The sequence below is a fragment of the Phyllostomus hastatus genome, unplaced genomic scaffold (genome assembly GCF_019186645.2).
Source record: "Phyllostomus hastatus isolate PE091 unplaced genomic scaffold, TTU_PhHast_1.1 phas_contig_34, whole genome shotgun sequence".
Lineage (NCBI taxonomy): Eukaryota > Metazoa > Chordata > Mammalia > Chiroptera > Phyllostomidae > Phyllostomus > Phyllostomus hastatus.
Window position 1 is genome coordinate 67209357 of NW_025333857.1, and position 286141 is coordinate 67495497.

Below are 286141 nucleotides of genomic sequence, written 5' to 3' on the forward strand. Positions count from 1 at the left end.
TGAAAAATGTCAATAATATATTAGGTGTAAAATTTGGTAACAGAACGGTATGCCCAGGAGGACTCTGGTTTTGTTTTGAAAATCTCTTTGCAGAAACAGGCCTGGGTGAGGGGACAGCAGAGATGAGCTATGTGCGTCACGGTCCTTTACCCCTGAATCCATCAGCACCGACACGCCACGACTGGGGATGTTCTCACAGTGTAGTTACCGACCTCAGTCAGTTTTTCCTCAGCGCACACTCCTCTCTAACCGAGTGTTCAATGTCCTCCATCGAACCAACAATGTCCTTCACAGTATTTTCTCACTCCGCACAGGACCCGGTCTAGGGTCAGAGACAGCGTTTAACCTGGTTTCACCTGGGACGTTTCTGTGTCTTTGATGGCACTGACATTTTGAAAGAGGACAACCAACCATTCTTCCTGCTTCTTTTTTAAAGTAAAAACAGAATTTTTCATTTGTCTGATGTTTTCCCGTGATTAGTTTCTGGTTATTCGTTCTTGGCCCAAACCTGCAGAGCAGAGAGCACAGCCTGTCCTGTTGCAGAGAAACACGTGGGCAGGCCCCCGGCGCCCAGCTGTCCCTCGCAGGTGAGGCTCGTTTCGGTCACCTGACCCAGGTGGGTCCAATTTCTCCACCGTGAAACTACTGGGGTGGGTCTGTTTTGCCTGGCTGAAAACTAGTAAGCAGTCTGCGGGGAGACCCTTTGAGCCCCTGCAGGCATCCTGCTCCTTACCAAAACGTCCCCCTAGACTGGGCGTCCATCAGGGACTCCGGACCGATCCAGTCTTTACTGGGAGGGTCGCAAAGATCTGTCAGGTCCAGCACTCTTTCCACTTGGCCCAGGGGCTCTCAGACTTTTACTGACAGGCCTCAAAGGTCCTCCCTTCTCCCCACGTGCTTGTTTATGTATTTATTGTCGGTATGGCCCTGAAGTCCCGTTTTTAAGGGTTCGTAGTCATCACTCAATTATTTTGGTGCTGAAGCTCCAACATTTGGCCACAGGGACCTCCTGCACACTGGTGCCCGTGGCCTAGCAACCGGCCCCCACCGTTGTTTTCAAACAGTCCTTCCTTTCTGGCCTTACGAGGTGTCTCAGGCTCTCCTTGTACCTACCTTGCCCAGCTGTGGAGTTAGTCATTTCCCTGAAAAGCCCTGGGGAAAGGGGCTACAGACCTAGGTCTGAGAGCTGCTGGAATGTCCTCTCTTCGTGACCTTTCTGGCAGACAGTCAGGAAATAAATGTATCCACACATATACACACACGTACATACAATACAAATACAGATCAACACACGAGATGTGCACAGAATCATACACGTTTTATACATCGTGGGTTTGTGTCTCTGCCCCAGTTCCACAGAGTCTGGAGTTGAGCAAGCGTCCCGGTGACTCCAGCATCAGGCAAGGCAGGAGGAACAGGTGTGGGCTGATCGGGGAGGAGAAGACAGCCTGAAGGAGGGAGAGGGTGCAGCTGCCTCTGACCCCTGCCCTGAGGGTGGGGGGCAGGCGGGCACAGGCACGGACTGAGCGGCCCCCCTGAACGCAGGTTCTCAGGGAGTGTGCCCCCCGTGGGGCACCGAGCCTCAGCGTGTGGGTGCTGCGGCAGCCTCCCAGGGGGTCCCGAGTGAATGAATGCCAAAGTAATTTGCTGGATGCTTCAGCAACACACAGGAGCGCACTGCTAAGAAAAGCAAAGCAGATGAATGTGACTATGAAAAATGACAAAATGGACAGCAGCCATTTTTTGGTCTAGCAGCATTCAATTAGCAGAAACATAAAGGAGTCAACCAAAGTAGCCAAAAATACCTAAGATTTTTAAGGATACTGGGCTTCCCTCTGCTGTAGCAGGTGTCATGTCAGATTGTCACTGTGGATTTATTTGTGTTCTCTATTATTAGCCCGTAGGGTCCAAGTTCATTCAACTTTGTAGACTTAGCACCTAACGTGGTTCCTGGGGGCACGTGCCTAGATTTCGGGTTAGGTCCCTGTTGGGGCGGGTACGAGAGGCATCCGATTGATACTTCTCTCTCAAATCAATGTTTCCCTCCCTCTTTCTCCCTCCCTTTCCCTCTCTCAAAATAAATATGTAAATAAATAAATATTTAAAAACAAAAAAGGAAAGGCCATATTTCTTGACCACAGAGCAATACAAGTAGGACTTTTTTTTAAATTTTATTTTAATCATTGTTCAAATACAGTTTTCTCCCTTTAACTCCCAATCCACCACCCCTCCCAACCCTCCCCACTTCCCTCCCATTACCACCCTCCCCCTAGTTTTTGTCCCTGTGTCCTTTAAGTTTGTTCCCGTGAACCCTTCCCAATGTCCCCCGAAATTCCCTCTTCTCTCCCCTGTGGTCACTGTCAGCCTGTCCTCTATTTCAGTGTCTTTGGTTATATTTTGCTTGTTTCTTTGTTTTGTTGTTTAGGTTCCTGTTAAAGGTGAGATCATATGGTATTTGTCTTTCACTGCCTGGCTTGTTTCGCTTAGCATAGTGCTCTTCAGCTCCATCCAAGCTGTTGCGAAGGGTAGGAGCTCCTTCTTTCTTTCTGCTGCATAGAATTCCATTGTGTAAATGTACGAGAGTTTTTTGATCCATTTGTTTACTGATGGGCATCTAGGTTGCTTCCAGCACCTAGCTATTGTAAATTGGGCTGCTATGAACATTGGGATGCATAGGTTCTTTTGGATGGGTGTTTTACTATTCTTAGGATAGAGTCCCAGCAGTGGAATTGCAGGGTCAAAAGGCAGATCCATTTTTAGGTTTCTGAGGAAGTTCCATACTGCTTTCCATAGTGGTTGTACCAGTCTGCAGTCCCACCAACAGTGCACTAGGGACCCCTTTTCTCCACAACCTCTCCAACACTTGTTGTTTGTTGCTTTGTTTATGATGGCCATTCTGACCGGTGTGAAGTGGTATCTCATTGTGGTTTTAATTTGCATCTCTCTGATAGCTAGTGATATTGAACATCGTTTCATGTGTCTTTGGATTTTCTGTATGTCCTCCTTGGAGAAGTGTCTGTTCAAGTCCTTTGCCCATTTTTTAATTGGATTCCTTGTCTTCTTAGAGTGGAGTTGTGTAAGTTTTTTATATATTTTGGAGATTAAACCTTTGTCTGAGGTATCATTGGCAAATATGTTTTCCCATATAGTTGATTCTCTTTTAATTTTGATACTGTTTTCTTTAGCTGTGCAGAAGCTTTTAATTTTGATGAGGTCCCATTTGTTTATTCTTTCCTTTATGTCCCTTGCTCTAGGGGACAAGTCAGTAAAAAAGTTTCTTGGTGAAATATCTGAGATTTTTCTACCTACGTTCTCCTCTAGGACTTTAATGGTGTCACGTTTTATATTTAAGTCTTTTATCCACCTTGAATTTATTTTTGTATATGGTGTAAGTTGGTGCTCAAGTTTCATTTTTTTTGCACGTGGCTGTCCAGTTCTCCCACCATTTGTTGAAGAAGCTATTTTTACTCCATTTTATGTTGCTGCCTCCTTTGTCAAATATTAATTGACCATAGAGACTTGGGTTTATTTCTGGGCTACAAGTAGGACTTAGTAACAAAAGTTTATCTACTGCTTGGAAATTCACAGTGCATGTAGAAGCGTGTGTGTGTGGACGTGTGTGTGTGTATACTGGGGATATGTGAAGGATATGGTGTGTGTCGGCGTCCGCAGGTACAGCCCACACGCTGGGAGTGGGTATCCGTGGGTGTGCTTCTGCGTCTGGTTCTGTGCAGGTGTGGCTTGTCTGTCAGTGTGGGCCCAGCTGCGGCCGGCAGTCGGAGAGCCAGGCCCGTGCTGAGGGTTTCCAGGAGGTGACCGGGGAGACAGACACAGAACGGAGAGCAACAGGTGGAGGGCAGAGATAGGAAGGTCATTCAACTCCTGGAGACCCTCTCTCTGCAAACAGCACCCAAGTTCAGCCCCACCATGGTGCCTGCCCCCTACAATGTCCCCTCCACGCCGTCCTCTCTTTCTTTCCAGCCGTAGACAGGGAGTGAGTTCAAGATGCTTCCACTCCCGTTTCCCTGGCGGAGGTTTGAGGAATGGTCCTGGCCAGGGGAGGGGCACCGTGTTCGTTACAGGAAATGAGCGGCGTGATTGCATTCCGATACATCAGTGCAGACTTCCAGGCAGCGCAGGGGCTCGCGGGCTCTGCCGGCCGTGGAATTCAATATGACATGCTTCAGCCTGTCAGCTAATGGGCTGCTGCTGGATGGCACATGATCCAATCTTCCCGGGAACGTTAAACGATGCTGAAAAGTGGCCCAGATTTATTTATTGGGACGGTGTGTGTTCCCGCCTGTGGGTGTGTGGGGAAATGACAAGTTATGAAAACAGGTATCTGTGAGTGAGGAGGAGGGAGGGGACAGGGTTTCCACGCTGCCCCCGGGCCTGCCGCTGGCTCTGCCCCTCTCAGAGGCCACCACCAGCTCACGCAGCTGACACACCATGGTACGACACAGAGCATCAGTTTCCCCATCTGTTAAATTCATTCATTCCTTTACTATTCCCTCTCGCCTGGCATTCATTCATTCATTCACTCAGTCACTCATCCGTTCATTCACTCCCAGAACATTCCACCAACCACGGGCTGAGCTGAGGGCTGGGTTCTGTGAGTGCTGCCAAAGGGTGGCCCAGACCCTGCGCTCACGCAGGCAGGCGAGCTGGTGTTCAAGATGCAGTGAGAAGGGCCATCAATTTTCCTCCTATGAGCTTCTGAGTCAGTGCCTTTCATGTCCAGAGCTGCCACCAGGTTCCACCTGCCATTCCCTCCCACCCGGACACATGGCGCCCCCCAGCCGGCCTCTCCATGCCCGGGCGTGCCCCACCCACCACCCTCCAGTTCCACCTCCAAATCAGAAACTCGGTTCTCTTTCAAAACACATCCTTCAAACCCTCTGCAGCGGACGGAGGACATCTTCAACCGGCCTGCGTGGGGCTGGCCTCGGAGCCGGACACACAGAAGGCCCTGCAAAGCCCTCCTCTCTGCTCTGGGCTCCGCCCTCTGTACTTGTTCACTATGTCCCACTGACCCTCAGTTCCGGGTGGGCGGGGCCACGTCTACTCACAACGTAACCTCACTGGGGCCTGGCTGGTGCTCGAGAGGCTCTCGGTAGTTACTGGGGAAGGGGAGGAAGGAAGGCAGTGGTAATCGGAGCCCTGCCAGCTGAGCAGCCTTAGCCAGGGGACGTGGTCACCCCAGAGGGGTGGGAGAGGCACATGGAGGCTGTAGGGGCCCCGGGGGCCACCCAGGGACCATGGTCTTGCTCCTCAGAGCGAGAAGCCATGTGGGGAAGAGCTGCTGGGAGGACCTTATCCAACTTAGATTTTCACGGGGCCCCAGGATGCAGGGGAAGGGCTGATGGCAGGCAGAGGGCTGGAGGTGAGCTGAGTGGCAGGAAGCCCTGCAGGGGTGACGGCAGCAGAGCCCTTGAAGACCAGGCAGGGCCCCTGGGCCCCTGTCCCCAGGGCAGTCCCGATGGCAGAGGCATCTGTGCCCTCCTGGGGTGCTCCTCTGGGGGGGATTAGTGGAGGGAGGCAGACCTGCTCCCTAAAAGGGCCTTCCATACAACAGGCCTACTCAGTAGGAAGGCCTTCATGCAGACTCACGGGGCAGACTGTGGTTCCCCAGAAGAACTGGTCTGCTGCATTTTTAAGAATTTGCATTTTTCAGGGTTTAACAGACACTCATACAGAACAGCCTGTTGGGTAAATGCACCACTTTACATTAGGCTGAGGAGAGGGTGGGTCTTCACCCCTCACTCTTCATGTGAAGGTGGCCTTCACTCATTCACTCATCCATTCATTCATTCACTCATTTATTATTCACTTTTTCATTCACTCGTCCACTCACCCATTCACTCACTCACTGACTCACTCTTCATTCATTTCTTCATTCACTCATTTATTCATTCATTCCACACACTTTTCCTGAGCTCCTCCTCTGTGCTAGGCCCTGGCAGAGGGTGGCATCCACATATGAATGAGCACAGCCCTTCTGTAGAGTGAGAATCACCTTGAAGTGGGTTACAGGGACACGTGAGGACAACGGGGGACCGAGGGAGGGATGAGCCAGCCTGAGGGAGTAGGCTCAGCTTTGCAGAGGAGGTGACTGTCAACTGCAGGATGAGTAGGAAGCTCACCAGTGCGCAGGGAAGGAAGAGTGTTTGGAAATAAAAGGAAGAGCATGGGGGTAGCCCTGGGGGCCTGGAAGAGCAGGAAGCATTTGGTGAATGGTAAAAAATGGGGTTAGTTCGAGGTAAGGTTTCTGGGAGAAAGGCTGCTCTGTTGTTCACCTCGAGGGGGCGCTCCTGAGGTTCTCCGTGTGTCACTGCCCCAGTGCCGTGAATGCCCTTGAGGCTGCACATGGTGGCTCTATTGGCCCACCTGGGGGAACAATGGGCCTCAGAAGGAGAACCCCCCAAAACCAAGTTAGGAGCTTGAGCTGGATCCCGGTGGCATTTCGGAAAGGCCATCCTGGCAGCCTGCAGAGAATTCGTGGGAGGCAGAGGGAGAGCTGGCTGCCGAAAAATGGCTCACATAGAACACATTTTGCAAAAATATGACAAAAGGCTCATTGTTTTCATTTGCAAAGAGATGCTACAAGTCAACGTGAAAAAGACGAGTAGAAATATGGGCAAACAACGAGCAGGAAATACAAACGGCTTGTAAACCAATCGTCTCAACTTCACCATAATGAGAGAAACAGACATGAAAGTGGTCCTCAGACAGTGCCACGCGTTTCAACCATCAGAGTGCGAGGTTGCCATTCTGACGGTACGCTGTGTCGGGAGGATGGGGGAGCTGGCCCCCCACACCGTTGGTGGACTGGAAATTGGTCCGGCCCCTCTGGGAGGCAGTCTGACTCAGGGATTGCAGCTTAAAATGTGTGTGCTCTTTGATCTAGGAATTCGACCTCTAGGACACACTGTACATGTACACAAAGATGCATGTTCAAGGACAGTCTCTGAAAGACTGTACGTAGTAACAGAAAAGTGGAATCAGCCTGCGTGCTGGGACCAGTGACGTGAACTGCCGTGTCCTACGTAACTGTAGCGCCTCATACAGGGGCGTGCCATGGCGCCACCGAAACCCCGAGGTCCGCCTGCACGTACGCATCGTGCCACAATCTCCCAGGAGCAGTGGTGAATTGAAGACGCAGAGTGCGGGTTGTTGTATAAAAGGGGGGAAAGGGGTGGCACTTCGTGAGGGAGAATTCTTGCGCATTGTGGTTGTTTAGGAAAGGACACACAAAACCCAGAAACTGTCACTGTCTCTGGGGACAGACTGGAGGACTGAGGGATGGGTGTGGCTGGAGATCATCAAAGTATGTCTTCCTGTGCCATTTTAATTTTTTTGGCCGTATGCATTAACATCACGAGTGCATTTGTGTGTGTGTGTGTGTGTGTGTGTGTGTGTGTATGCATTGCATATTTAAAAAAATAAAACACCAAGACGCCCGAGTGGTTGAGCGCTTTTCCCCAGCAGTGGGGTCTCATTTTATCTGTTGTCCTTGAGGAATGCATTTCCATGGAAGTGAATTTTCCAGAGATATTACCAGACTCAAAACTCTTCAAAAGCTTTTTTTTTTTTTTAAAGGAAACCCGACTGTGTCAAACGAGGATTGCAGAATGTGCGGGAACCCTCCCTGGCTGGCGGTGAGGCGGAGGGCTCTGAATCCTGCACCGAGGGCCCCTCTCTGCCGTGACAGGCTCTCGTCCCCTCCCCTCCCCTCTCGTCAGGGGCCCCCTCCCATGGGGCACGTGAGCACAGAGAAAGAACTAAAACGAGCGTGTCATTTCTGGACCCTCCAGGGCAGCCCCTTTCCAGGCTACGGAGCCAGGAGCCCTGGCTCTGGGGCAGGATGCTGTGGATGCTGCGGCTCTGTCTGGGGTCCTGGGACATCCTGACCCGCGGTCAGATGGGCAGCTGCTTCCCTTGCTGTGCTGTCCCACCAGAGCCCCTAGGGGGCCTTGACTGTAGGAGGGGAGAAGTGCCACCCACTCCGCCACCATGGCCACCGTGCCTCTCCACCCACGGTCACCACCGGCCTCCCCTCCCCACACTGCCAGGCACACCCGAGGCAGACACGGAGGCTCTCAGTTGTCAGAGTAGGGCCTCTCTGTGTCCCCCTCCGCTGTCGCTTTGCTGCCAAGCTGAGTACTTCCCAGGGCCTCCAAGTCCTGTAAACCTGGCTGGGGGGGGCAGCCCCCAGAAAGCAGGGGCTGGTGAGGCCCTTCCTTGGGGACGGTCACACACAAGGGCTTTTTGGAGAAACGTTTGCTGACACGGGGCCACTCAGCACCTCCCCCAGAGCCTCTCACGCACGCACACTGCTGTGTGTTAATTGAGACACCACGGCCACCAGCTGCGGCAGAAGCCCCGAGGCCACCCGATTCGCTGCCCTGAGGCTGCTTTGGGCAGGGCCTACCCTCCTGGACAGGCTCAGTGAGGGACCCCCCTCCACCCCGGGGAGCTCGGTGGGGGACCGGGGCCCCCCCTCCCTAGGGACCACTGGAACTGGCTGCTCTGGGTCACCTGCTTCTAGGTCCAAAGGCCCTGGGGCTTGGACTGAGTGCTCCGCTCCAGCCTGGGAAGGGCAGACACTCTGCCTGGGATCCTCAGCCATTCCTGGAGCCAGGCCTGGCCCCCAGGAATGGCTCTCTTAGTGCAGCTTGCATGGGTCAGTTCTCGGGGGAGGTGGCCTGCAATGAGCTTTCCCTGGGCAGATGGAGTGTGCAATGAGTACCCGCTCAGCCCCCAGCTGCAGCAGTGGGTGCTGTACCCACAAACCTGGAAGGGGCCGCCCTCTGTCCCAGGGCAGGTGTCCTTGCCATGGAGTCTCTGACAGGTGCCCAAACTCTAGGGACACGTCTCTCCCTCCCTAAGGGTGACTGTCCCTTGAAGATGAAGGGTTGGTGGGGTGGGGGGTTTCCAAACACCTCCCTTTAGGTCCCCCAGAATCTCATTTCCTTGGGGCAATATTTACCTTCGCAGGCTAACGTTCACCATTACAGAAAAAAAAAATTAACAGGAGCCCTTTTCTCACCAATTGACCCGAAATGAATAAGCTTTGTCCACCCAGTGGATTTGCTGTCAAAAATTATCACGCAGGAAAACCCCGTCAGTACTCTGCAGCCGATGACATACAATGAGCCTGCATTAGCAACACTCAGCTTCATTTTATTATTGCATTTTACGAAGTTACCAAGACAACTGAGGCCAAGTAATGGAACCTTGACTTTATGCGCCATGAAAATTTAATAACGAATTTTTAAAGGCTCTTAGGAGGCAGGAGCAGCCTAGCAAGCAGCAGAGCCTCCCTCCGGGGGAGGAGGGCTCCCAGCGCAGGGGCGGCCCCAGACCTCCCAGGGCCTCCAGCCAGGGACGTCACGTTGGCCGAAGGACGTCACGGTGGGCGGGGCGTGTCCTGGCCTTGGTCCGGTTCCAGCACGTGGAGGCAGGTCCCTTCCTCCGCAGACACTTACTAACGTCCGGCCCAGGTGCCAAGTCCCAAGCCAGGCTCTTCACATTCCTTGTGGCGGGGTCTCCACTGCACACACCAGGACTCGGGCGAAGGGGCGGAGTCTCTGGTCACTCCGTGAGAGAGCGGACGGCCAGCCAAATCCAGACCCTCCTCCACCTTCCCGCCTCCCGCCACCACCCAGGGCCTCCTCTGGGAACGGATAACTTCCCAGCTGATTTCTTTAATCCTCCAGCTCCACGCCTCGCCTCTGCGGCCTGGGAGGGGCTCCGGTGGCCCGAGGGTAAGGCGCTGGACCAAATCCAGCGTGCGCCTCCAGGAGGGAGGAAATATTTCCCAGGAGCTCTCTGTGGGCCCGGTATGAAATAAGACTCGGGCAAATTGCCGGGAAAATGAGCAAAATGTTGGTAATGTTGCTGTTTCGCACCAAAGCTCAACGGTGCTCAGTCTGTGTGTGTGGGGGGGGGAGGGGTACTTTAGACACAAGCACTCTGCTGCGTGTTTTTTTCTAGTTATACACAAATCAAGACTTCTGATAGCTAGAGATGGAAGTAATTAAATATGTTGACTTCTGCAAAGCTCTGTGGTTCCTGGGAACAGAAGAAAATGTGAACTTACTTCGTGAGGGAGAAACCCAGATGCCATCCGGAGACTGGCAGAGTGTCGGTCAAGGGGGTGGGGGGGCGGGGGGGCGGGGCTTGGGCTGCTGCGCGCCATGCTAAGAGGAGGCCCCTCTCAGCCCCTGGCGGCTCCTCCAGGAGCCGCATCCCCGCTCTGAGTGTCAAGGAAGAGGGCTCACGTGCCCAGCAACTGAGGCCCAATGCTCACCTGTAGGGCCAGGGAGTTTAGAGCATTAATCAAGATGTTTTTAAAAATTAAGCGATTTGGGTGCAGTGATGCTCTGCCAATGACAGGGCAGCTTCCAGGTGTCAGAGGAGCGGCGGAGACCGCGTTTCAGCCCTTGCGTGTGAGGACGGCGGGAGGGGCAGAGGCAGCGGAGCGGACTGCTGCGGCTTTGCTTGTCTTGATGGGTCACAACGTTCAAGACAAACCTTTTCCTCCACCTCCTTACACCTCGTAGGAAGCCAGAAGCCAGTCTGAAGACGACAGGGCACTGGATCAGCGCTTGGTTTTACAACACGCTTCCACGGGTACTATACTTTCTGTTTCTCGTTCTTTGTTCCCAGGGAGCAAGAGAGAGAGGCCTTGTCACCCCCTTGTGTGGCTCAGGGACCTGGAGCCCGCAGCATGTATGTGGGCCACTGAGCCCTTCTGGGTGCTCGGCAAGAGACCACCAGATCAGAGCCCCCCAAGTTGAGCCTCCAGAACCCCAGGATCCCCCAGCTGCTCTGAGATGTGGGTTTCCGTCTGTGAAATGGGGCCAAACCCTCTCCCCACCAGGTTGTAGGAACACTGGGACGCTGTGGAGAGCAGCTGTGGTGCTGAGAAGGAGCAAGGGACCGGGGGCCAGGGGACCTCCCTGTGAGTCCTGGCTCAGCCCTGAGGCCTTGGGCCAGTCACCTGACCTCCTGGGCATCAGTCCCCACCTGAGGAGAGACGGCAGTGAGATCCTCAACCTTCCCTGGGCGTGGGGAGGATGGCCGTAAAAGTACTTTGTAAACCGTGAAGTGAGCACGTGCTAAATTTGTGTCAGAAAGGGAGGTGGTTCTAGAAAGGCACAGAGCACCATTCTGAGGGTCTAGAGTCTGCCCCACCCCGGTCTCACCCGCCCAGACTGTCTGTATTCGTGTTGGGATCATCTAATCTGACCTACCCCACCTCGCCCAAGGGCAGGTGGCTGTGGAGGTGGAGAGACAGCTGGGCGCGGATGGAGGAGCCACGGTGAGGACCATCCAGCCCAGTGGGGCCTTAGTCTCCAAGGCTGGACGACAGCCGGTGCCCCTGGGGGACGCAGCCCAGCCCTGAGCCTGGGACAAAGGGACACGGAGAGAGACTGCCCAGGGTCAGAGGAGCCACCGTCTGCTTGGGTTCACAGGACAGGCCCCGTGCCTGGGAGCCAAGGAGCCTGCTGTGGGCACGAAAGTGCTCAGCGAGTCGTCTTGGTGAGATTCGGAAAAGCACGATTCTTAGGGGCACCCACAGGCTCAGGGGAGAAGGAGCGTTGCATCGCCACTCCTCACCTGGGGCCTGCTGGACATTCGGGTTATTTCAAGCAGCACCGGCTGGGCCCCGCTGTGTGTGCGAAGGGGCGAGCGTGGACCCCGCCCCTGCCTGGCCCTGAAAGAACGCATAATTTGGTGGGAGCGAACGCCACAGGGCGGGCGTTGATCACGAGGGCACTTCCCAGGTTCTCACAGGTATAAGCAGGAGCAGTTCCTTCTGTTTGCGGGGGTTGCATAGGAGACACTTGAGCTTGACTTTGAAAGACAAGTAAGTTTCCATTGGACGGAGGCAGAGGAGACGGCAAACTGGAGGACGGGAGAGCGCCGAGCAGGTCCGCACCCTCAGCCTTCCCACTGGGGGAATCACAGAATGTTCTCCTCGGCACGGCGAAGGCGGATACGAGGAGCCGTGGGGGCACGGGGCTGCAGGCAGGGCGCATGAGGTGCGTGGGCCAGGCGCATTCAGGAAGACAGGGGTTAGATTTAGGAGGGGCCTTGACTGCCGGTGCCAGGGGTCTGGGCTCTATGTGGGCGGAGATGAGGGTAGACTGAAGTAGGGGGTTCCTGCCGTCGGCTGCTGTGCTCCGAGCTCCCTTCACCTGAGAGGGATGGAGGGTGTGTTGAGGGAGCCGAGAGGCAGGAGACTGCCGGGGTCCAGGTGAGGGAGGGTGAGGTCTGAGCTGGGGCGCGGGGACGGAGGCCCAGGGAGACGGGAGAGTGGGCGAGGGGGCTTGTCTGGGGGTGGAGGCGCCTGTCTCCGCACGGGGACCAGCACTGCTGACAGCGGCCCTGAGCTCAAGGTGCCCTGACCAGCACCGCGTGCTGGCCCGCTTCTGGCCGGGCCCCGGTGCCGCGACTCGAGTGTCCTGTGGTGCACGCTCCCCAGACAGAGGCAGGCCGAGCCACCTTCCTTGGAGCCCACGCTGGAGGGCTGGCTGTCCAGGGGCTCGGTCAGGGCTGTCTCCCGCCACCTGTCGTCAGTGTGCCTTGGACCCTGTCTCGCCCGTGGCTATCTCCCACAATGCCACTGTGGCCACCAGCGAGCAGGGGACACAGGTGGAGACAAGAGAAGGCTCTGGTGCGAGGGGAGCGTGGGCCCCCTTCTCCCCGCACGTCTGGCGCCTGGGTTCGTTCCTCGTGCTCTGCTCACCCGACCCTCACCCCTCACCCGGGTCTTGTTTCCTCCCCTCGGAAGCCCCCTCCCGTCGTCACCCAGCGTGCCCAGCCTGGGGCGGGCACACAGGAGCCCGCGGCAGTGGGGGCCGCACGGTGAGCACCCCACCTGTGAGGGCTCCAATCGGAGGCCCTGTGACCATGGGACTCTTGCTTTGGGGTCAAGGTCAAACAAAATCAGGCAAAATAACCTCTGTGGCTCCTGCCAGCTTTAAGACTCTAGGAGCCTTAGTGACTTCTTAGTTAATTATTTCTTAATTAATAGCGAACCAGCCACCGCAGCAACAGGCGAGCTAATGAAATAAATGAGGCTAATCTGTTAACTACACCCGCGTAGCACATGATTGGGATGGGCGCTCCCCCTTCGTCCTCTCAGGGTGGTGGCGGGCAGCGGACATGACGCTCGCTCCCGCGGCCCCGGCGGACCCCAGACTCGGCTCCCGCAAGTCCTTTCTTTCCTGGTTGCCCCCAACCCAACAGGTCTACCCCTGTTGTTGCTTCCCGTGAGCTCAGGATGGAAGGCGCCACCTGTCACCTTTGGGATGCCGTGTGTCCACTGATGGCTGGAAAACAGGATCACCACCCAGAGGCACCGGGAGGAAGGCGAGAGGGAATCGACCGGACCCTCGAGGCGCAGCTCCGCACAACAGGGGACCATGAGCAGCGCCCCGGGCGGGAGTTCTCAGCAGCCCGTGTTGCTCCACGGGCGGGACGTCCAGGGCCTCCCTCGGGCCCCGGAGGGCTTGCTCTCCTGGGAGGACGGAGCGGCCCTCAGGCTGGGGCGTGTCTGGGATGGGAGAGCTTGGCAGTGCAGGGCCGGAGGTCGCTCTCTGCCGGCGGGGCTGCCGGGGCGGCTTCCTGGGGCGTGCCGCTGTAGGGGGGCCGGCCCCCAGGCCTGCCACTCCGGCCGCACACCAGACGCTTCTCGTCCAGCAGGGACAGGTGGTATTCGCACAGGTCGATCAGCGAGGCCACCTGCTTGTGGAGGGGCAGCAACTTGAACTTTCGCTGAGCCAGGTAGAAGAAAGCTTCCACGAAGGCCTGCAGGCACATCCCTGTGGGCAGAGAGACCGGAGTTAGGGGCGTGCACGCAACAGCCGCCCGGCACGCTGCCCTGGGGGGGCCCGACCCCCACCACCAGGCACTTTCCTGCTGTGGTTTCCATTCTGGAAACGAAACGGGGCTCGCTCACTGGGCACCCGCCTACCCTGAGCCCCGCTGGGCGCACAGCACCATGGGCAGATGCGCTGTCTTGAGCAGCCCTGGGGAGGAGATTTAGTTAGCCCTATTTCACAGATGAGGAAACTGAGTCTCAGAGAAGCAGGGAGGCCCAGGCAAAGTCCTATTGGTGGAAAGGGGTGGAGCCGGGGTGTAAGCCGAGTCCCAAGCCTCAGCCCTCTGCGCCACCATAACATGTTCCCGTTAAACCAGCCCCTGACTGGGACAGTAGGGGGCAGTGTTCTCAAGGTGAGGCCAGTCTGCTGGCGACGTGCCGTGTCTGGATCGAGGTGTTGGCTTCTGGGTGTGTGTGTGTGTGTGTGTGTGTGTGTGTGTGTTTGTCAAATATCATCAAATTGGTCCTTAGGATTTGTGCGCGTGGCTGCATGTAAATTTTACTCAAAAGGTAAAATGCACCACTGACCCCTTCTCTCTACCCAAAACGATAATCTGGAACATGATGATAGCAGTCCCCTCTATGCCCCCGGAATGTTCTTTCCTCACTTTGCAACATAAGCCCCTCCTCATGTTGGGGTCTGTGCTCGGGATCACTCGCTCAGGGGAGCCCCCACTAACGCCCGGCTCAGACCGCCCCGGCGCAGCTGCTTGCTCTCATCTCTGCAGCGCAGCCTGCGGCTCGTTCTGTGCTCGCGTGAGTGGGGCTCCACCGCTCTGCCCTCCCTGCCGGGATGCGAGCTCCGGCTCAGCGCTACATCCCAGGGCGGGGCGCCCAGAAAGCATTCAGTAGGGACACGCTGACACACGACTGAGGGGATGAATGAATGAGTCGGTTCCAGCTGCTTTACAGACATGGTCACTGATCCTCACAGCGCCTTCTCGAGGTCAGTGTTGTTATGCCCCATGTTCCAGATGGGAAAACTAACTCAGAAACGCTGAGTAACTTCCCTGAGGTCACACAGCCAGAGAACAGTGGTCTGGAGATTCCAACGCTGACTCCCACCCAGTAGGAGTCACTGAGTCCCGCCGCATGAAAGGTTCTGAGTCTTCCCCAACGTGCAGATAAAAGGAACCCCGTGATGCACGTCACGAGACCCCGTGGGCTCCTGGGGAAGGGGACGTGAGGGCCGGACTGGACGCCGCCGGCATTTCCGATGAGGCCGGCGCTGAGTCTGCGGGCCGCATCTTCCCGGCGGCCTTGCTTCCCGGCTGTGAGGTGCCTGACAAGGAGGTGTGAGTCCCCAGCTTCTGTCGCCACAGGCAGAAGCCAGGCCTGGGGTTCGTAAACGCCAGGTTATAATACTTGGGCCCTGGAAGCTGGGCGCTCTTTCTGCCTTGGAAGCTTGAGCCACGCAGAGTTGTTTGTCTCTTTCCAAGTCCATCAGGGCTTTTCTGCTCGGCTTCTCTTGGCCCCAGATGCCCTGCCGGTGCCCCGCTCGGTTTGGCCCTGACGGGAGGGGCTAGTCTAACGAGAACGGTAAAGTCCTGGTGCAAAACCCCGTCCTGTAAACAGAGGCCTGCGGGACGGGGAGGCAGGGGGATGGGGCCTCTGTCTGAATCAAGAAACAGATGTTTCCTGCCTCGGGCCAGGCTCTCCCAGGGTGCGTGTGCATGCCTGCGTGTGTGCCTGCCTGCGCGTGTGTGTCACAGGGGGTGAGAGGGTCGGACACGTGCAGAGTGCAAGAGGCCGGGATCTAGAGCCAGAGAAACACAGTGTGGTCCCAGCCCCCCGACTTCCCAGCTTGTGATCTAAACAGCGCCACCCAAAGTGTGGTCCGCAGCCTGGTGCCAAGTCCAGAAACTGTGGGTCCCCTGGTCCCCGACAAGATAAGGAGCTCGGGCCAGAATGTAAATCATGCTCCTCATCAATCACATTGTTTAGTTCTGCTGGCAAACAGCACTGCCCAAAGCGTGGTCTGCAGCCTGGTGCCAAGTCCAGAAACTGTGTGTCCCTGGTGCCTGACAAGATAAGGAGCTCGGGCCAGAATGTAAATCATGCTCCTCATCAATCACATTGTTTAGTTCCGCTGGCAGTGTTTTATAGTGAGTCTGTCTTAACAAGGGAAGCGGCACCAGTTTGCATTCTGGCTCAAGCCTCTCGTCCGGGACTGTGAGGAGCAGCTCGTGGACTGACTGCAACTTTGAGTAGCTCTGGTCCACACAGGCGCGCCCAGCTTTAACGCGCATGCCAGTCACCAGGATCTTGACACAGTGCAGATTCCGAGGTGGTGCCCAGGACACTGCGTCCTCGACAAGCTTCCCGGCGATGCCCCAGCTGCTGGTCCTTGGGGGGCACTCTCGGCAGCAAGGACCGAGCAGCTTTTACTCAACAAATATTTGTTTCCTTCCCTTAATTGAAGGCAGACAGTGATTAGAGCGATAATGCACAGAAAAAATACACTGAGGACCTTTTCTGGAAAAAAATGCACGGCTAAATGATCTGGAAGAAGCCAGCCTAAAATGAGAAGTGGGATTTAATGTGTTCTCCTTGGCTTGCTTGTCTGCATTTTCTGATGGTTTACAGTAAACATGGATGCAGTGTAAAAATATGCAATGGTAACTTCTACAGGGTGGAAAGAGGCGATGCAAGGGCAGCTGCTTTTAATTATGAGCCCTTTGCTACTATGTAAAGTTATGTACATGTATTACTTTGAAAAAAATACCATGTAAGCTTTCTGCATATATGTTCTACTTTAATACATGTTAACTAATATGTATGTGGAAAATACGAGAAGAGGAAGTAAAGGGGAACAGGCATTACTGACTCGTGCATGAGGCAGCTGTGCTACTGGAGGTGCTCCGATCCCCACTGCTGCTCCCATTGTGCAGATGAGGAAGCTGAGGCCCAGAGAGACGAACTGACTTGCCCTCAGGTCTCACACTGGTAAGTGGCAGGGCTGGGATTCAAACCGAGGCCTCAAGCACCGCCGATTTTGCATTCCTGAAAAGCCCCCCTAAGCATCCCCACCAAGAACACTCTGGGGTTATCTATGAACACCATGGTGGAGGACAGACATGCTTCCGTGTAGAACCTGCAGGAACAGCAAAGCCAATGGCTGGGGAGTCCAGGCAGTGAGGGGAATCAGCGGAGGCTGATGGGGGAGGAGGCATTTGAGTTGGGCCGTGAAGGATGGGCAGGGATGAGCCGGGGGCGGTCGGCGGGGCCGAGAACAGGGCTGTGCAAGGCAGAGGTGGGTGTGTTCCAGTAACAACCCCAGGCGCCCGCAGCAGGATGGGCTGCAGAAGGGGCCAGGGGACTGACTAGACTCTGGAGGGGCCAGAAGGCCAGAGGAAGGGAGCAGGAGCCTCCGAAGGTACTGGGCAAAGCTGCAGCCCAGCTGTGCGCCCTCACCTACAACAGCCTGAGTACATTTCCAGTCTAAGGATTTTGTCTTTTTTTTCTGATAGTGCCAGAAACTCTGTGGGATTTTTTGCAGGGGGGAAAGAGGGATTGAGTTTGTTTTGTTTCAGTCCTCCAACGAAATCTTGCGAAGTCAGAGCTCTGCCCACACAGAGCTCCCTCCCCTGTCAGACTCTTGCATCTTTGTAACCAGCAAAGCCACCGCCCCTCCCGATGCTCTAGAATCTTCATTTTATAGAAGTGGGGGGCAGGAAAGGAGGCCCCAAGTCACACGGCCAGTAACTAGCAGAAGGGCGGCTCGACCCCAGGTCTCCTGAGCTCAGACTGCACCCCAACCAGCAGCGCCAAACACTGCTCAAGCCGGGGGCTGGTGACCCAGAGCCCCGAGTCCTCTGCTTGGTCCTGCTGAGTGTGTCTGAGCGAGACCGAAGGCCAAGGTGGGCCGGAGGGAGGGGCCCCTCCAGACTGCAGCCCACTCACTCACGGGTCTCGGGCCCCCACAAAGGAGGTTGCCACGTAGTTGTAATAACAACGTGCACAGGGCTTTGTACTCATTTTGCTAAAATTGTAAACATTTTTGTATGTTGCTATGCAACCTTCATAATATTTTAATGGCTGCGTAATATTCCTTCAAATCTTGCCCCCTGCATCATTTTTTTTAATCGTAAGGTTGGTTTAGTAATTAATCTCATGTTAAAAATATTTAAAACTTATACTATACCTAGCTCCCTCTGAAAGCTCAGCTGCCGAATGTCATTTCAGCTCCTTAACAGTCCTGGAGTAGTTACATTTAGACAGTCCTAACATTATTTCGGCCCTAGGAAGGCAACCCGGAGGCTGACGGGGCCCCCGGTGAAAGTGAGTTTGACGCCCCCGCCTTACAGAGTCCCCGAGTGGACCAAGCACACAGCGGGGCGCCCCCACACGTGAGCCAGTGAGAGAGAGAACACGTCCTGTCCCCCGAGGCCGCGGAGGCTGCTGCTCAGCCCTAAACCAACAAAACCCTAAAATCCGATCATAGCGAGGTCGTGGTGAAATCGCTATAGACTTTTAAAAGGCAATTTGGCAAAGGTTTCTCTTTTTCCCATGTTTTTCCCCCCCATTTTTTAACGTATTGGGCTGGTGAAAGTTTTAAGAGCCGCTCACGTGCTTCAGAGCAGTCCTTCCAAAAGCCCAGCAACGTGCTCTGGGCACTCGTGGCCGGCCACCTTCCTTACTGCAGGGGCGGGGCGCACGGCCTGACTGGGAGCGCACTTTTAGATCCTCCTTTCTGCTCTTCTGCGTTTTCCAAATAGGAGAATGCATGATCATTGTGGGCAGTAATTAGAAAAACGTATATATTATTTTAAAAATGCCCCCGGCCTGCCTCCCCAGTAGGCCCCTGTGCTCCTGGGGGCAGGGGGCCACCCCCTGCCTCCCCGCGGACCTGGAGCGGGCAAGGCCCGGTGCACAGGCACCACTAGAGGCCCACGTGACCCGCTCCAGTGGCTGTGACCCTTAAACAAGCTTGTGACGTGGGCGCGATCCCCACACTGCCCTCGACAGCGGGGGGTGAGGGAAAGGCACCCTGTGAACACTCTTCTCCTAGATGACGTGCGGACTCCCAGACCCAGAGGGGGCAGCCCAGAAGCTCTCAAAGTGCAGGCTCCACTGGAGGGCTCGGGAGAGCGCAGGCGCGCCCCAGAGACCCTGGTTCTGAAGGGCCGAGAACCCGCGCCTCCACTGAGTTCCCAGGTGGCGACAATGAGGCTGTCAGTCCAGGGACCCCACTGTGAGAACCCATTCCCTCCCCCTCCCACGGCCAAGTCCAGGCGGTACCTAGCCCCCTCTGAAAGCTCAGCTGCTGTTTTACTAGAATACAAAGTACCTGACTTTGGGCTAAAAACATCTTCCTCTAAGACACTCTGAGAGCACTCAATCTGTTACGTTTTTTAAAGATTTTATTTATTAATTTTAGAGGGTGGAGAAAGGAGGGAGAGAAAGATGGATCAGCTGCCTTTGTACATGCCCCAACCTGCAACCCAGGCATGTGCCTTGACCGGGAATCGAACTGGCGACCTTTAGCTTTGTGGGATGGTGTCCAACCCAGCACTGAGCCACAGCAGTCAGGGCTCAGTCTGTTATTTTTTAAGGATGAACAATGGAGTTGGAAAACCATGGCATTGTCCCACCTTTGCATTAAGTCTTCTCGGTTTCTGAGGAATGAACGGCATGTCCCCGGTTTCTCCCGTGGGTCCTTCGGAAGGAGTGCCTCTAACACCAGCTGAGGGGACTGGCCTCCCGTCGGGGTCCATGGCTTTCAAACATTTGATGCATAAAATGATCTGGGGACCGAGCCAGACATGCAGGTTCCTGCCCCCGTGCTTGGGAACTCTGTCCATTGGTGATGAGGCCCCAGCAGCTGCACCAATAATGTCAGTGCTGGGGCCTCTGCACCCGTGGGTGATCAGGAAGCTTTGCAGCAGACGCTCCCACTTGGCCATCCATCCACGGGCCCCGGAGGAGGCAGTGGAGTAAAGAGGTGGGAGCGTGGTACTTGAGAAGCCCAGTGCTGCCCTAGCTCTGCTGTGGGCCATCAAGACCCTTTGGGGTGCAGAGAGCAAACCTTCTTCTCTGCAGTCCATTGCCCACCCCCCATCTGCATTGGCTTGGGCCGCCATAATAAAACGCCGCAGCCTGAGTGGCTCAAACAGCGGGCATTTATTCTCCCACCCTGTAGGCTGGACGCCTGAGGTCAGGGTGCCGGCAGAGTTCGGTCCTGGTGTGAACCCTCTTCCTGGCTTGCAACTGGCCGCCTTCTCGCTGTGTCCTCCTGTGGCAGAGCGAGCCAGCTCCCTGGTGCCTCCTCTTACACGGACGCCAGTCCCACTGGTCAGGGCCCCACCTTATGACCTCATTTAACCTCAGCTACCTCCTCAGAGGCCGGGTCTCCAAATACAGTCACACTGGGGTGGGGCTTTGACATACGGATTTGGTGGGGAGACAATTCACTCCACAACTCTCCATTGTGCCTGGTTCTGCTGACATGCATCCTGCATCTGGGACACTTGTCTACCATTCACCTAGTCTCTGAGATTACCCGAGCCGTTCGGAAGAGAAAAAAGAAATCCTACGCCTCTTCCCTGCTCCCTACGAGTCCCCCGGAAAAACCCCTCCAGGCTCTGACCAGAGTTGGAAACACCTCTTGGGTAACACTGCTGGAGTGACCTGTTAGCAGGAAAATTCGTGAAAGGAAACAGTAACAGGTAGTATTTACGGAGCCATCGCTATTTAACTGGGTTCCACAGAAACCTCACGCAGCAGGTGTTACACCCATTTCATGGCCGAGACTCGCCAAAGTCTCGGAGCTGCTGGGTGGCAGATCCCAAGGACCGCTGTCCTAACTTCTTTGCTCCACTGCTGCTGCCGCGCCGGCGTGGCGGTTCCAGCCGTGGAGAGGGAAGAAACGACGCCCGCCTGGCAGCGCGTGAGGGATGGGCCTCATCCATCTCTGCCTTGTCAGCAACACGGCGCGGTCGGATCCGGCGGTCTCTGCACACGGGCCGTCCCCACCTGCCTCCTATGCCTGAAGATAGGCTGCTGAGTATTTTCTGCGACTTCATCTGGGCTGACGGGTGTCGCTGGAGAAAGCAGGCTTTGAAACATTCCAGTTGTAGCCAGACGCACGTCTCGCACCGAGACGGCCGCTTGGATGTCGGCAAGCGGCCCCCGACAGATGCTGGCCTCATTCTGTCAATCAGTCGGGCGAGGGTGGGCCCACGGGCTCCTCTGGCTCCAAGGCGGCTCCTCTCGGCTCCTGGCGTGAGGCGGGGCGGGGGAGGCCCTGCACACGGGACCTCAGGGAAGCCCTGGCAGCCGCCCTCCAATGATCCCGTCATCTGGTTCGGGGCTTGAGGACGGAAACAAAGACAACAGCTGCGTGTGCACAGCCCTTGCCAGTTTGTGAAAACTGTCCGTTTCCTCCTCTGGTTCTCAGAGCAACGTTCAGAAAGGGAGGTTGTTGCCAGTGTTCCCCAGTTACAGGTGAGGGACGCAGACCCCGGGAGGCTGTGCGGCCCGACTAGGGGACCCTCAGTGGATGGGGCGGCGTTTAAGCGTGTGCCCATCTGCCTCTCAGACCTGCGTCCTTCTCCCTGCAGCACGCCCTTTTTTTTTTTTTAGATTTTATTTATTTTTAGACAGGGGAAGGGAGGGGGGGGAGAGAGAGAGAGAGAGAGGGAGAAACATCAATGTGTGGGTGCCTCTCGAGTGGCCCCCATTTGGGGACCTGGCCCGCAACCCAGGCATGTGCCCCGACTGGGAATTGAACCTGTGACCCTTTGGTTCGCAGCCCACACTCAATCCACTGAGCTACACCAGCCAGGGCTCCAGCATGGCCTTTCTTAACATATGACATCTATGTATTATTGCACAGTTAACAGCACATCTGCATATATGACACAATTAAATCATTGCTGACAGCCAGGGCTATTACCCCAGGCTGAAGAGAGATATTTCTTTTCCTCTCCAAGATCCCCGAGCTTCTTAGCACTTCGATTTCAAGGTGCTGGTGTGCTGGGCTAGGACAGCCCTTTCCAGTTCCTTCTCTCTCCCCAACCCTTAAATCTCTTTCTTGTTACTCACACAGAACAGATGTTTCTGTCTCTCCGTACAACCCTAAATGTGTAAGGACACAAGCCTCTGTTTGGAGTCATCGGTAGGAAATAAAGTTGAATGATCTTGACTAGAATGAGCTCAGTGACTCCTCTCCGCGCGGCAGAATGCCCCCCACAAGAGCTATCTGTGGAGCCCGCATCGGCTCCGGGTGGTTAATCACCGCCGTCTCGGCCCGCTCTCCACCCCTCGGGTGCCGCGCCGCCTGCCTCCCCGTCCGCGGCCCCACGGTCCCCCCAGACAGTACGGCGGTCTCTCCAGGCCAGCGGCTGGCGTCTCGGAGGGCTCTGTTCCGGGACCTCGAGCCTGGGCATTTCCCACGGGACGGCGTTCGGGTCTGTGGGGTGGTGACGGGAAGTCGGACAGGCTGGGTCCCTGCGCTATCTGCCCCCGTGGCTTTCCCAAAGGCACCGCCTCAAAAAGCCCAGTACGTGCTTCCGAGTGGCAGCGGCGACACCTCCCGTCCCCCACTTTGCTTGCGTACTCTCCCCTCCCTGGAATCACAGTGCTGTCCTAACATCAGTTTCATGTCTTCTTTACGGCAGGTCGCTGGCTGCTGGTCCCCACCCCGGGCTGTCCTCGTGAGGCCGGGGGCCTTTGCCCCAGCCGCAGCTCTCACGGAGCGGGCCCTCGACAAGGGTTTGTGGGACGCGTGAGCCCACTGACTGGGGTCTCGGGAGGAAACCCTGTGCGGGGAGGTCAGAAGGCCTTTGGCCCTGGGCACTGGGTGGCTTTGAGCCAGCCACCTCCTGTCTCCTGGCCTCACCTTCTACAAAATGCACGTCAGCCAGCCACCTCCTGTCTCCTGGCCTCACCTTCTACAAAATGCACGTCAGCCTGGGCCATTCCGCAGGATTCTAGAAGTATTGAAAGTGATGCTTTTGAATGTTTTAAAAGCGGTAATAACTAAAGTCACACACCACATTTGTTGAAGATGCTCTGCCCACCGGAACTCATACAGTGCATTTTCCCTGACCACACGTATTTAATCTGACGGCGACCCAGGGAGGCCCGGCCCAAGGTCATACATCCCTTGCCCGAGGTCGCGCTGTTGGAGAGCCGTGGTGCTGGGGTGCCCACCACCGCTCCACAGGGCTGCTCCCCATGCGAGGCGAACACCTCCTTAAGGCCCACCTTTCAGGAGAGAAAGGGAGAGCTCGGGGACGGGAGTCGTGCGCATGCCGCCATTGTGTTTGAAGCATCACAGTGACACGTCGCTATCACCTTTGTCCTTGGCTAGACAGAAAAATTAACAAGGGCCAGGAGGGAACCATAAATCGACTTTGCAGGAAAATCATTACCCCCGGAAGCCGGCAGCACCCAACTAGCAAACACGGTCAAAGACGAGGCAGCGCTTCCATCACTCCACTGGTCCCAGTCGTGCCACTGACCACCAGGTGCCCCGGAGGTCCCACCCCAGGCCCATCCAGCGTCACCCCTCCTTCCGCCACGGCATGGACCCAGGATCCTGAGTCCCTGTCTGGGCAGACAGGTGAAGGACTGGTCACCACTTCCCACAACCCCTTTGTGCTATTCCAGACATTTCTCACGGGAGTGACGGCTCCAATGGGACCTTCTGCGGCTCAAGACCCACCCCTCAGCAAGTGGTCACATCTCCGGCTCGGAAAGGCCTTGGAAGGTTACACAACCCAGACCCTTGCAGGATAAGAATACCACGCATATCTGGCACTGCAGCAGTGCATTGTGGGCACTCTCAGGCAAACCTCCGGGTGGTAGGTGCATTTATGATCCCCCACCCCCACTGCATGCTGTTTAATGACATAGCGAAACTTCCCTTTAGTCTTGGGTTTTCTGTGTGGTAGTTGGGCCCTGAAGGCTTCTAGGGTGCGGGGAGGTAAAGACGTTCACCCAGAGTCCCCCAGACTGGAGGCAGTGGTGGGATCTGAACCCAGGCTCTGTGGGTCTGCCCTCCCAGCATCAGGCTTCCTCAGAGAGTCAGGGAAGAAACCGTAAGTCATGAGTTAGCAAGACTGTTTCTCATATGTTTGTCCAGCTCCCTGAAGCTCCCCTGTGAGACCCGGAGCCGCAGCTGCCCTCCCTGACATTGCAGACCACGGCCACCCAGCCCATGCAAGGCCATCTCTGGGGGGGTGGTGCTTGTCACCTCCCGAGGAGGCCCCTTCTCACTGTGTGCTCTCTGCTTTCAAGCTGACAAGGGCAAGGCCTCCCCACTGGCCCCGCTTTCTCATATCACAAATCTAACTCTTCTTCCCCACAATGGCCTCCCTCTCGGGGATTAGTAAGGCAGTGGCCAGGGTGATTCAATCCACACACACTCGCAGACCACCCGGCAGGTGGACGCAGGGATGTGTAGGCCCTTGTATGGAGGGGAGGGGGAGGAGGGGAGCAGGGAGAGGGCTGGGGAACCCGGAGAGGGGAGTGCTGGAACGCAGAGGAAGAAGCCCGGAATTGCTCACAGAGCACCTAAGGAAGCAAAGGCAGGCGGCCTGGCCTCAGTGCCTGATGCCCCCAGCTCACCGGTTTCTTCCCTTCTCCCGGATCGTGCCCACCAGCCCTGGGCCTCGTATTGTTTCAGAGGCTGCCTGGACACGGCATCTCCCTGTCATTCCGTTGCTGCTCCCCGATCAGCCAAATTTTCCCCCAAGATCCTGGCACACAAGTTGTCTCCACGGCCCTCCTCCTGCTCATCGGGGTGGACCTTCGCTGCCTCTCCGCAAACTGCTGGTGCCGAAAGACTGGGCCCTGTCCCTGCCCTTTCTCCCGGCTCGCTGGGTCTGCAGCATCTGCCAACGTGGAACCCCCCTCCTCGAGACGCTCTCTTCCCGCTCCTCCGACTCCCCACTCTCCTTTTCTTTGCAGCTACCTGCTAACTTCTGGCTCAGGCTCTGCTGTCCTCATTGGCTTCTTTCTGCCTGGGGTCCTGCAAGGCTCTCCACCTCCGCCTCCACCCAGCTTCTCCTCTCCCTCTTCCTGTCATCCGTGCCCTGGGCTTTAGATAGTGATGCCTCCAGTCCTTATCTCCAGGCCAGGCTGACCATTTTTCCCCCACGGAGGTATCTCATTAGCATTGCAAAGAGCCTGCTAGAAATGGATCTCCTGGTCTCCCATGCCCAGTCCTGCTCTTCCTCAACGCCTACCCATTTCAATAAACATCTCTGCCCATCTCTCTGCTCAAGCCCAGGAGCCACCTTTGAAACTCCTCCCCAACACCCCGAGGACTTCACACACGTGCTCTTCATCTCTGCCATCACAGCCCCCCACCGACCCCAGCCGGGCGGGCATCGCTCCCCGGGCTCCCACGCAGCCTCCTCGCCGCTGTCCCCACTTCCACCGCTGCCCCTCCCAACACAGAGTCCAAAAGGGCGTTTTGCAAACATGAATCAAGCCACAGGTTCTCCTGCTTTAAGCTGGCCGACAACATTCAGAACACAAGCCACATGCCTTAGCCTGCTCTGAGCACACTGCAAGTCCCAGCCCCGCCTGCTTCAGCAGCGCCCCGAATTCCAGTGCACCCCTTCTCCTGTGTGCTACCCCTCCCCCCCCACTCTCTTTCATTTCGCAGAAGCCGCTGCACACCTTCCCAGCGGAGGGGGGCTCTTGCCACTGGCCGGCCCCTCCGCGGAACGCCCCTCCCTGGGCCTTCCCCTGGTTTGCGCTTGGATCTCAGCTCCAGCGTCGCTTTTACAGACAGACCTCCAACCCACCTCCTACCGTGAGCCAGGTCTTCCCTGCTGCTCTCCTTAAAACTCAGTGATTTCATTTTTGTGTTTCTGTGTTTAACGTCTGTCTCTGCAACCAGACGGTCAGGGGCGTGAGGCCCGGGTGCCCTATTGGTCACTGCGCGTACCCACCGCTACCGGTGTCTGTCAGGCGGGAGGCGCTCACTGAACACCAGCCGACCAACCGGCTGAATGAAATCGACAGGCGTAGTGCGTGGCACACGGTGGGTGTTTGATAAATGTCGATTCTCTCCTCCCTTCCCTGCTTGGGTCATCGACTAATTTCGAGAGTATGCCTTCAGCTTCCACTTAGGGTAGGGAGAACCCAGGCTTTGTATCACAGATGCCTGAGTTCACACCCAGGATCCGCTAGGGAACCTTGGCTCGTTTTGGGAGCCTCAGCTCTCATGGACCCTGCCTGGCTCTGGCTAGGAGGGGGGAGGGGAGGGAGGGTCCAGTGAGAACACAGATGTAAAGGGGCCCCACCTGGTGTCTGGCACTTGGAAGATGCCCTGTAAACGTGACCTTTTTCCTCTGTTGTCTTTCAGGCATCAGAGGGGCTGAGCCTGGTGGATAAACAGTTAGCTGCTGGGAGACAGGGGCTCAGAACCTCTATCCACTGTAGCTGTTTTTTTGTTTCCTAGTTAACCTGGGGCAGAGGGGCAGCGAGACCACCCTGACTCACCCACCAGAGGCAGCCGTCCTGCTCCCCGGGTGGGGGGTGCCCTCCGGAGACCTGGCTGGGCCTCCTGGAGCTGACAGAAGACCAGAGTCCAGAGCCTGGGGGTGGGGTGCCCTCGCTCCCAGAGGACGGAGCCCTGTCCTCAAGCAGAGACCCCTCTGAGGAGCTCTGAGGGACCGGCCTGCCACTTGGAGAGGTGACAGGAGGCAGATCAGTGTCAGAAACTAGACAGAGAAGTGGGTTTCAGCTTGACTTACATTAAGAATGTCACTTTAGAGTACAAATGAGCGAGAAGAGAAATGCTCTTTTATGCCGGAGTTTATTTTTGTCACTTTGTCAGCGAGAAATTACAGCCCTGAGGGCATTGGAGCCGCACAGAATTACCCAAAACATTAACATGCAAATTGCCTTCTTTAGTGAAGGTAATTTTATTAGTGCAGGAAAATGTTCCTTTCACTGAACTCACATTCAGGAGCGGGGCTGTCTGGGGGCCAGTGGGGGCCACCGCAGATGCAGCATTAGGGAGAGTCCTGGGCTTGGTTAGATGCCATTACCTCCTCTTCTGGGGACCGCGCAGGGAACACGCTACCGTGTCACAGCTGGCTACCATGGGTGCGCTGAGTGTAGAGGGCAAATAACTTGTTCAAGAACATGCAGCATTAATGGCAGAAGAAGAGGCAGAGCTGAGGTCATGTGACCTGTGTCTCAGTTAACCAGGCGAGCAACAGGGAACCACGAGGGTCCCAGGAAATAGCCACTCTGAGAATAAGAAGCCCAATGAGATCCCATCCCTCCCTCTATTCGTTCACTCACTCACGCAATATGCACTCATTCAGTAAAGCTTTCATGGTGCAGGTGGGACCTGGCCCCCATACATCAACCCGGCACCAGCGTCAAGATGCTCAGCACCCACTGAGGACAAGTGTGGAGGGGATCAGACATGTGCAGACACTCGTGAACCTGCAAGGCCGGGTCTACTGCCGGGGTGCCGAGAACCCACGGAGCAAGGGGAGGGCACGGCTGACTGAGGGAAAGCAGGGAGAGGGGCCAGGGAGCTTCACAAAGGAGGTTGCCCACGAGGGCGCCGTCCAGGCAGTCAGGATGGGGAAAGGCACTGCGGGCAGGGGGACATGCCTGACCAGAGGCACCCATGGAAGCATGACGACCTGGCCCAGGGGAGCCCTATGGCTGCTACACAGGGTGCGTGGGAGGAGACTGGGGGGTGTGGGGTGGCCTGGGGTTGCAGAGGATGATGAAGAGGCCGGCCAGGCCAACCTCAAAGGCTGAAGAGCTCCGATTTTATTCTGCAGGTGACAAGCGGACCCTGCAGGGCCTGTTCAGAACAGAACCACGTTCCCTTGAGACTCCAGGAGGGAGTGGTGTCCCAGGCCCTGGAGTGCCACAGTGGCAGAAGGTTGTGTGAGGCTGCGCTTACATAAGGCCTGCTGCTTCCTTCGCAGACGCAGTCAGTGGGGAAGTGTGGGCAGAGACACCCACCTGCTACCACGAAGAAAGCACCTCGGTCACCTAAGGTCTCACGGAACGGTTCAGGTGCGCTCCCCTTCCCCACAGGCCGCTCTCCTGTGCGCTGAGCTGGGGGCGGGGCTGCAGCGCGTGACTGCCGCGGGCCCAGGGAGCTGCCCCCACAGCCCCGGGAGCTGTCTTTTAGGGAAGCAAAGGGGAAATACAGCTATTTCCAGTACACTGGAAGAGCTATTGTGCAGATCCTGAAGGGGCGTGCTCTCTCTCAGGGTTTCCCTTTCAGACTCGAGGCCAGATAATTCTCCGCTGTGGGCTCTGCCCCAGGCATGCCAGGCCTCTACTCACCGGATCCCCATGGCAACCTCCTTCCCCAGCTGTGACAACCAAAGATATCACCGGAGGGACGTGGCCAAATGTTTCTGGGGGTGGGGATGGGGCAAAACCAGCCCCAGCTGAGGACCACGGGTTTATCTAGACCTCAGGGAATACATGGAGGTCAAGGACTCCTGACCGCTGGAAGTCTCCCACGTCTTCGGGTGGGATGCAGGGTACCCCAAGCGCATGACCCTGCCTTCTCTCCTCTCCATGTGGCCAAGGGTGGGCAGAGTGTAGGTTTCATCACAGACTTGTTTATCGGCTCTCTCAAAAAGAGGTATGTGATGTGCTCCCCAGAAAGTCTAGGAGAAAGAGCAGGGTGGGCGGGTAGAAAGCCAACAGACAGCAGGGGGTTCTCTCCTTAAGTCGCCAGGGCCTCAGAGTCCCGCGTCTGCAAAGCACGGGCGTTGGAACAGGTGATCTCTGAGGCCGTCCTGGTTTTGAGCGCTGCGGTTCTAGGGCAGTAAGGGGAACACACCCTGGAGAGTGCTGCCCGCGAGTGCTGGAGTTGGCCCCACGTGAGAGACGGTGAACTACGGGCTGGGTAAGGCTGTCTCAGCTAAATCGACCAGTTTTTTCAAATCCTCAGCTGAGGGTATGCTTATTGATTTTAGAGAGAAAGGAAGGGAGAGAGAGAGGGAGAAACATCGATGTGAGAGAGAAATATCAGTTCGTTGCCTCCCATATGTACCCCAAGTGGAGATCAAACCTGCAACCTAAGTATGCACCCTGACCGGGAATGAAACCAGCAACCTTTCGGCATATACAGGACGAGGCTTCAACCAGCCAGGGCACCCGGTCAGGGTGTGGCCACTTTCTTGGCTAGAGACAGAGAGAGCTGATCAGTCGGCTCACGAGGGTCCCCCTGCCCTCTGAGGTTAAATGACTAGGCCCATATTTCACCAGGAATTCCATGGAAAGTCTCTGCAAAGGCCTGTGCAGTAAACATTTCTGGAAAGCCTGTGTGATCGGTGCAGTTTCTCACAGGCCATCGGAATGTAAAGACAAGGAATTTCAGGTCAGAAACGCTTCCGGAAGTCTCGGCCCAGGGACTCGGGCGGGCGCCCTTGGAACCTGCAATTTGACTGAAGGGTTGCAGCGTGCTCGCTCTGCCCAGCGCCTCGCACTGCACCCACGGGGCTCTGACGCGACCCCGGCGGACTGCAGCCGAGTGGGTTGCCGGACAGAGACTCTGCCGGAGGAGTTTTCAGGGAAACCGAGGACGACAGGGGAAGAAAGTAAACTCGGGAAACTAAAGACTCTGGTGCCTACTGCTGCGGCGAACATTACGTGGAGTCTAGCTTCGAACCTGGTTCACATCAAGCCTCGCACTAAAAACCTGATTACCTTAATTTCTAGTTAGTGCCAGATATATCCTGTGCATCTTTCAACAAAAAAAAAAGCCACAAGGCCTGCTGAAAGGCAAGAATAAACGTGGCCTGAACAGACAAAGGGAGCATCAGAACTGGGCTCAGATGCGACACCGGTGTTGGAGTACTATCGGATGGGGGGATTCAAAAGAAAGATAATTAAAATGATAAGGGATGTGACGGAGAAAGTAGGCACTATTCAAGAACAGATGGGTAATGTAAGGAAAGAGATGGGAACGCTAAGAAGGAATCCAAAGCAAATGCTAGACATGAAAACCTTGTAACCATGATGAAGGATGCCCTCAGCAGACCTGTCGGTAGCCTGGACGTGGCCACAGAGAGAGCCAGTCAGCCTGAAGCTGTGTCAACAGAAACACCACACACTGACCTGCAAAGAGAAAAAAGTGTGCAGACACAGGAGAATGCCCAGGAGCGGTGGGACGGTTATAAAAGGTGTTACAGACACGTAACGGGAAGACCAGAGAGAGAAGACAGGAGAAGTTTCCAAATTCATGACAGGCTCCAGAGGAGGAATACACGAAGGCAAAATAAAATCTTTTAATTTTTCTTTTTCTTAGTTGATTCAATAGGTTGCTGTTTAAAGGAACAGGAGCAACGACGTGCCGGGTGGTGGTATCTCAGGAGTAAGTGAATGGGTGACAGCAACGGTGCCAGGGACGAACGGGAATATTCCCGCCCAGGGTCCCTGCGCTGTCTGTGACATGGCGCCGTGTCATCTGAAAATGCACTTATTAGCTGGGAAAGTGCATGGTAAACTCTAGGGCAATGGCTGCATTTAAAACATATATATATATATATATATCTGACACATTAAAAGACAAGAAAAGTGGAATCATATAAAATGCTCAGTTAAAACCAGAGATGGCAGAAAAGAGGGAAGGATGAAAAAAAAAAAAACCACAACAAAAACCAGTGGACAAGTACAACAAATGGAAAGCAGTTGTAAATGCGGTGGATATTAACCCAACTATGTTATTAACTACCTTAAATGTGAATGGTTTGAATATATTGATGAAAAAGAATCTGTTTTTACCCCCATTGGTGTGGATAAAAAAAACGAAGCCCAACTCTCTGTTGTTTATAAGAAACCCACTTTAAACACAGACACGGAATTAAAAAGTAAAGAGGCGGAGAAATGTCACACTAACCTCAGCCAAAAAGGAAGTTAGAATTGATCTATTTATTTCAGGCAAAGCAGCCTCCAGAACAAGGAAAATCATCAGCGATAAAAGTGGGCATTACATGATAATAAAGGGTCAATTCTCTGAGAAGATGTAACAATCTTTATAACAGGTATACAGCTGAAAACGGAGAGTCAAAATGCACGAGGTAAGGCTGATAGAGCTGCCCAGGAAAACAGACAAATCCACTTTCGGAGTTGAAAATTTCGACTCCCTTCTGTGAGGAAGCGACAGACCCAGCATGCAGAGACAGTCGAACTGAACGGCACCATCAATCAACTGGATTCAACTGACATGCGTAAAATACGTCATCCAAAAGGAGCAGAACACACATTCTTTTTGGTTCACATGGAACCCTCACGAGACAGACCACCTTCTGGGCCACAAAACACACCTCAACAAGTGTAACCGAGCACGATTCCCAAAGAGCACGTTCTCAGACCACAGTGGAGTTACAGCAGAGCTTAATCCCTGAAGGAGAGCTGGGAAGTCCCTGGAGACTTGGAGATTGAACAGCACACATCTAAACAACATACGGGTCAAAGAGTAAGTTTCAGGGGAAATTTTAAAATACTTTTAACTAAATAAATCTGAAAGTAGAACTTCGTGAACTTTGTGGGATGCAGTGAAAGCAGTGCTCAGAGGGAAATTTTTAGCACTGAATGCCCATGTTAGACAAGATAGAGGATCTAACATCATCTGAGCTTCCACCTTGGGACACTAAAGGAGGAAGAGCAAATAAAGTCCAAAGTGGGCAAAAGAAAAGAAATAATAAAAATCAGAGCACAAATTGCCCTGGCTGGCGTAGCTCAGTGGATTGTGCGCAGGCTGCGAACCAAAGCATCGCAGGTTCCATTCCCAGTCAGGGCACATGCCTGGGTTGCAGGCCAGGTCCCCAGTGGGGGCCACATGAGAGGCAACCACACACTGATGTTTCTCTCTCTCTTTCTCCATCCCTTCATCTCTCTAAAAATAAATAAATCTTTAAAAAAATCAGAGCACAAATCAATGACATTAAATAAAAACTCAACAGAGAAAATTAAACCAAAAGGCGAGTGTATGAAAAGATCAATAAAATCAGTAAATCCCTAGCCAGACTAACCAAGAAATAGAGAGAGAAGATTGCTAGACCACTAATTTGTGACTTAAAATTACTAATACCAGAAATAAAAGGGAGACCATCACTACTGATCCTCTGGACATTAAAAGGATATTAAAGGAACAGTATGAATAGCTCCATGCCCACAAATTTGGTAATTTAGATGAAAGGGACCAATTTTTTTAAAGGTGCAATTTACTGAAACTCACACAAGGAGAAACACATCTAAACAGGCTTATGTATGTATTAACAAAACTGAATTAACAATTAATAACCTTCTAAAAAAGAAAGCACTAGGCCCCGATGGTTTCACTGATAAATTCTACCAAACATTTAAGAAAGAAACAACAGAAATTCTTTACGATCTCTTCCAGACACACAGCAGAGGAGCGCACATCCTACTTCATTTCACGAGGCCAGCATTACCCTACCACCAAAGCCGGATAACGGCATTTCTAGAAAGGAAAACTACAGACCAGTATCGCATAAACATGGATGTGAAAGCCCTCAACAGAACGTTAGCAAATCGGACCCCACGATGTGTAAGAAGGATTCTGTGCATGGCCAGTGGGATTTACTGCAGGCACCGGAAGGCTGCTTCAGCATTCAAAAACCAAACAGTGTAATCTTTTACAACAGGCTGAAGAGGAACAACCCTATCACCACACCCACAGATGCAGGAAAAACGTTTGACAAAATCCAACACCCACTCAACCCACCACCACCACCACCTCCCAGCAAACTGGGAACAGAGGGCACTCCTCTGCTCGATAAGGAACACTCACGACACACCACACACCTGTTAGACTGGCCAAAGCAAAACGCTGACAACACTAAGTGCTGGCAGCATGTGGAGCTACAGGAACTCTCTCACTGACTGCGGACAGAAATCTGAAATGGTAAGGCCACTGTGAAGACTAGCAATTTCTCAAAAATCTAAACACAGTTTTTTAAAAAATCCTCATACATGGTAGGGGACAGGGAAATAGAGGGGAGAGAGGGAGAGAGAAACAGCAATCAGTTGCTTCCCAGACACAGCCAACCAGGGATGGAACCCACAACGCTTTGGTGTATGGGTTGTCGCTCCAACCAACTGAGCCACCTGGCCAGGGCTAAACATGTTTTCACATACAATCCAGCAATTGTGCTTCTAGGCATTTTCCCACTTGCGTTGGACACTTGTGTTCACAAAAACCCTGCAAACTATTGTGTACAGCGGCTCTATTCATACTCACCAAAATTTACAAGCAAGCAAGGGGTCCTCCAGCAGGTGAGTGGACTGACAAACCGGCACATCCATCCAAAGGACTATTCAGAGACGCCAGACACCCGCCAGCCCTTAGGGAAGCCTCGGCCACTGAACTGGACCCTTGGGCCAGGGGACATTTGGGATCGGCATGGCCCTTCCATCGTCAGGAGCTTGTGACCGTTGTCACTTCCCAAGGCAGCACAGGACCGAGGTTTAGGACCCGGCTCCTGCTCTGCCCCCGACTCCCTCTGTACCCCTCCGAGACCTGGTTTCCTCCTCCCGACACGGAGTCCTGGGGGTAAGAGCGAGGTCACTGGGACATGAACAAGTGCACTGGAAAACCGTTTTGTAACCTGTAAACCACACACACACACACACACACACACACACACGCGCGCGCGCGCGCGTCAGGAATGACGATGGTGGTTAAAGCAAAGAAGAAAAGAGCTCCCGTGTACTTCCTTACTAAATCCTCTCGAGGCAAGGTGGGTGTCCCCTGCCCTGCTTTAGGAGAAGCCGCAGCTCCCAGAGCTGAAGAGTCCCCTCTCGGGCCCCCGGAGGCAAGTGCAGGGTCTCGAACCCGCCTGTCTGCCTCTGCCACTCATGCTTTCCCCTCCGTGCTCCGAGCCGCTGCCACTTCTCCCGCGAGGCCTGGGGAGGGCGAGCAACAAGTGGGAGAGAGGGGACAGCTGCGTAAAAACCATCCTGTTTTCCTCTTGTCAGCCAGACAGTGGGTGGGGCTCCTGGAGCTGGCGGAGAGGGTGACGGAGGACAGGCGCCAGCCTGACGCAGGGGCTGGTTGGGAACACAGGGCTCCCGGCGGCCCTCAGCAAGGGGACGTGCAATCATGGAAAGCGCAGCCTGCCCGTAACACCCCAAAGAGAAGCGTCTGTGCGAGGGAGAGGGAACTGGCGCTTCTGTTGGCTCACTTGCTTTTATTAAAAATAATTCTGACTCCGACTGTTCCGTAAGCGTGTACGGCACGCATCCCAGGGACCCATCTGACTCCGAGATGATTCCAGGGCGGGAGCATGTCGCTCGTGCCAGACGCGCCGCGCGAGGTGCCGCGTGCAACCTGCCTCGTTATCTGTGGCCCCCGCGTTTCAGAGGGAGGGGACCGGCCATGTATATGTATAAGCGAGGCTGCACTAAACATTCCAAGTAAAAATAAGTGCCTTGTTAAAACCAAATACATTTCAGTGGGGCTCATTCCAGCTGATGAAAATTTAGGAGGCAGGGTCAGATCTGGGGTCCACCGAGGAAAGTTGTGGGGAGACAGTAATACGACTCAGAGACCCACGGGATCAGCGGATTATCAGGGCCTCGGGTTTGCCGCACACCTACTGTGTGCCAAGCACAGTGCCAGGCTTCCTTAAGGCGGGAACAGCTCTGCCTAAGAGTCCAGCTTAGGGGGTAGATACCATGCTCCCATTCTGGCATCTAATGACCGTGTGTGCCATGTGGTCACGGAGGAAGGCTGGGTGCTGCTGGAGTGCATGGGAAGGCGGATCCGCCCAGCCTGAGGGCCGAGGAGGGCTTTGGAGGAGATGGCCTGGGCAGTGTGTGCAGGGGGAAGGAGTTTCCTGCACAGCCGAGTGCCCGAGGGGAGAACCTCCCCGGTGGCCGGCCACTTGGCTGGAGCGAGTGTGTGGGCGCTGGTGATGGGCAGGGCTTCTGCAAGGCCCCACTCGTTCAGGTGCTGTCCCTGAGTTGGAGTCGTGAGACCAGCGGCTGGCAGGCTGCTGATGGTCTGCTGCGAGTTGAGAGGTGATGCCGAGGGAGGGCTGCGGCCAGCCAGTGCCCACTAGCGTGAAAGCAGACACACAGAGGGACGGTGAGGGCTGGTCACCTGAGACCACCGTGGGGGAGGCGCAAGAGAGACTGGTCCTGGCTGTTTGGACCCACAGCCCGAGGCCTCCGTGCTGGTGCCTTTGGGGGCCTCTCAGGACCCGGGGGTTACTCTTCCCAGCCAGACAGTGTGGTGTGGGATGAAGGGGCGGCCAGGCACCCAGCTGTGCACAGCAACAGTCCAGGCCGAGGCGGGCAAGGGCCGTCTTGGGGGACAGGAGAGCAGGGCCTTGCACTGCTGGGTGTCTGTCACCCCCGCCCCGCCCTCTCCCACGCTGTGAGTGTCTTGAGGCAGGCACTCCTTTTCCGTCCCCAGCACCTCCGAGCGCCTGGCGTGAGTAGGTGTGAGGACGCGTGTCCTGAGACGGGCCGCGTCGTGAGAGTGACATGATGACAACAGCAGTGGCCCCGCTTCCTGGGCGTCCTGCGGTGGACCCAGCTCCGAGAGCCTCCCGGGCCTGTGCCGCTTCATCCGCGGCAGTGGCTTCGTGAGGTGGCATCATTCTCTCCACTTGACAGAGTGTGGGCACGAGGCACAGAGGAAGGTACGTAACTTGCAGAGGCCACACAGCTGGCGAGTCAGCGAGCCCAGACCTGGAGGCAGGTCTGGCTGCTCCCAGAGCTGCGGGCTTTGGCTACACCGCCAGTCAAACCCAGGCAGCCCCGGGAAGGAGGCTGCGTGGCTCAGGCGTTCTCCAAGTGGAAGAACTATTTCTCACTTCGGTCAGAGTCTATAGCACACATCAGACATTAACCCATGTCACCCCTAGACTTCCCTCTGTAAACAAGGGGTGTGTGCGTGTGTGCTCACGTGTGTGGCGTGCCCATGCTTGCACGGGTGGAGAAAGAAGGGGTTTGGGGAAAACCGTCCAGTCCATTTTCTCTTGCTTGGCCACCATGTTTCCCTTGCTTCCTGGGGTGGGGGACCGTTGGCTGACATCTCAAAACAGCAACACGTCCGACTGCAAAGTGAACAAAGCTGTTCAGGGTCAGAGGCCCTGAGACACCTGTCGTGTGCTGAATGGATCAGATGCCCAGGGGTTGGGCTCCAGGGTCCCCTTTGCTAGTGAGGTATTTGCCCCTCAAAGATGACACCGGCGATACCTCCTTTAAAGTGTACGGCCTGCTCTTGACTCCGCCCTGGTCTCTCATTGCAGAGAAGTGAAACTGCACTCCGGGAAGAGTTGAGAGCAGAGTCTCAATGAGGAGGAGGGGGAGGAGGAGGGGCCTGTGAGTGCAGTTTACATGAAATAACTTCACCTGCACTGACAAATTTGTTTCTTCATCTGGCGCTGGGCCACGAGAGGGCCACCACACCTCCGCTTTGCGGATAATACCCTCATTTGGATTCCTGCGTTCTCCCAGAAATTCTAACATTGGAAACTGAAATCTTTCATTTTTTTCAATGACAATTACATTGGCCTGATGGAGACTGAGATTGCATATTACTAAATTCCATCGAGTTCCTGAACAGTCGTTGGCATGCTAACGAGAGGAAGACGAGGCTATTTAGGGGCCCACGAGCACAGGATGCAGAGGAGAGCTCCTTGGGAGGGGAGAGGTGGGGAATGGGCTGGTATTGATAAGAGCCACGTGTTACATGTGGGGTATTGTCAAGTCCAAGTTTTTGTTTTGGGTGGTGAGTTAGTGAATGCTTATGCCATTATTAAAAGCAACTAATTCGGAGACACTTGGAAGACGGAGGTGTAGGTAGATATGCTTTGCCTCCTCACACAACCAAAAGGAGGACAACCACCACTTTAAAAACAAAGAACCAACCAGAAATGCCATAAAATCAAACTGTATAGCAGTCCAAGAACCAAGGAGCTAAAGAAGAAACAGTCATCCAGACTTGTGGAAGGGTGGAGATGGGAAGTCCAGGAGGAGAGGACGCAAGGCAAGGTGGCGGATGGCTGACCAGGGCAGATGAGGCAGCAGCTACTGGACTGGGCAGTTCCACATTCACGTGCAGATAAACCAGGAGGAACAACTGGGGAGCGAGACAGAGTGAGCAAACCAGGGTTCCAGCATGGGGAAATGAAGCCTCCAAACCTCTGGCTATAAAAATTTGAGGGTGTTGCAGTGGTGGGAGAAACTCCCAGTCCCACAGGCGAGTCTGTTGGAGGGACCTACAGGGTTCTAGAATGTGCACAATCCCACCCACCCAGGAATCAGCACCAGAAGGGCCCAATTCACTTGTGGGTAGTGGGGGAAGTGACTGAAAGCAGGGCAAGAGCCGAGCAAGTGGCACTGTTCCCTCTCTGACCCCTCCCCCACATATAGCACCACAATACAGCAATGTGGGTTGCCGTGCCCTGGCGAATACCTACTAGTAAGTCCACCCCTTACTAGTAACAGGCATGTTGAGACAAAGAAATATGGCTTAAATGAAAGAGAAGATCAAAACTCCAAAAACGGAACTAGGGGATGAGGAGATAGTCAACCTATCACGTGCAGAGTTCAAAACACTAGTAATCAGGATGCTCACAGAAATGGTTGAGTATGGTCACTTAATAGAGGAAAAAGTGAAGGCTATGAAAAGTGAAATATAAAAAAATGTATAGGAACCAACAGTGAAGAGAAGGAAACCAGGACTCAAATCAACAATTTGGAACAGAAGGAAGAAATAAACATTCAACTAGAAAAGAATGAAAAAGCAAGAATTCCAAAAAATGAGGAGAAGCTTAGCAACCTCTGGGACAACTTTAAATGTTCCAACATCTGAATCATAAGGGTACCAGAGGAGAAGAGGAAGAGCAAGAAACTGAAAACTTATCTGAAAAAATAATGAAGGAGAACTTGTCCAGTCTAGCCAAGGAAATAGACTTCTAGGAAGTCCAGGAAGCCCAGAGAGTCCCAAAGAAGTTGGACCCAAGAAAGCACAAACCAAGGTACATCATAGTTACATTACCCAAGATTAAAGATAAGGAGATAATCTTGAAAGCAGCAAGAGAAAAGGAGAGTTACCTACAAAGCAGTTCCCATCAGACTATCACCTCATTTCTCCAAAGAAACCTTGCAGGCAAGAAGGGGTTGGAAAGAAGTATTCGAAGTCATGAAAGGCAAGGACCTACATCCAAAATAACTTTACCCAGCAGTTATCTTTTAGAATAGAAGGGCAGATAAAATGCTTCCCAGATAAGGTCAAGTTAAAGCAGTTCATCATCACCAAACCCTTATTATATGAAATGGGATGTTAAAGGGATTTATCTAAGAAAAAGATGATAAAAAATATGATCAGCAAAATGACAGCAAACTCACAACTATCAACAACTAAACCTAAACAGAAAAAAAAATAACAAACTAAGTAAACAACTAGAATAGGAAGAGAATCACAGAAATGGAGCTCACATGGAGGGGGAGGGGGGAAAAGGTACAGGGAATAAGAAGCATAAATGATAGGTACAAAATAGACAGGGGGACGTTAAGAATAGTATAGGAAATGGAGAAGCCAAAGAACATGTGTATGACCCATGGACATGAACTAAGGTTGGGGGGAAGGAGGGAGGGAGGGGGTGCAAAATGGAGGGGGACACAGGGGAGAAAAAATGGGACAAATTTAATAGCATGATCAATAAAGTGTACTTAAAAAATAACTAATTCTCAAACAGCTAACTAAGTAAAAGTAGGCTATGCTAGGGCCAGGATGAATGTGTCTCATGAACCAAGGATTATGATTAATCCAATCTTATGCACCTCGCCCAATCTAAAAAAAAAAAAAAATGAAACAAGACTATACAAAAGGATGGTCTGAGATTTAGATTTTAGAACGTGCATGCTTATTCTCATTACTTTTCCCCTTCACTCTTTTTCCTCCTTTTTTTTAACCATCATTTTTCTTCTCCATTTCAAGAGTAGGCTCACAAAGGTCTCAAGCCTTAGGAATCTGCTTAACCCCCTTAGTGGGCACTGAAGTCTCGTTAGGACTGACCTGGGCTGGCTCCTGTGAAGGGGACGGAACACGAGCATGAGCACCTGGATACAGCTGCTGAGGGTGCTGGGTCGTGACCTCATCCAGACAGGCTGGCCTTTCATGCTGGACAGTGAGGAGAGGAAGGGGAGACCCTGCCAAGCAGACCACCGCTACCCTGAGCCAAGGTTCTCACACCCAGAACTACCTGCTTTGGGGATGGGGGCTTTTTAAATTTTGGCATTCTTCTGCTTGTCAGACCTCTACCGGGCACTGAACGAGATCCTCCTGCACGCTCTGGGCGATGGGCTGGGCCCTCAGGGCTCCAGGGCACACAGTGCCTGTTCTGGGTCGCACACCATGCTGTGTTTGGGGAGCACTGGCATTCCCCAAAGGCTGGGAGCCGGGTGGTCGTCTGACTCTGGGACCAATTAGAAGACAAAGCAACCAAGAGCCTAAGTGCTTTATACGTGTCTTGTCTCCTAACCTTCACAGAACTTTCCCTTGCTGTTTGCCCCACAGAGCTCTGACCATACCCGATGATATGTGTCAACTGTGCATCCTTTGCACTTGCAAGGCTAGAGACACCGGGTATAATGGGAAGGCGGTGGGCAGACTGCTCTCGGCTTTAATCCCAGGGCCCCCACTGGAATACTTGCCACATCAATGTACAGTCACCTCTTTAAGTCTCAGGTTCCTCATCTGTCAAAAGGGAATAAAAGCCCGTATATCACAGGGCAGTGTGAGATCAAAGGAGATAATTCTTAACAAACATTTTTTAGTTCTGACATATAGTAAATGTCACACAGTAAATTATCTTTTATTATTTTTTTCTTGAAAGTGGGATCTGTAAATATAAATTCACTGTATTTCCATAGGGCCCAATACCTGCAAACATGTTCAGTACCTCTGTGTGAATGAGTGAATGAATAAATGAGTGAATGAATGAGTGTGTGCCCTTTGAGAATGAGATCCCATGTTCTACTACCCTTCTGACTTCCTTCTTGTCAGCCCCACAGCAGCTCTGGGACATGGTACCTACCCCGTTGGCCAGGAGTTATCTGAGAAGCCCTGGGTTCGGCACCTCGGGGGGAAAGAAGGGCCCTCTTGTCTCCTTGCTGCCACTTGCCAAAAGGAGAGCCACCAGTCAGCCACAGATGTCTTCTCTGGCCACCCAGTAGCTTCCTGAATGGTCCTAAGAACGTGAAAGGCTTCAGAAGCTTCTTCTCTTTGAGAATCAGGGCATCCCAAGGGGAGGACAGGGCCCTGGCTGGCACCAGCCGTGAGACAGCAGTGTCCTGAGGTCACCAGCACAGCCCGCACTAGCTCCGCCCCAGGCCCTGTCAGCTCCTTTCAGGGGCGATGGAAACAGGGGCATAAGTGCAAGCGGGCAGGAAGGGGAGACAGGCACCTGGACTCCACACTGCCTCCCACTTCCATTCCTTCCTCCACAGATCTTGTGCCTCACAAGTCCCACCCCTCCTCAGTTGATCAAATAACAGAGCGCTGCTGGGTGGACCCTGGATTGGGGACATGTCCTGGGCCAGGAGGGCCAGAGGCAGGAGGCTTGAGTTCAAATGTGACTTCTTTTTTTTTATTTAAGATTTTATTTTTTTAATTTTTTTTTATTTTTACAGAGAGAATGGAGGGAGAAAGAGAGAGAGAGAGAAACATCAATGTGCGGTTGCTGGGGTCATGGCCTGCAACCCAGGCATGTACCCCGACTGGGAATCGAACCTGCGACACTTTGGTTCACAGCCTGCGCTCAATCCACTGAGCTATGCCAGCCAGGGCCTCAAATGTGACTTCTGCTACTCTGTGGCTATGGGACTAGTCCCTTTGGTTCTTGGAGCCTTAGGAGCCTCATCTATAAAATGGGATACAACCACCCACCTTGAAGGTTGGTGTGAGAATCAGCAGCAATTGTGCATCTAGGAGATGATCTCAAACTGTAGTTACCACCATTCTTACTCCACACACTCAGGCAGAGGCAGGGAAAGGCCTGGAAGATCCTAGCCCAGTATTTGTTGGTCAGAATGGGCTAAAAGTAAGTATTTTTCTCATCTCCTTGGCTTCGTCAGCAGACCCCAGAAAGCTGGCAGACCCCAGAAAACCTCACCAAGCCCATGTTGCTGATGGCCCCCATGGGTTCCGCTTACGGGGAGCAATTTAAGAGGCAAACAGAACAGGAAAAGCTACTGACAATTAACAATGGGCCAGATGGTAATGCTAGTTTGAAGCAATAAAACATGATAAATAGCTTCCTGCTGCTACTCCTGATCAATTTCAATATTTAATAATTCCACTGGCACCCCACCCCCTCATCGGGCCCCCTCCACAGGATCCTGCCGCGGCTCCCCACACTCAGCTCACAGAGCACACACACTTCTTCGCTTTCTGAAGGTGTCAGCAGAAAGCTCTCTGCTCCACTGTCACACGAGTGCTCTCGGCCCTCGCGATGATAATTAATCTGCCTGCCTCTCCCGAAGACACTCCGTCTCCAGCCTCTCCCTGCCTGTTGCCAGGGAAGGCTGGCAGGGAGCGCCCACGGTGGAGACACCTCGGAACACCCGCCCTGTGCATTCAACGAGTGTTGGTATTCCCCAAGGCTGGGAGCTGGGTGGTCATCTGACTCTGGGACCAATTCGTAGGACAAAGCGACCGAGAGCCTTACCCACCATCCGTGCCTCTGAGCCTCAGTTTCCCTCTCTGTACAATGGAGGTAACCGCGGCTGCCTCTGGGAGGATGTGAGCCAGCACTGCGCACATAAAGGGCCTGGCAGAGGGCTTGGCATGGAGGAGACACGCAACAGCGGGCAGCCGGGAGCATCATCATCACTGTGCAGCCCGTCAGCAAGGGAAGGCTGGGCACGGAGCCTGCGGGGAGGGCCTGCCTGTCCCTGCGGCCAGGAGACTGCAGCCCAGGGCAGGCCGCAGGTGTGTGCAGGCTCTGCTGCCAGCAGTCGGTCGGACGGGCCTACCCCTGGGTGCTCGCCAGGTAGTGCCAGCCGATACAATTAACTGCCTGGTACTGCCGCTGAGGGCTCCTTAGGTTTCCACGCCCATGGACCCGGGAGGCCTCAGGCGTCCTGCAGAGCAGGGGCTGTTGGCACCATTTACGGAACCGGACATGGAGATTAGGAGGCGAAAAGGCTTTTCAAGTTTACATCCTACAAAAGGCACCATCGGTTCTAACCTGGATCTCCCAGCTTCCGATTTCATGTCCTCTCCACCAAATCTCGGGAGAAAGTTGCTCCCCTGGGTGCCCCCTCCTCTCTGAGTCCCTTTGGGAGGAAACCCAGGTGCCAGGTGACCCGTGCTGCAGTTCACTCACCTGTGAAATGAGGCTGGCCATGCCTACGGCACGGGGACGTCTAATGAGGGCATGTGCATGAAAGTGCTGGGTAATTTTGTGAGGAGCCGTACACATGTCAGGTACGGTTATGGTGACTTTGTAGAAAAATGCCCTTTGTGAGGAAAAAGATCAGAAACTCGTCCACCTAAAGGTGGATCTTTCTAACTGAAGCCTTAACCCCATGGAGCCTGGAGGATCAGGAGCAAACTTCTGTGTGGCCTTCAAGGCCTCGGCAGCCCCTGCAACCCCACCTCAGCCCCTTCGTCCTCCCTTCTTGCTCCAGCCCACCTAAGCTGCTTGGGGTTCCCGGAGCCTTTCGCAGCTGTCCGTGCCGAGACCAGGCGGCATCCCTGCCGGAGCGGGGTCTTTCCAGCCCGGTGCACGGGCTATCGCATCCCCGGTCCTCCAGGACGACTCCTGTGGGGCCCCTCTGGGCCCCCGAGAGCCTCTCTGCGCTCCCCTCCTCCTAGCACAGACCCCACTCCGCCCGCGTTGTGTTCTCATCTGCCTCCCACTCGACAGCGAGTGTTTTCAAGGCGAGAACACGCGCTCTTCACTCCAGTCTGTCCAGGGCCTGGCCAGCACCATGGCCTGTGCTCAGTGTATGTGCTGGCCGAGGGATGAGCGAACGAATGGGTAACGGAGCACTCCCCATGTGGATGGAATCAAAAAGCCTTAGGCAAGAACGAGGGATTCTAATGGGGGAGTCAGAATGTGGGTGGGCACAACCTTGTGGCAGACAGGGTCCCTGACCTCAAATTCAGCTCAATCCCTCAAGCCGGGAGGATACGCTTCCTCCTCCCCCCACCCTGACCCTGAAAGATAAGGAACAGGAAATGTCCTGCCCACCCCTGTCTGAACTCCCACGGGGCACGGCGGAGATCAGTCACCGGGTACCTGAATCCCGCTGGTCCAGGGTCATGGAGTTCCATCTCCTTGTGATGTCGATGTACAGGATGTCCACGGCGGCCATGGACAGGCTGCTGCTGCTCAGCTTGCAATTCCTGCCAGAGACGGGAAGGCACACGTCACCATGGCACCAAACTGGTCCTCGTCCCTCTCGCCTCCATGCCTGTGCCTGGGCTGCGCTCCCTGCCTGACAGGCCCCGCCTTCCCAGAGCCGGAACTAATAAAGGGTGCATGGCAGGGGAGGCTGGAAATGTACTGTGACTTGAGGTTAGACCATGTGGGCTCCTGCAGCTAGGCTAATTGGGCTTTTAAAAAAAGATTTTATTTACTAATTTTTAGAGAGGGAAGGGAGGGAGAAAGAAAGAGAGAGAGAGAGAAACATCAATGTGTGGTTGCTGGGGGCCGTGGCCTACAACCCAGGCATGTGCCCTGACTGGGCATCGAACCTGCGATGCTTTGGTTCGCAGCCCGTGCTCAATCCACTGACCTATGCCAGCCAGGGCCCTAATCAGGGCTTTAATGGGCTGCAGAGAGCAAGGACTTTAGGAGGGCAAGTCTTGAGTCAAACCTGGCTCCTCCACTTGGAAGCCAGATGGCCCTGGTTAAACAATTTCCCCTTCCTGAGCCTCAGCTTCCCCACCTACAAAACAGGCGATCGTCCCTACAGTCACGTGTGCTGGCCTGTCCCTGCACAGCCAGTGCAGGCTCGGTCTGCGCGGAGGGGGAACTGCCTGCACCTTCACCTCCACTGGTCTCTGGAGAAGGAGACCAGCTGGACCTGCAGGGCTGTGTTCTCCTGCCAGCATCCGGGCAGCTGACGGTCACACGCTCAGATGACCCGCTGACAGCAGCGCATTGCTGGGACCCACTGACAGCGTCGCTGCTGTGCAGAGGGACTCCCCCTGGAAATGCGCACCAGGAGGGTCCTAGGGCCAAATCTGCAGACTGGGGCTTGAGGCCTCTGCACTTCGCCCATCTGTCTGTCACCTCAAGATTTTAATGGAGGCCTGAATCAGCCACAGCAAGCCCAAGACTCTCAGAGCAGAGTGGCACGGGCTCCCCACACCCCTTTGCGTGGGCTGAGGCAGCAGTGCTGGGGGTGGGGTGGGGTGGGGGCTCAGTGCTCATTCCTGACTTTAGGGCAGTCACCTGGAAAGGACAGGAGGAGGGAGGCACAGGCTTCTGAGTTTTGGGGGTGCCCCTGGTTTGGGGGCAGAGAGACCGCGATGGCCAGCTTTCAGTCCGATGTCAGCGGTGGCGTGCCCTGTCTGAGTCACAGCAGGGTGTTTAGAACGCTCCTCCTCCCCGCTTGTATTTTTTTCGGAGGGATGGGGTCTGGAAATGTGGGGAGGCGGTCTGGCATACTGAAAAGAGCAAGATTTGGGCATGCGACAGACCAGGACTGAGCTCCTGCAACTCCGGGCAGTCTACTTAAACCTCCGGGCCTTTATTTGCTGGTCCCTAAATGAAGATAATGCCCTCCCACATGGCAGTTATGAAAATGAGGTGAGGGGCCAGCATGGTGCCTGGCACCTGGCTGGTTCCTAGCAACTGCTGGTTCCCTTCTTGGTCTCTCTCCCCCTTTCTCTCCTTCTCCTCTCCCAGAACTGGCGCCATCTCAGCCCATCAGAGGCTGGCTGAGGCGACCTCCAGGTGAGTGGCCCTGTCCGTTCTGGAGAAATGCTGCTCGCCAGTCAATGTCTGTATGCCAGGGCTCGCGCTCTGCCCAGCGCACAGGATTGCGCCGTGAGGCCAGTCCCAGCACTGGCTGTATCTGCCCTGAAAATCCTGACAGCTAGACCCCTGGGCCAGCTGTCCATTTGACTGAACTACATTCAATGTTGCTTTCAACTTTCCAAACGTGTGCACATCCATCGGCCCAGCTAATGATAAAGTGGTTCTTTGATTTCCCATTTGTCATCCTCCCTTGTGTGACTAGCTCCCCGAGGAACCCGACAGGCCAGGGATTGATTGGCAAGCAGGATTTGGGCATTTCAGAGGCCCCTCTCCAAATCCATGCACGCCCCAAACAAGGGCGGTTGGAAGCCTGCCGGCATGGTGCCTGGACACAGCCGGTGCTCCTTATATGCCGGCACGTTCGCTGGCCCCCCCCCCCCCCCGCCTCCCTTTCTTCCCGCCCCACACACATTTCTGAAGCCATCCATTCACATCCTGCTTCCTCCTGGGCTGGCCCCATATTTCAATCACAAGTCACCATGGCAGACTTCAAAGCACATCAGCGCACAGTTATTGAGCCCCAGTAACAACATGTCAGTGGACACAGAGCTTTTCATGTCCCCTGTCACCGAGATGGCTATCTCTATTGGGCTCTGCCGGGGCGGGGCTTCCGTGGCTCCCAAGGCCTTCCAGCAACCTGCCCGGCTCATTCCCAAAGCTTTGTCAGGAACGGCCACGGTTTCCTCCAATTATCATATCAGTGTCCTCCGGGCTCCTGCTCCTGCGCAGGACGGGAGCTCCGCCGCCTGGCTCTGCAGGTTAATAGAGCACAAAGAGCGAGGCTGAGCTGACCACTGGTATATAGTTATTTTTTTCCTGACAGGTAGAAAATGGAAGTGTCAGACTGTTAGCAGGAGCCGTAATTTACCTGAAAGAATTCTCCATTTATCCCTTTTCCAAGGAAATGCATCCTCCCTCGCGACGCCCGCAAGTCCAGCCAATCGCAACATCTGCTGCCGGGACGGGAGGGATCTCGCGGGCTGCGGCAGGCAGGAGATGCTGCAGAAGGGCTTGGACTCTGTAGGCATTTGGGGGGGCACCATCTGCAAGCCAGGCCCTTTCCTGCCCATGCAGTGCCCTGGATCTTTATGACCACTCTGCGAGGGCGGTGTTCTGAGTTCCACTTCACTGATGGCTAAGCTGAGACTCAGGAGAAGGGACAGGACTTGCCCGAAATTTCACAGCTGGGATTCGCATTCGGTTCTGCCTTGGAGGAGAGTGGACTTGGGAGCTTTGGGGAGAAGTTGGGAGGGGGCCCAGCCCAGGGCCCCAGGAGGAACCTGGGATTCAAGACACAAAGTCTCAGCAGGGGTGCAGGAAAGCTGGAGTCTCTGGAGAACCCTGTGGGGAAGGGTTGGGACAGAAGGTGGGGGAAGAGGACCGGGTCGCTGGGATACAGGTTCTCCCACGTGTGTCCCTGTGGTCATCAAGCAATGTTGAGAGACTCGGAAAGGGAATGAACTGTCACCCACCCATCCACTCAATGCAGAATTTGTGTCCACTCCACGGAGGCGGTGTCCTGGGCCTTGGGTACCGCTCTCAGAAGTGGAAGTGATCTCAGAGCCTGGGGTAAAAAACGTGAAGCCTTGATAGCTCTTAACCATTGAAAACAGTTTCCCCTTGTGTCCTGAGATGCAGTTCTTCAAACAACTAAAGGATAGATTCTTCGGTAGAAGAGAAGCCCAAGCAATATGCTAACACGAGAAGCCAGAAACATTCCTAAGAAAAAACTAACAGGCTAGAAATGTACACAGAAGAAATGCGCTGTGGAGCCCGAGTCCAACACACATGAGCTGGGACCTTGAGTTTGCCGTGTGACCTTGAGCAGGTCACTGAAGCGCTCTGCATCTCAGTTCCCTCATTCCTACAGCAGGAGTCAGGCTGCTCACCGTGTGAAACTAGTTTAAGGATGAGCTTAGTGCCTGGTACCTGTGGGGAAGGGACAGGTAGCAGCTCCCAGCCTTCCTCCAGGACGCAGAACCAGTTTGAAGAAATGTTTTTGTTCCGTTTTGTTTTTGTAATCAAAGGAATTTGGTCACGCGTGATGGGGAGAGAATCACAAATCACTCAAGTTCACTAGGACCCTGAGTATAGAGAGATTCGAGACTATCATCCCCATTTCCTGTCAACGACTACTGGCGTCTCACGGGAAATCTAGGCGCCAACTTTTCCCACTCCATGAAATCCTATTTATAGAATTTCTTTGTGTCCATCCTTCTCTGCACAGACAAGGAGCCTATTTTTCCTGGAGAGGTGTCCATCAGGTGAAAGTTAACAAATGACCAATATTTGTTCAAAAACAAACAAACAGACAAACAAACCACCCCTTAAACATCCAAGGAAGGGGAAAAGAAAGCTCCAGGTTATGATGTGAACATTATTTTAAAGGCCATGACCTCCCAAGCACTGACAGTAGTGCCAGAAAGAGGTCATCACGGAAGAGGGGGATTCCCACAGTCACGGAGGAGTTAATGACAGAGGAGAGGCAAGGCCCCTTAGCTTCCATTCCAGAACATTCTAACACACGATGTTGCCTCTTAAGAGAATAAAACCCCCCACAGCTACCAATGATGTGACATATTAGCATCTCCTTGTGAGAAAAAAAGGCAGAAGGGAGTAAAAAGGAAAAAGAGAAAAACTGTTCTCCAGGTTAAAAGGAGACGAGGCTCAGAGGCCACAAAGCGGGTGGTGAGCAGGGTCTCCAAGGGGCAACGCCCCACCTGCAGCCCGAGTGCTCGGGGTGCGGAGTGGCTGCCTCCGCTTCCTAGGAATCAGCTTGCTGTGGCGAGCGGCCTGGTTTTCGGGCTTCGGGGCTGGAGAACGCAGCGCGTGCGCACTGACGTCAGATCCCGACGCAGGATGCCCTTGGAGACCGCGTTCTTAGCGCGTTCCACAGGACGCCCCTCCGCATTAGTAGTCCAGGGGCAGGCAGTTAACAAAACCGCGTTTCCCTCCGAGAAAGCTGTCACACTGAGGAATCAGATCGTTTCTGTTTCCCAGAGATGGAGAAGTCTCCACGCCCCAGCAATTACTGTGAAATAATAATAATAAAGAGATGGAGAAAAGAGGCACTTAATTCATGGTAATATGTGCTACTGTTACGCGCCTCCCGAGGACACGACACGAAAAGCTGGTTAGGCGGAGTTAGGTCTGGACGGAGCGACAGTTCATTACTTCTCGTTTCTTGGTGGACGAGGAAAATAGAATACGGCCGGGCTGGCATTAGCATAATTCACTCCCGAAACTGCCGATCTGTGCAGCGCCCCATGAGAGATGGCCACTGGAAACAAACTCAACCGGAATGTGTGCTGTGTTGTCCCCTCCAGTTCTCTTCGAGGAACTTGGGGAGAGAGAGTGGGTGGGTGGTAGAGATGAAAGCCAAGTTCGACCTCTGCCGTGCGCGGGGCGGCCCCGGGAGGAGGGCCCGAGCAGCCAGCGTCTGTCTCCTGAGCAGCGCGGCAGAGAAGGGCACTCGGTTCAACTCAGCATATGGCATAAATATTATTAATTCATAACGAAGCAAAATTTAAACCGAGCGCAAAGGAGAGAGAAGAGCTGTTAGCAGGAGAAAACGCCTGCTGTTAAATTTAGCTGGCGAGATTGAACAGACTCAGGTAAATCTAAAAGCAGAGTACCGTCTTTTACGATTAAGTTGCTCCTGGGATCTCTGGGAACATTTTAAAAAGGAAAAGCCTGCTAACGGCTGTGCGGCGTTTTCTCCATGTCTTCCTGCATTTTAATTACTCAGGACAGTTGCTGGTGGCGTCTGTGTCGGGGGAGGGGCTCGCTGTCTGAGTCCGTCTGCTCGGCTGCCTGAAGACATTGTGCTCCCTCCTCACGGCCACCGTCGCTCCCGCCGACACGGACCGGGAACGACGGCGGCGGCGGGACCTAATCGTCTCGAACATCACAAAATCAGTGTTTCGTGCAAAACGCACTTAATTACAGAGAACAAAGGGATGGAAGAGCTTAAGGTCGATCACGGTAGAGACAGATTTGTTGGCGATATTTCTGACATCGCCCAGTTCCCGTCTGAGCGCAGTTTAGGAATCCTCTCGCCAGCGCCGTTCCCGATTCAGGGTTCTTTCCAGGGCGGGGCGTGAACACCCGTGGCCCTCCCTCTCCACGCGCGCCTTGGCTCCTCACACGCTGGCGGTCTCCGTGGGCATTCGCGCTTTGATTGAACCCACAAAGGGTTTAAAAATTTCTTCCAGAATGGCCAACACTGATATACATGTATTGAGGTTTTACAGAAAACCTCAGTAGTTCCAGTTTCTCTTGAAAAATCAAAAGCGCTGGGGCTACTAGCACAGCGGGGTCTTTCCTTCCCCAGCACGTGCGCCGCCGCCCCCCCCCCCCACCGCGCAGACCCCCACCGTGGCGTCTGCAATGGCTTCCTGCCTGCTCCTAGAAGTTCCCGAGACCATGATTCTTAAGGTATACTAGTTTTCCTCATCTCCCTCCCTCACACTGAAGTAGATTTTATCAGAAGTAAAAAGGAAGCATTTCGGTTTCCACTGTCGAGTTAGTCTGGATGACAGATCTTCTCTAACCTCTGGACACGAGGCACACTCCTGAAAGCCATCCCCCCACCCTCCCGCCGCCCGACTGGTGGCCCCACCTTCAGTGCCAGGCGAGGAGGCTTACAACAGTCCAAACCCTGCCTCCTCTGTCCGGGGGCTGCCTTGATTCCACCCTGCAGACAAAGAGTCCCCTATTCTGTCTGCTACCCCATGACTCTGCCAAAGGACTGCATTTAATTTTTTGTTCCCCATGAGCTGCCTGTTAGGCTGAGAGTCCCCTGAGGGCAGGTGGGGTGCCATTATTCATCTCGGATTGCTCGGCGGCTACTGGGTGCTCAGGAGAAGTTGCTGGGTCAGACCAGACACAGTCTTTTCCCACACGAGGTTGAGACGGAGCAGGTGTCCCAGGGTCAGGCTCCCCTGCAGCACCCAGACCGTGGTCCCCATGAGGCCCAGCCATCCCTCACTCTTGTGTGCCCTGGATGGACTCTTCTGTGCAATGGTGCAGGCAGTGGGAAGGGCGCGGGAAGCTCCTGCCTTGGCTCTGGAAGGTCCCAGCCCCTGGACGTGTGATGCTGAGAGAAGACGGCTCCCCCTCACCATTCCCCTGGGACCCTGTGCACTGCCACGGTGCCTCGGGGGCCCTCATGACCTGGGGCCTCGGTCACAGAGCTGTTCCCCATGTCCCAAGCCACAGTAGTCCCAAAGGGACAGAGAATATCTACCTACTTTTCTCCTCCTCTTCATTATATTGGGGCAGTGGTATATGCAGTTAGAAAATCCTATTTCCCAGCATCCCATGCAGATAGTGGAGGCCAAGGAGATAGACAGAAATGGAGGTCATTGAACACAGCCTCTGGAAAGCTTTTTAAAGGGTCTAATTTGCTTAGCAGAGGACTTTTGCTCTTCCTCCCTTCTTCCTCCTTCCTGCCTGGAACTTGACCGTGACCACAACGCAACTCTGAAGCTGGAAGCTCATGCTTAGGAGGGATGAGCAGAAAGAAAGAAAGTGGGGTGCTGATCACTTTGTGGAGTCATTAACCAGCCCTAGCACCCCCATTGCCAAACTTCCTGTTGTATGACAAAAACTAATTGCACTATCGGAAACTAGTTATAGGTGGATATCTATTACTATACAAATGCAACTCCTAAATGAGTCAGAGGGCAGTGGTATTCTCAGGGAAATAACAACACGTGTCTGTTGTCTTTCTTGAACATCTCCACAGCCTGATGGGAATAATAACCATCAAACTCCCATTTAACAAACAGCTCTCCCAAACCAGGCACTGAGCCAGGTGGTCTGTGCTATGTTACAGCCCAACCTCATCACAACCCTGCAAGGCAAGGGGGTTATTCCCACTTCATAGATGAGGGAAGCCTGAGACTCAGAGAAGACAGGGGACTTGCCCAAAGCCACACAGTGATGCCCTTGGCTTTGCAGCCAGACCCCAAAGCCTGTGCTCCTCCCCTGAGCTTTGCTGTCGCCCCTGAAAAGCACACAAAGTCCTTCTCACAATCACCAGGCAAGTGCTACTTCAGGGTTACTGAAAAGGCAAAAACTCCTGCTGATACTCTTGTTTACCAACCTATCAGAAATATCCGAGGGCTGTAGCTGGAGTTTATAAAACACACTTAGAGAAAAGTGTGACAAAAAATGGTTTCTGATTCCAGACTTCTAATTATTTGCTTTAGTGAACAAACCACAAAGAGTGTGTCTTTTGGGCGCATGGTAGAAATATTAAAGCCAACAGTAAGAAAAACAACAATGACATAAAATGCGGGCAGATAGGTTCTTGGAGGCGTACATCACAGTACCCCGGGGCACAGGCAGCTTCCCCCCGTCGTACAGGACCACCGAGGTTCTGCGGCGTCCTGAACTTGCCCAGGGTCACACAGCCAGTGTTGGTAAGTGCTCCTGGACTGTGCCAGGTGCCCCAGAGGTAGAGACAAGGAGCAGATAATCTCAGGAGATCAAGTGGCAATGGCTTATTTTGTAGGTTTCAGCAAAAAACCTTATGTTTTATCTTTCAAATCATGCAAAATTTGTATTATACTCTATAATAGAAGCTTGTTATTTTTTATAGTAGAGCAAACATATTAAATTATTTATCCGATGAATTATTTAACTTTTCCCTCCTGAAGCTGACACCCTGGAATGATGTGCCTCGTTTCTCTGCGGCGGCTTCATAAACGCGCCGCGCTCAGCCACGTGCCGCTGGGCGGACGCTCGCCGGGCGTGTGAAGCACAGGTCTGTCTGAGCCCGTGGGCTAATTATTTATGGGTGGTTTAAGGACCTAGTTCAAGGTAGCACAGAACTGTTTTTAACCACAGCATAAGGTTGTGAATGCTGCCACACTCAAAACATTCATGAATTCATTCAACAAACAAGACGCTGGGCCAATCCCACCCCAGAGGGGACGCTGACAGACCCCTGCCGGGAGCGGTCAGACAGATCGGACCAGCCAGAGGTGGGGCCAGGCCCTACCCTGCCCAAAGCCCAAGCTGGAGGGACGGGGCTCACTGACCTTATGAAGGTACGGAAGCCTGTTGGTCCCAACTTCATTGTTCCCTTGATTCCCAGGAACCGGATAAACAAATTGGCCATCCTGTCCACCAGGCGCAGGTAGTTGAATTGCTTCGCGTACTTGGGGAACACCTGCTTGAGGCAGATGGAGGGCAGGTGGGCTTCGGGGTTGGGGTTGCCATCAGAGGCGATGGCCAGATCACTGTCAGAAGGATCTTCCTTTCCAGCTTCTGGCTTCTCCAGCTGCTGAGACCTGAAGCACACAAGGAATTAATGATTGGACCCACAACGGGCGCGAGCTTTGCAGCAGCAGACAGAGAGCAATTTCTCTTGCATATTTTCCTTTCCTTGAGATTTACAGCAACCTCGGGAGGTGGGTATTGTCACCATTTTTATTGTACAGAGAGGAAATCTGACCTCAGAGCAGGGACCTGCCCACGCTCACAGCAAAAGGCAGGACCGGAACCCAAGACAGAGCCAGGACAAGAAATATATGCTTCCCCCGTTCTGCGATCCTGGCTGCCCAACACGGACAGTTCCTTGACTGTACTCACGATTCAAGGGAATACTCGCTCATGGCGCAGCCTGGGTTTGATTTTAAACTCCTACTTATGGGTAGTAATTGAATAATTAAGAAATATAAAAATCTCCTTCAGGGCTGGCAAGAAGCCATCGGCACAGCTCAACGAACAATTTGCAAAGATGCTGCATCTCTGCAATTCTAGAAACGGGCGCAGTCACGTTTCTGGCTGAACTATTTTCTTATTTGGAACTCATACAAAAAAATGATTCTAGTGCTGTGATTCCTTAGTCCGGGTGTTTTATTCTGAAATTCTGGTATTCGAGAAAATTCACAGCGAGTAACGCTCACATATCCAGCTTTGTCCTGGAATGTTCTTCTCACCTCCACACCCACGTGTCCACCTACCTGCAGGCACCTCCCTCCACCTGGAGTGACCACTGCCCCTCACGCCAAATCCTCATTCCCTGTCTCCTTGAGTGTGACATCCGCCAGTTACCCAAGCAGGAGGCATTAGAATAAATGCTACCTCCTCCCCGTACACCACCACAGCCAGTTTTACCTCCTTAGTGTCCCCTGACACCAGCTCCTCTCTCTCCTACCTGGACTCTCACCTGAACTGTGGTAACAGAGCCTCCTGCCTCCAGCCTTTGCCAACCACAGCTCCATCCTGCACACGGCAGCCACGGTGCCCCCTTTTAAAGCAAACCTGGCCGGGTCGCCCACTTGCTACAGCTCTTTGGTGACCCCCGGGAGCCCACACAATGCAGCCACACTCTTCATTCTGGCATTCAGGGCTGTTCCCGATGTCTTCCCCACCCTTCCTCATTTCCTGTCGCTGCCCTAGACACACTATCCCCTATAAGGCCCTGAGCCCTCCCTGCTGCCCCACCCTGCTGCCCCTCGGCCTGGCCTGGGACCAGACACTCGGCGCTCACTGGACACCCAGCTCCCTTCTACACTCAGCGCGTCTCTCTCTGCTCTTGCCCCTCCTCTCGCTCCCCTGCCTCCTGTCCTGCCCAGAGCTGAGCTGTGGCCAGGTGCAACCCTTTCCCCCTTGTGTGTGCCCATTCCAAAGACAGAGTCCTGGGCACACTGAACATGGACAGCAAATACTGCCCAACTGATTAACCGATGCAGGAGAACTAGAGGCACATCTCATGGTACTGAGCGCAGTGCCAAGGCCATTTTCTACTCTTTTCTCTATTAAATGGCCTTGTCCCTGGTGCTCCCACTTTCAAGCACGCCATCGGCTCCAAGTTGCACCGTCCTGCTCTCTTGGTACCTGCTTTCCTCGGCCTTTAAGGCCTTCCCTGACCCTGGCTGCCGGCCACACTTCCGGTCCACTTGCAGAGGCAGCTCGGATGCCTGCTCACCGCGCTGATGACTCTCTCCCACGTCCCACTCCTGTTCCGTGGACGTGCTCCTCGGTTCCCTCGTCTAGGTGCGCTGAAGTTATTTACATGCCAATACCTCCATTTTGTGAGCTCCTTCAAGGCCAGGACCACATCTTATTCGACTCCACTTCTATAGGACCTGGCATGTATTAGGCAGGCCCTTGGGAAATGTTTCATCGAATCTGTCGAGTTGGGGAAGTTTGCTTTTAATAGCAAGGTAAGCCTCAGATAAAAACCCAAGGTTAGGACCATTTGTATCCCATAAGCTCCTTTAAATGGGAAGGATGTTTGAGTGCTTGACAGCTCTCCGAAGGGGTCTTCTCTTCACCCCAGTCCATGGAGCCAGCCTCTGAGGGAGAGACCCCCTGCGTGTGACTACAAAGTCCTGTCAGTTCTGTCCACAGTTCCTTCTAAGTGGGTCTTGACACTGGTCTCAAAGAAAGGACAGGGGGGCAGACCAGAGCGGAGAACCCCTTTCAAATTCAACGGTGCACATGGCTCTGGGGCAACAAATACGCCCTCTGCCCCCGCCAGCAGCTCAATTCCTCTGGAGGAGCCGGTGTTCCCAGGGTGGGGCACAGGCCCCCTGCAGCCCCCCCCCCCCACTTTACGCACATCTCTGTCAAGTGGGGACAGTAAATAAAAGTCAGCGGGCTCCTCCTCGGGTGAAAGGAAACGTTTTCCTGCTAAGGTTACAGGGGAAAAGCTGAGTGAAAGAAAGCAGCACCGTTACTGGAAATTAGCTCTTAAATTACTGGGTAAGCGGCCATCACCGACTCTGTAAGTTTTTGTTACAGCTGAGATTTAGAAATGTGCAGTGTGGACACACTCGGCGACCAGGAAAAGCGCTCAGAGGACTCCTCAGTCAACACACCCGTCTTGCCCGTGTTATCTCATCTGCTCCGCACACGACCCCGGGAAGGAGACCGTTGTCGCTATATCGCTGTTTCAGATGGAGAAACTGAGGCACAGCAGGCGGAGCACCCCGGTGCCTGGCTGACCCCAAGTTACAAACCCATTCTTCTAACCTGGGCTCGCTCCCCTTTGCCACCATCACTCAACAGCAAACCACGCTTCGCGCCGGGCGTTACAAAACCCTAAGCACTGCTATTTATTGTTTGCGCGAAATCGTTTTTATAGATTCTAACAGTGATTCACACCCTCGGCGGACAACTTGAGAAATGCACAAAGGAATCAAAGCCATTTGTAATCCCACACGTCAGGGATGAACAGTATTAACGTTCTGATTTATCTGTAAAGTTAGGATCACAGGACACGCAGTTAAATCCTTCTTCTTACGCGTTACAAGTATTTCCCGCAGCACTAAATATGTTTCCAGGAGCGTGATTTCTCACGGGCATGTAATACTCGGTATTGCGCCTGAACCATCACTTAATTAGCCACGCCCCTCCGTGCGAGAGGGAGCGTCTGCGAGGCCTGCTCGCCCCAAACAGAGGGACGCGCTCCCTCGGAAACGACACGGCGCCACCAGAAGCAGCGTCGGAGGTCATTCTGTCCAGCGATGCCTCCATTTTCTTTCATTATGGTCCAACACGCATCACACATATTCGCCACGTTTAACTGTTTTAAAGTGTACAATTCAGCGGCGGTATGACCTCCGCAACGTTGTGGGACCCTCCCCAGTTCCAGAACATGTTCACAACGATGTCATTTTAGAGGAGACACCTTAATCCTACATAGACAGGGACATCCGTGCCCATGGGTCATTCACCCGGCAGCGTCTCCGGGGTGGTGGCCTTAGCTTGGGTTGCCCTGGTGATGGGGACCCAACCACCCCCAGGGACCCACTCAGGTTTTCCCGGTGTAAGTCAGAGGCTGTCTCCCCGCAGTGTCCGCAGCCTGCACCCCACCCCGCCCCAGAGCCACAGAGAATGAAGAGTCTGCTTTCTCTTCTACGTGACGGCCCTTCACGTTTCTTCCCAGGGGTGCTGTACGTCCAATAGGATGACTCCAATTTCCCTTCCTTCCTGATCCCAGTTGATAACCTCAAGATGCAAAGGGCCTTCCAAGCCACACACACGTCTTTTTCATGGACTCAAAACCACAAATTCAGGGGGAAACGGGTTTACTCAGCTGGAAGAAGGCAGTCAAGATACAGCTGATGTACAAGAGGAAGTAGAACAACAAGAGATAGTACCTTTGCTGGAGATAATTTCACTTATCACATTGAGATCCAGGTTATCACAAATAACTACAAAATCCTGTTTTTACTTAATAGCATTTTAATGGAACTGTCAGGCTTTTAAAATAAAAGTGGCTGGTAAAGAAACTATAAATCAAGCTTACTAGTCCTTTGGGGTAATTTTAAAAATTGAATTTGGTGTATCCATGATTCAGTAAAACAGAGGAATCTCGAATGTTCTATTTATCACCGTTTTTCAAATAAAATGGAATTATTTTTTATTATACCTCTTGGGGAAAAAATACCTATCTTTATTTTGCCTGGCAAGCCTACTGTCAAAAGTCACCAGTATTTATTGGGAACCTACTACATGTAGTTCAAGCATCGTGTCAAGCAACTTACCTGTATCACCACAACTGTCCCTCGTAACAATTCTATGAGGTGGGTGGAAACCGGTCCCATTTTACAGAGTAGAAATCTGAGGCCCAGAGAACCTGATTACATGCCCAACAACACAAATCAATGGTGGAACCAGAATTTATGCTTCTGTATAAGCTGTATATATTCCCAGAAATGAGCACTCTAGGAAAGCAGACAAAGCAAGGTCAAGTTGAAGATTCAGAGAAGGTGCTCAGATTCTCTCAGAAAATAGTTTCCATTTTTAGTTAAGCATCCCTTCAATAATTTATTTATTCATTCATGGGCCACTTCCCAAGCACTTACCCATCCCAGGGCCCTGGGACACACGGGTGAGGCGCTCACCGTCCCCTACCCCGGAGTACTTGCCCAAGGAGGGAAGACAAGCCCCGTCCGTGAACAGTGACCGAGGGCGGTGGAAGCGGCCAGGCCAGCGTCTAGAGGTGGGGCCCAGAGCAGGCGGAAGGAGCAGGGTTGCCAGGCCTTGGCGGTAGACCTTCTGGGGAAGCGGGTGGGAGTACGAGCTGAAAGCCCACGTGCGTCTGGGTCCGACAGGCTCCGCAACGGCAGACAAACGGGCTTGGGTGTGGCGGCGCAGGAGGCGAGAAGAGTGTGATGAGTTTCAGGGAGAGAAGTGGCAGGATCGGAGGTGCGTGGGGATGAATGCATGTACGTACCCTGATCTGGGTCGGGGATGGATGAGGTCAGGAAGCGCGGTCCCCAGACCAGCGGCATCAACACGGCCTGTGAGCTTGTTACAGATGCACTTCCTTGGCCCCACCCCGGACCTGTGGACCGGGAGCCAGTGCGTGGGCCGGGCACTGTGTTCCAGGAGGCCCTGCAGTGATGCTGATGCAGGCCCAAGTCTCGCTGAAAGGTGACTGTGGGAACTCCTTGACCACGGGGGACAGAAAGCCCAGGCTCTGGTTCCCGGGGATCCTGTGGTTTGGCTGGAGAGCCTGGTGGGCAGTGGCGCTGTGCTGGCTGAGGAGGGTAAGCAGGTTTCCTCCCCCAGAGTTTGGCTGAGACCCGTCCCCGAAGTCACTTGGGGATTTCAAGCGCACATTGGCATTCCTGAAGAAACTGCTAGCTGTGCGCCGCAGAAGTCCCTTAAATTAGCCCAGCAGCTAATTTAAAGAGTTGGAGGATGAAGTCACTAAAAATAAGCATAACTACCATGCCGCCCGGCTCTGTCACTTGACAAACGTCTGCCAGCACAGAGGCCCCCTTTGCCTGACGGTGGTGCTGTGCTATTTGAAGAGAAGGCGACGAGACTACCAAACGGGTGAGGCACGTGTTTCCAGACTGGTGAGCAAAAGGACTGAGTGAGGGACCCTTGTCCGACGTGCAAGTCCCTGCAGGACGCAGATCCACAGGGCGTCTGTTCCCACCGGCTTCCCTTCCTGCCGCCAGCCTCCCAACGCCCGCCTGGCCGCTCCCGCCTTCTTCGGTCCCCTTCCTCCGCAGCAGCGTGCGACGCCAGCAGCACCACACACAGTGGTGATGCTGTGGGGAGGACTTACTATGTGCCAGAAACTGCAATTTAAAAAGACTGAATCTTGATCAAGTCCTACGAAGTCGGAGTCCTTATCACTCCCATTTTACGGATGAGGAAACCAAGGCACGAAGACACAGACTGACAGGCTGTGGACCCGGGACAGAAAGCCAGGCAGGCAGAGACCTCGGTTCCAACCACTGCGTGGCGCTGCTTCCACGCGCGGCAGCTGCTGGGCCCCGAGCACCTGAGGGTCAGGTGGGTCACTTGTCACATCTCCTCTGGCCCTGGCAATGACTCTATCGATTAGGTACTGTAAGTGGCCCCTACTTTTAGTGACGAGAAAACGTAGCGTCAGAAAGGTTAAACTGCTTTCCAAAGGTCACTCCGCTATTAAGTGGCCGAGAAGAGAGTGAGGATTTGAACCTGGGTCTGTCTGAGTTCAAAACCCAGGTACTTTCCGCTTGGTACCGCTGCAGTTCATTGTGGTCACGTGACTTCTCTGGACTCCTTTCCCCTCCCTTACAATGGAGAGACGTCTCTGACCAAGGGGTGGTGTGGGGCTTACGAGGGAGAGTGGCCGGCAGGGCACCTAGTCTAACCCTAGCACAAGACCGTTGCCTTGCTTAGAATAAAAAACACAGCCTTTCTAGAAAGCATCGGGGGAACCTGCTGGGGGAGCTTGAACCAGACTCAAGGTGACGACCTGGGAGGGAGCAGCACTGATCTGGGCGAGGTTGTTCCATGATGATCGCCGAGCCAATCACCCCCAGTTTACAGTCGCGGGCTCTGGCCAATCACTGACGCACAGCGCTCGTGGCGTGCGTGAATTACCGAGGGCCCCACGGCAGCAAGGGGTAGACCAGATCTCTTTCCTTGTTCGGGATGAATTCCCGGAGCTGCCCGCCTGGGTTCTGCGGGGGCATCTTCCCGCCAGAGTGAGCTGTGAATTGACAACAGGACAAACACGAGGACCTACTCGAAGGCCCGTTCCCACAGACCGGAGCTCACACCGCTGCAGAGCTGGAAGGGCCTTCAGGGGTCACCGGGCCCCTCTCGCTTTCTGGATGAAGGAACTGACAGCTCCCTTTACAGCGACCTCCCAACACGCGTTTCTAACAGGGCTTCATCTGCTGGCTCCTCCACACAGAGCGCGTGTCTTCGCCTCGACCCTCCTGCTCTCTGGCTCACTGGCTCGGGTGGGCAGAGGCGATCTCGGCAGCCCCTCCCCACGAGGTGCCGCCCGGTGCTCGAGCAGGCCCAGGGGGTCGGCCAAGGCTCCACTGGAATCCCAGCCCTGCACTCCGTGCTGGGTGACCTCGGGCAGGTCTGATAACCGCAAGGTTTCTGTTTCCTCTTCTATAGAACGGGAATAATGACGGTACTTAACCTTTAGCATGGATGCAATCACAGAGCAAACGATGCAGGGTGCTCAGCACAGCGCCTCAACACCTGTCAGACACTTTGATCAGAATCACCAACGTCTTCATCTTCCGCGTGCCACCGTCCCGAGAGGCTCCCTGTCTAGTCACCAGCCCCAAGGGGAGGGGTTGGCTCTGGGAACTCAGGACCTTGCGGGGTTTCTTTAACCAGTTCCTGACATTCCGTGCCACCCCGGCCCACACGACCAGACACCAGACGGTGCCCCTGCTCCTCCCGGGCTGTCCCGGAAGTGTCACTGCAGGCTGCCTCCGCTCAGACCGCACCTGCCTCTGGTCCCCACCTAGCACAGCCCCCAGGAGTCTCATCTTCTCAGGCCTCACCGGAGACCTGCCCCTTTCCTGATGCCCTGGCTCCCCGTGGAGGGTCACCGATGTCACAGAACGACGCTGCAACACTGACGCATCTCCCCACATGCGGGACAGGGTAAAGTGCAGGCTCAGGAGGGGCCCCAGCGGTGACCTCGTTTTGCCCTATGGGGAAGGAGAGGCGATGTCACTTGGTTGAGCGGGTGGCAAAGGCAGGCCCAGTTCTCCTAACTCCCTGTCCAGAGCCTTTAAAAAAGAAAGAGAAGGAAGGAACAAAACGATACACCACTATCGAACGCAAATGCGAGTGGCCACAACTCGGACACTGAAGGAGACGCTTCAGGCCCTACCTGTCACTCAGGCAGGCTGAGCAGAGAACTCTTTTCGCCCGAAAGAGCGGCGGAGTCCCTCGTTAGCCCTGTGAGTAGATGACCGCTGTCCTTCTGTGGCTGACTGGGCTTGTCCTCGCTTCTCACGGAAACCCGGAGAACCATTTCTCAAAGTCTCCGCCTTGCCTGCGCTGGCTGCCCGCGGCACGCTGGGCAGGGCCCCGCCCGGTCCTGCCGCTGCCTCTGCTGCCTTGTCTCCCCCACCGCGCTCTGCCCCCTCCAGTTTTAAATGGTCTTCCCCAAATGATCCACTTGAAAAACACGCATCCCTCAAGCCTTAGATTCCGCGTCACCTTTCCCAAAAAGCTTTCCAGAGCTCTAGGAGATAGAGTCAACCATCCCTTTCTAGATAACGTCCCGAGCTTCGCACAGTTTTTCTTCATAGTCACTATCACCACTGGAAAGGTGATTTGTGCCACTGTCTGTCTGTTTGACGCCTGTTTCTTTTACCAGGTTGAAAGCCTGGGCGGGCAGGGGGCGCTCTCATTCATTATGACTATGTTTGTAGCCCCAACGCACTCCTGGCACGCAGTAGGGGCTCCAAATATCTGGCAGTAAACACAGGAATTATTCCCGGGAGTTCTCACAATAACCCAGCTCCTTAGACACAATTACTGGTTCACGTTCATATGTGAGGATACTGAAGCTCGGAGAGGTCAAGCCAGCTGCCTACGTGATAAGGCTGGGACTGAGACCCAGTGGCTGTCTGCGGAGGTCGCATTTTTAACTCCTCTGCTTCTGGTGGCCAGAAGGAATCTTTCTTCCTCTTTTTCTCTCCTATTCGCTGGGCAGATCCTGTCACACTGTCTGTGTGATAATTGTAATCAGTGGTTGTATTAGCCTCTGTTTTACAACCTCCCAAATTAGCAGGGAAGGCCAACTTAAGCTTTCATTGTCTAGTTCTGCTAATGAAGGGATCCTTTTAATTACACACTCAGCTCCGATCTGCAAAAACAAAGCATTTCAGTGTTTAAACACAGTTCTGCACCAAAGTCAAGAGCTGTGTGAGCACAGACAGTAAGGAAGAAAACTATGAGTGGAAGTTATTTTTCGTCGAGACTGTAATTCTTTCTGGCATTCAATTTCTTCCCAGCCTGGTTCATTTTCTGCAGTCACCCTAGTTCTCCTTTGTACGCGGTGCGCCCGGCAAACGCTTATCCGGGGAGCCAGCAGGCGCGTCCCACCTCGAACATCCTTCCCCCTCGGATTTCAGGTGAAATGCTCGCTTTGTGAATTTCTCTTGTCACTGATCCGCCCGGAGGGTGCTCCCCACCCAGGGGTGCCCGTGCGGCCGGCTGCTCAATCCTGCATTGTGGGTGCTGAATGCAAGGCCGTCTTCCCGGGCATGTGTCCCAGGGGCTCTTGGAATTCGCATCCTGCTTCCTAGGGCGATTTTGTGCGTCATTCTGTGTGAGACCTTCACGAAGGCCCTCAAGGCCTGTGATCCCAGACTGTCCTCGGGCAACGCCGCCCTGACCTTGCATTTGCACTTGGTCAGGGGGAAAGGAGAGTTACTCTTACTGAGCCCCTCCTCTGGGCCAGGAACTCTCCGCCACGTTAATTACCCCAGTTCGGCCACACTGAGACCCGAAGAGGGAGATGGTAACCTGTATTCGGAGCCAGAATGCCCGGGTTGGAATCCCAACAGGCGGCGGATCTTGGAAAAGGGTCTTCAGCTATCAGTGTCTTGGTGTCGTTATCTGTGTCCTGGGGATAATCATTCTCCCTACATCACAGCACTTGTGAGATTTAAATGGGCTGATACACGTAGATCTTTTAGAACCATAGCTGGCAGGTGGCAAGCACTCGGTAGGTGGTAGCTGGTAGCTGCTGCTGTCTATCAAACAAAGCTAAAGTCAGGTTAAATAAAGTACACACAGTCACACGTCCCCTAAATGGTGTCAGGTGGTCATCTGGGTCTGGCTGACTCTTGTGACCCTGCTCTTTCTAGGCTTCTGGCGAGGTTAGGGGACACCAACGGGGCTCCCTGCCGGCCCTCCACTGGGAGATCCTAGTCTCAGCCGTCGCCCTGGGAGCGTGACCTCAGGACATCATCCTTTGTGCCCCATAACCTCCTGACCTCAGTACGAGCACCCTGGTTTCCGCTTCTGCTGCTTCCAACACACTGCTCTCTCAAAATCTGCTTTGAGACTTCCTTTTCTTCCTTTTCTAACTGGACTTCCTAACTGCCACTGACCTTGATCTTTCTCCAGCTCAGCTTCTTCACACACCACTCATGCAGCTGGCCACTTGTTCTAAAACTCTCATTCTGGGTCCATGCATTCTCCTAGTGTTTTCCCATTCTCCGTTTTTCTTCCTCTAACGGCCCTCAGTGGTGGGGGGTTTCCTAAGCCCCAGTCCTTGACCTGCTCCCAGCCCTGCACAGTCTCCGTGGGCCATCTCAATTACACACGGAAACGACTCCTAGCTCCTCTCATGACTCGGAGCTTAAGCAGCCCCCGGGCCTGGCGCCTGTCCTGCTCACCCCTGCACCACAGCCAGGACCCGGGCCTGATCATCCCTCCAGGCTCGCTGCAAACACTAGCCAGCCCACAGGCCTTCCCCGACCCCTCCCACCCAGAAATTTTCTCTTCTGGATTTCCTACAGCAATTCCTTTGCACCTCTCTTTCGGCATTTGTCATTTTCTAAACTTATATTAGGGCCATTGAAGTCTGTGGCTTCTTTCTCCCACAGACTGCTAGTTTGCCAAAAATAAAATCTGTTTTTGCTCCCCTCGTAGTACCCCACATCTACTAGGTGATGCCAAAAACAAACAAACAAAAAAACCCAAGTTCTGAGAAACGACTGTGTAAGAGAAGTATTCTTTAAGACAAATAACAAGAAGAATTTGGTGTAATTTTGTCCAAAGGCAAGGAAACAGGCAGAGTTACTTCTGGGTGTCGTTTTCAGCTTAAGGTTCTATAGAGACATTGCTTGGTGTGAGAGTACAGCGATGATAGCTTGGAGTAATAACAAGAGTGACAGTCTTCCGGGCCCACTCCGCACTAACTGCACGGCCTTGGGGAGGACCTGCTATTGCTCAGCCCGTTTCTCTTCTGTAAAGTGGAACTGGGCACTGGGCCCCACCTCACTGAAGGTCGAGGGACACGGTGGAGTGACATAAGCCGAGAGGCTAGCGTCCTGGCTGGAGCGCTAAAGAAACAGTAGCTGTTACCACTCATTCGGCACATATTGACTGAATAAAACCAGGGACGTCGGGTTGGCTCAAGGCCAGCCTCCCCCGGGAAGGTTTAACCACGTCCTCCAATCCTCGATGTTCTTTTCCTTCGAGAACGTTGGTCCCAACGAAATTAGGTTTTAAAAAATACAGCTAGTGAATTAGGCATGCATATTAGCAATCAGGTCCAGAGAGGAAGTCTAACTTTTTTCTCCGTGCAATTTGAATTCCCCGAACATAGAGTTGTTGTCAAAATCCATTAAAGTATTTAATTTCACTTGTCATCGAGCAATTCCCCGAGCAGACATCCAGACAGTTCGCGGGGCTGTTTCTCACGGAAGTACTAAATGTTTAGTTATCATGGTACATTTTTTAGATGATGTCTCCCCGATGGCTCTAGGTACTCTTAAGAGATTGCCTAAGTTCAAGTACAAGGTGAAGGCAGGGTGGTAGTGTTGTAGGAATTATGCATCAAACGCCTGGGTTTTAGCTCCAAAGCTGCCACTCACCAGCTGAGTGACCTTGGGGAAGGCACTCAACCTCTCTGAGCAGGAGTTTCCTCCTTTGGAAAACGGTGTCAGCTCCACCAGGTGCACAGGGTTTTAGTGAGCTCTGAATGGGGTGCCAAGTGTAAAGAGATTTGAAGAAAGCCAGACGTATTATTGGTGCTCGGTACGAGACAGCCTAAACGTCCCCAAGACTTGGACACGCACAGATTGGGGTCCAGGGACTGCGGCACACACTCACCGCCCTCTGCTCAAGCGACAGCCTCATGGCACAGCATGCTTACCGTGACGCCGTGGGCAGAACCGCCCCAGCCTGACCCTTCCTCCCTTCACAGCGGCCTTTCCAAACACCCCTTCACATACATGCAACACCAGCCTGACCGGGCCAACTCACCTGGTGGGGGTGAAAGGTTTCCGTGCCAACAGGCCTAGTGGCAGGAACCCCTCCCCAAGAAAGAAAACGAGGGAGAGTGTATCATTTAGTTCTCCCACTGACAAAGAGCAAGCAAGCTGAAGTCAGAGCTGGCCTCTTCCTTGGTTGTCATGGCAACATTGACTGACCTACCCTGTCCTGCAAAACACGGAAACTGGGAAGCAAGGGGAACCTTTGGGAGGTGGTGGGCGGGGATGAACCACAAGGTTCACGAGAGAAGTGACCTCATCTGCCTTTACAAACACTGCTGGGAGAAGTGCGTCCCTTGCCGTGGAATGGAGAAATTCCCGTTTTACCGTACAGTCCTTTGGTGATTATAACTGGACTGAGAGGTCACCAGAAGGGCCCGTTCAGACCCAGCGAATGGGCAGATGTCACTTCCTCGGGAGACAGAGGAAGGCACCGCTTGTGCCGCCGGGTCCCGTCGGCACTCAGGGACCATGGCCCGTGCCCCGTGCCCAGGCCCCTGCTGCAGCCCAACCCCATGGTCCGTGGGGCGGCTTCCCGTCCGTGGGCTCACGCAACCTGGGCAACAGCTCGGGAAGAAAAGGCAGTGCGCCCGTTTTCCAGGCAAGAAGACCGAGTGCTGTGACCAGGGACCGGCGAGTCCCAGCACTGCCATTTTCTCCCCGCAGTTTGCTCTCTGCCTCTGAAAAAGCTCCACCTCGTGGCCCTTTTTCCCAAACGGGTTCAGTTCTTTCCCTGTTAAGCTCTGTTTGGCTTTTAAAAGTCACCTTCTGAGTTCAACCCCTGCCACTCAAATCCACCCAGACGTCCCACTGGCATCCAAGTTGCACACAACTTGTTCCCCGACCTCCCCCGCCCCCGCAAACCACTCCAAGCGGCCTCCGTGTTGTTACTGGCAACGCCCCCGTCCCAGCGAGCCCAGCACAAAACCCTGCCGTCAGCTTTGGCTTTTCCCTCGTCCTCACCCTGGTTTCCGGGGACCTGCACAGAAGTCCCCCACTGTGCCCTCCCCACTCAGGGGCTCTGATTCCAGTGCCGTGGGGGAGCCCGAGCAGCGGAAATAGCCAGCACGGTGGTTTGCCGCAGAGGCTGTGGGGTCACGGTACGTGGGCTCTGGCCGACATCCCACCCGCAGGCCCGGCGCGTTCCCCCATTTGATCCTCACCACAGCCCTTGGAGGCCACCATCCTGCTCACCAGGACTCCCACTTTCCATGGGATACGTTCTCCCCATGAGGCACAAGGCAGTGACATAATTTGCCTGAGGTCATCTGGATCGACTGGACTCAAGAGCCCGCACTCATAACGACAAGCACAGCCCGCCCCCAACTCATCGGGTTCCCTGAGAGAGGGGCTCGCAGCCCAGTGTCTGTGTCTCAGCACCGACCGCAGGGCCCGCCCCGCTGCCTCTGAGGAGCCAGGAACTGGCTGAGGGTCCCAGCTCATGGCCAGCCGTCCTGTGGTCTCCTCGCCGCTGCACTGTGACCCTTTCCCACTGGATGACCTCAGGGGGAACCACCAGATGATAGCTAGGGGTCTGCAGCAGGTGGAACAGCGCCCCAACCCCCGACATATGTCAATGCGACCTTACTGGGAAACAGGTCTCTCCGGGTGTCATTGGGTTAAGGATCTCAGAGATGAGATGACCCTGACTTAGCGTGGGCCCCAAATCCAGTGCCAGGGACCCTCGGAACGGCAGGGCAGAGGGGTCTGATGGACACACACATAGGGGAGAGGCAGTGGGACTACTGAGGCGGGGACTGAGGGGGTGCGGCCACAGACCCAGAAGCTCCGGGAGCCACCAGACGCTGGAAGGGGCCGGGACGGATCCTCTCCCTGGAGAATCCTTAGGAAGGGTGCGACACCTTGATTTCCGGCTCCCGGCTTCCAGCACTGGGAGGGGATGCATTGCTCTGGTTTTAAGGCACTGAATTTGCGGTGACTTCTTACAGCAGCCCTGGGTGCCAGTGTCCGAGGACTCAGCGTCCTCCCTGCGGTGTCGGAACTGAAACCCACTGGAACAATGCCCCCCGCGCAGTACGCCCTCCACACCCGTTTGCTGAGCCGCACTAAGATATTCTGAGACGTTATCCTAGAATCCTGTCCCCAGGGCACCCCCGGCTGACTACTTCCGTCCCGTAACCTCGGGCTTGTGAGACGTTTAACTTCAGAACCCGGGAGCCAGGAAGAGGAGCCACGGGGAGCGGCTCCTGTGAGCCCAGCGGCGGGGGCGGAGCGGGAGGCCGGCAGGGACGGCCGTGTCCTTGTGAGGCCGGTGACTGAGTGCTGGCCCGTCTCCAGCTCTGATGAGCCTGTCACAGCGGGTTTCACAAAACATCTGTTTCGGGAACGAGCCTGTTGTTTCAGGCGAGCTCCAGAGATAATAGTATGTTTTTCCTATACACAGCCATGACATGTTCACTGAAGCTGAGTATTTCTAAATGTGACCGATTCCTGGAGTGGCAGGAGCCCATCGAACTCTTCCAGAACACAGATTGCATGTGGGCAGTGCGGACGGCTCCTCTCGTGCCTGCAGACCTGACGCGGCGTCTACTCTGGCTGGCGGGGAAGCAGGTGGCGGGGCCGGCGTGGGGGCAGGGAGCGGCGAGCTCTCTGAAATTGGTCCCTCTAAAGGTGATGCTTAATTCTGCAAGGCAGTCAGGTCCCTGGGCTTCATGCATATGGATGGCCGCAGTGGTCGAGCAATACTGCAATTTCTCTCCCCGCATTAATCGACTGCAGTCGGCTTTGCCCGTGCACATACTAATGGTCCCCGGGACCTGAACTCGGCTGCATTGGATTCAATTCTGACTCCGATAAGAAGGCACCTGTGTAACAACCCATGCGAAGTGAGGGGACCGTGCCTTGGCGTGAGAGGGAGAGAGGACCAGAAGGCAGGTCAACAATTAGGAGAGTGTCAGGCAGGCGAAGGGGGAACGTGGGCCAAAGAGAAAAACTCAAGATCGCCCAGGCAGAGGCTGCTTGGGAGCAAACACACTTCTCTTTTGTCCCTGGGGGAGGGATGCGATCTGAGCAGATCAAGCCCAGAATATGCCCGCCTTCACCGCCTCCTCTCTCGGCCAGGGCGGCTGGCTGGTGTGCTCCTCGAAGTCAGGCCTGGATGGCTCTGGGGTGGGGCAGCAGGGCCTGGGGTGAGCCATGCCCAGTCCCCACTACACCCGGAGCTTCCCCACTGGGGGGTCTCCACTCCTAATGTTCACAGTCTTGGCCTCCAGTCCCTACTCCAGATCTCGGGGTCCCAGCATTGCCTCCTTCTTCACCAGTCTGCTGCTGGGGCCCCAGCATGCCACGGGGACAAGTGCACCCTGGTGACCTCCAAGCCACCGAGGCCAGGTGCGTACAGCACAGAAGGCAATGACTCCGGCCCAGCTTTCCCCGAGGACCCTAAACCCTGCAAACTGCTCCCAAAGGAATTGATGCATTTAGGAAGGAGATAGCGTCAAGTCACAGAGACCAGCAAGTTCAGGGCCCCACCCTGTGTGTAGAGGAGGACTGAGCTCTGGAGACCGGACATGGCTTGTCCGGAGTTTCCCGGCACGTGGTTGAAGAGCCCAGGTTTCCCAACTCCCGGGACAGTTTGCTGCGAGAATGCCCTTAGCGCTTCCCTGGGCCAGCGTCAGCTCTTTGCAGGCGGGGCCCCCGGCAGACTCATTTCCAACTCTCCCACAGCAGCGGGGGGCCAGGCCCAGAGCAGGGGCTTGGGAACTGTTGCCCAGACGTGTCTAGGCAGCTCCCCTTGTCAGACACAGACGCGGTACTGAAGCCAACGCAAAGGTGCCATTTCAGGATTCTGGGAACACCTCCGCTGTTTCTGCCCAAAGCTCCTTGTCATGTCACTGTGTCAGTTTCTGCCTTGCATAACTGTGATCTTGGGTCCCCACTGTGGCAGTGGCTGTTCGCCGGAGGCTGTGGCACCCAGGCACCGCTGGGGACCATGACCAGAGGTCCCATTTAGCCCTGCCCTCATCCCTGCTGGGTGGGATCTATCAGCCACTCTTTACGGACCGAGACTGAGGCTCAGGTGGGTGAAGTGGTTTGCCCGAGGCCACACGGCTCAGCAGAGCTGGAGCATGAACTCTAGTCTAGGTCTGCGGCGCTTTACCGAAGAAGACAGGCTGTTCTGCCGCGAGGGTGGTGGTGGGGATATGTGGTGAGAGGTAAGGAGGGCCTCCTCTGTGCCAGGCGTGGGGCGTGTACGAATGCACCTAATTCTCTCAATGCTCCTGTGAAGCCCTGTCTCCCCCGGTAGGTGAGGAAAAAAAGAGACCGAGTCACCACGGAGCACCCCCAGGCGTCCCAGCCTGTGCAGAAGACGGGACCAGCTCTGGGCGGAGAGAGCTCAGAACGAGAGGCTGGGGCGGGAGGACCTGCTGGTGGAGCAACTGTGGGCCAGTGGCGGTAAAGTTTTTTAGAAAAATCTTCATAGAACATATATAACATAAAATTTGCCATTTTAACTATTTTTAAGCGTACAGTTCAGGGCCCTTGGAATTGTTGTGCAACCGCCGCCACCATCCCTCTCTAGAACTTTCTCGTCTTCCACCGAAACTGGACAACTGTATCCGTTTGTCGCTCACTGCCCAGGCCTCCCTCCCCCAGCCCCCGTCTGCTGTCTGTCTCCGTGAACTTGACTGCCCCGGGTACTTCGCGTGAGTGGAAGCACACGGCACCTGTCCTTGTGTGACTGACTCATCTCACTCAACAGAATGGCCTCAAGGTTCGTCCGTGCTGTAACACGTACCCTCCCCTCAAAGGCGGGTAACGTTCTGTGCTGCACGCGCACGCCACATTTTATCATCCGTCCATCAGGGAACAGCTGGGTTACCCCACCTTCTGGCTTCCGTGCGTCATGCTGCTGTGAACATGTGTGTACATGGGCGGGTTGCTTTGAAGCTCATCATCTTCTGAGCCCCAAACCTGAGCCTCCGGCTCTGCTCCCCGACCCAAAGCACAGATGCACCGCCCACCCAGTGCCGGGACCAGATATCAGAGCGGAGGGATTAATCCTCGCTCTTCACCACCCCGAGGAGCCAAGTCTTGTCCCTCTGTATCACCTCAGCTCCCCCGCTCCCCCCCCCCGCCCCCCGCGCCGATCGCCACTCCCCACAGCCCAGGAGCACAGCCACCCGCACCGCTCACCTCACCGGTGGTCACCCGAAATGCCACGGCCTCCTCACCAGCCTCCTTGCTTCCAATCTCCCCTTTCAACACACCCTTCGAGTCACAGCCACACTGCAGACCTGACTGTGTCCCTGGCGGCCCTGACCCTGTTCCTGGCTCTCTCTCTCTCTCTCACTTCCTTCAAGCGCTTATGAAAAGTCTCTTTCTCAGACAGGCAGCCCCCGCCCCGACCACTCTGCTTACAGACAGTTGTAACCCACACTCCCCTGGCCCTCCAGCGCCCCGTCCTTGCTCCCCAGTTCTCTGCGGCCCTTACCACCATTCGTCAGGGCGCAGACTTGGCTCATTCACACTTTATGGCCCATCTCCTGCCCTCTCCCCCCACCAGCCCCGATGAGGAACGTCAGTTTCACAAAGGCAGGGGGTTTGGAACCACTGACTCCTCAGACAGGGCGCACAGTAGGTGGTCAGGAATGTGGGCCGAGTGCGTGAGTGCGTGAATGGCTGGCTCCGCGCTGCCCGCGGGACAGACTCTCTGGCCGGGTCAGGTCCTTCCACGCTCCGGCTCCGCGCCCTCTCCAGCCCCTCGCCCTGCCCACTGCCAGGGGGACTCTGGCCAGACTGCCTGGCGCACCGAGTCCTTCCGTGACTCCCGGGCCTGGGCCTTTGCCCTTGCCGTTCTCTGCCCCGAATGTCTCGTGCCAGCTCGCCCTGCCCTTCTGCACACGTGGACGGTCCCTTCCACTACCCTCCCCAACACCTTATTTTCACCTCTTTCGAGGCCCTTCACACGGAACTGTCACTGCTCATTTACTCGCCCGCAGCTGTGTCTCAGCTCCCAGCTCCACGAGGGCAGGGTGCCCTGGAGCCTGGGTGCCAGGCTTGGTGCCCTGGACGCAGCACACTGCAGCTGCACAGCTAACGTCCAGGGAACACACGAGCCACCCTCCGAGTCTCCACTGCTTCACGGGTGAAACAGCAGCCGTGCGGCTCCCACAGGGACCCCGAGGGTTAGAGACCACATACAGAATGGGCGGCGTCTGCCCCCGTTGCTGGCACAGGAAGGCCTCCTCACACCCAGCAGCTCAGCACCGACACGTGGGGGCAGTGGAGGGATCGCACGCACTAGTGTTAGATCTGCTGTTTCCACTGTTCTGGCAGCCGCCAGCTGAGGTCCCGCCACCATCCGCCACCTCTGGGGGCCACCCTGATGGGCCGGCCCCAGAGAGAACTCCTGTCACTCGCTGTCTTAGCCGTCACATCTTGGCTGCTTGCCCGCCGAGCAGAGGAGACCTCTAAGTCCTCTTTCTTCTCAGAACCGACTGTATTTGTAGTCAGCATGCCACGCAACAGAAAACTCCCGGGACCTCAGGGACCGACTGTGCGGATCTCTCGCCTTCCGTCTGAGGACACGGGTTCAGAGAGGTTGGCCCACCTGCTCACAGGCTCACAGCCGGTTAGGGATTTCGCTCCCCGCTCCTTTAATGCACAGTTTTAATGCTCTCTGGTTGAACCTATTGGGCTCTTCAGTCTGAAACTCTCACTTTGGCTAAATTCTGACCACACCATTACTGCCGCAATAACTGCAGGGAGGAGGAACCATTTTTAACTTCCATAATCTTCCAACTGGCAGCACCGCACGGAAGAGAGAGATGTGACTCTCCACCTCCTCACTCCCACTGGCCCCCCTGGACGATGGACTGCCTCCAGCGGAGGGATGATGCCAATGCCCGCCGCGCCGGTCTCCTCCGCCAGGTCCCTCCACGGAAACACCTCCGCCCGCCGGAAGTGGGTTCCCCTCTGCCGTGGGTGCAGGGGCTCTGCTCGTGGGCTGCACTGCATGCAGGGAGCCAGCGGCGAGGGCGACGTGGGGCCTGGAGCTCGGGGTGTCAGCAGAAGGGCCAGGGAGGGAGCAAAGGGGGGGCCCGGGTAGAAGTGATCCCAGAGCTGCCTTCCGCTGGGAAGGGAGCCGTGACTCATCCACCACCACCACGAGACTAACTCACAGCCTCTGGTCCCAGAGGAAATCGTTACTCCTAATTATTATTATTAGGCATAATGACTAATTAGTAAAAATAGCTAGCATTTACCAAGTGCCAACTTAGGCTTGGTGCTTCAAGTATATTACTTCTCTTTTTCCTATTTTATGCTTCTTAGCTTATTTTCTATTTTTCTAATTATAAAGTCAATAGATGTTCATGGAAGTAATGTCTAAAGATACCAAAAAGCAGAAAAAGGAAAAAAATAGCCCAGCCTCTGTTTCACCACCCACACTTTGCCACCGCTAACACGCCGGGGTTTCCCTTGCAGGAGGGCTCCGCCGTCTGCCCCTCTGCCCCCCGCCCCCCCGAGCGTGTGGCAGTGTGTGTGCTGCGTGAGATTTTCCACAGCCGTGACCACACTGTTACAAAAGTGACTTGTAACTCGCAAGACGATCCTGTGTGTTGGGCATTATTATCTGCATTTGACAGGGGGGGAGGAACTCTGAGGCTCAGAGAGTGTAAGTGATTTGTCCAAAGTCACACAGCAGGTAAACGGCCGAACAGGGATTCGTGTCAAGTTGTTCTTTTGTCAAAACCGTTCTTTCTCCCCTCTGCTGGGCTGCTCCCCCTTACTACGGGAGCACTGGGCATAGCCCTAACTGCATCTCCACCTCCGCTGCCCCCTCCCCTGCCCGCGCCGACGGGGGACGCGCCCCACGGGAAGACGTGGCTCCAGGGAGAGGAGGGGCGGAGCGCTCCGGCTCCGTGGACTCACGGGCCGGTACCTGACTGTTGGGAGCCTCGAGAGGTGACGCTTCGCTGGAGACCTTCTGTCAGAAACCGGGGGTAGTCTGGGTTTTCTCTCCGTACAGATGCCCGGAAAGCTGAAACCAGAAAGCACACGGAACTGTCTCCTGCAAGCTGCTTTGCACCAGACAAACGCAAGTGACCTCCGCAGAGCGGCTGCAGGTGGGCCCGGGGCCCCTCTAGCCCGGCCAGCCAGGCCGTGAGAGGCTGGGGGCCTGGCACACCCATGGGATGGCGCCTGGCAACCTGCATTCCACATCTCCCCCAGTGGTCTGACCAGGCCATGGGCGCCAGGTGTGTCTAAGTTGGCACCAAGCCGACAAACGCGTGGCACCTCCCACGTGCCAGGCCCCGGGCCCGTGGCGTACGGCCGAACCAGGCAGACGCCCGGAAGAAGAGCGCTCCATAAGGGTGCTGAGACTCAGACGCAGAGGCAGAGAGACCTGTTTGGTTCAAAAACCCAGAGGTCAGACTCCTTCACGATGAAAGAATTTTAAGCTACAAAGAAAAGCTGGGGGTAGCCAGGGTGGGAGCAAACCGATGAAAGCCCTTGACAAAAGTCTTATGTTCGAGGAAATGAAGCAATAAAGATATAGGACTAACCAATATGTCTTATCTTTACCTCGTATGTCTTCAATTTAGGAGCAATAAGTCAGTTGCCCTTCTCTCCTCCCCAGACGTGTTCGGGGTCTTCCCCCGCGCAGTCGGAGTGAGACGTCTGGAGCACATTCTGCTTGGCCGCAGACAAGGCTCCCAGTGGGCCTCCTTTCTGCGCGTGTCTGTGTCTGTGTCTCTGTGTGTGTTTATTGCGTGTGTGAGTGAGTGTGTGAGTGGGTGGGTGAGTGTGTGTTCCCCGACTAAAAGTTCAGTTACCTCTGACTGAGTCACCAGTTGTTGGTGTGACCAGTTGTGAATCCCACCTCCGGGTCCCACCAGAGTCATGGGGTGCTGTGAGCGGGAACTGCTGGGATGCTCCCGCCTGCCTCCGGGGGGATGCTCAGACGCCGAGGGGTTTCCCAGCATGCCTGTCACACTCCCCCACCCCCTCACTACCTCCGGGGGCAGGGCTCGGCCCCACTTCCAAACTCCAGACCAAAGAGCCGCCCCCTTGGCCCACGTCACCCACGTAACTCCTCTCCTCTTGATACACCAGCGAGGTCAGTTCAACAGCAGCAGCCACACCCCTCAGCTGCCTGATCTCGCTCCCCGCTTTGTGGCCAGCTGGTTCTGTGCTGCCTTTCGCCTCTGCCTTGTCCCTCCCCACCTTCGGGTCCCCATTTTCTCACTATTCCCAACAGGAGTGACTCACACGCCTCCACGTGGGAACAGATGTGCTCGTGGTGGCGCAGAAAGGTATGTGGAAGGAAATCGGCAGATGCCTGAGCTTCAGGGAGGCGGTCTGGAGGGCCCGCAAGGATCACTGGGCAGACCCCAGTGCCGAGGAGCAGGAAGCCCCTCCTCTGCCTGTCAGGAGGGGAAGAAACATCCAAGCTGGGTTCAAGTCCCAGCTCTGCCACTTAGATGCTGTGTGGCTTTGGGCCAGTCACTTAGCACTTCTGATCCTCTGTTTTCTCACCATTAACATGGAGATATTTCCCCTGCAAGGTTGTTATGAAGACTAAGTGATCATTAATGTACATGTATACACATAATATATAAAATACGAAATTATGTGTTACTTTTATAAAATGTGTTAGAACACTCATTTTGCGCACGCACACACACACACACACAACCAGGTGTGAACAGTGGCTGGCACGGAGCAACCTCTGTCGGCTGACCGTGTGCACACACCACAAACCCGCCAGGGAGCACAGACGCAACGATGAAATGAAAAGGACTAGGTAAATGGAAAGCATTTAAAGAAAACACTGAGGTGCATTTGCCTCTGTGCAATGGAACAGTGCAATGGAGTGTTCCATTGAATGGAACACTATTCATCCTGTCCTCTTACAGCGAGGACTTTGCAGGCTGCTCCAGCACAGCTCAGGGACACTAACAGCGACGCGAGTCGGGTAAACAGGCCGGCCTCGCTCCATACACTCAGTCTGAAAATAAAACATGAATTGCTTGAATTTCCACCTTCATGACAGAGCTCTCTTTGGAAACAGCACTGGAGAAAACACTAACACCTAAAAATATTTCCGCATTTAACAATGATCATCAAAGGGACACCTACAGCTGCCTGGCCTTCGCACAGGATTTCAGCCCACCCCCCCGGCACCAGAGTCCCACAGAGTCGGCCCCTAGAACTCTGCCAGCTGGCTCAGTCCTGTCTACACCTCCTCACCCCTAGGATGGGTCTGACTCTAGCGGCTCCCAACTCCATTCTCACGGAAGTTGTCAAACCCACCCAGCGGAACTTCTGCCTCAGCACCTGGCTGGCACCCCCGCCCCCTCGGAGTTGCCCACTAGGAGGACACCCTGGCCAAGTCCCCCGCCCATTTCCCTGTCTGCTTCTTCCGCCAAGGAAGCAGGTGCCGTTCTCCATCCTCCTGCATGCTGTCTTGGTCCAGCTGTGACTTAGGCAAGCTCGTGACACCATGAGGCCGCCAGGCCTAGTTTACCAGTGCCCGGCCTTCCACACCTCCTGACATCACGCACCCTCAGCTAGAGACCCAGACAGAGCCAACTTGGGTCGGTCATGATCTTTCACCCTGAGGAGTTCTCCCAACTCTCTGACCCTTGCGGTCCAAGCCCTCAAACCTCTGAATGTGCTGGTCTATGCTGTACATTCCTGCCAAGTCCAAGTTGTGGGGTTCTCTCAAATATCTCTGGTTTTCATACTGAAATATCATACTTCTTTGTAGAAGACACGAACAATAAAGAACTGTGTAGACAGGAGAACAAAACTCTCCTACATCATCTCACCATCCAGAAATGATCACTGTTAATAGTCGGGTAAATTCCCTTCCAGTCCTCTTCTATGAACGTAATTTTTTGGACGTAGTTGAAATCATACTATACATACAATTTTGGAGCCTGCTTTTACATGTAGCATTTTATTATAAGCCTTTTGCCATATCACCATAATTATTTATAAGTATCTTTAGTGACTGAATGACTCTTTCAAAGTAATGAATATTTAGAATATTTCTGATATTTTACTACATGGGTGAACATTTTTACACAATAAGTCTTTCTCATAATTTTTTATTGTATCTTTGGTGTAAAGTCTCTTCTGTGACATTTCTGAGTTAAAAGTTATTAACATTTTTAAGGCTCTTGGTATCTAATCTGGCTTCAGTCTATGTGATCTTATAAATTGCCAAGGAATAAATTCATAGTCACCAACTCAGAGCTTTTTTTTAATCTATACTCTTTTGTCTGCCCTCAAGTTAACTACCTGACATCACAATAGAATAGTGTGACATATTTTTTTCTATTAATTTTAACACAAGCACGGGGTTAAAAATATTTCACATAGGAGTGTGTAAAACTAAAAGTAGTGAAATTAAGCAATATTTCCAAGTGACCCACAGACACTTTCCTAATCATAGAAAGTAGTCATTGAGATTTGTATCTCAAATTATTCTTCAGATCCATTTCTCAGAGCTATGAATCTGAGTCAGCACCCTCAACTGCCAGAATTGGAAACAGTGAACTCTATTTTTGAGTTTCTGTAATAAGGTTTTTTTTTTTTATATTAGTCTTCTCCGTGAACTTCCCCTGGCTCCCTCAGGCAGAATCAATCACCCTTCCTCCCGTAGCTCATCGCCGGCGCCTCCTTTAACACTGACTTTGGTCCTCACCAGACCTGAGTTATCTGTTCCAGCTGCCCCCCTAGGCTGGGGGCTCCTAGAAGGCACGCCGAGTGTGATTCCTGAGTCCGAGCGTGGAGACCAGCAAATGACAGCACGCCCAAACGGGGGCAGGCCTGATGTTCACTGTGCCAGCGAGCGTGTGGGCTGGGCCCTGCCAGGAATCTGGTGCAATGGAGGCATCCAGAAGGGAACGCGGAAGGAGGTCCACAGGCTGTCCATACAGCAATGATCAGAAGAGAAGACTATTTCTTCTGAAACGTGCATGGCTCCAAAATGAGAGAATAATTCATTTGTTACTTTACAGCTACTTACGGAGGACCGTCCAGGTAGCAGCGTTGTGCTGGGCGGTGGCGTCCAGAGAGGGACACAGAGGTCCCTTCTCCTCTGTGGGACGTGTGCACCCTGACCCACAGGCGGCACCAAGCCCTGCATGAGCCAGGTCCCCCCTCAACCAATGCATGCATCCCTACGGCAAAGACCGATTTAGAAATTAGGCACAGTGAACAGCTAACAACAACTAACGATAAAACAGAACAATTGTAACAGCCTCCTGCAATAAAAGTGATGTGAATGTGGTGTCTCGCTCTCTCTGATGGCCGGTCTGATAACGGAGACAGCTACGCACGACTGGCGGGCGGGGAGCGTATGCCGCGTGGAATGGCAGGAAGTTGGGGAGCAAGACAGCCGGGGATGAAGTCCTGTTCTGCTGGTTATGAGTCCTGTGATGTTGATCAGTACTCTCACTGACAGAATAGGGACGATGACACCTACCTCCTAAAGAAGAAGGAAGGAGGGAGGGGAGGAGGGTGAAGAAGAGGGTCATCCACGCAGGTCAGGCATGAATACCTAGCACCCAGACGGAGGGCGTGTGGATGGCTGAAGAGAAGGGAGAAGAAGCCTGCTTCTGGCGGGTGGAAGAACGCGCAGGGGCCGGGCACCGTGTGACCCCGAGTCCAGTCCCCGGTTCACCCCGAGCTGGGATGCGACCCAGGGAATTCCCGTCTCCTCGAACAGCCTCAGTCTCCCCTTCTGCACGATGAGCAGGCTGAGACAGACGACCCCGTGGCCCTCCCGGTTCTGACGTTTCATCGGGGCCCTTGTTTCTCTCTCTCAGGTGTCACCGCAGCCCTCCTAACGACGACGCTCATTCAGGCTTCCGCGGCCCAGGTCAGAAGCTGGCGGCCCAGCTCACGAAGCAGAACAATTAGCGCTTGCGTGAGAAAGGCCCTGCCGCGGGCTGGTGCTGCATGAACTATGCGGAGAGATCTGTCTCCCGTGTTGACGGTGCTGCTCTGGGAATTCATAAAATATTGAAGTGCTAATAAAGCCATTTCTCATTTCATCGGCCGTGCTCTCTACTTATCTCTTCATTTGTTTGTCCACACCGTCAGATTTCTTCACCTCCTCGGAGCATCTGTTCAGAGGAACACACGTGCAGACACGGTGGTTGTCCTCCGGGAGCTCGTGTCCCAGGCCCCTCTCCTTGGCCTGTGCATGGCCATCCTCTCCCTGTGTCCAAATCTCCTCTCCTTACAGGGATGGCAGTCACGCTGGATTAGGGTCCACCCTGACACCCCCACTGTAACTTGATGACCTCTGTAAAGACCCTACTTCCAAATAAGATCATCCTTTGTTACTGGGGGTTAGGATTGCAACCCACAAACTTTGGGGCTGCCACTGCATGCGTAAACACCAGGGGCGTGGGCGGAAAGGACCAGGTCTGCAACTCGAGTGATGGGGGTGGAGCCTAAGGTGCGTGGATGCGCAGCGAGGGAGGCGAGGGTAGGGGTACGGGCGGGCCGACAGGGGCAATTACCACAAGACTACCAGGGAGCAGGGAAATCTCCGCGTCAGAACCCAGGAGCCGACATCGAGATTTCAAAGCTCCTGCCTGGAAGCCAGTGTCTGCCAGTGACAGGGGGACCCCGGGGCCTCGCCCTGCACCCAAGCACTCCTGCTTTGCCCACACTTCTCTGCCAAACGTGGTGCCGGCTCGACCTCAGACCCCACTCCTCATCCCGGTTCTTCAACACCCTGCTGCTACAGCGAACGTCCCCATATTCTGTGCACAGCAGAAACCTGCCAGTTCCCTCCCAGTTTCCTCATCAGCTGAGTCAGACGGCTGGGAAACGGAGGCCCGTGTGCACCTCCAAACCGCACTCGGTCCCAGCCCTGCACGGCAGCGGCGCCTGTGCCACACGGTTATCATTAAAACAAAGGGCTGTGGGTTTGGGGAGAAAGTGATATTTTTGAGCTGTCGAGACAGCCGAAAATGTTTGGGAAAACATTTTTTTTTGAGATAATGCTTGCTTTGTGAGGAATTGTTCCCTTTTTTCCCCTGTAAATTTACTTTTTCTTTTTTAGATCACATAGAAAAATCCTGGATCTCTTTGGTAGTCTCAAATATAATTATTGTTTTGACTAATAAGTCAACTTTGCAATGCTAAAAAGACAAATCACCAAATATAACTATGTGGTTTGCATTTCTTTGCTTTTTTAAAAGGGCAGAGTCTGAGTTTTGTGAAGCGAGACAGCCAGGAGTAATCACAGAGAGATTCTTCATGGGTGGGGAAGCTGGTTTTCCCACACCCGTCCCGGTTCTAATCGGTGCGCAGCCATTTCCAGCAACAGCAGTGCTGATCAGATGCCTCCCGCAGACCCGACTGAACCCCGAGACTTTGCCACGGGGGTCCCCCCGTTAATGTCTCTGTCCCTCGAAGCTGCACCACGAGGGAGGTGGGGCAGAGGGGCTCAGTGGGCCCTGTGAGCATTTACTCCACAAACGTTCAGGAGCTCCTGCTGGGCGGCAGGCCCCGGCCTGGGGGCTCCACGCTGAATGCAGCGCTACACCGGGGATCCCACGCAAGGCTGCAGTGAGGAGACAGAGCAGGGCCTGGGGTCCAGCCGCCGGGGCCTCCGCGGCCAGCACCTCTTCAGCTCTCTTGCCTGCTTCCTCTCAGCCCTGAAACTCTGTTAAAGTCAACAGTGGGACTTCCTTTCGGGAGAGACACCTTCCGGAATGAACGTCTTGAGCACCCGGGGGGTGGCTGGCACCAAGTGGAGCCCACGGGTCTCCGTGGCCAAGCCGAGGAGTCACCCAGAACACTTCAAACCCGGGTCCTCAGGGCTGCGGCCACATTATGATCCTGCCTCCCCCCGTCCCTTCTTGCCCCCTAACAGTTAGTACCTCGCTGCTCACAATCCCCCGAACACGAAATGCCTGCACAGGTCTCTCCGCCTCTGCACAAGGCACTCTTCCGCTGAAAACGTCCTCCTCTGCCCACATACCATGCGAGCCACTCTGTGCCATTAAAACCTAGCACTTGTCACTTCATCCAAAGGACGCCACTCCCTCCTCTCCGCCACCCCCCACTCTGCTCACGCTTCCCCTGCTGGACTGGTCACCCGGAGCCGTGGTCCTCTGGTTCCGAAGCTCACTCCTCGGTCGGGTCTGGGAGCATCCCAAGAGCGGGAGCTGGATCTCAGGGCGTTCTGCCTCCCCCACACTCAGCCTAGAATCCAGCACACAGTGGGCGTTCAACAGCAACCTCCTCACAAATAAATCACATGGAGCGTTCAGAGAGCGCCTGGAATGGGGTGAGCTCCAGGCTCCCCGAGATCGTCTCCCATCCTCACACCGACTCTACGAGGCAGACTTTATTTTCCGCGGTTTACGGATTAGGGACATGAGGCTTGGAAACGCTATGAGACTTGCCCAAGATCAGAGTCAGGAAAAAAGAACCAGGGTCCACGGTCAGTCCTGTCCGACTTCAATCCCTTCCACAGTACCATGCTGACCCCGCTGAATTTCGCTCAAGGTGAAATTTGATGAGGAACACAGCGAGCCCTGACCGCTGTCCCCATTCTCCACCACCCGCCGCAACCCCCAGACAGACAGCGGTGTCCTGGCGACTCAGTGTCAACGCCTATTCCTGCTTGTTCCACCCTAAGAGCGCGTCCCACAACAAGGTCCGAACAACGGACTCGAAACACCTTATTCCTCGTCATCTCGGCTCGGAGTTCCTCTTCTTTGGACCAGCCTGACGACTTCCGAAAACAGTCAAAGACGAGACTAACTGTTCCTTTAGGGCATGGTCCAGATCCACCCGTTGGCGGAAAGCAGTCCAGGAGGCCAAGTTAAACCGCACGGTGTGTCAGCGTCCTCAGCCCGGCCACCTCGGCCTCTCGGCCCGTGTAAGAAGTTATGGCAGATACTGCCTCTTTGTAGGGGTTCTAGAGCACACAAGCTAAATTTTAAATAGAACATTAATTTTAATGAATGCTTCAGGGAACGCTGTTTGTGTTGCTTATCGTTTCTACCTGGTGATTAAGTTAATTTATGCTTAATGGAAGAGGATATTTCTAATCCCCAGTCAGGCTCCGCATCTGTCTGGGACCGCGTTTCTGGAGGCCTTCAGCTGCTCGGGATGGATGTGATGAAACCCGGACGCGACTGAACTGACACCTGAAGGCTGTGTGTAAGGGGGGCCAGGGACGTCACGTCTCTGCCCGGGGCCTGTGTTAAAATAACATCAAAGTCCCGAGCGTTTCACTCGGTCAGCCCTTAAAAGTCCTGCCTCTTGCCTTCGTGTTATGCCCGGACACGGACCGGCATGGGGGAGGGAAGCTGGGCTGTGGGCTGTCGGTTCTCAAGCCCCGCCCCCACCTACAACCCGTGCCCTGCCGGGTGGCCCACACATACTGTCCCACTGAACTGTCACGACGGTCCTGCACGTAGTGATGATTATCCTCACCTTTCATCTGGGGAAACTAAGGCCCAAGAAGGTGGAAAAGCTTATCCTGCTTAGAAGTGAGGAAGGTAGTATTTGATCTTAAGGCGGTCTGCTCGTGTTCTTTCCCCTGTAATATAGAGCAGGAGTTGACATTCTACGGTCCGTGAGCCAAAATCTACTTGCCACCTGTTTTTGTCAATAAAGTTTTATTGGGACGCAGCCATGTCTATTTGATTTCACACAGCAAGGGCAGAGTGGAGTAGCTGCCACAGAGACAGTATGGCCAGGAGAGCCTAGAATGTTTCCTACCAGGCCCTTTATGGGACAAGTTTGCCGGCCCCTGGGACAGGGCCTGCACTATCGCAAGGACACTTCCTGAGCACCTACTACTTGCAAGGCCTGAGTTCCGGGTGGGGACGTGGGATCAAAGTCGAAAAAGACCCAGTCCGTGGCTTCAGGAAACTTAGTCTACAGGCTGGAGCTTCACAAAAACGGTAAGCCCAAGTGTGGATCGCCTCGGTAGCCCTCAACCTGCACAGTAACGAGACCGGGGGCCGGCCCTCCTCTCCCCTTCCCTCGAAGATCGCTCAGGTGTTCCCAAGAGTCCCCTACGAAGACCTCGGGAGCGCCCACACCAGCGCCAGAACCCTCATCGTCACGCAGCATCCTCCTGTTCTTCGTCTCCTGAGCAGACTCCCAAGGGTCCATCTCCACTGCGCACAGGCTGCTGGGAGTGGCCTTGCTCCTAGGCTGGTTGGGCAGGGGAACCCCAGGCCACAGCAAGGAGGCTCACTCTTCACGCCCCTGAAGCTTCTGCTCTCTCCAGATTCCATAGCGAGACGGGGACAGGACTGGGGGGTCAGGGAGAGCCCGTGCCTCTTGGGGCTCCCAGGGTCCTGCCTGCGCCAAGTGTCACAGGTCCTCTCACCCCATCTCCACAAGGACTGACACCCCATGTGCGGGACCAGGGCAGAAACACATGCCTCCTCACCCCCATTCCTGCCCACCCCCCCACCTTGTTACTCTACATGAGGCCAGAACCCCCCTCCCAGTTACAGAACGGGCGTACGGGTGATGGCGGTGGTGGGAGGCGCTTGGGTTGACGAGTCCACACAAGTGACTCCGGGACATGAGATTAAGTGTCCCCCCCCGCCCCCGTGACGGGTGAAATGAGGAAGGCAAATGAAGGTGCGCATGCGTGAATGGTGGGCGCGTGCACCCGTTCTTCCACTAAATCGCGCTGGCGGCACTCGGTGAACTGGGGAGACTCAGTCTCCAGCTAGGGCTGTTATCACTGCACTCAGACAAACCCAGGCTATTCTGACATTTTCCAAAATGTCAGTTTCACATGGTTCAGGCTAATGATTGGTACTTGGGTGTGTTTTTTTTTCCAATGCCCTTACATGGAAAAATAAAATGTTGGCTACTTTCTTTGTTATCTTTACTGTTTGTTTTTAAATTTTATTGGTTTATAAAGTTAGAAAGTCTGGAAATTGCTTATCTTACACCAGCAGCAGCTGGCCCCAAAATACCCTCATAAAATCTGGCAGGAGCTATCAAAATTTTAAATCACCGATTCTTGGACCCTGCAGTTTTATTTCTAGGAACCTATCCTGCATAAATATTGGCATGTGCAGACAAAGGCACACACACACACACTCGGGGGGTGAGGGGGGAGCGGTTCCTGGCAGCACTGTTTGAAATGTGGAAAAGTGGAAAAGACAAGTCCCCATCACGGGGGTTATAAGAAGTGTGGTAAGGCCCCCAAATGGAACAACACTCAGGCCACAGAAGCAATACGTCCACAGCTGGATGTACAAATGCGGGAGCGCGTCCTTACTATCCCGACCAGTGAAAGGAGCGGGTCATAGACTGGTGCATGCATGGTGGGGTTCATGGGACGACACCCTTTGGAGAACGGAAAGGACCCGGATGCTCAGCGAGGTCACGGAGCCGCTCTATGAACCACCTCTGGAGCTGCTTCAGCTTCTGACACCTTGTTATGGGAGATAATTCACGTCCCTGGATCGAGGCATGCCAGGGGTTTTCAGCTACCTGTAGCCAAAAGCATTCCGACAAATTAAAAAACACTCTTTCCAGTGACAGGATTAAACCACATATTGAGTCTAATACTTTCTGTTGTGTGCCAGAAGTCAATTTTAACTTCAACAAATACACTTACCTTTAAAAATCTACTAGAACTGATGGTTGTACAACGCTGTGAATATACTTAATGACACTGAATTGTATACTTTAAAAATCGCTAAAATGGTAAATTTCAGGTTCTGTGTATTTTATCACAATACAGAAGGAAGGGGGAAAAGGCGATCACAGCACCTGCTGAAGTGAGCGTGAGTCAGGGACAGGAATGAGTATAATCTCTAAATCTTAAATTTCTCATTGCACTCCAGGAAATAAACTGCACTATAAAAAATCCACCGGAATTAAGTTCTGCCTATACAATGGAGTAATACGGGGCCATTAAAAAGACAAGCACACGCACGTCCGCTCTGGGCTGTGACAGAGCGATAGCAGATTTACACCTCTGCTTTGAACAACCATAACACTAGGAAAACTTCTGAGGAAAGTGTTTTCATCATCATGAGCCCCAGGCACCTTACAGACCACGGGCCGGGGGTGTGGGGAGCAGCAGACTGTCTGGGCTCCTGAGCAGAGGTCGGCACTGGGGAGCTGAGGTGTGGGGCGTGTACAGGGTGGGGCAGAGGAGCACTGGCTCCCCACATCCTCAGCTGAGGGCTGAATGTGCGGGCCGGACTCTGTGAGGCTTAGCAGAGAAGGGCCAGTGCAGGGAAGAGCGCTGACCAGAGGTCACGGAGTGACGCCAAACCTCAGAGTGCGGGGCGGGGGAGTTCTGCGACATTAGAACACACTGCTGTCTGTTTTCCTGTCCAATGGAAATTAATGAGACAGCGACTGAGGCAGGGCGTGACGTCCTCAGCAGTGTCCTCACAATGACACCAACGGTGCTGTCGTGGGAACGGCTCACACTGTCATACAGTTTAACCACGTGCCACGCACCAATTTTAAGGACTTCACACACACAGTGTAAATTTAAAGTCGATGTTTCCTGTAGCACCTCCCAGCACAGAGCAGGCACCGAAGCCGACTCAGGAAAGGCAGCGGGGACAGCGGCATACAGCACGGAGCTCTCTGAGGGTCTGGCTCGACCCAGCCGTCTAAGCCGCCCGGCTCCCGTGTCCTCCCAGTCAACTGCTATGGACGTCGCCAGGCAGCAAATCACTGGGAAGCAGATAAACTGTCTTGCAGATTTAGACCCAAGCTATTTTCTTTGGCAGTCAATCAAACCAAAGGTAGTGCTGAAATCCTTAAGTTGACAGATCCAACAGGACTTGTCCTGAATAGCAGGCCACCCCATCTCCACAGGAGTGGATCAAGGGAGGATCCATGGCCAAGGCCACGACTTCCCTCTCAAAACTGTTGTGTGTCTGCTCTGACCCAAAGGCCAGTAGCTAAGAGTGCGGCCCTGAAGCTCATGCCACCAAATGTGGTCATGGTCATTTCAGTCTCCTGAAGGATACGGATGTCAGCGGCCCCGTCACAGGGGAAGAGATGTTCTCAGAGACGGAGGAGCACCCTTACCCTCAACAGAGGGCCAAGGACCCCTCTGCCCGGGCTGCTTTGCCTGGGAAAAGTAAGGAGGGAAAGGACATCCAGTTAATGTGCAAACAGTCTGGAAGGCATCTTTCCGTCTTTTTAATTACTCTGACTCCTGCCACCGAATTGCCAATAATCTTAAAATCAGTCATCTCTTTGCTGTTAAGAGAGGGGGCTTACACAAAGGATAGGTGAAGAGAGGCTAATTTGTTTGTTGCTGGTTACTCATTCAAATGTCTGCTGACTTGCGGGAGAGGGAGATTGGAGAGGAAGATTTCTGCTGGCGGTGTGCAAAGAAGAGTTAAATCGGACAGACATCTTTCCTTCAGGGAGTTGAGTTGAAATTGCTGGTTCCTTCTTTCTTCACTCAGCAAACATTTCATTTCACACCCTTTTTTTGCGCTGAGATCTATTTATAGCACAAGGCAGGTTGGATCACGGTGTTAGGCAGAGGCACCAACTGATATCTTAAGGGCACTTAGATGAAGGAGGAATTAATCCAGTTAGGGCAGAGGTGGTGATCAGAGAAAACTTCACGGAAGAGGTGACATCAGAGCTGGACCTCAAAGGATCAGTGAGATTTGTTTTACAAAGGAGCTCACTGTAGGATTCCTCTAAGTAACATTTTTTTTTCCTAGTGCCTTTCAATTACCCCTGGACTGATTTACACACCCATTTAGAAGCACAGCTGTTGTGTAAATTAAACCTCAGTAATCCTTCCCCAAGACTGAGCCCCCCTTAGGAGAAATTCTGGCACCTGCTGATTTATTTCTGTGTACTCTTTCCGCACCTCGAGAATTTCAGCTTTAGTAATGGCAATTAGGAGGCACTCCAACTGGGGATGGTGAGACATGGGATTGTTAGGGATAGATGGAGGAAGCAAAGCAGACAGCGGAGAAGGGCAGAGAGTCCTATAATCCTAAACTTTGGACGCTCACGGCTGCCTCTTCGGTTAGGGGACAGAAGAGCTGAGAAATGTATCAGAGGCTAAGCGGTCTGCCCCGGAGAGCCGTCTCCAAGCCCACGGAGGAGTCTGGGAAGCGTGACAGTCACAGACGTGTTCCCATCTGTGTTCCCAGGGTGATGAGATCACACCTTTAAGGAGCTGAGCACGCTACCTGGCAAACAGCGCTCTGTCACTGTCCACCGTTGCTGCTGCTGCTCTTGCACGTCGCCCCCTCCTTGCAGAGGACATTTCTGAAAGCCACCCCATTGGGCTGAACCAGCCGAGCAGCAGCGGTGGAAGAAATGTGTCTCTATACTGGAGAATGTACCGCTAACCCTCAGGAAATAGGCCAGCCGTTCTCATGAGGTCCCTGAGTACTGCACAAGAACTTGACCCCACTCTGTTTTCATCTTATTGGTACTCTTTGCTAAAAGATGGAATGTGTTGTCCCCGATTTCTGAGCCTTCGGGTACACTGATGTTTTTCCTCTGTGGCTCTGGAACCAAGTCATCTCCTCAAGTGTCACTGCTGAATGCTCAATGTGGCATTTCTTACTCCAGCCCTGAAGGTGCTCCTGGGGCCCGGGAAGCCCTCCAGTGTGTGCAGGGCTGTCGGACTGGCAGCGTCCCTGGGGGCACACTGACCTCGGGCCAGAGCAGGCAGAGCGCCCACGGCGACATTCCTGTTCCCTGGAGTCAGCAGAAAGACCTGTTGACTCGCCACAGGTTTGAGACTCGCCGAGCCTAGAAGTGCCTCTGAGTCTGGAAACCCTCTGGCAGCCTCTGCCATCACTTACGACGGTGACAGGGGAAGGTTGTCTCTTGGAACAGCTGGGAGGGAACCAGGCCCTGAAATCAGTGTCCCGAACAGGCCCCCACTAGCCTCTGCTTGGCAGTGGGGGCTGTAGCCACCCCTGCATGGTCATGTCCAAATAAGGGTTTTCAGAGTTCAGGGTAAAGAGTCAATATTCGTAGTGCGTGTGTGTGTGTGTGTGTACCAAACCTCAAATCCCAATGGCTAAGTGGACAAGGAGGACAGCCAGAGAATTTCTAAGCCCCATAAAAGAAAATACAAACAATAAACATGAACGGTTCTGTGGCAACACGTTCAAGCTCATTAACAACCAAAGGCACGCATATCTAAAAACCACTCCACACGCCCTGAATCTGCACCTACTTTCATAAAGGTGGTGCCTTGTGCTTTTGCACGGGATGGGCACACGCAGGTGTGGCTGGCAGCCAGCGTGGCAGCGACGGCCCTCTGGACAAAGTGGCACGTGGCAGCAGGACCTTCAAGGGCAAGCACTCCCTTTGACTCCGTAACTCCACAGCTGAACTTGAGTTAAGGAACGAACCTGAATACCACGTAAATGTCCAGGGGCGGGGTAAACTGTGGTACAGCTGCACCCTGGGACATTCCCGGAGCTTGACCATGAGGACTGGAGAGCCATGCGGGGCGAGTTTTCGCCGCCCCATCCCTTGCAAACCAGCGGAGTTCCAATTGCTTGCAAATTACAACAAATTATCAAAGGCGTGTCTGCACTCAGATGGGGTACAGAGAAGCACTCGCTTTGTTGGTAGAAGTTGAGGTTGGAAGTTGTGTTGTTTTCTTTAAACTCTTTTCCAAAATTGTGTTTTCAGCATTATCATTGTTTTTTTTTTTGTTTTGCTTACTAGTGTTTGTTCAAAACCTGCAAAGGTCAACCTGTTGGAAACTGGTGTCACCAACACTCACGAGACACCCTCTGGGCCAGGCGTCGTCACCCGAGGTGTTTCAAGAAAGTAGTTACCTTTTCATACTCCCAACAGCTCCAGATGTCAGGCACGGAAACTGGGGTGCAGGGAGAGTGAGTGGCCTTCCCTGCTCACAAAAGCTACTCAGGGCATCGACCCGGACCTGTCTGGGCCCAGCCAAGCCCCCTTCCCAGTGTCACGCTGCCTCCCTTCCCCCCTCCAGTGAGAGAACTCCACCCTCCAGGGTATTTGCTTTCCCGCCAGTCATCTGTTTTCCACAAAGTCTTCCCAGACATCCCCAGCCAGGTGAGCGTCCAACTCGCTCACGCTCCCTGCACTCAACACAAGGCCTGGCACACAGTAGGTGCTCTGTGCCTAGCGACGCCACTGTATCGGACTCCGGAACGTTCCCTCCCCTGCCAGCTCCATAGTGATGCTGCTTTACAATGCGGGGCGGAGAGAGCGGGGAGGACCCCGGCCCCACTCTCCCCTGTTCTCTGGGTCTCTGCACCTCGTCCTGTGTCGTGCGGTGGGCTGCTCTGTCAGCTTTCACTGCAGTGCAGATGCACAGTGAGAAGATGCCGAGAAGATGCCTTCCGGAGGAAAGTGGAAAGGACTCAGCAGAGCAGGACGCGGGGGAAGGGCAGGCGAGGGCTCTGCAGATGAAGATGGGAAGTTTAAAAACGAAACAGAAGGCGGCAGGTGGAGGGGACAGGCTGGCGGAGAGCCCTGATGACGAGGCGGAGGGAGGGGGTCAGCGCGAAGCTGGGCTCTTCCAGCACGAAGAGAGGAAAAACAGGCCCCAGCAATTTCCTGCAGAAATACCTGTGGGGATAACGGGCACTTTTTTTTTTTTTTACACCTGAGCAAAATCGTCAAGCCCAACTACTTCTATCAGCGAAAATTTGTTCCGGAGATTTCCTCCGGCTCGTGAGAGGCGATCTAACTCTCCCCGCGACGCGCACTCGTCTCGAGGGGCTGGAGCCGACCACGACGCCTGCGAGCAGGTCCGGGGCGCCACAGGACAGCACGAATGGCACAGTATCGATTTCGTTCCTTTTCAACTCCTTTTAATCCAACGGTATCATCTCATTACAGGACATTTCTCTCCTCACGGCAAGCAGACGGGCACAGCTGCAGGAGAGAAGAGCAAGCCTCCGGCCTCGCTCTGTGCTCCCCTCCTCCCAAGGCTCCTCGAACAGCTCTGACGACACCGCCCCACCGGCAGAACCGCAGCCCCAGTCCCGTGCTGTGACATTCCCTAATGGAAGACCAGGGTACGAAACACCAGGACGAACACAGGGTGTGCAGGGGTTCCCCCCCCCCCCCCCGCCCCTGAAGGCTGAAGCTTAGAAAAAACAGACAAACTCCAGAGAAAGTGAATCCACCTCGGTGCTCGTTGGCTGCCCGGCTCTGTCAGCCCGGCCAGCCTCCCGCCTCCCCTGACAGCCCTCCTCACTCTGTTGTGGCCACGCCAGGCCACATGGCTCACGACTCTGGGCCTTTGCTCATGCCCCGCCCTCGGCCTGAGATGCCCTCTCGCCTCCTCTCACAGACGGCCACTCATTCTTCAGATTCAGGGGTTCCCTCCTCAGGGAAGCCCTCAAGACACCCTGCAGCAGAGCAGGCTGCTTCCTCCTTGGGTGCCCGCCGCCCTTGTCCTCTCCTGGGTTCCCACGCTGCGGCTGGCCAGACCGCATGCACCTCCGTGGTCCAGAGCCTGGCGCAGCATCTGCCCCGGGCGGGTCTGTGGGATGCGTGAATGGCCTGCGGTGCCCCCTCCCCCCTCCAACTTCGCCCTGTGTCGCAGAGCGTCCCCCTTTACGGGGACGGCCTGGCATCCGGGCCTCTGATCTCAGGATGAAAGGCCCAGGGCCGCTCTTCAGAAGATAAAGCATTCATCTTTTCTTCCCACTTTTCTTGGGCCGCGGGAGCTCTGGAAATCCCGTCGTATCAATCTCTTCCAGGCCCTGCATTCCTCTCAGAAAGACTCCAGGTTACCCACATGAAGGCTCTGAGGTCATTTTGTCCTTTGAGGGGTTGTTTTTAATCTTTAGAGCCACGAGGGGCTCCTGACACACACTTTGAAGTTCCTTTTCACTTGTGCCTGCCAGGGAGTGGGCACCATTTTTTAGATGTGAAAGTCTCTGCTTCGGAGGGGCGAGTCTGGGGGCCTCGGCCAGGACCAGCACCGGTAGGCCACGTGCCGTCCACACTCACGTTCCCAACGCGAGGCTTTAGCGCCAGGAGCTCCGGGTGCTGCGCCACTCTCCCTGCTGTCCGAGTGCTCGCCCCCTGGGCCTCCTGGGCCCTGCTGGCCCACACACTGTTTAGAATCTGAAAATGACTCTTTCCCCTTGTTCCACGCCGCACAGTTTACTAAGGACGTACTCACATTCATTCATTCCTTTCATTCTCAGAACGACTCTACTACCCTACAGCGGGGACCGTGACCAATGCTAGCTATTGTGTGTTGGCTCGGTGCCAGGCGCTGGGCTGGGGATGTCACGTGTAGGAGGTTCTGCCATAGCCCGTGGAGGTGGCACTCTCATCGCTCTGTGGCACGGGCCAGGAACCTGCGCTGGGGGACCAGGAGCAGCTCGTGGCATGTCTCAGAGCTGCCCAGTGGCAGGGCCGATCTCTGCCAGCACAGGCTGCCCCTCCTCTCCCGTGTCACCTGCTGTGCTCCCTCTCGGTCATTCTTCCTCAAGACTGACACAGCGGCTTTGGCATCAGACAGACTTGGCTCTGGGTCCTACGAACTTAGCTGGATTTTAGCACACCGCTGCATGTCTGTAAGCCTCAGCCTCCTCATCCATCAAGTGGAGAAAATAATGGTCCCCCCTCCCCATAGCACTGCTGTAAAAAATTAAACGAAACTGTGCTCACAGAAATGAGGCTGCGCAATGTCTGACACAGAGCACGTGCTCTATGGGTGTGCCTGTGCCAGGGAGAGAGAGAGAGAGAGAGAGAGAGAGATTTGTGTATCATCATTACCATCTCCAGGCTTTACACTTTCCCCTGGAATTTGACCTTCACCGTTACTATTTTTGTTCAACAAATGTCAGCACCATGATCCTCTATAAACTGTCTCTCCTTGAACTCTGATCCAGCTTTTCAGGTCAGTAAATCTCAAAACAAACCACAGATGGATTTCCTATTAAGTGCTGGGCACCGCCAGGTAAGAGGACCGGGAGACATGTGAGGCCCCTTCTTGCTCCCAGAAAGTTCACGTTCTGTGGATGAAAAGATGTATAATGCCCTGGCTGGCATAGCTCAGTGGATTGAGCATGGACTGCGAACCAAAGTGTCGCAGGTTCGATTCCCAGTCAGGGTACATGCCTGGGTTGCAGGCCACAGCCCCCAGCAACCGCACATTGATGTTTTTTTCTCTCTCTCTATCTCCCTCCCTTCCCTCTCTAAAAATAAATAAATAAATAAATAAATCTTTAAAAAATGATGTCTAATGATTTTGAAATAAAATAGTAAGTATTACAAGAGCACTGAACATGGGCGTCTTTTGAGGCTGAGAGAAGTCAGGGAAGGCTTCCGGGAGACTTCCTCCTGAGCAGGACATTGGCGGAAGACGAGGAGTCAGCTGGGCCAAGAGAGTCCAGCGAGTGTTCTGTGTCGAAGGAAGAGCCGCCGCAGTGCTGGGTCGGTGGCTATAATGTAGTCAGTGTTACAGCCAGGATTACTGGAGGCGAGCGATGGTGGAAGATTAGGTTGGCAAGGAGGCAACCCTGGTCCTGGAGGATTTTCCATATCCCGTGGCGTCGGGGTTGGATCGTACTGGAGAGGCCCAAAAACCCTCACACTTCGGTGTGCTTAAGAAATCACCCAAAGAGCTTGTTAAAATGCATGTCTCTGGCCGCAAGCCCAGAGACGTTGGTGTTACTGAATACACCAGCCAGGTGCTTTCGAGGGGGGTGCTCCGGGAACCTCCATCCTGAAGTGTTGCAGGAGATGGTCGAGAGCCGGGGAAGGGGCGGTGGGGAGGGCCGTGGGACGCGTGGCGTCCGTGATTTAGAAACGCCAAGAATTCTGTTTCAGAGCCGCCTCTCAATCAGCCCCTCCCTGGCAACGGCTACTACTTCCAGACAATTTGGTGCTATTTCTTTATAGTTATGATAGAGCATCTTAAAGACTTGTATTCAGTTTTATGTACATACACAGTATATATTTTCCACACTGGTTTAAAATGACTTATTTTGTCTCATTTGGACAAAAAAAAATCTTTAGCCTACTCGAGACAACCTCTGTGATTTTAAGAGGAACATACACTTTCAGAGGATTTCAGCTAGCAAAACACAGCCTACAAACATGAAGTGAGCCCCAAAGACTCCAGAACTGCAGAGCATTTCCATAAAACGCATGCATTTTATTTTAGGAGAGCCAGGGGCATTTATAGCTTCTCTCCTGGCCGAGGAGTGTACGAGGTCTGTCCAGAAACTATCCAGCCACACACTATGAAAAATAGAGACATTTATTGAAGAAGATACAAGATACAGGAAACATTGTGCACAGCACAATGACGCCTCAGTCCCCTTCAAAGTAGGCACCTTGGGACCTCCCACAGTTCTCCCAACCACCATCAGCTGCCTCGTTGTATTTTTCTGAATCTCATTGACAGTCTGACATCTTTTCCCTTTCAAAGGTGATTTTCGTTTTGGGAAAAGCCAGAAGTCTCACGACGCCAAATCTGGGCTGTAGGGGGACACTGAGTCACCTGGGTAATTTGACGTTTCACAAAAACTCTGCATAAAACGTGATGCATGAGCGGACGCACTGTCATGATGAAGGCAAGCTACTCATCACCAGCTGCTCACAGCTACGGCCTTCGGAATCATCTAAATAGTTTCCACAGAGGAACGTTCAGGCTTAACCCAAACTCTGATGCCTGTTGGTCTAGTGGTTCAATCACTTGGAATGTGACGGCCACACAGTCACATGCTCACTCAAGGGTGTCTACCACCCCTACTGACTGGTACAGTGAAGCCATCATTGTTCACGCGTGTGTATTCCAGTCTACTCTCCTTGGCTGCCAGGTTACATTAATGGCGTGCAAACCGTTCTCATTATATTAATAATGGCTGGACTTCTCCCAGACAGATCTCGTATATGAAAATGTGGTGGGGAGGGGCAGAGAGAACATCAAAACAGACACCAGTGTTACAGAGCAGAGCCCTGCATGGGGATGGGGATACGAGCTCATTCATTTGTCCCTTAAATGGGAATTAGTGCTCACGCTGTGCTGGGCCGTGTGCTCAGCATTGGGAATGCAGGCGAGGCCTTCGGGCAACCGCCCCTCAGAACACAGCAGACGAACGGAAGGAAGCCGAGGGGCGCGGGACAGGGAGCAGGACGCAGGTTCCGAGGACCCGCACTCCGCCCCTCTGAGGCTGCGGGGCCTCCCCAGGCCACTCTGCTCCTTGGAGCGTTTGTGGAATGAGGCCTGTGTGTTGTGGGGCCAACCACGCAACAGTGGTGAGTGGGGTCGAGTGGAGAGAGAAAGGTGCTCAGTTCCTCCAGGCACCTGACCTCTAGGAGTTCTTTCACTCAAAGGGTTTGAGGGGCTCCTAGCCAGCGTAACTAGGAGTGACAACCCAGGGGAAACACAGATATTCCTGTTTACACGATTACTTAAACCATGTTCCACATCTTAACGCATGTCACTCAATAAAGAAGTTTACGGCCGGTGATAAATTAAACTCAATCCCATATCCATCAGCACCAGGGAAGGCTGACCTGGGAGGTCACCCGCGACCAGGGAGGAAATGACTCGCCCAGAGCCAGCCAGCCGTCTGGTGTTGGCAGAATCCTGGGCCAAGGGTCGGGAAACCAGTGGTCCTAATTCCCGGGTTGCTGCTGTTGCAGGGGCCTCGTGGTTGCAGGGGCACCAAGACGCTAAGGGCTCCGCCGAGGGGCCCCAGGGCGTTTACCCCAGTAAGGACACAGCCCGGAAGCACCAGAGGATGGAGAGGACATGCATGTCGGGCAGAAACGGGGCTCTGCCTGTGGCTCCCCAGGTGGACTCCAGCAAGCAAGCAAGCCACCTTTTTTTGCCTCAGGTGCCTCGTGGGTGAGTTCTGAATGAACACCAACTCCCCAGCGCACAGGGCGCCTGGGGGTCAAAGGCGGTGTGTGCACTTGAGCAGCCAGCACGGCATCTCCTGTGGAGTGAACTCCGGGGTCGGCAGACCTGGGTTTGAATGCCGGTTCTGCCACGCACAGTCGGTGGTGCTGGCGGTCCCTGCACCTCTCTGCGCTCTGACCTCCGCATCTCTAAGGTGGAGCTGAGACACCGCCCACACCTCGGAGGGCAGTTTGGAGGAAAAATGTTTAAAGCAAAGTCCTCACACGGCACTCAGGCAGGGCAGCTCAGCCAGTGGGCTGGAACCCATCTAATTACTCGTTTCACTTTATTCTCCCATTAATTGGTAACATGGCAAGGTTCAGAGACCTAATGATTAGTTATTAGCCTTCCCTGTTCTGTGAGGCCAGCTATCTACCCACTCCACCTGGCTCGGCCACTCACCAGGAAACTGACTGAGTGGCAGCTGCCGCAGCTGTCAAGCGCTGAGAGCTCTCGGTAATGATCTAATGCACTCGGGGCAGAGAGCTCGTGCTAATGGCCACGGGCCGCCCCACGTCCTCGGAGCACGGTGTGGGCATGCAAACCTCTCCCAGAGAGAAGGCGGGAGGAGGCGGAGCAGCTGAGAGGTGAACACCAGCGGCTCTATCCCCAGACAAGTTTTGTGAGGGGGAGTAATGTGTTCTCGAGGTTCATCCTGCCCCGCTGCCTCCTCACCCTTGTCTTTCCAGCCTGGAATACTCAATCCCCATTCCAGAGAGAACTAAAATGCCCAGGAACTAGAAATAATTGGGTAATTGTTGGAAATACGCCCCAAGACACTGCAGAGGACCCTCCCATCAAACCAGACACCTCACTCAGCCCGTTTTCCTGAGGGTGCCACGGGCCTCCTTGCACTCTCAGCAAAGAAATTTGGGTGCCAGCCCCAGCTCCTCTCTCGCCGTCCTCCTTTACAGCTTTTCTCAATGACATCAGCACACTCTGAGGGCCCCTCATTCTACATTTCCTACAGCACGTGTCCTGCCTGCTGAGCTTTGGGGTCCAGCGGGCTGTGTGTTCTATTGTCTCCATTACGAGTCCTTGAGAGCTGACCTTCATACACTGTCCTCACCTGCCTCTACCCTGCCCCAGGACCTAGCAAGGACACTGGTGCAAGGTGAGCATCCTACATACACACACACACATATGGGTACCTAAATAAACATAGAGACATGCATGTGCATACATGTATATATTGCAAAGTGCATATCAGTCTGTACTGCACCTGATGTTTCACAGATTTAACACTTGGTTTCCAAGGACACTGTCCCCTTCTCCGGAAAGACGAGCTCGATTCTCCAGCAGCCACAGCCCAGCTTGGTAGCAAGCACAGCCCGGGCACATGCCGGGCTCTCGGGATGCGTTTGGATCACAGTCTCGGGGCAGGATGAGCTTTAGGAACACCCTTCAACTCATAAATGGGGACAGAGGCCTGCCCGGGATCATCCGCAGCCAGGGGAAGCTCCACCCCCAGACCTGCTCACCCACAGCACAGATCGCCTGAGCTATTACAAAGGCTTTCTCCAACAGTTCAAAAAGAAAATCTCATCAAACCTCTCGTAGCAGTATGGCAGACTGATAGATAAGAGATAACTGACTTTTTTTTGCAAAGAAAAATTGAATAATAAGGCTAATTCCCACTGATCCTGAGGATAAGTGAGGTCGGAGTTTGTACTTCAAGGGGATGGGGCTCACAGAAAAGACGATGTTCCATTAAAACGGGCAGTTTGGCAGATGCCAGAAATAGGCACCCACTGCAGGGACTTCTGACTATGAGAGAGAGGAAAATCGGCTTCATTAATGACAAATGTGGATGCTTTTCTTCCTGAACTGAAGAAAAACCCCGCAGGGTAAATTACACCGCAGCCTGTAAAGTGGTATATGAGGACCCTCTAAAAAATGGATGGACTCTCAAGGAAAAGACTCATCAGCCGGCACCCTTGGCATTGAAAATGTCGGTTAATTTCTCATCTCTTGTGTCAGACAGGTGGTGATTAATACAATACAACAGAGAGCAGAGGAGGTGGTGCTTGTAAAAGAGGCAAAAGGGGGAAATGACAAAGGGGGGACAGAGCAGGAGTTCGAGTCCAAAGGTGGAGAGAAAGAACAGGTGTCTTTCGAGGTGGAGCCCACGGAAGGGAGGGAATGAGAATGGACACGAGGGATACAGGGGAAGAGAAGGTTTTCCTGGACTGGGCCGGTCAGAGAAAGCAGAGGGTGATGAGAGATGGTGGAGAATGGGGGAGCACACGCACTTTAGGGAGGGAGAACCACATGTGCAAAGGCCCTGAGGCAGAAGGGAGACAGGCTGGAGGGACTTGCCGATGTTAAAACGTGTCCAAGCCTGTAGAGAATTTTTATGAGTTTACTGAAGCCAACTTGACAATTGCTGGGAAGCAAAACCTCAACGGGTTGAGAAAATGATCCAGGGAATGGCAGTTTTGTAGCTTATTTTATACATTAGAATAAAAGGAGGAGGCAGAAGGAGGGTGACAGGAAATCCATGGGTGGTAGAATAAGGGGGTGGGAGGAAGCAAAGTGGGGAGATCTCTGGAACTGGGTTACAAAAGCAAAATGGAGAGGCACCTACCTGTTTTACAGGGGTGGGTACAGGACAGTCAATAGAACACTTCCAGCACGTGGAGACGGTAGGTACTCAGGGAACAAGACAGGAATGAGGGGCCCAGTGGTCTCCTGCTCTGGTGGGAGACGTGCCCTGAGGGGTCTGGCAAAGAAGGCCATTCTGACGTTCCGAAGGTGTGTTACCTCAGATGCAAAAAGACAGTAAGATGGGCTCACGCAAGGCAAAGAGGACGTGACTACGGACTCACTTCTGGTTAGGAATTGTTCTGTTCGGACCATCCTAGGTGGGTACTTTGGCCTTTGGGTGTGAAAGGCCACTGTGCAGGCCCCCCCGGGCTTGTCCAGTTTTGCATGTCACCCCCTTTCACCCACAGACTGATGGAGTGATGCGAAGAAGGCAGTTTTGGGGGGAGTTTGGGACTATTGGGGGGTGGAAGACAGATTGAGGGTCTGGATCAGTGGTTCTCAAACTATTTGGTCTCGGGAGTCCCTTAGGCTCTTAGAATCTACCGATTTAATAAAAACTAAAGTGGACAGCTGTTAAAAGAACATTCATTTAAAATGCCAGTAATTCATTCATTGTTTGTTAATTGTAAGTAACATTTTTGTGAGGATATTTTTCCAAAACAGCAAATAAAATGGTGAAAAGAGGAACACATTTTTATATTTTTGTAAGTTGCTTTAACCCCTGGCTCAGTGAGAGACAGTCGGAGTCTCCCGCCTGTTTCTACATGCAGTCGGCCGTGACGTGTTTGGCGTTGAGGTAGATGAGGAAAACCTGACGTGTAACGAGTCTCGTCAAATAGTGCTTTTTTAAAGGTCAGTCCCCGTGTGGACGCTGAAGCCGAGTTAATAAACTTTCTGCACTGTTAGGAGAATTTGTTGGTCTGTCTTTCACTTTGAGTGGATCTTTAACCTATGCAGAATATTACAGCATCATGTACTGGACATGTAGCAAACCTGTTTTTTTTTTAAGTTTATTTTTATTTTTTTTAAAGATTTTAATTTATTTGTTTTTGAGAGAGAAAGAGAGAGAGAGAGAGAGAAACATCAATGTGTGGTTGCTGGGGGCCGTGGCCTGCAACCCAGGCATGTGCCCTGACTGGGAATCGAACCTGCGATGCTTTGGTTCGCAGCCCATGCTCAATCCACTGAGCTATGCCAGCCAGGGCACAAACTTGGTTTATGCAGATCTTCCCGATGTCGTGCGATTCATTATACAGTACCTGCAAATTACATTCATTAATATCACCACAGGGCTCAGGAGAAAAATCTTTACTGCAAAGCTGTTAAGCTTTCAGTGATAGATATAGTTCTCTTCAAATTCAAATTTTTGCTTAAAAGTTCCCATTTTATCACTGGCTGTTTTCCTTGGAAAGGAGCTCCCTTTTTTTCACTTTGGAGACAATGTCCGTCCAATGCCTGCATCTGAACAATTAAAAGGAGCTGCTAGTGTGGCCCGAGACCCGAATAGCCACACGGGGGCTCCGTGGTGCGGGCTCCACACCTCAGAGGGCAGGAGGGGGGCTTCAGCTCATGCTGGTCGTTTTGTCAGGCGGAGTATTCAGAAGAAGTGCACTCAGGGGCTGAAGCTTATTGGAGTTAATAATTGGCACTGTTTCTTCAAGCACTGTCTTAAGTGAATGTGGTGTTTTGTTTGTTTTAAACCTGCAGTGAAGAGCACGAGTGACCACTAGTACGGCAGTCTAGCAGAGCCAGCGACTGTACTCACAACCACACCATCAGTGCAAAAGTCAACACTGGGAAGGGGCAACTAATGCCTTAGCATCACGGTGATGGCAACGGTTCCGACTCTCTGGTACCCTGAGAAGACGCTGGAGAGCCCGGGGCCCGAGGACCTCGCTTTGAGAACCGCTGGTCTAGACAAGGTCGTGCAGAGCCTTGTTAGGCATTTGACATGGTTTTACCTTTAGCCTACGAGGAAGCAAAAAACCAGTTCGATTTGAGTTTTGAAAAGATCAGTCTGGCTGATGGGAGGAAAGTAAAAGGGACGGAGAAAAGAGCAGTCGTGGAGACAAGAAGCTCGGAGACTCTTGGAGCCATCCAACCTGGAGATGCTGGTGGCGCGGACAAAGGCGGTGTCAGGGAAGGCGGAGGGAACGACAGAGCCCAGAGATCTTCGGAGGGCAACCCAGGAGGCTCATCTCCCTTCATAACCGGAACCGAAAATCAGCTCATGCCCACAGATTCCAGCAGCGGCACAGGTCAAAGTTTATCCAGTCTCTCAAAGAACAGTTTCCCATCTGAGGGCTTGAATGGCCACATGAGAATACTGGAGTATGTGTTTGACTGCCGGTCATAAATCCTGTTTCTAAATTACAGTAAATTATATGCTCACGGGAACCTACAGCCTGGTCCCTTGCCCACCCTTTTGATTTCTCCATCTCTAACCCCCGCCTGCCCACCCCCCCCTGCCCCCGTGGTACTCTAACCACATGACCTATGACCTCCTCTCTCTCACTAGCAGTCCTCTCTCTTTCCTGACTGTCCCTCCCCTTCATGCACCAGCACCCACTCCCGCTGGCCCTGTCACCCACCACAGGTGAGGCAAGATGCTTCATCTCACTGTCCCCAGGGTCAGGGCTGGTTTAGATCCCCTCACATGTGCCTGGACCGCTGCGGCGTTCTCCCAGCTGGCCTTCTGTCGGATTGGCAGCTGCCTTTTTCTCCCTGGCCTCCCTCCGGGCCCACCTCAAACGTCGCCTCCTCTGGAGAGTGCTTCCCCACCCACAGGCCGAGGGAGTCGCTTTCTCCTCCGAGCTCTGACAGCACCTGGCGCTATCACCATTTATCACCTGGAGACTCTCTGGACACCCCGAGTCAGTGCTCGGTTCCAAAAAGGCTCCACAAAACATTTGCTGATCTGTCTCTTTTTTTTCCCTATTTCATAGAAACTGGAAACACAATTTTAATTACACTAACTTCTTAGAACATAAATCAACCCTAATTAAACAAAGAGGTCTTTATTCACCACTGAACCCAGCCATGCTGGAGCAAGGTAACAGAAAACCGGAAGCACCTCAGCTCTCCGACGGCCCCGGGAGCGGGCTGTGTTTGGGAGCCAGTGAATCTCACGATGTGGAAAATCAACGCGTCGAAGACTCAGCCGCTTGCATCCCTCTCCCCGTGCACACGCCGCAGCTGTGCTGAGCCTGCCGTCGTCTCACTGGTGTGTGCAGCAGGGCGCTTGTGGAAGGGGGACTGCACGCTTGCTAAACACCCTGGCTAACTCCCTACCTTCTGAAATTACAGTTAACTTTAAGAAACTTTCAAGCCAAGCCACACCCACCATGCGAGTGAGCCCTGACTACGGGCACGCACCTCTTGCACTGGCTTCTAAGAGAACGGGGGGGAGCGCAGCCTCGCTCTGCCCTCTTCTCGTGCTCCATCTGCACGCTCCCTCGCGGGTCTCACCACGGCCTCCACTACCTCCGATGCACTGACCACTGCAAAGCCAATAATGACAATGACAAAGTGATGGCAACGGGCAGCATTTACTGAGCACCTGAGAACGTGCCAGGTGCCCCGCTAATTTCTGATATGTGTGCCTCTCACATAATTCGATCTCTAGTGTAGGTGCTGATGCCCTCATTTTAAGCACAGAGGAAACCGAGGCTGAGGGCGGGTAAGCATCCTGTCCTTCCTGGTCCCTCGGCGGGCGGGCGGGCGGCAGAGCTGGGGTGTGCGCCTGTGCGGTCTGGCTTCACCGCCCTGCTGCCACGTCTCTCGTCTCACCTTCACGACGGCCTTCAGACGGCTTCCTCCCGGAAGTCCCCCAGGGGACTTAGAGTCGACCTGTCCCGACTTGGACCTCATTCTTCCCCTGGAATCTTTACTCCCTGCCGCATTCCTGACCTAAATTCATTGCTTCACTCTCGGCCTCATCATGAGCGAGCTCTCCAGCTTCCTCATGCCACAGACCCCCGGGAAGCCCAGCCCGCTGCAGCGAGCCAAGGCTGGTCTCTCCAGTGGACCCCTTCTCTTCAGCCCCACCGCCTAGCGCCTCAGCTCAGAGCGCTCATTTCCCATCTGCCCAGCGGCCTTCCAGTTCTCGCCGTTCCGGTCCATCCTTGGGACCCCAACCCCCAAGTTTCTGGTCTCTCTTTTGCCAGAACACAGTGTATGCTTTCAAACTTTGCACATGCAGTTCCTCTGACACCTTCCCTTGTCTGCCCGATGGGCCTCTCTCACTCTGCAAGACTCAGTCTAACATCCCCTCATTCAAGAAGGTGCATCTAAGTACCCCAAGCTCGCGAGCTGTTCCATGTTCTCGTATCCTTTCAGAGCTGTATTATAGAACTTAGGGTGGTGCACAGTATGCCCTTGGCATTGGCAATGCCTGAAGGTCATGGCATACAGCAGTGTGAATGAAAACAAAAATCCTGACCACATGACTGCTACCAGGTTGAAGTGAGGTGACATATGTAGAACACCTTGCACTACCTTGATTCACCCCTTCCACAAGGCAGGGATGAATCAGTAAGTCACTTAACTGGTGAATGAGTCTAGCTCATCAATGAACAATTCGTTTATTTCTGCACAATAACTGGTGATCGACTTAAGGATTCACAAAGGCCTCTCATGAGTGTCCCTCATGACTGTCTAGGGCCAATGGCACTCAAATTGTTTGTGCACCTTCTTCTCCCTTCTCAAACATCGGGGCTGAGCAGCCCAGCTTTGCTCTTAGGAATACAGACCGCAACAGATGCTCAGTTGAGGTTTTGCTGAATTAATAAATGAAATAAGACCTATGTGGGTTGATTCCATGTCCCCCAAACACTTAACTCACTTACTTGTTATACACAAATTATTATACCAGGAGGGAAAAGTCTTTTCTTTAACAATGGAAAAAAATGTACACCTCAGCAAGATGACGAATTTTACAGATCTTCACACTGCTCAAGAATAATGACAATAGTGAGTGTTGAACCTACGAATGCCCAGAAGCCAGAGTTTGTATTGATTTGTGGAAGCAGCTGTCTCCCCTGGATGTACAGAGAGCGGCTCAGAGGAGGGATCGTATCTCACCGTCCCCATCGCTGCCCACTGGCACCACAGCACTTTCCCTCCACTTCTTCCCTCCCGGCGCACTGATTTAATGTCTGCCCCTCCTTTGGAACTTGAGCTCCAGGACAGCAGACTCCATGGGCCCACAGACTCCTGCCCCACAGCCCTGTCCCCTCCCCTGGAAGAGCGTCTGGCAGGCAGGAGTCGCTCAGAAAGCGTCTGTGGAGTAAACGAATGACGGATCCCACAAGCCCGCCCATCTTGTTTTCCATGTCTGATCCAAGACTAAAAATCTAGCCTCATGAAAAGGTAAACAGCTAACAGTGAGAGTTAAAAAAACATGTAATGTGATGTTTTCAAAATCCCCAATCAAAAGTCATTCTATGCCATTGCCATTGTCATTATCCCCGAAGGAGGAATGAATAGGACCAGATTATCAAAATGATAAATCGGGCCGAGGAAGGCTGGTTACACCACCAACAATCACTGAAGACCTGGGTCCTTGCCCCTGATGTAATTGTACGGTTTGGGACTTCACTGCTACAGTAAACCAGGAAATATTGAGCTTGCTCCTTTAAGTGAACTCAGGTGGAATGACAACTGTCCAGGGGAAGTATTCGTGGCATTTCACCTACATCCCTGCTCTGCTTTTTAAGCTACATTTAAAAATTATTTTCATTATTTTCCAGATGCTATTTAACTGAAATACAAATTTCTATGTTACAAAATGCGGTCAGTTAACCAGAGGCAAGTGGATACAATGAGCACATTACAGAGAAGAGACTGTAGCAAAGAACATGGCCGCGGGCCCAGCCTAGACCTGGGCTTGACCCCTACCGCAGTGTGGCCTTGGGCAGTGACCAGATTTCTTCCTCTGAAAGCCAGGGTTTGCAAAGATCCTGTGAGAATTCAACAGGACAGTAATATCTGCAAAGTACCCAGCACTGCCCCTGGTACCACACCTCTGAAAAATGTGGCGGCAGCAAAAAACCGGATGTGCTTGTTTTCAGGGTGAAAAAAAATTACCATCAGGGTTTCTTCATCGAATAAACTGGTAATTTTAGCAGCGCAGCCTGGAGGCCTGCAGTTCAACAAGCAACTCATTAGAAGCTGGCGCTCCCCACAGTCGGGGCGACATCTGCTTCTCCAAGCACACACGCAGAGGGGAGTCGGGGGCAAGGACAGTCGCTGGCCAGCTGTGTCCGGAAGAGACAGCTGAAAACAAACCCCAGATGATCTCTTCTGATCAAAAAATCTCTGAGAAATCCTCAGGTTAATTATATGAACAAAGGAGGTCTTCTGAGGTCCCGTCGGTCTCGCACCACCTGGCATCAGACCACCCCTGCCAGTGTAGGCCGTGAAAATAGTGAAGGCAATGACTGGAGGTGAATTGTGTTGTGCAAACGGAAGAGAGGGCCCACAGGGCTGGGGTGGAGGGCTGCCCTGAAGGATGTGATCTGCGTGGGCTGTTCAATGGACCAACGAGGACGAACGACTCTCCGGCCCACCCAGAGATCACGTCACTGCTCTCGCTCCCCCAAACTGTCGGCAGGGTGCCTCCCTCTGCCCGCAGGCGGATCCAAGGCTCCTTGGCTTGGCATTCAAGGCCCTTTACAACCTGAGCACCACCAAGCCCTCTGCCTTACCCCTGCTGCTCCCCACACCCACCACCTACCCACCCACGCGAAACCACTTCCCATTTCCCAAACTCGCCCTGACCTTCGTGTTTCCATTTACGACGGCATCAGAGAGAACGGTGTTTTGAAAGCCGAGGTCTGGGTCCTCTGAAGGAAGTAGTCCACAGTGAGCACCACAAACAAGCTCCGTCACAGGAATTCTCCTCCCTGTGGAACTTCTGGAACCCACAAAACATTCCCACTTACCGGCTTCCCCAGAAATTCTGCTTTAACTGCTCTGAGGTGGGGCCCAGGCTCGCGTGAAGTTCCCCGGCCAAGCTCGGGAATCACTGTCTTAGGCGTTTGCCAAACGGCCCGCCCAGCCTGCTGCCTTCATCATGTCACCTGCTCGGCCCCTGCAGCACTTGACCGTGGGACCCCTGACCTCTGCCGCCTTATTGAATCCTCACCATCACCCTTGGAGTAGTCATCACACCTCGGTTTGTATGTAAAGATACCATCCTGGCCCAGGTAGCCCAGCTCTCTGGGGGTGCAGGGGAGTGAGGACTAATGCCAGGGCTGCTCAGGCCTGAGGGCCAGGCTGTGTCCTCCCCACCCTGCTCTGCTGCCCCCTGCAGGGGGAGCTACAGCTGCCCATCGAATCTTTCCAGCTGGCTGTTAAAATTCCTCATAGCTTGAAATCGGTTGTTGTAGAAATATTTACACCATGGATATAGGCAAACTCTACAAATCAGGGGTTTGGGGCTTTGTTTGTTTGTTTTAATATTTTATTTATTCATTTCTAGAGAGTGGGGGGAGGGAGGGAGAAAGAAAGAGAGGAAGAGAAACATCCATCGGTTGCCTCTCACACGGCCCTAACCGGGGCCCTGGCCCACAGCCCAGGCACGTGCCCTGACTGGGAATCAAACCGGTGACCTTTTGGTTTGCAGGCCAGAACTCAACCACTGAGCCACACCAGCCAGGGCTGTTTGTTTTGTTTTTCAAAGTCAGTTTACCAACATACCTCTTAACCCCAAGGCACCAAGAAAAAAGAAAAAAAGTCAAATTCTGTTTTTCAATTTCAGAAAGGAGGTGTGTAATGCATTTAGCAAGATTTCAACTCCAGACAGTTAACATGGAAGGAGTTTTGGGGTCTGAGGAGAGACTCCTCAAATCTGCAGAAAATGCACATCTGTATCTGTACTTGCGATTCAGACGCCACACAGGTACAGGGGCACTCTGTGTGCCGCTGTGTGCTGGCCGCACCTGACTCAGCCACTCAGCGGTGGTGGGAACGGAAAGCGGAGCTGCAGAACGAGGCGCGTGGAGGTGCTCCCTGCTTCCGCCACCCGTAGCGTAATAGAAAATGTTCGCCGAAACCAGCCACCGTGTGGCCCTGTCTCTGCCTTTGCCCCCTGGAAATGTCGAGTTCCAATACTGAAACCCGGATCAGAGCCCCCTATTAAGGAACGACAGGAGAGACTAACGGAAGTGACCCGCCCTCTGTGACCTCGGGGGTACCAGCGGAGCTCTGAGCTGCAAGCCTCCCCCGCAGAATGGCTCCTGCCGCCACTCGGCCCCATAGCTATAAGAGCCTAGGGAAGCGGGCACGGCGCTTTCAGGGAAGGATGGAGACTGTAAAGGAACAAAGGGAACCACTGTTTGCTGGGTGCCCATTTTTACAACTGGGCATGAGCTACACGCTCCCACATACAGCTCCAGCACTGATGTTTATGGAACAGCTATTACACGTCCAGCCCTATCCCAGGCCCTCGGGTCCATTACCTCACTTCATCCCCTCGAGAGCCTTGTGAGGTGGCTGCCATCACCCCCACATCACAGGTGTGGAAACTGCGGCTGAGATACCAGCCAGATGTCGGCAATACCAGTTGCCAAGGAAAGAGCCGTTCTGCTGGCTCCTACCAAATGTCAGTGACACGGAAGCTGCAATGACACACACGAGCCTTCTCCCGGCTTCGAGAAGTCCGCCACCAGGGCTCCTTGCAAGGAAGAGACCAGGGCACTGAAGGAGACCAGACCCACGCCTGCTCCCAACCCTGACTCTGCCCCAGCCAGCAGGCAGATGCTGCACAGGTGAAACACAGATACTAAAACCTCCTTGGGCTGTGGCTCAAACCAGCCAGGAAAGTAGAGACATTCGACGAGTGTGATGTTGCAGATGATGGCAGAGAAGGCCCGAGAGGACGCAGATGGAACCCACCACCCTCACCCCACCCCCGTTTCTCTCTCCAGCACGTCTTCTGGGGGCCACCGCTAGCAAATGGAGACCAGAGCAAAGATTTCCCACAAACAGCTGGTCGAGCAAGTGCTGGGGCTCAGCCCCGGGGAAACGTCGGACGGCCTGTGCAACAGCTCGGCCCAGAGATGGGCACCGTTCCACTTCTTGATTACGAGCACCGGTCCGCCAATTTGAGAGATGCTGGAGATGAACGTGGGCGGAGAATAAATGCAAAGCCTCAGAATGTCACCGTATGAAGCACCTAGATTATGACAGCATCAAAAAAAAAAAAAAACGGCCTGTTGGATCAGAACTATTTTTAGAAGCACAATCCTGTTTCTCTTCCTCAATCTAATTAGCGTTTGTGACCGGGACAGGAATGTTCTGCACGCAGCAGAGAAGCAAATCATTCTGGTTGGAAGCAAGAAGCCAGGTGGTGAGAGACTGTCAAACACACGTTCAGTGAGACGCACACACTCCAGCTGATGAGCACAACTTCCAATTAAGCCACCCGCAAAGATCTGTCATCGACTACCTGGTGGTGTAAAAGCAACTGGCAAAATCTGCAGAGGCTAAGGGTTTTCAAAGAACGAGGGCGTTTTTTAAAATTTTTCAAATGTCTCTCTTTTCCAAGGGAATATATAAATCACATGCACTTAGGGAATCACATTTCCCCACCGTAGCCCAGAGACGAGTGGGAGTTTGCCCAAGGTCAAGCTCAGAGGCGGCTGCAGGGCTGACACTCATCCCAGGCCCAGGAGTCCCGCCCAGGCCATCTGCGGTTGTCACAGCTGCCTTCCCGTGGCAAGGCTGTGCTTCCTTGAGCTCCCCATACCTGCGGCACGGCAAGGGGGAGTTCTTCAGAATCCACAGAGCCCACTTTTCACCTGAGGCAGCGACTGAGCAACGGTTTGACATGAGGGACTGTCTTCACTATGTGCGTGAGCTTCGTTCATTTCCTTCAGTCCTGCTAAATAAACTTCATGAAGCTGTTCATTTACGCATATAAATTCCTGTTGGATCGAATATCTTTAAAAATAAAACATGTTTGCCTGGTGGAAAACCGTATCTCTAATGTGTGTTCTTCTGTAAGAATTATGCTATTGATGATGATAATAATAATTACCACTTATGGAACCCCCTTGTGCTCGGCACTGTGAGAGGCGCTTTGTATAATCACAGGAAGGGTAATTATAAAATAACTACTACTTATTAAATACTTGTCACGTCTCGTCATTATGCTAGGTATTTAAGTCCTTTAGTTCATTTAATCGTCACAATAATCCTAAGTAGTTATTACTGTGATTCACATTTTACAGACGAAGAAACAGAGACTTGGAAGAGTTAGGTATCTGCCCCACCTGTTGCCATGAGCAAGAGGAAAAGTCAACTATTCAAACCCACTGGATTCTAGAACCTTTTTTAAAAAAATCCTGACTCAAGGATATGCTTATTGATTTGAGAGAAAGAGAGAGAAAGGAAGGGTTGGGGGGGGAGAGAGACATGAGTGGGAAACATCCATGTAAGACAAACATCGATTGGCTGCCCCCAGTACGCACCCCCAAATGGGGTTCGAACCCACAGCCTTTGGGTGTAGGGGACGGCACTCCAACTGACTGAGCCACCTGGCCGGGGCCAGATCCTAGAAACGTTTCCGTTACACAATGCTCCATTTTCACTTACAAAAAGTACTGGTGCAAATTCCATTCCCAGCCAGACCATTCGTGGATGTCAGGACAAACGGAATGGTGCAAAGATGACCCGTTCCCTGTAAAAACATCTCGGACTTGTCCACAGCTCGAAACAGAGCAACACTGCCACCGACGTCTCTGGAGAGACACGCTGCTCATGGCACCGGGTCATCAGACACCGCCGACATCGGAAGTGGTTCAGAATAAATACAGTGGAATTTGGGAGTCAGACACGATTTGCCTACAGTTCCATTTTAAAACATTCATGCAACGAGGAAGCATGCCCATTTTCAGCAATTAAACAGCTAAAACCTGCAACCCGATGTGTGAACGCTGCGTTCCTGCACGGACCTCAGTTCGAAGCCGCAGCCCCACAAGCTGTCACATTACCGCAGAAAACCAAACAAATGAGACAGAAATGTTGCTGTTGCCTGGAGAAAAAAATTTTCCCCACCACTTGCTCTGCTGTAGAGAAAGGCTGAGTCGAAATTAAGGATGCATCAAGGACATTGCCTGCAAGCCAGCTGACAGAGGACGCGGGGACGAAAATATCTGCAACATTTTCCCTCATTAGAAGAATTGTTTCATGAGGGTTTGCTTGTGCCTGCGAGGTTAGATTTTACAGTCATTTAATATTTCACTTGTCTTAAGAAGCCCGCACAGAAAGGGGGAAAAGACGCAGATGAATGAAAACATGAAGTTATGAAGTGGCCCTGGTTGGCTTTTTCGGTCCAGCGATCACATGCAGTACACGCGACGCCTATGAGTAGTTTCACGCAAAACTGGGGCGTCCTGTTCTCTGTGCTATTGCCAAACTGTCTCCCGTGGCCTCCTTCACCGGGGGCATCGGCCGTCTCTTTTGCACAAGGACGGGTCCTGGCATCCCCAGTGAGAGCTCAGTGCCAAACCCCACGGGGTCCGGGGGGCCGAGTCCTCACGTGGTGGGGGACAGACACAAGGACTCAGGTTGTGTTGTGCGTGGACCCGCAGCATCCCTGTCACCTGGGACCCTGTTAGAAACGTGAACCGATCAGAACTCTGGGGGTGGTATGCAGCAGCCTGGGTTTAGCAAACCCTTCCTCCCCTGCCTGTCATTCTGACTCCCCACTAAAGTTGGGGAGCCACCCATCTACAGCCTGCAGAGCCTCTGCCATCTGCATCTCCTCAGCTGCAGGTTCTAAGATCCCATCTCCAAGGGCTCTGCCTCCATCCAGCCCAGGGCCCGTGCTGGCCTCAGCAGGGGTACATTGGCAGGTGCCGCGGCACCCGTCGGAGGGAGGCTGGGGCGGGCTTGCTGACTCAGACCCAGAGTCTGACGCTGGCTGCACTCACAGGCTGCAGCTCTACCGGACACTCCAGGCTAGATGGCTGAGGCCTGATCCTGGCCACCCTGTCCCGGACCCCAACCCCAGCCCCACCCCAAGGGGGGCCTCTTGTGCTCTCAGGTCCCCCCAGACTGTCTGGATAGCCCAGAATCAGGAGGCTCCTCTGCCACTGCCCGGAACTTGGGAGGGCAGCGCCCTGTCCCTGGAGCCCCCCCACTGCTGGGGATGTAAGATCCCGGACCCAGATTATAACTTAGGCTGCCGGCTGGGTCCCACCCTCCCCCACCCCCTGCTCTCTCCCCATTTCCTGGCTTTGTCCCTTCCTCTCAGCCTGCCACTGAGGCCCTGGAATGGCTCAGGGCCCAGCATACCCAAGATACCTCGGGGCACCACTCAAGAATTTTGCAGAAAATACTGCACATAGACTTGGCAGCCAGGCCCTGCCCTGGGCTCTGCACTCGACAGGGTCCTGTTTCAGCCAAGTCTAGAAGCCCTCTCCCCATGGGGTAAGGAGCCCTGGAAGCCAAGGAGACGTGCCCACATGAGGCCAGTGCCCCATGCCCTCTGGACACCCACACTGGGCACCTGGGACCCTGTATGTAAGTGCCCTCCTCAACAGGTGAGTCCATCCTCCCAAGGGTGAATGGTGCTTCTGGTGTGTCCCCCACCCCCACCCCCACCCCCAACCTGAGGAGTGGAGCACACTGGGCTTTGGCGTGTGAACTGGGGGCCATCCCCAGCCTGCACAACAGTGGGTAGAGTCGGGGTGGGAAGAGAAAGAGGGCCTGGTAGGTGCCACAGACGTTAGGGGCAGGCCTGACGCAACCTGATGACCACTAAACCAGATGACAGTTGTCAGGGGCCTAGCAGGACCCCAGAGTGTACCCAGAGGCCTGCTCTGGCCCCCTGCTGGATCCTCGCAGACCACCTGCACCATCATCCCATTGTGCAGATGAGCAAACCGGGACTCGGAGTGGTTAGCTGTCTGGCCCGAGACCTCAGGACCAGGAACTGACCCCATGTCTGTTCCACCCCAGAGCCGGCGTTCCTTCCCTACGTGTGGCCGTGTAGGCTTGGCTTGGATACCTCCAGATACGTGGAACTCACTAATGCTTCGACCCAATCCTTAGTATTTCAGGCAAAGTAAGGTGGGTTTTTTTTTTCCTTTCTTTCCTTGAGCTTAAATCTCTCTGCAAATTTCAGCCACGTTTCCTTGTTCTGCCCACTGGAGCCTGAACAGAGTTTCAACCCCTCTCCCACACCACCTTTCAAACTAAAAAGGGTGAAGATCCCCCGGAGTCTCCGATCTTCCTTTACCCTCCCCTCCCTAGAGGACGTCTGGTCCCACTCCCTAATCAGGGCTCTGAGGGCAGATTCCAGGCACTACCCGGCAAAGCGCCTCAAAGAGGTCACGTGCAGAAATATTGAGTTGGCCAAAAAGTTTGGGTTTTTTTTTCCTGTAAAATACAAGACACAGTTTTCATTTTCACTAATCACTTTATTGATTTGGATACTTTGAGTATGTTGGCTCTTTCCCAACGTGAAATAACGTTGACTGTTCTCAATTAACGTCTCCATTTGATTGCTGTCGACTTCCACTTGTCTGCCTTCTGTGGAGCACTGTCCAGCGAGAAATCTCGAGCACAAAACTTTGCAAACCACTTTTGACACATTTGATCAGCCACAGCACCTTCTGCATAAATCTTTTTTTTTTTGCATTTCAGTTATGTTTTTACCTTTCTTGAAATAATAAAACATAATATGCCAAAAATGTTGCACATTTTCTTCCATCTCCAACACTAAAATAGCTACCCAAAATTCACCGATTTTGATAAATTTTTTTAAATGCATGCTGATATGACAGCTGTCACAATACAACCTAATGAAATTCTTTCGAAGTTAAAAACAACTAAGTGCTACTAAAGCCATCGTTCAGAAAAAAACAAACAGACTTTTTGGCCAACCCAGTGCAACCCTTCTGAGGTCTCAGCTGGCAGATTTGCACACACAGGTAAACTTCACTGGCAATCCCGTCTCCTAAAACCCAAGCCTGTGGAATGTCACATGCCCTTGCCTGTAAAATGGGACTAATGACTCACACCTGCCTATTTTGCATGGTTGAATGAGTATTATTCCAGGTCACTGGCTTTGAAATGACATTGAACCACAAGAGCACTGCACAGGTGTGGAGGTGACAACGGCATTGATGATAATGAGCAGAAGAGGAGGCTGACGGGGGAAGCCCCCTGAAGCAGGTGTGGGAGAGAAACCCTCCCTGCCCGCTCCAAGAGCTCAGTTCCCCCATCACTCCTCCTACGAGGGCACAGGGCCAGGTGCCTGGGAAGGACACCAAGGCACCTGCATAACTCCAAAAGCCTAAGAGTAAATTAAGATAACATGACGATATGCAAAAGGTACCTTGAGGACAAAATGGTCCTGTGCCCAGCAACCGAGCCAGCGAGCAGGGTGAGCCCCGTGAGCACACTGCTGCAGAGTAAATGCTGGGCACAGCTGAAGAATGTGCCAGAAAGAGGGGCCGAGTCAGGCTCTCAACCCAGACCTCCTGTCTCATCTCACCCCACTTCACCACAGTTTCCCCTAAGTCACGTGACGATGCAGTGTCTGGTCTGCCCATGCGGATGCCTCCATCTGCTTAAGGGGACATTTATTCCCATAATGGGCCCCACCCCTCACTCATCCCTGGTCCATGTACCCAGCCAAGCACCTAGCAGACAGCACACCTGGAAATCTCATGACCCGGCACCGTGCCCTCCCCCAACCCCTGCCCAGAGCTGCTCCTTTCTCCAGGGCTCCCTGGCGCCAACAGCACCCAGTGGCTGAGCCAGCCTCTTTCCCGACCCCCCTCCACCCTCATCTCTCACAACCAATTCATCTTCAAGTCCTGTCCACTCATCCCCCTAAACGCCTCTTAATCCCCGCCACTAATCCACACAGCAACCACCTCTCAAAGCTCCTTGCTGCGCCCACACCCACCCTTGCCTCATCCAGTTTGGCTTCATGCTACTACAGCCAAAGCGATCTTTTTAAAATGCAACTCTCACCAGGCCGCCCTGCTGTTTAAAACTCGTCCGCTGCTTTGAGGATGAAAAGCCAAACGCGTGGCCTGACCCCTTAGATCCTGCGGCATCTGACCCAATCCCCTGCTTACTCGCCATCGCCCTGCCACGGGGGACTGCTTTCTTTCACCTGTAAAACTGGGATATAGCGCACATACAGAAGAGTGTAGAAAACAGATGTGTACACTTGAAGAATAATTCTAATAATATTCATGCGGCTGCCACCCGGGGTTAAGGAACAGAGCACAGCCAGGACCTCGCTGTCCCCCCCCACCCTATCCCCCACCCCGTGTGCTCCTCAGGACGCACCTCCTCCCCCCACCCCCACCCAGAAGTCACCCTCTTAAACTCTGATGGCTCATTATGCTTTGCTTTCCTTCATAGTTTTGCCATTAGGGTTCCATCTCTATAAAATAAAGTTTAGTTTCGCCCGTGTTGGATTTTATTTCATCGGAACCACGCTGCGGATCCTCTCCCACGACTCGCCTCGCTGGCTCAGCGCTAACGTCAGCACACGGCGCTGTAGTGGTGCGTGGCCCCAGCGGCTCGGGATTCCAGTGGGTGACGGTCCACGACCCGTGCATCTCTCTGTTGGTGGACAGTTCGGCTGGTCCCAGCTCGGAGCTTTTGTGAGCCCCAGAGCTCGCGTTCTTTCTGTGCTTTGCGAGTCCCATGTTCTGCCCTGCCTCGCGGCCCTCCTGGGTACTAGCCTTCTCTGCCTAGTCACGTCTCACAGTCTCCATCCTGCTCACCTCGCTGCCCGCGCTCCCGCTGCGTTCTGACCCCGCCCCCAGCACCATGCTCGCACGCTCAGTCCTGCGTGCGCGCACACGTGCACGCGCGTGTCAGCGGCTTCTCCAGGCTGACTCCCAGTGCTGCGGGGGCAGGGGCAGCTTGGACGAAGAAAGCCACCCCCTCTAAGCAGAGGAAGGCATCCACCGCCACAGGAAGCGCGCACGTGGAGAAGCTGCAAGGACTGCTGCTGCTTCTCACTTGTGAGGAGCACCCAGGGGAGGATGAGCTCGGGGCGGGTCCTCCCACTACCAACCGCGCAGGTTCCGCCCTCTGCCCACCCCCTCACTTAGCCTCTGAGAGGAGAGAGGCTGGGACTCCTACGCTCCTTGCAGCGAAGAAAGAAAAAAGGAAATTGTGTGACAAGAAAAGGAAAGAAAGCAGCTGGAGAATACTGCCCACCCTTTGGTGCGATAACCAGGAGCTTTCAAACAATTACTAAGACTGGCTTTAATTTTGATCTTTCCTTTCTTTTAATCTTGCAGATAATTAGAGGGAAATCAAACCTGTCCCCACAGCCAAACATTAACCGTCACTGTTGGAGTTCCCTTCCCCCGTACTTCGCCAGCTCTTCCTTCACACTTTTTCCTTTTAAAAAATAAAAAACTGCCGGGTTACGTACAGTTCTTGATTGATTTAAACACATTCAGGTGGGACATTTCCCACGACAAGGACTCTTTAGGAATAAACCCCACATTTCCCTTCCTCTAATTTAAGACGGCTCATTGATTTGCGGGTTCAAAACATTCAACTGCAAGCTCCCCTTTATGGCTGAAGAAACGGGAGTCTGGAGAAGGGAGGAAACGGTACCATTTACGGCTGCAATGGCGGCACCAGGGCCCGTCCGCAGCATCTGACTGGGCCGGCTCCCACCCACCCTGCTCTCCCCCCTGCATTAAAGACGTGAGGGGTCTCCAGTCCCTCGTCCTCAGGGGCTCCCTCCGTCCGAAGGCAACATCTGCATCGCACGCAGAGCTTTAAGCACAAGATGCTGGAACGACACTACACGTTCACCAACACAGAGGCAGATTCTGGCCCAGCCGCCGATGGAAAGGTGGTTCACAGAGTTGTTGATAAAAAGGGAAAATTACTGTCACAAAAAAATGGAGAAAACCAAAAACAGCATACAAAAACTACATACCATGGCCTCCACTCAATACAATACAGAGGGAGGAAAAGGGTACCGTTTTTACGAACTAGAACATTAGTAACGGTCAAGCGTGATGGTGGAATTTGCGGGAGACTTCTATTTCATGCTATACACTTCTCAGTATTTTCTAATTTTTCCAACAATAAGCACATGACTTTTCCATGAGAAAAAAAATGCAAGAACTGTGCAGCAGAAAAGAAACATTTGTCCTCCCCGCCCCAAAGCACCTGATTGGAAGCGTGCTCGGCGGCCCTGGCCTACCGTGTATCTCCAGACCCTGCTAAGCTGGTGGCCCAGCTTCTTGCCTGCATCCTTCCTCCCCCAAACCTCCTTACACGCTCTCCCCAAACCAAGGCCAAGCAAGTGCAAGCCCCACCTTCTCCAAGAGGCCTGCCTTGACCACTCCAGGCCAGCTAGTGGGTTGAACCACATGAAACTGCCATTCTCGTAGCTCCAAAAAAAGGTCTGACATTGGTGATATCACATGGTCTGTCCTGCTTCTTGGCTCAGCCTGCCCTCTTCTGGACTTCCAGAAGGTTCCCAGCCTGGCAGGCACAGGGCACAGGAATGGTTTTCCGTCTGCTCCTGTTCCCTCTCGTCTCCTGTGTGGCTCCTGCCTTAAGTTGGTGTTCTCTGCACACTGGCTTATATTTTATTCATCCTGGTTTTGAAGGTTATTGAAAATGAAATGGCCACGGAGCTTCCTCACAAGAGATAATCAATCACCCACGGGCACCCACTCATGCTCAGCGCTTGCAGATAGAGAGACGAGTGCCTGCCCCACAGTTTACAGTGAAGGCGGGAACCCAACTGGGTAATGAAGACACCTGGAGGGCGGGCGCACATCTCTCTGGTGGGCTGAAGACCTCCACACCCATTCGCTCTCGAGGCAAGAGAGACAGACCCGGCTTCAAATCTCCGTCTGTTGCTCGTAGGTGGTGTGGTCCTGGGCATGTCTCCCAGCCTCCCAGGTCTGTGTCCTCATCTACAAAAGCAGCGGGTGGCTGCTGCGAGGCTGGAATGGGCGTAGTAAGCGCAGACGCGACTGCACCGTGCCCCGAAAGCAGGAAGCGCTCAAGAAACAGTTCCTCGTGAAAGACACAGGGGAGCAGCCTCACCCCCACTTTTTTTCCTCTGCTGAGGAGACCAAGCTCAGCAAAGTACAGTGACTGATCTGAGGCCAAGCAGAATGGGCACCCAAACCGCGGTCTCCTGAGCCCAGGCCAGGCCGCCTCCTCCTGAGAGCCAGCAACTCCTGATTTGAAAGCACGCTGGCATTTAAGGCTCGCTGGAGCCACTCGGAAGGAAGTGTCCAAACGCATTTGCTGCCCTTTCCCACCTGGAGGGACTCGGACAGGGCCCGCTGCAGGACTCTGCCCTGCCATTCCCCCCTGTGATGGTGACAGGCCTGCCACTCGCTCGGCTGCCTCCCCGTCTGCTCCCCGCCCCGGCGACAGGGAGGGCAGGCCTGCCTGCCTGCCTGCCGGCCGCCGGCTGGGCTCCTCTCTAACGGTCTCCGAAATGCCACCTCGTATCAGCTCAGAACATCCTGCCTTTCCCATAAGTCTTGGAAACGGTTCCCGCTCTGCAAACTTTCGAGCAAAAGAGGCTTTCACTGGTTACTTCTGACTTCGTTCTTAAACGTTTTCAAATGGAAGAGAGTTGTCAGGTTTTATGTCTTGTCTATAATATAATGCACTTTCCGTTAGCCATTTCCTGTCTGTTCTTTCTTAAAAATGCATGCACATTTTTCTAGTCTGCTGACTGCCATCCAACGCGGGAGAACTTCCGAGGTTCGGAGGAGGGCACAGCGTATCCTGAAGCCGGGACTCCGCCGCCTTGGGCAAACTGCTTCAGTTCACTACAGCCTCTGATGGTCACGGGGCTACTGGGTTCCTCGCTTTTTGAAATTATTGCAACATTTCCAGTCCCCAGAGAAGCACAGACATGCACACAATTGTGTACAGTGTTTGTTTGGGCTCACAGACGCCCTCAAAGCCTTCACGGACTCCTGACTGAAAACAAGCCCAGTTTCCTCAGCTTGACACTCGAGGCCTCCGGGCCCCTGCCTCCAGCCCCCACCCCCCGCACTCCCCGGAGACGCTCCTCTCTGCTCACCCACCCCCCGCACACCTTCCCTCCGCCTCATACGCTGGTGCTAAACATGGCAGAGGGGCTATCGCCGGAGCCGAGGCAAGCAGCACAGCCCGGGCTCCCAAGGAAGGCTCCAGAGGGCACACCTCTCTGAATTTTGGGCAAAAGCTGCTCCGGCAGGCTGGGTCCTGCCTGTATCGTAACCCTGGTTGTTATGACAACAGGAGGTAAATGAAACCGGGAGAGAGGGGGTGAAATGTTACTGGGGGGAAGGGGGCTTCTGTGCCTTATATGATATATAAGGCCTGTTCCAAAAATACACTTCGAACGAGAGGCGAGCAGTGGTTGCAGCCCCACCCCCAGGCACTGCGTGGCTGCATGGGAGCAAGAACACTCCCCCCGAGTTCTCCAAGCCTGTCTCTGGCTTCGTTTTTATTTCTCTGGGGTCCTAACCAACTATGATTCCTGAGAAAGGAATCTGGTTACCAGAAATATCCACATTCCGGAAAAGCAGCAAAATGCAAGTCACATGGCTCCTCCAGGGGGTAAACTGACCTCCCCCAAATCAGTGAACCGATGGAAAAATCACTGTTTTTAAAATAATCAGGGAAGGGAATGTATTCACTTCTGCTTCTGACAGGACTTTTTTTTTTTAAGGAAAGATTCAAGCTGCCCAAATACCTTTTTTAAAAAGGGGGAAATTTTCCTGTTGATTTTCCTGACTTTTTCCCCCTTCCTTTACAAGCTTAGCTCTGACTTGAAGCAGAGGCTGAAAGTCAATGGGACCACGCGGCAAAGCGGAGAGGACGCTGGGGCAGGAGCCAGGAGACCCCGGTGCAGCGTCTGCTCAGCCTCCAGCCAGCTTCGTGATTTGGGGCAAGTTACTGACCCTCTTCTGAGTGCCATTGTGTGTGATTCAGAGCGTCCTGTGGGCACAACTCAGCTAGGCAGCCTCAGAGGCTGGCGACTTCGGTGGCCCCAGCAGCAAAACCTTAAAGCCTGACCGGCCACCTGGTGACCTAAGAGCTAGCGCTTGTCTGATGCTCTCAGACGACGTGAGGCTGTTTGTCGCAGGCCCTTTCGTAGGATGACCGTGCCAGCCCAGCCAGGGAGACACCTTGATCTCCCTTTTCTAGATGAGATCAGAGGACAAAGCCACTTGGCCAAGCTCACAGAGCAATGGTCGGAGACTGGGGGCCTCACCCCAGACCTAGGTGGGGCCACCTCCAGGGCCCGGCTGGGACACCGTTGCTCCTCTGCCCGGGATGCTGGGGAGGGAGGTTCCTGAGCCCGAGCGCTGACCGGCACGAGGGCTGCTACGCTCCCCTCCGATTCTGACAGCCTGTGCCTCTGTCAGGGAAACGAGGGGGCTGGGTCAAACCGAGGGTTTTGAAGAACGTCGTGTAGCAGAAAAGCTCCTTCCCTCCAGATGAAATCTCCTGCAGAATGCCAAAATATCAAGTAGGTCACTGTAGCTCCACTCTGGCCAAAAAAGAGATGGCTTCCACCCAAATGTCCATCAGCGACAAACGGATGATAAAATGTGGTATATTGGAATAATATTCCAATACAATGGGATATTATTTGGCCATAAAAACGAATACAGCACTGACACATGCCAGCATGGGTGAACCCCCAAGCCATCATGCTAAGGGAAAAAAAAAGCCAGTCACAAAAGACTGAACATCGTATGATTCTGTTTATACGAAAGGTCCAGAACGGGTACATCCAAAGACGGAAAGCGGGCTGGTGCAGGGGGGAGTGACTGCCCGATGGGTACAGAACTTCCTTCTGGGGGGACAACGTATTTGGAACTAGATGCGCTGATGCTTGCACAGCTCTGTGAAGGCACCAAGTGCTGCTGAACGACACACTTTGAGATGGCTGATTCCACGTTATGCAAGTCTCACCTCCACACATGTGGGTGCGTGCAGGAAGGTTCCGGAGCCCCTGAGCATTCCTGTGCTCCTGCAGCGCCTCCGAAGACGCTGGTGTGGAAGTGAGCAGAGTCACCCGCTCTTGCACAGTGTTACCATAGCTCCACATAGTTCTCACGTGATGGCTATTTTGTTCTTTCCGGGGCCAACAAATAAATATGCCTGGGCTCGTGACATCTCGCTACTTGGAAACACAAGTTTCCATTGGCAACCAGCTTCAATGTCAGCTTGAGCCCACAGTGATTTAGCAGCTTCAGTTTTAGGATGTCACTGGTTTTAAACTCGAAACTCTACTTTAAGTATACCAGGAAAGACAATAGAAAGTAAGCATTATTTTGTGTTTCTTTTTTATGTTTTAGGAGAGAATGTTATTGTTGAGTAGCAAACAAAGCATTATTTAGTGCCTACTGTATATGAAAAGTTTTGCACGTCGCTTCATTTAAATGTCACTACCCCCATGTTGTAGAAAATGACACTGAGGCTCAAAATAGTTCTGCAGTGTCCCCAAGGTCAGGGTTACAATCTTGGTCTCTCCAGCTCAGGAAAAGGCTCTTTCCGTTATGCCCAGAGAGGTATCAGCAGAGTCTCAAGTTCTCGCCCCAGAGAAGGCAGGAGGGCTGACTTCGGTCCCCTCACAGAGATGGCCCCAGCCTACAGGCCCCCACGGCGGGTGGGGGTGCATGACGCACAGACACAGGTGGCCGGGGCCCTTCTGAGGCGCCCCCGCCCGCATCTTCTCAGGGGAGCTGCGCGCCCTGAGGAACCCAGCGCATCCATCTGCCTTTTCTCTTCAGTCCGTGCACAAGAACGGAGACCCCCTGCAACAGCCTCGCTGACAAAAAGTACTCAGGGAGCTAATGGGGGACTCTTCAGACCCTCGTCTGCTCAAGGGAAAGCCAGCCTACCATTTGTTTTTACAGCTGCAGGTCGCATCCTCTGCAAACACAAAACCTCGGGTCCCAAAGGCACCTCGCAGCCCAGAAGTCTACAGGACGTCACTCTCTGCAGCGGGAGGGACGTGGTCGCAGAGGCGGACACACACACCCCAGTGCAGCACTGGGCCCTTTCTGCGGGCACAAAAACGGTGACTTTCCGAGTTATCCTAAAACACGCCCACACAGAAGAGTTGAGAGTAATTTCAGCCTTTGTCTCTGCGTGGCAAAGTTATCCAAATGGTAATAATTCTCCCTTACATATCAAGGCACTTCACAGATTGCAAAGTGCTTTCATAGGCAATCACTGCCGTTTTTTTTAAAGGTGAAATTCATGGAACACAGCAGTAGTGACAGTTAGCTGTAAACAGACACCCTGAATATTGTAGGTGAGAGAAAGGTGAGATGAAAGAGTTTCATACCACAAAACTGAAGTCAGGTTCTTGAAGTTCCAGGTTACCAAGTGGAAGAAAAGTCAACGCCTTTTAAATTAAAGATGAGGTGCTGCGACTTAGGACTTAAGCGGTACATGCCCTTCCCCTCCTTCCTGATGATGGCACCCCATTGCCACGAAAAGTGAGACCCACAGCTCCTGTGTGTTGTGTGTATGGACTGACAAGGGCAGGTAAAGAAATGCAACTTAGAACAAGGGCTAGAAAGCGGATCTCGTTCCAATGCCATTTCATGGGAAAATGCTTCTGGTAGCAGAGGTTAAGAGGACTCAGGCTACACCGTGGCCCTTGAACCTGTCCCCACCGCAGGAATCAGAGTGCAGGTGTGTCAAGGTCACCTTTAAAAAGCCGCGCCACCACGCACGCTGGCGTGGATGGCCATCAAAACCTCCCCCCCGCCCCCCCAGTGCCACCGTCTCTCAGGACCTCATCCCTCCCGGAGAGCGCAATAACCATTAGATCCGCACAGAGCCTTGCACTGCAAATGAATCCGACCAAACTGCGTTGATCCGCTGCTTTTCCTTAAAGACGGCTAACAGAACGCAGCTGCGAGTAGCGACATCCAGCTGCTGTGCCGTTTGAGCTGCTCCAAGGACTCGGCAGCCCGGCCTCACGTCACTCGGCAGCTCTAATGGGCGGAAGCAAGCCACGTCCGGCCAGCTCGGCCCCTGCAAACCAGGGGTGACTGCTCTCAGCTGGGTCCTGCCAACAAGGACAGAAGGAACCTGACAGGGTGAAGAGCACGTGGAAGGAGGATTCAGCCGAGCGGGCACCATCCTGCCTGACTCCGAGTGCAACAAATACTCCATCAGAGTGACATGCCCTGAAGGGCAGTGGCGCTCACCCTGGGCTGCACAGGACGGTCACCTAGGGGACCTCACACTTTTCTGCGGCCAGGCTCCCTGCCCACGCTAATTAAAACCCGCATCTCCAGAAGTGAGGACCCTCGCAGCAGTGTCTTTGAAAGCTCTCCAGGTGGCTCCAGAACGCCACCCAGGAGACAGGCAGGCCTGGGGGGCGGTTCTAACAGGATCTGGGCTCGAGCCCAGTGGGCGAGGGGCTGCAGTCAAAGACCCCGCCAAACACCGCTGGCCCTGGGAAGCCGGCGTTCCTCTCCGCCCGGAACCCTGGCTGACCAGTGCTGTACCTGCCCGGGAGCATTCGGGCCCATCCAGTCTGTCAGGGCCACGGGGGTCCTATTTGAAACGCCTGTCTGATTTTCTTCTGCCAAAAACTAGCACGGTGATCTTTACTCAGCCCTTACTTTGTGGGAACCAGGAATTCGGTAAAAACAAGACAAAATACCCAAGTGCAATGTCACTCATTTCAGGGGCGATTTCACTGAGGGAGGGGGACATACCCCCCCCATACACACACACCCCAATATGACGTCCACTGGGGTGGGGACAGAGAGGAGTTGTGATGCTGTAAGTATTCTACAAGGCCCAGGAGGTCGATACAGTGGCTCTGGCTGCGCTGAAACAAAGCTACAGGAGAGTTAACACCAGGAAGAAAGAAAAAAGGAAGCGATCCTCATGCACCATGTCTGTCTTACCTGCGGCCCAGTTCTGGTTTGCTTTGCTCTGTCTCTCTGCTTGAGGATTTCAAAGAGAAGCACCTCGAGATGGGGAGAGGGTGGGCAGGAGGACACCCTGTCACCAGGGGAATGTGGACGTTGAGAGAGACTTCCCTGATGCGGACAGCCGCACGCTAGAGGTTCACAGGTGAGCCTCCGTCTCCTGGCTGAATCACACTGTATTTGGAGGCCGATATTCACACATGAAAATACGCTTCACGAGATTGCTTCGTATGTAACTCTCCCTCACGCTATTAACATGTTCCAAGAACTTAACTCACCAGCACAGGATCTGGGAAGCAGAGCTGACAGAAATAGATGGTCCAGAAAACACTTACTGGTTCTCTCTTTTCTTCTTCAGCGGGTCCATGAGGCGCAGGGTGTCTCTGATCACGGCCACCTTCACTTCCTCGTCGACAAGGCTGGGGACGTTTTCAAACACCCCTGGAGAGAGCTTGAACGGGTAAGAATTCCGTGTCACCGCGGGGAGACTCGGCGGGGGGGGGGGTTCAGGGCCAAGTGACTGTCGGGAGGCAGTGGTGCTACTATTAGCGCTGGCTTACGTGAATCGAGGCGAGAACATTTTAAAGTCTCCCTGTGTATACTGCCTTACACGTGTCAGTGTCCTTTCACACATGAACACAGTACATGAGGGGGAAAAACAGTGCTCTGTTTCTCTGAGTATTGAAATTGTACATGCTCATTGAAGACACCTTGGAAATACAGAAAGGGGTGAAACAAAAGAATCCATAGAATCCCCCTAAATCCCATTATTAGTATTTGGTGTATTTCCATCCAGTCTTTTTTTATGCATTATTTTCAGGGGGGAGAAATATAACCACTGTTAAATATACTATTTATCTCAGTGATTCAAGCATGTCGACGTGGCTAAATCACATTCGTGGAATTGCAATTAGTCCATCTCCTGAGGCTAATTAGTTACCGTCGGGGCTGACGGAAAGGCTCGGCTGCTTCTGCGTTTGCAGATCTTAGACACTGGAGGAACGGCATGCTGGGAAACTCTGTTAGGTCTCCTCTGTTAGGTCAGATAGGGCTTATATTAATAGACTACGTTCCGAGCACAACGAAACTGGAATTATTCAGACTTGAGCAGAACTTTGCCGTGCACGTTTGGGAACGCTGAATCTTGTTCAGCCAAGTGAGTAAGATGAGAATGGGGACATCCAGCTGTGTGGAAACAAGCTCAATGAGATGCTTAAAAAAGACTTACCTCTTGCTCATGTTCGATCCTCATGCTGGGATTCGCGTTAACTTCAAGTAGGATAGGCTTCAGATTTTTCATTAGGAGGATGTCAAAGCCTAGAATCTGCGCAGGACAAACGTAATTCAGAATTAGTCCCTCCAGCTACGATTTCTTTGCAGGAGTCGGGGGTGGTGTTAGGGTCAGTAACCTGGAAATACATTCAGATGCATTCCCTATCATGGGCCTTGACCCTGGCCTCTCTCGCCCACAGCCCCTCTCCCTCTGGGTGTCCTTGTCAGGTCAAGTGGACAGCAAGCAGGGCATTTCATAGGAGCCACCATAACAGGATGAGGACCCGTTCCCGTGCGCTGAAATGGTGCATTTCAGCGCCATCACTGTCTTTGAAGCACCGTAGGTGACAACCCCTTTCTCCTTAAACAAGTTTTTTATTATGTGAAGGATTAGCAGTGGGCCATCAACTCCTCCCTCCTCCCTTTGTTCTCCTCTGTTAGGAAGCTGAATCCTGGCTAGATCCGTGAAAACTGCAGGCTCCCTTTCTTAAGCTCAGGTGCCCCAAGCATCACTTGGGGACCCCCGTCACAACCACTGCCCTCCCCAGCCCACACCTGTGAGCTGGAACCTTTCAGGGTGGAACTCAGGCAAATGTGTTTTGAATAACAAATCCCCCAGGTGACCCTGATGCGCCCTCTTCGCTAAGGAGAAGGGACTACTTAGTAAGTACCTACTGGGCACCAATAACCACACAGTGCACCCAATGATCTGGCCTCTCATTTAATCCCCGGGACAGTGCATTTGAAGCAGGGATTACACTCTCCATGAAGCAGAAACTAAATCTCAGAAAGGCCAATGGATTTTCCTACAACCACCTAGCTCATAAGTGACAGGACTGGACTTTACTCCCAAGCAGGGCGAGGCTGCATAGTTTGGGGGACCCCGTGCGAGATGCAAATGCAAGGCCCCTTGTTCGAAAAGCTTCACTAATGCCATGATCTCGAGAACAGAGCATCAAACCAGGCAGGGGATCCTTCTGCACGTGGGGCGCTGGGTGACGGCACAGACCATGTGCCCACGAAGCCAGCGCACACCCAGAGCCGAGTCCGAAAGCTCCGCATCTGTTGGACATCTGCTCTTAAGCCCTGCACGCTGCCCCGGCGAGGCTCTCTCCGCCCCGGCCTCTTTCCATTCCTCCCGAGCCCTAAGCCACCGGGCCTCTGTTCCCTCTGCCTGACACAGCCCTTCACCCAGACAATTCCTCCCCATCCTTGAGACTACAGGTCTTAATTAGATTCAAACGCAGACGATGAGGATGTCAGCTTCTTAAGAGAACTTTCATTATCTCCATAGGAGGTGATAGGGTAGAACGCTTCTAACATAATTGATGCAATCCCAAAGTTTCAAAAAACAGTGTGGGGAACGCAGGAGAGACAAGAAGAAGATACAACTGTATCCCCTCTGTGGGCTCGAGAAGAAAAGATGAGGGGAAATCCATTTCCTTGTCTTCATAGAATATGCATTAGTTAAATGATCATCATTAAACTGTGGCTTTCTCCTTATTAATGAAATCAGAGCCTAAATGGCCATTTTGGGGGATAATTCAAGAAAAGGTTATTCTTCAAAGAAGGGCAATACAGATGAGAAGCTGGGAATAGTCATCCTCACTCTATTTTTCTTTTCCTGGTCACGAAAAGAAAGGAATGGATGTTCAGTAGAAAATGTTTCATGTATTTCAGATCTACTTAATAATATATGACAAGTGGATGTGAGTGATGGGGCCTTTAAGAGACTCTGGTGACATCATCAGCCCAACTTCAGACCTGGCCTGAGACATGTGATGTCGATGAGTCTGCAGAGAAGGGCGGGGCCTCGGTTCCAACGTTTATCATCCCTGGCCACCAACGCTTGCTGTTTGCTACATCTTGGAAGTTTGGACTTGCACTTGCTCAGCCTGCCGGACTCTTTGCAGTTCAAGGCACAGTGGTCTCATGGACGTAAAGCTATAGGAAATAGGCAGGAGAAGGAGGCAGGCAAAGCCTCCCCAGCTGTACTGGCCTGCACCCACCAGTAGCAGAATATTTCCCTGGACCCAGACTTCGGTGCATGTGGTTGAAAACATTGGGTCTTGTACAAGAATGCTTTGGAGTCGGAAAGACCTGGCCTGCAATCCCAGAGAGTCTCCTGTTCTAGCTGAACAGCTCTAGGCATGGTGCTCGGCCTCTCTGAGCCGCATGTACCGCGTCTACAGACAGAGGTGACAACCGCTACCTTGCAGGGCAACCAATCGATCGGGGAAGCGAAAAGTTCCCGGGACTGTGTTCATTACATGGGAGACACTCACCACGGCTGCCTCCCTTCCCAGTTTCCTGCTGGTCCCCCAACGAGGACTGGCACCTGTGGCTTGGACCCCAGAGCGGCTAATTTCAAACCTCAGCTCTGCCTTTAACCTGTATATCTCCAAGCTCTCAGCCCCAGTTTTCTCATCTGTGAAGTGGGAATGAGGGCAGACTCTTCCTTTGTTCATTCGTTTGTATAATATTTATTGAAATGCTTCCTATGCCCTGGAACTATTCTAGCATCTGGAAATACAGTGGTGGGCCAGACCAGGTCTCTGCCTTCACGGAGGAGCTAGGCAACAGGATGGAACAAAGACACTGTAGGAGGACGCATTTCGCACAGCACCTGACACGTGGTGAGCGTTTAATGAAGGTCAGCTATACTACACATGTTTTTTTTTTGTTTTTTTTTTTTTCACAAATTCAAGGAAACGTGGATTGTTTTCTTTTTAAAAAATGAATGAAATACGCTGCACCAATGGGTCCCGACAAACAGAATCACGGAACTGGGGGGATTTAGAGTGGGTCCTGTCACACCGCCCTGGAACGATGGAGCTGGCAGAAAACTGGGAATTTCCCTGGTCCAGGGTTTTCCAAAATGGGGTTCTTTTCTGGGGACGCACTGGAGGGACCAGTTCAGGTCAACCTTTCCCTATTTTGCATACTGGGATTTCTAGGGGGAAAAATCTCCATTTAATAAAAAGTGCTAATTAATCCAACTCCCACTTCATGCAGATGAGAAACCAGCTTAGAAAGGGGGAAACCTCTCTCTGGTTGGGTGGCAGAGCAGGAATTGTTCAACGGAGAGAGAGAGACAGAAAGAGAGAGGTTTTCAGTAGTGTGATACTCTGCCCTCCTCCAAGTAATTCAATCTGCAATTACACGCTGCTCACCTCCTGCGTGAGGGGACCCCGGGGATGCAAAGGTATATGTCCTTGGTCTCAGACGTCCAGACGCTTCCCAAAGCAAGTTGGGGAGAAAACTCAGGCAAAGGCTCCAGGCTCCCTTCCAATGAGAGAGTTCTCTCCTGAGTTCCAGCACTGCATGTCTGTCCGCATCCGGGGTATTCCCAACAGGGAGGTTCCAGACCCCTCAAATCTCTGAGGTCATTGGCCTCTAACATGGTCTCAATGACCCCCGCCTCCTAGCATTCACGCCCTTGTGTACCCCTGACTCCCTGAGTGTGGGCTGGACCTGGTGACTCCTTTCTAATGGCCTAGGGCAGACATGAGGGGATGTCACTTCCCATACCAGCTTATAAAAAGCTTGTGACTTCCACCTTGGTGTGCACCCTCTCACGTCTCTTGTCGCTCACTCTGAGGAAAGCCAGCCTCCATGCTGTGAGCTGCCCAACGAAGAGGCCCAGGTGAGACAACAGCCAACGGCTGGGGGGACTGGAGGCTGCCAAAGGCCAGGCGAGTGGCCTTGGAGGGGCTCTGGCCCCAGTGAAGCCTTGAGAGGACCGCAGTCCTGGCCTACAAGTTCATCGCAGCCTGTGGGAGGCCTGCAGCCAGAGGCAGTCGGAAACCATGAGAGAATCATCTGTTAGTTTAATCTGCTAAATTTGGGGGCCACTTGTTACACAGCAATAGATAATTAGCAGGCCATTTCTCTAAAGTCTACTTTGCCTACAGTATTCTTTACCCACCCAGTCACACAAGCCAGAAATTTCTCCTTATCCTTTACACCTACCTGCATACCAACTCTCGTACATTCTACCTCCAAAAAAGTTTCTAGAGCTGGCCGGTCCTCACCGCTCCTGGTCTGGATTAGGTCTGCACCACCTTGCACCTGGACTGCTTCAACAGCTTCCCCATCAGTGTCCCTGCTCGCAAACCCACCCTCTAATTCCTCTGGCACAGGGGCTGCTGCAGTATTTTTATAAAATATTGAGTTGGCCATAAAGTTCATTTGGTTTCTTCCATAGGATGGGTCTGGTAGCACTTAGTTTGTCTTTAACTTCATTCAAGACAATTTTGTTAGACTGTATTGTGAATTTTTGTGTAGCTGTTTTAATATTGAAGATGGAAGAAAGTATGCAAGATCTTTGGCATATTATGCTTTATTATTTCAAGGAAGGTAAAGATGCAACGGAAACACACACAAAAACTGTGCTCTATATGGAGAAGGGGCTGTGATTGCTCCCATGTGCCAAACGTGGTTTGTGAAGTTTCCTGCTGGAGACTTTCTCCCCGGACGACGCTCCACGGTCTCATAGACCAGTTGAAGTTGACAGCGATCAAATTGAGACATTAATTGAGAACAATCAACATTATACTACATGGGAGATGGCAGACATACAACATCCAGATCAATAAAGTTACTGATGAAAATGAAAAATGTGTCTTTTATTTGATGGGAAAAACCGTGCGGACCTTTGGCCGACCCAATACAGACAGAGCGTCAACGCTCCTCGGCCTGAAACCGCCCCCCCCCCCGCCCCGAGGAACGAGGCCCCAGCTCCCCAGCGCGTCCCACAGGCTCTGCCGGGGCCCGCCATCTGTCTCACACTCCGGCTTTGTTTGTTCCCACTCTCCACGGCGCGTCTTGGGCTCCGACTGTGCCGAACGGTTCATGGTGCTAGGATGCCGTAGTCAGTCCTCTCTGCATTTATCCTCTTTTGCCTGGAAAACAGTTTTACTTATCAAATTCTTCATGAGCACCTACTGAATCCCAGGTACTGGGCTAGGCACTGGGGATAAAGCAGTGAGCGAGGCACGGGGTGTTTGAACGTCCCGTCCTCTTGGAGCTTACGTTCCAGTGGAGAGAGAGAGGCCGCAGGCGAGTCAGTAGCTAAAGCACGGTAAGAACAGGGAGTGCAGTACAGCGGTGAAGTCCAGGGGGGGCGCGGGGGGGCATTGGGGCATTTGGTGGTTTGGACAGGATGGTTTGGGAAGTCCTTTCTAAGGAGGTGACATTTGTCATCCCATTGTCTTCTGGCTGGTACAGTTTCTGATGAGAACTTTTTAGTTCTTCTTAGTTCCTCTGAGTATGATGTTTTTTTTCTCTCTCTCTAGCTGCTTTTAAGATTTCCTTATCATCACTGGTTTCCCAGAGTTTGATAATGGGGAGCCTTGATGGGTGCTTGTCTGTGTGTGTGTGTGTGTGTGTGTGTGTGTGTGTCTACCCTACTTGGGAGTTTCTTCAGCTTCTTGAATTATGGATTTATATATTTTTTGTCAAATTTGGAAATTCTGGCCATTTCTTGAAACGTTTTTCTGTGTGTTCCTTGTCTCTTCTGCTCAGGGAACCCCAATCACACATGTGTCAGACAGCCTGCCATTGCACTATAGGTCGCTGATGGTCTGCTCGTTTACTTTCCCCGTCACTTTCCTCGCCGTCTCGTTTTGGATAGATTCCATTGCCGTGTCTTCAAGGTCACTGCTCATTTTTTTCTTCGGGGTCTAATCTGCTGTTAATCCCATCCGGTGAAATTTTCATTTCAGATATTGTATTTTCTTCTCTAGACGTTCCACTGGGTTCTTTTTAATAGCTTCCTTTTTCTCTTCATTAAGCTCATGTCCTCGTTAACATTTTCGTGCCTAGTGCTATAGCTTAGCTCCCTCATTTTCAGAATCCCGCCCGCAGGAGTCCAGCCGCCTCAGCCTTGCCCAACTTTGACCCCCAGCTCCTCAGCTCACCGAGGTCACAGGGCCACATCCAGGCCGCCTCTCCCTGGGCCCGAGCTTCCGAAAGCGTCCCAAACGGAAACCCCAGGCCGCTGTGGGCCTCACCTTCGGTTCTGTTTCCCCCTTCCTCAGGGATCACAGTGCTGAGCTGTCTGTTCTTCCAAATCTTCAAACGTTTATTTTATGTATTTCGTCTGGTACTCTGCTTGTTTGCAGGAGGTTAGGTCCAGTCATTCTTTTTTTTTACCATATTTTTGGGGGGTGTACAGGTCCCGTCTTTGTTACTCCCTCATGACCGGAAGCAAAAGTCTCAAGAGCTGACATGTAAACAGGGACTGAATGAAGTGAGCAAAGAAGCCAACTGAAGGGCTAAGTAACCGCACTGCAGGCTAAGGGAACCATGAGAACAGAGGCCACTTTAAAAGGACGGCGAGGAGCGAGCAAGAGGCAGAGGGGCAGGAGATGAGGTCAGGGGGAAAGACAATGGGCAGATCGTGCCGCGCCTCGCAGCCCGCGGTCCGGAGCCAGGGGTTTAAGGGCGACGAGAAAGCCATCGGAGAGTCTGCACAGGGAAGTAATTCGATCTGACACGTTTTGAAAGAATCATTTTGGCTACAGTGAGAAAAGTGGGCGAGAGCTGGCAAGAGTGGAAACAGGGACATCAGTCAGGAGGCCACTGCTCTGGCACAAGTGCAAGGGGGTGGCAGCAGTGGAGCTGGTTAGACCCGGTTCCATTTGGCCACAGTTTAAAGTCTGTTTGCAAGAGCTGCTTATGGACTGACTGGATATAGAAAGGAGGAAAGAATAATAACTAAGGATGAGTCAGATTTTTGGTCTGAGGAACTAACCGAATGCTACTCATTTACTGAAACAGGAGGGACCACGGAAGAGGGGGCTCAGGAGTAAAACCGAGGGTTTGATTTTGGACATGACAAGTGGGAGATGCCCGCTAGAAACCCCGGTAGAAGGATTAAGTGGGTGGTTGGTTATGCCAGTCTGGGGCTCAAAGAGAGGTCAAGACTGGAGATACAAGTTTAGGAGTCAATGGGATATAACCAGGACTTAAAAGTCATGAGCCGGATGAGATCATCTGGGGAGTGACTGTCGATAAGAGGGGAACTTCCCAAGGACCAGGTGCTGGGACTCTCCAGCACAGACGGGTCCAGAAGAAGGGGCGGGGAGCAGCAGCCAGTGAGGTAGGAGGGAAACCAGGGGAGGATGGTGCCCTCACCGTTTTCTGCCTGGTGAACCCTTCAGGCTGTAGGCTCCCGCTTAAGCACCTCCTCCCTGGGAAGCCTTCCCTGACTGGGTGAGGCAGAGTTAGAGATTCCCCGTGCTGTGTTCTCCCAGCACCCTGCATGCGCCCTCTTGCCGCATTTATTACAGGGATTGTAATTCCCACGTCAGTCTTCCCCACCCAACTGTGTACCTCTTAGGGGCAGGGACTGCGTCTTATCCAGGACTGCACGTCCCACCACTAGCTCAGGGCTGGCCTCAGTGGGTGCCCAGCGACTGTGTTGGAATCTGAAGGAAGAAAAAAGCCCAACTATCAGATGGAGTTGAGGAAGGCTTAACAGGGAAGGTGGGATCTGAGCAGTACTTTGTTGGAAGGCACTAGATTTTTTTTTTAGAAAATGTAAAAAAAATGAGAGAGCATGGCAGGCCAAGACAGAAGAGGACAAGCAGCCAGAACTAAGAAGGCACAAATCACGTCCCACAGACAGGAACTGGCTCAGCTCGGTGGGCCCGCGGGGTCCGGGGAAGACAAAGGGAAGCGCAGCTGGGGCCAGGCTGGGGGGCAGCCGACACCAGGCCGGGGGCTCGGTCCCCAGACTCGTCCCCAGGAACGCTGGTGTCCCGTTCTAATTATAAAATGTGACAGCTCCATGGTTTCCTTTGACTCCAAGGCAGACAAGTGTGAGAGCTGTTGTTACAAATGACAAATGATGTGATGATAACAACTACCGTTTATTAAGTGAGTGTGTTGTGCTTTGTACTATGCCAAATGTTCCACACGGCTTTCTCTCGTTTGATCTTACAACAGTTCCAGGAGGCAGACACGAATGTCACTGCTGTTTGCAGATGAGGAAACTGAGGCAGACAGAGGCTTGCTTGCCAAGCCTGCCAGCTGGAGGTGCTGGAAGGAAGAGCTGGGAACCCAAGCCTTGGCATGAGTGACTACTGGGCTGCTCTCTGTCTCCTTCCTGTGGGGCGTCGGGGGCTGGAGGCGGGGTGGGAGGAGGAAGCTGCAGGAACAACGAAGAAAGGGAAGCACCTGAGGATCTACAGAAGGTACCTCCTCCCCAGACATCTGGGGGAGGGGTCACGGCCAAGGAGAGAATCGGACGTGGAGCTAGAGGAAGACAGAGACCAAGCAATGGAGATGGGATAGAATGTTCTTGAAAGCTGAGCTGGAAGCCTTTCCTCTGCATGTGCATTTCTGCCATGAGAATCGCCTACACCCAGACCGACCTTACTGTCAAAGCCAAGGTCACATCACACTGCTGCCCTCCAGAAGACAGACGTGAGGACGTGTTGCTGGGGGCTGCCTGGGCGACAGCGGGGGACGGGCCGGGACAGCAGGGCGGCCACATTCCCAGGCCGTGAATTACAGGAAGCCTGCCCACAGCCTGGGCTGAGCCAGCGGCTGCTGCAGACCATCACCGTTCCCAGAGTAGTTATTGTGGCTCCGGTTGGAAGGGGTCACAGTCACATGTTCACGTTAAATGCAGCATTGTGGGCCAGGGCTTATGTCTCAGAATGTGCGATCCGGGCCCGGCCCAAGCTGCAAGCAGAAGCGGCTTCACAGTAAGAAAGAACTTATGATACTGCATTTGTGCAGAACATTATTATAGTTTGCAAAATCCTGCACAATCGGTATCTCAGAGAAACTGGACAACAGCCCTGCGAGGTAGTTGAGGAAACTGAGGCACAGAGAAGGTTAGTGACTTATGCAACGTCACACATCAAGTCAATGGCAGGACCTAACATCTTTGGGTTCCAAGTTAGTTCAGGTGTTTGAGACCCAAACTAACAAGTGTTTTTAAACAGGTGATGTGGAGAAAGCAAGAGAGGACTCCAGGGAGAAAAGAATAGTATTTCCTCAATCACTGTGAATCTGAAATATGTGGTAAAACACATTTCAAACACCTAACACTTTCTAGCTTGTCAAAGTCTTTTTCCTATATTACTTCACAATGCTCCTAAGGAGGCAGGTAGGGAAGTGTGCACAGGTGATTCATAGAGCAACTGAGGCCCAAGGTCACACAGCTGGGAAGGGGAAGAGCGCCCCCTCGAGTTCAGTTCCACTGCTGTGCTCCTCCCCCGACCCCAGGCCTGGAAGCATTTAATGCGGTCAAGCAATGGAAAATGGTCCCAGGGCTGCGGCTCCATCTGCTACATGTGATCTGTCCAAACCAGTGGCTCCCTGCCTGTCTGCCCTCCAGTCCTCCCAGCTCCACCCCGACGGCTGCCCCGGGCCCCGGTCCATTGCACGGCACCCGCCCGGCCCCCCACCCTGCACTCCCCCTGTGCCAGGGCTCTGTGGCTTGGCCGTGCACGCCAGGCCCACATGATATGCCTGGAATAGCCGTCCCTGTCAAACAGATGGGACCGCACAGTCCCCCGGGATGACCCCTGGATGCCTCCACGTCGCAACCATCTCCTTCGCCCTAACCAAGGTGACTTGGGCCAGGACCCATTTTCTCTGATTCTGCCTCCCAGGCCGGCCCACTCACACTTTCTAGTGCCTCCAGCCACATGCCTGATGGCTGAGCTGGACGTCCTGCCTGGGAACCAAAGCCTGGGGCCCAAGGGCCTCAGGACGGATCTCTGGAAGGCAGTTACCCCTCCCGGAAACTGACCGCTGCCTGAACTCTCCTCCAGAGGGTTCCTGCCCGCCCGCCTGCCTGGAAATCCTGCTGCCTGGGTCCCGGCCCCAGGGTGACCACCCTGGAGGGGGCGCTGCCCCGCTGCCTCTCCCCTCCCTCCTGTGCCACACCGTTACTTTCCTGTTACAGTCTTAGAGGGCCAGGAACAACCCGCATGCTCACTGACACGAAAACGGATAAATGAACTGTGCGTGTTCACAACAGGATAAACAGCGTGCAAATGAAACAGCACCAACCACCCACACACACGCACATGTGGGGAAAGAAAGCTGGGCAAGTCCACATACCTCTCGACGGAGTCTTTACAGAGCTCAGAAACTAGCGAAACAAAACAGTGTCTTGTTTAGGGATGCATTCACGGGCACTGTAAGTATTTTTAAGGCAAAGAGTTGACCAACAGAAAGTTGAGGGCAACGTGCCTCGGGGTGGGGAGCAGCAAGGCAATGGGGCCTCGGGTGGGAGGTGGGCTGGGGACGGTTATTTTGTGGTTCTGCCTCACAGCTCACCTGCACGTTCGTGTATTCTTTTTTACATGCGACTGCTACCAGGAAATTCTAAAGGTTAGATGGAGAGGGTCTCAGGGGTACCCCTTCTTATCACCTCCCTCCCATTCTGGTGTATCTGTGGCGGGAAAGTGGGTGCCTGCTGGGTGCCTGGCCTGCCCTGCCCGTTCCCCACCCCACCCCACCTTCGCAGCCGAACAACCTGAAAGGATGCTCTGCCCTCACTCCCTTTCTGTCCCTCCCACACTCAGTCCACTGCACTCTGACCCCGTCCCGCTGCTCACTGACCTTGCTGAGGTCAGGAAGTTCAAGGCATGGTTTCCACCTGGTCTCGGTGACACCTCAGCAGCACTGGCTGAGGCTGACCCCCGCCTGCTGCTTCTCCACGCACACCCGCCCCAGCACTTACGGTGCTCCCTCTCCTAGTACCCCTTCCGTATCTCCAGCCACATCTTCTTGGTCTCCTTTGTTGGGTTCTCCCTCCTTGGTCCCTTACTTAAATGGTGGTCCCCCCCCACCCCGGGGTCTTCTCAGGCCTCACCTTACTCTGCAGTCTCTCATGGCCCAGTCCCCATCTGCACGTTCATGAGGTCCCCATCTTTCTCTCCGGCCCAGACTTTGCACTCCTGAACTCCAGGCTCAAAGGTCCAATTGTCTCCTCAGACTTTCCACTTGCATGTCACATAGGCACTCCAAAGGCATGTTCAAGTCCAACTCCTCACCTCCCCCAAGCCAAGCAGCCCGGTCCCCTTCCAGTAGCATCTATACATCCACCCAAGTGCCTGAGCCGCCCGCCACTCATTCTTGGTTTTCCCCTCCCTGACTGCCACCATCTGCCCACTGCCCCCCAGCCCCGCCCGATCACCACGTCTAGCCATTCTACCTCCTAGTCGCTCTCAAAGCTACTGTCTCCGCCTCCACCAAGACCTTTGAAATCCAAGCCAGTATCATCTCTTGTTTGTATGAAAGCAACCAGCTCACTAGTCACCTCCCTACCCTCAACTTTGCCCCAGACCACTGCCCACCCTGCAGCCAGTTTGTCGGTAATGTGCAAATCCGAGTGCCCCGGTGCCCTGCGAGAGCCCCCCAGTGGCCCCCACTGCCCTCGGCTCTCCACGACTCCGCCCCCACCTACCCCTCCCACCTCATCTGCCTCCACATCTCTGACTCCACCCTCCAACCACACTGCACCTTTTCAGACCCCGAAACGCTTCTGCTTCCCTCTCACCCCGGGACCTTGTCTCCCCCAGCCCTGCCGCCTTGCCTGCTTCTTCTAAGTCTTACTTCAGGCTCCAGGTTAACTGCCACTTCTGCTGGGAAGCCTTCCCAGACCACCCTCACTTCCACCCAGAAAATGTTAGATGGTCCCACAATTAGTGGGCCATTCTAGCACTGTGACACTTTCTACTAATTACTTTTTAAATCATCTGCCTCCCACAGTGGTAGACTCTGGGCACCAGCCTGCAGGGACCTGACTCACTGTATCGCTGGGACCACAGACAGTGCCCGGTCACCTACTCGGCTGGTGGTAAAACTGCCAGAATGAATGAATGAATGAATGAATGGCTGGCTGGCACTGTGCATTACATGTGTTGTCTCCTTTAATTCTTCCAAGAATCCTTTAAGGGAGCTACTATTGGTCTCATTTTACAGATGAGAAAAGGGAAGTAACTTACCCCAAATCACCCAGCTAGCAAGTAGAAAGCAGCAAGTTGTACCCTGGTTTAACACTAGCAACTACCCCTCCCCACCGCTGGCCACCCTGGCCCCACCCCTCACCCCACCCAAGGCTGAGGCGGGGAGCTCCTGCTGGGGATGGGTGGCGTTACCTGGAAGCACGTGGGCCCGGGCCTCCCCGCGGGGATGTCGGACTGGTAGAAGACTTTGAGCTCTGGAGTCAGGGCGATGACGGTCTTGATCACCAGGGAGATGATGTCGGACCAGACCTTCTTGATGTCGACGCCTTTGGAGGACAGCCTGCACAGGATGCTGGAGAAAGTCCTCTTGCTGCCCGTGCTCGTGCTGTCCGAGTGGACGAAGTTCCCGCTGTGGATGTTCAGCGAGTAGTTGGTTAAGTGCATGAAGATGTGGTGCAGGTTCTTGGGGGTGGGCTCCTGGTACGGCTCCGTACAAAACCTAGAGAGTCCATCTTTGGCTATGTAAATCTCTAAGGGGTCTAAGGACTTCAGTAAGACGTACAGGCGAATGTCAAACTTGAGCTTGTCGATGAGGAGAGGTTTGCAGATGTACTCCTGGACCACCGCCGGCCTGCGCTGCAGGGTCCCTGCCAGGCGGATGTCACTGGGGTCTTTGATGAGGTAGATTCCGTCGCCCTGGCAACCACCATCAGGTTTCACAATGAAAGTGGGCTTCCAGGAAGGGTTTCCGTCTTTCACCATTCGAACCTGGGGGGAGAAGAGCAGGGTTAGCAGGGTGTCCTTTCCCTCTCTGGACCCCCAAGGCACAGCAGGACGTCGGCAAGGGCGTGGTGAGTGAGTGACGAGACGAGCCCTGCCTGTGTGGTACTCACTGGGCACCCGCCAGGGAGACGACACCACAATAGGTACTCCGACAGTGGCCTCGGGCTGCCCCCGATCTTGTCCTCCAGCAGGGAGGTCAAGAGCACAGCAGGTCTGTGGTCAGGGGACCTGGACTCAAATCCCAGGTCTTTGCCAGTTATTAGCTGTGACCGTGACAAGTCACATAACTGATGATGACGATGGGGATCTAGCACTGCTTATGGGTGCCTACTATGTGCCAGGTCATATAGCAGGCACTTTGCATGAGTTATCTCATGTAAGAAAATACGGTGGCTCTCCTTTTATGATACAGAACACAGGAGATGGTGCATCAGTTGTGAAGAGTGTGGCTGTGGCGTTAGGCTGCCTGGTCTCGAATCCTGGCCCTGCTACTTGCTGTGTGACCTTGGGCAAGTTACTTAAGTTATCTGTGCCTCCCTCACCTGTAAAATAGGAGGAAGACCGTTCTGAGGATGAATGAGGTAATGCATGCAAACAATAGGCCCACGGGACCTGACCCAGGCAGCGGCCACACCTAGGGGGGCTGTCCTTCGAAGGTGCAGTCACTTGCCGGTTAACGGAGGGGCGGCGCTGGGGTCGGAGCCGAGACCCTGGACCCAACTGCGCTCGCACCTTCCTGTGGGACGCTCACCGAGGACTGCCCTGTCTCAGGCTCCTCATCCTACAAATGGGAAGGTGAAACCAGCCCTCCTGGGTCACTGTAAAGAAGAAACAGACGGAAACGTGCGAAGGGCCGAGCACAACGCCAGACAGAGAGCTCGTGCCTGGGAAATGCGAGTGTGATCACTTGTCTCTCTCCTTAGGTTCATCCCGTGGACCTGGCCAATCCTCCCGTCTGCTGAGATCTTCTTCAAACTGGATTCTGTCATCCATAATATCTGCTCTCCTCCCAGCTCCAGGTCAGCAGGATGCTCGCTTAATTATCCGGGATGCTTGACCGGTCCAGACAGTCAGTCTGGAGCTCCGGGTCTGCATAATTCATGCTCACCCAGCTCCCCGGGCCCTTGTCATATCCTTCATGCCGCTACGGGGAATGGATGGGCTGAATGCTGGAGGGAAGGCTTTCACAGGGGCAGGGAGCTGGAGGAAGTTTAAAGGTGGGTTTGAAAGTCACTCTCTGGGCAGCGTGGAAGAGCCCAGAACAGGCCTTCCTTCCATCTGGGCCCTGCAACTCAGGGGAGGCGGCATGCCCCCAAGCTGGGCCGACCCTCGCCTCGCCTCCACCTCTGCCTCGAAGCCCAACCTGGGAGGACGTCTGCACTCTGGGTTTTACTTATCTCTCGGACCAGCCTATATTTCTCAGTGAAGCTTTTGCCAATTCCTTGGGCACTATCAGTTACTCCAGGCTTGTAAAAGATCTTTAACAATGGAGAAACACTTAAAGCCTTAATAATGGCCCACATCAATTGTTTCCCCTTGTCAGCAGGATTCGAGAATGGAACCTCACCAGAGATCAATGCAAGCCTCCCCGGGCCTTCCACGGAGCCTGTCTTGCAACCGTGACCTTGACGTTTATGTGTAGTTGTTTAATATTCACCCAGAGCATTCATACATTTGGCCCTTTACAGTAAATATGAATGCGCTGGAGAAATGGCAGTTATAGATCAGGAAGTAAAAAATGTCACGTTTGCACCGATGGGCAATTTCTCCCTCTGGAAAGCTTTTGCAAGGCTGAAGATACTAACAGTTTAATGTATTATCGGGAGCAATATTTTCTCCTTTGAATCCAGTGTATATGCCTTAAATAAATTAAACTACACGGTCAATAGTCTCTGCCATTCATTGCATTACTGACTATTTCTTCTGCTCTTTGCCAGAGTAGCACCACACAAATCAGGATTATGAACATTAACAGAATCCCTGGATTCCTAGAACTGGAGGGATCCTCTGAGATCACATCGCCCAGCCCTCTCTCATTCTAATGCAGGCGTTGAGGCCCTGAGAGGTCACGTGACTTGCCCTGGGTCCCCCTAACCTGCTAGGGAGTCAGATAGGATTAGAACTGACCTCACAGCACATTCTCTGTGCCATGTTCACCTCCGATACAATAAAATGAAAGGTCTCTTTTTCCTGAGTCCTACAGGACAGGCTCTCCTAACTTAGCAGACAGCGTTGGTCTCCGAGCTGTCCTCACACTAAGAGCTGGGACCTGAGCGCGGTCTCCTTGCAACTGGACCGCAGACACCCCCCAGGCTGCCAGGACCGCCCCAGCCCCAGGCCTTCTGCCTGGGTCCCGGTGCCATCTACGGGAGAGCCCGCTCACCGTGCCAGATGCGGTTCCCACCCCCACCAGACCTGTCAGCGACTTCTATTTTTACAGAGAGAGAGAAAGATTTTCCAGAATTTCATATTCATTGTCCTCTGAGGTTTTACTCAAGGGTGACCCTTTTCCCTCAGTTATTAAAGTTGAAAATGAATACATTGGTTCTTAGCAAGAAGTCATGGACCAGAATCTAAATATAGTCTCTATAACTCCACCCCAACCCCCAAATTCTGATTTAACAGACCTGGGAAGAGACCCGGGCATGCGTATTTTGGAAAGAGCATGATGGTGTGATTCTGACATCCGCTCGGCTTGAGTGCCCCTGGACTAATGTGAGTTAAATAAAAATACAGCCTGGGACCAACACACTGAGTGAAGTTTTACGCAGTGATGTTGGCCTGAACAGGAGGAAGACCTGCACTTAGGCTGAAGCTGATGGTATCTCCATTTTCACCCAAACCCGCTGTTGGACGTGAAATCCATTATCTGGTAACTGTATGCACTGATGGCTGAGAGAGATACACAGAGGATGCGGTGGACTGATTGCTTGGCAGGCATCAAGCCTATTAAAACATTTATGTCTTTCACTGCCCCCTAGTGGATATTTAAGAAATAGACCTGGGACAGACCGGCCCTGGCAACCCTGTTCACCATTAGGACTCCTCTTAGCAGGAGGACACTCTATTTAAAGACGTTAAGATGGTGTTGGGCACCGCTCCAAAGCTGTGCTAGTGTTAAGGTTAGATCATGCTTTGGATGAACTCATCCCTAAAGTGCCAGGGTGGTTGGCCAAGGCCACATTCACTCTCCACACTCTCTGTCTTAAACAATCGCAAGTGCTCGCCCTACTACAGAGTGGCCTACCTGTGCAAATTCTCCCGCAGTTTGTATAAACTTTCCAAATCTGGGGTAACATGAATATGAAATCCTGGAAATATCTGCCATAAAATCAGTGATTTTTCGATTCTTCGTTGTGGTTTTTTTGCATTTTCCAAAATTTCCAAGAGAAAAAAAAATAGCGGCGATGGCAGGCAGCAGCGAGTGCACTAAACGTACAGGTTTGTTATCCGGAGCAGCTTTTGGGGAGCAGAAGCTTGGACGTCCCTGTTCACAGCAGCAAAGCCGCTCGCGGCAGCCAAGGGCAGGGGCAGCCCGAGTGGCCCCGATGGAAGGAAGGATAAACAAAAGGTGGACACATGGACAGTGGAGCATTGCTCAGCCATAAACGGGGAGGGGGGAATGTTGACGCTGGCTGCAGTGTGGATGAACCCAGAGGACGTCATGCCCAGTGAACCAAGCCAGACGGAAAGGACCGAGGCTGAGTGGTCCTACTGACTCGAGGCACCCAGAGGAGTCAGGTGCGCGGAGACGGGAAGTAGGATGGCGACCACCAGAGACCGGGGAGGGAGTTCACGCCCCACGGGCAGGGTCTCGGGGTGGGGACGTGAAAGAGCTCTGGAGGTAGATGGCGGCGGTGGCCGAACAGCAGTGGGAATTCGCGTCATGCCGCTGAACCAGACACTTAAAAATGGCTAAGGCGGGCCCTGGCTGGTGCGGCTCAGTGGATTGTGCGCTGGCCTGCGAGAGAGTCAAAAGGTCGCCAGTTCGATTCCCAGTCAGGGCACATGCCTGGGTTGCGGGCCAGGTCCCCACTTGTGGGCTTGTGAGAGGCAACCACACATTGATGTTTCTCTCCCTCTCTTCCTCCCTCCCCCTTCCCCTCTCTCCAAAAATAAATAAATAAATCTTTTTTAAAATGGGTAAGACGGTAAGTTTCATATTGTGCATATTTTCCCACCATTTTTTTAAAGTTGAAAATTTTAATTAAAAAAATAGAAAAAAATAGCTTTTGGTGAAGATAGAAGAGTACTGAAGTGAAAGACAGAAAAGCCGCCTCGTCCCAATTTACTCAGGTAATTTCTGACTGTGTGACCTTGAGAAAGTCCCCTAACCCGCCCCCTCCCGCTTTGTTGCTGTCACCTACAAAATAAAGGCGCCACACAAAAGTCCCCAGCTTCCGCCCACAAACGGTTCTGAATGCTGAGTTATCTCGACGCCACCACAGCTGAAGGCCATGTCACAAACACGCAAGCGACATCCACCGGCGGCGAGTTCACCCCGGGCTGCTGCGGTCAGCGCATCGGGACAATTTGCACGGGCGGCTCTGGAAGGGAGATTCATGACGCACTCGAGGAAGTCGGCTGGGCGTCTGGGGGAAGCAAGCTAAAGTATTTTGAGAGAGGGATTCGGCCACTGGAATACCAAGCCACAAAGTATTATGAGCAGCGAGGGGCAGGTACGAGGACAATTTCTCAGGAAATACCCTGTCTGCAATACCCGGGGAGGCAAAGCCAGTTGGAGCCGGCCTCCCGTCACTCGGGCGGATTTGTACCCAACCTTAGCAACCAAGACCCTTCGCACCGCAGGCCCAGGCAGCAGACCGCAAGCAAAAACAAGCCTCTGGGTGGACAAACAGATGTCGCAAAGCACATTCTGGACAGGGTGCAGGGACCAGCCCCTTCCCCTTCCAGCCTCAGGGGGTCGAGTCTCCCACCCAGGACAAAGCCCCACTCCCAACACTCCGGAGAGTTCCCGAGGCGGTTGAGGAGGCGGCCATCTGCAGGTCGGTGAGCGAGGGCCAGGCTGCGAGGCAGACAGGCGAGGCCGAGAGGAAGAACTGAGCGGGTGAGATGCTGCTGGGGTGGGTTTTAGGAAGGCAAGAGGGAGTGGCGGACGTCTGAGAGACTGCGAGCAGTCCCCACGGCTGGAGGGCAGAGGGTGGGGCTAGTGGGGAGCACACTGGGAAACTCACCCCGGAGACCTGCGGGCGGGGCAGCTACGGGGACACTAACAACATCAGCACACACGGCGATCGGGCACTTAGTCTGGGTCAGGTGCTGTTTGGAGAACCTCAGGCGTACTATCTCGTTCAACCCTCAACAACCCTATTTCACAGGTAAGGAATCGCGGGCCTGGAGACGCTAAGTAACTCGCTGGGACTCCGGACTTGGAGTCAGGATTTGCTGCTGGCAGCCACACCCAGGGAAAGCCCCAAGGCCCCCTGCTGTGCGGCCCTGACCGCTCAGCACTCCCTGGCCTGCAAGAATTCTAGTTAAAAAACCCTAAGTGGCAAACAAAACAAAAGCCCTGCTCCTTTCGTCACTGACACGTACCCTGGGTTTACTTGAACAGTTTAAAGGCAGTAATGTTCATTATTCCCAAGGACCCCTCCTGTGCGGCTCAGAAGGCCCTCCTTCCCTCCTGGCAGCCAGCTCTTCCCCCCCCCCACCCCCCCCCCCCCCCCCCCACCCCCCGCCTCCGCTCCTGCACCCCCCCCATGCCTCTGCGCCTTTATACGGGCTTCCCCTCCGCCTCCGCTGGCCTCTTCCCACTTCTTTGCCTGCAAGACCCCACACATCAGCTCAGAGCTTCCCTCTGAGAGTTCTTTGCTGGCCTGCGGCCCTCCAGGCGGAACAGCAGCTCCGCCTTCTGTGCTCCCACGGTGGCGGCACCTAATCCTCCTACGCACACCTCTATCGCGCTGTAAGAGAACTACGTACTCGACTTTAAGGCGAGTGCTCTATTGCAGTATGACCACGTATTTTAGCAGATTATGGAAGCTAAGAGCACGGACACTGAAGCTAGATGGCCTCCAGCGCTGGGAAGCCTGGCACTATGGCCACTTGGTAGCTATGTAACCCTCGACAACTTCAGTACCTCTCTGGGCCTCAGTGTGCTCACCTGCAAAATGGGAGCAGTAATAATGCCTCTGCTACAGGATTGCTGTGAGGGCTACAAAAGGTAAAGAATGTGCAGTGCTGGGGCTGCTATTGTTGTTTATTGCGGCAACGCTCTCCCATTGGACGATGTGCTCGCTGAGGACGGAGACCATGCCTCGTCTTACTCACCACTCCCAGTGTGGAGCAGGGGGAGTGCTCAACAAACCTTTCCCCAAATGAAGAGATTGCTGAGCTTGATCACCACCGCATTTATGAACCCAGAACGTCGGTTCATATACATCTAGTTGACAGGTTGCTGGACAAACCAACTTCTAGAGAAACAGAACTGCTTCCATGATAAAGAGGAAGGGAAAACAAGCACGTGCGGACACGGCTTCAGTGCTGGGTGCCGTCCGCACAGCAGCCCTGCAAGGACCGGGAGGCTCGGAGAGGTGGAGTCCCCGGGCCCAGGTCGCACAGCCGACAGGCAGGCAAGTTGTCATTGGAAACCAAGAAAACAAGAGTTGAAAGTCTGTGATCTTTCCATGACAGCTCCGTCCTTCGAGAAAACTCAAAGCAGTTGGGGCATAGGAACTTCTGTGTAGCAGGCAGAGAAAGGAGGGAGATCGCCGTGGGAACGCAGAGCTCCAGCCACGCTGACCAGGGCTCCTCTCCCCGGAGCTGGGCCGACAGGGCGAGAGGGGAGAAGGGCTGCGCATGGGCCGGAGCCAGACGCCCGTGTCTTCACCCCCAACCCCAGGGGCCAGGAAGGAATTCTCTCTCTTTCTCTCTCTCCCTCCCTCCCTCCCTCTCTCCCTCCCTCTCTCTCTCTCTCTCTCTCTCTCTCTCACACACACACACACACACACACACACTCACACACGCACTTACAAAGAAACTGGAGACTTGCCCAAGGCCACACAGCTAGTGGCAGAGCTAGAACTAAAGCATAAAATTTCCAGATTTCCAACCCAAAGTTCTTTCTACCACAGCTGACTGGGGCAGCGAAGAGTCTTTCAGAAGGACCTTGGGAATGTGCGCCCTCTCCTCCTTCTGAATAACAGCATCCCCTTTGTTTGGTGCCACAATGAACCACAGTGCTTTTCACAGCTATCACCTTCCTCAATGCCCAGATCTCCACTGCAGGGAGAATGAGACACTGAGGCCCAGAGAGGACAGGAAGAGTACAGGAAGGCAGTCGCCGGGCAGAAGGGGGAACCGGAGCTTCGGCCAGCCCGGAGCTTTGGCCAGCCTGGCCCACGGTGCCCTTCCCTTGAAGATGCCCCGGCATTCACCCGGAGGTGATACAGCCTCGAGGGGCCCCTCGGGGAAGCCGGCCCTTTGGATCACGACACCCAAACCGCAAAGAGGAGCCTCTGCATGAGCTCTGCCCCGAACCCAGATGTTGTTGAGGCAATTCAATGGCCCCATTTTCAGTAAACAGCAACTTTATATCCTCATAATCTGCCCATCATCAGCGAACAATTAAAAAGCCACTCTGGAGCACCCCTGGGACGATAAATCGTGTTTAATAGGAAGGAACCAGTCACGCCGTGAGCCCGTCCACGCTCCTCCCCGGTGGCCCCTCCACGCCTGACGGATGCCACGTGACACGAGTGAGCACCCAAGGCCAGCTGCTCTGCCAGCCAGGCCCTCCAGCCCACTGCCACACTCTCCCGAGTTCCCCTCACACGTGGGCTCTGACCAGGCCGGCTGGGCCTGAAGCTACTTCCCAAGGGCTGTGAGGGATCCCTGAGCATGGGGTACCCAGGCAGCTGCTCCCCTTCACCTCCACTGGGCCCACATATCTGCGTGTCTGTGGCGGGCAGCAGGTGCAGGGCACAGGTTTTGGAGTCGGGCAGGCCTGGGTTCCAGTCTCAGTTCGGCCATCTCCTGGCCACAGGGCCGTGGCCGGCTACCTGACCTGTGCTCAGTACCCTCCCCAGCAAAGAAAGGAAAAACAGTGCCCAGTCCTGTGGCTGCTGCTGGAGAAATAACACACTGCGTTCAGACTTAACACACCACTGTTTTTGTTATTATTTCATTTCACTTTATCGTTCTGCCTTGGTTTCCTGATTCCCTGCCGAGGCTCATCCCAGACCAACTTGGCTGCAGTCGGGAGGCCTGCCTAGTGCCCCCTCCCCCCCACCATCCCCACCCGTGACTGGGCCTGGTTCCTGACCCCTGCAGTCTCCTGGTCCCCTGGGATGGCAGCCTCATGTTTCCCGGACTCCCTGGGGACACCCAGCAGAGTCCAGCCCGCAGCCTAGTTGGCCTCCCCGGCCTCACAGGCCCCACTCCCCTTCCTCACCTCCCCCCAGTCTCCTACTGAGATCCCAGAAGGCATCACGGCCGATCCCATCCGAACACAACGCTCGATTGCTGAGTAAGCTCCCCTTCCAGCTAAAATCGTTTTTCCAATACCGAGGCTTTCCTGCTAATGAACTGGCAAAATCTTTAGTTCACCTCCAAATGTACACAACTCCAGCGTAGTCAAAAGCCCTAGCTCTCCCCCCTTCCCAGCACCACAGTCCTCATGTGTCTCTTGCATTCTTGCCATACTTTACACACTACACTTTAAAAAAATACGCGAATGTCCGCGTCCTGGGGTGCAACCCTCACCCCAGGTGACCTCCCTCCCGATACCCTTCCGCCCCAGGCAGGAATGACGAGGGCCAGGCACAGGGCCAGGCTCGTCACTGTGTGCCAGAGAGCTAATCCTACAAGGTAAGTAAGAGCATTTTCTTTTTTCTACTTTGTAACTGCAGGTTTTCCTCATAGGGCATGGAAACCCGCAAACCAAGAAACCGGGCCACTCTGACAACCAGGCCGGGCAGCCAAGTGCCTGCCGCGGAAGCAGACAGCCTGAGACTGATCACTCGCACCGGGAGAGTGAGAACAGGGGCTCCGCGAGCGCTGGGCGTCAGCCGCCGCCGGTGGAGATGTCGAGGAGAAGCACGCAAGTGTTGACAAGTCGGGAGCGACTGCTGCGGGCCTTTGATCGCCGCGCCGCGCTGCGTGTGCGCAGTGAGCGCGCTGGCTGCACGCCGCGCGGGGCCGAGCGTCGCGGAGGAGCTCCTGCCGCTCCAGGGAGGGCCGGCTCCGCAGGCCGCCGTTCCTCTAACAAACAGCACGCGTGCCCCCCACCCCCGCACCCCCTGCCTTTATTTCAGTGGGAGCAGGTGCCCCGACAGGACCTTCAGCTAAGCTCTCCCCAGGCTCACCAGAAACGTGAGCCCAGCACTCCCGTCAGATCCTCTGGTCCGATCCTCTGGCCAATCGTTTAGCTTAACTGCGGCAGTCACCCGTCAGAAAATGTCCCCGTTGCCTTGATCAATCGGAGAGGGAGTGGCGGTCGTCTTTCCATGCGGGAAGATTCTGCTGACTTTCCCCCAAATCCACTTCCCTTGGGGATACCTCACTAGTCCCTGTCCCCACCACAGGGGGCCCGGAACAGGAGGGGAGTCGGATCCCCTCAAAGGCTCCAAACTCAGCCCAGGCTCCAGCTCTCTCCCTAATTAGTTCTTCATGACCCAGATGCCACCGAGCTTGAAGCAGGTTCATTAACGACCCGGGGAGAGCAGCAGGGAAATAAACACAGAGCAGCGGGGCCACTAGATCGTTTTGTTTGCAGACACTCCGGTCTCGGCGCGCCAGAGGGCTTCAGCGGGCCCTCGGACGGACCGCGGGAGACAGCGTCTTCCCACACCCCAGGGGCACATCCAGACTCCCCAGGGAATTCTTCTCGGCTGAGAGGAGCCCGGCCAGCTGGGAGAGACCCCTGACACGATGGCGGTGGAGAGTCCACCCTGGCTAGGGGACACCTGGCCTGTGACCCGTAAAGACAGGACGGCCGTGCCGTCACCATAACAGGACAGCATTTCGGGATATCAGGGTCCGATCCCATAAACCGACAGCCACGGAGAGATGTGTCCACAACCCAGGAGGGCATTTGTGACTCCACAGCATCCCTATCTCCATCCGCACGACAAGGAGGCTTGTGATAAACCGCCCTGGCCCAGCACTGCCCAGACTTGCCTGACCGGAGAACACCTGTAAGATTATAATGTACCTGGAGAACACCGTCGGAGCTCACCTATACTTAGATGAATAATGGGGACCGAAAATAATTGCAACGTGTAAGACTTGGAGATACGGTGACATCAGTCAACGGTGACATCAGTCAATATGGATTCTAACACTAAGTACACAGCAATCAAGCTGAGGGACCATTTACTCTTTGGCCTTCACCTTGAATTTAAAGAGGCACGGTCTCCTTGGTGGCGGTTCACCTGTACAATTTTTAAAGTACCTCCTGGTTATCTAACAAAGGTAACTCCCAGAGCAGCAGAGATAAGTCTGCGTGCTTTTGCTCTGGAAATCTTTCTACCCTGAGCTTCAAGCGCTTTCTGAACGCCCCGGCAGCGTCCTGCTGGGGCGGGGGCAGGAGCGAGAGCCAGGCAGCCCAGCGCTCATCTAACGCTCTACCTCGGGAGCCTCCGCCAACAGCCGACGGGGCGGAGCCACCGTTGGGGTTTAGAGAGGAGGAAACGGGGCTCCGAGAGTGACAGGGACGACCCGAGGCCGCACGCGTGGCAGTGGGCGGCGTCAGTGCAGGTGTGGCCAGCCCAGAGCCCGAGCTCTTGCCACGACGACACCTCGGAGAAGGAAGCCGGGGCGCCGAGACTCAGCCTGGGGGTTCGCTTGTGGAGTCTCTGCCTTCGAAGCCACGGCACCAGAAGCTCCACGGGGACAAGGCCTATGAGGCTCGTCCATCCCGGTAATGTCAGTGCCCAAGTACAAGGCCAGAGGCTGGAACTAAGGAAGCTCAGGAGACCGAGATACGATTTCAAACTTTCTGAAGGGTGGGCACAGAGTCCACGGGGAACGCACGAGCTCCCTGGGGCCACCCACGTCCAGAGGGGGCGGGGAAGGAAGGATGGGAAAGGTCTCAACTCGGGAATATTTTAAAATTTACAACAGTTCCAAGGTAGAAAGCATTGCCTTGAAAAATAGCAAATGGTCCACTTTTGAAGATGATCAAGCCTGGCCACCTGGCCAGGTGTAGAGAAGATTCACCTGGGGGAGTGGCCCAGATGACGTCTCAGGTTTACCCTTTGGTGCCAACTCCAGCTCTAGGCCGAAGGAGTGTCTCTGACTCGCTGTGTGACTCGGCCACCCTTTCCCTCTCTGGGTCTTAGGTTCCTCCTCTGTACAGTATTTCGGAAGCATCGCATCCCTGAAGGCACATGGCTTCTTGTATCTGAGTCACCCGTACAACACAATGTGATTATATAGGAATTAAAATGCCAAATATTTTACTTAATATCATATTTACACTATTAGGTATAATACAGGGCCCAGCACAAATAACGCCCCTTTTATTTACAAAACTTTATTATTACAAGATCATAAGCATGTAATTCTGTAACATAACAACATCACAATCAAGCATGCCCTATGACGTTGTGGGTGAAATGTTCAAATTAAAGCTATAAAGTATTACACCCACATTATCACCCTGCCAACCGCACTCAGGCAGGCCTTACTCCCGCCAGACCCTGTATATGGATGTATGAGAGAGAGCACAGGAATAGTGCTCAGCCAAATTGTCCTGCTTTCCTCATATCCAAACTCACCATTACAGGCAGGCGCAGGCACGAGACCACTGCAGGAGGTCTTCCAGTGTAACAGTGCCCCCAAGCATGTACCCACTGAAATGTATAGAACTTTGTTATAAAGAATTGTTCCTGCCCTGGCTGGTGTAGCTCAGTGGATTGAGCGCGAGCTGCGAAGCAAAGGGTCGCTGGTTCGATTCCCAGTCAGGGCACATGCCTGGGTTTCCGGCCAGGTCCCCAATGGGGGCCATGTGAGAGGAACCACTCACTGATGTTTCTCTCCCTCTCTTTCTCCCTCCCTTTCCCTCTGTCTAAAAATAAATAAATAAATAAGAATTGTTCCTTATTTTCTCCTTTAAAAAACACTAGTTTTTTTTTTTTAAGAACCATGTATGAAGTTTGACAATATTTCACTCCAGGATGGTAAAGAGAATGTCACAAAATGTTTTTGTGAAAGGGGAAGGGCACTGGAGCACAGCCCTACAGCAGTGAGCACACGTGACAGCCGCCGGCACGACACTAGGGCCTCCTGTGACGCTGGCCGAGGCCGAGGCCGAGGCAGGTGCAGGGAGGACACGGGGAAAGCCTGGAGCACCTCGCTGCGACGGAACGGAGCGCTCGGAGCGCCCCGGGGACTGCTGGGAGGACGCCGGGCTCCACTGGCCAAGTCCTGGGTCATTTGGGCTTCAGACAAATAATGATACTAAGGGATTATGACCCACTGAATAAAATAAGAATCCAAGAGTCCACCCGAACATGCAGGTGTAGAAAAATGAATGAAAAGGCCAAGCTCTCCCTTGCAGCAGAAACTCAGCTCGCAAGTGCAGAAGGAGTGGTGGAGATGACCACCGTTTAGCCACCATCATGACAACAGGTTCAGGCCAGAGTCGTTCACCAAGGTGAGAGCTAGAGGGTGAAAGTCTGAGGGGCAACAGGATGTTATGTCATCCTGAAGTCTCTTCCCTCGAGATACTAAGGGGGAAACAGTCACTTTTCAGGGGAAATCTGGCAGACGCCGCCTCAGCCAGATGATTCAAGCCACAGTCCCCGGTGATAAGACACATTAACATCGTGTGACCCCCGAGATGACGCCGCCGCGAAAGACACAACCCAGCTCCTGGGCTCTTCCTGCCGAAAGTGCACGTCCTGAATCCAACGAGGAGGGGGCCCCAGCAAACCCAAACTGAGGGGCAGTCTGCCAAACGGCCTGTGCTCCTCAGAAACACCAGTGGCATGAAACACGGAGACCGACGGAGACGCTCTCCCAGATTAAAGGGGACAGAAGAGACACAACCGTGGGGCGCGGGACACGGCCGGGACTCTCCGGCTAGTTCGGCGTCCCTGGGACCCCCGTCAACAACTGGAGAAGCTGTGAACGTCATTAAGTTGGAAAACAGCATCGATCAGTGCCAAGTTCGTGATTTTGACAATCACACTGTGGCTACAAGAGAAATTATTATTTAGGAAATACACACAGAGCATTTAGGGCAGAAAAGGCATTGGGCATGCAACTCACTCTCAAAAAGGAGAGAGAGGGAGAGGGAGCGCAAATGTGGTAAAATGTTACCAGGTGGGGTTTTCCGAGCGAAGGATGTGCAGAAACCATAAAGTTATTCTTACAACTTTTCAGTAAGTCTGAAATTATGACGGAGTACAAAGTCGGGAGAAAATAGAAGACAGGCACCGGCTCTAAAAGAAGAGAAAAGGCACTGTGATTAGATCCGTCCTGGCCAAACAAACCGGTCCGCCCTCCTCCTCTAAGTCTCCTGGAGACCACGCGGGGGGCTCGTTTCCGGAGGAGGGGGAGGGGAGCGCGCGGCTAGGTGACAGGCAAGGACAAGGGAATCATTTCATTAACGAGGCCGGAGAATCGGATTACAGAGTCTTTCTAAAACCAAATTGCGCCTCCGCGTCACCTTCCATTAGGACTCCTCCACGGAGCAATTACACAGAAAAGGAGCCGAACCAGACGCGGAGCAGGAGAGGTTTCTTCATCTCTTCGCAGACGAGGAGAGAAGGTGCGGGCAGAGCAATTTTCATAATTTCCCTTTGAAATAGGCACTGAACTCGAGATTGGGCCCACCATTTTCTCGCAGAAAATTAGGCGCCTCTGCTCAAGTGACGCAGGCGACATTACAAAGAACTTTTGCAAAATGAAATGAAAGGACAAAAATTGAAGGGTGAAAGATGACCTTTTCCTCACTTTGGAAAGCAGGGCTTTCTTGACCTTTGAAAGTTCCCCAGAAAAATGTTTACCTCGTTCACTTCTTTCTGAAAGCTTGCCATTGGGTGGGGGTGGGGGGGGCGGCTGGCTAAAACAGCAGCTCTCTGATGACGGCATTTATCTCAAAGCTCCACAGTCAAAGGCAGTGCTGCAAAGGGGCGAGATGATAATAGTTATGATTTAAAACACTAAGTGTATTTGGGGGCGAGATTGAAGTGTAGAAAATTAAACAATAGAATTTCTACTCTTGAAAGTATTACTGCACTAGGCTGTCTTGGGGGTTGGGTGGGGGTGGGGGGAATCTAAGAGGAAAAAAGTTGAAGCCCAGCTGGGAGTTGAAGAGAAGCCTCAGCTCTTTTCCTCTCCGAAATGATCTATCACCAAATAATGAGATCGTATCAAGATTAGATTTTTATTAAAAATTAAAATAAGTCCTTCTCCAGTAAGACGGAAACACCCAGAATGCTTTGTGTAAGCATTCTTAGCTCCAGATTAAATTTCCATCAAAGACCCCAAGACCTCTTTCCGTATTCCTTCATTTCACACACATGTGCCTGGGTGTCCCCCTTGTGCAGGGCACTGGGCAGATGGGCGTGAATCTCCCAGCTCCCCAGGTTAGCACGGACAGAAGATAAGTACATGCCCACTCACTGAGGGGACGCGGTATGCTCTCATAGCATCCCTGTGGTGCTACCGGGGAGGAAAGCGAGGCTCAGAATAATTAAGTGCGCGCGTAGAAAATGGTGGAGAAAGGATTGTAACCTAGGTCTTAATGACCCCACACGCCTGCCTCACTATCTGTCGCCCAGAGCACTGCCACAGAACGCCGTGTTTGGGGGTCCTGTAACCAAGGGAGAGCACAGAAGGGGGCCGGGAGGGACTGTCCGTGGGTCTGGGCAGCAGGACAGTGGGAGGGAGGGGAGTGGGAGAGGGGTGTATCAGAAAAGGCCTTCCCAGATTCGGAGGCATCAACTCTGGCACAGGGAGGCTCAGGGAGAGTTTGTCAGGTGGACAAGTGCAGGAAGGGAGACCCTGGCTGGAGAAACAGAAGTGTGAGAACTTGTGCAGAAGTGAATCTTTCTGAATGGGTTTCCGAGGGAACCAGCGGGGAGGAAGTCTTGGGTAGGATGTACACGGCTCAGCCAACCACCCGCCAGGGCTACTGGGAACAGAATGGGTGGACACAGCCTCTGCGGACCTCCTGGGAGGGGTGAGACGGACGTGGGGAGATGGCCAGGCCCCGTGCCATCCCCTTTCCCCTGTGCGGTTCCAGAAGCACTGGTAGCACAGCCTTCATCACCAGCACTTCCCTGGGCCCAGGGCTGCACTGGCCCAGGGTGTGCGAGAAGCTAATTGATTACATAAGCCGCTGTGTGCTCCAACTGAAACCTCGGTGGCAGAAATCTGTGCGGAATTTTAACTCCAGCCGGGAGTATTATGGAAGTCCAGGAAAGCCAGACTCACAGAGTCTCAAAAGGAAGGAGCCTTAGCGGTGTTCTGCAACCTTCTCCTCCTGCAGAAGCAGCACTGAAACCCAGGGCCAGGCGCGGGGGAGGGGCAGGGTGGCAGACAGCTTGGCGCGGGCAACACCGCCTGCTGAGCAGTGACAGCAGGATATGACACCAAAAGCACGAGTGACAAAGTGAGTGACAAAGCAGAAACCAACAGGTGGGAACACATCAAACTGGAGAGCTCCTGCACGGCAAAAAAAAAAAAATTAAAAATCGACAAAACGAAGAGGCAACCCACAAAAGGAGAGGAAGCATTTGCAAACCATCTACCTGATAAGGGGTTACTATTAAATGGCGTAAGGAGCTCATCCCACTCAATAACAGATAATAATAACAGTGTAATTTAAAAATGAGCAGAGGACCTGCCTGAACAGAGAAAACGTACAAATGGCCAACAGGTACATGAAAAGATGCTCAACATCACCAGCCATCGGGGAAACTCGAATCAAAACCACAACGAGATGTCACGTCCCACCTAACGAGGTGGATGCAAGTTGGCGCAGTCACTGTGTAACAGAGTGTAGAGCTGCCTCGAAAAAATTAAAAACATCTGACCCAGCAAGCCCACTTTTGGTTTTCTACACAAAGGAAATGACATCAGTCTAAGAAGTACCCGCACCCACCCCCATGTTCGCCGTGGCGTTCTTCCACAACAACCAACACGTGGCAACAATCTGCGTGTCCATCGACAGAGGAACGGACGAAGAGAACGCTAGGCACGCACAGGAATATTGCTCAGCCACAAAAAGGAAACCTTGCCATTCTCGACGACGTGAATAGATCCCGAGGGCATTGTGCGAAGTGAAATATATCAGAACGTGACAAATGCAGTCTGACAGCAGGTATGCGTGGAATCGAAAAACAAGCCGAACTCGCAGAAACAGCAGAACGGCGGCTGCCAGGGGCTGGGGGCTGAGGGCTGAGGGAAAGGGGGGACGTCGGACAAGGCACACACTTCCCGTCACAAGGCCAGCCCTCTGGAGATCGCACACGCAGCGGCGCGGCAAATGCAGTTCACGGTGCTGCTTTACACACTGGAAAGTTGGTAAGAAAGTAGATCTTAGATGGTCTCACCACAAAAAACAAATGGAATTGTGTGACATGATGGATGTGCTCGCTGACCTCCCTGTGGTAATCACTTTGCTATATATATATGCATGTGTATCAAATCATCGTGATGTAAACCTTAAAAATATATCATGTTATATCGCAGTCACATCCCCAGAGAGCTGGGGGGAAGAGGCGGGGCCAGGGCTGCAGCAGGTCTCCTGGCCCGGGCCCAGGGTTCCACTCACACGAAACGCTGCACGGGGCAAGGACACCTCGGACTGGTCTCGCACCCTCAGCACCTGGCACTCTGTAGGCCTCAGGAAAAGTCGGAACGAAACCCGGGCCGAGATCCGAGGGCAGTGGCTGTGGTGCAGGCCTGGGTCACCTGTAACCACGAGCAAGCACCTTCGACTCCGGACCCCTGTCTTCTCACCTGCACACTGGAGGTCATGACACCTGAGGGAGGGAAGAGGAGGCCACGCCCACAGAAAGCACTCGGAGAACCTTGAAGCCCTGCACAGATGCCGCCTGTCACTGGGGCTGTTTAAAAGGACTTCCTAATGAATAGCCTTAAGTATGCTTTTCCAGAGAGGAGCAGCATCTTGAGTTTGGGATGACACCATTTTTCCAGTAAACAAATGGAGCTGTTAAGCGTGGGGCACAAGAACAATATGATACATCTAAGCAGGAGGTGAAGTTCTATTTTTGGCAACAAAGGCAATAAAACTTGAAGCAGATGGGGAGGTGAAACCACGGCTCCTGCAGCGTCTCTGCCAGCAGCTCTGAATCATCTGCCTTCTGACAGCTGGAGTCCCCTCACTCTGTCTTCAGTCTTCCACTGGTTATGCACCAGAACCCCAGGCCACGGCGCCAGCCTCCAGGGGTGCCATGCTGCAGCACAGAAGGCATCTGGTCTCCACGACGGCTCCCAAGTCCACTGCGGTGCGTGTCAGGGCTCTGTGTGGGGTGGAGGCTGGGATCGCCGGGAAAGGCCAGCAGCTCGACCACCATCTCATCAGATGGCACTACTTTGGTTAAGTTCCTCATGGCCCAGGTATGGCCCGTGCCCCTTTAAAGTGACGGGTTGGGTCAAGCTAATACCTGTGGCCTTGGAGAAGCAAGTAACTTTCATGGCTAAACTTACAAGAGACAACATTTTCAACCACAGCACCTGCATATTCATTTGCAATTCAATTTGGCAAATACACTGGGCTTCCCGTTGTGCACCAGGCACTGGGATGAGCACTGGGGATACAATGATGAATAAGGCCCGTCCAGGCCCTCGCCAGCCTCGCGGATCTTAAGAACAGGAGGGAAAGAGAACTAAACACGAGTCACTAAACAGTGTGACAGACTTGGGTACCATGAAGGGGGAAAAACAAAGTGCCCCCCAGCGTGTGTGTGAGAGGGGCAGGGTGAGTTTTACAGAGAATGTAAAGGATAAGCAGGGGTCTGAAGAATCAGCAAAACTGGTCAGGTGGCTGAAGGATGGGGGCGGCAGAGGCGCGCTGAGGACCAGAGAGAGTTGAACGTGGAAGGGCCCCAGAGGAAGAGGCTGCATGTGGTGGGTGCTGAGGCTGCAGGGGTGGGCTAGGGCTCGCCAAGGCCTGTGCAGGAGCCTAAGCTTCACCCTTTGGGTGAACTTCAACCACGGGGTAACCTGAGGTCAGCCGAACCGGCACATTGTCCAGATGAAGGGAAATGATGCCAACAGCCAACCCTCCAGAAGCCTGTTGGACAGGCGTGGGATCGGGACAAGGAACACACGCGTTGTTTTGCAGGTTTTCTTTTGCTTTGACTCTGACCCACTTATAAGTCCACATTTTCCTAGCTCCTACAGCCAGAGGAGAACATTGTTCTCGGGGGATTTTGCACATAATGCATTTCATTCAGCCTTGAGGAGCTGAATCAATAGAAGCTAACTTAGGAGGGTAACTGGAGAGGAAAATGGAAGAACCCCGTGCTTGCTGGTTCCGTCCAAGAAGCTGCAAAACCTTATTGAACAGCTTTTTGGCTTTATTCACTAAAAAGTTCTTCTGCCATGAAATATAAACTCCTTCACCATAATAAATACTGTTTTGATAACAAAACTGTACTTTTCTCAAATACCCAGATGGGAGACCATATGCAAAATAAACTCCAAGGAATTTTTTTTTATTGGCCATCTGCTAAAACTGGGAAGGAAGCCTGCACCCTCCTCTGGTTGTCGCAAAAATTTCCACTGAGAACCCCACTGGCTTCCTCCTGGCGCCACCTGCTGATCAGATCTGGGTACCAGTTTTGCAAATGGCTATAGCAGGGGGCCGTGCATCTCCCCCTTTCTTAACGAAGTAAATTTAATCCTCATTAACGAGGTAAATAAAATACCCACAGAGCATCAGGTTCTAGAATGTTTTGCAGCTACTCAGACCTCCTCCTGCTGTTACCCAGAATCAGGCGGCAAAGCCCACATGCCGCGCTGAGAGCGCGGGGCCCTGGCTCTGGCGCGGCCTTTCCCCCTCCCACGTCAGTGCAGCGTTTCCGTGACGCCCTGGGTGTGGCTTGCCTGTCAAAATGCAAATGCAGGAATTCCACCTGGAGAGGTCTCTCTGAAGGGAACGCTGGCACAAGTGCATAAAGATACTTATGTCAGGGTGCGCCAACAGCATTCTTTATGGGACCAAGGAACCTGAGAACCACCTAGATGCCCATCAGTGGGGAGGTGATTTTAAAAGTCACGGCGCAGTCATACGATGCACTGCTACTATACCGTGCTAACATGGAAAGATGTCTAAAATATATGAAGTGGGGAAAAGAGGGTAAAAAACTGTAGAGTAAAATCCCATTTTTTTAAAGAAAAAAAGCTGCGTGTGTTCCAGTGCATCTTTGTGTACACACAAAAAAAACTGGAAAAATAAACCCTGAAGTGTCCGGTAATTTCTGAGGCACGGGGACACTTCTTTCACTCTTTGCATTATGCATCGCTATGTTTGAATTCTTAATGTGACAGTGTTGTTTTGTATTAAAACAAAGGGGGTATTAAAAACAAGGCCACTTTTTTAAAAAAATCAAAGTTGCAGCTAAGAAAGCATTTCATCATCGGATACTCGCTGGAGGCCTGTAATCGCTCCCAGGTTATAAGCGGTTCCCCATTTAACAGATGGAGCAACGGGGCTGAGAGGAGAAGGGACTGACCCAAGATCCCGGTAGGACTAAGTGATGGTCACAGGGTGTTCACGGTCCCATTCTGCCTGTCCCAGCCCCTGGACCAGCAGACTCTAAATTACTGTCATTTTAGAGACAAAGAAATCCTCCTTTGCGTTAGGGAACTATCCGGTTCCAACCACCTTCAGCATCAGTCGGATGGGCTTTGCCATGTGAAGGCTTAGAATGCTACAATAGGAAGAGACAGAGCAGTTGCTAACCCCCTGCCCCTTTTACTGGTGATAGAGCATCTTTCTTAAGGGCTAAAACCAGAAACCTGTCAGTTAAGCAACAAGCACTGGCTCAGGTTTCCACCTTCCCCAGTAAATCTGCCCCTCCTCTGGGGCTTCCCGTCTTGGCCACGGCATTCCCACCAGATCCCTGAACGCATGCCCTCTCTGGTCTGGGGATACTTTTGGCCTTGGATTCCACCTTCTAACGGTCCCTCTCTGCATGAGACTCCTGTCTTAACGCCTAGATACAGCCCTCAGCCTGTCTGTTGCTCAGATATCATTTTACAGCGGCTCTAGCCAGGACAATCAAGCAAGAAAAAGAAATAAAGGGCTGATTGGAAAGCGAGACACAAAACCATCCTATTCTCAGAGAACATGACAGTCTATATAGGAAATCCTATGGAACCTACAAAATAGGCTACTGGCACTATTGGAAGAGGTGAGCAAGGTTACAGGATACAAAGTTAGTACACAAGAATCAACCGCACTTCTACACACTTACAATGAGAGAGAGAGCAAGGCGTGCTTAGAGGGAAATGCATTGCTTTCATGTTTAAAATCAATGAACTTAGGTTCCTCTTTAAAATAGCCTTTTATTTTAGAAAGGAAAGAAGAGTAAACCCAAAAGAAGTAGAAATAATAAAAATTAGAAATCAATGATATAGAAAATGAACAAACAAGAGAGAAAAAATAATAAAATCATTAATTGGTTCTTTAAAAAAAAGCAAAAAATTAGTAACCTCTAGCTAGACCGATCATGAAAAAAGTAAACACGAATTATCGATATCAGCAATGATACATATCTCACAGATGTTAAAAAATAAGGAAATGCTATTTTAAAAAATTTTATTTCAGTAGGTTTGACAGCTTATATGAAACGGACTAGTTCCTTGAAAGACAAATTACCTATATTTTTAAAAATCAAACTTAACGTATTCTCAGAAAGAAAGCTCCATGCCCAAATACCTTCAACAGTGAATTCCATCAAACATGTAAGAAAGGAATAATACTAATATTATATAAAATCTTCAAAAACAGAAGCGGCATTTGCCGACTCCTTTAATAAAGCTTGCCTGACACCAAGCCAGACAAAGACATGAAATGTCAACCTGTCTCACGGTCGAAGACACAGAAGACACAATTCCTCACAAAATGTCAGCAAGTATATAAAAACAAATAATACATTAGAACCAAGCAGGGTTTATGTCGGGAATGAAAGCTTAGCTAAACATTTAAAAAATTAATCAGTGGGATTCGTCATATTACTAAAATAAAGAAAAGAACTCACAACATCTTAATAGATGCAGCAAGACATCTGACAAAATTAAGTGCCCATTCATGATGGAAAACTTCCTGCAAACTACAGGAGACACCCCTGCGCCCACCTAATGAAGGGCACCTACGCACAACCTCTGGTTGACACCACACTCAACAGTGAAAGGCTGACGCTGCCCCCGGGATGGGGAACGAGGTAAGGATGTCCCCTCTAGTCACTTCCGTCCCACACAGTACATGGGTCCTGGCCCAGCGTGTTTTAACGGGAAAAAGAAATGAAAGGCACATGTAGATTACAAAGGAAGAAATAACATATTCATTCGCAGACGAATTAATCGTACACATAGAAAATCCTAACAACTGTGCCAAAAAAAGAACTTCTAGAACTAATAAGGGAGTCCAGCAAGACCCCATGGGACAAGTTCAAAATTAAAGTCAGTTGGATGTCTAGCACTAGCAACAAACGACAGGAAAATGAAATTCAGGAATATCATCTACAGTAGCATGAGGAAGGAAAACAGGCAGGGGAAACTGTATACAACGCTGCTGAGACAAATAAGGAAGACATAAACAAAGCGAGATAAAACCATGGCTCTGACTCAGCACTGCTAAGACATCCCTGTCCCCAAACTGGTCGGCAGATCCAACACAATGCCGAAATCCCAGCGGGCGTCTTTGTGGGAACGGAACAGACTGACTGGAAAGTCAATCTGGAAATACGCAAGGCCTGCGGCGGCCAGACGATTCTGAGGATAAGCTAAGCCGAAAGGCTGGCATCACTGATTTCAAGACCCACTATGGAGCCCGAGGCTTCACTAGCAGAAGAGTAAACACTCAGAGGCATGGAACTAAACAGTCTGTAAACAGGCCAAAACATGTGTGATCCACTGCTTTTCCACAGAGATGCCGAGGTCATTCAACGGAGGAATGACGGCCATTTCAACAGAAGGTGCTGAAACCGGAATATCCATATAGAAAAAAGCAAATTTCGACCCCAATCTCATACCATACACAAAAACTAACTTGAAGTGGATCTTAGAGCTCAATGTAAAACTTCTAGGGAAAAAACACAAAGCATAGAATCCTCATAACCTTTAATTAGGCAAAGATGTCTTGGATATCACACAAAAGCACAAACTATTAAAAAATGATAAATTAAACTTCATCAAAATTAATAACTTTTGCTCTTCAAAAGACAGTTAAGAATGCAAACTCAAGGTTAAGACTGAAGAGTGGGAGGACATAATCACACACATACACAAACACATCACCACACACACACACACAAGTCTTATACACAGAGCATATGGAGAACTCACAACTTAACAGTAAAATACTACTAAAAATTAGCAAAAAATTTGAATAGATGCTTAACAAGAAATATTCAGGCAGCCAAAAAGCATAGGAAAAGATGCTCAACATCTAGACATCAAGGAGGCTATAAAATTAAAACCATAAAGAGCTACAACTACATGTCTCCCAGAATGTCTAAAATTCAAAAGACTAACAGAACTAAGGACTAGCCATGGTGTGGGAGGAGCAGAACTCCCACACGCCTCCAGTGGCAATGTGAGGTGTTACAACCACTTTGGAAAACAGCCCGGCCACTTCTTTTTTTTTTTTTAATTTTTTAGTGCAAGAGTTTTTACTATTTTTTAAGAGTTTATTTATTTATATTTAGAGAGAGGAGAAGGGAAGGAAAGAGAGGGAGAGAAACACCAGTGTGCAGTTGCCTTTCACATGCCCCCCACTAGGGACCTGGCTTGCAACCCAGGCACGTGCCCTGACTGGGAATCGAACCAGTGACCCTTTGGTTCACAGGCCCACGCTCAATATGCTGAGCTACACCAGCCAGGGCCCGGCCATTTCTTACAAAGTTAAACATACACCTACCTTATGCTCAACACTCTTCCTCCTGCCCCAGTTCTTACGTACATGGTTAGTCTGGGCAGCTTTACTGATGATATCCCCAAACCGGAGACGACCCTAATGCCCATCAACTGGGGAATCGATAAACAAACTGTGGTACAGTCACACAGTGGAACACTTCTCACCCAAAAAATACCAACTACTGACATACCCAACAAACATGGGTGAATCTCAAAAACATAATTCTGGAAGAAAAAAGAAGACTCAGAAAAGTACACACTAGTGGGTTCCGTGTGTGTGAATGTCCTGAGCAGGCCGAACTAACCTGCGGGGAGAATGCAGAGCAGCAGCGGCCGGGCTGAGGGCTGAGCAGAGCGGCTGCACAGAGGCCCAGAGGAGCTTCTGGGAGATGATGGGAACACCCTTCTCATTCACCTGATCTCGAAGGCGCAGCTGGAATCCCATTTAAATTCGGCCTTGCGAAACGGACAGGGAAAGACTTGCAGAAACGGGAAGGGAAGGTATCCCTCACTGGGAGCAGAACCCACAGGTGGGACACCGAGGGGTCAGCATGGGGAGCAGCTGACAGTTTACTTTATTTTTTAAAATTAACTTAATTGAAAGATAATTTGCATATAATAAAGTGCCCTCATTTTAAGTTAGCGCTCTGATGAACTTTGGGAGATGAACAGACCCATGTGACACCATCCCGTCGAGAGCTTCCTTTCAAAAATTACCACTTCAAGCTCTTTTGGTGCCTTACAAGTTCTAATTTTATTACAAGTTTCATGATTTACTATTAACAACCAAAACAACCTGCAGGCAATAAAACAGACGATAAAAACACAGACCTTGAAATCAGCTCTAAGTCTAAACCCCACTCCTCAAGCAAGTCACTTAATTTCTCAAAACCTCGGTTTCCTGATCCACAAAGTGGGGATAATAATATCGATACAATCAACTCCACTGTGAGGACCAGAAGAAATAAGGTTCCTCTGGCAGCACACTGCAGCACGGAGCCCAGCAGGACCGGTCCATGGGGCCACCCACGTCGCGGTTAGGCGGGTGCCTGTTGTCGCTGCCCTCGGAGGCGCGAGATGGGCCGTGGAGCCCGCTGACAGAGGCTTTGAGACCATCCTAACTGCACCCGTTGAAAGACTAACCACAGTGACAATTCCGAATTCAGCTTCCCCACTGGCTCTGTTTCACAATCATGGTGAAACAGCCAAAGTATGTCGTGCTCAGATATGTTGCCGTGATACGGAGTGGGTGGCTTGGAAATGGACTCTGGGACAAATGTAAAGCAGGACACCCGAAAGGGTCCCCCGCCCCACGGTTTGTCAGACCTAGCCCCCGGCCCCGAGACGGAGCCCAGCCTCCTCTTTTCACACGGCGGGATGCTGGGGAGACCACACCTCCAGATTCACCTGTTTAGTCCCAGTCCTCTTGCGGGCTCAGCCAGCTGTCCCAGCTCTGTCTCCCTGGCTCCCCGAATGCTGACCCCGGGGTGCAGCTCCAATGTCAGCGTCTGAACTGTCTCCTCATGTCAACACCCACTTCTTCAGCTCACCGACCTGTCGCCTTACCTGGTCAGCTCCGCAGTCTGCCGTGATGGCTGCCAACACCTACTGTGCCCCGTCAGACACTCCCTGGGCCAGCCTCGGCTTCCCGGGGACCCCTCACCCCGGCGCCCAGGACACGGTTGCAACCTGCAACCGCAGTGTCATTCCCGGGCCACGGGGGGTGAAGCAGCACGCACCTGAGCGGCAAAGAGCTGGAACTCGTCGGGCAGGATCCAGGAACGAGGGTAGAAGTTGTACTCCTCGGGGAAGAGGCTCTGCATGATCCTCACGGCCCTGCTCAGAGTGATCTTCCGCACCATCTCCGTCATGCCTGGGGAGGAGAGAGGCGGTGAGGCTTCCCCAGCGCGGGCCGCCCGCTGCACAGCGGCCATGGCCTGGGCCTTCTCCAACCTCCCTAACCCCATATGCACGTATTCGGGCAGGATTAAAGAAAGTATGAGTTGCTCCCCACAGCGGTGACTCGTGGTTTGGAAAGACCTACCAAATCACTGAAAAACTTGAGGTAAGGGGTGAATTTTTTTTCCTATAAAAATGAGACATCCACTTGAAGGAATGAGTTTCCACCTAGCTTATTATTCTGTTCTTTGTCAGCCCCCTAAACAATGTAATGCATTATATCTCGCACTTAAAACTTCATCCTTGTTTAAAATTTGGGGCCAACATACATATTTCTGGGATTCCTTCCGTCTCACACCCTCGAGAATATTATCTAGTGGACTCTGCTCACATTAGGAGAAGCTTAACTAAGTTTCTTTGTTTTAGCCTTTTATGAATATTAAAGGTATAAAATGGAAAAATATACGCCTTTCCACATAAAATCTGTCTCTTTGAAATGAGGACAGGAACTGGAAAAGATACCACAGCGTAACTCATAGTCTCAGGGCGGGGGAGCAGAATCCGTAGGAGCCCTTGGGTTGTAAGTATCAGGGATCCGCCCACATGGGTCAGATCTCACTGATTTATCCAGAGGGGACTGAAATGCCTCCCTTGGAAAACATTTAAAAAGAATGGGGGACTTTTTTTTCCTGGTCATATCTTTAATAACTCTGACAAGAGAGGAAACTGAGTGTCTACCTTAGCAAATTTTAAGTAATTCGTTTTACATTATAACGTGCTTCTTTGTTAAAGCAAATACCACCGCTCAAGACCGAGACTGAGCGCGGCGTCCGCCCTGAAGGAGCCCCACAGGCCTGTCACCGACACTGGCAATCTGCTCCGCGGAGGTACTTTCGACAGAAAGAACAGAGTTCCGTGCCAGCCCGGCGTGTCCGAACTGTCACACCTCCCAGGTGGGCACCGTGAGGGTGCACGAGGCTTCTCTCGACGCCCCTGTGCGGGAAGCAGAGGGCAAGCACGTGCGGCTGAGGGTTTCAATAAACTACTTCTTGCTTCCCCGGGCACACTCAGAAGAGCAACAAATCTAAAGATCGGAACTTCAAGATTGTCAATACCCTGCTTCTTAGTTCTTATTTAGAAGGATATAGAGATGGATTAAGTAAGACGTAAAGGAGCTTAAAAAGTACTAAGACACTGTGCTCTCATGTGGACTCTTCAATATTACAAAAAAACAAAAAACAAACCCTCACTGAAGGCACCAGTCTGAGCTTCCCAAAAAATAAGAATGGGTTAGGAAAATTATAGCTACTCCTTTTTATTCCCCGATGAAATTAGAAATCTGGAGTTCTAAACACTGGAGCTGGATGAAAAGCACGTAAAAACACACATTCAACTTCCTTAGAAACTTTTTACTTGTGTCTGGCAAGGATTTTAATTATAGTTTTAAACTAAAAACTTGCCATATAGTTTTAAACACCTCACACCCAACAGACGCCGCCTCCTGACCAGAGCGCTGTGGGTTCTGTACGTTGGTGGGGCTGTGACCGGGGAAGCTCCCGAAACCCCTCAGCGGGTCAGAAGGACACACACAACACAGACGGAAGTGCCGAGGGCACAGGAGCACGATCTGAATGTTCCGGGAAAGCTCTGTGCAAATCAAGGTGCAGCGAGTTAAGTGGATGCTCATCGTCAGTCTGCAGTGGCCCCTTTCGAGGTGTGGGGCAGCGGGCCCCGCACAAGCTAACAGATCCGTTTCCAAGGTTGCCTTCGAGTCTGTCTCCAGGTTGTTCTCTCCTGAAAACAGCCAACTTCAGAAGCAACCCTAGAAGCCCGTGGCTACTTTTCCCAGACACTTCCAGCCTACTGGCTATAGACAGAGAGCTCAGCTCTAATGCCACCTGGACACCTGTCTACAGAAGGCACCTGTGGAGACCTACCCCAATCTGTTGCCCACCAAAGATCTGTTGCCCCACCATATCTTGGCTGTGTTGCCACCCACTGCTGCCTGGGAGAATGTCTCCCACCCTTCACCGGACCCCACGAGGAAGCTACTGGCACCCCCACCTCCGGCAGGGGCTCAGAGACAGATGTGGGGCGTGCCCTCTGCTCTCAGTAAGACACTGACAAGAGCACCTGGCCTTCTGGCTGAGCCAGAGCCCATGTTCGCAAAGTAAGTATGTGAATAGGAAGGTCATGGCCAGGCTCTGTCGGCTCCAGACTCGACCTCTCTCCTCCAAGCAGCTGCAGCACCTGACCCCACCTGTGACCCCTGTCCTGGGCTCTGGGACCCATCTGACCTGAGACAGAAGTGCTAGGTCTAACACCAGCTCCCCTCAAGATTGGGAGCAAGGCAATCTTTGACCCCAACTTCGTAGTCCAATTAAATAAGGAGGATTTGAACTGTTTTTTTCTGAGGTTCCACTGCTTTGTCCCCAAATTTTGGAAACCTGTCTTTTGTCCCTGGTACCTGAGTGGCTGCCTTAGCAATGCCTCTGCCTTGTTCTCTCCAGCGACCCTTCCTTGCTTCCCCCATGTCTACCCTGAGAGAGCGGGGCTCCTCCCACCTGGGGCTTCAGCGCCCACTCGCAGGTTCTTTGGAGCCTGCCTGCCTGCCTGGGGTCCTCATCAAGGGCTGTCCCTAGACACCCCTGTTTGGGCAGTTCCCCTATCGACTGGGAAAACACCCTCATCAGGCTGGAGCTTCTCACACCGGAGCTTGCCTCCTGCCCCTTCCTCTAGGCCTGGCTTGTTTCTGCTCTATCGAAGACTCAGGCCTCGAGGGTCTCATCCTGTGTGGAGCCACCCAAGAGGATAACAGCTTGATCCTCAGGCTTGCCCAATTAAAAAAAATACCCAAGAACAAAACAAAATCTGAGCTGCACTGGGAGCATTATTCAACACAAGTATCATTTATAACAAAAACACATTACAGTCATCAGGCAGCAGATGACATTCAGATCCATCCTCCTCTCTCCAGTCCCAGCACCACCAGTAGGTTCACCTTTGCTTGGATGCTGCAGCAGCCTCTCAGCTCTCTCTCCACCTTGTCTCTCGGCCTCCTGCCCAGGTCCAGTGCACCCCCTCTGGCTGACCTTTCTAAAACCCAAGCTGCCCCCTGTCACTCTCTGGCTTAAAAATTCCTCAGCGGCTTCCTGTGACCTTTTGTCCCTGCCTACTACACGTGACCCTTTCTAACCATCCTGGGCCCCTTGCCCTCAGCTGAGCGGGCTGTGTGCTCGGTCTGCATCTGTGCACCAACTCTGCCCCCTTCTTTTGCACGAGGTTCAGTCCCATCCATCCCCGGGAGCATGTTGATCTTCCCCAGTGTCTCTCACCCTGCCCGTCCCCCAAGCAAGTCTGGGTGAGGCCACGTGCCCGAGATCCAAACTTCCTCTGGCATAGTGCGTATTTTGTATTACACTTCCCTCTCTACGTGGCTTTCTCCTTGTCTGTGTGTCCTCAGCCCAAACCAGTGCATGCCAGATGGCTGCCCCATGGGTCCCTCCCTGGGCCAGTCCACCCTTTACAGAAAGCCCCCTCCCCAGGGTGGGCTCTCAGGCACCACCCACCACATGCCGTCAACATCTCAGACCCTGACACTCACCAAAAGGCTGTTGTTTGTAAGCTAAGAACTGACAGTTCTGGACACTGAGACACATCTAAATCAGATTATTTTTATAGAAAGTCTTAATCCATCAGCTAAGATACAATAACATTGGAAGGAAATTGCCCATTGAAAAGTGGCTAAACCGCTCATGTGCTGGCACTAACAAAATAAATTATTTCCATGCGCATATCCGAAAGTTTTCCGTCCATTCAGCGTGAGAAGTGTTTACACTTGCCTGGCATGTCCACTGGGACTTAGTGCAAGTCACATGCCGTGCGCACAAAATGTGTGTTCTACATAACGGGGCGTAAAGAGAGACAGAGGGTAAGCCTCGGCACACACTGGAGCCGAAGGACACCTGCGCTTGCCCGCCACAGAGGACGGCCGTCTTTCTCAGAGCAGAGGGCGCAGCCACCTGCTCCTCTGCCCATAGGTTCGAGGGCCTGCTGTGTCATTAGAGCTAAGTAGCTGCCGCTAGTCCAGTGGAAATTATATGTCCTAGCTCTGGCTGGTGTAGCTCAGTGGATTGAGCTCGGGCTGTGAACCAAAGTGTCACAGGTTCGATTCCCAGTCAGGGTACATGCCTGGGTTGCAGGCCACGGCCCCCAGCAACTGCACATTGATGTTTCTCTCTCTCTCTTTTTCTCTCTCTCTTTCTCTTTCTCCCTCCCTTCCCTCTCTGGGAATAAATAAATAAAATCTTTAAAAAAAAGAAAGAAATGATATGTCCTAATCGCCAGCACGTGGAACGTGGGATGGGACAGACTTGCTGCCTTGAGACGACTATGCCTCTGTCACCTTTCACGGACCCAGTCCTGCGGGGGCGTTTTCCCCTGTGTTACTAATTTGTGCTCTGAATGCAGAGTCACAGCTTGACTCGCTTCCTTCTCTCGGCCACTAGACGAGGCACGGGCAAAGGGGAAAACGTAAATGAAGCCTCACTGGATGATTCACGTCTTAGGGGCTCTGTCCTCATTCAAAGAGTTGTTCTCTTTCAAATTATGTTCTCCCGACTTCCCAGTGAGTCCTTCAGTGCCATCAGAAAGTCACCTTTCCTGAGCAGCCAGAGAGAGCAAATAACAGCTATCCCATGAAGCCGTGCGCGAGAACCCTGGCTGCGAGCACCGCTCTCGTCCCTCAACAAAACCCTCTCTCCTTCTCTGAGGACAAACTTGACCCCGGGTTAATTTTCTAGCTCCGTTCCCCTGGAAACCAATAAAGTGGAAAGTTAGCTGTGCTACTAGAAAACAAAGCGCATGGTTAAAACGACCCCTGATTGGCAAACTGCATGAATACCTGGTAGGAAGCCAGAGCTCCGGGCTTTCCCCGAGGGTGGTGGTGCTGGTCACTGAGCACGACCCTGGCGGGGACCCTGGAAGCTGTGCTATGGCGTAGCTCCACCAGATATTGGCTCCTTCCAGCCGTCTCAGCCGAAACGGACTGCTGGACTGCCGTGCACAGACCTGGGCCTTGTCTCCTTGCCCCCGAGCTCACACCTGAGGGGACAGACACTGGCCCCCGGAACCCTTGCGAAGACTCCATTGGGGAGAAATGCCTGACGCTGCCCGGTGGGTGGGCCCTGTCTCCTGCCCTGTCTCCTTCTAAGTGATTCTGAGCCACGTGTGTCTGGGGGCAATTTGCACGCCCAGTTGAAAACTCCCAGGCAGACGGGGCACACCCAGCCAGTGTATGGGGATATCAGGTGTTCTGAGGGTTATTTTCCTACAGAGGCAGCACGGACTACCCAAGAAGGAAAAATAGATTGATTCTCCTTTTTAAAATAAGCATACAGAATATAATGCTAGGAGAAAACACCTTCTATCAGGCAACTACACTCGGACTGAAACTACAAAAAAATGATACATAATCGTGGTTAAGGTTTGGGAGGAATATGGAAACATCAACATCGTGGTTTTGTTAAATGAGGGACGGGTTCGGGTGATGTCCTTTTTAAAAACGTACTGCATCAGAACATGTTTTGAACAACGTGTTGAAATTTCTGAAAATCAGCGGAAGACCCTTTGGCGGGGCTCAGACCCAGCTTCGCCAACGCCCCTTTCCCCCAGCACTTCCGCTCACTGGGACCACCCCGCTTCACCGAGCCATTAAAAAGAAGGAGCAGCGCTCCCAGCAGAAGAGGGCGGCAGAGGTTAAAAATAAAATGAAAAGGCAGAGGGGAGGCTGGGAGTGGGGTGATCAGGTCTCTTAACAGGTCGGCCGTGCCCCCTGTCCAGGCCGGAGTCCTCCCGCTGGCCAGTCTCCCTGGGGCAACGGCCTGGGTAGCCGCAGAGGTTCCCTGCCACCGGGGCTGGCCCCCGGGCGGGCGGGTGCACGTGGATTACAGTGGCACCTCCACGTGGGATGCTTAGAGAAAATGAAAACTGTGCATCTGTTTCTGTGACATGTTCCTAGAACTTTATTCAGTAAATTACTTAAGTAAAATGGCCCCTTTTTTTTCATTTGGAGAATGCAGCCCCCTCACGACACCCCCATGTGACATCTCTAACCAGCAAGGTGGAAGTCACGCGCCTGCGACAGGGGTGTCAGACCCGGAGAGCCCGTCCCTTTACGTCTTTGAGCCTCCCATCTCTAAACCCTCGGTGGGCCAAGCCCTGGCCCCTCTGCGTTAAGGCCCCTGCCACGCGGGTGGCACCGCAGCAGAGTGTGGCAGCCGGGCCCAGTGAAGGGGCCCGCGTCTGATCTCAAAGCACATCCTGTCCCTGAAGATGGGTGCGCCCCAGACTCAGCCCTGGAAACACCTGTACACCCCAACAGCCGCAGCAGATACCTGGGAACTTGTTCACTTGACCGGAGTATATGTCACTGTCGTGAAATGAAACACCGTGCCAGTAGATGTCACATGGCAAGCGTCGGCCAAAAGGGAACTAGAAGAAAGAGAAAAAACGTGACTAATAACGAGCAAGAGGAGTGGCAGCCACGCTGACATCTGCTGTGCACACATGCCCGGAGCCGGGCACACCTTGCACGCACTGGTCCTCGCAGTGAGCACGGGAGGGAGCTGACAGTCTTTCCTATTTCACGGGCGGAAAACCAGGTTAAGCAATTTGCTCAGGGTCACAACCAGAGAGGCGTGCAGCTCCGAGTCCGTGTGGCAGGCACTGCGCTCACGACTTTACCCTTCCATTTTAATACACGGACTACCCAGAAGGGACTATTCCCATTTTACTGATGAGAAAAGTGGGGCTGGGAGGGGTAACCCGATACGTACAAGGTCACACAGGGCTGGTAAGGAGAGAAAATCAGGATTCGAATCCAGATCTATCTGGATCCTAAGCCATACATACGTCTGTCTCTTTCTCTGAAAATAGTAACTCTTAACCCAGTCCCCAAAGAACGAGTTCTCTCTCTCTCTCACACACACACACACCACAGAGTCCAGGAAGGTAGGATGCATTCCCCTGTGTCTAAAACACTTTCTGGCATTCAGTAAAGACTTTTTTTTAATCCTCACCCAAGGACATTTTTTCATTGCTTTTAGAGAGGGGGAAGAGAGAAACAGCAATGGGAGAGAGAAGCATTGATTGGCTGCCTCCGGCACACGCCCAGACCAAGGACTGCATGTGTTCAGGCAGAGGTCACATGCACCCACCACCTAGGTGTTTGCCCTGACCCGGAATCAAACCTGCAACCCCTTGGTTATGAGAGGGTGCTCCAATCAGCTGAGATACATGAGCCAGCACTCAGTAAAACTTTTTAAATAAATAAATGAACAAACCAGGAGCGGTCATCTGACTCAAGATGAGATCACCAGATTCTCCCAGGAATTTGGAAACCAGATGCCAGGCAGCCCTGGCTGGCCCTTGAACTGGAGGTGATAAAAAGCCAGAGCCGGGCAGCTGTGCTTGCTGCATCACACAGAAGTGAAGGCAGCGAATCTGCTGAGAGAAAAAAGGAGCAGGTGCAGAGGAAGAAGGAGAGGTGAGACCCTGCGGCCCTCGAGACACAGCCTGAGGGACCTCAGTTCCTAGGGCTTCTAGGTCCTAGGCGCAGACCCTCCTGAGTCTGTCCTTGCTGTCCTTGGCTCCTAGAAGCCAGCCTTGTATCCTTAGAACACATCGCTTTTTGCACAAGCTACAGGGTTTCCCTCACTGAAACCAAAGGGCCTGCTCTTTCCACTACAGCCTAAGTTATCAAATTAACCAAATCTGATCTAATTCGGCATTTACAGAATTATCAAAGTTACCAAATTCTGCATTTACAGAAGGTAGTTCTAAATCTGTAACTCGAATGACCCCTGTTTGTTGAAGGAAAAAGTGGGGACATGTTAGTTCCTATTTAGAACCTGCCTGTTTAAAGTCCCAATGAAGAGAAATGCCAACACATTAAATAAAATCATTTGATCCTCCCACTCTAAGACTATAGTCGATCAGAATTTTTATCTATTCCAGGTTGAGAGGGCTAGATACCAGCGGTACTAATGACATGGTGGCCACTCGAAGCTCTCCAACTACCCCCAGCTAAAACCAAGGCACACAGACTCAAGCACTTTGAATCATGCACAGTATTTCAAAGCTGTGCCAAAGCGAGGCACATGTTATGACACGCTCAATTCGCGTGAACAAGCTCCATCTGGAACTTACAGCACTGCACACATTTTCTTTGCATCCACTGGACTGAAGTTACTGATTCAGTAGTCAGAAATACAGAGAGATACAGCACATGTTATGTTCTTCCTACTGCAGGGGCTGCTGTGGAGAAGGGCATACACTTAACCGGCGAGGCAGCTCTGGAAAGCGTACTACCCAGCAAAGTCTGCTAAGATCCAAGCGGCTATGTTGCTTGAAATGTGGGACCAACACCTGCTCCGTGTCAGCGGACAACTGGTGACTCCTTCACCCTTAGGGTCACCCTTCAGTGCTCGCTGCCTTCGTGAACCCCAAATCAAGCCTTCGTTCAGAAGTGCCTCTAGCTCATTTCGTTTTGAAAAACTGCCTTTTTAAAAATTCGTTCATTCTTTCATTCATTCAATAATCACTATGTGCCAGACACTGTACTAGACCCTGAGAACAGAGACACGTAATTTTCAATAGGTCCCAGGATTTCTTAACCTCACCTCTTTTTTTTTGCTATTTTTAAAAAATTTTTAAATCATTGTTCAAGTACAGTTTTCTGCCTTTTACTCCCACCTCAGCCCAACTCCCTAGCCCTCCCAACCTCCCTCCAGTCTCCACCCCCACCCTTGTTTTTGTCCATGTGTCCTTTATACTTGTTTTGCAAACCCTTCACCCTTTTCCCCTGAAATCCCCTCCCCTCTCCCCTCTAGTCACTGTCAGCCTATTCCCAATTTCAGTGTCTTTGGTTATATTTTACTTGTTTGTTTGTTTTGTTGATTAGGTTCCTGTCAAAGGTGAGATCATATGGTATTTGTCTTTCACCCCCTGGCTTATCTCACTTAACGTAATGCTTTCCAATTCCATCCATGCTGTCGCAAAGGGTAGGAGCTCCTTCTTTCTTTCTGCTGCATAGAATTCCATTGAACCCCATCTCTTTTTAAGATCTCTTAAAACACTGCTTAAAGAGCCAACATCATCCTCAATGGAGAAAGACTGACAGCTTTTCCTCCAAGGTCAAGAATGAGGTGAGGATGCCCATTTTTTCGGCCTCTACCCAGGATACTACTGCACATTCTAGCCAGAGCAATAGGCAAAGAAAAGAAATACATGCTACCCAAATTGGGAAGAAGGGAAATATCTGTTTGCGTATGGCACGATTTTATATGTAAAAAGCCTTAAAGATTATACACACACATAAACACACACACAACTATTAGAAATAAACAAATTCAACAAAGTTGCAGATATAGAATCAATACACAAAAATCATTTGTTTTTCTATACACTAACCATAAACAAGCCCAAAAGGAAATTATTAAAACAACCCTGTTTACAATAGCATCAAAAAAGAATAAAATGTTTAGGAAACAACCAAAGAGGCAAAAGATGTGTGACCTGAAAATGATAAAACGTTGTGGAAAAAAATGAAGACACACAGAAGTAAAAAAAACACTCCATGCTCATGGACCAGACAACTTACTATCACTAAGATGTCAACTGCTGGCATAAACAACTGGCATAAAACCCAAATGAGTCAGAAATTTATATCCACATAAAAACTGCACACAGATGCTCATAGCAGCTTTACTCGTACTTGTGGAAACCTGGAAGAGACCCAGATGCCCTTCAGCAGGTGACTGCATAAACTGCGGTCCGCCCAGACAGAGGAGTATTGTTCAGTGCCAAAGAGAAATGGGCTCTCGGTCCGTGAAAGGACACGGCGGGGAGGCCTCGCACACAAACGAGCACTCTGGTGTGGGGTGTTGAGCGGAGGGGAGGCTGTGCACATGTGGGGACAGGGAGTCCCCGAGAAATCTCTGTTCCTTCTGCTCGGTTTTCCTGTGAACCCATTACAGCCCTAAATAAAAATGATAAAAATAAAGTGTACAACACATCACAGTAACGGCACAAAGACAGACATACAGACCACTAGCATCGGGTGGAGAACCCAGAAATAAACCCTTGTGCTTATGGCCAAATGGTTTTCAACAAGGAGGACAAGGCTATGCAACGGGGAAAGGACAGTCTTTTCAGTGGCTGGTGTTGGGAAAACTGGATATTCACATGCAAAAGAGAATGACGTCGGACCCTTACCCAACATCACCATATACAAAAATAATCTTAAAATGAGTCAAAGGCCTAATCGTAAAAGCTAAAACCATGAAACTCTTAGAAGAAAATACAGGGAAAATATAGGGGATAAGCGTCATGACATTGGATTTGACAATGATTTCTTGGGTATGGCACCAAAGCACGAGGAAAAAAAAACAATAAATAAATGGAACTTCATCAACATTAAACCCTTTTGCATCAAAGAACACTGTCAACAGAAGGCAACCCATGGAATCGGAAAAAATATCTGAAAATTATATGTCCGACAAAAAACAATATTCAGAATTCATTTTAAAACTCCTACAACTCAACAGAAACAACAAAAAGCAACTCCATTAAAAATAGGCAAAGGACCTGAATAGCCGTTTCTCCAAAAAAGATACACAGATGGCTGATGAGCACATGAAGAGATGCTCAGCATCTCTGACTAATCGTCAGGAAAAAGCAAATCAAAACCACAATGAGATACCACTTCACACCCATTAGCATAGTTATTATTTTAAAAAATGAAAATAAGTGTTGATGGGGATATGGAAAGCTTGGAGCCCTCGTGCATTGGGAATGTAAAAGCCTCTGTGGGAAACAAAATTTCCACGTGATCCAACACTGCCACCTCCCGGTACACACGCAAAAGACTTACAACTAGGGACTTGAATAAACGTTGGTCCACAAACGTTCGCAGCATTCTTCACAGGAGCCGAAAGGCGGAAACATTGGTCCAGATGCCCACCCGATGTGCATCGGTGGGTGGACGAGCCGCGGCGCACACATCTCACACCCACTCTGCGGCCACCCCGCCTCAGGAAGGAAGGAAGTCCTGACACCTGCTGCAGTGAGGGTGACCCCTGAGGACACCGCGCCAAGTGGAATAAAACAGACACAAAGGGACAAACGTCGCATGGTTCCACTTGTGTGAGGTAGCTAGAGGGGCCGGACGCCTAGGGACGGGAAGTAAACGGTGGCCCCCAGGAGTTGCGGGAGGGGAGATGGGGGGTTATTTGGTTGCTGGGCACAGAGTTTCAGTGTGGGAAGAAGAAAACAGTTCTGGAGGCGGATGGTGGTGATGCTTGCACAACAATGTGACTGCATTTAATGCCACTGAGCTACATACTTAAAGATGGTTAAGATGGTAAACTTTACAGTATGTATATTTTACCACAAGAAAATAACAGAAAAACTGTCTGCCTGCGCCCCGACGCTAAGGGGCCCTTTGAGGCTCTACTCCAAGCCCCCTGCGTGGGTTTTCACAGCCCAATGGCAAATTGACGAACGCTTCCCAGACTCCCCGCTCCCCATTGTCTTCAAGGTCGGCACCATGCCATTCACCCAGGGAGACTCAAAGACTCCCTGAAGCCTTGAATTGTTAAGAGACACCATGTTAGCAGCAGCATCTTCTGCATGCTTCATGAATGAACATGTGAAGTTATGAGTAGCAGCTGCTCAAATACATCATCATCATCACAGTTGCCATGAACGTCGACGTTTATGTAATGTTTATTACTGTGTCTATGTGTTAAACAACTTATCTTGTTTAATCCTACAACAACCTTATGAGGAAGGCGCTACTGTTGGGCTAATCCTATTTACAGATGAGGAAACTGAAGCTTTGAGAGATTAAATAAGGTTCCCATGGTCAGGGAGCTGGTTAGGAGCTAGGTCAGGATCAAATCCAGTCTGCCTGGTTGCAACGCCCACGTGCCTAACCGCTGCACACAACTAACTGATCTTGGACCAGTGTCCACAGTGGTATTTATCAGTCACATGTGAACTGTGGTAACTAGCCCACCCTCAAAACGCATGCTGCCATCTTTTCCATAGAGGAAGTTCCTCCCTCGGCATTGACACCTGAGGGGACCTAAAACCCCTTTCCCTCCTGCCCAGAAGGACTAAACACACTTGCAAAGCAGCCAGGCTCACGCAAGAAATGAAATCATTAAATGCCCTTTGAGGGTGTTTGTGCTTAAGGAGCTGACATTCGGATCCCTCTTCTAATGGCCCAAAGACCAAGTTCAAACCCCCCGAGCGCTTTTGCAAAGTGCAGTTTCACAGTGCATGCTGATGAAAGCACAATTCACATTTTTGTACTTGGTGAGCGATTTTCTTCTTAGAGCTTCTTCATGAAAAGAAAATCTTCCAAGTGATTGGGCATAAAAGTGGCAAATAAGCTTTGATGTGGGCGAGCATATGTGTGATGCGTCCGTGGAGGGAAATGACCTGAACTGCCGCTTTAAAATGAGGGGCCGGAAGTGCTGGGGTGGGGGGGGATACAAGAAAGGTGTGGCCACTAGAGCACCGGGCTAGGCCTGGGAAGACGCTGGCTCAAGCCCCACCCCACCACACCCCACCCGAGACCTTGACTGTGGACCCTGCCCCTCTAAGCCTCAGCAGCTCATCTGCAAAGGAGGAAAAGCTGTCTACCTTCTAGGGCTGTTACTCGGGCGGAGGCAATGCACGGGAAAGCCTTTTGTAAACAGCAAATTGCTGCGATACAGGATAGGCTATTATTTTTAATGTCCAAGGAAATCACCTCAACAAATATCTTCAATTTAAAAAGATGCCACCAAAACATGCAGCATCGTTCAGACAGCTCTTGAGTAGGAACATTGCGGTGTCCCTGCACCTGGGGAGCCTTCGGTGATGTCCTAGGGCAGAGTCACCACATTCCTCTCCAGTGGCCGCTCTGCGCTCTGCGCTCTGCTGAGTTCTGCGGTGCAGCCACCGCCTTGCACAGAGCTTCTGTTTACACGACTGCCTCCCAGCCAGACAGACCGCTGCCCTCTCCCCACCTCCCCACCTGGGCCGGCAGCCTTCAGAGACCCCTGCCTCCTGGAGTGCACACCCTGGGGAGTCTGCCCACACTGTCACAGGCCTGGTCTATGTGACTAATTGCTACAGCAGAGGTGACATTCGGGTATTAAGGTGATTCTGATATTAGCATATCTTTATAAAAAGACTAAAGCCCCCCTCCCCTCCCTCTCATCATCTTCAGCATCTTCATCATCATCATCATCATCATCACACAGTTTTTAAAATTTTTTCAGTGAGCAATTTTTTAAAAGATTGTATTTATTTATTTATTTTAGAGAGGGAAGGGAGGGAGAAAGAAAGAGAGAGAAACATCAATGTGAGGTTGCTGGGGGCCATGGCCTGCAACCCAGGCATGCGCCCTGACTGGGAATCGAACCTGCGATACTTTGGTTCGCAGCCCATGCTCAATCCACTGAGCTATGCCAGCCAAGCATTATCACACATTTTGAGGGAGCCTGGGGAGAAGTAAGAAATCAAAGCCCCCTGCCCACAACCACGTGAGTGAGGCTGAAACTGGACCCTTCAGCCCCAGTCTGCAGAGACCGTGGCCCTGGCCCACAGCTTCACTGCAGCCTCGTGAGAGATTCTGAGCAAGCCACGCTCAGATTCCTAACCCACAGAGATAATAATAAATGTGTATTGTTTGAAGCTGCTAAGTTTGGGGGGAATTTTTCACACAGCGATAGAAACTGAATACGCCATTCCAGTTTTACAATAGGGTCAGAGAGAAAGTAGTCTGAGAACAAAGGAATTTCAGACTGATATGGCTTTATAATGAATACGGTAATTATTCTTTATTGAGCACTAATTATGTGCTAGGTATCTTACATATACGCTTCCGCTTTGGACATAAGAAAAAACACAATCCCATTAGAGAGGGAAGGGAAGGAGAAAGTCACGTTGGCCGGTCTGCAAACACTGCTCCTTGGACTGTGTTGTACCACAACAGACAGGCGGAGAGATGGATTAATCTGTGACCAAAAATATGAGCAAATATGTCCATGAAAAACATGAGTTGCGGTGAACACTGCAAGGAAGAATGTGGCAGAGAAAAGGCCGGAGAAGGCCAGTCAAGACCGGAAAGGGCTGAGCAATCGCCATTCAAGGATGAACTACCAATGTAACACTTTCCTCCAGACAAAGAAAACACTGGAAGAAATCCATCCAGTCCTGAACTGCGTGGCCAGATGCCACGCGGCTCTTCCTGCCCAAGGCAAGCGTATCCAAGGAAGCCGAGCCCTGGCACACCTGAGAGAGGGAGGCCGGCTCAGTGCCCTTCTCTGCTGCTCACATCTCTGCCGATGGCCTCGCTATGCTCCCAGGCAAATGAGAAGGGCCCACCACCCAGCGGAGGGGCCACGGGAGAGTCCGGGCTCCCTCACGCCCGTGGAGAGTGGGCCGGGGAGGGACCAGCCAGCTGCCTGACCCTAGAGTCTTTGGATGAGGCCAGGGACCAGCCCACACATGGGGCAGCTCTATACCTGTGTCCTCAGAGGGACAAAAATGGCACCATGACTGGGTTGGAAGATGGGTCAATGATGCGTCTGAACCACCCAGCACCGTGCCTGGCGCACAGTACCTGGTGTGCAGGACATGTTCAAAACACACCGCCTCCCTTCCTCACTTCCGTTCTTTCCCATCACCCTTGCCTGTTGGCTGGTAAGATATTTCCCGAAGGAGCTGCGTGAGCGGGGGGCGTGTTCTAGGACCAGCCTCAGGGAAAAACCTGAGCGAGGTTCCCTCAGGGTAATTTGCAGCCCTGCTGGTCTCCTGGGCAGGCACCTTACCTCCAGGCAAAGCCTACACTCGCATGAAAGCTCCTTCACTGCAAGAACCTGGACGCAAATCTCAGCCCAACTACTAGGGCCCTCGGTCTCATCACCGAGAAAGAGGACTAGCAAAGCCTCCCTCACAGTGGGTGTTGGGAAGGCTTTCCGACTATGCAAGTGAAAGAACGTTTGTGAACGGCCTGGCTCACGGCAGGAGCTAAATTAGTCCAACTGCCTCCTGGATTGTTCCTCACCTAATTGAGTCCCCTGGTGAGACAGGCAGAGAAGCAGAGGCCCCAGGTATCCCCGTGGGAGAGAAAGCAGAGGCCGGCCCTCAGACATGCACCTCTGAGCAGCGCTGAGTCCCAGCCCCAGGGATTCCAGAGCCAGCCCGGGGGCAGAGGCAGATGAACAGAGAGCGGTTCTGTGCGGCAGAGTGCCACGTGAGAGCCCAGAAGGAGCGACGTTCCAGCTGGAGCCGACGGACGTTTCACCAAGGAGGGGGGCCGTTTGAGCTGGCATGAAGGAGGCGTGTGCCAGACAGAGAGGAAGAGAAAAGGGAATCAGGCAGAGGGGAGACAGCCTGCCAGGCGGGGAGTCCAGGAGAACAAAGCAAACCCCACGTGCCTGGGGCCCAAACTGGAGAGGGCTGCAGGTCCTGGGCGGATCACCAAGGGCTTGCGGGACAAGCTGAGGAGATGGAACTCCTTTCGGCAGCAGCAGCAGTGGGAAGAAAGCCAAGGGAAGTGGCCAAGCCGGGCAAGGCTGGATGGGGCTAGGATGCAGAGTGGGCGTGAGGCGGAGAGAGACTGAGGACAGAGACCCACGAGGAAGCCGGCAGCAGCTGGGAGAAAGGGGACAGGGTGGGGTGGTGACGAGGCGAGGAGAGGAGAGAAAGAACACACTGGGAACCGGAGTGGCGAAAGTGTGGCGTGAAAGCGATCACCAGCTCAGTGCGTAAGAACTGCTCTGATGGCCCCGTGCCCTCGGAAGAAGCCCCTTCTCCTGTGCCCGCAGGCTGCCATTCCCGTCCCACCTCCGCCAGGTTCCTGGTGGTTGGCGGCCGAGAGGACCGACCCCATAGGGATCAGAAGCACTGAGGAGCCTTCCAAGCTAATAGAGGCGCCTTCTGGCTCCAGTGGGTTTCCCAAGAAGACAATAATTACTCAGCCTCTAAGAGAGCCAATAAATATAGCAGGAGGATCCGTAATTAACAGCCTTTTGCTGAAAAGTACCAATTCCTGTGATCTATGAAGTTTCCCTTTCCTGTTCACTACTTCTTCATTACCGCAAATATGATACTCTGGGCAAGTATGCCATCCGTTCTTCACGGCGCTAATCACCAAAGCAGGCTGCATTTTTTTTTATTAAACACACTCGTTATAATTGACTCACATGAATTAAGCTGGAAGAGCTGCGGTGAGGCCTGTCGCCCGCCTTGCTTCTGCTTCTGATCGCAATACTTTTAATGAGATCAAAATTGTCCCCAAACAATTTAACTACAGGGGGGGAAAAAAGCCGACGCTGTCAGCGGAGGAAGGGAAGCTCGCCCCTCGCGGAATGATGCCAGCGCCCCGCGGCAATCTTCTCCAGCTATTTACTCTGGAGTCTAATCTCCCACCCGTAAGGAGGCTGTATCAGGAGTGATTGTATTAGGCAGGAGAAAAAGGAAAACTTCACAAACTTCTAAAGTGATTTACCTCTTGGCTTGCAATTTTAATTAAAATTCCAGTTTATTGAGCAAATAGCTGTGAAAAGATTCGATGCCAATTTAGCACGGTGTTCTTTTTCCGCTTTCCGATTCATAGGGGCAACGCAAACAAGGAAATAACCACGTTAAACGGCTCTGTCCCCATTCCATCATAATTCAGCCTATGGAAACGCGCTCGAATATCAATTATAAATTAACTCCATTATACTCTGCAAACTGATCGACAGTCATCTCCTTGCTCTCTACTCCCTCACTGTGGGGAAATTATATCAATTCACCGCAAGGCCTCCAATTACCCAGTCTCTTCCACATCAAAACTTTAAATGTGTTTATTAACTGAAATGGAAACCAAGCAAATCAGGTTTCTATTTCGGCAGCAGTTTCCCCCGCCCGCGACACCAAACGACTCCTCCTGAGGTCACTCGGGACACCTCTTCGGGCGGCTCCGCCCCAGCCGACCAGACACCCAGGTCACGCCGGTACTTCCCCCAACGGAAACTCCCACTGAAAGCCGGCCGGAAGCACCCTGGCCCGGCCAGCACAGCACTTCATTCCTTCAGCACACAGCCGGTCGTGCCTCTGCACCGGGCAGTGCTCGGGGAATGCCGAGAGGCTCCATGCGTGGGAGCACGGGGTTCTTGGTCAGAGACAAGGCTGCGGGGGAAGAATGAACCAGTCCTGACCTCCGAGGAGCCAAGCGTGCAGTGGCTGCGTCGGACACGTGAGCAGACTGCCGCTGTGCTGTGGCCACCACCCGACGAAGCATCTGCATACGGGCCCCGGAGCTAACCCCTCTTCCCACACTGCCACCTTTAATTGCCACACAACCTTGTGACGAGCCAGCGTGTCCCCATTTCACAGCAGAGGCAAACGAGGCTCAGAGAGACAGGCGACATTTGGGCTGACTCTCAGTGAGAACGAGTGAAGTTGCCCAGACTGAAGGGGGAAAGGAGTTCCCAGGAGGAAGCAGAAGCATGAGCAAAGACCAAGCAGTGAGCGAGCAAGAGCCTGAAGACCCAGGCCCCCTCCGTCCGCAGCCACGAACACCCGAGCCGCCTCAGGCATTAGTGGGTGTCTTCAGGCCTGGTTCCCCTTTGGCCACACACAGGATGTTTCCCATCCTGCATCTCTCTCTTGGGTCTGCTCTTCCTTCCCAACAACTGATCATGATTCGCGCTGACCCGAAAGCACCCAGGGCTGTCTTAATAATGTACCCCAGGGACAAAGGAGTGGCTCCCCAGAGGAGGAGGGACTCTGTGCCCCTAAACTCCTTTGTGCCTCCTGTCCCTTAAAACCAGCCTGTAATCCTCCAGAGAGATGCCACTGCCTCACGTCACACCACTGCATACTGTTAAGAACACAATGGTACCAATGATCCTACAATAAGAAGTGTGGCCACTATTCATTAGTTCATATTATGTGCTTCATACTTAACATGTGCTATCTCAATCAGCCCTCCCAACAGCACCGCCAGCAGGTCCATATGTGCCATTCCGTTTTACAGATGAAGAAACAGGCTCAGAGCAATCGAATAACTCAGTCTGGGTGGTGTGTCCAGTGAGTGGTAGAGCAAGGAACAGGACTCAGCCCCATTATGCCCTCAGTCCCCAGAGAACTGAGCCTAGCAGAAAAGAGGGAGGTTCCCGGAAGGACCGTAGAACACCAGAGATAAGGAGGTGCCCACGGAGAAGGGGAGGGCGGGGACTCGGCCCCACCGGGAGCTCTCCAGGGTGCTGAACCACCTCTGCGGCAGTGCTCTGACTCAGCGCACCTGCACCTGCCCGAGCGTCTCTGCCAGGACTAGCCCTCGCCTCCTGGTTTCAGTGCCCAGGAGAGCCACTAAGACGACGGAGTGAATAGAAATGGGAGTACACCTGGGACAGAGGCAGTTATCTTTCACAAGCACTGGGCTCAAGGGGACAACAGGACATCTAATTGGAACTACCTTGCAAGGGATTAGAAATACGGGAACGGGAGTGAAGAGAAGTCTAAGCAAGAAGTGCAAAGTCACGGGTCACAGAGGAGGGGACTGCAGAAAGAGTGGGCGCGTTTTCTGAGTGGTTACTGCGAGAGAAAACCAAAGGGCAGGGGTCAGGGAGGGCAGGGGACTCCTTCCCAGCAATCCTGGACAGTGGGCACCAAGAACCAAGAACCAAACTCTCCAATGCCAGTGCTGCATCTAAAGGTGTCCACAGGGGGCAGAATGTTGTTGTCTGTGACTTTGAACCTGCAAATAAAGAACCACTACCACTCCTCAACTCCCCCCAAAAAAGAACAAGAAATGACCAAGTATTCAAGGGAAAAATAGAAATTAGCCTACCACCAGGTGACGAGTTTCACGTTGATCAAGGTCACACCCGCTCTCACTTGAAATAAACCTTGTACATTTGAGACGCTACTCTGAAAGACCCTGAGCCTCTCCTGGGCCTCTCAGACTGCAGAATCCTAAGGCTTACATGATGGGACATTTGTAAACACATCTCTCCCCCTGCTGGTAACAGAGATACTAGAATAGCGCCTTTACCCTCTGGCTCCATCCCCACCTCTGCTCTCCTACACACCGTACATAATAGTTACACTCTTTTATTAATTTAGTCTTTCATTCTGATAAACAGTATTATGCATCAACTCAAGGTCAGGCGCTGCGGACTCAGAGAAGAATAAGGCACAGTTCCTGCCTTTGGGATGTGAACTTGGAAATAAATCATAATGCAAAGTAGCAAATGTTCCATAGATGATGGTCAAAGGGCAATGGGGGCACGAAGCAGGATGTGAGTTACTCCCCTGGGAGGAACGATGTGATTTGGCAGAAACCTGGTGAGCTGGAATTTGCCACACCCAGAAGCCAGGAAGGTAGTCTCGGCTGAAGGAGCTCCCTGTGCAAAGGCATGGGAGCATGAGGGAATGTGATCAGACGTCCCCCCAGGGCGGGAACAACATCTTAATTCTCTCTGTATTCCAGGTGCCCTGCTCAGTGCCTGGCGGGGGCAGGGGTGCTATTAGTAAGTAACAGATGCTGGGGGAATGAATGGAATACGCTTCGGTGGGAAGGGAATAAAAGAGGACTATGGGGTCTTTTTAAAAAGATTTTACTTATTTAATTATTTTTAGGGAGAGGGAGAGAAACATCAATGTGTGGTTGCCTCTCATGTGGCTCCCACTGGGGACCTGGCCTGCAACCCAGGCATGTGCCCTGACTGGGAATCGAACCAGCGACCCTTCAGTTCGCAGGTCGGCACTCAATCCACTGAGCCACACCAGCCAGGGCTGGGGTCTTGCAGCAGAAAGGGAACCGAATAGAACCAGAATCTACCAGCCTCAAAACAAATCTTAATGTGAAACTGCTCAGGCATACCCCGCAGACGTGTGCAGGCGCTGGCCATCCGTGTCTCCGGCCCAGGGTTCAACAACTCCGCAGGTGAGTGAGGCGGCTCCCGTAAAGGAGAGGCACACCCGTCAGCATGGGCCGGTCCAAGAGCGACGGGCCGGTTCACAGCTGCAGCCGCCCTCCTTCCACTCAGAATTTTTAAATAAATTAGTTTAAAAGCAGTAACAACCAAAGATTATGCAGCGGGGGTGGGAATATGGGCATATTTATCAAATTTTAGACTCTCCTTTTGTTTCCCATGCTGAACTACATTGTCAAGTTCCAAATCTTCTCATTTTTCACAGCTTAACGTGGCCAACAGCTGTGGCAAAAACCACTGCTTTCCCTAGCTCCACGCTCTCCCCAGCTCCTCGTGATGGGGGTTGTTATGCCTCTACTAAGTATTTAAGCGATACCTTTTAATTCACTGAATGACCTCAGAGCAAACTGATTGATGGCCCAGCTCAGTTGGCAATGACAGCTGGCATTTCCCCGATGACCACATAATTAGGCAATTTCATTAAGCGTATGTCACCCTGATCAGCTAACGTGGTCTATTAAGGCAAAGCCAGCCCACTCATGGCTTGCAGTCAGCTTCCACAGCCCACAGGTTTTTAAGCACTCTGGTACCAGTTCAAACACCTTTGCATTTTCACGGTGTTGTAAATCTGGTGCTTTCCTGGTATATCCTGAAGAAATTGGACCAGCAAAATTAGCTTTGGAAAAATCAGTATCCTATTGCAAGTAGTAAGCACAAATATTATAGGATTAAAAAATCAGCGGACCAAGGCCCTGGCTTGGTAGCTCAGGTGGTTAGAGCATTGTCCCAATACACTAAGGTTGCAGGTTCAATCCCTGGTCAGGGCACATACAAGAATCAACCAATGAATGCATAAACAAGTGGAATAACAAATCAATGTTTCTCTCTCTCCCTCTTCCCCCAACTCTAAAATCAATAAATATAAACTAATAAATAAATCAGGAGACCAAGATTCTAGTCCTAATTAATTAGTTCACCCACTCAAAAAACATTGAGTGTCTATTATGTGCTAGCTACTGAACTAAGTGCTGAGATGTAGCAAAACCTCCACCACCACCATGTTTGCTGAGTATTTATTATGCACCAGGCACAGTTCCAAGCACGTCACAGACATAATAAAGTCATTTAAAACTGCTAACAACCTTAGGGGTAAGCACTGTTCTCATAGCCATTTTCCAGATGCGGAAACTGAGGCACAGAAATGTAAAGTAACTCACCTCCATTTTCACTCTTGCAAGTGGCAGATCCAGGACACAAGTCCAGCCAGTCTGACTCCGGAGACCAATAAGATGTAGCTCCAGCCCTAACAAAGCTCAGGGTTCCTCGGAGGGATATCAGACATGTGCACTTCATGGCTGTATGACCCAGGGAAAAACCTAATCTCTCTGCATCAGTTTTCTATCGCTGCACCCCAAATTAACAGAAACCTAGAGACTCAGACAACACCCATTTATTAGCTCATGCTCCTTAGGTGAGGGTCCACCATGGCTCAGCTCGGTTCTCTGCTCAGGGTGCCACAAATCTGGAATCAAGGCGACGGCAGGGTCGGTTCCTGCTGAGAACACGGAGGGAGAATCCTCTCCAGGCCCCTCCGCTTCCGGTGGCCGTGGAGTCCCTGGCGTTCCCTGCTTGTAGCTGCATCACTCCAGTCCCCACCTCTGGCTTCACGCGGCCCTCACCTCTGGGTGCCTCTGTGTCTCCTTTTCTGCTTCTTATAAGGACACCCATCGTTGGATTTAGCCTCACCCCCTCCTCCCAGATTATCTCATCGTGAGACCCTTAGCTTCATCACATCTGCAAAGACTGTATTTCCAAAGAAGCTCATACTCACAGGTACTGGTTAGGGCTTGGGCACATCTTTAGAGGAGACACAACTCAGAGGACATCATAAATTGACTTATGCGTCCCACCATTGATGAAATAAAATGCTTTCCAACAGTTCCTCATCACAAAGAATGCTACAACAGGCATCCTCTTTGCACCTCTGTGCCCACGGACAAGAACTGCTCTAGAAGTGGAAGGGTGTGAGTCACAGAACATACACATTTCCAACTCTGCTAGCTACCGCTAAATATTTTTGCCAGTCTAATCCACATGAAGTGGTAGCTTATCATTGTTTTAATTTGCATATTCATGATTATACCAGTAAGACTGAATTATTTTTTTCTAATGTTTATTGGATATTTGGGTTTCCTCTTTGAATAACTTCTTTTTTTAACTCTAAATACATAGTTCTCTTTGAGGTTATTCAGGAGCTTTTCAAAAGTACGAAGATACCAATTTAGTGGAGGTGGGCTTGGACTTAGAAATCTGAATGCTAAAAGCTTGTCGGGAGACTGAGCCCCAGCCCCAGGGAAGGACCACCTCATTGAAAGTTAGTAGCCAGTCTCGCTGGCACTTGGTTGTTTGGCTGTCAGAGCACACTGAGGGGCACTAGCTCCTACGAAACTGTCATACTGTGTTGACTGGAGGGTGCTGGAGGGGTGCCGATTGCCCAGGGGCTCCTCTGGGAAGGTGCTGTGGGCAAAGCGCTCCCAGCTCCCAGTGCTAGAAAAAGCCGCAGGTCTCTCCAGTGCAAGCTCTCACCATACAGGCCCCAGGCCTTCCACTTGGCACGCTTCCGGTTTCCCCGGTAACCACCAAAACGCTCAGAACCACGGCCGCGTCCCGTCCCGGACACTGCTGCAGGATCTTTACAACATGCGTGTCTAGATAATACCTTCCCCTGGTTTCATCTTATTATGCTATTTTTCTTGTTCCTGTGCCCTCATTGTTTTTTACCTAAACTTTACAAAATGTATAGCAATGCACATATTTTTGTTTTATTTTATTTTTATCCTTACCCGAGGACATACTGTCATTGCTTTAGACAGAGAGAAGTGGGGAGAGAGACACAGACAGACAGACACTGATGTAAGAAAGAAACACCAATTGGCTGCCTCATCATAGGCACCCAGACTAGGGATCGAACCCGCAACCCTTCGGTTATGGGATAATGCTCCAACCAACTGAGCCACACCGGCCAGGGCACAATGTATGTATTTTTAAAGCCACTTTACATACTTTGGGGGGATAGTGTAGGCATAAATACATGTTAAAATAACTTTCCAATTTCACCTTGTGAGGCTTAAAGTGATAATAGGCAATTTATGTGAGTTAAGGCCCTTCTTTCAAAACTGGCCTATTTTCAAGAATCATCAATGATGATATCAGTTCTATTGTTGATGTTTAACCAGAAAAAAAATACTTCAAAGAAGAAGTATTCGCAGCATGTCAGTGGAGAGGACTAAGTGATGGAAAGGGGTCACATCAACGGCCGGCTGCCGCCACCCTGGTGCAGGAAGCAGAGGACTGGGCCGCGGTCCAGCACCACGTGTTTCTGCACGACTGTCGCCAAGCCTCTACGTGAGGCCAGAGCCGTGACACTTGCTTACGACACATTTTGTCTAGTGGCTTTGCAAGTCAAATTAATCTGCAAAAACCTTCACAGTAAATGTTTAACACTGGTTCTAACTTCTTGGTTCCCGTGTTCCTCAAAAAGCAACACAAACCAAAACAAAACAAAACGTGCCCCCCGCTGCCTTTGCTGCCACCCCGGTGCCTGCGCCAAGTGGCTCTGTGCACTGAGTGGGAGTGCCGCCCCTCTTACCCTCGCGTCCCCAGGACTGTCCTGGGTTTAACTGGAAGTCCAGTGCCCTGGACACCACCCCAGGCCCCGGGGAGCAGCACAGTGGGCCACCTGCCCTTGGGCAGCTCCAGGAGCCACAGGAGGGAAGTCCTGTTAAGTCTTCTCCTTTACTTTAAATCTGAATGGCAGTCCTACGTCCAAAAGGTACTCCTAACTGGGTAGGGAAACAAGATAAAATTCTGAATTTGGTTCACCTAACATCAGCCTGGATTTGACAGTCCGAGGATTCGAAGAAATCGTCACAAGTCAACGTTCTTAATCTCTTGGAAAGAATCCCCCGGAGAGAGATGCCACCGAGCTCCCTCTGCAGCCCACTTGGCCATGCATGATCTTTCTGGAATATTGAGTTCCACCCACAGCTACATCGTGTCCATTCCCAGCACCAAACTGAATCAGAAAAAGAAAAAGAAATGCTAGCCACAGGAAATCAGGCAAAAATATTGGAGACCTCAAAATGAGTCACCAGAACAAAGTTAAAAGGCAGATAGAGGACAGTCTTTGGCTGGGGGTAGGGGGACTAAACTCTAAACTTTAAAGATCTTAGGAGCTTTGCAGAATAATGTGTCACGTGAACAGCTTTCGGGCCTCTTATAATCTGTTCTGTCCAGCACCATAATTGTAAGCGGGTTCTCCAAAGGAAGGCAAACATCAGCACTTATCAGATGCCTACTGTGTGTCAGTTGCTCCGTGCCATTTCATTTAATCTCCCAACATCCCTGTGGGTGGACATTGTCCATCCATTTTCACAGGTGCAGGGAACAAAGCCCAGAGTTCCTTCCCACTGCACGGTGTTAGGTGTTGGGCACAAAATGATGAAATGAGGAACATAGTAATAAGATAAATACTGAACATTACAGGGATGAAAAATAAACATGAGAGTCGTGGTTCCTCCTTTCACGGTGCTTAGAGTCCAGCTGGGAATGAGAGACGCTCCAAAAATCTTCACAAAAGTGATGGTGAGTGGCCCTGCTTGGGGTGACCTGGGGAATGCTCCCCAGGGAGCTGGAGAACAAGAAGACAAAGGGGCGAGAGGAGGCGGAGAGAGAAAGGGAGAGACCCTGCCTGCGCCCAGGCAGAGCAGACGGCAGCAGAGGTCCGGCGATGAGAACGTGCGGCTATGCGTCTGCGCTAACAGTGTGTAAGCGGCCAGGTGGGGGATTAGACGCTGCGCTTGCTGACTGCAGAATTCACGGTCTATTCTCTGCAGTGACAGCGGCCAGCTGTGCTTCAAATGGAAGAGGACGCTCCACAAAGAGCATCTGATTCCCCACAAGGGTACTCAATACTCCCAAGCTCATCGGATCATAAGAATCGCCTGCAGGGACTTGTTAAAAATAGATAGATAGATAGATAGATAGATAGATAGATAGATAGACAGACAGACAGACAGATGGAGAAAGAAATAGTCTCTGGGTCCCACTTTTAATAAATGCCCCAGGTGCCCTAGCTGGTGTCGCTCAGTGGATTGAACATGGGCCTGTGAACCAAAGGGTCACCGGTTTGATTCCCAGTCAAGGCACATGCCTGGGTTGTGGGCCAGGCCCTCAGTAGGGGGCATGCAAGAGGCAACCATGCACTGATGTTTCTCTTCCTCTCTCCCTCCCTTTCCCAGCTCTCTAAAAAATAAATACATAAAACCTTAAAAAAAAATAAATGCCCTAAGTGATTCTTGTGATCAGGCCAGTTGGGAGATGCCGAGTTAAGGCTTCAGAAACCTGAAGCCCAGCACACTAGGAGCTTTCTTTTCACTGCCATCTCCTGGACATTTTTAAGAAATAGACAGAGCTCCTTGAAGTAATTTAGCCTTCCAAGAAGAAAAGAAGTGGGAAAAAAATAAAATCCTCTAGAGGTCAATCAGACAGCCAGTCAAATAAAAATGTCCCCGTCCTGCCTTCCAGATTGCCTGTGGGTTTCTACCATCTCTCATTCTGGGTTAAGCAATGTCTGCTCAGAGTGGATCATGTGACTGCTGTCAGAACAAAACCCACTCCCACACCTGAGGGCTCAGGAACACGCTACTGATTTGGAGTCACCACTAATCAAGGAGCTGAGTGGAGTAACGGCAGCAGCAGGGTGGTAAGAAACGACAAGCCGTGGCTTTCATCCGGGAGAGGTTACAGACTTAGAATGCAAACAGGGTCAAACCCCAGACCCACCACTCACAGGAAGAAACGTGGACAAGTTCGTGGACTCTCTGAGCCTCACTTTCCCCAGCTGCAAAGGGGGCTAACTTCCTCCCTGCAGGTTATTTCTAAGAAATGTGTGGCATAACGGAGGTGGGGACCTGATGCTACCAGGCCCTTAACAAATGTTTGTTAGTAAATAATAACACAAGAGTGACTTCACAGCCCAACGCGAGCACTGGGCTCACAGGGCGCCAACAGCTCGTAAGATACGTGAAATTAATAAAAAAGACCCACGGGCATGAAGCTCCGTCGCTGAGCTGTGTCCTGGGCAACGAGCCCTTCCTGGGGTGCGGTGCGTCTAATTATAACGTGGTTCTCTTGACACAATGTTTGAAAACGTGGGGAAGGGAGGGAGCTTTAATGTGCTGATTTTTGTTCAGAGGCAACAGATCTGCGGAGAGCCAGGAGAACTGAACCCCGGTTCCAGGAAAGGGAGCGGACGGCAAGTCGAGGTGGCGGCACTGGCTCCAAGGCTGCAGAACCGGGGAGCAGAGTGCTGGTGTGTGGGGGGCGGGGGGGGTGAGTCATTCATAACAGTGATGCCGTACAATTTAGAAAGCGCTTTAAATGCCTGACCTTTGCTAAGAAAACACACCAGAAGAGAAGTTTGATAAGGAATGTGAGCAGGACACCAGGAAAGGACACAAATGTCCACGCCCGAGTCGGGGGGTCTTGCAGAGGGCAACGGTGCCTCAGAATGGAGGGGCAGAGGCCACCCAAAGGTGCAGGCTGCACTCGTCACCTCAGAGCTGCTGGACTGATGACGTCGGGTCTCAGAGTGTCCGGTACCTCGCCTGCGGCCCCAACAGAACCTACTTCTCTGTTAAACCCAGACAGACCCCCACATCCTTAAGAGGTGCTGCTAATTACCAGATGTTTGTGCAAGAGGCAAAACTTATTTGATGTGTAGGGAAGTTCTACTGAATCCCCTAATTGAGAACAGGAGTTGGGAGAGCCATCCAGATTTGAGTTCCAACCTTGGTTCTCCATGACCTTGAGCAAGCCGCCCGGCCTCTGGGCACCCGTCCCTTTCTTTGTCCGGAAAACAGGGGACGGTATTTTTCACCTCAGAGGGTTGCAAGGATCAGACGAGATCATGTACGAAACATACCCAGCACGGGGCCCCTCTGCCACTCGAAAACAGACAGAAACGTGGGCTTTGTTTCTGTCACGTTTCAATCCAACTTCTTTGTTGGATATGGAATTCGGAAAGTTGGTTGATGATTTGTCTGTGTGGGAACATAAACTCTGAAGCTAAAGGCTGATTTGCATTGGCTTCTAAATCTGCCACACAGTCCCGCTGCAGGATCTGGAATGAAGGCATCACGGGAAGAGGCGACAAGGGCCTGTATTAGTAAAGGCTTCAAAAGGCAGGAAACGAGGTGCGTTATCCTTCCCCTCCTGACAAGCCAAGTCTCTCGTTCCCCATCCTCTGGCTCCACAACAGTAGGCAGAGTGAAGCATTCCAAATTTTAAACCCTAATTTTGAAGAGAATCAAAGGCATGTCACAAATCCTAGGTTTTTTTATCCTACGGATATCCTCACACCGGTGCCCAAAGACACGTGTAGGCAAGGCCATGGCCACTGCAGCTTTGCAGAGGGGCAATGCCCTGCAGATGGCTGAAGGCGTGTCACCAGCAGGGCACCAGGACAGTCAGTGGCGTTACGCTCTCATTAGGGAATGTGAGGCAGCCATAAAAAAGGATGCAGCGAATCACTGCATACTGATATGGAACAATCGCTAAACGAAACCAAAGGTGCAGAGCAGAGCGTATGCCGGGAAAGCACCAGGTGAGTAAAAGGGGGTGTGCACGCACACTCGTGTGCTTGTACAGACCTGTCTCTGGGAGCACACCAAGAAGCTGCTCATCACCGTTGCCTCTGAGGAGCGCAAGTGAAGGTGGGAGGGGCGAGAGGTGTCTGTCCGTGTTTGCACCTTCACTGTGTACGTGTTTTATCGTGTGCATGTTGTTAAATCTCTTATCAGGTAAAATCGAGGTGCATGGTGATCGTGAAGACGACGCTGGCTGGGGTGATAACAGCCCCGAAGCCCTGGATGCCTGCCCGGGCCCGGGGGCTCTCCCGACCTCTCTCCGTCCTCCCCCGGGAAGGGGCCACCATCCCCACCACTCAACGGAAGGAACTGAGGCTCAACGTTCAGACAAGTTACCTGATTTAACGGAAACCCATGCAGCTAGCAAGGAGCAGAGCCTGGGTTTGAACCTGGTTTTGACAAACTCCGAATCCTTTTTCTACACTTCACTGTGGCAGACTGCGGCCTGCAGCCTGCGGCCTATTTGCTGAAACCCTCCTCCTCTTCCTCCCAGACACGGCACTCGCTGCGGCAACGAAGACTCTCCTTCTCCCAACATCCGTCTGGCTCCTCTGAGCCCTCGCCCCAACCCGGCCTCGACCTCCGGGCTTCCGTGTCGGTCTCCATATTGCTCCATTTCAGCAAGAACCCTGCTCAAGTTGAGCGAGAATCGCCCACCCGCAATACCTGATGCCTCTCACTAGGTAATCAAACTCTTCACTCCCCCGCCCCTGCCCTTCGCAGCGTCCCCCTGGCTTGCCTCCAGCAGGAATCCTGATGGATTGGTTCAGCCAGGACCCCTGTCACCCCGATGCTTCCTCTCAGGGATTTTCCGTCCACTGACCCCACCCCGCCCCCTCCGGGGCTCTCAAGCCCCATCTGTCCTGTGGTGTTGGCAGTGGAGTCCACTGCCCTGCCCAGGCCTCTTCGTCCTGCTACAACAGCTGCTGAATAAACCCTGTTCTTACCATTGCTGTCTACCCCTGGCTTCCTCTGACACCACGCAGCTGTGACCGTGTGTCCGCGTCCCGCCCAGTGGACTGTGGGCAGAAGTGACATGCACCATGCGCAGGACTCACAGAGAAGCCTCGTGCGTGCTCCTCCCCTCTCCTTGCTCTCCCCGCTGCCGCCGGGCTTTCGATACAGAGACCCCAAGGGATGGCAGGGCCACAGAGGGAAAGACCTGAGTCCCTGGGTGACCTATCCCCAACCCGAGTAACTCCACCCAGGCGGCTCACCAGGGCAAGACATCAACTGCCATTACCTGCAGCCCTTACACGTGGGGCCGCTTTGTTGCAAAGGCTCGGCCTGGTCTAAGGAACACACACAGTGGACTGAAAACACAGCCCAGGAGAAGCGAAAGCCTTGGGGTTCGACAGGGTCAGGGAGACCTGCAACGAGTCAGGCACCGGTGCAGGGCTGGGAACACAGCAGTCACAGCAGTGACTAGGAGAGCCCCTCCCTGCACAGCAGGGACACTGCCCATGGTGTTTGAGCCCCATCTCTGCAGGCCAGGTCACACACAGTTCAAAGCAAAAGGGGCAGGGCGAGTTTTCATTCGTTTGCTATTGGTCAGCTGAGTATCAGGACAGAAGGCAGGCGAGGCTGGGGATGGGGCATGGGGGGAGGTCGCTCTCCCAGGTGAAGGCAGGTGTGACCCCCCTGCTGCAGCTGAGGCCAGTGCTGGCTCACCTTCTCCTTTCTTCAGGGTCACAAGCCTGCCCTGAGCACCTGCTCTAGACCAGGCACTAGGGGAGCACACACCCAGAACCCCACCCCTGTCGCCAGACCGCTCAGGGTTTGAGACCCACAAACATGTCATTACCCCCCACGGAAAGCGGTGTCTCCCCAGGGGAGTGCCGAGTGCCCCACGGACTGAGAGGGAGCAGCGGCTGCCCCTGCAGGGAGGGCGAGGCTGCACGGCGGAGCCGGCACTGACTGGACAGTGAGGTGGGGCTCCGAGTTCAGCGGGCAGGGAGTCAGGGGAGCAGAAGCCACTCCAGGCCGAGAGGCGGGTGTGAGCGGAGGGTGGAGGCTCCCCACTAACCCAGCTGTGGGACAGAGCAGAACTGGGAGAGGGGAGGGGAGGGGAAGCCCGGCAGGGGTGAGGCTAACCGGGCAGCAGGGGAGGTCCTCAGGCCCTTCAGCACTGAGCTGGGTCGCGAGCGAGGACTGTGAACGGAAGCACATCACCCACGGCCTGCCGTCCAGCACAGGCACCTCGGCCCTTTGGCTCTTGCAGATGAGGCTACCTTCCAAAGTCTCCTTAAATGTGACGCCGAGAAGGAATCACAGCTACGTCTCCCTCACCTTGCTCGTTACTATCATCAAGGAGGGCCAGACAAGTGCCTCCTCTGCAGAGAAGCCGAGGAGAGGGAAGGACATACACACAGGAAGGAAAGACAGGACGTGCCAGACCCCGCCTCCCTGCGTGTGCCGCCCGGGGCAGGCCCGGGGCAGGCCCAGGGCACTGAGGGAGTGTTCGGTTTAGGCCGTCCTCCACGCTGCCCACCCTGGGCACACCGACACATCACTGCTGGTGAGAACAGGACGCACAGGGCAGGCTGGGCGGGGGGATTGTGGGGGAGGAACAGGAACTGCGAGGGTGGCCCCGGGCTGAGATGCCAGCTCCACCCCTCTGGTCAGTGTCCTGGGCACGCCGCTTCCTCGCCTACAGAACGCACAGCGCTGGCCCTGTGGGCAGGAAGTCAGAAAACCAAGGCAGATGCTCCCAACCTGGGCCCCCCTCGACTGGGACCCTGGAGGGAGGTTTGCTCCCTCCTCTTCCCCCTCGGAGGAGGGCCAGGCCCTGTGAGCGGCCTCTTTCTTCTTTTGTTTCCAAAGCATCTAAATCGGATTTAACTCTGAGTCTTAAAGTCTGTCCCTGACTACTTAATGGGCCATCATGGCCGAGGCCTTCATTAAATAGCAGCATAAAGTCCAGGCAACGAGAGCGCCAGTGGCTCATTGATCTCTCCCCACTGTGAGGACAACAGCTTTCAGGCAGGTGTCCCCTGGGCCCCGCCTCTCTCTGCCGGGAAGGAGGCTCAGGGAAGGGGGCACCGTGGCCTGGAGGGACACATGCGATGACCCTCCTCAGAAGCCTGAGGCCCCTCCCTCAATGGAAAGTAAGACGGGGATCCCTGGGGAAGAGAGACACCAGGAGCCAGCGGCCTCTCCAGCACTGCCCTTGACTGTGCCTTGCCACACGGGCAAGGAGACCAAACTTGACTCGGCACCAGCAAAGATCCAGGTGTGAGTCCTTCAAACAGCCGCTCATCTGTCGGGCAGAGCTAAGGGGACACACACTACCTGCATCAGAGCGCTGCTGGCGGCTCATCTGCCCGATACTGGAAATTAACCAGGAGGCCGCTGTCCCTGCCCCCAGGAAGGTTTTCCCTCCTCCCAGTTCACCACCCAACCCCTAAATATGCCTTCCACACCACAGCCGGGGAGGGGGGGGTCTTTCCAACACACAAACGTGAGTGTGTCTCACACACAAACACACGCCTGTTCCAAACCTCCCGATGGCTCCCAGACCTTTTGGCCTTGGCTCCCGCCTGCCTCGCCGGTCCAATCACTCATCACTCTCTGCTCCTCGAATTCCATCCACCCATCCATATTCCAGGCGGAATAACTCTGCGGTGACCTCCCCCCACCCTGTTCCCCGCACTCTAGCTTGCCCCCACGTTGCCGCGCATGCTGTGCCCCGCCTGGACACTTGTCCCGCCCCTGGAGCCTTGCTCAGCCCTCTCTTCCATGCAGACGGACAGATGGACGGACGCAGCTCAGAGGCTGCCCACGGTCGGAGGTCCTCGCTGAGCCCTGAGGGAGTTGGCTGCCCCCGCTCCCTTTAACACTGCTCTTCTCTGGGGGCGGGGGGGGGGGGCGCGTGACAACCAGACAGCGCCCCCTGACTCACGCTTGGACCGCTTCTGGGTTTGCCCCGCGCACAGGGGAGCCCGCCGCACAAAATGAGGGCTCGGGAAGTGTTTGGGGGTGAGTGAAAAAATCACATCAGCCCGTATCAATCAAAAGCTTATTATACAGTTATGCCAGGCACTGTGCTCCGGAGCGTGAGGATTCAATAATAATAATAATAATAATAATAACAAACAAGACAGATGCGGCCCTCACACGAGCTGAGTTTAAATCCAGTGGGAAAGGAGGAGAAGGAAGCCAGCCACGACTAGAAGGCTGATTCACGTGATGGCAGCGGAGGCTGAAGACGGGAGGAGGTGTGGGCGACAGGAGAGGTGAGCACAGTCTGTCTAAAAATAGCAACACCTCCCCCGTCTGGAGCTCAGCTCTCACTTACCCAGAGAGCAGCAGGAACCTGGGAAGAAGAGTTGGTTGGAGGCCCCCGAACAGCCAAACACGTCCAAAAAAGACTGTGTTCCTTACTCCATTCCCACACGCACACACCTTGGCCAACTGTCCAGGTCGACCCTGTGGGCCCCCCCCCCAGGTCCCCATCGCATGGGATACAATCCCCGGGAGAACTCTTCACAGCTCTCCTTGGAACCACGGGCAATGTCTGCTCCCCCGGGGCGGGGCGGGGCCGGCCGGCCGCCACCCAGAGCTATTTCGGTCACGCGTGAGGGTGCCGTGATGTCCACGTACAGGCGTCTTTCATGGTTTGAACACATTTCATATTTTACAATTACATATTTTACTCTACCAACAACTGGATTGCTGGTAACCAATATTAATAATATAGGATTTTGCATGTTATCATAATGAGAGCAGTGGTTGATTGAAGCTGGGAACTCAGAAATACCCTGGCTTGGCGGACAAACATGGGATGACCCAGGGCAGTCTTCTATCCACCACGGGGGCCTCCCAGCACGGGGCCCTCTCGGGCCTCGTCTCAACGACAATACACAGTGTTCCCTCCCCTTGGTCAACAGGGACGTTCTCCGGAGGCTCTGTCACCCCAGGAGCATCTAAAACGAGCCGTGTTTCTAAGTAAGACCTGCTTTCACCTCTGATGTGTGATTGGCGAGTGCTTTCAACTTTTTAAAAAACTCTCTCATTGGCACATCCGTGCGTTAGTTAAATGTGAAGTTTAAATGTGCGGTCCAATCACCTGGCATTTATTACGCCAGAGCAGTTCTGAATTCCAAGTTCTACATTGGTGAGAATTTCGTTATGCCATGTAAATATTGTTTAGTAACTACTATTCATTTATTGTTAATAATCCATTTGCTGTACCAACTGTTTGGGGTGTAAATAATATATTGATTAATTTAATATTTTCTCCTCGAGGAGTAGGGGCACCTTTTTCTCATTCACACAAAAGGACAGTAGGGACCAGTGGCGGCCCTGGTTCAAGGTCAAGGATGGTGTCTGTGTCTTTATCGCAAGTGCCTTGCAGAGGGCTTGGGGCGCGGTGGACGTTCAGCGCATGTTCGTTAAATGAATAATGAAGACTTTTCAAGGCCTCAGAACTTAAAATCATACATGCACGCTTCAGTCACCGTACTTTCTAGAACTGCTACTGCACATTCTAATGGAACAGTATCACGTAAACTCTTCAAACAACACCCTTGGAGACCGGCCGAAGCTTGTTCAGCGCCACCCAGGAGAGACCACCTGCCTCCCCCCTGTCCTCTAGACACAGGGCTCTTCCCGAGGGGAAAGCTTCGGGAGAAAGGAGTTTCCACAGTCACAACACGCCATTAGCGGAGCACCATTGCAACCTGCCTAGAGAGTCACCGAGTTTAGCCGTCCCTGGGAAAACGGCAACAAAACTCAGTATGACGGTAAGGCTTTGTGGGGGTAGCTTCACACAGAGCCCAAAGTCCCTGAAGAAAGAGACAAGTGCACGGGCTAAAGAAAGCTACGTTATCACGGAAGGGAAACCGGCCAAAACCTAAGGCTCACAGCCAGCGGGCTCTCTGTTTCTGGCTGGAACTCTGCAACACCGGAGACACGATGCATTTGCTGCCTGGAATCCCTGAGGTCATTTCCCTTTAAAGAAAATGGTCACTTTGAAGGTGGTCCAGAAAAAGAGCGCTAGAGCCGTTCCTGGTTACACAGTTCAATTTAATTAACATTTGCTGAAAGCCTTCTCTGTGCCGGGCACTGAGAGACACAAAGATGAGCAAGATGAGCTCCTTGCTACCGAGCACCTCACGTCTAGGGAAAGAGACCATGTCAATCGACGACCTTCCCCACCCAGCACCGTCCCATCCCACATGACACCATCTCTTCCGAGACCTACAGTAGCACCCTAAGTTGCCCCTGCCTCCACCCTGGAACCCCCCTCTGACCCATTCTCTGTTCAGCAGCCAGAGCATCTTTGTGAAAGTACGTGTAAATTATCTTTCCCCTGCACGTAGGCCATGGCCCAGCCTCTGCATGTGGTCATCGGATTAGAAACTCCCGTATCAAGTCAGACCCTGTGCAAGGCCATGTTCTCAGTGGGTGAACTCAAAAACAAACAAACAGCAGCAAAAACTTTCTTTGTCTTGGCATTAGCTCAGGAAAGGAAAAACAGAAGGGAAAGTGCACCCCCTCAGATGCCTAATCATGACCCTTTCTGATGCCAGTCTGCAGTCAGATTTCGACGGTGCCTATAGCCTAACAAGCCCCAGGCCTAAGACGCCGTTGGCGGCATTCGACAGCGGACTAGCAGGGCCCTCTGAGGCATCTGCTCAGGAGGAAAACCCCACTGTACACACAAGCCTCAAAGGACGACCTGAGATTACAGTTCCAAGCCACTCGAGCTCACTATCAAAAAAGAAAAGGCAAACATCCAAGTCAGAATTCTACCCCCCACCAACCCACAGTGGGCCCCTAATTGTGAGCAAGCAATAAGCTTTTGCTGTTAAACCTCTGGCATGTTGTGGCTGCTTGTTACGATAGCCCAGTGCAGTTATCCTGACACATACAGGGATCAGAAGAAACATCTGGAAAGTGGCACACCAAACTGTAAGTCTGGTGTTGCCTCTAAGGAGAATTAGAGGGGAAGAAAGGAGGGGAGTGCGGACAGAGGAGCAGGGATTTGGGGATTTTATTTTATATTCTCGGGAACTGTATTTTGACATGCACATATTGTTTTGGGAAACTGAACAAAGATGTTTGTAAATAATCTAAGGTGTCTAGAACGTTTTCCACCGCTGCTTTTTAAAATCCCAGTAAACCACAGCTCCGACACCAAGAGAAATAAAGTCTCCCTAGCGGCATAAAGAGCAACTAGGAAAGCCGGCCTCCATGATAGCGGGGCAGGGGGACTGCACGAATTCCTGGAGCAGCGACACCCGGGGGTGATGGCACCACGGACCAGCTACCCTACTCATCGTCCAGCTCCATCAAGGGTGAGGAGGCTTCGCTCGGACGGCACAGAAGCAGACGGGAGAGGAGAGGGCGCCGTCAGAAAGGTCTGCGAAGGACAAGCGAGGCATCTATAAAGACGACTAGACAAGGTTCGAACACACCCTGGCAAACAAATGTTTCCACAAGTGGCAGTCGAGGCCGCTGTTAGGGCGAGGCGCCCCGTGGTGTGTGTGACGCAGAAGGAGAGATGCCCCTCCATCTGCAACAGAGAACCACGATCGCTGATCTCACTGTCTGGGGTCTCTGAAACCAAGAGCTCGCACTGTAGGAGACCTCGAGCCAGGGGCTGATGCAAACCATTGCTGACAGAGGTCCCTCTCTCAAATGCCTCATCCACTGCAGCTGGTGTCCATGGCGCCGCTGCGCACCACACACAGCCTGCGTCTCCAGGGAGGGCGGCTCGCAGCAACCATGGCCTCTGCCCTCCAAGGCGTCTTTTCCCTAAGCGCTTCTCTAATGAGAGTGTCAAACTGCGAAAGAATATGCGGGAGAGGAGAGAGGCTCACGTGATTGGAAGCGGACCATCGATCCTGCAAACACTCCCCGGGCCAGCAACCCTCCCTCTCTTTCCTGCCGTAACTTCAGTGGTGGCCCTGTGCACACGGTCTGCCCATTCTAGAATAAACTCTCGTCCGATTGCAAGTTTACCGAGCTAACGTTTGATTTTTCCCTTCGAAACATATTTTAAGAGTGTGACACGGTTGGATCAGACCCGCGCGGAGTAGGTACGACTGAACAGGGAGTTGGTGGTTGGCGACAGTCGCCTGGGACTGACGGAGAGTGGGAAAGGAAGCCTGGGCCACACACGGCGAGAACTGTGGTCCCATCCAGACAGATGAGAAAGCTTCTTAGCATGGCCGTCAATGTGCTCTGTGATCTGGCTCCTTCTCCCCTCTGTCCGCTCCCTCACATAGGCTCTAAACTGCCCTCACCCCATCCCGCATATAAAACCTAATCCTCACTCCGGGCCTGTGTTCCTACTCCAGGATGCAATGCCCTCTTCCCACCCAACCCCCCGGGCCAGACTGTCAGTCTGTGGGCCTGTCGGTCCCTTGACGCAGGAGCTGCTGGACACCTGCCACCCCCGAGCCAGGTCCGCGGGCAGACAGCCCACAGGGAGCAGAGGAAGAGACAGAACTGACAGCTGGTTTCAATAAAATACCTGTGCCAAATGCTGGCCCTGCCGCTTACCAGCTGGGCGACCTTGGCTAAGTTAACCTCTGTGCACTTCAATGTCCTCCTCTGTACCATGGACACGATCGGGCACTGGTTACGGTGCTGGGAGGTTGCATGCATGTGAGACACTCAGAAGAGTGAGTGTCCGACGCAGGGAGAGAGCTGTGGAAGGGTTCATTACAGCTGTTGTTGTCAAATGTATGGAAATAGGAAAGGGAAGGGAAGGGAAGGGAAGGGAAAGGGGGGAAGGGAAGGGAGGGGAGGGAGGGAGGGGAGGGGAGGGGAGGGGAGGGGAGGGGAGGGGAGGGGAGGGGAGGGGAGGGGAAGGGAAGGGAAGGGAAGGGAAGGGAAGGGAAGGGAAGGGAAGGGAAGGGAAAAGAAAAGAAAAGGAAGGAGGGAGGAGAGAGACTGTGCCCTGTAATCGAGCAAATGCCCGAACCCACGTGCTGGCCGCGTGCCTCCCTGCTAAGTGGACAGTGTCATGCAGCCCCTCGCTGCACACTCAGAAAAGCAGGCACAGACTTTCACCCTGGTTGGCACTCACACCCTCATTTCTTGCCTGGGCCACCCACCCACCCCTGCCAAAGCCGGCCAGAGGGGCACTCGCAAGTCCTGCAACAGGAGCACAGTGTGACGGGCAAGGGGCACTGGCTGAGTTCCTGGCCCCGCGGCCCCCGGCGGATGTCCCTGCTCCCGCAGTGCCGGTGCTGAGCGCTGGAGACGAGCTTGTCCAGCACCGCCGCTGCGACAGACAGGGGGGCGCTGCTGAGGCCCGGAGGGGCCGTGGGTTTGTGCTGTGCTGGGAGCTGGTTCACCTACAGTCTACTTGTCATGAAGTGAACTTTGTAGCAGCACTAAGAATTCCATAACCTTTGTTTAACACTGGAGGGAACTTCAAAATTTGCCTAGTTTGGCATTTCTCAAACACTACATTCTAGGGTGTCGGGACAAGATGTGGGCTCTGTTACAAGTATTTTGTCCAGTCCTTGGGTGAGCATTTACTGAACACGTCCAGTGTGCTGGGGACACAAGTGGACACCACCCCGCTCTCAGGACCTCACTGACCAATAGGAGAGAGCGGCATTAAGTAAATAATCACGCATCTAGTAGTAAAGCCTTCTTGTTGTGAGTTATGGTATACAATATGCTGGAATGAGCATCTCTACTTACACAAATATGCTTTCTGAGTGGGAGAGAAAGGCAGCACTGGGGTGGAGGGGGCGGTGACAGATGGTGCCCTGGAAAGTGCCCACCCCCCTGGGCTCACCAGTGCAAGGGTCTCCTGTAGAACAACGTCACCATTATGGGGCTGCAGCAGTGGAGAGGCTGGGAGCCACTGAGACGGCTCAACCCACACCCATTTCACTGGGAGGCAAACCAAGGCCCCCAAAGTTTAACACACTTGCTGAGACAGCACAGCCAACAAATGAAAGAAACTTAAAATTCTGCAGCGGCTCAAACAGCCTTCCAGAAAAGAGCAAGCCCCACAGCATGGCACCCGATCTGGTCCCCGCCGTTTCTCCAGCCTCATCTCCCATCACTCAGTCACCTGCTCAATGGTCCAGCCACAGGGAACCCTGAATGCACCTCTGCTCTGCCCGAACTACTCCCTCTACCAGGGACCCTAAGTCCACAGCCCCTAAATAATGCCTACAGCTCTTCAGCACTCAGAACTCGGCTCAGGGCTCTCTCCTCTAGGGACCCCTCCCGAGCTGGCCCTCCTCCACCTCCCACGTCACATACAGCTCTACATAAAGAGAGAGAAACACTCATCACGTGACGTATTCATTCATTTGACATCGGTTTATTGAGCACCTTCTATGTGCTGAGCACCCGGAGGTACAGAAGCAAACAGAACAAAGCCCCTGCCCTCGTGGAGCTTACATTCTAATGCGGGAAACAGACAATGAACAAACGGCACACAATACAGTCCCGGGCAGACTTTCATGGTATAGGAAAAAATAAAGGAGAGCACGGGCCAACAGAGGGACCGACAGGGAGGCCTGTCTGAGGGAGTGGCACTTGGTCAGGGATCTGAAGTGCCGGAGTCAGACACACACCCACTGGGGGAGGGGCATTTCGGGAAGCAGCAGCCGAGGCCTGTACTCACCACAGTGGTTTGTTCGCTTGTGTTTTATCTTCTTCCGAACTAGAAGGTCCTGCGGGGCAAGGGCACCTTACACCTCAATCATCTTTTTTATCTGCGGGGCCCAGCATCCACCATGAACCCTAACAGAGCGAGTAGACGGACCTGGGCTGGCACGTACACCTGCCGATTTCTGGGTCCGTCTGGCTCCACCTCTCGAGATCTTAGCCAGCTTCATGTCTCTGTGTCCCACAGAGCTGAGCTAAGCACAGGCCCTGCTCGGGCCAAGCAGCCTCGCCTGACTGTGGCTTGGATTCAGTCCCTGGGTCTCTCTTCATTAGGACTACGGCGCTGAGGCGTTCTCTGATTTTATCTTGTTCTGGTTCTCCTATCGGTAGCCTGGACCTGGCACCCTGTCCAGAATCCAGGGTCCTCCTTCACCTTCTCCAGGGGTCCTAGGCTTGCAATTCCTGCCCTGAATCCCAAACCCCAAGTCTGAGGACCCTGACATCTGGAGTCAGACTTCCCCAGTGGCTAACCCCTACCCACCTGGTGGAAGTCTGCCCTGCCTGAGTCTCGCCTTCCTGCTGGGTCATCAGCCCTCTGACCTCATCGATCCTTTCCGTGGCCATCTCTGCAAGTCCCAACTTCACAGAGCTGTCCCTGGACATCTACCACATGGAGGCCCGGGCCTAAGTACCTGAGTCCTCATGTCGCCTGGGGCACATCCTGACCCATCAGCAGACCGTCTGGGTCTGAGCCTCCAGACTCGACTACCCTGAGTCACAATCCTCACACACCTGAAACCAAGCTAAACAGACTTAGATGCTGCAAATAAAGTCAAAAGGCTTAATCCACTAAGCCAACTGCAATAGACACGCCTGGATGTCACTGGGGCTTCATCCCAGTCCCCACCAGGTCTGCGATGGGCTCAGGAACAAATAACTCATTCCTTCATTCACCGTTTCATCCACCACTTCCTGACACCTGCTACGTGCCAAATCCTGGAATAGAAATACAGTGCCTACGCTGTCAGTGATGGTGGTGGTGGTGACCGTGATGGTGTTGCAGGGAGAGAGAGAGGACAGTGCACTATTTATTGCACACCTGTGCCGTGCCACAGGAAGCAGTGAGTCTTCCGATACTTCCACACTGTGAGAGAGGTATCACTGGCCTCAGTTTACAGAGGAGGAAACGGGCTTAAGAGGCAAAGCAGCTTGCTCAAGGTCACAATGGCTAAGTGGCAGGTGAGACCCGAGGTCTGTCTGCCTCCAGCCCACAAACTGTTACACTGCCCAAGAGTCGCACAGTAAGTGCTCAACAAATACAACTGAAATGAGGAAGTGGAAGAGAGAGGGTCCCAGGCCTCAGGGACTCACAAGCTATTGGATCAGGCAGATGTACAAACAAATGTACGACAGTGTGGAGAGGCGGGTGCTGAGCGCCGGAGACCACAGCGCGGTAGGGCTGCAGGAGGAAGGAGTGGCTACTTGGCCTGGAGGGGCTGAAAGCCTTGCGGAGGAAGTGACTTGGGGGCTAGGCCTTGAGGGATGAGCGGACTGCGGCTGGAGCTCAGCCCTCGCACCTGGCCAGGGCTGGCCAGCTCCTGCGAAGTCGTCCTGTCCACCCCCCTGCGCCCACGCGGTGGGGCCGGGCCTCACCTCCTTCCACTGGAGCTGACGAATGCTGATCTTCAGGGCGTCCAGGGAAGTCCTGGCCTTGGAGCTGTCCACGGTGACGGGCCGCAGAGAGTGGTACTCGCCCGACCGGCGGCTCGGGCTCCGCTTGCAACTTTGGCCCTTGCTCCTGGGCTTCCCCTGCGGCCAGAGACCCGGTGCGGGCGCCAGCTTCGGCCTGGACACGGGCAGCGCGGGCGGCGGCCGCGGGAGGACGCGGGCGTCCCCCTCCTCTGTCGCGCGGGGCTGCGCCGGGACCGGGTCCTTGGCCGGCTCCTCCCTCGCCTTGCGCTCCGGCTCCCCGGACGCCCCCGCGTCCACGCGGACCTGCTCCGCCGCCGCTGCCTGCGGTTCAGCCGCGGCCACCGCCTCCGCCTCCCACCCTACCGCCAACTCCCTCTCGGAGCCGCCCGGCTGCATGGCGCTCAGGACCGGTGCCAGGGCCACTGCCACCGCCGCCGCCGCCGGCCCTCCGTCCCAGTCCGCGACCAAACTGCCACCGCTGCCACCGCTGCCACGCGCTCCCTGCCGGAGCCCGTTGCCATGATCGCTCAGGCTCGGGTTGACAAGGGCCGTCGTCGCCTTAGGACGGGGCCCGGGTAGGGACAATCAACGTCCAATCCCCAGCGACCTCATAGGCGGCGGTTCCCACGTGACCAAGCCTGTCACAGAGGTGGCGGTGGCCATCTTGGAAGAGGGCAAAATGCCCCCTTGGCCAGCGAGCCTGCCCACCGGGGGGTGCAGAACTTGCAGAGGTTGGAGGTGAAGTGGGGCATAGAAAAGGAAAAGTGTTGGGCACTGGTGGGGCTCCTGAGCCTGGGGACTGGGGAGCAGAGACAAACTCGACAAGAGGTCCCCTTCCCCACCAGCATACCTACTCGCTGGGATAGCTGCCAGTCTGAAGGAGGAAGCACAACCTCACCCATCCTAAGGAACTCCACCATCTGGAAGCATCTCCGTCTGATGGTGGACGGGTCAAGTCCAGGCCCTCAGGGAGCAGCTACCTGTTTGCAGGAACACCTGTTGCTCCTGAAGGGGAGACACCTTCCCCGGATCCGCAGGTTCCCTTTCAGGTTGATGTCATGACCTGCGACCTTTCTTATGATGTCAGTTTGGGTGATGAAATAAACAACATGAAAGTTACCATTTTAACGACTTTTAGGTGTACAGTGCAATGGCATCGAGTACATTCACGATGCTGTGCAACCACTGCCATCACCAGCATCCCTTTCCAGAACTTCTTATCTTCTCGAGTTGACACTCTCCAGGGGTGGCCAACCCTTTGGTGTCACTGGGCCACACTGGAAGAAGAAGAGTTGTCTTGGGCCACACATCAAATACATTGCAACATGTAATCAAAAAAATCTCATATTGTTTTAAGTGAATTTACGATTTTGTGTCAGGCAGCATTCACAGCCTTCCTGAGATGCATGCGGCCCACGGGCCACGGGTCGGACGCCCCTGCAGCCATTCAACACTACCTCCTCATTCTCCCTCCCCCAGCTCTTGGCAGCCACCACTCTGCTTTCTGTGTCTGTGAGTTTGACCCCTCTAAGCACCTCAAGTAAGTGGAATCAGACGGTGTTTGTCCTTCTGTGACTAGCTTATTTCACCCAGCATAATGCCTGTGCAGCTGACCTGAGCGGTAGCATATCTCAGAACCTCTCTAACCCTTTTAAGTTTCGATAGTGTCCATTGTATCTATCCACCACATCGTCTCCTCCCATCCGCCGGAGGACATTTGGGTGGTTCTCACCTACTGACTATTGTGAAGAAAGCGTCTGTGAATACAGACACACAAATACCTTCCCAGGTCCCTGCTTTCCATTTTTGGGGTTGTCACGTGTTTTTAAGCTGATCCAAGGGGAGGGCTCTTCCTTGCACCGGAAGGAACCACATTTGGGTTTTTAGGGAATGCACTGCAGGAGGAATTACAGACAGAAGACAGTGACGGTAACTACCCGCAGGTGAGCTGGGCCGCACTCTGCACTGCAGGGTGAAAGGAACACTAAAGGCATCAAGTAAGGTGGCCCCTCTCCCTCATGCATCTCCCCAGGTCGTTCATTTCTTTGTTTGGGCCCAGGGTTTCACTGTGTAAATATGCTGCCTTCAATACACATGTCCTAAACTTGAGTAGTCCAAACCTAAACTCAAGTAGTCCAAACCTTTCTAGCAGCAGAGGGAGCTCTTATCTCTTGCTCTGGAGCCAAGGCTTTATTTCAGTGTTTTAGTCAACTGACCACCCACCCGCAACTGGGTTACCTAGGGTGCTTATTAAGAATGCAGGCTTCGGAACCCCAGGAGCTCCGGAGACTTTAAGGAAGAACATCTGGATGGGGGTGGGGGAGTCTGCATGTTAAATTAGGTCGTCTGCTGATTTTAAGGCAGCCAGAGTCAAAAACCATTGCTCTACATGGTCTGTTCCAAGGCCTCTGGCGATCCTTGGAGCTGTCCATGGTACCAACGGGAAGCACTCAGCCCCCCAGTCACTCTGCAACAGCCTGCTCCCCAAATCCTGTTTCTCCTCCAAGCATCTCTGGTCTTAGCCACCTGCTTTCAGTCTTCCATGACTGAAAGTCTCAAAGCCCTACCTCACCCTCTTCCTCGCCTTCTGAAACCAGTCCTTTCCCAAGTCTTACAGGTTTTACACAGAAAAGTCTATCTTTCCTCTCTTATCCATTCTTATAATCATGGTCCCAATCGAGACCTTTTATCCTGAGCAATTGTCCCAACCCCTCATGGGTCTCCCTGACCCCAGTCTTGACGACCGCCCTGTTCATTCTCCACACTGTAGCCAGACCTGCCACTCTCCAGCTTAGAAGCCTCCCCAGTTTCCCACCATCTACAGATAAAGTCCAAGCACGTTAATTTTCCTGAGAGATGCTTCCTGATTGCTTTTCTCTGAAGTCACTTTTCTCTCCCCATCCCCTTCCTTTTGACACTAGGTCTGGACTTCCTCTTCCTTCGTGTCTCTGCCTAGGAACCTCCTGTGTCGGACCCCACTGGATGTCTCCTTCTTGGATGAGCTTCCTTCAGTGCTCACCGGCTGAAATAACTACTCCCTCTACCCTTCGACTGACATGCATCATAACCCCCCACATGGTCTGTCTCTGCAGAATCCTCATGGCCTCCTCCATTTTTCCGGAAACGAGTATGTCTGGTTTGACTAATCTCCATATCCTCACTTCCAGGGCTTAGGACAAAGATGCCCTCACAAAGTAGTGTGAATGCAAAACTTAGTAGGTTGTTTTCCACTGCATTTGTCGAATCCTCCACTTCATTTCAGCCTCACGTCTAAAACAGTTCTGCCTCAGGGCCTTTGCATGTGTCCTTTCCCCTGCCTGATACATAACACATCTATAGAGATACCTCTGGTCTCTCAATTGAAATGAGACTTTGTCTGGTGAAATAATGATACAAGAGAGCAAGACAGGAGGAATCATAAGGCAGTATACAATTAAGTGCCAAAGAGAGCAGAGAGTTAAAAATTATCTAGGAGTTCAAGGGATAATAAAGATTCACTGTGAACCAGAAAGCTAGATAAAACTTCCCATAAGAGATACCATGTAAACTGACCCTTCAAGATGGAGTGAGAATCAGGTAGCCAGAAGGTAGGTGAGGTGGTCATTCCAAGGGCTGCTGGCAGGGCTGCCATAGATAGTCAAGCAGGTGAACCACAGGGCCTCATGGGGCGAACATCCAACTTGCAGTCTGCCCACCAAGCCTTGCCCATCTAGGTTTGGTCCGCCAGAAGCCGGCACCTCTGCTGATTGGCTCAAAGGCTCCCAGCACAGGTGGGGCTTCTGTATGGAGACGGATGGTGGGGAGGCTCAGTGCAGGTAGATCTAGGGAAGTAATTGTAAGCCTCTCCAGGGAGGCAGGGAGCAGACAGGACTGGTTGAGACACAAGTCACACAGAGGAAGAACGAACAAGAAACAAGGCCCGTTTGAGTGCCACGGTGAGCTCCGACTTCTTGGGAAGCTCTGAAATGTGTTAGTGGAAAATTCAGCCCCATGTGGGATTCCCCAAGGAGAAGCTTCCGTGATGACTACTGAGGAACAAGAGCGGGTCAGAGTCAGGGGCTAGGACTACTTCCAAAAAATATACAAATGTTTCAAAAGTAGGTCTCACCAGGAGGTCTCCCCTTTTCCTTCACAGCCCTCACCACTGCTGAGAGTTAGGGTTTTCTGTGTTTGTTCACTTAGAACGGTCTGTCTCGCTGGCCAGAGTCCAAGTGCCGGGAGTAAGGAGTGTACTCTTCTCAGCAACCCCATATCCCAATGCCTGGTTCAGTGCCTGGCAGAGAGTAGGCATGCAATAGCTACTGAATGAATGAATGAATGAATGAATGAAAACTCAAGCTGCTCAAATATTCAACAATAAGGAAATAGTTAAGCACAATTTTGAGAAAGAAGAGTAAAGTAGGAGGGATCACAATACCTGACAACTATACTATACTACAAGTCCACTGTAATCAAAACAGCCTGGTACTGGCATAAAAACAGGCACATGGACCAATGGAACAGAACAGAGAGCCCAGAAATAAACCCAAGTCTCTATGGTCAATTAATATTTGACAAAGGAAGCAGCAACATAAAATGGAATAAAAATAGCCTCTTCAACAAATGCTGTTGGGAGAACTGGACAGCCACGTGCAAAAAAATGAAACTCGAGCACCAACTTACACTTTATACAAAAATAAGTTCAAGGTGGATAAAGGACTTAAATATAAATCGTGACACCATTAAAGTCCTAGAGGAGAATGTAGGTAGGAAAATCTCAGATATTTCACGAAGAAACTTTTTTACTGACATGTCTCCTAGAGCAAGGGACATAAAGGAAAGAATAAACAGATGGGACCTCATCAAAATAAAAAGCTTTTGCACAGCTAAAGAAAACAGTATCAAAATAAAAAAGAGAACCAACTGTATGGGAAAACATATTTGCCAATGATACCTCAGACAAGGGTTTAATCTCCAAAATATATAAAGAACTTACACGACTCCACTCTAAGAAGACAAGCAACCCAATTAAAAAATGGGCAAAGGACTTGAACAGACACTTCTCCAAGGAGGACATACAGAAGATCCAAAGACACATGAAACGATGTTCAATATCATTAGCTATCAGAGAGATGCAAATTAAAACCACAATGAGATACCACTTCACACCAGTCAGAATGGCCATCATAAATAAAGCAACAAACAACACGTGTTGGAGAGGTTGTGGAGAAAAGGGGTCCCTAGTGCACTGTTGGTGGGACAGCAGACTGGCACAACCACTGTGGAAAGCAATATGGAACTTCCTCAGAAAACTAAAAATGGATCTGCCTTTTGACCCTGCAATTCCACTGCTGGGACTATATATCCTAAGAACACTAAAACACCAATACAAAAGAACCTTTGCACCCTGCTGTGCATAGCAGCACTATTTACAATAGCTAGGTGCTGGAAGCAACCTAGATGCCCATCAGTAAATGAATGGATCAGAAAACTATGGTACATTTACACAATGGAATTCTATGCAGCAGAAAGAAAGAAGGAGCTCCTACCCTTTGCAACAGCTTGGATGGAGCTGGAAAGCATTATGCTAAGCAAAACAAGCCAGGCAGTGAAAGACATACCATATGATTTCACCTTTAACAGGAACCTAAACAACAAAACAAAGAAACAAGCAAAATATAACCAAAGACACTGAAATAGGGGGCAGACTGACAGTGGCCAGAGGGGAGAGAAGAGGGAATTTCAGGGGAGAATGCGAAGGGTTTACAGGAACAAACTTAAAGGACACATGGACAAAAACTAGGGGGAGGGTGGTAATGAGAAGGAAGTGAGGAGGGTTGGGTGGGTGGGCTGGAATGGGAGTAAAAGGGAGAAAACTGTACTTGAACAATGATTAAAATAAAAGTTTTAAAAAAGGAAATAGTTAAGCAATGTATGACCAATGTCAATGGCCGCTTTAGTCACCCAGGAAATGTTGACGATGTAACACTAAGCAAACTGGTGCGAACATTATCATTACAACGTTTAAAACCCATTCTGTGTGAACGAGACCTGGAAGAAACAGAGACTGATGAGGACAGCTGTGGTGCAGGGAATGTGAGAGCTTGGTGGACTCTTCCTCTCAGTTTTGGCAAACTGTATCAACTTTGAGGCTCTGCATATCCTTGAACCCAGAAACTCATCCCATTTCCATATCCTTGAACCCAGAAATTCATCCCATTTCTAGAGACTTCTGCTACCAATCAGAAAGGCAGACGAAGCTTTCCGTGGTAACTTATTGTTAGTGAGAAAACGCTCTGTCCCAGGACCTGTCCGAAGTGCTTTGCATGCATTGTGTCAGCATCTTCCCAGCAGCCCTGGGCTGCGTCCCCTTAGTAACATCTTACACAGGGCGACAGAAATGGTGACTCAGAAAAGGCACTGGCCCAAGTCACCCAGCAAGTCATGGCCAAGGCAGGATTCAAACTCGGGGGGGGCCTGACACAAATGCCTGGCCCCCAACACCCACACTAACCCCCACACTGGGACTTTGTTCACGAAAATATGCAACATGTCTTTGAATATAACTGAGTCCGTGTCCGTGTATATGTATTTATACATAACATATATGCACACTAACCCTCAGGTGTGTGAAAACTGCATGCAGAGAAGACACTGGATTCAAATGTGCCAATATATTAGTAGTCAGTCTGAGTGATGGAATTAAGGGGGATTTTTTCCTCTTTATTTTTTTCCTACATTTTTCAAAATTTCTACAAAGAGTATGCCTTGTTTACGTAACTAGGAAAATGTGATTTTTAAATTAAAAATGGTCCTTGATTTCTGCCTTAACGCTGTTACAGCAAGTCCATATCCAGGGAAAGAAGCAGCAGCAGTTCAGAGGAGAGGAGTGTGGGCAGCTTTTAACTTCCGCTGTTTTTTTTCTGCCAAATTAGTACCAGAGGTTGCCACCAGGTGGCGCCCGAGGTCCAGTTTTTAAAGCGGCTGAAGAAGGATGAGGCGTGCAGAAGTTCCCATAGCAACAAGCATCTGAGTAAAACGGAAAAGCTCTAGCCTGGCTCTATTTGCAAACACACACTTCTGCACCTCCAGGCTTTCGTCAGTGCTGCTTGCTCTGCCTGGAGCATCCTCCCCTACACCCCACTGACCCCTGTCTGCTCAACGAGCTGTTCATCCTCAAGGCTCAGATCCAAAATCTCCTCTTCCTAGACAAGGGTGACAGAGCACCTGGGAGCACCAGGGTTTCCGGAAGGGGAGTCATCAATCTTAATGAATGAGCAAAAGGCTTCCTGTGCAGTTCTGGGTTAACTCTTTCTCCAGTAGGCCGTTGTTTTTGAGTGACAGTAATAGCATTGTTCACTGAGCACACCACTGTATGAAGCCCCGTCGTGTACTGCAGCCCTGCGGTCCTCCCAGCAGCCCTCCGGGGAGGGGAGCATTGTCTGCCCCACAGGACAGCTCAGCACAGAGGTCGAGCGTGGGCTCTGAGGTTCAAGTCTCAGCCCTCCCACTTCCTGGCTAAGTATCCTTAGATGGATTACTAGGTCCTTCTGTGACGTTTCCCTTAACTAGAAAGGTTAAAATGCTTTGAGGATTAAATGAGCCACCCCACAGAAAGCATTTAGAGCACAAAGAGCCAGCATACGCCATGCCTCAATAAATATTGTATCAGCCATTATTACTCTTGTGTGCAGAGGAGGTTGAGGCTTGGAGAGTGGCGTCGTTTGCCTGGAATCACAGAGCTGGTGGCCGAGGAAGGCTTTAACCCAGCTGTGTCGAACTCCCACTCCCAAACTCTTCACTGCTGCCTTGTTTTCATTAGGTTACCTGCTCCTTGCCCTGATGTTTCAGGGGAAATGACAAGGGACTTGCTCTCCCCTGCATCCCTCTGACTTTATGACTCTCTGGGAAGTGGCGATCATCCCCTCCTCTCTGCTCTGCCTTGAGCGAACAGCCACAGATGAGCAACCCAGCACCACTGTGTTCCAATAAAACTTTATTTACAAAACCAGGCAGGAAAGACGCTCAATGTTATTAGCCTTCAGGGAAATGTGGATCAAACCTGCAATGAGATACTGCTTCCCACCTACTAGGATGGCTATCATAAAAATGTTAGGAAGGATGTGGAGAAATGGGAACCTCGTACATTGCTCGTTGAAATGTAAAATGGTGCAGCTGCTTTGAAAACAGTCTGGTTAAGCCCAGAGGTAGCATATGGTCCAGCAATTACTCCCAGGTATAGACCCAAGGGAAATGCAGACACGTGTCCACACAGAAACATGTACTCAGGTGTGCATCGTGGCTCTATTCATTACAGCCCCCAAACAGCAATAACCCAAAAATTTCAGCAACTGACAGATGGATAAATAAACTGTGGTATATCCAAGCAATGGAATACTATTAGCCATGGTTTGCTGACCCCTGGTGTAGAGTAGAGTAGTCAGAATTCTTGGATCAGAAACTGTGTTCTTCGTGACCCCAGGAAAGTTTTATAATTTCTCTGTCCTCTGCTTTCCTCATCTGAGAAGTGGAGTGATAATAATAGTGCCTGTCTCAGAGTGTCATTATAAACAGCTAAGTGAGTTGAAATACATAAAGCACATAAGTGATATTGGTGATTATTATAGTTCCCATTTTACAGATGAGGCAACTGAGGCTGAGGGGGGAAAAAAGCCTCTTATCCAAAGGCACCCAGGGAGTAAGTGACAAAGCTGGAGCTCAAAGCTCAGTCTGTCCAGCGCTGAGTCCATGGTCCTTCTGTCCCACCATTCTATCACATCCTGGTAGGTCCTAACTCACTGGGGGGCCCTGGCCTAGCCCTGCACACTCTGGGCTTCCGTTTGCCGTCAGCCCAGCGAGGAGGCAGGTGAGGATGCTCTGCAAGAGCTGGAGAGAGTGACAGTGTGACAGTTTACAAACTGGTGAAGAGCACGCTGGGAGATGCTGGGTCTTGGGGCCCAGGCTCCATGCAGGCATGCTCGTGCCGTGAGCTTGAAGCCTAGAGGAGGGATTTCCCACCTTGCTGGACTCTCACGCCAGCCCCCAGGGGGAGAGGGGGTGACGAGGCATCGGCTTGTGAAGCGCGGGCTGGAAGTAACAGCACTGACAACACGCCGTGCCCCCAAGTGCGCTGCGGAGGCCGGGAGTCAGCACCGGGCTTCAGATTACTTTTCCTAAAAGATCAGGAGACGCGAAAAGCCGCCACGCTCTTCTGGCAGCAGGCTTCTCTCCCGGAGAACTGTCAGTGTTGAAAAGCATTTTCTAAAGCAATCGTGTATGTAATCAAGAGAGACGCCTCACCCCGGTCAAGAAGTGGGGGCTGTTGGGCTGTGTCAGTGGAACTGTACTAGGACAAAACAACAACTCTACTGAGAGTTCAATTGTAACGCAACTTTGGAAAGCAACAAAGAGAGTGCGGCAGGAAGAGGAGGAGAGAGAAAGAAAAGGAAGGGAGGGAGGAAAAAAGGAAGGAAAGGAAAGGAAAGGAAAGGAAAGGAAAGGAAAGGAAAGGAAAGGAAGGGGGGAAGGGGAGGGAAGAGGAGGGAGGGTTCGGGAGGGGTGGGGTAGGGTAGGAGGGACGGGAGGGGAGGGGTGGAGTGGGATGGGGAGGGGAGGTAGGTGTCTAATGTTCCCAGTGGCCCAATCTGAGAAGAAATCCCTTTCCAGGTTGGTTTAGGGGTGAATTAGGGATGCATTTTCCTTCTGCTTTGGGGCGCCTGACTCCTTCATTTCCTCTCCCCTTCACAACCAGCCATCCACCAAGACCCGTACTGGCTTCTGCTGGAATTTACCAAATGGATTTTGAGAGGTTGAAGAACATCTTGCCATTTCCCAGAAAGGCCGTGGCAGGGCCCAGACAGGGGGTTCCGGCCCCGCTGAGGCCCTGCCTGTTGAGCTGGAAGGCTGCATCAGCCAGGACTGGCTGTGCCGTGTTGCCACGACAAACGCCCCTCAAATCTTAGCGACTCGACAAAGAAGTCACACTCACACTGTGTGTCCAGGGCAGGGGCTGCGCACAGAGCAGCCACTCAAGGCCCCTGACCGACAGGAACCCCTTCCGGACGGGAGGGAGGACCAGGGCGAAGCGCATGCCGGCGTTAAAGCTGCGCTCCTGGTGGCGTGTGACGGCCGAGCTCGTGTGGCATCGACCAGAGCGAGCGTGACTTCCGAGCGGGAGGGGCGAGCAGTCCTGCCGCGTGCGGAGGAGGACAGCCCGGAGAGTGAGGGGACTCCGCGACCACAGCCACAGTGCCCCTGGGACAGGGACCAGGGACAGGGACCAGGGCCACGGCCCGGCCTGGGGGCCAAACCGCAACCCGCAGCAGTGTCGACCCCGGGGAGCTTCCTGGCTTCCGGCGGCTTCTAGAGTGCGGGAGGGACAGTGTCCGTGCGTGCCGGGTGCGCGCTCAGTAAACACAGAGTCACCTGGCCCCCAAGGGACGGTGGCAGAAGTATCAGCAAGGGACATCAGATCTTACAGGTCATTTAGTCCAAACCCCTGAATCAGAAGTGGGAAAAGAGAAAGGGAAGAAGGCAGGGGCAGAGGGAGAGTGGGGGCGTGGCAGAAAAGATTCTTCTTGCCTGTCATCTCCAAGCAAAAGCCCACCTTCCGGAGGACCCCCTGCCATCCTCAGTCTTGGTAGGAAGCCGAGTATCCCTGCTCCGCTGCCTGCAGTTACAGGTGTCTCGCGGGAGGGGGCGCTTCTCAAAGACGCGGCCTCCGGGGATAAAGTGGGCGCTCCCAGCAAAGGCTGGGGCTGGGAGTCTCCCTGACGCCCCACCTGCAGACCGGGCGCGGGCAATGCGACGGCTCCACCTTCGGCTGGCACTCACATTCAAAGCGAGGGGATCAGAAGGCACTGCAGCCGCCTGCCTTCGACTCCTCATCTGCTGAGTGCGGACAGCCGTGTCCTCCTCGGACAGGTCTTGGCGAGGGAGGACATGAAAACAAGCTACACAGTGTCCCACGAATGCGAGTGGTTGACACATTCATATATTTTTTTAATCCTCACCCGGGGATATGTTTATTGATTTCACAGAGAGGGGAAGGGGGAGAGAAACATCCTTCCGCTGTCTCCTGCACGCGCTCAGTACACAGGGATGGAACCAGCAGCCTAGGCACGCGCCCTGACCCGGCCTCAAACCCGGGACCTTTTGGTATCCAGGGCGACGCTCCAACCAGCTGAGCCACCCAGCCAGGGCGACACAGTAATGGTTGTTACTATACTGACCATTAGGCGTACTATTTGTCCCTAACTCCTGTTTCACCTTATATCCTTGTTGTTGGCGGCAGTTCCCGTTTGGTGGAGAGGACAGAGGTCCGCCCTGGGCCCAGGGCTCAGACTCCATCGCCTCGCCCCCCCGACTCTCCCATCCCAGGGTCCGGCCCATCACCAGGGCCCAGGTGTGCAGGTCTCTGTCGCTCTTTCATTCAGGAACCTTTGCTGACTGCCCACATGGGTCAGGTTCCCTATGGTGGTGGTGGGGGGGGCTGCCTGGGACCCCAGGCCAGCCTTGCCCTGGCCCAGCGTGGGCCTCAGCTCCCTCCCCACCCCCACCCCCACCCCTATCCCTGTGCGCCCCCAGACCCTCCTCCACACCTTTTCTGATCCTGCTTCCTCAGTAGCTATAATTTGGGACTCAGCCTGGAGTTTCTGGGTGTGGGAGGCATCTAGCAGTGCAAAGCACCCAGGCCCTCCTGGCCCCCTCCCATTAGCACGCAGTCTGCCCCTCTGAGGTCAGGGGTGGCTACTCAAAGACGCCACAGAGAAACTGAGACCCGGAAGAGGGGTGGAAGGCGGCCAGATAAAGGCAACTCAGGGAACCAGTTCAAGCCAGTTATCTGCCCAACTACAAGTCAGAGCCATGACAGGACCCCTGGGACCACCCCCCACTTCCAGCATTCTCCCCACCACATCATGCTGCCACACTGACTGCCCCCGTGGCCGGGCCCTTCCCTGGGCACTGGACAAAAGGACTTTGCCATGAATATCACAGTGTAGGCTCTGCCCTGGGAGCCCAGGGGAGGGCATTTGCCTTGGAGAAACAGGAGAAACCTAGGAGGGCTTCCCAGAGGAGGTGACATGTCAGCTGGACCTTGGAAGATGAATAAGAAGTTCATCAGCTGGAGGAGGGCAGTACCTGCAGAAGGGGCAGGGTATGCAAAGGCTCAGAGATGAAAATACGATCCGCACTTTGGGAGCCTCACAGGGGAAGGTAAGCGACAGAAGGGGTGTTTCCAGCAGGGGGAGGTGTCCTTTGAGCTTGGTGGCTTCATCTGGGCCGAGAAAGAAAGCTGGAGAGAACTGAGGAAATCAGGCAGAAGGAGGGAAAACTGGAAGGGAGAAGGGGAGCCAGAGCCGGCGCTGGGGCTGCCTCTGGGGAAGGGGACCAGCTGCCAGCAATTGAGGCGTGTGGTTGGCTCCCCCATTCATTCCCCGTCTCTCTCTTGGAAGCTGATTAGTGATTGTTCCTCCAGCTTCTTAAGAGGCCAGGAGATTGCAGGGAGGGAGGGAGGGAGGTGTGCCTGGAGACGCTGCCAGGCTTCCGTGGAAGAATCCGGAGACAATTTGGGAGGCAGAGGAGACCTCTCCGACAGTGACCTCTGCCTCTCCACGCTCCCTCCCTTTGAGGTGGGGGAGAGGGAGATTCCTAAAAATACTGAGACAAACTGAAGCACATTCTGAAACAGACATTTAAGGCCACGGGTAAATGGGGCAAAGGGAAAAAAATCCTTGGATCATCGGACAAACAGACCTGAGTTTGAATTTTATCTCAGTACATGCTTGCTGTGTGACCTCCGTCCAGCAAGCAACCTAACTACCTCTCTGAGCCTCAGGTTCCCGGCAGTTGCCGAGAGGGTGTTAGGAGGCAATGCTGGCAGAGTGGCTGGCACACAACAGGTGCTCAGTAAGCAGCAATGGAGGAGACTTGAGGAAGCCAGGGTTCTGTCCGTCTTCAAATCTCAGGGGTGCTGTCCCGCAGCGGAGAGTCCTGATGGGGAAGAGGTGTCCAGAGAGACAGGGGCGAGCTCAGCACCACCCAGGGAAGGGGCCAGCCTCTGCCACCCCCACCCCAACACACTGCGATGCAAGGGCCCTGAGACCTGTGCCCCCCAGGGTTAACAGCCTGAGCACCATTCAAGTCTCAGCTCAGGTAGTGACCTGGCAGCGGTGGGCTCCCAGCCTCCCCCTGGGGTGTCTCCCCACCCCTGGCCATCCCTCTGCACAGTTCCAGTGCCTCTGGCTTGTGTCCTGGCCTGTGTCCCCTGAGCTCCCAGTTTCTGGGGCTGCACAGGGGGGCTCAGTGCCTGGGCAGAGTAGCCCACCAGACCCCGTAGCCCTTCCTGTGAATATACCAAAAAATACGAAACAGTACACTTTAAAACGGTGAATTTCATGGTGGGTGAATTACCGTATTTCATCATATATAATGCAGTATGCACTTTTTGGCTCAAACTTTGGAGGGGAAAACTAGGATGCGCGTCATACATAGGCATGATGCTTACATCCCATGGGTATAATAATCCCATGTATGATGCACACAAAATGTGTGCACATCGTACACAGCAAAATAGGGTCTATCTTAATTCTTTTAATTGCGGGAAGGACGTGCCAAGGCCACCGGCTATGAGTCTGATAAGGATCAAGTGAGCAATGGCTGCAAAGCACCGGGCCCAAGATGGGCGCCCAGGAAGGCACCCCAGCAACAGCCGGCCCTGCTTCCTTCTAAGAACTAGGGCAGCTTCTGGCCTTTTGCCTGGGTTCCTTCCCTCCCAGCACCCTCTGCGGCCAGGATCTGCCTGGAGCCCTCGTACCTTGGGAGGCCAACACCACAGCCAGTCCCGGCTCTGTTCAAGGACTGTCTGCAGGGCGGGGCTGGATAGCTGCCTTACAGGCCACAGCTTCCCAGGCGTCCCAGAAGGCGCCAGCCCCATGGCAAGCTCAGGCATCCCTCAATCGTTCATGTCCCCATTGTGCCAGGCCTGGGTCTGTCCATTTCCCATACGGGTGGCTGGGACCCCACAACCCTGACAGGGCATGGCTTAGCTCTTCTCAACTCCCTGTCTGGGCCAAAGCCACCCAAACATCCAGCTTTGGCCTTAATGCTGCATGACCCCGCCTGCGGGTCTGGAGGCCCCTCAGCTCGGCTTCAGCCCCAGGGGGGACCGGCAGTGCCTGGGGCCTGGTGGCTGCAGGTGCAGGTCATGCCTTGCACCTCACCCTCCTGCAGAATTTCCCCGACTCCGAGGACCTAAAGACATTCAGCTACATTACCTGAGACAGAACCCCAGACACCCTCCACTGCCGTCTTCCATTCCAAGAAAAAGGTGAAGTTTCCTCCCCCACCCGCTAAGGAGTAGGGCAAATGTCTCAGCTGCTGCAGGCCAGGGTCCGCTCTGGCCACCCGGGGGGCCTGGAGGGGTGAGGTGTGCTCCGAGGAAGGCAGGTCCCCTGCGTGTCTGCGTGTTTCTGTACGTGCACCTGGGAGGGTGTACCTGTGTGTGCCTCAGCTTGGGTGTACATTGGCAAGCCCGTGTTTCCCCCTGAGAAATGAAGGGGATCCCAAACATGTCCCAAGAAACTTTGATGTCCCTTTGCCATACTTGGCAGGAAAAGAAACGGAGGGTCCAGGAATCCGAGATCACAGAACAGGATCTGGAAAAGCAGTCCTTAGAAGGGACAATGCTGGGCCAAGACATGACCTGTTCTTATGCTGCCCTCTTGTGGTCAGAGAAAGCACTGCCACCAGACGCCCAGCCGCTCCCCTGCTGTAGATGTACTGGTTGGTGTGGGCTTTTTCTCCTCCTGGGGCCAGCTCCCCTCAACCCCTGCCCTGGGATACCATCCCCCCAGTTTCTCAGCTGAAGAGAACCCAGGTTTCCCTGCCTGAGTCTTGTCCCGTTTGGCAAGAACACCCGCCTGGAGGGGCAACCTGCTTCCCGTTACTGATCTGGAGCCGTCCTCAGCCCCCACCTCCTCGACCTCTCTGGTTTCCCTGTGACTGATCACACTCTTTTCCTTGAAATTCTCTCTTCCCTTGGCCCCAAGGAAGGGACACTCTCCGAGTGTTCCCTCTCAGACTCTGAGCTCCGTGCTCCCCTCTGACCCTGACGGTTGTTTCCTGGCCTCTGGTCTCCCTGCACTGGCCTGGATTTGGATCTGGATCGCCTCGCGGGCAGGCAGCTGCCTCGGCCGGAGCACCAGGACAGGAAGACGGGGAGGAGAGGGTGCATTTCTATGAACCCATCCATCTGGGGGCAATGCCGTTTTTATAACACATTAAAAGAGTGCACACTACAGTCTAGCACTCCCTTTTTTTACTAAGAAAGGTGGGGTGAGCACCCTCAACTTTTCAGTACTCAGGACTTCTGAGGGCCCTGCCTGTGTGACCTCACCCATTGCTCTGAACTGGCTGTCCATCAAGAACTTCTAACTCCCACGTGGATGCCACCAGACCTGACTTCACCTGCCTTCTGGGTACCTCCCATGGCGTCCCCCTGGCTCTCAGGCTCAGCACATCTGACTCACTGTCAACGTGTCTCCACCAACCCCTTGTGCAGCACCGAACCCCCGGAGGTGACTTCACCAGCCCGCCCCCCCCCTCCAGCTCCCTCCCACCACGCCGGTCCCTCATTAGAGCCAGGTTAGTGGGTCTCCCTAACGGCTCTGGAACCTCCATCCGTCTCACCGCCCACTCCTGTCCTGCCCTGGCCCAGCCACCGCCGTGTCTCCTGGCTGGCCCGCCTGCCCCCAGGCTCTTCTCACTGGCTAGCTCTTACATGTCCCGCTGACCATGTCACCTCCCTGCCTGAGCCCATCCCCAGACCCTTATTACCCCCAAATAAAGTCCCCAAGATGTAGCCTTGCCACCCTCTGCAGCTACATCTCCCACCACCCCGGAGCTGAGAAGTTCTCAAGTTTGACAGTTAATGAATAAACTGAACGGGGGGGTGGTGTGGTGTTTGGACTGGGTGGTGGCAGGATAAGGCTCAGCATGTCATCCCAAGCTAGTAATGACTTCCAAGGTTGTCCACGCTGCCACTAAAGACCATCAGTCTGCAGGTAGCTCCGGCTCAGCTTGTATACTTCCCGGGAAGGGGAGATCCCTCCTTCTCACCATCCCTGGGCGATCCTCCTGTTAGTAAGTTCTGCTTCTGGCGTACGTGGAATGAGGGCAGGGAACTGGAACTCGAGAAGCCCTCATATTCAGGGACACTTAAATGCCTTTTCTCCCCTGGGTCTGGGCGCCCTGCATTATGGCTTAGCTAAGACTCTAGGAAACCAGTCCAGGCCTGACAGAGAGAATATCAGAATGGCCACCAGAGGGCAGTGCTGCCCCATACACCGCCTGGGGACCTGCCTGTCTTTGTGTCTCAGATAGTAGGGCTCTGGGAGAATGTGTGTGTGTGTGTGTGTGTGTGTGTGCGCGCGCGCGCGCCCACGCACGCGCGGGGACGGTGTTTGAGGACGTGCTGTGTGTGTTACTTTGTGTGTTTCTGATAGGGGTGTGTTTGTCTAGACCTGTTGGTATATGTGCTTGTCCATTTTCGTTCACATCTGAACCCCTCAATTCCACCCCAGGAAGAAGTGTCTGGTCATGCCAGGGACCCCGGGGAGGAGGAGCTCAGCTTCACCCTGTGCATGGTCCTCACCCTCTGAAAAGCCCCCACCACCATCACTGTCACCAGGGGACGTGCTGACTACACCTGGGGCACAGGCCCCTGTGGACTAGGGCAGTGACCCCAGTGAGAAGGGGCAGGTGCGCCCTCTTTGGCTGGCTCGGGGCCCCAGGCTTGGAGGCACAGCTGACTGACCCCAGCCTGTGGGCCCCTGTGGGCTGGGAGCCGCCAGGCCCGCCCTCCCAGCCTCACAGCTGCTGCTGCCCACCAACACTCTACGACACGGATGGGGTGAACATGTCCCCGTCTCACAGAGGAGGTGTCACTTTGGCCTGCCTTTAACTGGGCACCAGGGCAGCAGAGCAACCCGGCCCCAGTCCCTAGCCTCCCCCCCGGGTCAGGCCCCCGGAGCAGGATGCGTGGGCCCTGCCCACTGTTTTTGTATAATGGAGGGACACTCCTGGAAACAGGGGTGCTCAGGGCAGGGGGCTGTCCTGTTGCTACTTAGCATGGGTCTTGGAGGGCAGCGGGGTGTGTGCCTGGGCGGCAGGCCTGGCCCGGGGAATGCATGTGGGAGGCAGGAGATGCAGCCACAAGGAGGAACCTTTCTCCCAGGCAGCCTGCCCCGGGGGCTGGCGAAGTCCTGCCATCCTCAAAGCCAAGACAGAGGAGTCCACCTCATATCTCCAAGGGCTCCACAGAACAGACAGGTCCCTATCACTGCTCCTATTGTCCCCAAGGACCCCGGAACCGGGGAGGGGAGCAGGGGCTGAAAGGGGTCGCTGTGTTTCCGACTCTAGACCTGAGACAGAGATACAGCGACAGGCTGTGTGGGACACACGGAGAAACGAGAAGAGAGGGAGAAGACACGGGCGAGGACCTAGAGATGGGAAGAGAGAGAGAGAGGGGGTCGGAGCTGGGAGACGGAGGAAGGCAGGGAGAGGAGCGAGAGAAAGGGTGCGAGCAGAAAGGGGTCGCGCGAACTTTCCGGGCCTCCCTCCCTGCGCCCGCGCCCTCGCCCTCGGGCCGGCGCCGGCGGCCGGCAATCAGGCCGGCAGGAGGCAGGTGGCCCCGGGCGTACAATGGCTCGGAGGAGTGCGGAACCTGGGACTAAATTTGGCGTTGCCTTTGCAGGGCGCGGGGCCGCCGTTCATCTCCATGCAAAGGAGAGATGAAATGAATATGCAGCGCGGGCTGTAATTGGGCCGCCACGGCCGCCGCCGCCACCGCCGCACTATAATTTTCCAAACAGGATCTTGCAATCAGGGCCTTATTCATTAGCGCATAAACAATTTTGTTTCTCGGCACTCGAGCCTGTCAATCACGCAGAGAGGGAACATCTTGGCCGGAGGCGCGGGCCCCCGCGCGCGCGCGCGCCATGGAGCGCGCGCTCCCTTGAGCGCCGCCAAGTGGCTTTGTGCTGAGCCCTTGGGTGCTGGGGTGGAGGGGCACGGGGCACGTGGCGGGGGCCACAGCCGGGCAGTTGGGAAATGGGGACAGGGAGGGCATGGGATTTGGGGATCGCCACACCAGGTTCAAATCCTGCCTCTGACATCTGCCTGTCCTTGGGCAATTCCGCCTCCTCCTCCCCAGCCTGCTTGTCCTTCCGAGAGGCTCGCACTGCACTGATCCTGCAGAACTAGAGCGGGCGTCCGCTGAGAGACAGCATACCTCCCTAGTGCTTTGGATGCTGATGGGGCTAGGGGGCGTGGGGAGTGCTGGGGGAGGCAGACATCTAGCTCCTTTCATTAAAGAGGGGACCAGGGGCCCACAGAAGGCTCCTCAGGGCTCCAGGCCCCACCCCGAGCAGGCCCCTGAGACACTGCGTCGGTGACACTTCACCGCGGTTCTCCAGAGAGCTGGGCCCAGGGGTGGGCTCCCCCACAAAGGGGTACTCATGTGAGTGCATGCTTCATGCTCGCTGGCGGCAGGGGCTGTGTGCCCCAGGGCACCCAGGATTCTGCAAGTCAGCCTGTGCCCAACGAAGGGGCATGTGCCTGCGCGGTTCTGATCGCGGGGCCCTGTGGCTCTGAGCATGTGTAAGTCCCTCTGTTTGTGGGTGGGCTGTGATGGGGCGTGCGGTTGCTCAGGCCCCTGCCCTGTGACACCATGGAGCTGAGTGGGCTGCCCAGCCGTGGCTGGGTGACAGGACTGAGTGTGGCTGTGTGCTTGAGGGGAGGCCGTGTGAGCAGGGTGACGTGACTCTGTGGGGGGGGTCCTTTAGGATCAGGTGACCTGGCAGGACTGTGTATGTGGGTGGCCCACACGCTGCTGAGGGGCTGTCTCTTTCAGGGCAGATGACAGCCTCTGCTCTCCCCAGCCCACCTCCCTGGCCACCCCCCTTCCCTGCACATTCAGCCAGCACACCCAGCTGGGCAGAGGAGCTGTTGCCGTCCTGGCAAGCCCTGTGGGGTCCGGGGCCTCGGCCCCTGCTTCGCCCTGTGCTGGGAGAACCCCAAGCCTCCGGGATGTCAGGGCCAAATGTTCTGATCAGCTCAGCTTCACACAGAGGACGGCGAGTCAGAGCAGGATGGGGAAACAGAGGCCCAGGACGGGAAGTGGGAAAGAGACCCCTCTGAGGTCCCCCAGCAAGTGTGGAGCAGAGCCAGGGTTTGAACTCCTGTCTGTCTGGCCCCCAAACAGGGGGCAGGGGCCTGACTTCCTCAGACACAGACAGAGACAGAGACACAAACACAAGCATGTACGTGTGCACATGCGCACACACACCGCAGACCAAGCCTAAGCCCCAGCCGAGAGCAGAGGCGGCGGGCGTGGAGGTGCCCCCCTCCGCCCTCTGCAGGCCTCCCCTCTCCTGCAGCCCCCCACCCGCCGCCGCCCTGCACGGTCCCCGCTCTGCAGAGACAAAGAATTTGAGGATGTGCTGGCAGCCAACTGACAGGCCATCAGTCTCTGCCCAGACACCCTCTTCACAGCTCGAGCCCCAGCCCGGATGCCGCTCCACCCGCCGGTCACCCCAGCGCCCGGCCAGGAAGGGAGGCGGCCGGGGAAGGGGCTGTGGGGGAAGGCACGAAGCCCGGAAGCCCAGAGGAACAGTCTTCAACCTGCGAATCCGGCCACGCTCGGCCCCACACGAGCGTCCTGCCGCAAGGCTGACCCCGGCCCTCAAGGGACCCCGGCTATCTGTGAGACAGCTTCTGGGAGGGACTCCTGGGGAGAGGCTTTGGCACCTCGGTGTGCTGGGTGGAGGCCAGAGGCGGTGACTTTGGACGAGGAGGAGCCCAGCCAAGACTCAAAGCCCAGCTCTGCTGCTTCCTGACTGGTGACCTCGGGCAACTTGCCAAATGATTCTGTGCCTCAGTTTCCTCGTCTGTAAGGAGAGCTGTTTAGTTTACTTGGTGTCCACTTGGTACCCGGGGCTTAGCAAATGATAGGATGCAGGAGAATCCAAAGGAAGGGGGCAGATGTATCCCCAGAGCCCAGACCCCAGGCACACGTTTCAGAGCATTTACAGCTAAGGAACTAGTCCCCCCCGGCCCCTTGCTGCCAGGGGCCACTGAGGCAGGGTTTCTAAGCTAAACTCACACGAGTTGGTGTTTCTTGAAAAATGGTCTCTTTTGCCCTGGCTGGTGTGGCTCAGCTGGTTGGAGTGTTGTCCTGTAGACCGAAAGTTTGCAGGTTCGATTCCTGGTCCGGGAGCCTTCAAGAAGGCAACCAATCAATGTTTCTCTTTCACATTGATGTTTATTTCTCTCTCTCTCTCTCTGGTTCCCTCTCAGCAATGAACATCCTCTGGTAAGGATAAAAAAGGAAAAATGGTCCCTTTCCAAGCCCTGTGTGACCCTTCTTGTGGATGGACACTGTGATTTGGGAGCCACCATGCGGCCTCATCGGGAGGCAGGGTGCTCTGCTCAGGTGGAAGTGGGCCCCATGCCTGGGGAGCGGAGTCTGTTCCCCACGGTCTCCAACAGGGAAAAGGGGCATCAGGACTTGAACCCACATCTTTGAGCACTAAGAACAGTGCTCTCAATCTGGGGACACCCTGTCCCCAGGCTGGCTCCAGCCCAGCCTCTGCAGCTGTCACCAGGTCCACAAAAGTCACCGGTCCCTGTCCGTCCTGTGGAGCTGCGGGACTGAGAGAGATGCAGGAAGGAGATGGCCCGAATGCAGGTTCATCGGGCAAATACTAGCTCCAGGGCCCTGGGCGTGAACGCGAGGCAGTTTGGGGGTAAGAGTTGAGGGGGAGGGGAGAGGAAGCGCGTCTCCAGGGAGGGGTGGAGCCTAGAGACATGCATTTCCTTGGGGAAGTCCCTCTGTCGATCCCACCTGCACCCCAACCTCCTCCTTCCTGGGGTCTTCGCTTCCGTCTTGGCGACCATGCACCACGGGGCAGGGGAGAGCGTTCAGAAAGGCGCTCGGCTTCTCTGGGCATTGCTTCCTCATCTGGGTGACGGGGATAGCACTACAATAAAGATCACTGCTCTGTGCCCAATTCACTGTTCTCACCCCAGCACCCAGCACCGTGCCTCACACAGCGATTGCTCGTTAAAAGTCTGTTGGGTGAGCGATCAAGGGAGGAGGGCTGGGCCAAAGGAAAGAAGCGGGGAAAGTCTGGGCACTGACCCCTACCATCCCCGTCTCCCCACCGTCTCCCCCCCTCTCCCTAGCCAGCGGGTGTCCCCATGTTACCTCCTCAGACTCAGTGGCCCAGGGCCTCTTTCTGGGTGTCTAACAGGTAGCCAGTGGCCACATGTGGCTATTGAATACTTGACATGTGGCCCAGTTGAGGTGTCCTGTTAGTGTGGAAAATGTACTGGTTTTCAAAGACTTTGTGCCAGAAAAAAGAATGTCCAACATCTCATTCATTACTCTTTATATGACTAACCCATTAAAATGAAAATAACATGGACATATTGGGTTCAGTACAAATATACTGTTGGACTAACTTGGTATGTCTCTTTGTACTTCCGGACTGTGTTACAGGAGCACTTGAAATGACCTGTGTGGCTCTCGCTTGTGGCCGGTGTCACGTTCCCGTCGGACAGCAGGGTCTGGGAAGATGCTGAAGACTCCAAACCCAGGGGACTCGGGGGAAGACCCTGGACACCCAGTGACAGTGGCCCTGAGGGTCCCTCCCAGTGCACTCAGGCCCAGCGCACAGCACTTGGGGCCTACCTCAGTTTCCCCACCTGGTCCTCCAGTGCTTTGTGGCCCCAGCACCCTGCATCTCGCCTGGAATCACCCCACAGCCTCAACCCGGAGCCAGAGCAGCAGCTGCCAGGGCCACACCCACCAGTCCAGGAGGGCCTCCTGCGGACACCGCCACTAACTGGCCACCTCGGCCTTCCTCCAACCGACCATTTCACTCTGTACGTCTCTCCCAGTCTTTCCCTTCCTGCCGTCCACCCTGCCGCACCTTGGGCCCAGGCCTCACTCACTCGTTCGCTCACTCACTCACTCACTTCGCTAGTATTCGCTGAGCACCCGTATCAGACGCCCTTCCTGGTGCTCGATACACATCAGTGGGTGACGCCGACAGACCCCTCCGCTCCTGTGAGCCGACATCCAAGTGGAGAAGATAGACGATCAACAGCAGACGTTATAAGTAAGTAAATGGTGTGCGTTAAGAAGTATGAATGCTGATTTTAAAATGGAGTCGGATCAGAAGGATCGGCCTCCCCACCTGTCTCCTTGCTGCCATTCTCTCTGCTTGGACTCATCCTCCCTGGGACCTCGGGTCCAGCCACGCTACCTCCCTGCCTGCAAGCCCTCTCTGGCTCCGCAGTGCCTCCAGGTAAAGGTCCAGTTCTTCAGACCCGCGTGCAAAGCCCCGCATGACCTGGCCCTGCCATCGGCATCCCTCTCCCTGCCCAGCCGCTCCCTGGCCTGCTCTCTAGTGCCCCCTGCCGCTCCCTCGCCCAAGGACACCCTCCCTGGATTCCTGTTCCTTCGCTTGTCCTCATCCCCACAGGCTCTCAGCTCACGGTCAAGGTTTGCAGGGTCACACACGGATCTCTGTATCCTGCGCCTGAGCGGGCGCTTCGGCCACACGCCTGCTGCCGCCACAGCTCACGCTCATGTGTGCGAATCCCATGGGGGCAGGCGCGCCGCGCTCCCATGGGCTCGTTCCCTCGCCTCCTCGCAGGGGCCCAGCCGGGCGCAGGGGCTGCCCAGGTACGTCTGGACGTTCCAAAGCCTCAGCGGGAAGAGGCGCTGCGATTCAGGGAGTCGCCATGGCAACCGCGGGCCTTCGTGCCTCCTCCTGCAATCAGCTCGGGAACCGGCCACCCGCTGGGCCTCCTGGAGATTTGTTCCCTACAATGGGACGTTTGGCTTTGGGGGGGCGGCGCCCCTCATCTCCAACCCTCTCTCTTCTCCTGTCTTCCCCTCCGCCGTCCCCAAGATGGGAGGGCTGCCTGGCTGGGACAGGGTAGTATTTGGGAGACGGTTCCCCTGGGCTGGAAGTAGAGACTGGAGTTCTCGTCTCAAATAAGCCGCTGGCACCCCATGTGGCCTTGAGTAGATTCTTTCTTTCTCTGCACGTCTGTGTCTTCATCCCTGAGATGCCGCCCTTGCAAGGGTGCTGCGGGGTCTTGGCGGTCGTGTGGCACATATTAGGGGATCTGCTAATGTTGATATGGAAATAAAAGTCTGAAAGAAGCCCTCACCTTTACGGGTTTCAAGGTATCAGCTAGACAGAAGAGGAGCTCAAGGTCAGAGAGGTGGAAAGAAGGGCCAGTCACCAACCCCAGCTTGATGGGTCGGCTTGGGGTGCTGGGGAGCCCCCAGGAGAAAGGCTGTCTGGGAGGCATGGGGCTCAGGACAGTCCTTTCTCTACACCCACAGCTGAGCCTGCCTCCCCTCCACTTCCGGACAGGAGTCCGGGCTGGAGCTGGGGGGTGAAGGGGGCACCCCTCAGATCCCAAGGGCCTGGGACTGGGAGGCAGGAGGCCCGGCTCCAACCCTGGCTGGCTCTCTGACCTCAGGGGAGGGAGTTTTCTGCCACCTTGAGCCTCGCCTCACTGTCCTCTGAATTAGAAGATGAACCAGACGACCCTCAGGGGCCGCCCCGCTCCTACAGGCTGTGTTTTCTGTTCTGTGTAAGACAAGCTCGGGACACTGCAACCCCCGGCCACAGTGACCTGTGGTCTTGCCGAATGGCAGGCACAGGCCTCTCCCACCAGCCGATGGGCCATGGGCCCCACACACTCCTGAGAGTCAGGAAACACACAGTATCTATGTTCCAGGTTCCACCAGAGCCTTGGGTTTCTTAATTAGGGTGTTACAGTGTCTGTTTCTCCATCCTGCCAGGTGCCTCGCACCCCGTTTATGCCCTGCACCCCTTTTAATTCCCACAACCTCCCTGCAAACTCCGTCTTACTGCGGGCATTCCATGGGTGAGGGCACAAAGGCTCAGAGAGGTAGCGTGACTTGCTCGTGGTCACACAGCCAGTAAGCGGTAGACCTGGAATTGAACCCAGGCCTATCTGATCCCAGAGCCCAGGACAAGGACCATCCTTGATTTCTGCTTTGCCCAGCTGCCCTGTCCCACCCTCAGTGACAGCTCTGCTCCCCGGAACTCCCCTCCTCCTCCTTCTGGGGCCCCAGGTGCTGCCCATGACACTTATTCCCCCTTGTCCAGGCGGGAAGGGTGCGGAGACTCAGAATTCCAGAGCGCCAGGGGTGAGAGAGCCCGCCTCGTTGACCCCGAACAGCCCTCCCCGGTCAGCCCCACCTCCACACAGGTGGGGAAACTGAGGTTCTGTGTGGCAGAGCCAGAGCCAGCGCAGCCAGGATTAAAGGTTCAGCCTCCCATTCTGCCACGGGCCATGGTGGAAGGTGAGTCCCACCAAACAAGGCTTGAGGGGCTACAGGTGCTCACCAAGAAGGGTGCCAATAGAGCTCTGGGGGTAGCCTCTAGGGCAGACAGGTCTGCTGGTCAGGGCCCGAAGGGTTTGGGTTTGGACCGGCAGAGGGGAGAGGGAGCGGGCCAGCCGTGAGGGTGGGGGCTGCGTGGCCGGGCTGAGTAGAGGGGTCAGGCGGCCTTGGCAGGGCTCCCATCTCCAGCCCCAGGACAAGCGCGTGAGGTGGAGCTGAAACATTCAGGCAGCTTCCTCTCCTTTGTTGGGAGTGATGTCGCCTATTTCCTGGATGTCCAAGAACGGGCTTCAAACAATAGCGCTGTCAGGAAGCCAGGAAGGGGCTGCTGCCCTGTGCCTGGTCCTGCCCCATCCCTCCCCACCTCCTGAGACTTGGCCGGGCCATCCTTTATGCTTATCTCGCCGCGTCTGATGCCTCACTCTGTCCCCAGCTGGCTGTGCTCCTGGGAGCAGCCACCTCACTACTCCGGCCCTCGGCTCCCCAGCTAAAACTTGGGGACTACATCCTTGCCTAGCAGAACTGGCACATTGACCAAAGGGGGTCATCACAATAGCAGTAACGTAGTGGTGATTAACACCCCGTACGTGGATCATGCATGTGGACATGCTGGGCAACTGGGTGGTCATTTGACTGAATCACGGAAATTGTCACTTCGCATTTTTCAAGCCTACTAAGTGCCTAGCATTCCCACATGCATTATCTATATGTGGAGTGTTAAGACTGGTTAAGAGTTACGGTGCAGCCACTACAGAAAACGGTATGGAAGGTCTTTTTTAAGAGTAAGACCAGAACCGACATATGATCCAGCAGTTCCTCTTCTGGGTATTTACCTGAAGTATGTGAAAACACTAATCTGTAAAGATATACGTACCCCTGTGTTCACCGAAGCATTATTCACAACAGCCGAGACGTGGAAACAACCTAAGTGCCCACCCACAGACGGATGGATAAAGAAGGTGCAATGCGTACGCACAGACTACTGCTCGGCCACAAAAAAGACAAAACACTTGCAGCATGGACAGATCTTCAAAGGGCTATGCTAAACGAAATAAGCAAGACGGAAGAGAGACACAAACCACTTGATTTCACTTCAGTGGGGAATACAAACAAAAAGGTAACAAACTAATGAAACAAACTCATGGAAACAGACACAGCACGTGGTCACCTGCCAGGAAGGGGAAACGCTGGGTAAAGGAAGGAAAGTAGACTCCGGGAGATGTGCACACATTAGTGGACACAGATACTGAATTATAGTGAGGTACGCTTGAAAATTACCTAATGTTATTAACCAGTGTGACCGCGATAGATTTAAACATTTTTAAAGGACTCACAGTTTTGGAGTCAGATGACATTGGGTTTAAATCCCAGGTCTGCCATTTTCAATCTGCATGACCTAGGGCAATGTCATAGCCTTTCTGAGCTCCAGTGTCTTCTGAAATACAGCAAAACGGAAACACCCAGAACACCTGTTCTGTGGGATTGTTATAAGGAATAAATGGGCCAATGTAGATCAAACATTAGGTGCAGTGCCTGGCAAAGGGCAGGCACTGAATAAATGTCAACTGTGCTTATTACTTTTCCCACAACGGGCCCCCTACCCCCACTTCAGTATCTCTGCTCCCACTTTCTCCCCGACCGGCAGGTCGTTTCTATCGCCCACCCGTCCAGCTCTGCACAGCTTTTGCATATCCGGTGGCGGCCCCACAGGTCGTCCAGGATAGGAAGTCAGAAATCAAGGTTCAGTCCTAGCTTAGCAACTCACTGAGCCCACCCCACAGAAGGCCTCAATTACCCTCTCTGTAAAGTAAAAGGAATGGACTGGTCTCTAAGGTCTTCCCGATTCCGGTGCCCTGTGAGTTAGCCCAATCCCCCGCTAGATTCCTGGCACCAGATTTGCCAACAAGCGCAGCAAGAGGGCGTCTGCATTCCCAGTCCACCCGCAGGCTGGAGTCCTCCGCAAAGAGGAGAGGAACACGCTGGTCCAGGCTGTCTCCAGGTGTGGGGGCTGGCTGGGTGCTTCTGTCGGGGAACATGGCCTTCTTGGTAGCATCATTCACCCGCCAGTCATCCCAGAGCGAACTCGGAGAACACCGCACTGGGGGCCGCCTCCCAGGGGCGCTGCGTTCCAGGAGTTCCCTCAGCCCCCCTCCCGTTTCTCTGGGCAACCTGGGCTCCGCAGCCCCTCCAGCTTGTCAGTCAACCCCACTGCTGGGTGCGCCTGTCATCTCGAGGGGGTCACATGTATTGCACATCTACGTGGTGCCAGGTGCTGTATGAACATCCTGTTACCAAATCAACAAAACCACAGTTACCCTCATCTTTCAGAGGAGGAAACCAAACCACCGCATCAGTCACCAGGCAGAGCAACCATTTGGACCCTCTCTGCCGAGCAAGTAGAGAGCTGTGCGGCCTTGGGCAAGTCACTGCTCTCTCCAGGTCTCTCCTGCCCCTCCTCCTACCCCCATTTCCCGCCGTCCAGTTCAGCGACTCCAGACCAGCAGCTCAGCCTGGAGTGAAACAGAGGCGCCCCGAGTTTCGGAGGTAATCAGGTCTCAGTTTTAATTCCGCTTCTGCCAGAGATAAAATACACACAGTTCCTGTCTTTGAGGGGCTCGAGTCAAGAAACAGCGGTAGACCCGTGGAGAATATGCACCATGCAGTCTGGCAACAAGAGAGCCGTATCTCACAGAAAACTCGGCGTCAGGGGAAAGCACTGCAGTCCCGCCGGGTGGCCCCGGCCTGCATCGCCAGGCCACGGCAATTCACTCAGCCGCCTTGCCCGGACCGATGGACACTCCCTGTGTGTCCATTTTTACAAGCCGTGAGCATGGAACATCCTTGCACCCATCTGAAAATACTTGAATGAGCACTTCTGCGGTATAAATTTTTACCGGTGTGGAATGGGACACACCCCATATATTTGATAGATGCAGAAAGTTGGCCTCCACATAGAATGTTTCCATTTATACTCCTACCAGCAGGGCAAGGGAATACCCATTTCCCTACCTCCGGATCACGACTTGGTATCATCAACCCTTTTATGCTGAACTAATACGACGGCACCTCGTAGTGGCTTTTAGTTTGCATTGTTCTGACTGCTAGTGAGGTTGAACATCTTTTCATACATTTGTTGGCCATTCTGACATCCTCGTCTGCGAACTGCCTGTTCACAGCCTTTGCAGGAGTCCCTGTGACGACGTTTGTCTCCCAGCCACACTCTCTGACTCAGTTTAGCTCACTCCTGCCTTTTCGGCTTCTGATCCAGCCCCCTCCAGCGTTCCCAGTGCTGCCGTCTGGTCCCACCCAAGGACCCTCCCACTCCCACCCCCCACACCACCAGCCTGCAGCCTCAGCCTGCCCGAACCTACAAGGGCTGAGGGCTCCAGGCTGGACGTGGCCCAATCAGAAGGCAGCTCAGTTAGCGGCGATCTCCAAAGTGTTTCTCTCCTTTGACTTTTAAGATCAAAGCCTTATAATAATCCCCTGAACAAACTGAGGCTCAAATAATAAGAAAGTGACATGAAACAATTTCTAATGAGGGGAATGGATGGCAAAATCCCTGAACCTCTTCCACAGCACGTCTTGAAATGTCAGTGTGGGCGATTTTTTTAAAAACACAAGAGCCCGAAACGCTCTTCGCATTTCAATGAGATTTCCAAAATGAACTGCCCAGGTGATTGGATTTCCCTCAAGCAGATAGACCATCAGAACTCACCCATCTCCCCCAGCCAGTGGCTGGGAGAGAAGCTCTATTTCATACGATCTTGGCGTGGGAAGGAGCCTGGGCGCCACCGTGGACCAGCACTTCATTTTGCACCCCGAGAAGTGGCCCGGCTGGGAGAGTGTTCTGCCGAGGCCACAAACGGGACCCCCGCCTCCTCCTGCAGCGGTGCGGCCCATCCCGCTGGGATGGGAGAAAAGCTGCTTGAGAACCGTCTTGGAAGCTCTCTGGTGCTCGCTCACCACCGGGAACCTCAGATCCTGGGAAACAGCCCCAGCGATGCAACAATTGGGGCTGTTGTTCGGATTGGGGCTGCACGGCCAACAATCCAAATAGATAGATAAATGAATAAGTAAATAAAGCCTGTACGTCCAACTGCAGTCCTGTCACAGGACACCTGAGTGTTGGATGGCAAGTGAAAAGGAACATTCCTCTCATTTTCTTTTCAGCTTCAACTCTCCGACCGAGGAGCGGAATTGATTAAAGCGAGGCTTCCAGAAAGGGCATGTCCGCTTCATTTGCATTCAACCCTCAAATTAAAGGAATGCCAGCATGCAATTATATTTCTCATCACCACAGCCGAATGTGACCTTTCATGCACTGCGCCCCACCCCCCCACCCCCACCCCGTTCAGTCCACAGACAGCATGTTCACTGAGACCCTGATGGAGGGGAGGGGACTCCTTTGAAAAAATGGAAACAAACCAACAAACCCCCCCATCCACCCTGAGGGTTCCCATTTCCCCCCAGGGGTGTTAACATTACAGGGCAAATCTGAGCCTCTCTTTGAAGGGAAAACACCCTAGTGTTTACTCTGCACAGAGGGACACACATTTAATGCTCAAGCAGGCTGCTCCATTTTGGAGAAACCGATGGCTTGGTAGCGTTCATTCAGCAGATCATCACCGAAGCACTGACTGTCTCCCGGCCGCTGTGCCACGAAGGGGTAGATCCCACAGAAAGCAAGAAATGGTGCCTTGCTCATGATGACTCCCACTGCCGGAATGCACTAGAGGCTGGTGAACACAGAGGAAGATGCCACTGACCTTGGGGGTGGTGAGGGATGATGAGCCGCAGCTCAAGAGAAGGGTCCACAAGGAAGAGGTGGGGAGACCTTCTGGGCAGAGCACACGGCACAAGGAAAGGCCAGCTGTCTGAGATGGCACAGAGGAGAGCTCAGTTCGGATGGAGTGTCGGGCGACGTGTGGGAGATGAGCAGCGTAGACTGTGTCCAGCACACTGTCCCCATCAGATTAAAGACAGGGGGAAGCAAGCCGCAACCGCACTGGGCTTCTACCCACAAAACCGCAGTCCAGCCAACCCTGCTGAAGCCCCGAGCCCCACCCTGCCTCAGGGTCTGGCTCCTGCTGGTCCTTCAGACTGGGTCACTCTTCCTTCCAGTGGCTGGCCCCTCTTGCCCTGCCAGGAGGGAGCTCAAACCCTGCTTCTCTGAGACCATCCACGGCTCTTTTCACGAATGCAGTCTCCCACTCCCCTGGCTCCTCACTGTCACGTTAACCCCGTTGGATTCCTTCACGGGACTGTCACAGTCTGAAGTTTCCAGTTATTGCCTTGTTATTTACCTAGTTATTGCCCCCACCACTGGCATGGAAGCCCACAAGGACAGGGTCCTGCCTGTCTAGTCCGTCACCGGTGCCTAGCACGCTAACTAGCACCTAGTAGGCTGCCCAGTAAGTTAGTGAGTTAATCAATGGATTTCCAGGGTTCCGGCTGCAACTATACCCCTTTTTCTCCCACTGTAGAAAGACTACTTGAGTAGTCGTATGCTTTATTACAAGATTTGTATGTCAAGGTCATACCACAGACCAATCACCAGAATACCCAGTGTGGGAACCAGACATCAGTATTCGAAGGGCATCAGGTGGTCCCAGTGTGCGTCCGAGGCTGAGGTTCAGTGACCTCGAGGCCACAAGTGTGGCCCTTGGAACCAGGTGACCTCTGTCTGTTTCCCAGATGGGCTGCTTCTCAGATACAAAGCCGGGGGCTTCTTCCCTACTCCCTTGAGCCTGTTCTAATGCATTTTTTTCAAAGTAAGTAAATTTGCAAATGTCAATATCTTATTTGAACAAATTACATGGGATACACGAAGATGTCACAGCCCCAGACTGAGACTTCCTGTGCTGCAGAAGCAACTGGTCCTTTTTAAAACCCAAGTATATTATGATCCATTTCAGGGCATAAGAATACACCTCTTGCCCTGGCTGGCATAGCTCAGTGGATTGAGTGTGGGCTGTGAACCAGGCATCGTAGGTTCGATTCCCAGTCAGGGTACATGCCTAGGTTGCAGGCCATGGCCCCCAGCAACCACACGTTGATGTTTCTCTCTCTCTCATTCTCTCTCTCTCTCTCCCTTCCCTCTCTAAAAGTAAATAAATAAAATCTTTAAAAAAAGTAAAATAAAAAATTGGTTTCTTTAAAAAAAATAAAAAGAATACACCTCTTAGTATGCCCAAAGAATGTCAGGTAGGGTTTGATACCTACAAAGATGGAAATGTAACCTCAGAGGAGCACTCCTATTTCCACAGAATTAGTGTGCTGTGTCTGTGGCCAGGAGAGGGTTTGGGTGTTCTTTGGAAAGAGAGACCTGGTGCACAGTTGATCCTTTCCTGGTCGTCTGACACGTGCTGGGCACGGAAACACACAAATATAAATAAGGTTGAGTCCAGATCTTTCGGGACGGAGACCCAGCGAGCGCCACGGCCTAGGTACTCAAACAGGGCCCTACAACGGTCGCTGGCATTTACCCACACTGCACTCAGCATTTCACGTGTGCTAGTCATTCCATCCCCGAAAGCATCCCGGGAGGTGGGTGTTCTTGTTCCCCATTCCACAGATGAGGAAAATAAAGCACAGAAAGGTTAAGTAACTCGCCTAGAGCCCCGCAGCTTCTAAATGACGGAGCCCTTACTCAGACCCAGACGGCCCAACTCCAGAGCCCTCGAACTCGGCCCTCGTGCTGTGTTGTCAGGGGAACAAAGGCGCAGGAAAGATCACTTCTGGCCGCAGGAAGGGGGTGCTTCCTGGGGAAGACAGCTCTAGTGTTTGCCTTGAGAGATGGGCAGGCTTTCGAGAGGCAGAGATGGGAAGAGGATGTTTCCTGGCAAGTGGGTGGCAGCATCAGTGAAGATCTGGAATTAGGAAAACACTCTGGAGCAATTCGGGAGACATTCGGGAGACCACAGGGTCCCTGATAAGGAGGAGGAAGACGATGCTGGGGAAACGTGGGCTGGGCAAAGGCCAGATGACCGAGCGCCCACACGCCAGTGAGGACTGGACTTCCGTTAATAGCCACTCGGGAGCCAGGGAAGGTTTTTGAGCTGCAGAGGCACAGGCAGCAAGCAGAGGACAAACTCAGGGGTGAGACGGAGCTAGGGGACTGGATCGGAAGTAACGGTCTAATCCAGGCAAGAGGACAGAAACGGGCTGGGACTGGGACAGCGAGATAACAGAGGAAGTCCCAGCGTGAGGAGAGGTTATGGAGGGAACGCACCAGGACCTGGGGCTGGACTGGAACGCGGACAGCAGGGAGTGGAAGGGGCCAAAGGTGCGCCTCCTGTCCATGCTGGAAGGACAGAGACACCGTGAACTCAGATAGGGATGACAGGAACGGGCTCCGCCGAGGAAGAGGGGCCCGATAAGGTCCCCCCCCACCCCCCACCCCGGGAATGCGAGGAGTCAGCCTCATGATTCTCAAGCAGGAAGATGTTTCCATTATCTGGAGCCCGGCTCAGGGATCCTTCATGCCGCCTGCTTCCAAATTGTTCTGTGACCTTTCACCCACTGCAATTGCCAGATGCATTTGTTGTGAGAGATTTCAGGAATTTTATCTTCAGTCCTAGAAGGCTATGATGTGGTATTAAGTCCATCAAGAGTACAGGAAAGCCAAAAGTTAGTGTCTTTGTTCAAGGAATTCAAAGCAAGGTGGGGGGCAGGGGGCGGAGGTGGGAACTGCCGTCCAACTTGGGCAAAAGTTAAAACATCCTAGAATTGAATTTGAAGGCATTCACAGTTCAGGACGTGTTACTCTGACTCTGGAGAGGTGGACTAACACTCGGGGAGCGCCCAGGGCTGGACGGTGAAGCAGCAGAGTCAGGCGCAGACAGACCCTGCACTCAGAAGGACAGTGCGGTCCATGCCCTTGTTACCCGGAGTGTGGCTCACACACCAGCAGCAGCAGCAGCAGCAGCAGCGCCAACAAGCAGCAGGCCCTGCTCCGGACCTGCCGAATCGGAATCTTCAAGTTCACGAGATCTCCAGGCAATGTATAAGCAGTGGTAGGTATTAAAACTATGTGCTGTGGAATGAGACACACCTGGGTTTAAATCTTAGCCACTTCGCCTCCTGGACCTGCTTCACGGTGGCCCTGTACCTCGGTTTCCCCTTAAAATAACCTGGAGGGCTTTCGAAACACTCCGTGCCCCAGCCTCATGGCAGACACATTAAATCACAATCTCTGGGGGTGGCATCCAGACATCAGTAACGGTCTCCAGGGGCTTGTGGCCTGCATCCAAGTCTGAAAGCCACGGAGGCCTTCCAGGGACAAGAGTGTGGCCACTGGGACCAGACTATCTTCACTGGCCTCCCATGTAGGACTGGGGCTTCTTAACCCCTCCCAAGCTTTCGTGCCTTCATCTGTGAAATGGGCGTGACATACAACAGAATCTCCTCCGAAGGCTGAGCGCTAGTGACTCATGGAAAGCACCCGGCACACAGCACACTGTGCAAGTCCCAGCTTCCTTTGCAGAAGGAGCCTGGAAAGCAACACATAGCTTGAAGTACCACACAAATGCCAACCTGCAGCCATGTTCATATTCTCCCCATCAGAGGTCACTTCCAAGTACTTGGCCAGCAAGAGGCTAGCAGGGGTGTCCAACCTGCAGCCAGCAGGCTGCACGTGGCCCAGGGTGGCTGTGAATGCAGTCCAATACAAAACTGTAAATTTACTTAAAACATGAGATTTATTTTTGTGATTACACGTCGCAATGTATTTAATGTGTGGCCCAAGACAACCCTTCTTCTTCCAGTGTGGCCCGGAGATGCCAAAGTTGGACACCCCTGGCTGGAAGATGTTGCTGTAGCTGTTTTATAAATTAATAATCTATTATTTTCCTTCATTAAATTGGAAAATGAAGCAAAGGCAGCTGGCAAGGGACATTTGCAGAACAGGTGGGAGTAAGGGTCACCCAAAACGACCCCAAATGTGGGGTCAAATAGGGGAGGGCGAGGGGACAACAGACCATGCAATGCTCTGTCTTTCCTGTCCCGACACGCCGGGCCACAGGCCCACCGCTCATCTGTCTGAGGCCTCCCAGCCGTCTCCCCACTCACAGCTCCCGTCTAACACGGGCGCTGGGAAGGCCTCGAGAAAGACTCTTATGCGATGACTTCACTGTTTTGAACTCGGCACAGTGGAAACCAACACCCGGGGTGTTGAAATGACTTATGCAGGGTTCTGTGTAATTTAAGGCCACAGCCAGGTGTAAAGTGACCCAGTCAGATGCAGAGGAAATAGCCTAGTAGTGAAAAAGAAATTGAATGAAAGGGAAAATAAAGACATAATAGTGCTTTGAACCAGGGCTTTATAAATACTTGTGGCTTTAACCTGCCCAGGAGATAGATAAGCATGTTCCCTTCAGTTTGTCCTCAAATTCAACCTCTCGCAAGAGGTTAAGGAACACACCCAAGGTTGGAATTGACACTCGGACCTCCCGACTTCCTGGCTTTGGAGCCGAGAGCTCAGCCTCCACCTTCCCGGTCTATCAGGAGAAACATCTGGGTTCTAATGCCTGAGGATGGGATATGGAGGGGAAGTGGTGGAAGTTTGGTTCTTTAAGGAGCTCTGAGCGAGACCGCGGAGGGCCCGGCCAGGAGGCCCCTCCCGTGGCCTGAGTCACGGGCTCAGGCGTTCCTCCACGTCTCCTGTCCTGGACGCTCCCCTTGTGCGGCTCCAGGGAAACCATCTGGGAGGTTCGATGGGAAAGAGGGCCGAGACCCCAACACGTGTGAATGCACACACGCCCCCCGCCCCCCAGGAGCTGTCTCAGGTAACGAAGCCTTTCCTCTGCACAGTCGCCTCCCCGTGACCTGACGTGGCTCCCCTGCCACACCGTGGATGCCCGCGGCACGCAGGGGAACAGGCAAGACCACAAGAAGAAAAGGCCAGGGGAAGTCATCTTTAAAGGCCGAAAGGTTATATAAAACATAATAAAATACAACTGTTTCCTTCAAACTTTTTAATGGCCAGGAAATGGTATAGAATAACTGCCAAGTCACATAAACGGACTCTTTGTTACTGCGTGTGACCCCGGAGAGAACGCCCTCGGCGGACGCAAACCGCGGGTGAGGACCCCGTCGTCGTCCGGGCGCGGGACCGAGTGTGGGCCGTGGACCGCCTTCACATGGTCCAGAAGTACAGGCGGCTGCCGTGCTTGGCAGGCTTCAGGTCTCCTTCCACCTCCGGGTTGGGCTCGGGCCGTGGTCTCGAGTGATAGGGGTTCTCCGGTAAGGGGCGGTCTGTCTTCACTTTGGTGACCTGCGAGGCGCAAAGCGGAAAGAAGCAAAGGTGACAGTCAGGTGGAGTAGTCTGTGACCACGGACGCACCACCCACTGTCTCCGAGACCCCGCCCCAGCAAACCCCGCTCGCTCTGTGCCAGTCCACACGGCACAAGTCAGAGACACAGAGGGGGACAGGGTACACAGCCACCAAGAGGCTCACAGGCTAGTGAGTGAGCCAGACGAGAAAACCAACCCGGAGACGAGACTCCCCACGCGAATCACCGTGGCTCAGACGAGAACGTGTGCTGGCGGAGGGAGGACTCTGCACGTCTGACCCGTCCTGGGGGCTCGGGGCCTGGACCACTTCTGAGGGGACAGTGTTTAGCTTAATCTTGAAGGGTGGCCAGGGGCCAGCAGAGGACTAGGGGGGAAGAGGCATCCCCAGTAAACACGCAGCACACACGCGGGCAGAGAGCGTGTCTTTGCTGCACCAGTTGTGCAGCGAGAGGGAGCACCTCCCTAACCACCACCTGGTGCTGTCAGGAACGATGCCGGGCACGTTGTCCCACCTCATTCTTGCCCCTGAGGTCCCTGTGCAGCACTCCCTGAGGCTGCCGTGCTAACTCCCAAAGCCCAATCTGCACACTCTAAAGCTCGTGCTTTTCAATGACCCTGGCAGGGAGGGGCCAGGTGGTGAAGGGCACTGAAGGATATGCAGAGGTGTGTGCAGTTTAACCTGACGATGCCCTGAAGCAGCGGCGTAACTAAAAGGTACAGATGCTGAACTGCACAGTGACAAGAAGTGGAGAGCTGTGCCAACAGGCCAGGCAAGAGGGTGGAACACTGAACTGCGGAACAGGGAGAGGGAGGGAAGGTGTTCACACCCACACGACCCCCAGACGGCCACAAAAGTCCACACTGGAAACCCCGCAGAAACTGTTCTCCTTTTAAAGATGAGGGAACAGGCCCAGAGAAGACACATGGCCACAGTTATTACCAGTCCAGTTACCTGGTGGTCTGAACTCTAGGTCCCTCCATGTGATAGGACCAGATCAGCCTTCCTGTATTAGCAGAACATTTACCATGAACAGGGCTTTCATGTGCACAATGAACAATTATCACTATAGCCACCTACGAGGCATTATTATCTCTAGTTCACAGACGAGGACACGGGAGGCTGACCTGCCTGAGATAAAAGTGCCGGTCAAGGTCAGAGCTGCCACCAGAGCCCACGTCTCCCCACTACGAGTCCGCGGTGGTCGTCTGTTGGCTCGGAACACAGTGCTCTCAGCTCTCGGCTACAGTCCGAGATCACTAACGGTTCTCTACTGCTGCAGAGCGCCTTCCAAATGCCTCCAGCTGGCATTGGAAGCTCTCCTCTAAGGAAGTCAAGATATCCATGAAATAAATTGAGAAAAATGTTTCTCAAACTGAAAGTAATAGAAGGACCCCTTTAAAAGACAAGTTATTGTGGAAAGAACAGCAAAACAACTCCTCTTCTGGGCCACACTCAGAAGAAAAAAGGAGCAGAAAGCAGCACACGGTCAAGCGCGTTTCTGAGGAAATGGCCTTGGGCAGCCGACTTAACCTGCAATCCCGCGTCTCTAAAACGGGGCTGTTAGCTCACAGCGTTATTAGAATGATCCATATAAAGTGGCTGATGTATACACAGCAGTGCTCCATAAGTATTTTCAATGTTGATGTTACCAGGGTGATAGAATTACAGGTGAGCGAGCAATTCGGCCTAGGAGAGTCGGAAACATCAAAGAGGGACATGACCTCGGAGCCGAGCGGACAGTAGCCCCGGGCAGGAACTTGCTGGGGAAACGCAGGAGGGCGGCCGATCCAGAGGAGGCAGAACACACGAGGGAGTGAAGCCAGGCTCTGTCCAGCGGACTGTCACCTTTCTAGAGAGAGACTGGATACTGACTGTAGTGTGGTTAACACTGATAACACACTTAAAGAAATACTCTTTTGACAAGAGTTAAGGACAACAATAAAGTTTTTAAAAATATTAACACAAAAACTCAGAAGTGAGTATGCTTTCTTAACAGTGTGACTTGTTAATTGTCCTTTCACGACAGAGACAAATGAGAAAGGGTAGTTTTCATTGGTAAATACTAAGTTCCACCACTTTCCAACCTAGAATTACCAACTATTAAAACTGTGTTCAGTGCAGCAAAGGAAGGCATCTGCAGTAAAATAATCAAACCAGACACAAAAAACAAAAACAAGCTGCTTAGCCCTGCATCCACCTACCACGACAAGCTTACGACCCAGCGATCCGCCGGCACCACACCCCGCTCCCGGGCGGAGGGGAACCGGCAGCAACAGGGCACCGGTGCCCGCGGCAGGAGGCTGGGCATTCACACCGGCCCTCTCGCTTAACCCTCACACAAAACTCGGGATTTAACACCGTTTCCATTTGACAGACCTGGTATGATAGGAAATTCTAAGCAATTTGCTCAGGATCCCACAGCATTTAAGCAGTGGAACCGAGATGCAAAACCTGGGCTTTCCCACCACGCACCCGCTGCCCCAGAGGGAACGGAGGGCGGCGGGACTCGGAAGCGGGGCGGGGCCGGGCCGGGTCAGAAGGGCCCTCCACGGCACCACACGGAGGGAACACTGTGTCTGGCAAGCAACATGCAGCCCCCAGAGAGATTTTTTTAAAAGAAAGTGACATTTGATTTATTTCCCACACGGACTATGACTATTGTGAAGATGTAATTATTTCCCAAGTTCTTCAATTCCAGAGAATGCACTGCCTTTTAATATCCAAGTTTATCCACCTCCCCTTCCAGAAGTTCACGTAGCCCAGGTTAGGGACTGCTGTCCAAGAAGTGGGGACAGTGAGAGGATTCAGAAGCTTTCCCTGGAGACGCCGACCTACAGGAACTAACGATCGTGCAGAGGAAGAAAGAGTGAGACGTGAAGAAAAACGACATTCGGGTCTCTCTCTGAGGTTTCAACAGACGGCGGTATCCCAGGACACAGGAGCAAGTGTAGGCAAACGTGCTTTTTAAACTACGGGCATGTACTTTTTTCCCTCAGGTACGCTCTTGAGAAATCTGACGCAGCCCGACCCTATTTCCCCGCTGAATTCCCCGGCAACCTCAATGTTTGCCACTGACGGTGTGTCCCCAAACATGTTTATCCTCATCTGCTCCCTTCTGTTCTTCAACGAGCTAATTAACCACAAGCAAATCTGCTCGAGCTGGAAGGTCTATTTAAAGGAGTATCTCTGTTAAACAAACCCCCTAGGGGACTATGTATAATCACTCCCCAATTAACCTGTTGGGTAAATTTGGATTTCTCACCATCATTCCTGTGCTCACGGAGGCCCCTTTTCTGACCGCCTCCTGCCTCTACCTGCCCCTGAGTGGAAGAGCGAGCCCGCCCACAGACGCCCTCTTCCTTACCTTGGACAGCTCTCCCAGGTCAGGCCGCACCCAGCCCAGCTTGTCCAGCACACACTGGTCGAACTTTGCCTGCTGTTTGCGGCAGCGCCGAAAGAGCTGCAGGCCGGAATAATCGATGCAGGTCCAGTACTCCGTAAAAGGTTCTGCACAGTGACGCTTTATCTGCCTGGAAAAGAAGGCCAGGTCAGGGGTGCTCCTCACAACAGAAAAACAAGAACGAGGGGGGAATAAACAAGCACAGCCTTTCTCGCCTGGAGCCTGTTTATTCTTTAGTTCTAACTCTGAAGATTATCAGCTTAGCGAGTTTAGAAGAGACAGAGATGGAGACGGGCGTGCTGACAGAAGTCAGCGGGGCAGATGACAGCCAAGGAAGGGGCAGAACTCTAAACGGCAAACACACAGGCTGCGGCGGAGCAGGAGACCCCGGGAGCATTCGCTGCCGAGGCCGACTGCCTCCACTCCTCAGAAGCTCCAGATCCTCATTCTGCTGACGCACTGAACGAAAACAGAGATCACCGTGGTCACTAATAAAATTAAATCATCTTGGGTGCTGCCTGCTAAGAAGCAAGATAGAATATTAATTCATTTTGGGACCACCAAAGTAGTTAAAGAAGTACTTTTTTGTGTATAACAGGGACGAGCCTCAAGTATTTTATGGAATTGCCCTTCTTTTACCATTCACCCTTCCTGGTAATCAAGTAAATGCTAACTAAAGCGAGGATAAAATACCATCATTTTATGGAAAAGCCACATCTGAGGCTGTGGAGGAAGTGCAGAACACCCCCTGCTCCTGAAGGAACTTCTGAACAACCTGCTTGTCATACTCCAGGAATCTAGCGACACTCTACACAGGGATCTCCTTTACCACGGCCCAGGAGTCAGTCTACAGAAACACACAGTGAAAAATCTGCTCTGCATCCTTGCTCGATGCCACTGTTACCAGGTCCTCATGCACCCCTCCAGGTATTCTGAGCATAACCCTGGGGGTGGCGGAGGGCACGACAGAAGGGAAGAAGGGTGACCAAAGCCCTGGGGAACTCTGCTGCATCACCTCCAGCCCCGGTGGGCCGGATTTCCAGGGCGCACAAAACCGCACTCTCCCAACCTCCGCTTGAACGACCGTTTCCAAGGAGAGTTTTGCATCCTGAAGATGCCAGCGCAGGACAAGGCCTGCGAACCACCGCTCTGGCGCTCTGTGTCTGGTCTTGGCCCTGTCACCCCGACACCCACGCCCAACAGCTTTCTACCCATGCCCGACACAAGCAACTTCAACGTGAGGAAGTCCTCTCATGGAGGCAGTTAGGCACCTCGGGAATCTGTGAAATCCAAACTTTCCCCATGTAAAAGTACTATTTCTGAGCCAAAGGAGGAATGCTTTGTCAAAGTTCTCTTAGAAAATTAAAAATCCAGCTCTGGTTGGTATAGCTCAGTGGATTGAGAGCGGCCTGTGAACCAAAAGGTCACTGGTTCAATTCCCAATCGGGGCACATGCCTGGGTTGTGGGCCAGGTCCCCAGTGGGGCTACGTGAGAGGCAACCACACAATGATGTCTCTCTCCTTCTCTCTCCTTCCCTCTCCTTCCCTTCCCTTCCCGCTCTAAAAATTAAAAAAAAAATAAAATCTTAAATAATAAAAAAATGTTTAAAAGAAAATTAAAAATCTGGAATCATTTTTGATTTTGCCTCCTGGCGATGTTGTCAGTTTTGGCTCAAACTCTTATTAAAAAAAAAAAAGGAAAAAAAGAACAATTTAAAAATAAACAATGTTAGCAATCAAATCAATGCAAATTCAAGCAAGAATACCATTTTGTACCTACCAAATATTCAAATAATATGCAATGCTGGTGAGGTATACCAAGATACAGTGCTGAGGACAGCATAAATGGACTCAATGTAAACATGTTCCCAGCCTTTTGTAAAATAATTTCACTGCTGGGAAATGTATGCCAAGGAATTCATTAAAAAAAGAAGATCTGCACACAAATGTAATTACTGCAGATTTATCCAAAACAATCAAAGCTGGAATCAACAATGATGTTTCATAACAGGAATTGGTCAGGTACATTATGGTTAGTTTAGTCACCAGTGGAATATTATATAGCCAGTAAAAATGATGACCATGAACACAATAATAGTAACATGAAAGAATGTTCCCAAGAGTGAGAAATAAATTTTAAAATGTAGACACGCTTTGCTTTTAACCACAAAAAACCTTTGCATGTGGGCAAAGACAGCAGAAACAAAAAAGAAAAGCAGTCATTATATGACAAAATTTGATTTTTGCCTCTAATGTCCTTCTGGTGGACATCTGTGGACTTTGCCTGCCCAGTAGTCATTCCCCATCTTCTGTAACATCCTCCCATGTTTTCCTTTGGGCCACAACCCCTCCCTACCTCTCAGCAATGAGGTTTAGCTGAATCTAAGTCTACTCCCACTTCAGACCTGACCAATCACAGCATTGCCTCTCCTGCAACACAGCTGACCCAAAGACAATGCACGTGCAGTCAACCAGCCAGGCCAAGGAGATCGGTCCAGGGACCTCGGCTCACACCACTGGAGAAGTGGCCCCCTCTGTCCACGCCTGCCGAACAAGTGGCATGGCAGCTTGGAGCAGCTGGTGCCCATCTTTGCTGTAACAAGGAAAATGTCTCTTTGAAAATGAGGTCAACAGAGAAAAGCAGAAGAGATTGGGAGGGAAAGAGGAGAGGCAAAAAGACTGCAGGTCACTGTGAAATTATTTATGCCCCTGAATCCAGCCCTACCTGATGCTAGCACTATTTCTGGACTTTATGGCTGCATGAGCCAATGCCCTTTGAGTTAAGTTCCTGTCCCTTTCAATAGCGATCTGATTAATATGGCTGTTACAAACAGTTTTCCACAATTACAATTTGGGTTTTTTTTTAGTTATGGCATTAAGCACAGTGGCCTACCCAAAAACCAGACTCTGAACACACTTTCCTTTCCACGGTGACGGCGTGTTCTGTAGTAACGTAATGATGACAATCTGGTGATGGCTGCCGCACGCACTGAGTGGAACTGTTTTTCTGTGCCTTTCCCAGTTTTTCATAGCAATCCTGTCTAAGATAGGTATTAGTCTGTAATTTGGAAACTGAGATTCGTGAAGACTAAAGAACTGACCAAATAACAAAAACAAGGAACAAAAATAACCATCAGACCAACTATCTGATTTCAAAGCCTCGCACTGTCTACTAAAATTAGTCATAAGATGGTCCTTCCCTTGAATTAGCTGGATGTTCACCACGTACGTACGCCCTGACGGTTCGACCGAGCAGGCTCGGACCTGGAAGAGTCTCACCTGAAGAAGTCCAGGGCGCACTTGTTGACAAGCTTGCCCTCCTCGAGGCAGCGCCGCGGGTCCTTCTCCTCCCAGCGGCACAGCATGAACTCCTTGTTGGCCTTGTCGCACTGAGCTCCGTAGTGGTGGGCCGCGGCTTTCAGCACAGCAGAGCTGACTTTCACCTGGGGAAGGACCAAGGGGAGAAAGCCCACAGGCTCGTGACCAGGTCTTCACCTCAACTTCTCATGCTGGTCAAAACACAGGGGACACCGAGATAGCTGTCCTGACTTTGAGAAAAAAAGCAAAGACAAGGGAACTGCCACAATGACCCTTTGGAGATCTGCAGTGCTTTGGAGATCACAAAGCTCTTTCAGGCCCATGGCTTCCTACAGCTCCCTAGCGGCCTCGCTGGGCTGGCGTTACTACCCCCATTTAGACGTGTGGAGGTGGCAGTGCCAGCAGAAGCCTCAGGTCTCTGACAGAGAAGCGGAGCCTAGAAGGCAGATGGAGGCTCCCGGGACATGACGTGAGAAACCACCTCCGGGGAGCTCGCATGGGTCTCCTCTCCGGGAACAGAAGTGATGGAATATGAGAGAACATCAGGTAACACCTGTCTAACATTGGACGAGTAGACTATATGTAGTAGAAAGACACGTCAAGTTCCCAGAAGACTGCAGGATCACAGAGACGACAGACTGGAGGGGGCCAGTATGCGTTATCACTAACAATTGGAGAGCCCATCCACAGCGGCCTTCGCTACAGCTGGGCCAGCCTCTCTCACTTGCCTTCCAGAGCATTTTCTGGAGCAACGTGGGGCGCTGGCAGCTGGCTCACTGGGAACTGCACAGGCCTGGGGCGAGGCGCCAGCAGCTGCAGCAATGGTCCCACTGGCCTTTCCTGTGCCTTTTCCTGGGCCGGTACCACAACGCCTTCATTACTGTAACCTATTAGAACACTTTGTTGTCTGGGGGGACCATCCTTCCCATCACTCTTCCTTTTCAAAATTTTCTTGGCTATTATTCCAGGTGAACACCATACTCCCCCAAAATCTGCATTGGAATTACACTAAGTTTAGTTATTTAGTAAATTGGAAGGGTACTAGCACTGTTATATCATTGGGTCTCTGTTCAAATTTAGCTCCTCAGAGAGTCCTTCCTCAGTCCTCTTATGTAAGCAAGCATCAGTGGTCACCCTCTGTGTGAGTGCCGGGACGTAAGGTCCGAGGGGGTAGGGATCCTTCTCAACACAGACCCGATAAAGCTGTCAAACTATCATGACATGTATCTTTCACTACGGTTCACCAAGCACCCAAAACAGCGTCTAGCACCAGTAACGGCTGAGCACTCACTTCGGTGCCAGGTGCTGGGGACACAACAGTCACAGAAGAGCTGGGAATACGGGAGCTGTGCCCTCTCCTCCAGGCATGGCGTGTCCCCCCGCTCAGTCAGGCCACTCCCCGTCCTTTCGTTAAAACTGGCTCCCTGCACACGGGACCCCGCACACTTCCTGTTTATCCCTTGGCATGTTAGCATTTTTGTCCATGACTCTGTCTAATCATATTACAACCGTTACAGTTATCAAAGCAGTTCCTTATGACGCAAGTGCAATTTGCCGTGACAATGCTAACAAATTTGTTTAAAAATCTGTAAAATTTTGCATTAGGTTTTTATAGTAAGAGTTTACTAGGGTTAATTAAGTGGTATATACTTGTTTGCTATATTATCCATAAAGAACTGGGAAGATAAAAATCAGAATGCAAACGTTCTTAAAGCATAATATATTTTAAAAATTAAGTTAGCAGCTATCATGCCCCAAGCGACGACAGCGTCCTGTGCTTGCCTTGCCTACAAACACCGAGGCCATACCGGAGTCTAGGCACACCCGTGTGGCTGAGGGTGTAAAACAGGCAGTCACAGGGAAACGAAGGATGGGAGCCATGCACTGAATCTGCCCCGAGGAAACAGCACGCAGTGTGCAAGGTGACGCAGCAGGTCAGGGGCAACCACAGGGCTGGAGTCAGGACACCGTGACCTCCCATTGGCCACTTCCCACTACGTCACCACCACCGACGTCACCTTCTCCCCTCACCTGCTTCTTCCCTGAGACTGACGAATCCCAACAGAAACACCCTTTCACAGCGGCTCACCATGGATACCCTCTCAAACTCATTCAGCTCCCTCTGTCTCGAGGAACGTGGAATTCCAGCGTCCTTCCTCACTTGTCCTCACGGCAGCCTCGCGGCACAGCAGGTGCACATCAGCCCGCAGGTGTGGACAGGGGGGCAGAAAGGCCTTAGTCTACAACCCAACTTCTAGTCCCGTTGTCCTTCCGTTAAACCACGTCTGCATCCCTTCTCGTAGTACTTAGTCTCTACTATGCCTTGTGTTTTACTTAATTTATGTAAAATGAGGGCTAATAGCATCTATTTGATAAAACTGATTAATAATACTAAGAACAGTGCCTAGCACACAGAAAGCACATCACACATATTAGCTCGTATTTTTACTGAAAATTGTCCATGTGTACAAGGATTTTCCATCTCAAAGCTTCTGACTACTTTCTCCATAGGGTGTGTCCTAACTCCGAAGCCAGTGGGGTCCAGAATGTTTTATTTGTCTCAAATCTGCCTCTTCTGGCTTCCTCAGTCCTAATGCCAGGCTGCAAACCTGACGTGGACCCCTCACCCTTTCCTGCTGCTGACACCTCAGCTGTTGCTAAGCCTGATCAATTTTAGGCAAATTTGTTCTTTCTCCTCTGTATGCACAGTCGCCAGTTAGGCTGGGGTCATTAAGACCTCCCTCAACGATCTCAACAGCCACCAACAGCAGTCTCCCTGTTTTTCTTGTCTTCCAACCTGTCCTTCAGAGAGCTATTGGAGTGATCTTCCTAAGACAATTCTTATTTTACGCTGTGATTGTAAACAAATTAGCCACAAACCCCTTAAGGATGCAGCTTTAACAGAAGTATAAAGCCTACACTTCCTATGGGGCATTGACAGCCTTCTGGATCCACACTACCTTTCCAGCCCTCTACCTGTGACACTTCAAAAAGGGACTTCCTGCTGTTCGCTGGGGACACTGGACTGGACTCCCTGGTCCCGGGACCCAGTTCTGGTCCCCCGCCTCCTCCCATCTCCTTACCTTTGCTCGGATCCTACCCTCGCTCAGAAAGCTCTCCGCTCCATCGCTGCCCATAATTCTTACATGATGCCCAAGAAATGCTTTCTCTGTTCCTTTTATAGCCTCAGGGAATGATACAGCTGGGATCACTTCATCTTGCAAATCAAATAACTGTGTCTGCAAATGCTAAAGTGACTAATCAAGGTAATCGAGCAGTCAGGCCTAGAATTTAGCTACAACTTCAAATCCTACTCTCTCTTCTCAAACCATGTCTGCCCCTCTTCCATGGCATTTAATTAGACTTTGTCTTGTATTTTAGTTATTTATGTGATTATCTGTTCCTCAATTTAACTGTGTGAGGCCTAAAGGCAAATTTTTTCCAGATATAGAATACTTGCAGAAAGTAAAACCTCAGTTGTTTGTGGAACCAAATTAAAGTTCCAATGAAAAAATACAGCGCCTTGAGCATAACCCAGCCGCACAGTAGGGCGAAGACAAAAGACTGACTGTTGGCAACACTGGCCGCTCTCCACCACCCCACCCCCGCTTTTAGTAAATGTCACTTTATGGTAACGTCCCTGAACACCAAAACTTTCTTCATCTGAGGAAAATAACAGTTGCCATTCTCACGGGCATATAAGAGTAAGTGAAGCAATGCGGGTAAGCACTTAACACAGTGCCTGGGATATGATCTGTGGCAAATACATTTTCATCTTGCCTTCCTCTACTCCAATGGAGCCTGATCTTTCTTCTCTCTGATCCTGACACTCCTCTGCCTTAAAACCTTCCACCTCTCCCCATCCCCTCACTTACACGATAAAGTCCACACTTCTCAGTCTGTCCTTCTGGAAGTTGCTTCCCAGTCCTGCCTCAGCCCAGGTAACTCACTCGCCTCCCACCAAAACCAGGGGCTTGTCAAATAGCACTTGTCTCTCCAAACAGAAAAGATTCTGCTAAGCCTTCTCGCCCTTGAGCATTTGCCCAAAATACGGTCGTTTAAAAGTATGGCGTTTCAAATCCCAGCTGGGCTCACAGGCCAGCTCTAGCACTTACTAGCTACGTGACCTTGGGCAAATCACTTCTCTCAGGTCCTGTTCCTTACTTGCAACATGGAGAGACCAACCATATCCCTCCTCATAGTGTTGCTGGTAGGATTCCATGAATTCAATCCCGCCTGACATCTCCAAAAGGCACGTTCATGTTTGCTGTAATTAGTATTACACTGTCTGCACTTCCCATAGCACTAACTGCACTCTACTGTGATTGCCTCCCTATTAGATTATAAAGTCTATGAGCAGAGGGACACTCTTATTTTCCTGTATATGTTCATATGGTAACTATTCAAACGGTATCTCTTGGATAACTGAATGTTAAATGTCCTATTATCAAACACCTTCCCGGGGCTGTTAGCAACTTTACTCTTCCAATACCATCTCCTTTTCCTGGGGCCTCCTACCTCCCTTCTAATGCACTTTGCACCGATGATGCTGTTTTAAAGGGACTCACTCTCCCCCTTCACTGTGAGCACCCGAGCTAATATATTTGTTTTGCAGGGTTTGACTATTAAGTGACATAAAGTAAACAAAGTGGCCCTGGTTGGTGCTTAATAAAAAGTACCACTATTACGTGAAGAAGCAGGTCCCTATGGGGGAGGGGAGAGAGCTCTCGAGCCGCTGCGGGCTGGGGTGGCGCGATTCCCGGAGCTGAAAAGGGGCATCCGGGGGTTGACCTGCACAAGTGTTGGTGAGGCATGGGGTAGGGGGTCCCAAGCCCAAGGCCCGCTGAGTCGAAGCAGGACTGGGCCAGGCCCGGGAAACTTTCGGCCCTAAGTCCCGCTTGCCTGTCCTCCAGACGAGCCTCACCTCCTGCACTTTCAGTTCCTCCAGAGTAGGCAGCTCCACTATTCCCGGCATGATGTCGGTAACCCCGACCCCGGCGAGGCAGCCACAGCCGCGTCGCCCCCGTCTCCTTGAACTCCCCTTGCGACCGCCGAGGGCCACGCAGCAACCGCGCATGCGCAGCTGGCGGCACGCAGGCGCACTGCTCTGCCCATCTGCGGACCAAAGAGCGTGCCTACTGCCAGGAAGTTTTGCGAACGCCTTGGCTCCGCCCACCCCTCCTGGTTGTCATAGTGAGGCGGTATACACTGAGACTCCGGAATCCCTGCAAGCTAGAGGCGGGCGTCATGGAGTACACGGGGAGCGAATATATTGGGGAATTGGTAGATGGGAGGTAAGGGCCTCATTTGATTCATTGTCTTGAAAATCTGTGGGAAAAGACAGCTGTCTTTTTGCCTTTGAAAGGATCTTGTACCCGACACTTTCACAAATTTTTCCCTTTTAACCTTCAGAACAACAATTTCTGGCAGGATTTTTTATTCCTATTTTACAGTTCAGTAAAATGACACCCAGAGAAGTGAAGTAACTTGCCCAAGCGGCATTGCTGAGATGACATTCATTCCATACATACTTGGGTCAAGGCAGAGGCTGTGGGTCTAAAGGAAAGAAAAAAATGTAGAAGTTCAGGATTTCATTGCCAGGACTTGGCAACTGATTGGCTCCATGTCCTACTCAGAGACTGATTCCAGTCCCAGCCCAGTGCCTGGGTCCTTCCTTTAGTCCTGGCTCCAGGCTTTGAACCTGGAGATTCTGATACCATTCACAGAAATTGAGGACCCTGGGGAGAGGCTGCTTTGGAAGAGAACAGGATAAGTTCCATTTTGGGTGAGCTGGAGATATCTGTAGAAGGTGTGTAGAAGGACAGTGATGTCCCATTTGCAGTAATAAAAGGGGGGAGTCTCTAATCTCAGAGAAGAATTTAGGTAGAAGCTATGCTTTAAAATGATGTGAAAGGAGAAAGAGAGAGAAAGAGGAAGGAAGGAAGGAAGGAAGGAAGGAAGGAAGGAAGGAAGGAAGGAAGGAAAGAGAGAGAAAGGAAAGAAAAGGATACCTATTTATTAACTTATGTTTTCTGATCATAAGCCAAGTGAAAGAGCAAGAGTTAAAGGAAATGTAAACCTTTAAAAAAATGATGTGAACTCAAGCAAAGAGGTAGAAGAAAGAAGTCTTCTTTCTCCTCCGATGTCTCTCAGTAGAATAAAGGAAAAATAATTTTTGAGCTCTTAGTATATGCCAACAACCCTGGGGGTAGTGTTGTCATGATCTCATTTCACAGATGAGACACTGTCTCAGAGAGGTGACCGAGCTTGCCCAAGGCCACACAGACACGGAGAGGTTCAGCCAGGCCTGGACGGCTCAGAAGTTGTGCTTTATTTGATTGATTTCAGAGAGAGAAGAAGGGGGCAAGGAGAGAACACTGATTTGTTGTTCCACTTACTTATGCTTTCATTGGTTGATTCTTGCATGTGCCCTGACCAGGGATTGCACTGGCAACCTCGGTGTATTGGGACCATGCTCTAACCAACGAAACTGCCTGGCCAGGGCTCAGAAGCCGTGCTCTAGCCACAGTGCTCTCCTGCTTGGGGCCTCTGCCATCGTGGCATCTGTCCACGCAACCAGCTCACTGGTCTTTGTGTTTCCTTCCTTTTTTTTTTTTTTTAACTCAGTAGATGTTTCCAGAGCATCTTTTTAAAAAGAAAAACATGATTCTAAGAGCTGAGGATGCCAAGGCCTTCCTCTCAGATGATTTGATCAAATAGGGGGAGTTGAGGCACACAGTTACTACTAGGCAAGGCAGAAAGTGCTATGCATCCAACAGAAGCAAAGCAAAAGCCTGAAGAAGTTCAGAGTTAGGAGCAGTGACTTCTAGCCAATAGGGGAGAATGGAAAATGAATGAAGGAATGCATTAAAGCATATTTCTGAAGCACTTGCTACAGGTCAGGCCCTTTACTAGGAAAGCTGTTACACATTATCAGGCATTAATCTCAGGCTTACACACATGAAGAAACTGGTTAAATGGTCAACTGGTTGAAGTGTCCCTTCCCTGTGCTCCATAGGGGCCTGTCTTCCCCCTGCATGGCACTTGATTTATGTAATTGCTCAACTGTGTCCCCCAGTAGACTGTGAGCCCCACCCCAAGGGCAGGGACGCATAGGCCTGGATGGCTTTTGCATCCACGTTGTATCCAGCAAACCTGACTTCACAAGACACCTGGCCTATAGTAGATACACTGTAGATATTTATTTGTTGGAGAAAAGGAAGAAACAAAGGAAGGAAAGCAGATAAACAGAAAGGTTTGGGAAAGTATCTAAGATGATACAGCTAGGAAATGGTGAAGTAAGATTCAAACTCATGTATCCTGTCCAAGGTTCAAACTTTCCCAAATATCCCACTTGCAGTATAATGGGTAGGGTGGGGCTGGTCTTCGCAGCAAAGATGCAGAGCCAGCTGCCGGAAAGCTGCCCTGGCCCCTTTACGGAGCTCACTGTGCAGCTTTGGGCACATCCCTCTCCTCTTTGGGCCCACCGAGGGTGTTCTGGGGATGGTGTGACCTTCAGGACAAACTCTATGTGAGGGAGACGAGGAACAGACCAAACTCGGTCCCCCTTCCCCAGCCCCTTTTATATTTGAGCTTTTGAGGGAGACGAACAATTTTTAAGCAGAACATTGCTGGGATGGTAACATCTGAGGACCCCGAGGATGAGGTTGCCACTTGCTCTCCTGTGGCCGCTAGCTCCGACCCTCCAGCTGCCACGCAGGGCTCAGGGATTTCCTTCTGATCTTACAGGATGGAGGGCCATGCCGAATACATCCTCCCTACTGAAACAAGATATGTCGGGGAAATGAAGGACGGCATGTTTCATGGCCAAGGAACCCTGTACTTCCCCAGCGGGAGCCGATACGATGCCATTTGGGAAAAGGGTTTGGCTATTAAGGTGATCAGCCTGGGAGGGGGGCTGCAGAGGGGAAAGCCTCAGATAGGAGGACACCCCCACCCCCTGCACATACACACGCACATGTGAGACCCTGCCTTCCCTATCTGGTGCCACCTTCTTCTTTCCTCTTAATATCCGGGGCTCTGGGGACCTCTCCCTGTGGATCCGGAAGGGCCCCTGGAGAGGCCACGATGAGTCTGAATCCTGTGAAGCCACTAACTGTGTGACCTTGAGCCCATGATTTCCCCTCTGAGACTCGTGCTCCTTGTCCAATAAATTAGAAACAAGGGTTGTTTTAGTTTCCTCTTGCTGCTGTTACAAATTACCACAGATCCAGTGCCTTAAAACAGAAACATTTACCCGACAATTCTGGGAGTGTCTGAAGTCTGAAGCAGGCCAGCAGTGCGGCATTCCTTCTGGAGGCTCTGCGGGAGGATCCGTTTTCTTGCCGTTTCCAGCTTCTAAAAGCTGCCTGCGTTCCTTGGCTCACAGCCACCCATCGCTCGGACCTCCGCTTCCATCTTCGCCTCTCCCCTCCCTTCGCTTTTGTCATCGCCTTGTCTTCTCCCTGACTCTCTTGCCTCCCTCTTATAAGGCCCCTGGTGATTGATTCCACTGGGCCCCCCAGATAGCCCAGGATAATCTCGCCACTTCAAGCCCCTTAACTTAATCCCACCCACCAAGGCCCCTTGCTGCGCATAGTCAGCGTATTCACAGGCTCCAGAGACTGGCCGTGGGCGTCTTTGGGAACCGTTACTCAGCCTGCCGCAATGGTACCGGGCACCGCCAGGGTGGCTGTGAGAGTCAATGAGTGCTTTTGCTCAGTATATGCGAGTGCTTTGCTCAGTCCCTGGCACACAGTAGGCACTCAAGAAGTGTGAGTTCTTACTGCCACCACCGCCGCTACTATCCTGATAAATCATCTAATCCAAGGATTCTTAACCTGGCATTTGTGGATCACAAATAGATTTCGAGGAGTCAGTGGAAGCTCCTGACTTCTGTTCAAAAGTTTCTGTGTGTATGAGACTACCTGTTTCTCTGGGGAAAGAATCTGTAACTTTCATCAGTTTCACTAAGGGTGTGTAGGGGGCTGGCTCCTGACCTAGAAAAGGTTAAGAAACATTCCTTGTCTTACAGCTTGAAGAATCTAAGCCCCAGGAAGGGGATGTGACTTACCCAAGGTCACACAGTGAGTTAATAGTATTGGAATTTCCACCCGTGTTTCCTGAGGCTCAGGCCAACTCGCTGTCTGCGTCCTGGGGCTTCCTTTAGTCCTAAGGCAGCAAAAGCAGCATGTAGGTGTCTGGACAAAGGGCCGTGACTGATGGCTCTGACCTTGTGAGCTATGATAACAATAAGAGAATGATAATAACAACATTGAGTGCTTACTACACTCCAGGCACTGTGATAAAAGCCTTGCACCTACTAGTTCATTGAATCAACCCTATTTAATATGTAGTGTTATTATCCTAATTTTACAAATGAGGAAACCAAGGGCTAGAGAGGGTAAGTCATCTGTCCAAGGTTACATTTTGTCACATGTCGGGTGCCAGGCACGGGGCCCAGCACTGGATCTCTGTCACCACAGTTGTGACAACTGGGATCCGTGCCACTCCTTTTCTGTGGCAGTGAGAGGGCCACCTCCATCCTTGACGCCTGTCCTTCTTGGTGAAAGCAGGGCTTCCTCAGCGCCGCTGCGTGCTGCCTGTCTTCCAGGGCACGTACACCTTCTCGGACGGGCTTCAGTACGATGCGAAGAACTGGCATTACTGCGACAGCTACGATCGGAGGTTTTACACGGAGATCTGCCACGGCCTGAAGCCTACAGGTACCCAGGCACCTTCGCTCCCACACTGAGAGGGGGACGGAAGTCAGTTTTACTGAATGGGCCGAGGCGGACTGAAGTAACCCAAAGGAGAGGCAGGATCGAGCAGGGGCCACAGAACACAAAAGACACGGGTTCTGGAGCCACAACGGGCAGACAGTAAATCCCAAATGACGGATGGGAAAGACTTTGCACGGTGTAAAAGTGAATCCTGACTTTCTGAGATCACGTGGTGCAGCGGGCAGAGTGTGGAGCTGGAGGTCTGGGTTTGAGTCCAGCCTTCCCTGTTAAGAGCGGGGGTGGCGGGGGGTGGGGAGCCCAGGCAGGGCGCCCCCATGAGGGTGGAAGTCTCCAGGAAGCACCCAGGGCTGGAGGCGGGCTGATCCGAGCTCAACCCTGCTGTGTGACCTTGGACCAGTTAGTTGGCCAGGGGAGTCTTCTTCTCTCCCTCTTCCCGACACCTCGGTCTCCCATTGTCTTCCCACCCCCAGTCCCCTTTGCCAGCTCTTCATCCCCCAGTTCCTAACTGTGGGGACCCCCGGGCCCTCCGGCTCGGCCCTCTTCCATCATTCTGTGCAGTCTCCCTCAACAAGTTGATTCGCGCCCAGGCCTTCAGTGACCATCTGCCTCCAGACTGAAATCAAACCCCGATTTTCCGATTCCTGCATCCAGCTGCCCCCTCACCTGTATGTTCTCATCCCTCAACGTGTCTGCGCTGAACTCGTTACTTTCCCACCAGCTGTGGCTCCCCGAGAGATGCTCATGCCCATTCCCTAGGTCAGCCTAACCCCGCCTTCTTCTCCTCTCTGTACACTCACGGGTCCTGTGGAGTCTGCCTCTTAAGTGTGTTCCACTCACTTGTTCAGTACACAAGCATTTACTGAGCACCTGCCCGTGTGAAGCCGAGTTTCTGTCTTCCCCTCTGCCCCTGCCCTGCTCCACCCCTCCCCGCTCCTTTACCTGCGCTCCTGAGATCCACGCTTAACCCACTCTGGGCTGTTAGCACTCTGGAGTCACTGTCATCTTGGAAAAATGTGTATCTGATTGCCAAACCCCCACCCTTCTCTCTCTCTCTCTCTCTCTCTCTCTCTCTCTCTCTCTCTCTTACACCCCCCGCCCCCGCCCTTGCAGTACCTCCTCACTACCCTGAAGTTAAGGTTCCCAGCTCTTAAAATGACCTGCGTTTTCTGGCTCCTGCTAAGGTCTCCAGCCTCGTCCTGCACTCTGCCCTTCTCAGGTTTTCTCTCTCCTTTGCCACGCTCGCTTTCCGTCTACTCCTTCCTACCAGCCCTCTGCCAGGAGTATTCTAGCCCTCTCGCTTCTCCCAGGTAGGTAACTGCTTCCCACCCTCCAGGTCTCAGCTTACTGTTCCTTTCTCTCGGACCCCTTCCCTGGACTCCCAAGGCCAGGCCTGCCCAGGGCGTGCACTGGGCATCTCTCTTCCCAGTGACTGTGAGCTCCCTGAGGGCGGGGCTTGGTCTCATTCCCCACTGTGTCCCAGGGCCTAGGACATTGCCTGGCCCAGAGCAGGTGCTCAGTAAAGACTTGTCACCAAACAGGGACGATACTATGGACATCACAGTACAGGGTGGCAGGGCACACTCTGGGCAGCTGTGGCAATGACACGGACACTTCCTGAGCACCTGCTCTGGGTCAGGCTCAGGCTGGGCCCAGGGGACCGAATGCTGAGAGGACACAGCCTTGGACTTCAAAAAGCTGCCAGTCTAGACGCCACTTAAGAAACCGGTAGGGGGCTCCTCCTTGGGTTGGTTATGGCAGGGCCTGGACTTTGTCATGGGCTCTTCCTCCGGACAGACAGAGCCCTAGAAGCTGGGAGGCCCTGACCACAGGCCCCCCACTCTCGAGCAGCGGCTGGTTGGCCAGAGCTGGGCCTCTGCTAGACTTGAAGGCAGCGTGATGACTTTCCCCACACCCGGCCCTTTTCCTCCTGTGACTCCCAGCAGAGCAGCTCGACCCTAAGCACCCACCTCCTTCCCAGGGCACTCAGCACTCTGCAGACCTCTCCTACCTCTGCCTCTCGGCCCCAGGGCGGGCACTGCTAGGGCTGGGAGAGGGTTAAGGCTGCCCTTCACCTGTCTGAGGTGGCCGTGAGCATGAGGCTTCCGGGAGAGAATGGCTAGACAGCACTCGGTATGGAGCGTGTGCCCAGTAATTGTTAGCCAATGGTGTACCTAGTCATCATTGTTCAGCAACGTAGGAGCGCCTGTGGCGTACAGGACCCTGAGCTGTGAGCATGGCGCCAGGCCCAAGGACAGGGATTGAGGAACCACAGATTATGTGAAACCCAGGAAGTTACCGATCCCACCCCTGTGTCCCTTGCTCAGGCCTCAGCACTCCGAGATATACAACACACAGAGGGCGTGACCTAAAAGGTGCACCGAGTCCTCTTTCTCTCGTGCTGGGTCCAATGTCCCCCAGTCCTGGGAGGGTGGGGGGTGGTACCCAGGCCCTCTCTTCCCCTGGCATCAGCAACTTGACATATAGATTACAAAACTGGGCATCTAGCTGCTTCCTAGCTAGATAACCTTGGGCAAGTTACTTGACCTCTCTGAGCCTCAGTTTTGTTATCTGTAAAACGGGGCCCCAGGGCTGCTGTGAGAGTGAAGGGAGATGGTAGGAGTCAAGTACTTAGCAAAATACCTGGCCGCTAATGAGCACTCAGTAAATGGCAGCTATGATGGTAATTGGGTGAGAGCCAAGGTTCTCCATCACCGGATCCCTGCCCACCTGCCCCTTTCTTTCCTACTGTTCCTCCTTCTTGGTGCCGGCTCCGCAGGTTGCCAAGTGAGGCATGAGTATCCACTCTGGCCTCTGCCCGCGCCTTGAATGCTCACCCTCTCCTTGCGTGCCTTCTATCCACACGGCCAACTCTGAGGCATCCTCAGGGTCTCTCTGACTCCAGAAATGTGCCCTTGTCATGGTATCTCTACAAAGGGGGGATGGGGTCAAAGAAAGAGGGCGGGGTCTAGTGCCCAAGAGCCCCCTCACCCCCTCACTGAGCCACTCGCAGGACGCTGCTCTGGGGCACTGCTCCTGCTGCCTCTGCTCCAGACCCTCAACGGGGAGCCTTAGTCCAATGGCAGAGCCAATGTTCACATGAGCAACCGGCCCAGAGTGGGCTGGGACATGGGCCAGGACTCAGTTTGACCTTGGCAGTGAGTTCATTATGCATCGTATCCTTTCAAGGTATCTCTCAACTCACCAATATGGACCCACCTAGAAAAATCCCTGCAGGCTGTTACGACTGTGGAGACGGCTTCTATGACCCGACCACGCGGGTGGTGAAGGACTACAAGGATCGCTTTCTGAGAAACGCAGGTATGTCTACTCTGACACTCTGCACCACATGTGTTTCTCCTCCCTCATCACGCACAGGTTTGTGCACGTGTGAGCACACACATGCATGTGGTAGGTGAGAAAGAGCTTTTGCTGATAAGAGACAAAAACTGATTATCTGAATGTGTCATTCTTTGAAATTCTCAGGACTGTCAAGTCTGTACACAGTCAGAGAGGGAGGGAAAGGACGTCATGGCCTGACTGTGCCAAGGGATTAAAGTGCTTATTTTTGCAGGCGCCCCTTCACCTAGTATTTAATGAACACCTACTGTATGCTGGACACCGTGCTTGGCGTGAGCAGCAAACGTGGCAGAGCCAGGAGCAAACCCCCTCCTTCACGGGGCTTATCCTTCGACAGGCAGCAGACAAGTACTTTAAACAGCTGATTGCATCGTGGAATGAGCGCAACGAAAGGGGAAAGACGTGGCCCTAGATGCCGGGCAGGGGTGGTTCTCAGAGAGGTCGGAATGATTCTGGGGGAGCACAAAGAAGGGGCACCTCATCCAGAACTGGAAATTCGGAAAGGGTTTCAAGAAGTACATGACAGGTAGCTCAGTTGAGTCCTGAGACCCACAGGACAAACTGAGAGTTGGCCACAGGCATGTGGAGAGGTTTTCTGGTCGGAAGAGACCACACAGGTAACAGCCTAGATGTGCGTCCTACCTCGCAGTCCAGGGAGGCTGGTGGCCCCTCAGTAGGGCAGGGTCCAGAACTGCAGTTTGGCAAGTGAACACGAGCTGATCGGACTGAGCAGGACTGAATGACTGTGACCAGACTAGCGAGGAGCCAATTTACAAATAAGAACATGAGCATTTTCCTTTAACACAGTGATTCCTACCCTCTGTCTTATCTAGAGTCTCAGTCCTGTTAAGAATAACAAAAACAATGGACCTCTTCCTGGAAAAATGCCCGCTAGCACACAAACACAAGCATACATGTGTAGACACACACACACATAATCTTAAGAGGTCGATGGTCCCTCTAAAGATCCAGATCGAGAAACTCTGCTGTATAATGAGAAAGACACTGCCAGGTAGACCAGAAGGCCTGTCCCGGCTGATGCGAGCATTCTACACAGTAAGTCTCCTATACTGTATAAATCATTTTGGAGCATCTGTATGGAATCAGGGTTCCATGGAACATATTTTGGGAATTCTGTGTCAGTGTAACCATTCTTCAGTTGCAGTATGATGCCACTGACTCATGTTCGGCTTTTCCAGTCTTGCCTCACGTGACATCCTGGTCCCGAGGAGATTCACAGTCTAGTGGGAAAACAGGCACAAAAACATACAGTTACAATATAATGTGATGTAGGCCCCGGGCGGGGGAAGCCCTAAAGGATGAAGGGGGATTATGGAGGAGAACTGATCACCTGGCCGAGATAAAGGGTATCAGTCAGAAAAAAATGGTACCACAAGTGAGAGAATTTCATAAACAGGAAGGGCATTCCTGGCATTCCTGGAAGGGCATTTCAGGCAGAGGGAGCAGCATGTGCAAACACACAGAGGCACAAAAGCATGGGGTGACTGAGGAATCAGAAATTGTGTTCTTAGACTCCTGTAGGCAAAAGCTGTGCTTGATGAGAAACTTAAAAATGCATGATGGGGAAGAACGGTTGGGGTGCAAGGATGCTCAGGGCAATGAAATATTCCATGTGCTGTAATGATGGATACGTGTCATCACATATTTGTCCAAACCTGTGGTATGTACAACACCGAGAGTGAGCTCCGTGTGAACCATAGGCATTGGGTGATTACGGTGTGCCAGTGCAGGCTCACCAGGTGTAACAAGTGCACCACCCCGGTGGAGGATGGCAATCGTGGCGGGCACGGGGCCTGTGCATATGTGAGGCAGGACGCATGTGGAAAATCTCTGTATCTTCATCATCTCAATTTTGTCGTGACCCTAAAACTACTCTAAAAAGTTAAGTCTTTTTAAAACACATCATGGGAAGGGAAGGCCATTCTTGGGAAGTCTGGAGAAGGATGGGCATTGACGGTTGTCTGGTCAGCACATGCTTAGTGACCAGTGGCCGTGGGCCTGGCTTCGTATCAGGCATGAAGGTGACAGCAGCGTCATAGCGTCTCCTGTCTCGGAGCTGGGGAAGCAGATGGTGAAATGGGCCGTAACCACAGCAAGGTGCCGCAGGAGAACCTAGCAGGGAGACCTGACGCTGGGGGCCAGCAGGCTAGGGAAGTTTCCTGGAAAAGGCACAATCTGATGTGCAGCCTAAACGAGGGCAGGCAAGTGCGGCAGGGTTGGGACAAGGGTTCAGGCAGAGGGACAGCACTTGGAAGGATTAGAGAGCGGGAGGACCCTGCACATCTGGGGGCCACAGGTGGTCCAGAAAGTGATGTAACAATGTCAGGAGAAGAAGAGCAAGGGAGGAAGCCCGTGAGGTGGGAAAGGTGAGGGCAGCAGGAGAGACCATGGGTGTCTTTTCATTCGAGGGCAGCGGAGAATGAGGGAAGACTCCAGCTAGGTAGAGTAGTAACTGATTTGTCCCTTAGAAAGATTTCTCGGGTTACTTATGGAGAAGGCACCAAAGTGGGTTAAAGTTAGATAGGAGATCCTTCTGGCTAGATGTCAAGAGAGGGACATCTGAAGGACCCCAGGCCCATGGTGGTGGCACAGAGACCTGGGTTTGAGGTCCTGGCCCCCCCTCTCAGGCTGCCTGCTGGCTGACCCTGGGTCAGTGCCTTCTCTCTCTGGGCCCCTTTCTCTTCATCTGTAAAATGAGGGAATTGGCCTGGATAATTTCTAGGGTCCTTCCAACCTTAAGAGTCTGAGATGGAGGAGAAAGGCAGCCAAGGGGTATTTTGGTTCTGATATTATAGGACAGATCAAGTTCAGAGTGTCCTGAAAAACCACTAACAGGAAGTCTCTGTTCACCACTACCTAATCATTACCCTTGAGTCACCCTGCCAGGGACTGATGCGGGCTTCTGTCCGTCTTCTGTTTTCCCCAGGGCCCTCTCTCCCCTGCATTCCGGTCTGTCCCCATAAACAGTGCTTCCTGTTGGCGTCCTGAAGGCACAGGGGTGCGGCCATGCTGGCCTGAGGGGGGTGACTAAGGCCATCCCAGAGTAAACACCATGGCCCAGGCCATTGCAATTATGAAGTGCATGCCACCTGGGAGGGTCAGAGCCTGGGATGCTCATTTTATAGGAGGTCACAGGCTGAGGCACCAAGAAGGGTCGCCTGTGGAGCCTCTCTGAACGGCCTCAGCTCTGCCCCCATCTCGCACTGGCTTCTGTCCCCAGGCAGAGGAGCTTGCTTTCAGCCTGACCGGGAAGCCCTGGTGCTAAGCTGCAAGCTGCAAGCAGGCTTGGCCAATCTGGGTTTGCTAGACCTGGGTTTCTGAGAATGCCTTTCTTAACTGGGAGGATGATACCTGCTTGCTGGACAGCTGAGAGAATTTAAATCCATCCTGTCACCCATCAAAAAGTCTGTGAGTGCCAATGATGTGCCAGGCTTTGGGGATCCAGGCAGGCAAGAATCCTCTGGGAGTGTGGCTCTCAAACCTTTGGACCCTGGCTGGCAGGAAGGAACAATATATTTCACAACCTAGTATACACTTAAGCACATGCACACATATGTATGTATTCTTTCTATGTGTGATGTACCATTTTAAAATGCTGGTTGCTATGTACAAAATTGATTTCACAACCCTCTTAAGGGTCAGGACCAGCTGTTGGTAGACCATTGTTCTAGGCAGCCTTCTATAACCAACCTGTGTCTGCCTCCCTTCCTCACCCCCTCCACTGCCCTGTCTGGGCACGTTGTCTCTTCTCTGTGCCCCCACAAGCCTCACTCTCAGCACTTGGCCCATGACACCAGAAGTAGCTTTATTTGCCTATCTCCCCAACTGGGGTAGGAGCTCCTTGAGGGCAGGTACTACATGACTATGATTCGTCACTGCGTCCCCTGTACACGACTCAGAGCTGATCATGGAAGTTGGCAGGAGGGCAGAGGACCTGCCCACAAGTCCCTCATGGTCTTCAACAAATCATACAAAGTCAGCCCCTGGCACATAATAAACAACTTGTTATTTTGAGTAATAAAAACAATCCATCATAGTCGTGTGCCACTTAACGGTGGGGAATACATACTGAGAAATGCGTCGTTAGGTGATTTCATGTTGTGCAAACAAGACTGCACTTACCCAGACCTAGGTGGTCTAGCCTACTGCACACTGAGGCTGTATGGTAGAGCCTATTGCTCCTAGGCTGCAAGTCTGCACAGCATATTAACTGAACAAAACAATGCAGATTAAACCAGTCACAAGAGGAAATGATGCAAAGCACATGGACAAAGCCAAAGCAGGGTAGGAATGAGGGTGGGAGGTGGGGATGCATGGGGTGGGGAGAATGGTGGGGGAAAATGGAGACAACAGTACTTGAACAACAATAAAAAAAGGGAATACCAAAAATAAAATAAAATAAAATAAAATAAAATAAAACCTTTTTAAAAAGAGGCACGGCAAGCATGAGATGCATGAGCACACTAAAATAATGATGGGAGCTCCGAGGTTGGTGCACACATGGAGATACAAGGGTCCCAGCAAAGCAAGAATGGGCGAAGTGGTGAGAAGGGCCAGTGCCCGTGTGGTTTCTGATGGAGTTCTAATCCTGTTCCCCCTCCAGTGCAGTGCTGAGGGAGGACTACAATTGTCTCATTGCAGAAAGAAGGTCCAGCTAGTGAATCTCTGAGGAGAACCTCATGCTGCATTCTGGCGGGTATATATGTCTGGCATAGACATATACTTGAAACAGAGTTGAGGTTATTGTGGGTAGGATCCAAGATAGCAGAGGAGTAGGTGGAAGCTACGTTAGCCTCCTCCCAGGACCAATCTGGAATTACAACTAACTGTAGAGAAAGCATCATGAATAACCAACCGAATACTAACTGGAGAGAAGCCTTACAACCACAGACAAACAGAAGAAATCACCTCACCACTACGTGACTGGTAGGAATTGCAGTGACTCAGAGGGCTGTTTGGGCTCCCAGGGGCGGCAGCTGAAGATCCAGAGAGATATTTCATCAGCTGGGGGATTCCTCTTAAGAAGTGTGGGGTCTAAACCCCAAGCTAGGCTACCCAGCCTACAGCACTACACCCGGAAAGGAACCCAGAAGGAACCCAGAAAGGATCCAGCTGTGAAAAGCAGCAGAGTTTCTGTCTGCCAGGGAGAGACAACTGGAGATCCAGAGACCCTCTTAAAGGGCCAACACACAAAATTTCATTTGCAGCCACTTACCCTGGGCTCTGGTAGTGGGAGTGCAGGGTGGACTAGAGACACTAGACAAGCGTCTGGGGTTGGTGGCTCTGGGGAGAGAACTGAAGAGCCGCCAGGATCCTTGTGCTGAGTCATTCCCCAAACTGCAAGAATCATCCTTCCCAGGCACAACAAACCCCTCCAAGTGGCATCAACCTGACAGGAAGCAAGATCCCTACCTGCAGGAATTACTCTGCCCCACCCTGTGATGCTTAAGTCCTGCTGCTGATTAAACCTGATTAACAACTGATCTGTTTAACAAGTGAAGTGGAAAATACAAAGAAGTAGCCAAATTGGGAAGATAAAGAAACAGACCCCAAATAAAAGAACAAGAGAATTCTCCAGAAGAACTAGATGAAATGGAGGCAAATGAGTTATCTGATAGAGTAATAATTGTAAAGATACTCAAAATCATGAAAAAAAAATAGAAATGATAAAAAGAACCAGTCAGAAATAAAGACACAATATCTGAAATAAATAATAAACTGGAAGGAATAAACAGTAGGTTAGATGAAACAGGATTGCATCAGTGATTTGGAAGACAAGGTAGAAAAAACACCTAGGCAGAGCAGCAAAAATAAAAAGAATTTTAAAAAATGAGGATAGCTTAAGAAACATTCTGGACAACATGAAGCAGAACAACATCCACATCATAGGAATACCAGAAGGGGAAAACAGCAAGCAAGGGATTGAGAACTTATTTGAAGAAATAGTGACTGAAAACTTCCTTGATCTGGTGAAGGAAAAAGACACACAAGTCCAGGAAGCTCGGAGAGTCCCAAACAAGTTGGACCCAAAGAGGCCCACACCAAGACACATTGTAATTAAAAAGACAAGGCTTAAAGACAAGAAGAGAATCCTAAAAGCTGCAAAAGAAAAGCAGGTAGTTACCAATTAGACTGTCAACTGATTACTCAATAAAAACATTTCAGGCCAGAAGGGAATGGTAGGAAATAATCAAGGTAATAAAAAGCAAGAACCTACAACCAAAGCCACTTTACCCAGCAAGGCTATCATTAAAAATCAGAGGAGAAATAAGGAGCTTCCCAAACAAGAAAAAGCTAAAGAGTCTGTTAACACCAAACCAGTATTGCAATAAATGTTAAAGGGCTTGTGAGGAAGAGGAGCAGGAGGAGGAGGAAAAGAGGATGAAAAAAAAAAAACTCGGAGAAAATCAGTCTAATAAAATGTCACTACATACATATCTATCAATAATCACCTTAAATGTAAATGGCTTAAATGCCCCAACCAAAAGACCTAGGGTAGCTGAATGGATAAGAAAACAAGATCTATATATATACTGCCTCCAAGAGACCATCTCAGATCAAAAGAGATACACAGACTAAAAGCAATGGAATGGAAAAAGATATTTTATGCAAATGGGAAAGGAAAAAAAGCTGGAATAGCTGTACTTGTATCCAACAAAATAGACTTTAAAACCAAGGCTATAGTAAGAGACAAGGAAGGACACTACATAATGATAAAGGGAACAATCCAACAAGAGGGTATAACTCCAGTAAACACTTATGTACCCAACATAAAAGCACCTAAATATGTAAAGCAAATCTTGATGGACATAAAGGGAAAGACCAACAGAAAACAGTTGTGGGATTTCAACACACCATTGACTTCAATGGATAGATCTTCCAGGCAGAAAATCAACAAGGAGACAGCAACCTGAAGTGACACACTAGATCAAATGGATTTAATTGATATCTTCAGAGCACTGTACCCCAAAGCACCAGAATATATATATATATTTTTTTTCAAGTGCACATGGAACGTTTTCTAGGATAAACCACATGTTAGGAAACAGAACAAGTCTCAGTAAATTTAAGAAGACTGAAATCATATTAACACTCTTCTTGGACCACAATGCTATGAAACTAGAAATTAATCATAAGAAGAATACTGAAAAACATACAAAGACAGGGAAGCTAAATAACATATTATTAAACTATGAATGGATCAACAATGAGATCAAGGAAGAAACCAAAAGATGCCTTGAAACAAATGATGAGGACACAACAATCCCAAATCTGTGGGACATTGGGAAAGCAATCCTCAGAGAGAAATTCATAGCATTACAGACCTATCTCCAAAAAAAAAAAAAAAAAAGCTCAAATAAACCATCTAACTTCACACTTAGAGGGATTTGAAAAAGAACAACAAACAAAGCCCAAAGTAAGCAGAAGGAAGGAAATAATAAAGATCAGAGCAGAAATAAACAAAATAGGGTCTAAAAAAAACAATACAAAGGATCAATGAATCCAAGAGCTTATTCTTTGAAAAGATAAACAAGATTGACAAACCTTTAACCAAACTCATCAAGAAAAAAAGAGAAAGGAGCCAAACAAATAAAATCTTAAATGAAAGAGGAAAAGTAACAACCGAAACCAAGGAAATACAGAGAATTGTAAGAAAATATTGTGAACAGCTACCTGCCAACACACTGGACAACCTGGAAAAAAATGGACAAATTCCTAGAAACATGCAATCTTTTAAAATTAAATCAGGAAGAATCAGAGAATCTGAGTAAACAGGTTACAACTAATGAAATTGAAGCAGTAATAAAAAAACTTCCAAGAAACAAAAGCCTGGGACCAGATGGCCTCCCAGGGGAATTTTCCCAAACATTCTGAGAATAAATAATACCTCTGCTTCTCAAACTATTTCATAAAATCCAAGAGGACGGAAGGCTCTCAAACTGACTTTGTGAGGTCAGCATTATCCTAATTCCAAAACCAGATAAAGACATAAAGGAAGAAAATTATAAGCCAATACCTTTGATGAACATGGATGCTAAAATCCTCAACAAAATATTAGCAAACCGAATGCAGCAATGCATCAAAAAGATCATACACGCCCTGGCTGGTGTAGCTCAGTGGATTGAGTGCAGACTGCAAACCAAAGGGTCGCTGGTTTGATTCCCAGTCAGGGCACATGCCTGGGTTGCAGGCCAGGTCCCCAGTAGGGGTGACATAAGAGGCAACCACACATTGATGTTAAAAAAAAAAGATCATACATCATGATCAAGTGGGATTAATTCCAGGAGTTCAACGTTGGCACAACATTTGCAAATCAATAAACATGATTCACCACAGAAATAAAATGAAGGATAAAAACCACATAATCATATCAATAGATGCAGAAAAAGTATTTGATAAAATCCAGCACCCATTTATGATGAAAACTCTCAGCAAAGTTTTCTCAGCAAACTCTCAGGAAAAAGACAGGGATGTCTGCTTTCACCTCTCTTATTCAACATGGTACTGGAAGTCTTAGCCACAGTGATCAGACAAGAAGAAGAAACAAAAGGCATCCAAGTTGTAAAGGAAGTAGTAAATTTGTCTTTATTCATAGATAACATGATTCTGTACATAGAGAGCCCCAAAGATTCCGCCAAGAAACTACTAGAACTGATAAATGAATTCAGCAAAGCAGCAGGTTACAAAATTAATATCCAGAAATCAGTTGCATTTTTATATGGCAATAACAAACTAACAGAAAGGGAAATCAAGAAAGCAGTCCCATTCACAATTGCTTCAAAAAGAATAAAATACCTAGGAACCAACTAACCAAGGATGTAAAAGACCTGTACTCGGAAAATTATAAGACACCAAAGAAAGTAAGTGAAGAAACAAATAGGTGGAAGCACATACCGTGTTCGTGGATAGAAAGAATTGACATCATTAACATGTCCGTACTACCCAAAACAATCTCTGGAGTCAATGCAACTCCTATCAAGATTCCAATGACATATTTCACAGGACTAGAACAAATATTTCAAAAATTTATATGGAACCACAAAAGGACCCACATAGCAACAGCAACCTTGAGAAAGAACAACAAAGTTGGAGGAATCATCCTACCTAATATCAAACTATACTACAAGGCCATAGTCATCAAAACAGCCTAGTACCAGCATAAAAACAGACATATAGATCAATGGAACAGAATACAGAACTCAGAAACAACCCACCCCTTTATAGTCAATTAATATTCAACAGAGAAACCAAGCACATACAATGAGCTAAAGACAGTTTATCCAATTAATGGTGTTGAGAAAATTGGGCAGATACCCACAGAAAAATGAAACTAGATCACCTTCTTACACCACACACAACAATAAATTCAAATAAATAATAAATTCAAAATGAATGGAAGACTTAAACATTAGACCAAAACCACAAAAATCCCAGAAGAAAACATAGGTAGCAAAATCTCGGACATTGCTAGTAGCAATTTTTTATCAGCTTTATCTTCCCAGACAAGGGGAAAAAAAGAAAAATAAACAAATGGGACTACATCAAACTAAAAAGTTTTTGCAAAGCAAAGGAAATCATCAACAAAATACAAAGACCACAGGAGGGGAGAACATAGTTGCCAGTACATCTGATAAGGGGTTAATATCCAAAACTTACACAGTACTTAAAAAACTCAACACCAAAAAAACAACAACCTAATTAAAAATGGACAAAGGACCTGAAAGGACACTTCTCCAAAGGGGACATACAGGTGGCCAATAGACACATGAAAAGATGCCCAATGTAAGTAATCAAAAGAGAAATGCAAATTAAAACCATAATGAGACATCATCTCACCTGTCAGAATGGCTGTCATTAATAAATCAGCACACAACAAGTGCTGGCGAGGATGTGGAGAGAGGGGACCCTAGTGCACTATTGGTGGGAATACAGGCTGGTACAGCCACTGTGAAAAGCAGTATGGAGATAACCTCAAAAATTAAAAATGGATCTGCCTTTTGAACTAGTGATTCCCATTTCTGGGAATACATCTGAAGGAACCCAAAACACTAATTTGAAAGAACATAGGCACCCCTATGTTCATTGCAGTGTTATTTACTATTACCAAGACATGGAAGCAGCCCAGGTGTCCACCAACAGATGAGTGGATAAAACAACTGTGGGACATTTACACAATGGAATACTACTCAGCCATAAAAAAGAAGAACATTTTACCCTTTGTGACCGTATGGACGGACATGGAGAACATTATGCTGAGTGAAATAAGCCAGTCAGAGAAACACAAATACCACATGTTTTCACTCACATGTGGAATCTAATGAACAAACTAAACTAATAAGGAAAATGGGACAAACTCATCAATGGAGAGCAGGATGACAGCTAGTGTGTTGGGGCGGGGGGGTGGTTAGGGAGGTGGAGGGATTGAGCAAAAAGGAAAAAGGACTCATGGACATGGACAACAGGGTGGAGATTGCTGGGGAGCGGAGGTATAAGGGGACTAAAGGTAATGTAAAAACAATGCAATAAAGATTAAATTAAAAATAAATAACTAAATAAATATTATAAAAAGTATAGTATAGTAAAAACATAAGCCAGTAACATACTCATTGTCATTGTCAAGTATTACATAGCATACATAATTCTGTGTGCTATGATTTTTAATCGATTTTAGAGAAAGGAGGAGAGAGAGAGAGGGGGGGAGAGACAAATGTTGATATGTTGTTCCACTTTCCAATGCATTCATTGGTTGTGATTCTTATATGTGCCCTGACCAAGGATCGAACCCACAGCCTAGGCCTATCAGGATGACACCCTAACCAACTGACCTACCCTGTTGGGGCGTGCTATACTTTCATACGACCGGCAGCACAGTAGGTCTGCTGACACCAGCGTCACCAAAGAGACAGGAGTAATGTGTTGTGCTACAACCTTACAAAAGCCACGGTGTCACTAAGTGACAGGGATGGTTCAGCTCTATGATAATCTTATGGGACCCCCGTCGTACATGTGGTCCATGGCTGACAGAAGAAACATTGTTTTCCAGCGCACCACTGTGTATTTCTCTGCACCTCAAAAAGCTTGAAAGCTTACGCGTCAGAGGTCTCAAACAGTGGCTTTCATCCACAGCTCAGGGAATAAGGCGGGGAAAGGGTGATCCTTATGGGGGATCCTTGCCGGCCCTTGCCAAGCGCCTTAGGTGCTCGTCTCTGCCTTTTCTATCATTCCCTGTGGGTCGTTTTCAGGAGCTGCGGTTTGCAGCGCGGACACCTGGTCTCAGATAGATTAATAACCTGCTCCTGGTCACGCCGCTGGTGCTAGAGTCGGAGTTGTACCCAACTGGGCCCAAACTCTGGTATCCTTCCCCTTGTCAGCTGTGTCTTGTAGCTTATGTTGTCCTCAGCTCTCTGTGCTCCTAGATGTGACTCATTCACAGCTGGCCCTCCACCCCGCACAGTCGGACCACAGTGCAGTGCCTGAATGAATGAGATTGTCCATTTTAGAGTCGTAAGACAGAAACACCCCAGTGCCCAAACTGAGACTCGACCTTACTTGATAAAGGGTCCTTTATACGCCCTGGGCCAATAAGGAGGCATTTGAAGGTGTTTGGGATAATTACCTTTAATAGGGTAGGAAACTGGGAAATGGACTCTAACCCCTCCCACCCCACCCCCGGGCCCCCTCCGCCACCCACCCCTTTCATTCCCCTCAGGAAGGATGAGCCCCAGCCGTGCAGGGAGGCTGTACGCGGGTCTCTTCGTGTGGCTGTGGCTCGCCTCAACGTTACCAGCAGAAACCATTTACAGAATAACTGCACTGCTAATCTTTACTCCCTCCCCGCAATTAATGACACCCCAGGCGAGTGTCTCAGCTGAAAGGCACATTATTAATATTCAAAGGAAAAAACTCTCGTAACCATTTTAACATATACAACTAACAATGAACTAAATTTGCTTTGTGGAAGACAGAGAGTGAGCATCCCAAATTAGTTTATGTGAAAGCTGAAATTCTTTCCCGAAAGGTCTCAGTACCATCCTCAAAGAATATCCTGATCATCAGCAATGCCGTCAAGATTCCCGCCAACATTAGCCCCTTTGTTGTCTGCAATGTCGAATCAAGCACATCTGGCAAATGTCCTAGAGCTCACAAATCTCTCAAACGGCGTATGATTCCCAACGGTTAAAGAGATAACGCCACCGCTTAATCGCGCTGCTCTTCAAAATAGCACCAACTTTCCCTCAATCAGAAACAATGGCTTTGGCTTCTTAAAAATATCACACACCAGTGATTATTTGCAGAGAGGGCCCCTTCGCGTTTGAACCTGTGGGTGCCAGACTGAATTTAAAATCAAGGCCGCGTGCCTCATTTGAATGTGCGCTGAGTTAAATGGGCGTGGGAAGAAAGCGTGTGATTGGGGTCCAGAGAGTGACCTGGCCTGTGTGATTGACTGTCTTTGGGAGGTGACTGTGGCTTCACCAGGTGACAGATGAAGAATGAGGATGAAGATGACAATGTGGTGACAGTCAACAGTGACTGAGCATTTACCCTGCACCGGGCACTCCGCGCAGGGAGCGGGGAGCACTGGCGTGGTTCCTGTCGGACAAATGAGGAAACTGAGGCCCATCTGCTGCCAGAGCTGTTCCTCTTTCCACTTTGCCAGGCCAGCTCCAAAGTCATTCGTCCCCAGAGGTGGGGCACGGCCTTCCTAGGCAGTGGTGTCTTTCTGCTCCCGCCCAATAGCAGAAAAGCTGCAGAGAAGACACTTGGTCTTCTGAAGTTTCTCTGGGATGATTTAAACAGCTGAAAACTGGATGCCCTGGCTGGTGTGGCTTCAGTGGATTGAGTGCTGACCTGTGAACCAGAGGGTCGCTGGTTCAGTTCCCAATCAGGGCACATGCCTGGGTTGCAGGCCAGGTCCCCAGGTTGGGGGCATGCGAGAGGCAACTGGTTGATGTGTCTCTTACACATTGATGTTTCTCTCCATCTCTTTCTCCCTCCATTCCCATCTCTTTAAGAGTAAATATTTTTTTAAAAAAAGGAAAGAAAAAATAAACAAAACTGGAAACCTCCCAAATGCCCAAGAGGAGGGGACTGAAGAAGTGATAGACAGTGTGTCCTCGCAGTAAAATACAGTGCAGCCTTTAACAGGGAGGTGAAGAAACGGGCCTGCTGACATACCAAGGCGTCCACACTTTATGTCGGGGAAAAAGCAGGACAATAGTAACAACCAGCATTTGCCGAGCGCTTACTAGGTTCCGGGCACTGGCTTGAGCACTTCACATATTTTATTTTATTTTATTTTGTTTTGTTTTGTTTCATCTAGTCCTCCCAGCAACGCTGTGAAATAATGGTCTTTATTGCGGCGTTTTCACTTTGCAAAGGAGGGAACGGAGGGGAGGTGAGATGCTTTGCCCATAGGCACACAGGTGGTAAGTGGCAGAGCTGGACTCGGAGCCCAGGTTGAGCTGACTCAAAGCTAAAGGAGACATTCAGCTGGTTCTGGAGTTTACCAATGAAGGAAAGACCAAAGCGAGGGCCTCCCTTGCAGCCCAGAGACAGAAAACACCCCAGGACTGCAGGACTGCAGTGGGGCTCTTTTTCTCTCGAGTCCTCTGCCTACTTGATCGCTCAAAAACTGGCCAAAGAGCAAGAGAGGGTCTTTCCGTGCCACCAACAAACCAAGGGTCCTCTAATCTTGAAGCCGCTGCCCTCTCCTGTTGGGTGAGAAACCGGAGACCCAGAGACAGCAGAACACCCGCCTGACCCCACGTAGCCTGCCTGTGGGACAGCGGGGGCTGGAGCCCGCTTCCCCACTGCCAGCCGGGCCTCCTGCCGCAAACCCAGTCTGTCTGTCCTTCTGCAAACCCAGGCTGTCCATCCACAAGGCTTCCCTTGCAGGTTCCGAAAAAAGGCTGAGCGAGTCTCTGGCACAGCTCCCCCACCATCATCTCTCAGCAAGACAAAAGGCAATTTACCCAAATGTTATAATCACCTGGAGGCTGGCAGGCAGGAGCATCCCTGCCTTATCTGTGGTATTGTTAGCAGGGCCGTAATGAAGGCTTTGTGAGGGATAATATCCCACTGGTAACTGCCAGACGGAGTGCCCGCGCAGATCGCGCACCGCGCCAGCGGACTTGGGGATCTGCTCCAAGCGGAAGGGGCACAAAGGGAGACGATGAGCACTGAATGCCTCCACCGTGCGTGCCAGGGATGGACGTAATCCCTTCCCCCGTCCTCGGAGGAGGACGTCAATATCCCTGTTGGGCAGATGGGGAAACCAAGGCGCAGAAAGTGAGTTATCTACTGACGGATGCAGCTAGAAAAAGCAGGACTTGGCATTTGAACCCAGGTCCTTCTGACACCAGAGACCATGCTCTGAACCAACGAGACATGCCGCGGGCCTTTCCTGGGTTGTGAACCTCTCTGAGAATCTGGGCAAAGCTATGGGCCTTCTGCCCTCGGAGAGAAGTTTGCTCACAGGAGGTGGAGTCAGCCCTGCCAGTGTCTCTGCTCTAGGAGTAACCACCCGCCCCAGCCTGCGGTCTCTCCCTGCCTGACCTGTGGGAATTGCCCATCGCCCTCCTGGAAATTCCCCTTCCAGCCTGTGCCCATCGGATTCTGGTAACAATGCATCCCCTCCCCCAATGGCAGCCTCTTGGAGGCGTCCAGAGGACACAGCTTCCCCTTCCGTGGCTGCAGTGTGTTTTGTCTCCTTTAACAAAAGTGAATGCAAGGCCAGGGCACGGGGGGCAGAAGTCTCACCTCTCTTCCTCAGCCCGTGCTCTGGGACTTAAGACAGTTGGCCGAGAGCCCTGCTTGACCTTGAGACAGGAGAGGCAGGCATGATCAGCGGCCGGTTTTAGAGATGGCCGGATCTGCCACCAGATCCCAGCTCTGTCATTTGGCAGCTGCGTGACCTTGAGCGACTCTCTTGACTTCTCTGAGCTTCAGTTTCCTCATTGGAAAAATGGGGGTAGGACCAGGACCTTCCTCCCAGGGTTGCGGTGAGCATCACTGAGATGATGCTCTCACAGGGGCAGAGCGAGAGCCACACCTGGTCCCGGAGGAGCTTAAGGCATATCAGCGATCACAGCTGCATTTATTTATAACCACAGCGTGAGGGTGCTGGCTGAGAAGCAGGGGCTGCCTTGACTCCATGCCCCAGAGGGAGGAGTGGGCGTCACCTTGGCACACGGCCCTCTGACCTCCTCCCGATTCTGATGCCGATTCTAAGACTGCACTGGAGACCTGAAGGTCCCCGATCTCTCTGTGCCGCCCTGTCAGCATTGTTCTGGGTGTGCTGATTGTCATCCTCCACATTTCTTCTCCATCTAAGAGTACCCCCAACACAGACCTTTATTGAGTGCCCCCTGCCCCCAGTGTCTCACTGCCCCAGCAGCCCTCAGCCTTGGCCAGCTAGAGGACAGAGGTCCCAACTGCCAGCCCTGTCCCCTTCAGTCCATCATCCACACTCAGCTGGAAAGCAGGGACAGGAGGCAGCCGAGGTCAGAGCGGAGGCAACAGGGGGCAGGCCAACCAAGTCACCTTGGCCCCCACACATTGCTCCCCGGAGCTGCCCCTGCACAGTGGCCAGGCAACCGAAAAGTGTTTAGGGCATGCAGAGTCAATTAAAAGTGCTTGGACATAAAAGCAGGGGTTGGGGGAGCAAGGAGGAGAGCAGTGGTGGTGTGGTGTCGGTGATTTGGCATGCTCCCCCCACTCGGCACACACTCACTCTGCAGTGAGTGTGGGAAGTCGTGAACCAGTGGGTCTCTGGCCCTCTGCACCTCCTGTCGTGTGAGCACCTTGCCACACGCAAGACGATTCTAGTATTTAAGGAAATGTATTTTTTACCAGTATGGTCTGCATCTGAACCTCGATAGCAGAAATAACTGCTCCAACAATGTCAGAATACTGACCGTATGGACTTAATGAGATGACCTTCTCCAGCACTGGGACTTCCTAAGGGGTTCCCAAGGGTCGTTACGACAACGGGCACTTTCCCCTTTACCCACCAACTGGAGCACCTGAAACTTGGAGACGACACCAGCTGTGCCTTTGACCAGGTGTCTGTGAGGACTGCATGAGACCAGGCGTGCCACATGCAGGGCATGGCACCTGGGGCGCGGAAGTGCTTCCTTAGCACCAGGCGGCCATGGTCCTGGCCTAGACGCCCCCCTCTCCAGCCACAGCCCTGACACAGCCTGAGGTCCGACCTCGGAGGCCTTGCCCTGATCATTCCAACATATTAAAACAAAACATATCCACACTCCCATATTAAGTATAATTTTTTTGTTGTTAACACTTTGAAAGGATTTTTAAAATTTTGCTTGGCAAACTGTTTGACTACCAGTCTTTAACAATGGCTGTGATTTCTGAAAAGCCATGTGCACACTGGAGAATTCTCGCAAAAGGACGAAACCAAGCCTACAAACTGGCTTCAAGTGTAACGAAATTGTTTTGATTTCTAAATTTAATAATAAAGCCTGAATGCATTAATTACAACATTTATTAATTTCGGCTTTACAGATTCTCTTTTTCTTTTAGAGTCAATCATTTTTCCAAGCCTCTTACATTAGCACAGGTTTTGAAAAGCTTGTGGGTGCTGGGCCCCGCACCTCCAGTTCCCAGAGGTTGAAGCGGCTTGGGCTAATCCACGCCCCGCCGCCTCCCACCCACCTGAGAGATGCTTCCCCCCAGGGAAAAATGCAAGGGCGGTCCCAAAGTCCCTCTTCCTTCCCTATTATGGCAGTCTGTGCCTGGCCAATCACCCCTCAGTCAATATTGGTGATGCCATGGCCTTGGCCTCTGGCCACCACCGCTGCCAGCAAAGTTCAAAGCTGCTTTCTTGTCAGGAGTCGTGATGAGGATGCCAGGGTGTGGCCACCCTCTCTTCAGGCCCTGGCTCTGCTCAGGGCCTTGACCTTGCCCCACCAGCTCACCCAGCCCTGCATTTGCACAGAGGGTGTGGCCAGGCTTTAGGGATAGGCACCTGTCCACAGGCCGGCCCGGGTGCTGAGTTTGCCCTGCACCTCCCATCTCAGCCTGGAGCGACAGGCCACACAGAGGCCTTGACCTCAGGACAAGAGTGCAGCCCTCACGCCAGAGCCTCCTCTCCCAGAGCCTGTCCTGCCTGGCTTTTCAGGTGAGCACTGAACCAGCCCTGCAGGTTGGATGTGCCCGCTCCCTCGGCCTCCGACCACACACACACACTCAGCCTTCAGGCACTCATACACGGCCCCTTGCCCGGCATGCACCACAGTCACATGCATGCTGACCATTCCCGTGGGCACACTTCTCCTCTTCACCTCAGACACAGCCACTTGCACATTCACAGCACACACCTACTCATGCTTGCACACACTCACCCTCAGGTTCTCACACATGTTCACCCATTTGGAAACTTGCCCATTTGGGCCTGTGCGCCCACAGCCTCACTGAGTGTGGCTCTAGCACCAGCACGCTGAGCCCTGCCTCCTGCCGGGTGGAATGAGGCGGGGGCATCGTTGCACCCCTCTAAGCCTCAGTTTCTTCCTCTCAAATGAGGACAAGCCCATCTGTTGCACTGAGGAGAGGACGGACATGACCCTGTGCCCACAGAGCTGGGCACCTCCTAGTGAGACACCTCGTTTCATCTCAGCCTCCTCCCTTTCCCAGGCCCCACCCCCAGCTGCCAGGGTGGGAGTGTGCAGCCCTGGTGACCGCAGGAGTGCTTGGCTCCAAGGTGTGCCAAGAGGGAGCAGAGCTGGTCTGTGGGTCCCAGGAACTCGAATCCGCCCGTTTGCCCTCTCTGGGCTTGCCTGCCGCGGCCTGCCCACCTCGCTTTGAACCAAAACCACTCGCTGAGCTGCGGCTCCTCATCCTTGTGGTGATGATGATCTTTGTGGGAAGGCCTCCCCTGCCCCGGCTCCTCCTCTACCCGCAGGCAACCAGAAGTCCCAGGGTTCTCTGAGCGAGTTCCTCAAGATCTCGCTCTCGAAGGCATCCAGTTTGGGAATTAAAGACCTGTCCAAATGATGATCCTAGCTCCCACATCCTGGGCACCCCCTCCGGCCATTCATCCTGGCCAGTCCTCAGGCTGCCCTCTGCGGGAGGTCTGGTTACAGCCGCTGTGTGGACTGGAAGCCCAGCTCAGAGAGCGAGAGAGACAGTCCAAGACCACCCAGAAAGCTGGCACCAAGGCTCCGAAGGGCCCAGAACTCCCCAGTCCGCGCTGTGCTGTCCCACAGGTCCTGACGTCACACCTTGCAGAGACAATTTCAGTCTCTTCTTCTCAGTTTAGGGCATTTCCTGTGCACCAAGCACTGTGCTGAGCCCTTTTTGGAATGATCTCACTTGCTGCTCACAAGAAACATCCAGACAGGCACCTCTGTAGAAGAGGAGGAGACCCGGAGAGGTGCTCTGAGCTAGTGGCGGCCGGCTGAGCCCCAAAGCCTGCACACGCTCTCAGCCATCGTGCCGCACGGCCTCCCCGCCAGCCATCTGGGAGTGAACACCGCCTGGCATCTGTTGTGCCACTTTCAGCATCTCTCCTTCCCCACCAGCACGCTGACCTGCAGACTGCCCCGGTGACACCCCTGGTGACCTGGGCCCCACTCAGCGGCCTGTGCAGGCCTGCCCTCCCACCCTCACTGTGAGGCAGGCCCCGAGCCAGCCAGGGCTTTGAGCTTTCTGCATGTGGTTGGCGCCCAGGTATGAGCTCAGACAACCCATCCTCTCCTCGCGGTGGGGCTGCTCAAGGCCTCAAGACGAAAAAGGGAATGGCAGCTGGTGGCCTTGGCCCTGCACTTGGCATGCACCTTGCCCTTCAGGAGCTCCGTTTGCTGAAGGAGGGGAAGAAATTCTTCCCTCTTTGTTCAAATTCCACAGGGTAAACCCATTACTTTTATGTCCCCAAATTTACATTACTTTATTCATTCATGCGTCAGGTAGTTATTAAATACTTTTTTAAGTGCCGAATCTGTACTGGGGCCTAAGGACTTGAACTGAGTCAGACATGCCTGTCCCGGCTGTGACCGACACTGTGACCTCGGCCAGGTCAGGGAAGGTGGTGTTCAAGCAGGGCCCACGGGGGCAGAGAACAGCCAGCAGGGCACTCGCCACAGCCACACATGTTCACGAGGGGCCCTGAAGTGTGGACTGTGACAGGACTAAAAGGAAGTCGCGTTCATCAGACATCCGAACTCATGCCCCCTTTCCTGACCGCATGGCCTCGGGTGCACTGTGGATTCATACTTCTTTGAAAGAAATACTGGAATAACACACTTACGTTACATTTGGCTGCTTGTGTTAAAAGCATTAATTTGAATACTCTCTGTGTTTAAAATACACCACAATTGTTATACCCTTGTTCAGGCCTTTCTGCACTTCCATAGATAGTAAGGCCCTTTAGAAATGGGAGGGGTCCTGGGCCTCCTTCTCGAGCTCTGAGAGGCCCTGCATCCAGACCGGGTCCTGAAGAGGAGGGTGTCCCCACCAAGGAGCAGCGTGGACAAAGGCACAGAGGCACTGGTGGGCACGTGCTCACGGGCAACTGCATTTCAGTGTGGGGAGCGTGGGGCGGGGGCAGCCTAGGAAGCAGGAGGATCTGGGGGGCCTGGAAATCCGAGGGAAGGAATGGGGAGCCTTTTCAGGGACGGCTTCCCATAGGGGAGTCCATGGTCAGATCTGGGGTCTCTCCTGAAGCAGCTCCCGTCTTCTCTGTAAGGAGCCAGTTCTCCTAATAACTGCTGGGATTCCCTGCAGGGGGCATAGGAGTGGGTATGCAGGTAGCAGCAAGATCACTTCCAAAGCTTCGGAAGGAGAATAAAGAAATCTTTCTGCACCAAAGGCAGACAGACCTAAACTTGAAGTATGCCTCATTCAAGTCTTGGGATAACACTCTCTGCTGGGTCTTAGTGCCCCTCCTTGTCCTGCAGCACTGGGCTCAGGGCCCACCACGGGACTGGGCTTTTGATTCATTTGTTCATTCGTTCGTTCGTTCGTTCATTCGTTTGTTCATTCATTCATTCAACAGGTGTGGATCAAGCACCTCCTATGTGTCAGACACATGCCCAAACCCTGGTGAAACCACGGTGAACAAGTGGACGAGGCTCCTGGTTTCACTGGAGCCTGTGGTTTGGATGGGGGAGACAGACAACTCAGAAACAAGAGAACTGCAGAGAGAGGCATATGTTGTTACAAAGAAGATAAAATGAGGAGCAGATGGAGTGACGGGAGTGAGGGCAGTTAGATCAGGGATCACCGAGGAAGTGACATTCGAGCAGAGACCTGCGTGCCCAGTGGCAGCTGGTTGATGGCCATGAAGGCAGGTCAGAACACACCAGGCTCACCCAGCCTTCGTTTGGCAAAGCACTGATTGGTCACCTACTATTTGCTGGGTCCAATAGTCAGCAAGCAGACATGGCCCTTGCGTTGAGAGCCTATAGCCTATTGGGAGAGAAAAACATATAAGGAAATATGCAAATAAGTAGGGACTCATAAATTGTGATGTGTGGGTGCCAGGAGAGGGGAGAGGGTGTGCGAGACTTATTTTGGACGGTCGGGTGCAACAAAAGGCTTCCACTTTTCTTAGAGAGCATGGCAGTCTCACCTTTTCAGGAGCACACTAGATTTTCATGCTTTAAAAAAAAACAACAAATGTTTTCTTTTACAACAATTTTGGATTTACAGAATCACTGCCAAGACTGTACAGAGAGTCCCCAGATTCCCCACATCTGGTTCCCCCCTCACCAACGTCCCCCACGGCGTGGTGCGCCAGCACTGCTCGGGCACTGGTGTTATCACTGTTAACTGAAGCCCAGGTGTCCGACGTCCTCCCTCTTTCCCCGACGTCCTTTTTCTGTTTGAGGTCCCACGTGGGACACCACATTCCATCCAGTTTCCTGTACCCTGAGTCCCCTTTTGGCTGTGACAGTCTCTCAGACTTTCCTTGGTTTTGATGACAGCTATGAGGAGGACTGGTCCAGTACTCTGTAAAATTCCCCTAGACTGGGATTTGTCTGATGTGTTTCTCATGACTAGACTTGGGTTAAGGGTTCTTGGGAGGAAGACCCCAGAGATGACAGTGCCCTTGTCATCACATCCTAGCAGGGCTACGTGCTACCCACACGACTGGCCACGGTTGGTGTTGACCTTGACCCCCTGGACGAGGTGTGCTTGTGAGGTTTCTCCACTGGAAAGTGAGAAACTTCTTTTTTTTAAAAACTCCCTTTCTGCACGGTCCTCTTCGGGAGGAAGTGGGGAGTTACGTTTCGTCTTCTGGAAGGCAGCGTGTTCACACATGTTACTTGGAATTCTACTCAGGAGATGTGCCTACTCTCCAATTCTTATGCATTTTTTACCAACATTTTTTATGCTGGGTCTTTTTAGGATTTAGAAGTTCAAGAACCCTATTGGTATTTCTAGGAACCTACAAATATTTTACTTCAATTACTAAAATGCATGAAATTACCAAAGCCTTAAATTGGAGGGTAGGAAAAAAGCCAATAATTATTTTTATTTTTTTTTCTGTTGGCGATACACTTTAATGAGAGACTTGGGAAATACCAAAACAAAAGCACCTCTCTGGTCCCCCTGCCCGGGGCTGACATTATTCACATTCGGTTTATTATTTTTAATACTTCTGTGGACAATTCTTACACAGATTACGGTATCTATGCCATTTTGTTTCTTGCCTCTTCCAACCTTTTTTTTTTTTTGCTTATCATTGTAGCGAAAACATTTCTCCTGTGTTGCGATACAGACTTCACAACCGCACTTCTTCAATAGCTGCTAAACATTTCCTCACGTGCTCACGGGGTCCCCACCCCCCCAACTCGGCTCCAAGCCTAGCATGTGGTCGGTGTTTAGAAATAATTTTTAAATGAACGAATATATGACAAAATAATCACTCTCCTGTTTTTAGACATGTAGGTTATTTCAGTGTTCTTGGTTCTAAATAGCACCGGCAGGGACAGATTATTCCCCTAGGATAGCGTCCCAGAGTGGAATTACCCAGCCAACGGGGGCGAAAACTTTTCAAGATAAATGCACCAGACCAGAAATCTCCCTCCCTCCCCCCTCTGAACCACTGGCAATTGTGCTGAGGGTAATAATTTACAATTGATTAAAGAGTTTGTGGGGTGTTTTTTTCCCATCGTTTCTCTCCCTCCTCTCCCCCTCCCCTCCTGCCCAAAAGGGGAGAAATTATCGGAGAAGGTGAAGACGTTCTCAGACAATCATATTAACATATTCCAACAATCGCAATTTGCAAAACAGTAATCACAACTCCCGGGATCTGGGAGGCACTAATCAAAGCGGCAGGTTTAATTCCATTTTAAATATTGATGAAACGTGCCTGGGACGCCTCACCCCGGCGTGGCAGGGCCCGGAGCCTCCGCGCGGGCCAGGGGCGGGGAGGGCGGGCTGGCGAGCAGCTGCCGGGAGGGTAGGCATCTGCGATTCAAATTGGTGGCTGTGCAGCCAGGTAGAGAGTGAAAGGGGTAGTGAAGAGGGCTGTTAAGTCCATTGCTGTCAATTTGTAACGATCAGGGAGGGGCCGAGGACTGGTTCAGCACAATAAACCCAGTTTGTCTGGTTTCAGGGGTTACCACTGAAGAGGTTGCAGCTGCACTGATTCGAATAGCCCGGAGACTTCAGAACTGTAATTACCAACCAGGCTGCTCGCGGTGTGGTGGCAAAGTGGGCTTCACCAGCGCTTAACTCCTTGTGTGCCGCCGCTCTTCCCCCTCCCCCACACCCACCTCCCCCCGCCCCGCCCCCGGATGGTAGCCACACTCAGATTCCCAGGCAGTCTCCCCAGGGGAACTGGAGACCCACTGGCTGCCAGGCAGCCGGACTTTTTCCTCAGGTCCAGTGTGAAGAAGTAGTGGGGGCGGGGGCAGCCTCGCCCTCCAGCGCCTCACTTCTGCCCCAGTCCGGGGAGTCAGGCTTCGGAGTCTGACGAGCCTTGGTTTGAATTCCAGTGGGTGCAGGCACTGGACAAGGCTCATCTGCTCTATGAAACGGGGGTGATCTCCCCTACCCTATTGGTCTATCACAGATCCAGTGAGATCTGGTGTTTGTAAAGCACAGAGCACACAGTAGGCCATCAGGATGCCTCTATCTCCCTGATCTTGGGCCTGGCGCTTTCACAGAAGAGGAAGGTGGACAGGAGGATCTGATTCAGAGGGCAGGATTTCTGCCGGCCCTCTACGTTACAGCTCCCAGGAAGTCCCCTTGTTCTCCAGCTACCGCCATTTGTCACCCAAAGAGCATGGGCAGTGCTATCCTCCCATCTCTTAGGCGGGAGGCGAGAGCTCCTCCAGTGCAGGAGGCAGGGGTTTGGGCTAGATCTCTCTGTCCCCGGGGCAAGGCACAGAGGGAGACACAGCGTGCAGACAGCATGGTGCTCCCCCGCCAAAAAAAACACAAGCTTAGTCGGGTACCTGGAGGATGAAGCGGGTGTACGGTTCGATGACCTTCCTCATGGCATAGAACCGCAGAGAGATTCCCCCACGTACCCACAAAGGGGCGTGCCCGAGAACATCTGTCCTAGCATTCTTCCTGGTAACGGACGTTGAAGCCAACTTGCATGTGCATCGTGAGGAAGATGGAAAGCAGAATGTGATGGACTACCAGGCAGCACCAGCAGAAAAACAAAAGCTATGCACTGGAAGAATTGGGAAAGATCGCTGCGAGAAAGATGTGCCGTCAGAGACCCAGGCTAAGATCATCCGCCCCCTCGCATTCCCGATTGCTGTGCACAAATGCAAACGTTGGACGGTGGCGAAGGCCGGTAGGGAAATAACTGATCATCTGAAATACGGGGTTAGAGGAGAGCGCTGTGGATGTCCCAGACCACCAGGGAGCGGAACGGTGGGTCCCAGAGCAAATGAAGCCTGAAGCATCGCTGGAGGCAAACGTGACAAAGCTGAAGCTGGCGTATGCCGCAAGTCATGAGAAGGCAGGGCTCATGGGAAAAGACGACACTGCTGAGAAAAACAGGACGCAGCAGGGAAGGAGGAAGCCAAATCCAAGATGGACAGATGCCGCAGAAGACGCCTTAGGCCTGAGTCTGCGGGAGCCGAGCAGGGCCGCTGAGGACAGGACACTGCGGGCGTCACTCACTGACAGGGTTGCCAGGAGTCAGAGCCGACTCACGGCACAAACACACACAAGACGTACATGTAGCTGCAAAAATAGACCTCGGACATGTAGCACTGAGTGAAAAAAGTAAGACAATGAAATTCACAGCACAATGCCGTTGGTGTAAATTAAAACCACATTTGCACACAAAACAATAGTACATATTTTTTTAAAGATTTTATTTATTCATTTTTAGAGAGGGAAGGGAGGGAGAAAGAGAGGGAGAGAGAAACATCAATCTGTGGTTGTTGGGGGTCATGGCCTGCAACCCAGGCATGTACCCTGACTGGGAATCGAACCTACTACACTTTGGTTCACAGCCCGAGCTCAATCCACTGAGCTACGCCAGCCAGGGCAATAGTACATATTTTACAGAGCTGCATGGATTTTTAGGCAGATATATTCCACCATGGGAGTCTCTTTCGTGCTTGGAGGAGCAGGTGGGGGTGAATCTGAGGGATAAAAGGGGAAGAAAAATAGCAACGAAACCCGTCTGCAGAGGGACCTGGCACAGAGAGGTGACAGCGGTGGGCTGTGTTTCCAAGACTGTGTTTCACTCAGTTCTCTCTCGGGTTTCAAAAACGGCCCAGGCCCTGCAGTCCAGCAACCCTAGACTGAAAGCCCAGACAGGAAACAAGGGCTGAAGGCTCTGGCTCCTCGCACTGCCGGCAGGGCCTAGACTATATCCTGGGGTCAGACTGGGATGCCGAGCGAGCAGACCTCTGAGTACCCGTCGGGCTGCCCAGCTCAGAGTGGCCAGACCACGGCACGCCTGCCTCCATCGGCAGCACCCACCAGCTATCACCCCTTCTGTGTTAATTCCCCCAAGACCAGGCACTCACGGGCAACTGAAGGATCAAGTTGCAGTGAAAGGTCCCTTCCTTCCCAACACAGAGCTGAAGAGACTGGCCAGCACGGCCACTCCCACCCCCGGGCTGCAACGCAGCCACGTCCTCGGTGCCCCACTGCGGGTCTCCCGGGGCAGAGAAGGCCCAGGGAGCCGCAGGCATGACCGGCTCTTCCTCTTCCCTTGTAGATGACGACGAGCACGAGTGGATCACCCGGACGTGTCGGAAGAGCACAGAGGAGACCATGGGTCAGGAGCCCAAGCTGTGAGCTCTGCAGCCACCTCCACCAGAGGTTTCCCTCTGCCTCACGGCACTGGCTGGCCTTGGGGCAGGCTGTCGTCCAGAACCTGACCTTCGAGTCAGGAATAAAGGCTTTCTGCGGTCAGTAGCCCCAGGCGCACTTTCCTTAGACTGTTTCTTGGAGCGGGATCCTCATTTCACCTACCTCAGAATCACCTGGGCAAATCTGTGAACTAGATATCCCTGCCAATCCGAATCTCCGGGAATGGGGTCTAGCAATGCGCACTCCCACGTGTTCATTGGGCACCCAGAACACCACCTTAGATAACAGATACCTGCAGCTGAATGGGCGACGAGTGGGAGCAGGCAGGGTGCATGCATCATCTCTGCCCCTTGCGACAGCCTTGCAAGAGAGGGGATCTGAGGTTCAGAGAGATTGAGTGACTCGCCCCAGGTCGCAAAGCATTTGAATCCAAGTCTTTCCTGGGAACAGAGCCCGGATTTTCGTTACTACATTGAGTTGCCAGCCTGACCAGTCTTGGTCTCACGGGGCAGTAGAACGAGATGACTGTGCCCGCATTCGCAGCCGGTACGTCCAGGTAGGCCCCGGAATGATCACCCAAGGGCTGCCTCTCCCCCTTGGCGGCTGCCCCATTCGAGCCCCGTACCCTGAGCCCAGAATCACCGTGGTGCCAGAAGAACAAACGTAGCTTTGGCATCATACACACCTAGATTTAAATCCCAGCTCAGCCGTAGGTATTGTGTAACTTTGGGCAAGTCACTTACTTCCCTTCTCTGAGCCCGTTTCACCACCTGCGAAATGGGTATCACGAGGCTCAAATCAATAGGGTAGCTGTGTGGACTGGCACTTAGCAGGTGTTCAATATGTGTCTGCTTTAAAGAATAATTTGTTGGCTGTGCATAGAGGAAGCATCCCTCAAAATCAGCCCTCCAGATCACATGCCAGCTGAAAGCCAGAAGAGGAGGCTGTGACATGTTCTGGGGCCACACCTGGGCCACAAGCATCCTGGGTCTTTGTGTAACTGTCCCCTCTTTAGAGGCTACTGGATCTTGCAGCCACCCCCTCCAACCCCCCCAGCCCCTGACTGTGCCGTGTCCCCTGGATCACCAAAAGCTGCTCAGGCGAGTGAGTCAGGCCTGGGAGGGCTCTGCCAAGGTCTGAGGAGCCAGGGAACGAGCCTCAAACCGGGCAGCCAGAGGTGGCATGCTGGGGCAGAACGGGAGTCAGAGGGAGGCCTGGGCCCCCTTGGCTGCACCACGGAGGAGTCCTGGGGGTCTCCTCTCCCCTCTGAGGCAACAGTCACCTCAGTGGAATGACAGGGGTGAGTCCCACTGGGGGTTTCCAAGCTGGGTTTTGAAAACACAAGGTACATTCATTCATACAAACACACACACACACAAAACTAAAACTAAACTATTTTCAAAGACACGCATAGATCTAAATTGACACTGGATAAATGGATTGGAAAGTGGGTGGGGAAGGGGCAGAGATGGGGTTAGGGACGGGGGTGCAACGACTAATAAGGAAAGGGGCCCTGCAGGGGTGAGGACCATAGAGGGTGCTGGGAAGCCTCGGCACCAGACGGCCACACCCCTCCCCTCTTCCTGAGCGTTGGCGTGAGCAAACCGTTCTGCTGCTCCAAAAGGGAGGAGGGGAGGGAGGGGGGAGGAAGGGGGGAGGAAAGGAGGAAGGAGAGAAGAGAAGAGAAAAGAGAAGAGAAGAGAAGAGAAGAGAAGAGAAGAGAAGAGAAGAGAAGAGGAAAAAAAGAAAAAGAAGAAAAAGAAAAAAACTGGCAGCCGGCAGAAAGGTGTTCTCTCTCACTCCCCACACTACCTGGTGGTTCTGAAGGCCAGCGTGAGACCCAGACTTGGGCCGAAGTTCAAGCCTTGACTCCTATTGTATCAGCATATCAAATTCTCCTCCCTCTTCCAAGCAGGTTCCTCTGAGCCGCCCTCCCTGCCTGCCCAACACCTCCTCTTTTGCAGCTGTTCTGTGAACTTTTGCTCTGATAAGATCCAGCCCAAATGCTGCACCATGTCAGTGGGATCATCTGTTTGCAGCCTTGGCCAGACCGAGGGCTCCTCCAGGCAGCATCAGCCGGGCTCGGGCTCGTCCTGCAGAGCCAGCCCAGGGCCCAGCAGACAGGCCGTGTTCAGAGGCAGACAGAGGACAGCAGCCAGATCCCCTACAAAGCTCAGATTAGCGAAGAAACCCACCATCACGGCTTTCTGAGGTTCTGTTCACTAGCCGGGAAACAGCACCTGCTTCTCCAGGAAGGGGACAGCGCTGGGCTTCAGGGGCCTGCGCCCCTGACCAGAGAGCAGGAAAGAAATGGAACCCCATCGCAGTCTGGATTTAAGTGCCAGCACTTCTACTTGCATTAACTTTATTTATTACACAAATAAGACATTTACAAAGCACAACATGAAAGGTATGTAACAAAACAGACATTGGTTTTACAAAAAAGTGCTTACAATTTTTTTCCGTGTGTGTGAGTGTGTGTGTGTTCCCCTTTTGTGTTGTATTTAAATAAATAGTCTTGATGCCTGTACATTCCCAGGCTGCTCTAACAGGCTAGTGGAGACATGTCTGAACTGCAACATGCTACGACCACGTGATCCACGCAAGGGACAGACCCTGGGGGGAGGCTCAAGGCAGAGCGGGTGCTGGGTGACCCTGGGTAGGGCTCTACTGACCGCTGACTACATGGTTGCTTTGGGGGCCTCAGGAGCAAAAATCAGAGGAAAATTAGAGTTCCCCAAGGCCAGGGATCAGGCCTGAACTGCGCCTGCTACCATCAGCCCCCAGCACAGGGCCGGTACCTGCTGTTCACAGGATGGGTTCTGAACAGAGCTGTACTGACCGCATTCTGAGGAGCGCCTTCTCTTTGCCCTGAGTCAGCTGGAACCATCTTCAGAAGGGAAAGGAAGCAGGACCCCTCCTTGAGCTGCACCCATGCCTCACCTTTCTGCAGGTGCCAGAGCAAGAATGACCCATGGGCTCTCATGTTAAGTGCCAACTTCAAGCATCTGAACTCTGAAACCTTATCTAGACTCGGTAGGAGAGAGTGCTGTGATTGATTAGCAATGTCTGCCATGGGTAAAAACAGAGACAGTCGGCACACACGTGCCGTGGACTTGCTTTCCCCGTCCTAGAGTCTCCTTCCAAAGGCCACGTATCGGGTTCACCAGAGCACGGAGGAGGACCTGGGCTAAAACATGCTGACTAGCAGCCTCTAGTGGGAAGTGCATCAGGACACCAAGTACTTGTAGCATCACAGGGTAAACTTGGGACACAGGGGCGTCCCCTGAAAACATACGTCATGGTCTCATGTAGCCCAAGCCCTTTTGTTTGGGGTTGAAGAGCTGCAGCAGGACAGGGCGCGGTAAGCACAGATGTGTCTGGCCTCCGTTCTCAGGAGTGGGGGAAGGGGGAGCCCGGAGGTGCCAGCTGGAATCTTGGGCTTGGCACGCCCACCTAGCAGTGGGCACCTTCTCTCTACTCAGACGTGGGCCTAGAATTAACACCCTGACTGCCATTTCCCTGGGCTCTACTCCCCAGCCCCCCATGAGAGGTCCCCCTAAAAGAGGTGTGGCCTAGGCACCCCTACCAGGAGCCAACAAGCGGCCCCCAAGGGCTCCCAATTCTAACCTGCCCAAGCACCCGGGAACACCACCACGTAGTGTGAACACCATCTCTGCCATGTCGTCTGTGCACATCTGTACTGCAGAGCTAGGAAGGGGGAAGGTCTCCCACAGACACCCCGAGTTTGTTCTTTCCTCTCCCAGCCAAATGTGCCACATTCTTCTCCTTGAGCTCCAAACCAGTGTGGGCCTTTGTCCCTCCAGCCCCTGCCTGTCCACCCACTCCCGCCCTGGGCAGGCCTCCATCCTGCCCTGCTGGGCCTCTCAGGGTTGGTCAGTGTCTCTCCTCCCTCTGACTTAACTTGACATAACCAGACAGATGGAAATGATAAAATTAGAACACAGCTTTCCTTGGGGGACATCCCACAGACACTGTAGAGTTTTCCAGACAAAAGCAACAGAGCGGATAACACTGGGGCCTGTCGGCTTCCAGAAGTCGGCGGTGGTTCCAAGGGGGGAGTGAGCGAAGGCCAACGTGGAGGAAAGGAAGCCTGGAAATGAGAAGGCTGTCGGCGTTGCACAATTCAGTTCGTCGAAGAAGAGTCCTGTCTACAAGGGAAAGCTGGGCTGTTGTTCTCGCCCCGATTCCAAACTTCAGGGCACGCTGCCTTCCAAGAGGAGGACTCTGCGGTGCTCCTGGCGGGTTCTGGTTCTCAGCAGGAGAGGGGACAGCCAGGCGCAGGGGCCCAGCTGGTGGCGGGCGGGATGGCAGATGAGGGGTGGACACGGAGGTGGGCGGATCCCTGGCAGCGCGCGCTCGGACACGGCATTTCAGCGGTTGAGGGGCAGCTGTGGGGCGCCCGTGGACAGATGCGCGAGTGCCGGAAGCGTCAGTACTGAAAAAGGATGACCTGCAGAGGGAGGGGTGGGAGGGGGCTGAGCTGGAGGTCTGCCCGCCTCAGCAGCTCGCCAGGGGTCCTTCAAGGCATGGAGAATGTGGATGTCTCAGGGCCCAGATCTGGGTGCAAATCCTGGCTCTGGCACTTACTTGCTGTGGGACTTGGGGCAACTCACTTCACCTCTCTGAGCCTGTTTCCTCATCTGTAAAATGGGAATGACAAGACCTCTCTCTCAGAATGGGGAGGATTCGGTGAGATACGAGAGCAGCGGCAACTGTCTGCTGGGCACCGCGCCCTGCCCGGCGCTGCGGGAAGAGTCTGACCTGTGTTATTTCATCGCAACCCTTCAAGGGTGTCCCCCATCATCTCCACATTACAGGGGAGGGCTCAGAGAGGTAGAAACCAGAGAGCCCGCGGTCACACACACACAGCCAGGAAGAGGTGGACCCGGGGCTGCAGCCCAGGCCTGGCTCCAGAGCGAGCTCTCCTTATATAACATGCTGCCTCTTCCTCTCCAGGGCCACCATGCCAGCGGTCATCAGGCTTATGACACCAGGCCACCGGCCAAGCACCTCATGCGCACTTAGTCTCCACAAAGCCCAGAGGCAGGTGGCTTAGACATGCCAGACGCCTGAACGCAGTGAGCGATCTGGGACTGTCTGCCCCGTCCCTCTCCTCTCCCACCTAAGCCACCCGGCTGACCTCTCACGCCACTGACACGGCCAGCTCCCTGAAGTTCAAGTCAAGGATCACTGGCTGGCTGGTGAATGGCATGTCACAGTACAGTGTCATGTGGAGGTCTTAAGGGGTCCCAGCCATCAAGTGGGTACGGCCATATGGCCGTTCCATTTTCTGACCAGAAGGCCACTGGCCCAGATCTGTTCCCATGAAGAGGAGACGGAGGGAAGCAGGGGGGACGGCCTCTGTAGGGGTGAGCACACCACTAACCACCATCTATGGCTACTTCCTGTGAACCGGGCACTGTGCTGGCTTCTTTACACACACTACCGCGTTTGCTTTCAGCGACACGCTTGGGTGGTGGGATGTATTATTATCCCCCCTTTTGGCTGCAGGAACTGAGGCTCAGAGAAGATGACCGTGCTCCCAGGTCTCAGAGTGAGAAGTGGCAGAGCTGGGACTCGGGTCTGCCTGGCTCACCGACACGGCACCACCTCACCCACTCACCCGGCCTCGGGCAGCGCCCTCCTCTGGCCTCCGGATGCCTGGCCTCGGGCTCTCTGGTAAGACCGCTCCCCTCTGTGGGCCTCAGTCTCTGCATCTGATCAAGGACGGCTGGGCCCTGGTTTCTAAGCACCTTCTAAGCTCCAAAACTGTGGGATCAGGGGCCATGACCAGGAAGAAATGCGGTTCTGCAAATGCGCAGGGGTGTGTGGCCAAAGGATGATGTGGTCGGGGAAGAGGGTGCTATTCCCCAGAGCTCAGAGCCCGTTCTCCTGGCCAGGCCAGCACTGGGCCTAATGAGTGGGCTTAGGGGTCTACCCAGGGAACACTGAGTCTCCTTACACCTAGGCCGGCACAGGCCTGGAGAGACTTGGGAGAGAGCCCATACAGGTCTGTACTGACTGACCACACATAGCCCACCGGGCCGCAGAGGTCTGTCAAGATGTGGACAGAAAAGATCCCCGGGAGCGAGAAAGATCGTGAAGGAGGAGGAGACATTTTTCTGCAGGGCTGCTGGATGTGAAGTCGGGGACGCAGCCCAGAAAGAGAGAACTCTGGCTCAACAGCCAAACCCAGGGGCCAGGAACCTTCTACAGCCAAAGCTGCCAGACCCCAGGCTGGCTCATCTTTCAGGCTGAACTAGACATAACCACAAGCTTAGCTGAACCACCAGGAGGCCAGGGCTCGTCTCCAAGCTCTGAGCCTGGCCCTAAATCCTTCCAAGGCTAACCCGCCTCCAGATAACACCCAAGCCCCGAACCCAGTGGTCCAGGCCCCTCATTATGAGACCCCTGTCCAGCTCCCTGGGCCTTAACCATACTAATGCCCTTATCCTCTTCCCCTGCTTCTCCCCTAGAACTTTCACTCCCTCTTCCAGGTCCTTGAAGACCATGTTCATCCCTCACCTCAAGTGCCCTGTCACTCGAGGCACAGCTACCCGCCTCCTGCTCTAAACCACACACTCCCTGAGGACAGGGGTGGGGCCAGCGGGCCTCTGCAGTCCCCATACCAGGTCTGACGGGTTGAAGGCACCCCTGCAGGAGGGGGACAGCTCCAAGGCAGGCAGTGCTAGGATGGAGGCCAGTCCTACCCACACCCTCTGCGTGCCCAAGACGAGCTACTGCTCAGTCTGAGTGAGCCCCGGTGTCTGCAGGTGTGAAATGGAGCCAACTGTAACCATGCCCCCGGGGAGGCCGGGGAGGCCGGGGAGGCCGAGGCCAGAGAGAGCACTGCGTAAACTGTCAAGGGCCACATCAAAAGACGTGGTTGCCAATCTAGGCAGACTCCGGAGTCCGACAGACCCCCCTGGACAAGTGGTCACCTATCTGAGCCAGGAAGTGGCTAGCAGGCTTCAGACAATGCATGTAAAGTGTCTGCTGTGTACGGCGGAGCCACTCAACAAACAACAGCTCTTCCTGTGAGCCTGGCAGTCTGAGGGGACATTTCTGGGACACGCTCACTCACCTCCTGGTGCTGCGGGGCTCGCCTTGAGCACTACCAGTCACTTGTAAACATATCTGCCCAACCAGGTTGTCTGTATCTCCATACCACCTTCCCCCATGGTGCCCAGCAGCAAGCCCAGCACACAGTAGGTGCTCAGTCAGGAGGCAGAGTAAGAGGAACTGTCCTGGAGGTGCGGTCCTCACCTCTGCTGCCTGCCAGTGTCACATGGGCTGGGTATCACACTAGCAGATCCCTAGTCCCCACCCCAGACCTCTTCAGCGGCTCTCTAGGGACCTAGGCTGGGGAATCCGCACCTTTACAAACTACACAGGTGATTCTGAAAATCACACCGACATCAACCACAGTCTCCCGGACTCAAGGCCCTTGGGTCCTTCCAGCTTGAAGGCCCTGGCCCCTGGCCCCTCTCTAACACTCAGATTCCCAGTGCTCCCTGCCTCTTTGAGGACCAGTACGGTGATGTTTCTGACAGGCCTGCAGGGACACCCCACTGCCTGAGACAAAGTCCATACTCCCACACCTGGCAGCCCAAGGCCCCCGCCCCTCACTGTTCTTCCTCCCAAGCCTGTGTGCCAGCAGCACTGAACTGCTCAGTGGTCCCAGAGAGAGCCTCTTATGCCTTCCCTCATGAACTCTGATTCAGCCGCCAGGCCTGGGCTCAGATGTTGCCTTCCTCCAGGAAGTCTTCCTTGTGTCTCTCCGGAGCTGTGCCCCCACCCTCCACTCCCCAGCTCCCTGGGCTCCCCCA

The 286141-nt window shown here is 52.8% G+C and overlaps 4 protein-coding genes across 7 annotated transcripts in view; 1 reads left to right on the top strand and 3 right to left on the bottom strand.

The window, feature by feature from the left end:
* Positions 1-10234: 10234 nt before the first annotated feature.
* TTLL11 (tubulin tyrosine ligase like 11) lies at positions 10235-198988 on the bottom strand. The gene is made up of 9 exons (XM_045840022.1): positions 198420-198988; positions 164875-164971; positions 158320-158453; positions 132905-133480; positions 120730-120825; positions 119837-119952; positions 51939-52190; positions 43141-43247; positions 10235-13835 (listed from the first exon to the last, which is right to left on the bottom strand). The coding sequence occupies exons 1-9, from the start codon at positions 198852-198854 to the stop codon at positions 13552-13554; spliced, it is 2097 nt and encodes a 698-aa protein (XP_045695978.1). The 5' UTR covers positions 198855-198988; the 3' UTR covers positions 10235-13551.
* A 33868-nt stretch (positions 198989-232856) lies between these two features.
* NDUFA8 (NADH:ubiquinone oxidoreductase subunit A8) lies at positions 232857-244993 on the bottom strand. The gene is made up of 4 exons (XM_045840021.1): positions 244835-244993; positions 239872-240035; positions 236557-236722; positions 232857-233170 (listed from the first exon to the last, which is right to left on the bottom strand). Exons 1-4 carry the CDS (start codon positions 244985-244987, stop codon positions 233033-233035), a joined length of 621 nt encoding a protein of 206 aa, XP_045695977.1. The 5' UTR covers positions 244988-244993; the 3' UTR covers positions 232857-233032.
* A 164-nt stretch (positions 244994-245157) lies between these two features.
* MORN5 (MORN repeat containing 5) lies at positions 245158-278273 on the top strand. The gene is given in 6 exon segments (XM_045841023.1): positions 245158-245204; positions 247660-247807; positions 249441-249501; positions 249504-249635; positions 252840-252971; positions 278194-278273. Coding segments are annotated over 6 exon segments (600 nt in total).
* A 2363-nt stretch (positions 278274-280636) lies between these two features.
* LHX6 (LIM homeobox 6) overlaps positions 280637-286141 on the bottom strand; it is a 25104-nt gene continuing 19599 nt past the window's right edge. For all 4 annotated transcript variants that reach the window (XM_045841037.1, XM_045841039.1, XM_045841040.1 and 1 more), the window contains one exon: positions 280637-282762. In XM_045841037.1, the coding sequence (XP_045696993.1) occupies positions 282742-282762 (21 nt within the window). In that variant the 3' untranslated portion in view covers positions 280637-282741. The remainder of the gene's footprint in view (positions 282763-286141) is intronic.

Coding starts and splice junctions, on each gene's coding strand:
- TTLL11 (XM_045840022.1), bottom strand. CDS start 198,854: ATGCAGCCGGGCGGCTCCGAGAGGGAGTTGGCGGTAGGGTGGGAGGCG. Junction 158,454..164,874: donor TCAAGTGAACAAGTTCCCAG/GTATCTGCTGCG, acceptor TCTCCTCCCCAG/GCATGACGGAGATGGTGCGG. Junction 13,836..43,140: donor CCTGGACCAGCGGGATTCAG/GTACCCGGTGAC, acceptor CTCTGCCCACAG/GGATGTGCCTGCAGGCCTTC.
- NDUFA8 (XM_045840021.1), bottom strand. CDS start 244,987: ATGCGCGGTTGCTGCGTGGCCCTCGGCGGTCGCAAGGGGAGTTCAAGG. Junction 240,036..244,834: donor AGGAACTGAAAGTGCAGGAG/GTGAGGCTCGTC, acceptor GTCCTTCCCCAG/GTGAAAGTCAGCTCTGCTGT. Junction 233,171..236,556: donor ACCTGGGAGAGCTGTCCAAG/GTAAGGAAGAGG, acceptor TGCGCCTCGCAG/GTCACCAAAGTGAAGACAGA.